We start from the raw sequence: 255,759 nt of genomic DNA, 5'->3' as shown, positions 1-255,759 counted from the left end.
TTTTATGTGCATTGGCGGTTCTTTGCTGATATCAGCAAAATCTTTAAACCCTCACATTTCCTTAAGCGTTCATGAAAAATCATAAAAATCCACTTTTTTTGCTAAGTAATAAATTTTTATTTTCTGCCAACGAGTGTCTCTATCACTGCATGAAAATTGATGTTATCCAACCAGCGAACCGGCAGCTATCTCACTAAAAATAGCCGTTTTACGTGTTTTAGGACTCCTGTTTCCGTAACTCGCTTCGCTCGTTGATTGTCAATAAAATCTTACAATCTCCTGCTATGCCTTAGCCCGCCCCTGAAAATACATGATTATATACATTTTCTTGGACAGCGATTTAATCTCCGTACATTACAGGCAACGGATAAACAAATCTTTCCAAAAAGGAATTGTATATACATTGCTGACGTTAGCAAAACTACTGAACAACATATATTTTTTTTTGCATTCTTCTTCTGGCATGAGTGGATTTTCATCGACTAATAAATTAATAAATATAACTTCCATGTCTCTGAGGTCTTTTAAAATTTCCTGCTTGTAAAAAGTTTTCTTAACAGAATACGCAAATAAGTACGGATTTTTTTGCGAAGATTAGTTATTGTAAATAGAAATCAGCAACCTCGTTACCGGGGAAATTTGCTTGTTGATAAAGTTGATAGCGGTCACTCCGTAACAACGGCTCAGGCACCACAAGACCCTGGGGAAGAGGTTGAGATATCAGAACAATGATTTTAAGATTTGCAGGAAAAAAAAATACAAAAAATATACATATTAGGAGAAAATAACACATGGTTAATCGTACAAAAAAGAATTTCACAACAGCGAATAAAGCCTTATGTCGGTTTCGCGAAAACAAAATTAGCGATATCATGGAGGTAGAAATAAAGTAAATACCTCTATGGTAATATCAAAAAATGTCACGAAAATTAATTTCGTTACAGTACCTACTTTCGATCATGTAAAATTTAACAAACCGTACCAACGTGTTAGTCAACTTTGAACCAACATGTCGGCTAACCGTGTTGACGTGGTTTCAAGGCTATACCACATATTCTTTAAGCGAAACCATTACTATGACTGCCTCTCTACTATTTCGGCCTATCTAGGAAACCCGCTCTTTTGGCACGGGTTGACAAATTACAGTAGACTCCCGGAACCTCGAACACCGCTTAATTCGAACTTTTATTAGATCGAACTGTTTTTTACGGTCCCTTGTGGACATGTCTTAATACTTCCTTATAAAAGCTACTCGTTAACTCGAACCCGGGATAACTTGAACATTCCTTTTTTCATCCCTCTTAAGTTAATTTGTTCGATTAACTCGAACTTCTTAGTGTCTAAGTAAAAAAGAAATACTGGGTATGTAATGTAGCCAGAAATGTTGAGAAAGCTGTTCTTAAATGGTTCTCTTTAAAAAGGATCCAAAATGTTCCTTTCGATGGAAATATGATAAAAGAGAAGGCTTTTCAATTTGCTGAAAGTTTTAATCTTACAAATTTAAACCGTCAGATGGATGGCTGGAGAAAAAGGTTAGAAAATACATGCATTCTTGCACGTAATAAAAGTTACTTCTTTACAAGCTACAGTCCTCTTTTAAATTATAAATTCTGTTTTTACAATGTCCGCCATACATTTTTGTCCTGACAGTTGAATAATGCAAGGCACTTGCACGGGATCGCCATCTCCAAGATTTACTGCTTTTGCAGAAATAGTGATAACGCATTTTCCATAGGGATGGGCACGTAGAAAATAAAAAAGCGTTTTAGAAAACTTTCTGTTCCTCCCTGACGGCAAATGGCCTATCACTTTCCCGTTCTTCTTAACAGCGACAACTTTTCGTTTTTTCAAATCAAATGAGCCAATTCGCCCGCAATCTAATGATGTGCGTCAAGCTCTTGAGTTACACCGGGAGTATATGTTGTTTAGTGAAAACGAAACCTGTCTTCACATATTCATTAACTTAAGTCGAGTTGTTGAACAAGAATTATCAACAAGGTTAAATCAAACATACGAAATTTCGTTTAGTTAAAACTTACTAGATTGTAACATTTGTAAATTTTATAGAGTCTGAAGAAAAAATCGCCTTAATTCAAACTAATGTCTTTTTTTGTCTAAGTTTGAATTACCGGGAGCTTCGCTTAAATCGAACATTCGTTAAGTCGAACTGTTTTCTCTGGTCCCTTGAAGGTTCGAGTTACAGGAAGTTTTAACTAACGCTTTAAAATTTGTAAGATCAAAACTTTCAGCAAATTGAAGAGCCTTCTCCTTTATCATATTTCCATCAAAAGGAACATTTTGTCTACTGTATTAGGCACCATGCCTCACTTGAGTTCTTAGTTGAAACACATGCTTATACTCATACTGGCTATAACAAACCGTGCCAACTTGTGACTTTACCAACATGTTGGCCAAATATTTATTAAAAAATTAATAATTGTTGGCCAACATTTCGACCAGTAAATCGGGTTAACATGTTGGAACAGTTTGCGTTGCCATATTTTTTCAAACAACAAACAATCCACATTTTTACAGATTTATTTATTTGCTGTTTGACTGTCTTTTGATCGTGACGTTCGTAATCTTAAAACATTCGAATTGTTCGTTCGAAATCTTAAGTGTTGGTCAAAAATGTTGGCCAACATGTTGGTGCCCAAAGCGAACCGGACAACATGTGGTTTTAGCCATTTTTTGAAGACGATGTTGGCCAACCTTTATTAAAAATTTAATAACTTTTATTTGGCTATTTTTTTTTTCTTCCCCAACATGTTGGTGTCTAAAACGAACTGGATCAATATGCTGACCAACATGCCGGTCAGCGGGTGTTGATCGAAATATTAGGCAGCATGTTGCCCGGTTTGCGCCAGCCCTTAGTAGGCTAGCAAAAGAAAGAATAATTCGCTGAAAAAGTCGAAAAGTTCCTTCCGTTAATATATAGCAGAGAAGTATATAGATAAGCCCAAATTGACTTGTTACATTTATATTTTGATAGTTATAATAAGTTTTCCCCATAAAACTTCCTTCCATGGCTTTTTTTGAATTGTGGAAAAATCTTCTTGTGATTTTCAAATTTCTTGGCATCCGAACATTGCATATGACAAAAATTTTTGTGTAAATCTCTCACGTTCTCTCTTCAGCACCATGTTTACGTGCAACATTCTGTTCGTCGTAATAATTTAAATTTGAAAATTTTTCTATGTTTTGCGGGTCTCTCCTTCTTGGGCCCCAGGATCTCAGGTTATGTAACCCCTAAGTATGGTCCCTGGACTTTTATTAGCGCATGATCACTTACTATACTTCGACATACTTTCGTTTTCATTTTAAATTCACAGTTTTCATCCACCAAGGTAAAGATTTCATGCCATTGGGGACGCATGCGTAACGATATGTTTTAAATGTGATTTAAGCCTATTGTTATTCAGTCTCGTGTAAACGGACTCCAAATGACACACGGTCAGTACGTTGTGTATCAATCCATCCATCGCATAGAAAATAGAGTTCTCGAGTCCAACACGTGATGGAGCGCTGTTTTGATTTTAGAGCTGCGAATTTATTTCCTTTTCCAGTAATCCTTTTCTTATCTAGACGGCAACTAACATTTCCAACGAGCAACAAGCAGAAACGGTCGTTTCATAGTAACTTTAATTTTCAAAGTTCTACATACATCTGTTAACAAGCATATTGACAGTTTTGTGTATTTAAATAGCTTATGCAACCTCGATCCCAGGATCCAACAAAATAAAACAAACAAAACAAACAAAACAAACAAAACAAACAAAACAAACAAAACAAACAAAACAAACAAAACAAACAAAACAAACAAAACAAACAAAACAAACAAAACAAACAAAACAAACAAAACAAACAAAACAAACAAAACAAACAAAACAAACAAAACAAACAAAACAAACAAAACAAACAAAACAAACAAAACAAACAAAACAAACAAAACAAACAAAACAAACAAAACAAACAAACAAGATTCGATATATTTGGTAAGCTTTTCAAAATAATAATTGATCACATATTTTTATACTGACAAAGTTCATCCTCATCTATTATTTTGATTGTGTCAAAATAAGCTTTTTTATCATTTCTCAAAATACCACTTCTTTTGTTTATCACTTTAACAGTTCTATCTAAACCCTGGAGTTTTTTTGATCTAGGGTCATCGCTTTTTTCAGGCTTTCTCTTCTCGTCCTGTTTGTTCGGCTCTTTCTTTCCTTGTTTTTACCTTTGTTCAAACTTCTTATTTTCTTTCATGTTATAATCTGTTCGTCGTCTATACACTGCGCGGTTCGTACGAGTTTGTTTTTCGTTTTTTTTTTTTCTTCTTCTCTTTTTTTCAACAACATATCTCAAAATCTTCAAAATATAAAACACATTATACATCTCGAACATATGCTATTTAGAACAAACTAGTCAATAAGGCTCGTGGAAATATGTACTTAGGTAGGATAAAAATGGAAAAAAGTCCGTTATTTGAATTTTGATGACGTCAGCAATTACCCATTCATATAGAAAAAAAGTTTTTTTTAAATTTGTTTTTACGTTGCCTCTATTGTGTAGAGCTTAAAGTGCTGATCAAGAAAATGTATATGATCATGTGCTTTTGATGAAAAGTTAATGAGATAAAAGGGTCTTAAAGTTTTGCGGACGTCAGCAAAGACCCGTCAAAATACAAAAAAAATATTTTGTACTGAAATTTTACAACCGTTGAATAAATCGTAAAACTTGAAACGCTGATCAAGAAAATGTACAGGTTCATGTACTCTTGATGAACGGTTATAGAAATAATGGGCTTTTTGATAACGTCATCAACCGTCCATTCCAAAACGGATTGTTAGACCCAGGTTTGGGTAACTTACCCAATTTGATCCCAGACGTCACCATCTTTCTCCGCTATATCAAAGAAAAATGAATCGATTTATTTTGCCTGTACCACACAGACGGAAGTAACAGGCAATTTCTTGCTCCCTAAATTTACCTGTTTTATAATGAATGCTCAAGCATATACCTTTGGAAATCCTATTTCGAAATGAGCATAAAATACCGATTGGTTATTTGAACACTTGACATCGATCAACCTTTTACTAAGTTTTTATAAGAAGTTTGTCAAAACAAAAATCGCTTCAAACAACATTCAAAAAAGAATCTGGGACGGTATGAATTCAATTTTAAATAGAAATAACAGTAATCCAGCATCATACTCACTTATGACCTCAACAGGACACACTATTTGTCTTTACACTATCGCCAATAAGTTTGGTAACTTTTTCTTTAATATTGAACCTAAACTGAGTGCTTATATTAAAGATAACAAAGTCCATATTTCCAAGTACTTAAAAAATAAATCTAATCAAGCAATTTTTCTTACACCTGCATGTACTTTAAAAGTCAACATATTTACCGTAAATGACGAAACAAGCGCCGGAATAGGCGCATCACTAAGAGACATTTTTTCAATAAACACCCCTGCTAGAATAACCCCCCCTCCCCCCTATAACCAGAGGGGGCGCTTATTTCATCGCACGGCTATCAGAAGGAGGTGCTTATTTGAAAGAAGGCATAAAAAACAACAATGGGATTTGTTCTTCTCGATTGTCATGTTCGCACACAAGTCTTTTATTAATTGGAGACCAGGTGAATTTATAGACCTCACATCCCCTTATAGCGCATGTAAATTCGACTTTGTAAAGCATTTCAAGGCTAATAATACTTGTTCTTGACCTCTTGCTTGTTTTTATTCCTTTTTAACTCTCAGTTTTTTAAGACCAGGAAGACAAAAACATTAAGATAGATTAATTTTTGTTTAGATGTTTAGATGAAGAAATGAAATGGCATATTTTACTTGTTTTTATTTTAGTTAATAAGCGCCCCTGCTTAAATAACTGCCCCTGTCGAATAAGCGCCCCTCCTAAACATAAAAATTACCCATGTATCTAATATTCCCATTTCTGTAATAAAATCATCTAAAGACTACATACCACAAACCTTATCACATCATTTGTAAACAACTCATTTCAAGAAGGAGTATTTTCAAATCAACTGAAGTAGGCAATAGTCACACCCCTACACAAACTCAAAAGCTTTTAGTAAATAACTTCAGACCTGTATCCAATTTACCTTCCTGAAGTAAACTATTTGAACAACTAATCCATATTATTTGTCTCACAAAATTAATACACCTTTTAGGTTAAAATGTATAAGTTTTTTTAAAAACTCTCTTTTCACAATTAGAAACCAAAAAATTATGCTCAAATCTTTGACTCATTAATTATTCTGTTAATTTCAATAAAAAAACATAGCAAAAGTTGAACATGTCCAACTTTTAAAATGTAAAAACTTAAAATATACTTGTTGATGGCGTTGGCATAATGATGTACCGCTGGAGGATACCTCCTTTCGAATACCTTTTTCCACCAGAGGGAGCGTTTTATTGTCTGATAGTAGCTCCAGCTCCATCTCTGTTTACTTAAATGCTGTTTTCTATGCTAGTCGAGAATCAGTGTGAGAATGCGCGGCATCCACTTTACAGGTGTCTAGGCAAACATCCCGGTAACATCCTGGAAGAGATTTCGGACATGTTAAACTTGCGAAAGAACATCTCCTTTGCTGTTAGTTCGGTCTCCTTGAGGTGTTCCCACCCAGCTATATATTTATAAGGATACACTTCTTTTCGAAGCATCTATGAAAACCTTACATCGTCCTGTAGTGTCGTGTTAGGCAGGCTTGTTCGCACCGTTGGTCTATTCAGCTGCTTAGTGCTCCCTAGCTTACAATTCCTACACTAAACTCGGCGATGTTATCGTCTGGTAAACTCGGCGATGTTATCGTCTGGTATGCTTTAAAATTCATACACTCTTGTTCACATCCTTTGCATTTTATTACGCTGGCTCCTGTACTACTTAGAGTTGCTTGATAGCTTTCCCATACTTGACGGCATAAATCTACAACTGTCGATGAAACCAAGCTCAATCTTTCTGTGCACCTGTTACTCACTTGATTTTTTGATAAGGCCTGTTAGCAGTACTTCGACTTTGACGTTGAAACTGATATATTTGTCAGAGTACTCTACGATACAGTTAATATGTGTTTTGCTTTCTCTATAAATAAGATGCGCGTCAGATCCGCTTAAGTTGCGGAACACAATAGGGATATGCTTTGGAGTCTTTTACTTCGTGATCTCGTGCCTTGTGGTTGTTTGCTAAATCGTCGAAGGTCGTCGTGCAGATGTGACACTATGTCGCCTCGTTGTAATTCATACTTTGCACATTTGTGAGCTCTGTTATTGCTTGCTGAGGAAACATATCGTGCAACATCTTTTCGTCAGGTTCCGCTCTCCTTTTCTTTTAAGGTTACTACTTGCAATTAAAGAGGTAGGGGAGCAAACAGAATCAACAATTTTATTTTCCTTGTGAGTCACAGTTGCTGAACTACTTATATATCCATTTGAGTGCTTTATTCGCAGCCTCGCTCCCAGGGCATTTTGCCTTGTTAATAATAACCGCTCACGGGCCACAAGACCTTGAGGACGAGGTTGCTTTATTTGCCCTTAGTTGTGAGCCCTTATATTGCTGCATAACTTGATAATAAGTAAGTAATTAAATACAGGAAAGTTTTAACGTCCTTAGGGATTTCATTCTAACGGCTGGCTTTTTCTCCCCTCCAACTGTAACCATATTACCGAAAGATGTACGTATAGAATTGCTCTAACTTGCTTGCCTGCGACACAAGCTGATTAGCGGTCAGTAGATGGCACCAAATGGGCAGACAACACTACATTTAAATTGTGCGAGTGTGGACTTGAACCTAAAACGTTATGATTACAAGCCGAATGCGCTACCACTCTCGTCCCCAGGGTTTGTTGCTCATGTCAAAGCCGCTAACGCTTGAAGGTCTCGATGTCAAAAAGGCAAAAGCCCCTGGGGACGAGGTTGAATGCGCTACCACTACACCATCTTCGCCTAATAAAGTCGTCCCCAACATGAGCGTTTTTTAACTCTATTTGGGCGACAGTTATCGGCAAAAGAAAGTATTTTTAGGATAGATATTGTAACACATAGAAAAAAAACTGAGAGTGAGAGAAAACATTATTCTTGTAAATATATGAAAGTATACTTTATAAGTATTATTATAGAAGCTCAACACGGGGGCTTGGTGATAAGGCTATTATAGCCTTCTTCTCGCTCCTTACTTTTTTTACCTCTCTAGCTAATATTTTTAGCATATGCAATCCTATCTTTAGATTACACGATATAATAGCTTAAGATTTGTATTTTATTCTTACGGAAAACTGTAAATTCTACAACGGCAAAATAAATTAAAAAAAAACACTAGGGGCTCGATGATAAGACACGTTGTGTTTTCTACTTGCTCCTTATTATATGCCAACTAGCATTGTAATTTATATATATGCATACTTTTATACTGGCGAAATATATATAATATAATAATAAAGAATAAGTGTTGAAATTTGATGAAGCATCCATTTTGCCGTAAACATTTTTCAAATTTATCTTATGGTTGCCATAGAAACAAGAAACTTTAGGGGTCATATTGCACCGCAAAAATCTAAATCTTTTAATTTTTTTTACCTTTTTTTAGATCGTTTTTTGTTATATTTTTTATTTATTTCTTATGTTTCGTACAAACACACACAAACACAGTATAATATATAGAATTTATCCTCAAGAAATATTTTTTAAAACATTTTTTTGTCAAATTTATCAAGAACTATATGTAGAATTCATGATTTTCCTGTTCAGGAAATATATACGGGTGGGTCCTCCCGGCCTTGAGAAGCTCCAGGTCCGGCTTGTACAGGGTGAATAAACAAAAAAATCTTAATTTTCTGTTTCTGATTCCCTTAATTCATTTTGAAAATGGAAAGAGAAGAAAGAATACTAAAATGCAACATAAAAGTCACTGAGAATCCAATTGATTTCAAACTGTGACGAAAAAAATCGCAGGATGGAAAAGAATGTCTCAAATATTGGATTAACAACGTGTTATTAATGCTTTACAACTAATTAAGTTATAATTAAATATACGCCAATAGTGGACACAAATCTAAACTATCTATTGGAAATATAAATTTTGCGTACGAAAAACTACACGTTTGCAACAAAATTACACAAACCGATATAAACATTTTTATTAAAAAATATATATGTAATCCAGCTTGGAAGATGAGGGTAAAGGTTTTCAATAATAAGAGAATTTTTAAGCTTCGCATAAATTTGTTTTTAAAGACTGATACTAAACCATGTCGGATTAAGTTAGTGGTTCTAAAAAGCTAGGAGGGATAAAGGGGGGGGGAGCTACAGGGACAAGCACCCACTGGCACTGGACCCATGTATTGCCACAAAACTTGGTACAAATATTTGTTGGCGTATTCGACAGGAAATAGGAGATAACATAAGGTTCAGACGTGTAAAATTATTTGTGTAAAATGAGTTTGGAATTTAAATTTTAGAGGGTATTTAGAAAAGAAAAAAATTCTTATTGACTTAAAGCTGACTAAAAACGGATGGAAGGGGGAGGGGACTCATACACCCTCCCCCCGCTTGAATAGGGTTGAAGGACTCCTTGTGATTACTCATTTGTTTCCAACTAGAATAATTTTTCCATTTCTTTAATCTCAAATAGTTTTTTTCTTGTAAGAATGGCCCTTGAAAGCTTAGTATAGACGCATTGGTCATCTCATCAACGAATCAATTCTTAAGTGATTTATCCAAATGGTAATATCTTTTTCTGTCTTTCCTACGAAGAAATGCTTCATCTTCCGGTCTGAATAATATTTTACACTCAAAGATTCACACAGCCTGTCATTGAGGTAGTAAAAATAGACAAAAGAAAATATGTTTTCATTTAATTAGAGTTTCAACTAACCTCAGTTAATTAAATAGAAATTCATTCGGAAGTTGTACTTTGAGTGTGGATTGTAACGCAAATTGTTTTACTAGACATGATCTTACAAAGAATTCATTGTCCAAAAACTTGAACCTTAAGGGTCCACAAATTGGTTTTAAAAGTGCGGAGGCCGATTGTTATAGTTGCCTTAGAAATTTCTAAATTTTAAGAGTTCCTGATTGGAGCGTAAAGTACAAATACAGGTGAGCTCAGCAACACGGGAATCTAGGTACCATATTTATTCATTTTTTCTTCTAAGCATCGTTACTTTTGTAGATGTGGAACACATTCTTTCATCAAGAAAGTCTACTTTTTTTCAATAACAAGACTAAAAAAATATTTGAACAAAAGTCTATTCTTTATCGACACTTACTATAGTTATTGAAGTTACTTGGAAGAATGTGTTTTGAGCAAATCAGTCAATTCTCTAATTGCTACACATTAATCAAATTTTATTTAGAGGTTAACAAGGTTAAAAATAAATCAATCTAATTTTGAAGCGTGCCAATAAAGCTTGTCAAAACAGACATCACTGAGAATAACACAATCTTTCCAATTAGCGTCCATTTCTTTGTGATTATTAACTCAAGTCTTTCTCCAACATTAAAACATATGGAAAAGATATTCCCTTCGTTAATCATACATAAATTGAATTTTCATTTATCCAGGCTCAATTTAAAAAATAACACTACCGACTCAATGCAATTTGTCGCCTCTGAAAATTCAATCGAGCACCAATGCAAGGATTTTCTAGCATAACTCGACATAATTTCACATCACTTATACGGTGCACATTAACTGAAGATGCCCCAATTAACCTATTTTTAAAATTGAAATGAAGAAATGGATAATAATTACAATGCTACTAAAATTTATTTTTCATTTATTTCATTTTTTTTTTGTATTTCATTGGAGAATTCCTCTAAAGCATATTTTTCTTCTTGAAAAGCTCAAGAGGTATATTACGTTCTCTTGAATTATATATAACGTATAAAGAAGGTTTAAAACTGTGAGTGGACCTAATGACATCATTGGGTTGCACCAACGCCTGTCTTTTCATAAGTAAAAAAATTGAAACGCTGTTTTTAAAAGCATTCACCATCATTCAACGACCACATTCTATTAATTTTACCAACAAAGTTTATTAGTCCAAGTAAACTTCTTTACAATAGTCACGTCTCATAGACGAAGATTTCCATTTTACGTGAAAGAAGATAAATTTTGACACATATCAACTTGAAAATAAACTACCAAGGGGCGACAGGAGAACAGGACAGCCCACACCCCACCCATTGTCTTGAGGACCTAACATCTGATGAATTTAATAGCGGATAGCGGCTTCGTAATAATGGCTCAGGGGCCACAAAACCCTGGGGACAAGGTTGTGGATCCCTCAAGTGGAGATTTATAGCAACAAAACATGCAAATTCATGATGCAGTTAATTTACTGTTGTTGGAATGGAGATGTCAAAAGGAAAAGGTTTATATAAGTTCATTTGTTAGAAACAAAAAACCAGAACTGACTGAGTTTTTAGCCGGAACACCGGAAGCAATTATATGTTCTTTTTTTGTACATTTTTTTAGTAACATTGTCCAAAAGTTCCAAAATCTGGCTAATTATACAGCACAGTCAAAAAGCAGATTTCCTTTAAATTCAAAAGGGTGGTTGACAAACAACTCATGCGAAGTAACCTCTTTACCAAGTCTTCAGAAAAATACTGCAGCGCATTGTATGTCAGAAAGACATATTTCCCTGGAGACGAAATTGGTTAATTACTCAAATTTATCCAGAAAAGAGAAAACTGAAAATCTAAGATGTGAGATTTCATAAACAAACTTATTGCTTATGTAAATCGACTTCTTCTTTTCGTGTATAGTTACGTGAAAACACACGAAAAGTACCTTATAATTAACATTTGAAATATTTGTGGGAGTCATTGCTATTTTTAAAACAATGGAGGAGTGAAGAATCATGATTCAACTAAAGTCTATGTTTCAAACGACCAATTGCTCCACCGTTATTGGTTTCAACGCGTTCGATATAGCGTTGTCATCCATGACTTTAAAATTACTGAAAATGAACTCATATCTGTGCGCAACTTTACTATAATTATATTAACTTTGTTGGCCATAATATTAGTAAGGTAAAAGGACTTTAAGCTCGGTAAAAAAGCCTGAAGTTAAGGAGTTAGAAAAAATCCAAGATAGGTGAGAATCATAAAAATGCGGACTGGTAAACATGAGCTTCTAAAGTAAAAATGGTTAAACTTCAATAATTCTCTTTTACTTGCTTTTAAATACTAAATTCACCTAAGGGTTCAGTAACAAGTGGGTCTTATGATAAAATCCGATTTAGATGGTGCAACCCGGTACTTCTCCGCAACTAATTGTTAAAGTAACAGCATAGCAACGCTCACAACAATTGTTATCGACATTTTTGGAAGCCTTCCTGTCTCTTGGTCAGTTCTTATGCTTTACGATTAAATTCTCCTTTTTGTTTCATAAGAATATGTTTTATAAGAATATTAGACTGAGATTTCAAGTTAAAAACAATAGGTTTATTGTTAAGAAAAATAAACAAAAAAATTATGACCAGCCTAGTTAGAAATTTGGTACTAAAACCAAAAAACGCGTAACTTTGAGAAAGAGGCAGTCCCTTGCAATATTGTTTTATTTTAGGGAAATTACCTTAAAATGGCTGATAAGAGGTTCAAATTGACGAATGATTTTTTTTATTTAGGTAGAGAGGAAACGAAATTGCATTTTCATGCTTTTTGCACGTCAAGCATAATCTTTATTAATAAACGCTTGCTCAGGTAGATAACATCAAACTATGAAGCCACAAGGAAGAGATTTAATGATGTGGCTGTTTCTGTGTTTAACACCATATCTAATTAACTTGTTACATTCAAAAAAGTACAAGTTTATGATACCGCAAAAGGATATTTGATGTTGACTCAGTCAATACAATGACACACTGTCCTGCGTGACGCATTATCATGTGTGTCACGAAGTTGGTTTTAGTATAATGAATCAAACGGCAGTACACAGCTCATTTGAGTCAATCAATAGTGGTGCAACATAAAAAATTGATTTTGTTTTGTTAATTTTAAATACAGTAAACTTTTTCTTTATTTCGAACACGCAAAGGACCGAATAATTTCTTTAAGTTGCAGAAAGTTCGAAATGAAGAAAAAATTTAGAAAAAATAGGACCAAAAGATTTGTTTAAGCTAGAGAGTGGTTGAGATAAGGGGTATTCGTTGTACCATTACTCGTCTTAACCTTCTTACAAAAGTCCTTGTCTTTCTGAATGTTTACAATCTGGCAGCGTTTCTTTATTTTACGTTAAAAATTATCTCCAGTAATAATACAGAAAGCATTAACATGGTACAGCCTTTAAGAAACATTTAAAGGTTGAACTTAAGATCAAAGTAGGTGGGATAAATCGAGGCAAAATTGAGACAATAGGTGAGACAAAATCGAGGCATAAAAACTCGGGGGAATAAAAGCGGGAAAGGTTAAGTTTAAAATGAGCGTCATCATATTAGAATTTCAACCTTTTTGTTTCTTGAAAAAGTGGGAAGTTAAAACTTTTATCAAAATGTGTGGAATGTTTTTCTTTACAAAGAAAATCAAGATCGTGTATTCCACGTAAACACGGAAAAAATGATAAAAATGAAGTACAATGATGAAAGTCACCAAAACAATCTTAGAAAATTACGTAATTTTCTAAAAATAGAATTTCTGTTGCATATTTCCTTTAGAACGCTGCATGATAAAAATGTATCAACACATCCACCCATATGACATAAAGTTATGCCGAAATATTTTTTTCTGACCGCATTGTAAATATTCCATACACACACCGCGCCATTACATAAAAATGTGGATGTAATCGACACAGAAATCAACAACAGCTCGCGGTGGGTCTGAGATAACGACTTATTGTTTTCGTTTTATGTTCTCTCGTTAAGAGAAAGTTTACAAACGAGAAATTCATCCATAAAAGTTTGATCAATTCTTCCGGAGCATTAGCTACGTCAGTGCAGTCAGCGAGTTTTTGCCAAGTTGGTGGTAACAGCACAATTGATCTTTATGTGTGATTATGACGTTTCACGCTTTGTTGTGACGTGTTTACGGGGAAGTCGGACTTGACTGTTGTTTATAACGAAAAGTTTATGCATAAAAGTTTTGGATTATCTTTTGTAATCAAGTGTTGAGTAACGCAATTACTTTTAAAATTATGACTAAAACTTTGCGGTTTTTCAGCCACGCATCACAAAGCTATTAAATATGGAGTCTTCTTTAAATAACGAAACATGTTAAAAGTTAACATAGCTACCAAAAAAATATAAAGCGTGCAAATGAAATTTTGCATGCAAATTTTCATTTTTTGTCACGTATTACTATGGTAACAATAAAAACTTAACACGTGGGACTCAGCAAGGTCAAGCTCTCCAAGGAAAATTTTTGTGTTGCTAGGCGATAATTAGACGAAACCTTTCCCATTTGGGACATTAGTAGGCACACATCTGTGGATGGTCAGTAATTGGAAACCTTTCTTCCTTTTCTCAACACCTCCTATCTGTTTCACTTGCAAGGTAATTACCTATAATTAAAGAAGTAGGCGAGCAAACTGCTAATTAAAAGAGTCAGCCAAGAAAACGAAATATCATTTCCCCCATGACGTGATTCAAAGCTGAGATAGCCAAAAGTTGTACAATGGTTTCTATAGTAACAATATCAGACTTTCGCTCTGTCATTTTATGATTATCTATGGTAGAGCACAATTTTTGCAATTTGCATATTGATAAACAGCTGGCAGGTTAAGAATTTCAACTAATTAATAGGTTCACACATTTTTAATTTCAAGACGTCTGAGAATCAACCCTACATGACCTAATAACCCGGTCAAATGCGGCTAACGAAAACCTTACAATATGCCATGAAAATTAGAAATGTCAACGAGGAAAGAAGAGTACATAACAGCTATCACTTTAAGCATGATTTCTGCCTAAAATGTTGGAAAAAACATCAATATGTGTCGCCTGAAACACACTGAAACTGACATAGAGTGCACAGATGTGGAAGCACAGAAGGAAATGTATTACCATTTAGAAAACTGTTTTGTTTATAATCAGTTTTTAACAGTCTACTTAAAATGTTGTTTATATTTTGAAGTGACGTCGTTACACAACGCATCTTCATTTGCAAAAGTTAATCACTCTGTTTTGATTGCTGTTTTTTTGTGACGAACTTGAGATTAAAAAAACATGGATGCCGTTGAATTCACAAAATTGACGCTTGCCGTCCCGGCAGTCGCTCATAACTAGTGTCACAGAACCGACGCTTGTAACAATAGTTATGAGCGACTGCCGGGACGACAAAAAAGTGCCAATTTTTGCAAGTTTTTAATATGTGACGTGTTATTGCGGGCACGGTCTCTTTCTCTGTAACAGCCTTAAAAAAAGGAAGCATAGATGCCGTTGAACTCAATGAATTGACGCTCGTCACACTATGCGTCACGGAGCGACTGCCGGAACGGCTAAAGATGTCAATTTTTTACATGTTGTTATTGCATGACGCGTTATTACTGGGCGGCAAAAAGTGCGAATTTTTATATATTTTGATGTGAAATTTTTACTTATTCAAGGGTTACCATAATGACTTCCAATGACGTTGAAATTATCACCATGAATCTGAGACTTCGTCTTTTTTGACAATGTGTGTGTTTTTATTGTTATATTTTGCGAATCTCATATTGTATTTAATTGTCTCAATAATTAACGGAAAAGGACAAAATAAAACTCGCTAAAGTGACGCGCAAAAGTTATTTTTGCTATAACTTTTCACGAATTGAAAGAGAAATCAGAATTAAAAAATAAAATGAGGTTATTCGGTTACATAGAAGAAAACTCAACCGATTATGATTATTTTTATCTAGCTAATATGATCATAAATCTATCTGAATGTCCAACTCAAAACCAGAGAAGAAAAAAAAGTTAATTTTCATGAAAAGAGAAACCATTAAGACAAATGGAAATTCCGATTAAATTTCCGCTTTTTAATGAGATTTTAAGAATGTCTGGTTTGAAAACTATTTAAATTGAAACACGTTCGGAGAAAATCTTCATTCGCTAAACAGTCTCTGAGCAGTACACGAAGTTTTTTGTTCATAGCTGAACAACATATAGCGGCTCTTCAGCGACGTAAGTAGTCATATTATATAATCGATCAAATATTTGGAAAGTTAAGTATATTCTAGGCTCTGCATAGTTTTTGTTTGCAAACATCAATAGAATAGCTTAGTCATTTTGTTTAGCCTTCAATTTTTTTTTTGCCTTAAGCATTCGTGATTGAAAAATCATGTCGTTCTACTTAAAGAGGTAGCACATATAAAATATTTAGAATATTATACGACACATACGGCATATTCTCAGTATTCGACATTTTCACACGGCTGTCATATTGACATATTTGATCACACGACATGTGGTTTCATGGTCACATTTTTAATTAATTACACCACTTAACAAAACTTTTATGGAATTTCATTCTGCTAACCTTTTACTATAAGAACTTAAAATTTGCCCTACGAAGCTTGTTTTCAATTCCTTACAAAGTGTAGACGGCGAATAGTTTGTTCATAAAGTTTAGTTTTTGTTTTAGTGTGAAAATTTTACAAGGCATCAATATGGTTAAAATCACGACAGGTTTTATCGACGTCTACACGACAGCACCAAAATATGCCGACAACATGCAAAGATTTATAAATGGTCGCGATAGAAAAGAAGTCAAAGAAATCCCGTTCATATCCGACAGCAGCGATTCTGAGACGTCATACTTTGGCGACAGTAGTGACGAAGAGACGACGTCAGTTAATGGACAGAGCAAAACCGACAGAAATAATAATAATAATAACGAAATAAATAAAAAAATGACGAGAAGACAAATAAGTTGCTTGGAGCCTGGTACTAACAAAATAAACATGCTGTTTTCACCCAAACTTTCACGTAAACAAATATCCTCAAGTGCGCTCGATCTTTCTCGTTCGAAACCGATCGCAAAGAAACATCAAAAATCATACACTGCAGACGATGCATCAAAATTACGACTACCGTTACAACAACAACGCAGTGGATCACAAAGCGATCTCAGTAAATATTCTTCAACAAGTCCAATTGAAGAAGATGCATTATATCAAAAGAATTCTTACTTATTAAGTCCGAGAATACGACGCAAGCAGTTCGACATCACAAAATCGCCGGCATACAAGGAAATATACGCACATAATTTAAGATTGTACAGTGCTGTTCTTGCTAAGGTAAGCTTTAATTTAACAATATAAGTAAATAAATAAGTAAATAAATAAGTAAATAAATAAATAAATAATAATTTAATATCAAATTGAAATCTTTGTAAAAAGTATATATTTTCTGTTTAGCAAATCGCCTCGACCAGTCAAGTTGGTAAAGAAATGGATGACATACGTCGAAACAGAATTAAGCAAAAAGCTCTCAATGTTGATGCGTCGAAATTTTCGCGCTCAAACAGCTCTGCTGGAGAGTTGACACGACCGACGAAAATGACAAAACAATCCGACATTGTTGCTACAGAGAACGGCACACGAAGCCGTCGTTCGAACAGTGCCGGCGCTGATTTTCTTCGCACAGATATCAAACAAGCTTTAAAAGCCAGAAGTCAAGAAGATCTGCTTTCAACATTTGAAGAGAAAACAACAACCGACGAGGAAGCGACAACCGACGAAAGAATTCCAACGCCATCGGACTCGGAGTCGGAAATAGAAGACGTCAAGCTTCGAACGATTTCTGTGTTAGAAAAGACGGAAGCTGATAAAAAGGTAAGAATGTGATTCTTTTTTAAAAACATTTAAATGGCAAAACAGAGTAAGTCATAAAATGCAAATAATTTAGTATTACGAGAGTTAACGACAAAAAATGACAATCTTATATAAAAGTATTTTAATAAAATATTTGACAAGTATAATTAAGTTCCGATGTTATTTGTTAGCCATCAAATTTGCTAATAATTAGACAATATTTTGATTTCCATGAAGATGATTTGTTTAAAAACATTTCGTTACCAGGTCGTTAAAATTTATCTCCATGTAACAAAAATATAAGTTTGCGAAAAAAACATAAATAAAAAATGACGTAATATTAGTAGTTTTAATAAATAATGATATTACTTTTTCTTATCTTCAGGTTTCATCAACAAGCGACAATTCAAAACCGAGAAGTCGAGCAGCGACACTTCGAACCGAAAATTTACGAAAAAAACTCGCCTCATTTGACGTGACGATGGATCAAACGAGCGAATTTCTCGCTAAAGTCAAAACAATAAGTAAATCGTAAGATGAAAACAAATAGAAGTAAAGGGAAGTAATTTTAAAAGCGGACTTTCCGTTCATTGTGAAAACGGTGTACAACATAACTCAACGACAATACTCGGTTCACTGTTTCATGCAGGACATTGTAACAATAACCAATTACGAAAATGTCGTTTTTTGTCGGAAGATGTCAGAACGCATCACGATAGTTTTTCAGTCACGCATGATGTTACTTGTGGATGAACATAACAAAATTAAAAGCGAGAAAAAATTAATATATTTATCATGTATATAATAATTTGAATATTAAGTTTCTTTCACAACATTGTTATTGATACCCCTTCTCAAATGAAATTTATTTATCTGACCTGAGAAATGTGAATCACCTCACCAGAAATAGAATAACTTAGTAACACCCGCAACTTTAAGGCTATTTCCACGTTCAGTTATAAAGTTATAAAGTCCAGGCTAAAATATTGTCTACACATAGACAATATTTTAGCCTGCAGTCCAATTAAGTTTTTTATTATTCCTAGAAATTTTACATCAGATTAAAAGTTAAACTGAGTCTTCTAATTTTCAATAAAATTTAAATTTTTTAATTTAAGCTGCTCTTAGATTTCTTATGGGTCAAATTCGTTAAATTATATGAGCATTGTTTCGAGTTCCACACCAACTAATAAAACGAAGCAACTGTAGCAAATATGCCATGTGATCTTGCGTACGCAAAAATGCTTATCAAGCAAGTATATTTCGAAAAGACTCGTTTGTTATGCTTGCTAAAAGAAGATCAAAATTAAAACGTTATGCTTCTTCCTAAATAATTATCTTCTTAAAAATTTCTTATCGGTAAATAGTCACCTCCATAGGTAATCTTTTTATCTACGCACAAAATTCGTATCTGTTTGTGTGAGTATACCATTAAAAACGTCAATGGTAGAGGGTAAACACAGACAGATGATTCAGCTATTCATCAACGCAGGAAAATCAAGGAAACATTTGAACATGGTTAGAGAATTTAAGCTCTTAGTAATGGTCACACGTACTGTCTGAACAGGATATTAAATTCATTTGTGGAGACACAACAAATGTAAGGGATGGGGAAACTTCAATATTGTAGGATATAGATTGAAGAATACTGCATGTGAAAAGTGCGTTAAGCGGTGAAAACAAGTGTTAAAAACGGAGAACTTCGTCAATATTGTAGGATATAGATTGAAGTACACTGCATGTGAAAAGTGCGTTAAAAGGTGAAAACAAGTGTTAAAAACGGAGAACTTCGTCAATATTGTAGGATATAGATTGAAGAATACTGCATGTGAAAAGTGTGTTAAGAGGTGAAAACAAGTGTTAAAAACGGAGAACTTCGTCAATATTGTAGGATATAGGTTGAAGTATACTGCATGTGAAAAGTGTGTTAAGAGGTGAAAACAAGTGTTAAAAACGGAGAACTTCGTCAATATTGTAGGATATAGATCGAAGTAAACTGCATGTGAAAAGTGCGTTAAGAGGTAAAACAAGTGTTAAAAACGGAGAACTTCGTCAATATTGCAACTGCACGTTGTTTTTTTAATAAAAAGAAAATGATATTTCAAAATCAGGGTGGGATATGCTTATGCGAACAACATAATCAGGCTTTCAGTACATGCTTGGGGGAGTTTAAGAATTTGAAAGTTGCCTATAAAGTATATGGATAAGACATAATGGTCCTGTTTTTAGCCTTAAAAGTTACCCATGACTTGAAACACACATCAGAAGGACTCCCCAAGGCTGGGCAATCTACTTAGCGTTTGCTTAAAGAATTCTTGAACATGATCTGAGCCTGAGTATATTTACAAATGTTATCATTGTAAAAAAACTGATAGAAAACAAAAGAATGATTGAAAAGAATTCATAGGTATTTTTTCATGTTTACTTTTTCAGAAAGAAGTCTAAACTCTTTCATTTCGCCACCTTCTTGAACTTACGTAGTGTTTAAATTGAAGATGAAAACAGATTAACTATGAAAAAAAATCTCGCAGCTCGACCGCTCAGCTTCACGATCGAAGAAGAAAGAGGGTTAGAGAATTGGGCTCGAATCTGTTGAGCGAGTTGAGGTCGAGGGATTCCAGTATCAGATCGGCGGACATTTTGTGAAATAAAATCTACAACAACAACAACAACAACAACAGCAACAGCAACAGCAACAACAACAATAAAAACAATCTCTTTTATGGCGTAAGGTTTTCTTTCGTATGTACATGTGTCGAATGAAGTTACCATAGAAACTACAACTTTAAAAAAACGTCGTCTTTATAAAATACTCCATAAAATATTTTTGACGTTGACGCATAAAAACAACAAAATCTTGCAATATGAGAATACGACAGCAGTGTAAACCAGCTTATAATCCGACTCTTAGTGACGGCGAGATTAGTATGACCCCATCTCCACGGACGAATAACATTGGGATGTTGCGTTTCGTTTGCTAAAATAAAATTGATATAAGGTGGCACTTAAGAGGAACGTACTATGGTCATAAAACTGTTTCCATAAGTTTGTCGGATTTGTGTTTTGTAAAATAAAATCAAACTTTTCCAAATAACTGAGTTGGTTATTTCATAATTCACATTTATTTTCAATGTTGGTTACTCGGCCTACATCTCACTCAAAGTAAAAGTTTTGCAGCCTACAGGTTCAGGGCATTAACCAAGTGACGCTGTTTGCCTATTTCAGAAAAAAGCTGAAAAACGAACAATTTATCCAAATATTATTACCATTGTTAAAGCTTATTAAGTTTGAACAAAATTTAAAATCTAAATTAAACAGGACATTTTTTTTTTCTAAGACAATATTTGTTTGAACGATCCCAGGATAAGATGGATAACCATGCAGTGCACAATAGTATTTTTACATAAAATTGCTTTTGTATCATCCGGAAAAAAATTCAATTATCTCGATTCGCAAAGTTAACTCAACGCTATTGCTTTCTAGGACAATTAAAGTAATGTTCAAGAATTTCTAGATTTTTTCCAGGACAAATTATTCTTTGCAGGATTTTTAAAGAATTTCTAGGATCGTGACCACCATATATATATAATGTTGGACACCATTTCAGCCATGGCCAGGTATTCTCAACACACACAAGAGGCTGGTAATATAAGTCCATAAATCATAAGAAATTTATTCTCCAGAAATCATTGAGCTCGCTAATGTGAAAATATTTTTTCTGCAAGTGTCAATTGAAGATTGAAATATGAGATAGTTTGCGGTTTCTAAATAACTCCATTTTAATCGACTCGAAAACAAAGAAAAAAATAAAAATAAAAATAAGCACATTCCACAATTAGAATTTATTTGATGAAGAAAATTTTTACATGACTTCCGTTAGGGACTCATTTCCCCAAATTTATCTTTAAGTAGGTGAGATAAGATTTACTTAAAATTTCATTCTCATTTAAGAATAAAAAAAAATACAAAACGATTATCAGAACGCTTCCGCTGCTATCAGAACTTGGTATTAAACATCCGCATGATACCGCTGCTATTAGAACTTAGTATTAAACATCCGCATGATACCGTGTATTTGCAGAAACTTTATTGGTGACCCTCACGTCCCAAATATCTATATTTTCAGAAAAAATTTCTGTTTCTTAGACGCCGCATACGCCAGAGTCATCTATACACATAAGAATTATCGAACGCTTCCCAAACCTTGGTTCTAATATTAACATGACCTTCCGGACCCTCCACAAATCCTACTAAAAATCCGTAACAAAATCCTCGTAACAGGAGTAATACAAATTCCTATTCTTCCATATCCAAGAATTTATAATTCTGGGCCGACAGTTGCGCACGAAAATAGTTCCAATTAAGCCGAGAACAGTTTAAAGGTAAAAATAGACGACATTTGCAGGATACATATGACAAATTGGTGCAATGTCAACATGTCGTATGACGTCATTATGTAATTGTCAACAATAGGAGGCAATTAAGAAGAGAGTGAAAATGATTAGTATTGTCAATTGCCCGCACCCTTATAACAAATAAGACCTGGTTTCCATTAGTCAATCAAAAACACCTCACCAGATTTAGTTCCAAAGACCGCTATAGTATATTTTGATTTTGCTTAAAAACCATTTTTTTTTTTTTTATCTACTCCTTAACAATTTGTTATTCCTCGATGTTTTAAAATACGAAACAAGTTCAAAAATATTCTTGGGACACAAGTCACCAAATTTTCTTCAGAAAAACAAAATTTTGCTGAACGAATTCAGAAGCATCGATTCGCGCAAGTTTTTGTTTCCGTTTTTATAATTTTTTTATTCCGAACGACAAATTTTATTTTTTAAAAAGTATACAACAATGGTTTATTATTCCATTTTTATTTTCATAATAAAAGAATTTTGAGGCTCAATTCTTTAAATTTTTAAGTTCAACTTTCGGGGATTTGTAAAAAGTTAAAGCTCGCGAAATTTTTCAAGAGCATAGAAAGTTTCTGTTCACAAAATGCAAAAAGCTCGTAGATTTGCCCACTCGCGAAAAGTTTCTGTAAAATCAGTTTTTTATCCAACTCGAAAAGACACGTCAGAAAGCGAGAAGACAATGTGTACAGACAACATGTGAAAACCATGCTAACCCGATGGCTTGGTGATTTTTTGACACTCACAAAAACAGGATGTGAAAGTATTTTGAAACGAGTTGAGAGATATATCACAAATTTAATAATGGATTTGTCGATTTCCGCGCACAACAACTCGTGGGTAGATGTTACATTTTTAATCGCACACGCCAAAACGTGTTAGAGTTCGAATATCAATATCCGCATGATTTTACAATATCTGCAGCAAATTAAGAACGATATTGATAGATATCCGTTGCTACTAAAAATAAATAAATTTATAAGAACAGTGTTTTTTCGTTTTAACACGAATATTCCTAACATTTCGGCAAAATAAATCCAGATAACCTTAGCGTAATCTTAGCACAGTTAGAATTGAAAGATTTAAGAATTCAAACTGGTGTGAAAATCATCCCAATCTGCTCTTGTTTAAGCAGCCTAATTCAATTGACAGACAGACAACTAGACTGTGTGGGGAAAAATATTTTAAAGTTAGAATAAAAACCAAACGTTCATAATCATGCTAGAGAAACTTCAAGTTGAGCATATTCTTAGGATATTCTTAACTTTTTGTCTAATTTCACCGAATATCCTTACACAGTACATTCTTACAAAAAAAAGAGTATATTCAAATACATCTCAAAATACTTATTTTATTCCACAAAAACCCTGCAATATTCAGATCGACATTCAGTAGTAAGCTCTCTCCATCATTCCTACCAAATCCACTAAGATTGTTTATACAGAATCCTGTCGCAAAGCATTTTCTAACTCATGAGAAAGGTTAAAAAAAATATTAGTGATCTTTACTATTATAAGTCGAAAATATAAATTTTACATAAAAGCTCGCAAACTTGATGTTCTTTCGCCTGCCTAAACAATCAAACGAAAAGAGATATTCCCTGATACAGAATAATATCGTAAAAGATTTCCTATTTATTAGACAGATAAAAAAATGTTACATAACTTTAAGTCAAAAATATGATTTTTAAAAAAAAAATCAATCCTTGCAAACTGGATTTTGTTTCGCCATTTTATAAATGCAAAATTTTTTTAGCAGAAGTAATCAGACATTTGTAGTTAAAAACAGCTCCCTTTTTTTCAAAATAAACTGGAGAGTTATGTGTGTCGATCAAGACTGATATTTTCATCATCACACCTTAAAAGTTCGAATAGTCCATTACAATTTTCAGGTTTTTTTAGCATTTTTAGCATATGACGTCACAATTCTAAACTTTGCGTGTTTCGTAACTTCTCGCAAAACGTTAGTTCGAAAGATCGCAGTAATTTTACGACTGTGTTGAATAACCCGACGTAAATAGTAGCGTTAGTAGCGCCCAAATGATTTAACAGGATGGTTTGAAAAATTATGGGATGAGATTTACTGAGTTGTGTCTTCTCGGGTTTTTTGTTCGATTTTCAGAGTCTTAAATGAAGATTTTTAGTCTTCAAATATAAAAGACTATAATGGAACTGGCGTCATAATAACGTGAACAGTTTTACGAAGATATATACGGTAGCTATTTTGTCTTCTAAATCCTTAAAAAAATGCTGTTTTGCACACCTTAAAAGTACAAATAGTCCATGCCAATAGTTTTGGCTTACAGGTCATTTTAAAATGTTCAAGGTTTTTAGCATTTTTTAAAATCTAATATAAACTTCAGGATTCTTAGCGTTCTCGGTCCTCCTATAGGGTCCTGGGTCGTCCTTTAGGGTCCTAACTCCTGGGTCCTCCTTTAGAGTCCTGGGTCCCTGATTTCCGGTACGTCATAATTTTTAAACTGGTGTCAGACATACTGCTTTGCTGATTTATGAAAAGTTACAACGTACCTTAAAAATCTCCTCACAAGTTTCGTCATCGATCTCCACAGTAGTGACGTTCTCCTCCACATCACCAAGTATCATGTTCAAATGCTGATCATAGGCGTGTAGTTTTCCGCGAAGTTCTCGATCATTTCGCATTTTAACATAAACTTTCTCGTCCAAGCTAAATTTGATCAAGTCTAAAGGTTCTTCCACAGTATGACCTTCTTCTGTTTCTGTTTGACCCGCCATTTTTTTTAATTTACTGATTTATTAATATCCTATAAAAATAAGCAAACATATTTTCGGTTAATAACACAATCAAACAACAGGAAAAGGCAAACTTTTATATTTTTTGTAAGATACAATTTCAAACATTTAGCAGAAAGTCGAGTAAGCAATTAAACAGCTTCGACCCGACTCCCTGCATGCCACGTGGTTCAAAAATACGAGGAAATCAAAAATGTATATAACACGTAGACTTCTCCCTATTGGTACACAAAAAAATAGTTTGAAGGTAAAATTTCTTTATAATTTTAATGCCATGGAGGGGAGTGTATACTGTCTCACACAAATGTCATTGTTAACGTAACTGGGAAAGAATAGCAGATACAAGAAACTTTTAACTGGGAGATGGTGTTTTCCTAAAGACCTTTCGACAGCATAGTAAAAGTCTTGAATAAATAAAAATTATAACTTTTAAGTTTTTCTTTTGACTTTTTTATCGCGATGATTTCCCCCAAAAAGTGTACTTTCGCCATACCCGATCGGATCGAAATCCAATTCGATTCGGGTCCATGGACAAAAACAAACAACAGCACCAAAAAACTAGCGAGTTAGAACTTTTTTAGAAAAGAAATCAAAAGGAGAATATTACCTACTAATTCACCATCTGCGTCTACGATGTTACCTGGCAAATACGTTTTGAATTCACGTTAGCACCGCTTGCTAAAATATTAACTTCCACTTCTTTATAACATCGCTTTATTTTTAAACAGTTCTTGAACAGCTTTAGACCAATACGGATCAAAAGTCGTTCATTTAATATGTGCGTGAATCAAGACCTAGCTCAACTTGGATTAGTGAAGATCGACTTTAAACAAGCATATTATGCCCTACTAGTTGCTAACCTCGTATATCGCAGTTCGTGTTTTCGTAACACGACGTTTTTCTCGTGGACAGACAGAAAGAATACGTCTATTATTAATATAGAGACTGGATACATTACATATTGTCTCAGGGGGCCTACAAACAAGAGATTTTTAAATGCTATGATTTTTCTTATGAAGATGCTATGATATCTCAATAATGTGTTACGCTTTCGACTAAGGCAGGCCTTACATGAAAGTTCTAATTCAAGGGCGAAATGAACATTTTATTTTTGTTACTAGTCTAGTCTGATACCTACTAATCAGCTTATCTCCAACGAAGGATGAAGTGGGGAAGCAGTTGTGGGAGAAGGTGGGTGAGGGGGTGGGAGTTGGATTTTAGGAAACAAAAAGGACAGGTTAACTTGCACATAAAAAAAGAAAGGAAACGCTAGTAATTTTTTAGGCCAGTCCTCAGCACATGAATTTTTTTTCGATTTTCCCTGAGCCACAAAATTTTACTTAACTTCGGTTTTTAGAAGAGAAGTTTGCTGGACCCCTCTAGACTCTATATAGAGTTAACAACACGATAATGAGCCGAACAACTTTTATTTTACATTTTCGAGAAAGTGCATACACTGAGACGTTGAAAAAAAAATAGCACACACGGTTTCATGTTTGATCAATGTTACATCGGTTAACGTACACGTAAACAATAAATATGTAAATACAAGCGATAGCGCGTTACACGCGGTTTACACGAGGTTAACAGCAACGTTTCTTACATTTGAAAATGCTCCGACGATACTTTACAATGCCGAATAAAAACAACCACGGGTTTACAATGGCGGGAAAAAAACGTAAACAAAACACAGCCTTGGCAGCCGATCTTTCTGCATCGTTATAGACGAGTGGAGGTACGGCGAGCGAAAATACAGTCATCACTTCACTCGGAAAAACACTGGTGATAAATAAAATTGAAGCAGCAAACGAAATGTAGAAGAGATTGCGTGTGTATTTAAACCACTTAATCGAGAAAGCCAACTTCTGAAACTCGTTCTCCTGCTTCCACTTCGTGTCGGGAATTTTTCCCTTCCACAATGGCGCATTACTTGTTATCTTCTCAATAGTGATTTCATTCGTGAAGATTTGCACGGAAACATTGGAGGAGCCTTCCTCTTGTTGAATCGATGAGATCGAGTTTTCCCGTTGGTAAATTTGATTCATTTCCAGATTCATTTCTTCCGATTCAGTGAACTTTAAATAATTCGGTTCAGAACTATCGTTTGTTTCAGCTACAACCTTCGAGAAACTTTGATACTTTGCCCGAACTTTTTTCGTTCCAATATACTCGTGCATGAACGATATTATCTTCCAGGATTTTACATTAAAATATATAAAAACAACCAAAGGAACGATGAATTGAAAGGCGACGCGAACTAGGCGAAATATGCGCGAAGCAACTTCGTTCCAGTCCTCCACACAGACCTTTTGCATTTTTCCACCAATATTTCTCTTAGTAAGCACATTAACTCCAAAATACGGCATTGTCATGACAACAGCTGATAAAAACACGAGAACGAGGCTCCACACCATGTGACGAAGAACACGCTCATCTCCTTTCAATTTCTCCGCCAAAGAGGCGACTAACACACACAACAACAGTGCCTCGCAAATGTCACACACTGAATGGAGCGGTACGAATCCTTGGCAACCAACCGCACCATGTTGGTAGGCCTCACCAAACCATATACTATTTACGAATGGAATTCCAATTACAACCACGAGCAACTGGACAACTGATAAACAGAGAAAGAATTTATCAACAGATGTTTTGGGTTTATTGATCACTTGGTATAAGATGAAAGTGACGTTCCCTAGAATGCCCAATACAAAGATGATAGCCAACGTAATATTATATCCAGCGTTGTCCGGAAACATTGTCTTTCTAAAAAGAGGATGAAATCACATTTAATATCAATTTCACGAGTATCACGATTTAAAGCTACATATGAAAATCAGGAAAGCAGGAATTAAACGACTTAGGCTAGATTAAACACCGCGAACGTTTCGGCGAGTGAGAGTTGCAGTGAGCGGTAACAATATCTAACTCGAAAAAATAGGAAGAGAAGATACATTTCGCAAAAAAAACTTAAAGTTTTGATACAAGAAGCCTAAATAAAACTCCGGGACGATCGGTTTATTGCACATGTGGGAGTGGGCGTGGTATTTTAATTTTTGTTAGCTGAAAAATAAAAAGTGTAATAAATAAAAATATAATTAAAAAAATGATAATAGTATATAGCCTACCTGCTTTTCACTGCACTGTATAAACGATTAAAAATATCGAAGAAAAACAGCTCTCATGTATGACTGGTTTAACTCATTCAAAAGTTGATTATGGCTCACCATTCGTTGAAAACATAACAAAGTTTGTTTTGATTGGTCAAGAATAAACAGAGTATATAAACATCTACTGGTTTGTTTGTTTACATTGAACGCTAGCGAGGTGGTATGAAAAAATTGAGGCTGCGATAAAAAAGCCAGGTGCGATTTGAATAATTAGAATATTACTTTCACGTTAATTTAAATAAACTAACTTTAAACCCCATGGAAAAATCCACTTTGTGCAACAAAAACAAATAACAGAGCTATTCAAAAACAATAAAAATAAAATAGTTTTTCAGAATATCGTATTCAAACCAACGTATCGATCACAGACGTCATCAGGATGTTTAGAAATTTTTTTTGTCCATGCAAACAAAACCGAAGAAAGAATTATTTGCAACATTGAATTTTTTGCAGGATATCGCTATAATACCCGTACTTTGTTCAAAATGACGATCCACGAAACAGCGATGTACGGGATACGGGCGAAAATCTGAGGACAAGCAGACCCGTAGATTTTTCCACGGGTTAACAACAAGTCGCTAAAAAAATAATCGTTGGCTGTCTGTAAAACCGGGTTATGCTAAGGGATCGCCTCAAAATGTTCGTACGTAAATAGCATAATTCGTATAAAAAACTTCGTATTATTTATTAAATCTTTCGTATCATTTTATTTTTAATACGAACTTTTTCATCATCAAAATTTTAAAGTCCGTATTAAAGTTCGTATCATTTCAAAGAAGTTCGTATGAGAAGTTGCTTATATGAAGTTCGTTTATTAGAATTTATTATAATTTATTATAATTCAAGCTACAAATAACAACTATGATACGGTTTTAATAATTTTGCTACGGCGGGAGAATCCCTGTTAAATTTTCCAAAAGTAGACGACTACTTGCGTATATTCTTAGGGGATACCGCACAGTTTCAGGAAAAAAGGTTTTAGCTAACCGTTCAGGAAGTTTGAGAATCCTTGTTTTTCTTTAAATTTTGAAGCAAAATCAGTAACCAAGGCTCAAAAATCTTTACATTTTTACCGTTTGTATAATGGCTGATTCGCAGCTTGTTGTCTAAAGGTGAGGTTACCCTACAATAGCAGTCAGAATCTTTGTCAAAAAACAACAAATATATATCTCGTTCCTGCGTAAGTTAGGGTAAAAATTATATTGAAGATAGGATTTGAAAGTGTGGCATCATGACACCCTTCCTAGAAATTCCAGATAAACATGCAGGAATAGAATAACTAATAATTTCTCCAATGGTCCTGTTATCGGTCCTAACTATAATCACATAATATTGATCACAAACATTACCACGAGATGAGAAGAATGATTGCAACTTATGACAACACTTCACAAAATATCGAGACAAAATAGAAAATTTGAAAGTTTGTCACCACATTATATAGGCTACTTCTATACAAAATTAGCGAAACTGAAAGTTTAGAGCAGATAGGTTATTTGGTTGGACTCTTAAAAAGTGCCAACTACTGCTGACGTCAGCATCTCTTCTCACTACTTTTCTAACATTTCAATCAGCAGTTTGTATTCTTAACACACTTAGATAGAAAACTGTGTACTTGAATTTAACTTGTCTTTATCCAGTGGACATCTGTTCGTCGTCAATAAGGCTGATGATCAGCCTCGATATTTCAACTTTTTTTAGGCCTGGTTACTAAGACAACTTGCGCCATATTCAAAATCTTACTCATTTCGATTGGTTTCTATTATTAGATTATTTACTACCTAAAAGAACAAAAAATGCATACAGGGTGAAGTTTTCAACACAGTAACATCGCTTTAGAGCGTCTCAAATCAAAGATACAAGTCAGTATTTGGAAATTTTATACAGTTGAATGTTAACTGATAGAGGTATGACACACCTAAATTGATAGTTTAGGAAGTCTGAACAAGTTTTTAAATAAAGTTAAAAAAAACCCCGTCTCTATGAGTATAGAAGGAAAGAAACATGCTGATAACTTCCCAACTTAATTCGAAATCATAGAAAGAAATAATACATTCGAATCAATGATTTTCGAATAATATCGAATTCTATCTGCAGAACTACACCTACATTTAAAAAACACACAGCTTGTGGGTTTTTATATGTATATATAACCTCATTATAGCCATCTTAAGAATACATGAAACACCTCTTACCCATGTTAAGAGTACTGTCTGTAAGTCCAACACTGCGGAATAAAAGTATACATTCTTTGGAAGGCTAGATATATTTTGCATCAAACATTGTTATTTTTGTCATAAAATAAAAAAATGGAAAGACGTAAAAAGTTATTGAAGACCTTTTTTAAGTTGCCGACTGTTGAGCCTAACAGGTACAAGCATTTAAAGCTTATTGTATAATAAACCGCACTATTTAAATCTACTCCAATTGAACGTTACCAAAAAGTTGCTTTCCGTGCTTCTTTGTTGAACTTTTTGACCTTCACATCGTGGTAAAATCTTAACAGTTCATATGTAAGAAGAAAACAGACACCGTTTGAGAGTTCAGTATCCCAAAACATTAATACTTTAATTTTGTCTCGTATTTATAAATGCTTGTACCTTTCAGCCTAAAACGTAAAGATGTGCATCGAGCAAAAATCGTTTTGGAGATAAGGAAGTTTAAACTTTATAAATGTATTAAATTTTATAGAAGAGAACTAGGAAATAATTGTTTGTTAGTATATATTCCCCCTTTTTCATTTTTTTTAATTTAAATAAATATTCTATGAATTAGCTATAAGCTATAAAATTTTAAAGGGTTTCGAAATGACGTACTAGTTCTAAATTTTATGACTAACGTAAAATTCAGTCAAAGCGGTTAAAAAGTCCGTTTTAATGGCGAAGAGCAGATTACGGTTTCACGTAGGGTCTCATTACTATATTAAAAAAATCGTTTAGAGGAAAACTTTGACATATTTGATTCAAATAAATCCCATTTCATTATTATCTACGATTTTTTTTAACTTGTACTAAATAGTGAAGTTAGAGCTGTATTAAAACTTTAACCTACTCAGCTTTTTGTGTACGCCACAAATTGAATATGAAGAACAATTCGCAACCCTACTGGTTGCAAAACTCACATGATCCCACAATGCAAATGGTTGCAAAACTCACATGATCCCACAATGCAAAGCAGAATCAGATCATATGTAAACACGAAAGAATATAAAAATAAAAATATTTTGGATATGATCACACAAATAAAAGTACATATATTTTACATCTGATGATAAACTATCCGATAAAAACAGTACGAGCAATATATAACTTCAATTAAACGCTAGGGAGGAGGGAGAAAAACGCACAAAGGGAGACCAATGAATATTGAAGAGAAAAAATTAAAACCTACGTAATCCACTACTATTTCCAAAGACGCAAAATTCTTAATAAAACATACATAATGTTAAAATCCTAATCATTCCATTAGAAAAGATTTTTAAGAATCTTCAGCTACACTTATGCCACTTAAAATCTATAAAAGAAAGCTTGGGAGTGCAAAGCAAGCGAAAAGCGCCACAGATCTGCGTGAAGCGCCACAGATTTGCAGCAAGGCTCACAGGTCCAGTCGTAAATGAAAGGAGAAGCAAAAACTTCGTGCAAAGCAAGCGAAAAGCGCCATAGATCCGCGAAAAGCGCCACAGATCCAGCCGTAAATGAAAAAAAAGCAAAAACTTCACGCAAAATATACGCACACATATATATGATATATTTTATGAAAATTATTCCCTTCCCCATTGTTTGTACCGACCTCGATTTTGCCAGACATCTTGCTCATCTTCAACTCTCGTTGGGTTCATATTTCTCGAAGTAAAAACACCCTCCCCCACTGTAGTTTTATTATCATGGTCCCTCACCTCTCCCTCTTCTAGATCATCCGACGGCTTTCTTCCACCACTAGATATATTTCTGTTAAATCTCGTGCCTGGACTAATTTTTGCATCCTGCGAAAAATCTTTATGAAGTCTCTCTCTAGGAGGTATAAGTCTCTCCTCCTTTTGTGACGGTCGATATTTGTATTCGTTGTAGTCGTCTTTTCTATAATTATCTCGGTATGGCTTTCGGTCGGAATATTTCCGATCTCTGTCCCTTCTGTCAAATTCACCTCTGCCTCGTTTCGAACGGCCTCGATCTGAGTACTTGTATCGTGTTTCGTTTCTATTTTCGTTTCTATGATCGTATTTCTCAAAACCTTTCATACCTTCCAAAAGCGAACGTGGTTGTGATTCACAAGGTGCTAAACCTTTTTGACTCAGCGCTTCGTTAAGTCCCATATTATTAGCCTGTGGCTGCACGCTTTTCGCAACATCAGGTTCCTGCATCGAATGCGGCGGAAATGAAGGCATCATCGGTTGAAATTGGTTTCTATCTGGAGGTTGCATCGGCAGTGCCGGCGTAAACCCAGGAGCCTGCATGGGTGGTTGAAATGGTGCACCACTATTGAAAGGAAACGGTGGTCTCGGGCCGCTCATTTCATGTGGATTTGGGAATGCATTTTGATTTTGAGGTGGAAATGTGTTAACACTTTGCGAAAAGTTAGCCACTGTGGGTGAAAAGGGTGGCATATTGGGATTGTTGAAATTTACTGCGCCATTATTTAACCCAGGTGGAAAGTTTTGAGATGGAGCGGATGGGTGCAAATCGGTGGCATTGTTCCCATGTACACCTTGATAAAATGGGGGAAGAGGTTGCTGCTGGTTTGGCGGTATCGCAAACCCGGGTGGTCGTGGCAATGAATCTTGGTATCGTGGTTGCATTGGAATATCAGACTGCAATGACCTTTCAAAATTCATTCTATTTTGGAAAGGCTCATTTACATTAGCGTTGTTAACAACTTCCCTTCCACCAAACTGATTCTCCATTGGATGAGGCGGTCCTTGCTGGTCAGTGTGGAAGGGTCTTATTATTCCATCAGGATGAAATGGCCTCTGTTGGTCCGGATGAAAAGCGCCTGGTGATTCCGCATGAAACTGTCTTTGCTGGCCTGGATGTTGTGGTTCAGGATAGTATGGACGAGACTGATCCTGATTTAGTAATCTTTGCGAATCAGTATTCATAGGCCTTGGTTGATTAACATTAAAATTAGTCACATGGCCAGGTGGACCATACCTTTTATTTGGGTAAGCGTCTCGACTTGGTGAATCAAAATTTGGAGGTAGCTGCCTATGGTCAACAGAATGAGTTGCATCTAAGGAATGTCTATTTCCCCCTTCGTACGAGGGGTTATCTCTAGGTGGAGAACGCTGCATTCGATGACGTCCTCCATCACGTGGAGAAGAGCACTGCATTCGATGTCGTCTCTCCTCAGAATAATCTCTGTACGTGTTTTTTTCAGGATGATACATTGGATGTCTCGTGTGCTCATACACAGGAGAAGAGCCTCTCCTCGAGTGTGGTGGCAATGAAGGCTCTCCCCTGGTTTGATCAAATGACGGAGACGTTGCACTCTTTCTCATATCTTTGTACGGTGAAGAAAGTCTGGGATCGCGTCTAGTAGCATCGTAATGCGGCGAGGTATTCCGAGGATCTCTGACCGTTTCATGAGGAGGTGACAGAGGAGTGTTTGATATACTTCCACCTGCTGGGACTGCTCCTGTTAGGCTAATAGGTTTGGGCGGTAATGGCGGAAATGGTACGCCCGGCGGAAGCTTGATGTTTGGAGGTATCGGTACTTTCGGGATAGATCCAGGTAGCGGGAGTGGCAGACCTCCAAATACTGATGTAGTTGGTAAAGGAATAACAGGTAGTTCTGGCATTTTACTTTCTGCACGGTTCTTTACGATGTCCAATTGAAACTAAAAAACAATTTAATACAACAAGCTTTCGTTACTGTACATGAATCCTTAAAAGTGTTTTTCCGTTAGATTATAAAATAACTTCGGCGAATCTTACACTGTGGGTATAATGTATAAATATATCTTACACTGTGGGTATAATGTATAAATATATCTTACACTGTAGGTATAATGATATCTTACACTGTAGGAATAATGTATAAATATATCTTACACTGTAGGTATAATGTATAAATATATCTTACACTGTAGGAATATTTTTTGTATGGTTTTCATTTCTTTCAGAAAAATGACGAAAAGTCAGATCATACTATCCTTAAAAATTGTAGAAAAGAACTTGTCCAAGAGGCTATAGAACGTTTTGTAAATTTACAGAATGACTTGTTAATTTACAGAGCACAAGACTCACCTTCGGTGGTTGCACTGACACTTGTATGTCTTCAATTAAATTCATGACGTAGTCATCATCTGACGCTGGACGTGTACTTGTCGTCACTATTGCCGCTGCCGACGTAACGACCGCATCAGGTTTTCCATACGACACTGAGTCTGTACCCCCCAAAAGTGGAATTTCGTTTTTATCAGCTATAGGTTCTTCCGGTCTAGGGCTAGCAGGCGGACTCTCTTCTGTTACTTGTGAGTCAATCTCACCGAGACTACTTCCATCCTTGTTTTCTTCACTAACGTTTTTATCTTTGGGCACATCGTCCTCGTTCGTCATGGTCGCAGGGTCAGGCATGATAACAACATCAGATTCTTGTTGTGCAGATGTACCCACTTCCAGTTGTAGTCTATAAATCTCTTCTTGTTGTTCTTTCAGCTTTTTCAGTTGTTCCATTTCCAGCTTTTTATTCTCTTCTTCGTTGACGCTGAAGTCTTGCTCCTAGGAAAGAAACTCGGAAAACGTCAAAACTTATGACATCCTGTTGACAGAAGACATTTTTAAAACAAAAAACTTTGACATTATTAAACGTTGTGTACCAAAAGTTAAAAAACAAAACAAAAACAGTCAAGCGTGAAAATCTAAAAAACAACAACACAACGCACTCCCTCACACTAGACTTCAAATTATGAAACTTACAGTTTTCTTCACGGGGGAGGGGTCCTTCTCTTGCAAGTTTTTTAAGACGGTAGCGGGATCGATATCTTTTGTTAAACTATTTACAGGATGCTCAGGATCACCGACACGATTTTTAAATATAATGTCAATGAGTTTTTTCTGAGCTTCAATTTCAACTCTTTCCTTATCTAATTCCTTTTCCTAAAATAATATTAGTTGTTAAAATAGCCTTCAGCCTACGGAATATTATACTAGCGTTTAAAAATAGACGAGACGTTTGCTCGAAGTATTAGTATTATTAGTTAGTTCCAAGAAAAAATTGTTGTTAACCACCAAAAAAAACAAACAAACAGAACGATTTTTGGACACAATAGCAACAGACCTTTTTTCTCTCCTTTTTCTTCTTCTTTTTCTTAGGTACCATTTCCGGTGATGAATCAGCACTCACTGTATCGCTATGCTTCTTTTTAGCAGACTTTACTCGCACAATGATCCCAAGAAGCATATGAGGACGAGGCTTTGGTAAGCCTGAAAAAAGATCACAACAAATCTATTTGACAGTGATAGTAAATGTTCAAGTCGGCTATTACAGTCGCAGAGTCAGATATGTGAAGCATAGCACCTAAAGCCGAATCTCCACTGTACGATATTCGCGATGATTTTTGTGACGAAAAGTAGAAACCAATTCAACTTTTTGTCATGACAAAAATCACAACCAATCAAATTCGAGTATTGATGAAGATCGTCGTAAAAATTGTCCCATGGAGATTCGCCTTAATACGCCAAATCTTTATCGCAATAAAGATGGTAGCGTTTCTGGAATTTGTAATGGTTGTTAAAAAACAATGTCAGTCCAGAAAGACTTAGCTACCAGAATACAAACGTTTTGTCAGGGAAAAAAATCTAATATGCATGCTTGAAGCTGTAGCGAAGAACGTTACGTTTACTTCAACCTAGCTTTCTCGTTGAAATTCATACGCAGATGACTTAAACGGATTCAAACTCCAGCTAATCTTACCTGGCAAAGGTGTCAGTTCTGGCGGTATAGGATCATGTGAGGCGAGTGGAAGTATATACATATCTTTCACGCCAGAGTAGCAATTCCCAACCACCCCAATGCGTTGTCTTGTGTAGAAGTAAGTATAAAGCTTAATGTAGCCTTGTTTTTCTTCGTTTGAAGACATCTCAAATCGTATGACGTCAATAAACTATATATACACACAGTTGAATAAAAAACAGACGTGAAATAGCAATTGGTCAGATTATAGGCTTTTACTCATATATAGGATATCAAAGTTTCTACGGAAAGTTTGCTAACTCATTTATTGGACTTTTAAGACTCTAAGCACCCACAATTCTGTGACATTTCTTCAACATTACCTTGCTACAATAACCTCGATTACTTTGTTGAAATAGCCTCGGTTATTTCGCTACAATAATAAGCTTGATTATTTTGCTGCAACAACTCGATTACCTTAGCACAATAACCTCGATTACCTTGTTCTGATTTTTTCTTCCTTCTTTCATTTGCGACAAATATTCCCACACTTGACCCGGTGGAATGCGACCACACACATGAACTGTATCTGGCAATATTTCCATCAAGTTTTCACAAGTACCCGAAACAGCATACGCCGTGCAAACAAATTTCGCTACTTTTTGCATCATAACAAATCCACGCCAAACAGATGGTTGTTTGCGCGCGGAGGGTGGCGGCGCAATAATTGATACTGGATTTGGCGAGGATGGAGAGAGAGCAGATGTGTCTGGTGATGGTGGACTCCTATAATAAACATTTAGTTTTTACAAGAAGAATTAATGTCCAATTGTTTTAACACACCAAAGACTAAGAAATTAAATGTAAATACATCAAAATCCGGTTCGTACTGTCACTTAACCAGGAGAGGTATATTCTCGACCTACATCGCTCAGTAAAGACTTACAATCACTTAAGCAAACCCCTTTGCTAATTTTTGCTCATAATATTTTTGATGCAAACGGAATAAAGAAAAATCATCTTATTACCTTCTTACTTCTTTTTTTTACTAACAATAATAATAATATTAAATTTTTACAAAATTGTTTTCCATCATTAGAACAGACCGAACAACACTTTTTTAAAAAATTTTAAAAAAAATTGAACATGGCCTTTTCTTGCTTTTTCCTTACGGGTAGAAAACTGACAAAAAATTGTCCTGAATTTTTAAAGGATTCCTGATTATTTGTGTCAAAAGTAAATCGGTTAAGTTTTTCCAGGCTTCATAGGAACCCTGTCAACTGTTTTTGTATTGTTCGAATATTATCAGAAATTATAAACGTCAAGCTTACACAATTAGCATGTCCTCATCTGTAGGTGATGGAACAGATGACTCTGCAAAAGCTTCAACTCTATAAAAACATAAAAATAGTTTTATTCAATCACTTATTTCTGAAACAAAGCAACTGTCCTCTTATGTGACGTGATATCTTTATAAATTCTAATTTTACAAACATGTTTATTTCAATAATAATTTCAAGGTCTTATACAGCGTATAGTAACTTAAAAACAAAATAACATGTTTTTATTACATTAATTACTATCTATACACAGATTTGTCTGAATTGACCCTTTTCAACGCATTATAAGTTGATTACAACACAAAAAAAAGGTGCAAACTATCATATTATTGCAAGAGACAAAACGAATTAAAAGATATAAAAGTATCATGACACAACATATCAACACTTATAGGCATATGTAACCACATGTTACCATTGCTCATGATATATAAAAGAACGGCAAGTTCTAGAAAATTAGACTCTCCACAGAATCAGATGTCCTTAAGAATGTGAATGTGAATATTTGCCAGCAGGTGACAAAAAAAATGCCACCATGGCAAAAAGAACACTGTATATTTTTTGTTGATAACAATTACTCACATCGTTGTTGAGACACCAGTAGTTTGAGATTCCCCAGGTGGCATCATCTTGCCGGTACATATTTTACAGTTCGAATCAAACAGATGGTGTGCATGCTCCTCCGTAGTGTCTTTCAATAAGTCGTTCATTTCATTGGTTGCAGATGAGGTGGATGATAATCGACGATCTGGAGCAAAATCTGCTTTTATCTATGGAAAACGACATTTTAGTAATACAACTGGTAAAAACAAATGATCACTTTTTCGTAAGTTCTTAAGGGTGGATATTAAGATTTTAAATGTAAAAAGATGTTAAAACCTAAACAAAAGCTAATCAACTAGCTAGGTCGAAAAAATCTTGTAAACTTTAAACAGTGCAATCATTAACTAAAGCTTCAATAAGAAACAAACTGCTAATAGAAACAGAATGTGGTTTTACCTCCAGTGTTTCTAGATTTTCATCACCTTCGATTTCAACTTCTCCCTGACAAAAAGAAAACCCATAGCCATAAGAAAATTATCAGAGGTTTTACTCTGGCAACAGTAGATATAAAATTTTTATTGTTTCAAAATAATTCATCTCTACTATAATGATTATTGCTAGTTTTTGAGCTAAAGGTAGTAGCTGCAAGTAGCAAGGTAATATACAAGTAATATACTGTGGATTTTCTACAGTTTTACAACTACATTATTCTAGTAGTGGAAAATCCTTGTGATCTCACAATAAAAGATGACTTCCACATCAGTTAAATTCAACTTTACATACCTTGTGGGTTTTCTTTATACTTGGATGTTTTTGTAACTCTGCTTCTTCCAACTCACGTTTCTTAATCATCTCAATGTTCTAAAAAGATGAGATTTTGTCACAATTTCATTGCCATTGCATTGAAGAACTTTTTGAGGCAAACAAACACAACACCGTACTGAAAGGTAATATACTCCATACTCATAACCTTAGACTCTCTGCCAGAATCTTAGTTTCTACATTACTAATATTTCCCTCCAAAGCTATAAATTGAAATTGGTTGTATAATTGTAGGGTTTTTTTTCCTGATGTTTTTTTTTTCAACGTAAACCTTACTTGCAACAAATTAAACTACTTTAAAATACAGATTGCGTATGTGCTTCAACGTTACAATACAAGTGACATTGGTTGCATTAATTATGCGTTTTCCCTCATATTTTGGTGGTATGTTTAGTGCCCATACACGTTCAAATTACATGCTCAAATAACCACAGACACCTTAATCAAATCTAGAGAGCTATTCATAACTCACAGACTTATTGCAGATTGTTCATCTTGTTATTTATGGAGAACCAGGCAAGGTTTAAATTCTCCCCAAATGTTTTAAAGGATATCAAATGTTTATATCTATTTATATCTATATGTATCTTGCCCCGATAAGTTTAAAAGAAGTTTAAAACCTTACATGTTTACTTTCTTGTTCCCTCCACCGTGCAAGTTCAGGGGTGGCTAACTGCTCTGGTGTCATGTGCACCAATTTGTGTGGAGATATTTCTCCTGAGACAACTCGTTTATACAGGATCTAAAAATACAATAAAGAGACAAACTAAATACATGATAATGCTAAAACAATTCTCTACACCGATTAGATAATGCCCATGCGTATCATGTAAAATAACTTTTTCATAGGAGAATATACACACCAATAAGTTTGCTTGGTAAAAAATGGAAGAAGATTAATAACCAATAAAAAAAACTTCTGGATTTTACAATTACAAAGAGAATAATAGCTCTCTTTAATATTTGTCTATAATCTATCAGCTTGTGTTTGATTAAAGACTAACTGAAGATCAACAATTGGCAAGTCCTGTCTTTTTTTGGTTTTCTTAAGCAAGGATGCTGAAGTAAAAAAAAATTCTAATTAAAATTGTTACCTTATTCTGCATATCCTTCAAGTTGAATATCAAACTGCGATATTTTGTTTTATATTTCTGCCCAGTTTCACCAAATAATTTGAGCAGCTCTGTTTCAATCTTTTTGCAAAGTTTACCAACAGCTTCAATGTTTATTGCTGTTTCGGTTGATTTACATCTTAAAATGAGAATATCTTTCAGAGATTTACGAACGTTGTTACGAACTACTTCATCTTGATCTCGTTTATAACCTTTTACTTCTGTGGGCTGCTTGCCTAGAAATTTAAAACTCTTACTCAATAAAACTTCTTTTTTGTTTAACACCAAGACAGCGAAATTAACATAATCAAACATGGTGTAACGCTGGTACTTATAATCAAAAATCATGGACCTCAGGATGTGCTACCGCTAGATTGTAACTTTTTTAATGAAATGAAATGAATTTCCAATAAATTGGAAAAAATATAATGTAAGATCATCCTCTGAAATTGTGGCTACATTGTGGTTTAATCGATCGCAAGCCTTTTGCAAGCCTAAATTAGCAGAGGTTTAGTGACTAGTGACTATTTTTTAACAACAATTATCAAGAATACAAAAGGTACACTGCTGATGTACAAAAGGAATAAAAGGAAGGATATCCCAAAGACCTTTGATAGCCAGAAAGAAGGTGAAGTAGGTAATGCATGGTCATTAAACCTGCTTCTTCAGTCATCGCTACAACACTATCACCTCTCTACCATGGCAACTACTAACCCCATGCATCCTCAAAACAAATGTTTTTATTTTAAATTTGTTCAGAATAACGAACTAAAAGTTACCTGACCTCCCATTGTGAAAAATCTCTGAAGCCTGAGGATGCTTAATAACAAACTAAACAAACTAAATAAATTTTAAACCAAAATTTTGTTGCTCAAATAAATCTTAACCTGGTTTTAACACTTCATAAGTAGGATGTTCCTCTAGCCACGAAAATAAATATTTTTTCGTTGGTGCCATAACACCAGCTACAATTTTCCCAGTTGTTTTTTCAAAAACAGCTATACGTTCTTGTGTTGTTTCCATTACACGGTCTGTAGACGATGTTGCAGGACTGATTATAGTGCTTCCTTTGGAATGCTAAAAATCGTTTTACCACAAAAAATATTATTTATTATCATGTTAATAACACACAGTAAGAGGAAGAGCTGATAATACAAGTTTTATTATTAACTGTTAGAAATTAAAATTGAAAGGTTCCACTCTATCGTTGATTCATACTTATAACGATAAACTAAATTCCACAAAACGTCGATTTAATATGTTTAAGTTGTTTAGTTACAATGCAAAAAATGCAAATAAGACTACTGCATACCTCAGTTTTAGGATCTGGTGACTTCACAGTCAAGATACTTTTTTTGCGTTCGTCCTCCAACAGTTTTATAGTTTCATTCGCATATCTACAGGACATTAAATTTTCTTAAAACTTACAGTTTTTATTTGGCATTTGTCCGACTAAAGTGTTCACATTAGACAGAACATCATGCAAAGTACACACATGCAAATTAAAAGATAAGAAATTTATAAAACATTTATGATAAATGTATATTGTATGACTTGATTTTTTTGAGTTTAAGGTTTGAAACATGCTTTTAACACTCTTTAGTACTTACTTATAAATACATTCCCTGCTACAATATATAGAACCTTTCATAGCTGGTCGATTACATTCGCTTCTTCTACACTCCTTAACTATCTCAGTGGTCTTCGTCCCACCAGTGCGTACCTGAACATTAAATAATTTTAAATGAATAAAATAGCTGTCAACAACAATAAAATGGAGAAGTGGTAAAAAATAAGATTTTTAAGCCTATTTGTTATCTAAAAGTAAAACTGATAGATAAAACCTATGATAGATGATGAGGAGATTATGTCCACCTTAGCTTTTGCCAATGCTTTCAACTCTTCCTGCCGCTTTCTCTTTGCCTCATCATCATGACCTGCAGAATCTCGTCGGTCTGAATATCTTTTGCGATGAAGTTTTTCATGTTTTTCAGGCTTTTCATCTTTTTTTGTTGGAATGTGATCAAATGTAAATCCTGGAATTTCAACTTTAACCTTTTCCACAGAATCTCTTCGTTTACTTTTTTCATTAGGTTGTTTCGATTTAACAGGTGTGGACTTTTTATCATCTGCCAATGATTCATTTTGAAGAGAAGATTCCTGTCCTTCTTCTTTTATATTGTTTTCTTTAACTTCTGCCGCAGACAGAGACAATGGACGGTCTTTCAGTGATTTTGCAAGATTGCTTTTCATACTGTCAAGGGAGAGGCTGCGAGCTTTTGTCAGGGAAGTTGGATCTATTTGCTTAGAGACTGTCTTTTTCAATGGACTGTTCAAAGGAGATTTTATTGGAACTTGATTTTGGTCTGGCGGATTTGCAACATTTTCTATAAAAATTAACATCTACATAATGATTCTGTCATTTCATATTTAATTTTTACTACATCAACTAATATTTCAAACCAACAAAGAATGATTTAGCGTTTGAAAAATGTCCTGGTCGAAATAACCAGAATAATTTTACCCATGGAAATTGTGCTTAAACATCTTTATTTTGGTGTTACATTTTAAAGGAAAAATGTTAACATTAAAACCAATTGTCTAGATATATTGATACTACATTTCAATGTGTAAACGCTGAACCTTAGCTCAGCATAAAAGGTCAATTTAAAAAGCAGGGGATTTAGAACAGTATTCTAAATCCCTTGCTTTTTTCATTGGCTTTCTTTATATTATTTTTCCCTGATTTTTTTTTATGATTAAATACTCACAAGACTGAAATTCCTTAAATAAATATTTAAACAAGCTAGTGCTTTAACAAAGCATTAAAATTAAAAAGTAAAAAAAACAAAAATTCTCTGATTTGATTAAAACCCTGTGGATATTGTACAAAAAATGAAAAGCCTTTTTGTGCGAATAGTTTCTTGCGTGAATAGTCTCTGCACAAAATGTCTATTATACACACCTTGCTGGTGCTGGTTCACGTATATATATATGGGATAGCCACATGCGTTTTACAGGCCCGCCCAGCTGCTTCACAAAAAATTTCAAAAACTGGTTTTGCTCAGATCAGTAGCAAGACCAAAGTACTGCCTTTTAAAAAGAAAAATGGAGTGTAAAAGCGCTAGTAAGGTATATTATTACATGCGCTAATAAGGTATATTATTCGGCCTTTAAAAGTCAATAATTATTTCAAAAAAACCCTTCACAATTTTCCTAATTCCGAGATTGTTGGTCTTCTAATGGGCAACTAATGCAACACAAAATTATCCAAACACAGTTTTGTGTCATTGCGCACCTACTTAGAATGTGCCCAATGCAATTGCGACACATCTAATGCTTGCAATCCTTTCTTTTGCTAAACTAAAGTCAACAGCCAAGTGGGTTGCCTACGGGGTCCAGTGCGTTTTTGTTCTTGAGTTATGGTCAATTGAATTTAGAATAAAAGTTGTGTCAAAATCAACCTTTTTGACAAATGGACCACACCACCAGGGTTAAATAAACAATGTATACAACCATACTTTTACACTGGTTACAGCACCATTCTTCTCCAGTTTTTTCCATTTCTCGACCTTTCGCCATTGAGATACCGACGCAATCTCCATGAAACCATTCCTCACACGTGTCACAGCATATCATAAATCTGCACAAAAACGTAGAAGATGAAATCTTTATTCAAGTTTTGTTTTTTATGTTTCACAAAACTTCTTCTACTAGAAGAAATAAAGAGCATTTTGTTTATCCTTTAGAATCGTGCCAAAATTTTAAAACCTACTGAAGCTTTTTCTTTTAATAATATAAATGCTTGGAGAGAAGCTAGATAGACTTTTAATACTAAAACAGTATGTACTATTTAGAACAGGTTCTTAATTCAAACATTAAGCAAACCACACACTGTAATCATACGCACCGGTTGCTGTGAGGTTTTTTGCAAAAGCACCACAGCTTATCTGGATCATCATCCGGATCAAAATCTGAATCCTCATCATCTTCAACCTCTCCATCATCGTGTATGCTCCCCTCTTCAGATTCTTCCTCTTCTTCTTCTTGGCTATCAGTAGCATTTTTCTTTTCATTTTCTAACAAGAAATATTATATTTTAAAGAGAGTTTGAGGTGATGATGAATTTATGTTGACTTCAACAAAATCTATTATAGAATTACCCCTTCCCAAAATGACTTATACATTTGTTTACGTCCAGGGGTTAATCCAAACTAATTTAACATTGCTAAATCAGTTTTGGAGATATTTTGATACTACTTTGATTCAACATGTTAGAACATTTATTGTATTATGCTTGATATCTAGTTTAATAGGCTGTTTTTAAACATGAATTTTTTTTTTCACAATTATACTGAAAATTCTTCTTAATCTAGATAAGTAGGAGAAGGGGTTCTAAAAAAGGGGGTGGGTTGGTTTTTATTTTTTGAACAATAGAAGAGGGTTAAATGAAAATGGGTGATAAAGTTTCCACCAAATTGATGTTGTCTCATCATTTGAGTATCATCATTAGTTTCACAAGAGTCTATCAATAAAGTTTTTAGTAAGCAACCCACCTTCCAACTCAACTATGTTTGGATGCTCTTCTTCAACTTCTTCCTCGGTCTCTTTCTCACTATTTTTGTCACCTCCTCTGTGTGCTGACTAAAACATAACAGATTATCATGTGCTTATATAAATATATAAAGATAACAATGCTGTCCAAGAATGAATGATATGCGATATAAAGTTGTGTGTTTGTATAGTAATGTATAGTCTTACATTAGAGGGTGTGTCACTTCCATTGCCACTAGTTTTGTCTTTTGATCCTTTTGATTTTGACTTTGCAGCATTTTTCTTTACTAGTGGTGATTTCTAGAAATGAAACTAATGTATAAAATGAGCAATTGACAACCTAATTGATAACAAAATCATTGTCTCATTTTTTTGCAGGTGGTATCAAATAACAGATGCAGTTAGTTGTATAAGTTTTGGCAGGGACGTTTGTGTGAAAGACATGGTTTGGTCAAACACGTTTTTAAGTTTTACATAACTAAAAGCTAAACAAATTCTAATTTTTTTTATATACAAGATACTGAAAATTATTTTAAAGTTTCAGCTGTGTACAATAGTGGCAATGAATTAACGAATTTGTAAAAAAAACTATTTTTCGCAACAACAGGATTATTGCTGACATCATCATAATTTTATTTCTCAAATATTCCTTTTGCATAGTTTTATAGATTAAGTGTTGCAGGTTGTTTATTAAAATTTAGATTCAATGAAAATAATTAAAAATATTTTTGGATGTATTGCTCAGAACCTAATGATTTCCAGAGCTGCAATCTATAAAAAGCTTTTATGCATCAATAAAAAACTAAATTTTCCTACCTTTTTAGGCTCAGGTTTCTTTTTTGCTTTTTCTTTTCCTGGTTTCTTTGGTTCTTCCTTTTTGGTTTCAACTTTTTTTGTTTCCCCTCTTTTCTTAGGAGCTCCAGGGGTTTCTTTTTTATTTAGTACAGCTTGTCTTTTGGGACGACCTTCTTCTTTAGGTTGCTGTGGTGTGCGACGTGCAAGAGCAGGAGCCATTCCTCTTTTTTTCTTCTTTTTGTTTACATTGTAATGGCAGAGTTATGAATTTTTACTAAATATAAAAGTTTAGAAAAAAAGCATTTGTTTACCCAAATTATATATAATTATATATATACTAGGAGTTAGTTATTGTTATTGTTATTTTTTTATTTCAATAATATTTTTACAGGTTCTAAATATCAGTTAAAAATAAACTGTTCTTCCTATGAAGTCCTGTTTGTTAATAAATATCAAAAGTTAAAAAAATTATATATTATATGTACATTATAAACGCAGTTAAATATATTAGAAATCACAAACAAAAAAGAGAACCACAGAAAAAAAAGAAAGGCACTGGTGTGAAATGAAAAAGCACAAATGACAAACTGAACTGATAGGTATATAAGAACTACTAAAAACTTAAATTTTAACTCATACAAAATAAATCTTTAACTTGGCGGTAAAGTACTTTGTGTCAATTTCTCAACGTATATCAAGTGGAAGTTTATTATAGTTTAGTGCACCATTGAAGAAAAACGCCTTTTTTGCTGATTTAAGCTTAACTATTGGAAGACAAAGGTGTTGATTAATTTGAGAGAAAAATCAGGAACAGGACTGATAAGAGCAGTAACAGAGAAGATGCGGAAAACGAGCCAGTAGCCACAGTGTGTATATGCCATATATACAAAGGACAAGTAACATACTTTGTCGGGTATTGAAAGATCATAAATAAAAGCCAGTGTTTCAATCTAAAAACATGCTACATAGTATACTGTCCCATCTGAAAGACAAAATATGTCTAGAGAGTCAATGTAATACTGTCTACGAAATCCCGTGTAAGGAATGTGATGGTGTTTATGTCTGTGAAACAAAACGAATGTCTAATTATCTCTTCAAATAATAAATAGCCAAAGTTGATTATGATCATTGCCCATCAATGACAGCTGTAGCTGTCGAAACGTAGCCTAGAATAAACCTGCTTGTTCATGACATGATAATATTTATATTATTCAAAAAGGTGTTGATTGTTCCTTGTCCCGATGTTGTGACATATCACCTCAAAATACTCTTCAAAATTAGGAACGTCGCCTATTAAACATTTATGCATGGTGGTACAGTGCTTTCTCATCTGATAATTATGAATTGTTGTGATGATAGTGTCATGTCGGATGATACTATGTGCTCTGCTGTCTAGTAACTCTAGCTAACACATGTAATGAACATTGAAAAAACTAATTTTAATTGCAAAGAAATCAAAATTGGTGGAAAACAAAATATCTTCAAATCAATAGACACACTACAGTAACTGTTTGTGATAAAAATTTCAGGAGGAAAAGTTTGTTTTTAATATATGTAATAAGATGCTTAAAAATGGTACACGTCAAATGCTGGGCTGCAATAAAGGATGAAAATGTGAATACTACCATCCCAAAATGTGCTTCAACTCACTCAAGAAACGAGATATACACTTAAAACAAGAAATACAAACAATAGAAAAAATAAAAATAACCTTCAGAAGACACTCCAACAAGAGTTAAGGAATGACAATGAAAAACATTTAGAACAGAATTTTGAAAAGAATATCAACTGTCTAATAGAGTTAATGGAGAGAAAAATGCTACAATTGAAATTAAGCTTAGATGCCACTAAAAAACTGATGCATTTAATAAACCACCAAATAATATCAATGCAACAACAGAAGTGGTACAGGCTCTGAAAATGCGGTATACAGTACTGTGAAAAGGTTTGTTAACATCGTGGTTAGATAGCCCACAATGCGTATTTTTTTGACAATCATGGACCTCACGATCATGATTCGTGGACTACATGAACAAAAATTACACATTACACCGTGGTGTCCACGATAGATAACTTCTATTGTAAAACAACAAAGACCATAATAGTTTATCAATTAAATCAAAAACCGACGGCAAAAAAATAAATTGACACTTGTTGTTTTAATTCGTTGTCATAAAGCTTGTCATATATCAGATTTTAATTGTTCATGAATCAAAATGCGATCTTAAAAAACAATTTCTATCGCCGCTTTTCGTTTTTAAACTTTTAAAATGCAATCTTAAAAAACATTTCTATCGCCGCTATTCGTTTTTAAACCTTTAAAATGCGATCTTAAAAAACATTTCTATCGCTGCTATTTATTTTTAAACTTTTAAAATGCGATCTAAAAAAACATTGCTATCCTCGCTTTTCGTTTTTAAACTTTTAAAATGCGATCTTAAAAACATTTCTATCACCGCTTTTCATTTATAAACTTTTAAAATGCGATCTAAAAAAACATTTCTATCAGCACAGACAAATTTAACTTTTCAAGACAAATGACATTTCATAAAAATGCAATCACGTACATGACGAAAAATTATACACCAAGCAAAAACTATGAATATGCTTTTTTAGCTTGATAAAACCTGAAACAAACAAATTAACTTTAATGAAAGACTTTTTTGAAAAGAAAAAAAATTAAATTATACTGGCTATAAAAATCGTGGAGCTCGCGAAAATAATCGTGGGACACACGATCCTTCGTAGAGATAATAATATTAGCATGGTGGCCACGATAGATGTTTGAATGTTTGTTATACATAAAGGCCGCGATTATATCGTGGTTCGTGTGAACCACGCTCATTACACGAACACAATGTTAACAAACCTTTTCACAGTACTGTAGATCAATGACAACACACTAAACTTCTTCTCATACTAACCTCCAAAAGAATGCTTCCACAAAAACCAAATATAGGGACACATTGGGTTTTTGAGGTTTGAACTTTCATGGTGAAGATCTACAAACTGCTGATTGAAAAAATTAGTTAAAAACTTATTATTACAAGCAGAAGAAGATACAGAGCAAACAAGCTTTGGTAATATAAATCAGCAACTAAAAGAGAAAGACTACAAAAGGAACTTGTTGATCTTGAGTAAGGTCTACAAAAATCTTGAAAAAAAGAACATAAAGCTATATCATCAAAAAATAACTCAGGAATGAGTGAACTACTGTCTCATCAATTCTTAACAAGATCTACCTGCAAAATATAATATAATATGATCTAACTAACTTTCCACATCATTATGGTGTTCGAAAAAGTTGTAAGAAACCAGATAGTTAAATACCTGGATGATAGGAACTTTTTTAATAAAAACAAACATGGGTTTTGACACTCTTGCTTAAGTCAAAGTCTTGCCCATTATAATAAAATAATATCTAAGCTAAAAAACAAAGGTATTGACACCAATTATTAGGTCATTGCTAAAGCATTTACTAAACTGAATTTTAAAAGTTTATTAAAAAGCTATTGTGAATTTGGAATTTGTGGCAAACTTGGTTGGTGGATACACTAGTTTCTTAAAGAAAGATGGCAATTGGTGAATGTAAGTGGAATAAAGTCAAAATTAATGATGAGTTGCTTCTGTTGTGACACAAGAATCTGTGCTTCTATACCAGGCCTGGCCACAAGCAAGAAAAAGTGGTGGTGTGTGGTACCACACTCCCAAATGACATCACGCACTTGTGCCACATATCATGTTGGTAATAGGCATATTTTAATTTCAAGATTTAATTATCCCTTTACTTAAAAATACAGTTTGAAACAGAAGATTTGCCAATGTTTATAGCTAAAAGTTAAAAAAGTTTGCTGTTTTTTTGTAGTTAGCTACATGCATAATGCAAAAATCACAGCCACCACTCAAAAAAACCTTTTTTAAGAAGAATAGAATATATATAGTTAAAATTTAATTCAAGTTCCTCTTGGATCTTACGTTACCCTGCTAAAAATCTTTAATCTTCATGTGGAATTCCACATAACAACGTATAGTAGACTATAGACCACTTTCCAGGAAGTGGTCCTAGCTCCACACACGGCTGGTCCACACTATAGCTACATGCATTATTTTGCCTTTTCATTTACATGAGAGGTTTGTGAAATATAAACAACTTTACCATATCATGATGAAACTTGTTTACATTTATATTTATAGTTTTAATTATTTTTTTATCTTTCTTTAGCTAGCTAGCTACCTGCTGGGTCGTCATATAATTAGATGTATGTTTAGATTTTAGATATGTAGCTATAAAGATAATAATGCTCCATCTTCTAGGACACAAACGCTTTTTTCTAGATTAACAAACACAAAACACAAAAGATTCTGCAAAAGATCCTCGTCTTTCATCACGGCTAACAGCTGCCATATTTGTTCCGATCAGTACTTTCGGGGTCACGTGACGTTTAGATGTGCGTCGTGGTTAGGGACGCAAAACCCAGCACCACGCACACACGGGGAAACTTATTCAGATCCAACAACTTGCGCTCATCACGCTGCCACATTTTTTTCTCTAATTATTCTTCTTATGTAATTTTCCAAAACCCTCCTTTTTTAAGACATCCAGCCTTTGCTCCTTACTAGGTCTGAAGCAGGGATTATAAACAGCGTGTACTTTTTTGAACAAAGTGCGTCTAATCATATCAGAGAGGAATTGTGTAATCTGGTTATGCACGGATCTTAACTTTGATACAACACATATTTTAAATGACACTACAACCTCATCCCCACGGCATCATGTATTTTTCTGACTTCGGGAGGATGACATAAACATGTTCGTCTCGCCGTATTGATATAAAAATAGGGAGAAACAAAAAAAGAGCGCTGGGAACGAGGTTGATAACACTCTTATACAACATTGTAAACAGTACTTTAACTTCTCAAAAGAGCTTTGCTACGTCCCACTAGAATGGGTAGTGAAATTCGCGCTAAGAATGATTAAAATGATAATTGGCGAAATTTATTTCTCCCGTGACGATTCTTCCCCACAACTTTCCCGAAAAATCCAATATTTACAACTCTGTAGCCAAAACACATGTTAATCTAGTGAACTAAACTCATCATATTTCAATCTTTAATATTTTTAATAAAAGAGCGTAAAAAGAATACAGAACAGTAGCGAAAGCAGGGAAGAGAGGTAACTTTTCTGAGATACTTGTTGTAATTTATATGCTGGTAATGTGGAGATAAAACCATATTTTATTGAATTCAGTAAACTTGATTTCATTCGGAAGTCATTTTTAAATTTAAATATTTTTCTTAATTTGATTCTTTTGGATGTAGCTCTCGATCACCGTGCTGGTCAAGTGCTAGCAGAAGATCTGTTTTTTCAGAAAACTTTAAAAGAAATATCAAGTTGTTTTAACATTTTAGGAATTTCTAAGTTACGGCATGTTCTATTCTTTACAAGTCAGCCCAGGATTTTTGAACAGATAAAATCAACACCACGTTTCGTTTTGGCTTCTTTTACAGAAACACTTTTTTACAAGTAAACAATTCAATACTATACAGCTAAGAATATAATTTTGAAATAAAAAAGAATTGAAATGAAATTACAAAAAGTTTTCCCCTCTCTGTACCTACCCCTGTCGGAATACCTTCGGAGCCACATTTATTACGTGTCTCTCAAGATACTTTTCTTTTTTAAAAAATCGTCTATGCTCGCTTTTTATTAAATCATTTTTTCTCTCAAAATTTATACCTTTTTCTTTTAATGACCTATTTCCATATTTATTTGGTTCTGCAAAATATGCATGCGAAAACGCAGAATAACATAAAACGAGATTAGTTATTGACAAATTTTGGGATGCTAGTTGCTTATATGCAAGTTTGAAGAATGTATCAACAAAATGTTGTCTTTTACAGCTTTTAACTAGCAGTTTTACAAAATCGTAGTTAACACGGTTATAAAGAGGGTATTTATTGGTAGAGGTAGTGTTAAAAAAAGTTAAAATATTTCAGGTTTTAGGTGCGTATCTTTTAGTATATGTTAGCTAGCTAAACCCAAAACTTAGCCACGTTTTTAGAATGGTGTGAATATATTTAAATTTTTTCCTAGTTCATTTAGAACTTAAACTTAATATACAGTTTACTAACGCTCAGTGGCAATTCATATCACTCTGATCAGTGGCACTTCATATCACTCTGATCAGTGGCACTTCATATCACTCTGATCAGAAAACGTACTGTACCACGCGTAGTTTAGTTTTTCAGTTCTTGAGTGTCTCCAAAGAAGGAACAAAGAGTATAGAGATAAGTTTCTACTTGCAAACCTTCTGTCAACTGGACAATCAAGGTATTCAAAATATAATATCCATCAATACACAATTAAAACTATAAAATGCAACTTTGTATAAAATATAAAATTAAAAATACAGGAAATCGAGAAAGATATTAAAATTTCAAATATATAAGACATTATGGAACATTGTAAATAAAAAGTGATAAAAAAATGAACAAAAAAAAAAAAAAAATACGCAACGCGAGTCACGTAAAAAGATATGCTATAACGTACGGACTTTTTGTCAAATTATTCGGCCTTTGCTTTGTCGTTAACAACAATCTCCGACTGATCTTCGTTAGCATATTGACGTTCTCGTTGGACAAACATTTGCATATATATAATTCTCGTAATAATGAATTTCAGCGCGTAAAATATTTGTTTCATACTTCGGATCAACAAATCTCTTACCACAACAACCTGAGCCCTGAACGGATCTAGTCCGCCATGAACAACTTGGTGTAATGCCCCACTAAGTCCCACATCTCTACACTTTGTCAAGACAAATTGCACGGCAGCCGTTTCCATCACCATATTCCACATCGTCATGAATGTTCCAAACAACTTACGAAACGTTTCAGTGAAAATATTGAAAAACGAAGCCGCGGGTTGAAACAGAGGTTTTAAAACCGATGCAACAGCCCGAAAAAATCCGATTACAGGTTCCGATACTGCTGTGATCATACCGGCAATGTTACGTAGTGGTTTGAATAATTGAGCCAACGAGGCGTATAACGGAGCCGCCAAAAGATACACAGGTTTCATATACGCCCACCAGTATTCAGTAAGAACTTCCACAAAACCATCCAGCCATCGAAACCAACGTTTTAGCAGGTCAAAATACATCTCAATGAACTGTAGAATAGGGCGTAAATATCGCTGTATAAAATCCACGTGTTTATACAACTGCCATACCGCCCAGGATAACGTCAAAATTGTGTAAACGAGCAAAATATACTCGATTACTTTACGAATTGTTGACGAGTACCACTTTGCAGGGATGTAATTTACCCATTCAGGTAAACCTTCCTGTATTTTAACTGGGACAGGAATCTTTTTATCTATACCTTTTTTACGATTCTCCAGCACGAGTTTTCGTTCGTGAAGTTTAGCCACTTTAACAGAATGCAAAAGATCTCTTAACTTAGTAACGTATGCCACATCAAAAGTTGCTTTCACCATGCACGAGTCTTGTGAAACTGCAATGTATGTGACCCCAACCCGAGGTGGTTCATGATCCGATTCAAACACAGAATCGTTCTCTTCTTCGCGCTGTCTGTCCGTTTTGTTGTGAAGTGTTGACCACGCCACCAGAGGTTTTCTACACTCGATTAACAAACGGCAGGAGATCGAGTCCCAACAACCAAACTTAGTGCTTACTTTCAGGTCGGCGGCTGATATGTCTGTACATTCCAGCATCGTATGTTTGACTTCGCCTGTGTTTCTGTACAGTTTTTCATTAGGAATTTTGAAGAAGAGTTTTGATGAACCTTCTTCATAAACTAGCGAACAGTGAAGCAACAACGAATCTATTGTAGAAATAAAAATTTGAGGAGTGGTATTATCACGAAAAAATCAAATATAACAAACACTGATTGATTGATTGATGCGAAAAATCTACCGGTAGGCAATTTGCGAAATGAAATGGGTCGCAAAAATAAATGCACGTTAATATTCAAAAAATAAGTCGCAAAAATATATGCAGGCAAAAATACAAAATCTAGAAATAATTTGTTAAAACAAGCAGAGAAACTTACCACGCAAAAATACAAAATCTAGAAACAATTTGTTCAAACAAGCAGAGAAACTTACCACGCATAAATACAATATCTAGAAATAATTTGTTAAAACAAGCAAAGAAACTTACCACCCTATCCCCTTTACTTAATTTGGTGTCAAATATTACGTGTAGTGTATAAATGCTTAACAGATGTTAAGAATCTTCACAGCGAGAAAGACTTTAACGTTTACTCTTAGGCAAAAAATAGTGCGAGTTGACGTTTAAACACAAAAATTACCTTCGTTTTCTATTTCTTTGGAGGCGTTCAAGTTTGGATATAAAACATTTTTGCTTACTCGACAATTTGGTACATCTTTGTACGGAACATTTCGTGTTTTTTGTTTGTAACGAAACACACCACTTTTCAGAGCCACCACGGGAAGCGCAACCTCCTTCGCAGTGCTTTTCTCCATTACATTTCTCTATACTCTAGAAAAAATATATATTCTTAGAGGGTAAATATATTCTTTCCCCCCAATTTTTTTTCTGTATTTTTAACCCCTCATGTTACGGCTATTCAACATTCTGCACAAAGTAAGTGACATATAAAAGTTTAACTAACAAGTCACCTTATGACCAAAAATATTGACGAAGGATTAAAACCGTCATCTTAAAGGAAGTTGAGGATAGAAGTTTCGCTAATATAAAAACATGAAAATATATGACATCATAAAAAGTATTAGCATTTACATATAAAAAATTATATCACTTTTCATAATGGCGGATGTAAAATATAAACAACAGAAAAATTCGAAACGTTACATTATGCACATACACGCCTTCGTACTTTAAAATGTTTTGAAAAATAGTCTACTGTAACGGGAAACTTTTCCGTCTTGCCACGACATCTATTTATTATTTGATGTACGTTAAGTTGGCCGTCGACACTGAACAAAATCACCGACACTTGGGACAGCTCCATCACCCGCTGAACACGATGCACACTCTCCGTGTCAGCTTGTATCATTTAGCTTCTTTCTCAATTTTAATAACTGGAACATCAGGTTTCACATTCATGGGATTTCCAGTGAAATAATTCTTTCGAAAATCATTTTGTTGTTGTATCCACTCATCAGTGTGTGTACTAGCCACTGACGCTTCACACTAAAAACAACGCAAGAGATTACAGGAATGTGTATGCACTATGAAAGTCTTACACGAAGGCTTTACATTTAAAACACATGAAATTAGAACATAAATAAGAAGGCGCTCAAACTTGACGATAAAAATACCTAAGTGTATAAATTTTAGTGATTACTATCAAAGGGATTAAAAAATAGATAAGAATGATATGATTCGGAAAATCTGTAACTTCTCCTCTTATGGAATTGTAGTAATCGCACTCCGGAAAAACGCGAGTACAGAAAAGAGCAAAATCAGACAGCAGAATGGTGGTACCATCTTTACAGTCTTCCATGACAGCGGTAAACAAAGAACATCTAGAGTATTCTACAGTGGGTAATGTGAGGTTAAAGAAAAGATCTACTCCGTGCTATATAAAAACATTGATATTGCAGCACTCCTTAAAGACGATTTATAATAACAAAAAAGCACCCTCCTTCGTTGAAACTTTGTATCGTACCTCTGCAAGTCTTTTCGTTTTTATCATTGTGATCATTCTTCTTGAAACTGTTTTAGTCAAGTGTTGCTCACAATTTCCAACAAGTTCCAATCCAGGATGTCTTGGTATCATTTCTTCAGTATAACTAAACAAGATAGAACTAGCCAGGCCAACATTGCACAACGTTTTGCCAACTGTAACGCTGCTACTAAAACAACTGTTTTAGTAGCAAACTCTTTAAAAAGTTGCATAAGTAGCTATAATGTTGGGCAAAATAGTTTAATGATTTATAGCGCATTTGGTCACCTTAAAACTCGAAAACACTTGCGATAATTCTAAAAACATAAAACTAAACAATATTAATTAGGTTGGTGTTCGGGTGATAAAAAGTGAAATTTAGACTGTTTTTAGTATTTTCAACCGTAAATCTGCAATGCAAGAAATAAATTAACCCATATACCTTTTTTTTATTCTTTACTGAAACGGGGGAGTAAATAGAGTTAATTCATATATAGTCTGGTCTGCAAAATACCGCATGGTCACCTGGTTATCGTAAAAACCATCTTTATCAATGTTATATAGGTCCACTTGTAATAGGACTTCGTAGGACTTCGAAAAACAAAAAATGAGTTTTAAACTTTCAAGGTGGCCAAATGCGCCATGTATGTCTGGACTAAGACGTTTAATGTCAACACACGTACTTCTATCCGTTATAACCCTCACTGTGACCTTGACAAAGTCCAACTGTCAATGTTCATCCCAGATTTAAACTTTAGATTGTTTTGAGAGTTTTGAAAAAGACCGGCATTATGAGCACCACATGGAAAACAAAAAACTCTCATTTTTCCAATACAAAATATCTGGAATAAAAAATCTTCCAATGTCCAGCTGAAAAGAGAAAAAGTGTCAAATCTAGATTTTTTTACAATTTTTTACTTCTTGAAAATTCATTTTTGGAATTAGCACAACTTTTTTTTCGTGTTTTGTAAATTTAAACTTTGTCAAATGTTTCAATAGACGACTTTCTTATAAACTAGTTTTTTTGCTTGAAAAAGATTGGGGAGTTCAAGGGACGGAGAACAAGTGTAGTATATAGCGGGCATCCTACTTATCTGGGGTCCCACTTAACGAGAGGATACCGTAGTTTATATGAATCTTTCATACCTTGGTTTATAAACAGGTAGCCAATACACCAGTCGTCCTCCTAACACGAGATAGTTGAAAGCAAAGTGGAGCAAATCAGTTATAATGTTTGATAAATTGTGATGTTTTTTGGCTGGTATGTGTTCATCGCGACTACAATAAGAAGTTGAAAAGTTTAATAAATGAATGTAGTATATAATTTATATATTTTGTTTATTTTTTTTCATTTTCTTTATTAACGCGTACCAAGGATAAGTTTTACAGTTCATGATTAGAAGTCGCAAAAAAGGCACCTGAAAGGACGCTTTCGGTGCAAAAGGGCTTAACGTAAAAGGTTAATAAAAGTGGAACAACAAGTAACCACTAAAAACATGATCACATGCACAATTTTCAAAGAAATATTGTACCACTAAGCCACCAATCGATTATATGGTATACATATATGTAACATCGTATTGGAAGTAAAGAGGAATTAGAATAAATGCTCAAAATGATACTAACATGTCTTCAGGTATATCCCATGTCGTGTCCTTCTTAGAACCTAACTTCCTGCCTCCCTCACGAATGCCATATGGTGCTAGGGATTAATAATATAATAAAAGATATATACAAAAAAATATGTAAGAAATACATGAAATGTTATATACACCTTGTTTAACAAGGCCTCTATGTAACACTTTTCTAACTGAATGATAGTATGATCAGCAACAAAGTTTAAAGCCGTGCGAGATACATCAAGTTATAGCCGTCTTACTTACGATCGGTTACTATGGCGTCAAACAACTCTTTCACACGAAACGGTATATTCGTTGCGTCACCAGCCATGATGTCCCAATACTTATCCATAAGTTTGTAGTGATCATAATTTGTGCGAATAATCTCATCACGAGCTAAGACAAACAAACGAAAACAAATAAAAAACAAACAAACATTTCGTGTATCAGTCCTGCACGAAAGTAAAACTTGTACAAATAGTTTGTTTTTTACCTCTGAAGTTTTTATTGCCAGCCCTTGATGATTTACCTATGAGAGAAACAGAAGTGTAATGAAATAACTTTCACAATCGACCAAACGGAGGAGGGAGAAAATAAACATACCTCGCCCGTAGATGATATTGTAATCGATATCACTGCCACCAGAGAGGCCACCGAAGTGGGAGCATGCGATGATAATGCTATAAAAATGTGTTTTACTTGCAAGTATAATTACATTACTTTCTTTATGTTTAAGAACCACGCAACGAATTCGAGTGTAATAAAATAAAAGAAATAACTGAATTCACTTCATTATTATCACTGAAACACTTAAAATGCAGGTGTGAAGTTTCAAAAAGGCAAAAAGGAGGAGAGTTTAGGAGAGTTTAGGAGAGTTAAGGAGTACAATGCAAAAATTTCGGAAAGCTCTGATCATTTTGTTAATTATTGTTGATTCGAGTTTCATACCTGCCTGTTCCCACAAAAGGATCGTAGCAAAAACTACCATCTTTCACCTATAAAAACAAGGAATATTGGTTCCTATTTCAAATTCAAGCAAAGCATCTTAAAGGAAAAAACCTACAGTGAAAAACAAACTAACCATAAACAAAACATTTTAAAGTTAAAAAATATTAAATTCAAAGCATTTTTTCACCTGGGCCTGATTTGCCATAAGCAATGCTAACTGTGGATCCATTGACGTATTTCCAATAAAATATCTAGTCTTTAAATTATACTGATGAATCACATTTCTTTGACTGTAGCCAACCTAGGATGAACGAAACCTGATTCTAATATAGCTAGAACAGTGCATTCAATCCCACTCCATCAAAAGTCTTACAGAATACACCAAGTTCTGTTTCTAATACACAGTAACTTAGTAATTGTTTAGGGCCCTCAGCCAGACCATGAAATAAATATTCCCCATGACTTCGAGATATAACATTACGATTTGTGGAACAATTTGTCAAGTTTTCCATATAATTGGATTTTTAAACAGCTATTTTATGAATCTAAGATCCTGCAGATTGGATCACCTTATAAATGGTTAAGCAGAGTCTCTAATATTTCCCGAGAGTTTTTTAATTAAAAATCTTGTGTAATAATGATGGGAAGTTTCCTTAGTCTTTTTAAAATTCCAGCCACCCTTCCCATTATTCCCCTGATTTCTCTCAAACAAGACACTCCGATAAAGCCGTTAGATAAAAAACCTACATACCAGCTTACCAAAATAGATGTAATCAAGCTGATCATTATCAAAGTTTAACAACATATTGAAAATGATAGATGGATTTTTTAAATCAACCTCGCCAGGTATGCTAATGTATTTTTGAATCTCCTAAAAGAAAAAGAAAACCAGTTACAGAAAGCTGATAAATTATTGATTGACTGACTAAGTCAAGAGTGACATGTTATAGTGTGGTTGTAGGAGGGGAAGGTGGGGAAAAATGTGTATATTAATGACCTTCTTCCAATCTATTCTACACTTTGTTAGTTCTAAACTCTAGATTGGATGAAGGTCCTTAATATACTTCGTACAACCCATGCTAGCATGGTAAACAGACGTTGAGCAAAGATGACGAAAAAATCATTATGATGAATGCACGAATGATTAATAAGGTGAGTGTATGAAAGTGAGCACGGGATGGATGAATGAATGAATAAATGATTAAAAGAATGAATAAACGAATGAACAAATGACAGGATGAGTGAAAATGATTCACTGTACATATTGATGATTGATCAATGCGTGCTTAAGTAAACAAGGTATGCAGTTAAAATGGTAATGAGCCAAAAATTAGGCGAAAGGTTTAAGATGTATAGTAGCGACTGTAAGAAAAAATAAATAAATAAATAAATAAATGATGAATAAGTAAATTCGTGAACAATGCAATCACCATACTAAGTAAGGTAAACAAGTTATTCTCGTTGACACCATTTCAAAAAGAATTACTTCTGTATATTTCAAAGCATACTTAAAACGGTTAAAGTATGAAGTATAAGAAGTGAATGTACCTCTATGTAGCCAACACGTTCACTGAGTGTGATTTTCTTGTTAAAAACATCCACTTCAAATTTAAATGTACCATCATTAGAATGTGTCTAGCAGTAAAATATAAAATGAAAATAATAAAAATAAAAATAAGAGATAAAAACACAAAACATAAACAACAACAAAAAACGTGAAAAAACAACCAAAATCTCTGCAAAAACAAACAAACAAAATAAATAAACGAACAAACAAATGACAAACAAACAAAATTTTTTTTTCATCAGTAAAAGGACATAATACAAAAAAACTACCTTCCAATCTGAAGTGCTAGCTATATCTTCAAACGTTTTGCCATGCCCCCACAATTCTGATATATTCCTATAACATGTTTTATATATTAACAAAGAACTAATGATTTGGCCCTTTGATAGCTAACATGGCGTTTTGCCTGGATAGTGGATGGAGAAGCCATATAATGCCTCAATCATAAATTCCTTGTTATTCATCGAAGCATAGAAAATAGAACTTACACATTCTTATAGGACCAAAAAATAATTAGCTTTAAGAAAAATTGAGTTTTTTATTTTAGCGATTATTCTTCCTTTAGAAAGAATAAATTGTAAGTGTCTCCCATATTTAGAAATGTCTACAACCATCCCCAAAACGTTTGAGACAAGGCGCAAATTTCGAAATTAGACCCCACAAGTAATTATGTAGATCACTTCTTTAGTAGGTATACACAATCTTTGTCTAAATTTAACTTGTCGATGTTTACAGTGGGCTTAGGATCTTAGGTTATTTAGTTAGAACTTTTATAATGTGCTAATTCTACGTCAGTGTGGACTTTTTTGGCCTGGTGCAATTTAAATGCTGGTTAACTAACACACGCATCTGTAAAAGAAGCATTCTTGCACCGCACTGACTGCGGAGATGCTTTTGCTTTTTGCCAACTTTGTAGGTTGTAGCATTAAATTATAAAATATTGATAAAATTAAAGAAACTGGGCACATACTTCATTAAGATACTTCGTGATAAAATCTTTTCAACGTCGCTCAAATTCTTCACATCTATTAATAAGTATGGTTTCTGAAAAAAAATGTATCTACATTGGAACTAGTCGATAACACCAACAAAAATCCACGGGTTCACCCATCAGCAAATCATATACTTTGTGGGGATCCGAAATTTAGCTGGGACACAAATATTCCTACACAGAGACAAAAAATATAAATATTGTTATAGGCAAGAAAAAATAATTTATATTGAAAATTTTAAAAAATTACAATCTTACTCAAAATAACAATTCAAACTTTTATAGATACCTCAACTTTATATGAATGTAAATTAATGTCTAATTTGATGTTAAATAAGCCACATATTGATTCCAATTCCTAAAAACAACCAACCGGTAATCCAATTCTCTCAGGTGAGCTAACATTTTTACGTTTATTATCACATGATGACAGATTTGGGTTAACGATATCAGCAAAGAAATACCTGAATTCTGAAGTCTTGGAATTCTTGCGCATAAAAGCATACATATTTCATAATGATGTATTTATATCTAAAGATTTTATGCCAAAAATTATAGTCTTATACAAACATGGCTTTCTCAATTCATACCTCATTTACCCATGTCTCGCTTAACTAAGCATTGATTACCTGAACTTTAATTAACAATAGAAATTGTTTTTTTAAATATACTACAATCTAAAAAATTGGTTGCTAAACGAAAGGCAAGTTAATAGCATTCCGTCATTACACCTTTTTTTTTATAACTAAAATTTTTTTGAATATATCAAATCTTCCCAAAAAAAGCAATAACGCTACAATGCTTAAATAAGCATGTACAGAATGTTGGGTAATCGAGACAGTAGCTCACCTATAAAATATTTTTTCGTTAAAATAACTACCTTAAGAAAAATAATTTTTACAAGAAGGGATTTTATGAATTTACTATATTTTGCAATTTTCTCATCTGATATGCCAAAGCTTCTTTTTACTCCTACTGAATTTCTGTACTAGATTAAGAAAAGTTTAAGCCGTGAGAGAATTCAAATAACTTTATTTTGTCTATTGTTTCCTCTACGGGATCAGCATTTCAACCTTAGAAGTAAAGGCCAGTTTACTAGAAGCGGAAATTGAAATTATATGACAAGAAGTGCAGAAATAATTCAAAAATAAAAATTGTAAATGTTTTTTTTGTTTCTTTAATTTGGTATAAAACTTTTGATATTTTATTTATTCAAACATTAAGTGTTGGCTTTCTTTTCAATATGTTTAAGTGTGCACCAGAAACCATTACCAGTTGAACAAAAATTCCATTTTTACTAGGATGAATTTCTTAAAAATATTCATATAAAAAAAACATAATAAAAACATGGCTTTACAGCAAGTTGAAAATTTACAAAAATCTAACTGGATGAATACCATATATCTTAAAATATTTCAAGTTGACAAAGTTAAGTCCTAATGAACAGAATGATAAATTAAAGAGAAAAGAAAACAAAGCTGGTATGTGGCAAGAAACATTAATGAAATTGTCATTGAAGAAAGTGATAATTGTCGTTATGATTTTTAAAAAAAACTTTTGTTTAAATCGTTTTTTTAGAAGACACTTCGAAAAGAAGCTGACTCACAAGTAGGCTGAAAATTTCATTTAGTATAAGAAAATAAGCTGTGGAATTTTCAAAGAAAAACAATAACAGAGCCTAAATATAACAAATTGAATATATTAATTGAATATATTATTAGAAATTATAATGATGTAAACAATTTCAAAATTTGACGAAATATAAACAACAATTTTACATAAAGTTGGCCTTACATATATTGTTAAAACCACATTAAAAAAATAATAAAAACTTTTACATTACCTGCACAAGCATTGCAGGAAGAAAAAAACAAAAAACAAAAACAAATTAATAATTTTCTGCTGTTGAATAACATATCTACAGTTCCGCGGATATAAACAGTTTCAGAGAATGTGTGTGCATTGTGAATAAATTGTGCAAGACAGTTTTGCAGATGTAGTAAAGCTAACAAGGACCAAAATAACAAACTGCCAATCCATATAAGTTAAGCAAACTGTCAACAAAGATAGTTTCTAAACAAGCTATCAATAAGGACAGCTTAAGAATGATAGGTCATTACTTGTAAAATAGTAGGAACACATGCAAAAGTTTTAAATACACAACACACCCTTTCTGATCCTGACACAGAAACTTAAAATAACTATGTACAGCCTTTCATAAATCCTTTATGTGCAAAAAAATCTCTCATAAAATATTTGTTATATTATATATTTTATATTAATTCATTTTATATATTATATTTATATAATAATGTATACAAGTCCGGAAATCACATATCTCTGACAGCATCCTACTATAAAATGATCTATAAAATGATGCAAGAGAAACTCTATATAAACTTGCAACTATGGTGCTCTGTGAAAAGCATGCCACATAATAAAAACGCCTACTCTGAAATTACCATATCAACATGTAACAAAAAATTTAGTTACACATATCCTAAAATATTCACATGGAGCATAAACTATGCTATGTTAAGAAAACTTAATGTGAAAGCAAGAATTAATCTTAAACCACATGTAAAACCATAAGCAGACAAAAAGCAAGACCAAGTGTAACTAATCAACGTGCAAGGTCAGTAAATTTTAAAAAATGTCACAGTCACACACAGCTGGAAACTAATGCCAGTCTGTTGTTCAGTAATTAACTCAAGTGAACTAACCTATTTATAATAATTTGGAGAGAAATGAAGTTTTCTCTGCAAAACCAGGAACTGATTATGCTACACATTATCTGTGTATGTTTTTAATTTCTTTAGTATATGTCCCTGTCCACTTGCCACTACTTCCTTAAATCGTATTGCAAATATGATATATATAATCCCAGCCAAAGTTACTGCACCGACAGACATTAAAATTAGATAACCGAACTGTTGGGGTTTTGGCAGAAATATAGTAACAATAAAATGTAACAAATCTAAGATGGAATTGAAAGAATATTGAACACCTCCAACAACACCACGTTCATCTTCAGGTACGTTTTCTTGCTGTAGTTGCGTGATTGTTAAATCGATAATCCATAATCCAGCACGTGACAAAATAATACCTGCCATTAATACAGAAACTGATGTGAAATCTATCTCTGTAAGTTTAGCAGGAGTCAGAGTTGTGTTGAATTGTCCATTAACCACTGCTAAGCCTTGTGAAGACATATTATGAGAATTTTCTTTATCATGGGTCAGCATCTCACTAGGACTTCCTCTTACCCATATTGAAGCAACGCATAATAAAAGCATGGTCCATTGTGAAAAAAAGCCAAAGAAACCGGCTTTAACCAGTCCGAACTTATTACGCAGCCAAGGAAAAAGAAAGGTCCCAGCAATTCCAACTAAGGAACCAAGGCCAAAACAAACACTCACAATTAATTCAGATAAACCTTGCGAGTATGCATAACCAGTTGTAATAGCATTAAAACCAAGTACTGTTAAGTAAAGTGACGCTAGCGCCATGCCTGCAAGGACAATAGATTGACGTTTGTATACAACCCAACCAGAAATCATACTTTTAAACCGATGCAAAAAGTTAAGGTTAGTTGTTAATCTTCTTGTTTTCACACTGGCCTCGTTCTTATTATCTTCAGTCACTTGATTTGAGTTAATAAAACTATCTTTTGAAATTTTATCTGCTAATTCAGGAACAGCTTTATAAACTTTGTTTAGCAGTAAATATTCAGCTACCATTGATATCACATTCCATGAACAAATAAAAGCAATACCAGCAACATCTGATACAACAGACATTAAAAACCCAACTGCAACTGGAGCTGTAATGGCAACTGACAAGTCAATTCTACGTAGATTAGCATTTGTAGAGGCTAGAAGTGCTTTATCACCTTTGACGACAACCATAATCCAATCTCTTGTAACCGCTATTTTTTCACCTTGCCCCGCCAAGTTAGCCAATGCCCCAAGTACAATTATAAGAGCTTTGAGGAGTTCTAACACTTGCGAATGATTTGTAAGAAATAAGTAAATTGATATAACCACAGCACAGATTATGACAAGAAGATTTTGGAGTAGCAAAACTATACGCACTACTTTTAGCCTCTTGGTTCGGTCAATCCAATCTCCCACTACAGGAGCAAACAAAACACCACTGCTAGTAAGAACCAGGCCATATATAGCTGCTAACTGAAAAGAGCCTGGTGTCAATTTAATCATGTATAAACCAACTGCGAAACTCCACATTCTGTCACCCCATGCTGAGAAAAAAGAGCTAATACACAGTGTTATTTCAGGTCTCATTTTGTTTCTTGCTAAAGTAACAATAACAAGTTCAGTTTAGCAGTAATTATGAGTTTTGCAGTAATTATGAGTTTTCAGTATTACTTTCCAGTGTTTTAAATTTTAAACCTACATTTTAAACCTGCTTACATAACATGTATAAAAATTGAAATAAGTGACAACACCCTATTTAAGTGCACTCCCTCTCTATCACAATCCTTATTTAACTTGGCACTCCTGTATTGTGCTTATCTTAAACAGATACCCAATCTAAAACTTAGAAAAGAGCATTCATTCCACATTATAGTTTTCTTAGTGTTTAAATATGATATCTAAAGTTTCTATAGAATGAAATAATTCTGCAATTCGTTTTGTTATTTATACCATTTTTTTAGCCAAAGATAAAACTGTCCTAGAGAAATTCGAAATTATCTTAATTTCTTTATGAAGCATGACAATACTTCTTCACAACCAAAAAAGTGATAATTCACATGCAATGTTTTGATATTTATAAAACCTTTGCCAAAATCAAAAATGGTGTTTGCTCTTAAAAACTACAATCATGGTGTTTGTAATATCTATTTTGTTCTTAAAAACTACAATAAATCATAAAAATAGTCCAGGCCCTGTCCAATTTCCCATATTGATAAACCGGTGCCCAGTTCTTTTGCAAGATTTATTCTGGTTTGAATGGACTATAAAGAAAAAAAATTAAACAATATCAATGCAATAATAGCATAATAAACTCTTTTAGGTTACCATATGTCACTACTACCAATTTTGCGTGTTCAAGGTTTATGTATTGAATCAACAACATTTATTGTTTATTTGGACTATAGTATGAACTGATTAATTCTGCAACATTGATATTTGCAAAATCCTGAACTTAATTTTCTGTCATGTGGCTTCACCACCAAAAGTATTGACGTCAGAAGTTCACATCATTTGTACCACATCGGATATAATAAGCACAACATAGTAATCACAAAATTATAAATTATTTTTTTACTCACCAGTAGAGTTGGAAAATACAATGTGACTTTTGATTTTTTCTCCCTGAAAGTTTATAAAAACAAATAAAAAAATAAATAGAAGAGAAAAAATAAACAAACAACAAGACTAAAATAACTAACTTGTATTCTATCTTGTGTTCTTTATCATCGTTACTCCATTTTAATCTTGGTTTCTCACGTCTTAAGATATCAATGTAACTAAGAAATAACAACATGATTTGATTCTCACAAAATATTTTGCAGACTAAATGTGTGAAATTCATTATTACAATACTGCTAACTTTAAATTTGCATCTGATCTCTTAATCACAACCGAATTTCTCGACATTATGATACGTTCATTCAGGAGAAGTTTAAGTTCAACACTTTAACAGAAAAGTGACAAAAACCTGAACTGATCCCGAAGTAAAGAACTAACACCGTACCTGTGTCCAACAATAGCTAAACAAAGAAGTTATAAAACAAAATAAGTAACTGGAAAAACTAGGAAAAATAGAATAACAACATACAAACACTTTAAGTTTTAAAAATTAATATAAAGGAAAATCGTTGACGTACGTTCAGCAGTTTGATCTTTATAAATATACCCATAAAAATTTAATCCCAGAAGTATCTTTTGACGAAAATGATTTTTAACTGGTGTCAGCGAGAGTACACATTGTCGAATCCATTCGTATGGTGCCACTGCTCCAGGTCTAAACATAGAAATGGTAATTTGTGAATAACTCATACTTAGAAATAATGACAAATCCTGAAAAAAAATGGGTACCCAAATAACTTAAATTTCAAAAGAATTAATTAAAGGTAGAAATTTTTTAGGGAGGAGGGTGACCTGCCTCCTATCATTGACTACACCCTGATTAGAAAAAATAAGCACACACATACCTACTATAATGTGGATAATCATATGTCATTAAACTAAATCCATCCACCATTGGTGCAAGCAAATCAAAATCGTCCTTTGTAAACATTCCAAGTGAATTTCTGAAAAAACGGAAAGGGAAACACTACAGTGAAAATTACAACAAATGATAAAACAACAAAATAGCTATTAGTTTTACTATATATTTAAAAATTTAAAATTTAAAACAGTAAAAGATATATTTCTCTTATTTAAAAAGTATAAATTCCAATGTTTACTTAAAAATGCAGAATTCTACAATTATAAAAAATTAATTTCACCAAACTGCAATTAATCTAGTTTTACTTACATGCTTGCTAAAGGTGGCGGTATGACCAAAATAAACTTCAAACGCTTTGCCATCATGGCTTCGCCTAATTCTTTCACAAGACCTGTCAACTCTCTACAGTAAAAAAACATAAATGATACACATACACAGGAAGACAGAAAGTGTAAATTTTTTATATACAGAAACCACTCAGATGAGAACATGAGAAAGAAAGCTGAATAACATTGTGAATAATTAGACGGAATGTTTTAATTTTCTGTTATAGTGCAAAAAGTTCATGAGATTTTTGACACTACATACGCACTTAGGCAAAAGCTCTAATTTTACGCATGCAGCTAACAAAAAAACTTTATGTTTTATGTGTTATAGCAAAAAAGATGTTTAAGCTATATTCTACAGAATAATTTCTCAACTATATAATTGCCCAATGTTAAGCAAAAATTTAAAATAACGCAAGAAAGGTGGTTCGATGGAAAAATAGTTTACTATATATCTTACGCTTTATAATGACCACCAAATTGTGACCAAATTTCTAATACCATTCCATCAAATTCTTGCTCTTCAATAAAGTTTACCATAAAGTTAACCAAACTATACATCTTCTCCTGATTTGAAAATATTTCCATAAAATTATCCATCGACCACTGTTCAAATAACAACCTGGGTAAGATCTGAACCTTACTGTTTATGTAACGGACATCTTTTAACCAGTTTCGGTCTATATCATGTGTACCCAGAATATAGAGTTCTCCATTTGATTTTCGTCTAATCTGAAGCCACACAGGTGAAATGATGGTAAATTTACCAAATGTCTTTGCAACGTCATACCCATGATTGTTCCACTAAAATAAAAAATTTGGGATCACAAGGGAACAAGAGAACAAAATATTCAGGCCATCTTGCTTAGCTGCAAACATTGAAAACTCCTTTATAAGCCTTATCATTTTATCATACAGAACTAAGTTGATTAAAAATTGGTAAAGAGTTTCATATGTAATTTCCTTTAAACATGGAAATCTTTTATATTCATGTAAGGTGAAGGGTCTCCTTAAGAGACAAGAGAGGAGTTGAACGTCCTCCACCATACCTTAGTTTAAAGGGGCGATTGTGGAAGTCCCATGAAATGCCACATAGTGATGGTGTCACTTTAAAAAACACCCAGTCCGGTCTGTGAACGGTTGGCGCTAGGAAAGGCATCCAGCTGTAAAACAATGCCAAAACTCTTTATTAATGGCCGTAAGAATAGTTAATCAGACAAACTGCGTAAACGGGGCTGGAACTCTAAGGAGTGAAGGTGTCGCGCACGGTAGGACAGATGTCAGATGTGAGCATCGTCAGACCGTTACCCAGCTATCACATCACAAGGTAGATAACACTAGGTTGAGGATGGCTAGTGTAAATGTTGGTACTCTGAGAGGTAGAGCAGGTGAAGTAGTTGAAATGTTAGAACGTAGATCTGTTGATATGTGTTGTGTTCAGGAAGTTAGGTGGAGAGGAGCTTCAGTGAGATTTGTGGAAGGTAGGAGGGCAAGGTATAAGCTTTTTTGGATTGGTAATAGTGATGGATATGGAGGAGTTGGCATATTCGTTGCAGAGAAGTGGGTAGAAAAAGTAATAGATGTTATGCGTGTTAATAGTCGTATTATAGTGATAAAGTTTTTAATAGGTAATAGGATTGTCACTTTTCTGTCAGTTTATGCTCCACAGTGTGGACTCAGTGAGGAAGATAAAGATAAGTTTTATGATGAGTTAATAGCAGTCACATCAAAGTTTGGAGACACTGAACTTGTCATGGTGGGCGGCGACTTTAATGGTCATGTTGGGAAGTCATCTGAAGGTTATAGAGGTGTGCATGGAGGCTATGGATTTGGGAGCAGAAATAAGGAAGGGGAGAGATTGCTTGAGTTTGGAATGGCAACGGACATGGTGGTTTGCAACACATCATTCAGTAAGAGACAGAGTAGGCTGATAACATATGAGTCAGGTGGTTGTAAGACACAGATAGATTACTTTTTGGTAAAGTCAGACAAGAAAGTGGTGAAGGACGTGAAAGTTATATCGGGGGAAGAGTGTGTTTCCCAGCATAGGTTGCTGGTTTGTGATATTATCTTGAAGAGTGTCAGAGAAGCCAAGAGAAAGTACAGGCCCGTCGAAAAGTCTGGAAGCTGAAGGAAGAGATTGTAGCAAGACAATTTAGTGCAAAAGTTCAGCAGTTAGCCTACAATAGTCAATGTGATAGTGACAATGTTAAAAGTACTTGGACTACTTTGAAGAATTGTCTTCTAGAAGCTTCTGATGATACCTGTGGGTGGACGAAAGGACCAGCTAGACATAGACAGACCTGGTGGTGGAATAATGAGGTTGACCAGTGTATAAAGGAAAAGAGGAAACTTTGGAAAGAGTGGAAGTCAGGTGGTAGTAAAAATATTAACTTAGAAGCTAAGCGTCGGGCTCGTACAGCAGTGTATAAGGCAAAATCAGAAGCAGAGAGAAACAGATTTGCAGATGTGTTAAGAAGGGAAGACCAGCGCAATGAGGTATTCAAGATAGCAAAGCAAATGAAGAAGACTAATCAAGATATTGTAGGTGAGAAGTGTATACGTAATGATGAAGGTGTTTTGGCTAGCACAGAGGAGGAGAAAAGGGTAGCTTGGAAGAATCATTATCAGAGGTTGCTTAACACTGAGTTTGATTGGGACGAGGATAATTTGTCTGATGATGATGTCGTAGAAGGGCCAGCTATGCAGATCAAGACAGAATTGGTAGTGGAGGCTATTAGGAAATTGAAGATTGGCAAGGCTGCAGGAGTATCCGGTATTGTTGCAGAGATGGTAAAAGCATCTGGATATATTGGAGTTGAGCTTAAAACAAGTCTTGCTAACCAGATTATAAAGGATGGTGCTATTCCAAGTGAGTGGCAGTCGAGTGTAATAGTGAATTGTTTCAAGGGCAAGGGTGATGCATTAGAAAGGGGTAACTATAGAGGTTTGAAGTTGGTTGATCAAGTAATGAAAGTTATTGAAAGAGTGATTGATAAGTTACTTAGAGAAAGAATTGATATAGATAAGATGCAATTTGGTTTTGTTCCAGGGCGTGGCACTACAGATGCAATATTTTTACTCAGACAGCTTCAGGAAAAGTATTTAGGAAAGAGAAAGAATCTCTATTTTGCCTTTGTAGATTTAGAGAAAGCTTTTGATAGAGTGCCACGTAAAGTTATTTGGTGGGCTATGAGAAAATTAGGTGTGGATGAGTGGCTAGTTACGATGGTTCAGTCTATGTACAGCAATGCTAGAAGTCGTGTCAAGATTAACGATTTACTTAGTGATGAATTTAGTGTAAATGTTGGTGTACATCAGGGTTCTGTACTTAGTCCTTTGTTGTTTATTCTAGTCTTAGAAGCGCTGTTGATGGAGTTCAGAACAGGTTGTCCATGGGAGTTATTGTATGCAGATGATTTGGTTCTCATAGCAGAGTCGATGGAAGAATTAGTTGAAAAGTTTGAGAAGTGGAAGAAAGGACTAGAAGAGAAAGGGCTGAAGGTAAACACAGCAAAGTCTAAAGTCATGATAAGTAGCATTGCAGCCAAGTGTGACCTTGTAGTTGGAAAGTGGCCTTGTGGAGTTTGCAGGAAAGGGGTTGGTTGTAACTCAATTTTTTGTCAGACTTGCAAGCATTGGGTACATAAGAAGTGCAGTAGTATTAGTGGAAGGTTAAGAGCTGGCATACAGTTTGTATGCAAGCGTTGCAAAAGTGAGATTATAGAGAATGAAGTATTTCCAGCTTTAATGATGTACAACAGTGGCTCGTTAGAGATAGTTAAGAACTTCTGTTACTTAGGTGATATGTTGGGCAGTGAAGGGGGTGTTGGAAGAAGTGTTACTTGCAGGATAGGTTCTGCTTGGAAAAAGTTTAGAGAGTTACTTCCTTTATTGACTAGCAGAGTTCTGTCAATTGAGGTAAAAGGTAGGTTGTATGAGGCCTGTGTAAGAAGTGTTATGTTGTACGGTAGTGAGACATGGGCAGTGAAGCAGGAAGATCTTGACCGTTTAGAAAGGAATGATATGAGAATGGTTAGGTGGATGTGTAATGCCAGTCTGAGAGACAGAAAGAGTTCAGATGAGCTAAGAAGCAGGCTAAGTCTCTGTAGAATTAAAAATGTTATCCAGATAAGAAGATTGAATTGGCTGGGGCACTTGGAAAGAATGGAGGAGGATAATTGGGTAAGAAAGTGTAGAGACTTGATAGTTCCTGGGGCAAAGCCCAGAGGCAGACCGAGAAAGACTTGGCAGGAGGTTATAAGGACAGACTTAATAGAGAGGAAGTTGAGTTTAGATCTAACACAGTCTAGATCAGATTGGAAGAGGGTCATTAATATACCCCGTCCAACCCATGCTAGCATGGAAAACGGACGTTAAGCCGAGAATGATGATGATGATGATGATGATAATGTCCAATATTGATAAAATTTGGGAGTTAAAAAAAAGAACAAGACAATAAAACAGGTAGGCTGTCACCATTTAAAAAAATAATTTGCTTTAATCATTAAGAAGTATTCCATATGCATAATATGTGCTCCATGATGTTGAGATTGGAAACTAACCTGCAGAGGATACCTCATTTATTGTGTGTTCTGTGACATTGCAATTGATCATTTGGTTAGTTAGCTAGTTACTAGTTGGAAATTAATACAATTGACATAGTGACAAAAATAATTTTTAAAAAGAAAAACAAAATATAAGGGGAAAACATAAAACTCAAAATCTGAACTATTAGCATAAAACTTCTCTTTTCCATAAATGCAAGTTAGTTGAAGACTATTAAAAACATGAGTGCACTTACCGGCGTAACATAGCCTAAAACAGCACCTTCAAATTGCGTATTTAGTACGTCACTATCATATGATTGGTAATACTTTAAAATATCAGTGTACTTAACGGTTGTTGCTACTAAATTTTTTGAAAGCACATTTTCAGGCCTTGGGCCGCTCTAAAAAGAAAAAAAAATAACCGTGATAATAAAATATAGTATATTTACCCACTTTGTTAGCATCTTGCTAACAGTTTCTTCACTTTGTTAGACAGTTGAAAATAACATCCCTTGGAACTTTAACTAGTGAAAAATGTTTCACATCCTGATAAAGTCGCTTTTTCAAGAGAACCTTTATGTTATTATTCTTTTATGTTTTTCTTTTAATTCATTAATTTTTTATTCTGAAATGTTCCTGCAGCACTTTTCAAAAAAAAAAAGATAACAAATCCAACAAAACTCAAAGCATGGCAACAGTCCTGGTCTTTTGAGGTTCGTGATCACGCCCTCGCACCTTCGCACGCTCCTGCAACAACAGAGCAGCGTCTTCAATCACGCACCAAAAACACTTTAGTCAGTTCAATAATGCGCACCTAAAATGTCTTTTGTATAAAGTAATTATATATTTACTATACTAATAATCAAAGAAAAAAATGACTTAAAGTTTGCGCATTTAAAAATGAATTATTTTTAGAAATTAAATACGTTGCATTGCGTAATAACACCTGTTGTTCTTTTCGAATGTTACTGGCTTTTTATGTTTTGAGATGAATTCATTAGGTTAGGGCATCATTAAGTTGTATATCGCAGAAGTCGCAGGTGGCATGCTTCGAAAATGCTTGTCACTGACACAGCTTAACATGAAGCAAAACTGTACAGCAGACTCAATTGTTAGAGTCTTCACGGAACATCTCTCCCCACAAAGCCGTGGGCAGGGCTGACTTATTGCCTGCTGTACGAGACAGAACTTTTGGACTTCTTTTTAATACAATATACAATTTTTTCGGTTATTATTACTAAACATATTGATTTCTCTTCCCCTTTTGAAAAGATTTTTTAAACTTTATTCAACATGTTTCTTCTTTGGTATTACATAACGATAACATTCATCTGAAAGCTGCAATAAGGTACAGGACACCTAACCTCTCCCATGTTCTGATTATATTTAACTTGCATGGGTGCGCACTCTTCTCGCAGTATTCTCTGGATGATGAAGGTCGGACTGACTTGTTACATGATTCGAAATAGTCTTCAGTCTTTCGTTTAAGTCTCAGTGTAATGCACCAGCCAAGCATAAGAGTGACAGTATTAAGGAAGGGTAACACTGACAGTTTTTGATTGTGGCATTCATTCAAATTTCACAACAAAATTACGTTGCCAATTTGTTATGCCGACTCAACTACGGTATCTTTGTATTTTAAGTCGGCAATTAAGTCGGCAGTGCCGAATGCTGAAGCTAATTTTAAGGGCTGATCATTGATACAAAGTTTTGATATGAATTATACGAATTACGTGCAGAAATTTTGAGACAGTCCTTTAATAAAGGTGCAAATACATTCAATTACTCAGTAGGCCTATCAGAGGACAACACTTTTCAAATGTGTTATCACGCACCTTAAATTATGAAAACTGAATAATCACTCTCCTCAATTAAGGCAAGATGCATGAAATTCATCGCGCACCTACGACAATCAAGGCAAGTGAAGTATCACTCAGCTGCTAAAATTCATATGACCAGGACTGTGGCAACTTTGTTGGTATATACAAAACATTCTGCTATGATTCCCTTGTTTCAAAGTTCAACCATTTTGCCAAAAAGCATGGTAATCATGTTAGCTTCTTAAAGTGAGAACTCTTATTTAAGATGGAAATTTGATGTTCATACAAGTATAGATTTTTTAATCTTGTTTATTATACCTCAGTATAGTGTAAATCAGACAAAAAGAGATATGTTTCTTAAATACTTGTATTAAATACTGCATTCGGAGTGTTTAAAAATAAAGTTGTTTTTAAGAAGACTTGTACAAAAGAGTAAACAAAGAAACATTGAATTTTTTTTTCATATGCATGATTTTAGCATTTTTTATATCGGTGGGGTAAGTTGGACATGTTCTCAGTAGTGACGCTTACAAAAAGTGCTAGAATGTAGAGGTTTTTTGAGAGATTTGTATATAGCTGTTCTTTGCAAGCTTTTTCTTTTGCCTAAATATTTGTTACATTCATATTTAAAGGCTCTTGTGTCTTGTTTTGTAACAAAATTACATGAATTTTCTAAAACATGCTAAATCCAAGAGGTGATTGGGAAATCCACTAATTATAACACAAGTTTAACAGGGTTTAATATTGATGCTGAATTATTAACAAAAATATGCAAATATATAGGTTATACTTAAAATAGCCTTTAAAAATTTAACACTTTTTGTAGGCTTTACTATTGAAACCGGAGGATCCAAGGTCCAGTTTGCCCCACAGTGATAAATTTAAGATGGCATTGTGAAATCGCATTACGGAGGATATGTCTCTCTATAACTATGAAAGGATATAGTATATGCCTTCCACATTACGTGAATGTTCTCTGTTCACTGGCAAGACTGCATGGCTATGACATGATATTCTTCACAAAAAGTCTAGGATCTACCGTCTAGGATTACCAATTTCACCAGTACTGAAACTTATGTATTTTACAAAATAGACAGCCCAAAGTTTGCTAGGGTAGTTCACTGATGAGAAAACCTATGTGATATGACATTCTAACCTCTTGTTATCTTTGTAATCAGTCATTAAATAGAAAACAAAATAAATATCATGAAACTGTACAGACTGGAGAATATTTTTAGGAAAAAAAAATTGTCACTGCATGTGCTCTCCTGCGTGGAACTCACATTAAAATAAACACATCACTGAAATAAAGGTTACCTCCTGTTTAAAACAAGTTGAGCACATATGAAAGACCTTTGAAAGTTCTCCTTTTTGAAAAATCTTTATCTGTTCTCGAGATATTTGTCTTAAAAGTTGCGCTAATTACAGTACCACTTGAATGTACCTTTACATATATGCGAGTTTTACGACCCCATGTAACAATAAAGAACATACACTAGATAAATAACCTTCACATATCTTTTGTTTACACACAAACTTAATTGCTTTCTATTGCTATCGTTGTGCGCGAGTCATAACAATAAGATTTGATGAATTCTTTTGTTATCACATGTTACATGCATGTTATTGTTTAAAAGTGTTAAAGATCGCAAAGGCTATTAAAATATATTATTTTTGAAAAATGAACGAACACAACACGTTAAAGATAAATCATCATATATGTGTATTGATTTGTTCTTAAATTTTTAAAAAGCGATTAACAAAGCCAACCGCCACGTCTATATGGCCTAGCGAAGGTACATAAGAAAGATACACCAGTTCGACCAGTACTTTCCATGCCTGGCTCAGCCTACTATAAAATTGGTAATCAAGTTTCAAAATGGTTATCTGTTGTAAAGGAGTGTAATATCAATTCCTCAACAAAGGAAATTTCTGATCTGTTATCTCAAATTCAACTTAATACGAACGAAGAACTAGTTAGTTTTGATATAAAGTCTTTGTATACAAACGTTCCGCTTGATGAAGCCATAAATGATTGCACCAAGCTTTTATTTTCTGGTAAATACGATAAAGAAACCTTTAAAACCTTAGTCTCTTTGTGCAGTCGTGACGTAGTTTTATTATCACACGATGGTTATTACAAGCAAATCGATGGCTTAGCTATGGGCAGCCCACCAGCTCCACTTCTCGCTAATGGTTGGCTAAGCAAGTTTGACTCTATCCTCAAAGACGATGCTGTACTGTATATGGATGATGTTTTGAGAAACATAGAACGTAATAGAATTGACGAAAAACTTCTACAAATTAACGACCTGCATCCGTCACTCAAATTTACCATTAAAAAAGAAGGGAAGAATACGTCTATACCTTTTCTGGATATGTTAATTATTCGTTCAAATAACAATTTATCATCGACATGGTACACGAAAGCTACCGATACAGGCCTGACGATGAACTTTCATTCATTGGCACCACGGAAATATAAACGGTCAGTCGTATCCGGCCTAGTTCATCGAATACATCGAGCGTGTAGCACATGGTCGAATTTTCACCAAAGTCTAGAAAAAGGTAAAACTGTTCTTGAGAAAAATCAATATTCGAAAGCTTTCTATGACCCGATAATTAAAAGTACGATATCTAAGATTATGGAAAATAATGATAACGAGAATCCTGATGAAGAAAACGAGAAAGAAGAGTCTGAAGAGAAGATGATTTTCATTCAATATCGTGGGCGAGTTTCGGAGAAATTTGAAACTTCTATGAGAAAGTTGAATATTCCGTGTAAAATTATTTTCACATTGAAAAAGTTGAAAAGTTCTCTGCCTCCATTGAAACCTGTAATTGAAAAATGTTTCAAAAGTTGTTTGGTATACAAAATAGAATGTCCACGATGCAACTCGTGCTATGTCAGACAGACGAGCCGACATTTAATCAAACGACTTAAGGAACATAAAAGAACTGGTCCGGTGGGAAAGCATTTCGACGATTGCAATAATCTTTTAACAATGGAAAATGTATCAATTTTATGTTCATCAACACGGAACGTTTATCATTTAATGACTCTTGAGGCGTTAATGATCAATTACATCAAACCGGTTTTAAATACTAAAGACGAATATAGAAGCAGAGCATTGGTAATAAAAATTTAATTACCTTACTCTCTTCTAAACTCGTTTTGTTTTTAGATTTTCTTGTAAATTTGATTTGTTGTAGTGTGAGGTGTAGTTTATGTATGATATGTTGAATAATTTTATACTTGTTTTTACCTGTTTTTAACATTATTTATTTGCTTTTAGACCTGATGATGGATAATGTTTATCCGAAATATATTGTCGATAAAAAATAATAAACATACTCATTGTTGGTCCTAATAGTGGTATTTTAACAAAGCTTTTCTATTGACGTTCTTCGTTTTTAAATTTCTAAAATGCGATCTAAAAAGCATTCCTATTGCCACTTTTCGTTCTTAGGTCAAGCATCTGGACATTCAAACAATGTTTCAATTTCGTTTGTTTCAATTTCCCGGAGGCCAATTGTAATTTTTGTCGAAACGCTAACTCTCACAAGAAAATTGTTAGCGCGATTTTTTAAGAGTTACGTACGTTTTATGTGTGAAATAGAACATTTAGCTTTGTGTAAAAAGAAATAAAATTGCACGCACACTTTCGTAAAATACAAGCATCAATGAAAACATAACATTTATAAATGAATGGTTTAACATTGCCGTTCCTTAGTAAGATACTTAAATCTTTGTTAAATTATATATTTTTTGTTGATCTCTTGACGACAATATTAATTAAATACAACAATGGGAATGCAATTCACATGAGCTAATTAAATTTCGTGAACAAGACATTAACTCTATTGTTTTCAACATGCAAAAATAGCTCATGTATTTAACAATAGGTTAACAATAACAACGAAAGTTCTGACGGTACCGAAGGTTTGTGTAAAGGTGATAACTATCGTGCACATGTAAAGTTACATTTGAGCGGTACTGTATGTCATAAACAGGCATTGAGCTTGGTAACTAAATATTAAAATTTATGTAAAACATTACATTTGGCCGTTCCCTTGATGTATAAAATACATCAAGGGATTGGCCAAAAAACATTCTTAACTCTATGTTGCTTGTCAAAAATGTTAAATATAACACCCTAGCAGACCTATTTCATGACCTAATGCATATAGTGAAATCTTTTTAGTCCATTATAAAGAACCAATCAAAAATTTTGAAAAAAAATATTCAAATTCCCTGAGAATCTTTCAAGCTTTTTCTTATGCAATTAATTTTATTTACCGTGGGAGGTAACCTTTAAGTTGTAAATCATGCAACTAGGACTTTTCAGTCGGTTCCTTTTTTGCTTGACCCTGCGCAAATACTTAAGTGTGTTTTTAGCTGTCTGTATTTTTTGTTGCTTGTAACTATCAACTAAAGCTAGCAAGCTATCAAGTTAAACACCCTAATTGTCAGACATATATAAGTTTCTTTTAATGTATAATATACATCACAAAAAAAAGGAACAGTTTCAACTAAGTGAGAAAAGTTTTATATCAGTTGTACAGTTAGACATTAACCTTGTTCTTTTTTGTATGTTGTTCTTTTGTCCTTCTTCTTAACACACATTAGGCCAGCGATTTGCACAAATGTTTCGCCGCTGCGCATCTTTCCGCATTAATAATTTCAATTTAATCAATAATAATCTGACATGGCTTGGGTTAATCAGGGGCTGTGGTAACATTCAATCACCCATGTTGAATCGCCATGAGGAATCGAACCCCAGTCTCCCGCACAGAGTACAAGAGCTATAACCACTAATCTACGGCGCCACTAAAGTTTCCTTTTCAGTTTTTAAAAATTTCCGGGATAATGTTTTCTCAATAAATTGGCACCTCACAAAAATTGCCTACAGGGTGATTACGTGCCTTTAAGGCCCTACCTATCTTGCAGACGTTTTTTACACCAGTTAGCCAAATCTAGACTATTTTAACATTTTCTTCCAGACTTTTCCAGAATTTACTTAATTAGAAACATTCTTGGCAGACATAGCTACCCTGTTTTACTGTGTATGAGACTTTTAAGTTTTTCACTCATTTTCTTTATTATTTAAATTTTTTATTTTCCAAAGAAAAAATTAGTCTTTATGGCATGAAAATTTAGCATGTTGTTGGCAGTAATCCTACGGAAAACATAATGTGCAGGAATTGTATAGCTAGCTAGCTAGATAACTTTTCTTTCTAAAATTTTTCACAAAAAAATCATTTCACTTTTTTTAATGGTCAGAGCCTTCTTATTTCATAATTCTCAATAAGAGCATCGTACAAAAGAAAGATATATTTAATGATAATGAAGTTTGCAGTAACGCCAGCTAGCGAGTTGAACATACCAGTATCGCAATCTCTTTACAGCTATCTTTCGTGCACGTATCTTTTTTCTTTTTAGACTTTGACAGTGTAGAATTAGCAGGACTAAAAACTATATAAATAACAAACAAATACTTGTACGCGAACATTGTTGTACATCCGACCCAGGTCGATGCACCCTTCGCACCTTTGCGGTCCTCGTTTTCCAAGAAAAGCATCAAGCGCAGAAAATACTTCACGTCAACTAATGACCACTAAACAAGATAATGCCAGTTGATCAGCAATAAAAAAAATAATTATGCTGACATTTCACCTATTAAAGACTTTTGAACTTATTATTTTTTGGAGAATAATCATGAAATGTATACTATTCTTATTTTTTCACCCCTTTTTACCCAAAAATATTTTAACATGAAGTACAAATATACTGGATTTTCTATTGTTATTACTTCATATAAACTTTGTAGTATTGACCAACTTGGTGTTTTCTTAGGTCATGCTTGGTACTTATCACCACATCCATTAAACTTGGCATGAGCCGTCGTGCGTAACCGAATCAAAACATTGTCAACATGCTCGTAATGTCGAGCGCATCTATCCTGACAGGCTGAGAAGGTGGGTGGAAAAGTGTTTTTGCTCAGCTAACCTTGTGGAAAGTGCTAACTAAAATAACATTAGAAGCTAGCTTGATCAAGCAAGCTACTCAAAAATGCATTTTTCGATACCTGAAACTGTCCAAGCTACGGATGACAACGGATCAAAATACTGGGTGAGTACTACAACACTACTGTTATCAGTTCGGGAGATCACACTAAAAGGGAAACGGTTTCCCATGTTGTATAAGGAAATTCCCATGTAATATAAGAAAATGGTTTCCCATATAGGAAACCGTTTCCTAAACTATTTTTTTTGAATTTTAGTTTGGGGGAAACTGTTACCCATTCTCAAGTACGATGGCCCCTATGGCTCACTTCTCTTCTCAATAACAACACTTCTCTTCTGAGTCAAAACACTTCTCTTCTGTATAAAAACACTTCTCTTCTGTATAAAAAACTTCTCTACTTTGATACCCAAAGTTCTCTTCCGTTCGAAACACTTCTCTTCCAAGTACGAAACACTTCTCTTCCAATTGCGAAACACTTCTCTTCCATAAGCTCGAAAATTTCCCAGACTGAATCTGGTCCTTAATATATGAATTTATCCAGATCTTGTTTATGAATAAATGGCACACCCCGGGCTCTGTGCATAGGAAATTTTGTACCCAGTAAAGTTTGCATAAATTCTTCCGGGGGCATAACGTTGAATTAATTAGAATTGATCCTACTTTATCCGGGAATAAACATTGAGATGTTTGTTGGGAAAAGAACTCGTGGTTTTCAAAAAACAAGATATATATTTCTAAAATCCAAGCATTTTAAATTGTTACAGGTGTTGTATTACATATATCTTTTGACTGCACAAATCAAGGCGATATAATAATCAATAGCTTCATGAGCTGTATCTGGCTTAATTTTGGAGAAACCCTCCATTGGAAGAACTGTTTCCGCAAATTCAATAAATTCAGGCTCATTATCGTGATCTGGTACAGATAGTTGGCTAAATTCTTCTAGCTCATTAAGATCTAAAGTTTTTTTAAAAGACTCGCAACCACATAATTCTGGAACAAAGTACAATGTATCAGGACTTCCACGGGGAGCAGTAGCACCTTGGCTTGGTGCTAACAGATGTTGATTCCAACGAATCACAAATTCATTAAGGTTCTTTCTGATCAAATCCATAAAGCAGTAGCGTACACATTCAGCAATTAGTGCATCACCAGCATCTAAAATCCTAAGTCTGCAAGTTCTCTAAAAATAACATTCACCAACTTGGTCTGTCTTTTGAAAGTTGTGACCAAAAAGATTCTATTCTTTGATTAGCTGTTGATGTGCCAACAATAAAAATGCCAGTGCCAGCATATTCGTCATTATGCTGAGATCTTAATGCAATCTCAACAGCTTCCAAAATGGAGTTTTCAGTACCATCATCAGACCTTATTCTTGTTGAAAAAATATGTCACATGGCGAGGGGACTGGTCCCGTGTAATAAACCTCACAAAAGGTTAAACTACGGACCAATGATGTAAAATTGCGGACCAGATTTTAGAATTCAAGTTGTAAAGAGCCACATGCAGAGAAGTGTTAAGTGCAGAAGAGAAGTGTCAAAATACTGAAGAGAAATGTCAAAATACAGAAGAGAAGTGTTTTGTTATATAGAAGAGAAGTGATTTTGTTTTGGAAGAGAAGTGAGCCATAGGGGCCATCGTACTCAAGACCATTTTACAGAATTGCGAAAGGAGGCTACAATAATTTTTTTTCCTTCTATGAAAATTTGTGGTCAAATATTCCCTTTCTATTGATTAAAAATTTGTAGTGCGCTTCTTAACCAGCTCTTGCGCAGATTCCTTTCTATTTTGGTGGTTTCCCAATTGGGAAACCATTGCCATATTTTTCGCCCGTTGAGGGTAACGGTTACCCAAATGGGAAACCGTGAAGTTTCCCAAATGAGAAACCGTTTTCCGGATGGGTAGTGGTTTCCCTTTTCGTCTCAACTCCCGAACTGGCTATCCTGCGACATTCTCTTGTTTGGGTTGTAGTAAAGCACTAGTTAATAAAAAATCCTAGAAACCCTGCAAAAACTTAGCCACAAGTGATTCAGCAAAACAACTTTAGAATTGTTCCCTTTAAATTATTCTGTTAACATTCTGTTATCAGAGATAGATCTGCATATTTAGATATTACGTGGATAGACACTAATATTTTACATGACTAGCCTCACAAATGTCAAGGGATATACCCTGTCCATTATTTCTAAGAGGGGTCATAGCTTAGAGCTGGAGATTAGTTAATGCTTGTATATAGATCTATTATTTCTGCTGTACCCGACAACCTTCCGCAACATCCAATAGCCCACAAAGTGTACCATCTCCCCCATTTCCCTCACATGCCTGGTATTAACAGTCAGGAAAATCCTCTTCATTAGGCTGCATAGCCTAATTTAGAGATCTCCTAAAAAGCTGAATCATACAACTTAATTAGGTGACATACATCTAAATAAGGAGGTAGAAAAAGTTTTTTCCTGATTTCTCGAAAAATGTAAATTTTAACAGAATCACCGCTGCAGCTGTTTCATCGTCAGTTTGACGGTTTTTTCAGCACCCCAGGGTTCAGAAGATATGAAATAAAAACAATGGTTTATCCTAACGATAGTCTTTTTGAGCTGCCATCCTAAATAAAAATCTACACTTGTGACAAATTTTTCTAGGCAATAGTTACGAAAATAATTTTTTTAAGCACCATATATTTTGACGTCTTCCTTATATCAGAGTTATGGTTGTTATGAAAACGTCTCCCCTTTTTATATCTCCTCCTCATTGAATTATATTCAACATGATGACCTTAACATTTACTTGCATTCATAAATAGAGAACTTGAATCTGTTTTCGTAGAAATAACTCAAAGTGGGGAGAGGAATATGGTTGTTGGATGCATCTATAGACATCCTTGTATGTCTGTAGAAGAATTCAACATGCTATATCTACCCCCTTAAATAAAATAAAATGTTGGTTCTTTTAGGAGATCTTAATATTAACCTTTTAAAACGTTAACTGATATCAGTGTTTACAGAATAAATATAACTATATGGAATCATTTTAAGGTACATGTCAAACGAAACACATATTTCAAGGTAGCATTTCTTTCTTTATGGCTTCCACAAATTTTTTTCTTTTAAAATTAGTGGTTGTTAATGTTTTGTGATGCTCCCTGTTACTCTTTAACAATTTTTTATCTAGTTACATAGATGTCTTTTTTATGAGAATAATGCTAACAGTACAGTCTGAATGTAAGTTTCCACCTACAAGTCGATCTGCAAGTTATCTTTTCTTTATCGTAAATATTTTAGTGATCTTCATGTTGCCAGTGATAAAACAAAAGCTTTGGGATTAAACAGTAGTAATTATTTTTAGAACTGACAGTTTCAAAACTTATTTAAATTAATATCCCCTTAGCGCAAAGTAAAAAAATGTAACAGTGTTAATTATGCGGAAGAATACAATAAATAAATTATGCATGAAGCTATTGCTATTTAAAAAGTTTCATGTGCATGTTTTTTTTCCAAAGTTGCATTTTTAAAAAATATCCTTCTGAACATTTTATTTTGGAACTTTTGCAGTAAAACTTTAATAGCAGGTTTTTGTGGTTGACAGTATTTTTAACTGGAAAAATTTTATTTTCACTTTAACAGCTAGTTATGTTATAGGGGATTTCACTTTGCGGAAGCTGTTATTGTCTTCTACATTACCGTTTTAATAATAAATAATTTCAAAGCAGCATTTGTTGCTGTTTTAACTTTTTATAGTACCATTTTGGCTGTTTTCAAATGAAGTAATACACCATATTACCCTTCTACAACCCTGTTTTTATTGTTACCAAGCAATCTGTTTTATTCTACATTATTTTTTTGATAATTTTCAGGCAAACAACGCACCATATTAACTTTCTTCTGTTTTTTTTGATGCCATATTAACCTTCGACAGCCCTGTTTTGACAGTTCTTAAGCAACTTACGGTGCCCTTATTTCAGTAGAAGTAGGATTTTTAAAAGTTTATTGTATGAAAAAAGCAGGCTATTTTTTTAAACCTGTGGAGCGGATAAAAATTAAGATCTTTTTAATAGTACAGTATAAGAAAGTTTATATTTATATTTTTAAGTGCTGTTGTTTACAATTTGTGTAGATTTTAAGTTGGATGTGTTCTCAACATCATCACATGCAGGTTATTGTTATTTGAACAATAAGTTTCACTGATCTTTTCATTTTTCTCGCAATGTAATTATTTTCTCTAAAAACAATTGTCTAATATAAAAGAATTATTTATGAGAGTTGCGCTTACATCCTGACTAAGCATATTCAGGCTCAGATAGGGGAATTTTGTAAACATGTAGTAGGCGTATTGCTCATCCTTGGTGATCCCTTTACATGTGTGTCTTTTGTGAATATCTTAATTAGGCAGTCTTATAGGCTTAATTAATACTGTCTAATTATACCTTTAGATTTGTGTGTAAGATCTAAAAACAGTACCATTTCATTTTATCTTATATCTCACAAAACAATGTTTTTAATTTGTCTGATTGTGTTTTTCGCATCAGGAATTTTCACTTGCTTGAGAAAAAACATATTCAAAAAAAACTGAGCCTATGTGGGAAAAATGCAGTCTTAGAGATAGTTGAAGTTGGTGGTTCTGAAGTGTGTACCCCCTGCACCTCAAGACTGTATAGATCATATTACGTCATATTACATGGGTATAAGGTTTAGGGTCATACAAAACATCGAACATGTTGCCGGTCTTTCTAGCGTGTGCAATCACCCCGACACACCTCCACACACACACAACTGAATCAAAATCAGCCCTGCTGTTTTTTTATTTATGAATCACATGTTAAATTCAATATTTTTCCATGATTTTTAACAAAAGTAAACTGCTAAATTATATAGGGATGTAAAATAGAACAAATACGAGTAAAAAACGAAACAGACTAGACATGTCGTTATGATTATTATATTATGATGACACAGATACGTAACAATTAAATTATTAATATTAATTACAATGTAGTATTGTAAGACAATTGCTAGACCACTGTATAGGAAAAATACATGCAAAAGCAAACTAGTTCAGAATCCTGTCATTTCCTGGAGTTTATCGTACATTCAATTTGCATCAATATGCTAAATAAGATTGGTGAAGTCTTTGCATTGCAATTTAAAGCTTTAGGCGAAATAACTTTGAAACATATTTAATAATTGACTTTATTTTCTGCATGGGTAACTAGGGGTCGTCAGGGAACAAATTGGGTAAGTTCCCCAAAGCTTGGTCATACCACTGTTTTGAAACAAACAGGTTGAGGATGTTATCAAAATACTATTAAAACCCCAAAAATCTCCTCAACTGATTGTTAAAGTACATAACCTGAAACTAGTTGTTTTCATAATGTGATATGATGCAATAATTTCAGTTGTTATTTTTTCTAGAACTTCCACATCCACGTCAATGGTGTTTATCATTGTAAGTTACGATACAGTCAATTAGACAAGTTTTATGAGCAGGTAATGTTTGTTCTTAACCTCTGTCATCAACTACCGTTAAACAGGCTTTTTAAGACTGTCACCTAATAATGTTACCTCAGGTTTACATACAAATATTTCTCTTTTCTTAGCTCCGTAATGAGTTTCCAGACCGAACACCAACAAAGCTGTTTCCAGGGAAGAAATTATTTGCCTTAACTGCTGATCAGCTTCAAGAACGCAGGGAGCAACTTGAAAAGTTTATTCAACATATTAGTCAAGACCCAGTGATCGGCATCAGTGATCAATTCAATGATTTTTTTCTGAAAGCACAACAGGTATATTCTTCATACATTTTCCATTTCAATTGAATAAAAGTAAACCAATTAGCACCTGCTAAACCAATTAGTTATATTAAGTGATGCCTATTCACATCCAGGTAATATGATTTACTGAGTTCATTGGCTGAGAGGCTTTAAAGATGAGCTTTCAATAATAGCATGGCATATCTTTTAACTAGGAGGAGTTTTGAGATTTGCACACAAAACTTTTCGTTAGCCACTGTTTCTTTTTGGTACAGCATGGAAAAGGTTTTTTAGAATCAAAGGACAAACAGAATTTTAGCAAAACAAATCTTACGAAAACAGCAACATTAGTGGGGCCTCCATTTTGAATTCCTTATTTCTTATAAATAAAAAGTGATAATAAACCAGTGAATTTGTTCTTTATTGTCCAAAAAACACACACTTTTTTGTTTACTTGCAATTTAAGTTGCACTGTGTATTAGATTTTTAAATGTAGCATGGGAACCTTTCTTGGATTTTAAGTAAGTAGGAACCTGCTATGTTTTTTATTTTGTGTAGAATGGAAGGGAAGTAGAATCAAAAGAAGTGACGTTAGATATTTATCTAATGAATGGTAACAAAGTGACTATTTGCGTTTCAAGTATTGACCAAACAGATGATGTACTCGAGGTATGACCATTAATATATTGGGTCAAATAAAAATCCTTCATTTTTTATTTTTTCGCCCAAAAAGATTCTTCCCTGCAAACATTGCAAGAAAGTTATAACTAAGTCACCTAAAAAATTGGCGCCATAGTGGTAGGGTAATAGTTTCAGTAATGGAGAATTGTGTGACTCGCCGTTTATAAACCCTTTATATTAAGAACTACAAAGTATTCGTAAATAGCTGCTTTTGTGTGTTACTTTGCAGATTTAAAACTGACAATTTTAGTGGAAATTTATAATCTGGATAGCAGGTTTAACATTCTAAATATTTGATATGATGTACATAGTGATGGACAGGTTATAAAAGTTGTTTGTATCTTAATAATAATATTTTTATTATTATTCTATTTAGACTGCAATGAAGAAAATTGGATTAGCTGAAAAATATTTCTATTATTTTGCTCTCTTTCTGGTTGAGCGAGGTTCTGATGGCGGAATAAACGGTGAGGTGTTGTACATGTCCTGCATCTGTTTTCTGATTACTCAAGATTTTTAATGAGTTACTGTACAACGCTACAATTTTTATGAACTACTTTAACTTTCAGTATGTGTTGTAACCAATATGACATTGTCTGATTCGTTCTAAACGAAAGTTTATTGCAAAACAATTTTAAGATCCCAAGTTTTCAAAATCACAAGATAATTTGAGCCCACCCATTGAAATGCCATTGGGTAAAATATTGGTCTGTAAATTTCAGTTGTGGCTATCAATATTTTTTCCAAGATATATTTCACATTTTTTCAAAAGATTTAGCCATTTATATTTAAAAAGCTTTTTTTTATTTTTCAGTATTCTGCAAAATATTAAACAATATATTATTCAGAGTTTACGTTATAATTTTAATTACTGGTTAATAATTGTAAGATTAATACTCAGTTTAAAAAAAATCAAATTAGCGGACTTTAAAAGACAAAAGAAACCAGCATTTCTGGTAAATGTTAGATTTTAAAACAATGAAAAGGCTGCTTTAAGCAATCTTAAATGTCTGAATCTCAAAACCTTTCCTTTTTTGCCAAGCAAACAACCTCCCACTGCTTTTAAGCTTCACAATACAAATGATACCACGTTCAAACCCTGAGGTAATGTCTGATATAACAAAGTAATTGCATCACGTTATAAAGATGCTTAATTGATGAGTATAACTCACTGTATATTAACAAAAATATTAAAAAGTGTATCCAGAATGTAGGCCTGTGTGAATGTGACCCTGTGTGAATGTGCTTTTTTTTGTTTTTATAATGATCTTTTTCTTTTTTTTTTTAGTTGTTCGAAAGTTACAAGATTTTGAATCCCCATACCTGTCATTAGAAGCAGTTGATACTCCTCACAGAATCGTGATTCGAAAAAAGTATACACGGATTTTCTTTATTTATTGACTTATTTATCTTATCTTACCCCTATCTTACCTTACCTTAATTAATGTAAAAAATTAAGCAAATACCAAATTGAACTAATAGTTTATTGCAAATTTCGTCAAGTTGTGAAACATTATTTTTATTTCATTAAACTAAAATATTAAAACAGAATATGTATTGTTTTTATTCTAGTTATTGGAATCCTAAATACGACGACGATTTATTGGAAGATAGAATAGCCATGAATTTACTCTATGTACAGGTATTTATGTTTTGCTATCTTTTTTTTGACCGAAATCTGTGTTTAGAAGATTTAACAAAAGCAATAAATCAATATTTATAATTGACTAGTTTTATTTTTTGCACGTTATGTATAACCTGACTAACATTGAATCAAAAACTAACTGCTTGTATTTCTACATATTGTGCTACCAATGTCAATGAAATCGTAGATAAAACGCCTTTATCTAAATGCTTCTTTATGTATGTGTATATATGTATATACATGTACAGAAGGAAGCATTTAAGTGAAGGCGTTGGAAGCAAGAGCAGACTTAACTACTTAACTACATACATGTAGTTAAGTAGTTAAGTTTGCTCTGCAATCAAAAAGCGTGTAGCAATCACCATTCTGCAATGAGCAAGAGAATGGGCAGACAATGCTGACGTATTATATATAGTCCATATGTTATAACACACGAACCACATTTAAATTCTGTAGTATTTGGAAATAAAGAAATATAACACAATATTTTCATCTACTGCTATTTTACAGAAAAAAGTAACAGTTTTTTGAGCGATGGCAGATATGTCATACAACATCAAAGGGCTGTTATGTTGTCTATGAGATTGTTTGGTCAAAAAACCATTCAAAAATATTTTTGCCCAAAGAAATTATAATTGTTTTTGACAAGTTAATAAAAGATCTATGGAAGATAAAATGTAGCCCTAGTTATCTTTACTGAATATAAAGTGTCAGAAAAATTGTATGTGCAACTATAGTGAGAATTTTAAAAAATAAAAGCCTCCAAAACAAAATTGTTATTGTTTTTTACTTAATATAGATTACAGATGATATGGACCGAGGCTGGATGTTATGCACAGACGAGAACAAAGCAAAAATAGAAAAATTGCAGGGAAAAGGTTCCCGAAAAGAGGTAAAAATTAAAATAAAAAATTATGCGTGCGTTTGTGTCGAATGACAAATTCGTGTACCCTGGAAAAATCTTAGTCAAAGTATTTTTCTTCTTTTGCAGACTAATTTACACAACACGTTCTTGCAAAGTTTATAAATTATAATTCCACAGCGGATTTCAGTATTTCCCTTCCAATGTGAACTAGTAAACATGGGATAACACTAAATTACACAACACGTTCTTGCAAAGTTTATAAGTTCTAATTCCACAGCGGATTTCAGTATTTCCCCTCCAATGTGAACTGGTAAACATGGGATAACACTAAATTACACAACACGTTCTTGCAAAGTTTATAAGTTCTAATTCCACAGCGGATTTCAGTATTTCCCCTCCAATGTGAACTAGTAAACATGGGATAACACTAATTTACACAACACGTTCTTGCAAAGTTTATAAATTATAATTCCACAGCGGATTTCAGTATTTCCCTTCCAATGTGAACTAGTAAACATGGGATAACACTAAATTACACAACACGTTCTTGCAAAGTTTATAAGTTCTAATTCCACAGCGGATTTCAGTATTTCCCCTCCAATGTGAACTAGTTAACATGAGCTAACTCTACTTACACAATTAAATGTTTTGTTTTACGTTGTAGGTGTTAAGACTTGCACGAACGTTTAAATTCTATGGTTACACTCACTATCAACCATGTACAGCAGATTATCCATCAGAAGATTCTGTGGTCATGATGGCTTCTGGTGATCGAGAATTCAACATACGAGTCAGAACAGATGAGGTAAATGATTATAAATTGTTTCCTCAATGGCCTTCCTATAAAATAAATCAGTCAGTTCAATATGTTAGTGAATTGATAGAGAATTGGTAGCGAGAGAGAATTGAGAATTTAAACTTTTAAACGAAGTACTACTACGCTTTGTCTTTTGAAGGTTACAGCAGCAGTGGTATCAATGAAGTTGTAAAAACTTTTTTATTACACAATGACGTCATTCCCTAGTGATTGGATAAAACAATTTTTAGTTCTGCCCTCTTCCACTTTTCCAAAATTAAGAAAATTTAACACTCACTAAGCATAACTAATGCAAAATCTTTATCGTTTCATTAAATATATATTATGCAAAATCTTTATCGTTATCGTAGGATATTTTTTTTTCTTTGTCGTTATTTCACAGCCTAAATTTCTCTTTTTGAACAGGATAAAATGTTGGAAGGTAGTTTTAAAGTTCAAAGAATAAGAAGTTGGCGTTTGACATCTTTGGTAGGTAACAACCTTTAGCGTACTTTTGTTTTCTTATGCATCTATTATTTAATGTGCGTGTTGGAACTTTTTATGTTTAGCCCTACGCAGATAAATCGAACGAATCAACCAAAGAATCGCTGCAATTCGCATTCGAATATTTATTTGGCAAGACTGACTTGCGTTGGATCACCATACAAAGTAATCAGGTATGTGTGTTTTTGTGGTTTATTGATTTAAAAATTGGCTATAAACTTTTCAAACGAGTAGAGACATTATATTGGTCTGTTATAAGATAATTGAAATAAATTGGTGTTGATATTGCGTATTTTTTGTCTACTAACTATAAGTTTTATGTAATGTGTATATATTTTGTAGTGTGATTGCGAAGTTCTAAACTTTTCGTTTTATTCTTACATGAAATGGCGTGTACTTTGAGTACTTTTCTGCTAATTCTGTCTACGACAGGTTTTTAGAACAACACGTGTTTTTTTTATGTTAGGCGATTATGATGAGTATGGCGATGCAGGGTATGGTTGATGAAATATTGAGAGAACAACAAGGAAAAGGGATCAGAACGGTGAGTTGCTTGAACATCGTGCTTTTAATAAGAATAAAGCTTCTTCATACATGATCAAGATGGTGTATGAAATAACGGCTTGGAGTGCTGTAGATGTGAATGAAGACTGAAATCGGAGCTGGCATATTTAAAACTGAGCATTGTTTACAAAATTTATATATTTAAAAAAAAGATTTTGGTGCAAATTGGGCTTAGAGAGAATATTGAGAAGTAAAGTTTATTGACGCTTGATTCCGTAAATTCTCCTCCTTAGAATATACGTAGCTAATTATCAGCTCATACTTGTTTTTTTTTAGCCAAAACCAAAAAACAGTAAAAAGCGAACTCTATCAACATCTTCAGACGGTGGGAAATCAGCTCCCACTCCTGCAGATGCTTCTAATGAAGAAAATACGAAAAAACAGGTATATTAAAGTGCGCAAAATAAATAGTGCACAATTACCATGCGGTCTATGTTGTGTCCTTAAATTCGAGTTAGGCCAGAGGTCAGATTCATGTATTTTCGCGTGCAGGAACGTTTTTTACCCTTTTTCGCGAAAGTTTTTGCTTTTGGAAATTTTTAAAACAGCAAAACGCGAAAGTTTTTTCACGCGAACAATCAAATTTTCAAGCAAATTTAAGGTTTCTCCGTGAAATTCGTTGTTATTAAAAGAATCAATGACACAAAATAGATATTACATTTATTTTTAGCTTATTCGCGAAAGTGTTTTCATGCAAAAATACCCTTTCTTTCGATTAGCGTAAGTTTTGTCCGCGAAATTTGTTCCAAAACCTACGAAACGCGAAATTTTATTCCATAAATTTCGCGTTGTTCTTTTATACGCGAAAGTTTCTGCCATTTAATGAAAACGAAATTCGGTGAATTAAAATTTCTAACAAATTTTTATACCAAATCGAAACAAGGCTCATAAGTGGAAAATTAAGAAGGCTTTAACCGTGCAAAATTACAACAAAGCAACACATTGCATAAGATTAAGCTCACATTGCAATTCGATGGTGCTAAATATAAAAAAACAAAAAAAAATTAAATTTTAAAACGCGAGTAGTTCGGGAAAGGTATACTTTAACATCAGCCATTATTAGAGTAACTTTCTTTTATACTTTGTTTACTAAATGTTCAACTTATTATTTTTTGTTCTTAGGGAAACAAATCGCTTATACATTCTTCTAAAATACAGGTAGCTAACCACTTAACACTACTAACATTCTTCATTCTGTGATGTTTAACTGTTCAGTAGTAACTTCACTACACTGCTGTATCAATCTAACGTCTCTAACCTTGCGCATCTAACCCTGATCGTTTGTGTAAGACGTCCTTGGTGTCTTTTGTTTATAACTTTATGAAGAATTTAAAAACCATAGGAGTCTGGAGCTGTTTCGAAATAGAGCAAATTAACAAAACACCGGTTAAAAACAAACTGTAAATTTTATTCACTCGAGTATTTTATCGTGTCCATCCTTCTGTTAAAGGAGAGAGAAAATGACCATTGTTTACCATACTAATTATTTAGTATATCAATTGTAACACTAATCTTGTATAAGGCGATGGCAATAGACAGGGAAGTGGGGATCAGAGGACAGGGAAGTGGGGATCAGAGGACAGGGAAGTGGGGATCACAGGACAGGGAAGTGGGGATCAGAGGGTCAGCCATGCATTTAACAGACGCAATTTAATACCTATATTTGGCGCTAGGCGGTGTGTAAAATTTGCCACTAACGAACTCTTACAAGGGTGTTTTGAGGACCAGAAAACCAGTAAGTATAACTTAATACTCGCGTACGATCTTTCAATTCCATCCACACAGAAACAGCACCATGTTATCAACATGTTTTATTTGGATATTTGTTTCATTTCAAAAATCACCACCAACTATTTGCGACCTATTTATGTTCCACCCACGCACTATACTGATCGTACTTAAGACTGACGATCTTAGGTTCTATGGCTTCATCCGAAGCCTTAAAGTGTGATAACTGACATTAGCATGACCCAATTTTAGCGCATTTTTAACGTTTCTTACCCAGCCTGAACCTTAGCCGTAGTAGAACTTCCGTAGCCTTTCGACTGCGGAGCATTTGGTGATGCTGTTTTACAATTTTCAGAAATAGCAAATTATAAACTGGAATGCAGTTTTTAAAATATATACAAAATATATTATTGCTTCTTTTAATTTGATACAATTATTTTTACAACGAACTTTAATAAGAATATAATACCACTGATTGTTTCAGGACCTGGTAAAATTGACGAGTTTCATTAAAAAACATAAATTCAGTAGGTTTCAGCAGATATTAAGTTTACAAAGTCTAGACTTTGAAATGCGTATGTGCAAAAGAAGTTCTAATTGGCAAACTTTATCCTTTAAAACATCCAACATTATGATCCACAACAATTTGTAAATTTGTCCCTGTGCTGTGCTTATCGACTTTTATAAGCAATTAAATTTTCAAAATGAGGCTTAAGGATGCTTTATAAAAAGTACTTTTTCAGGCTTAATATATACTTACTGTAGTTCATGTAGTTATATATATATAGATGTTTATTAATAATTAATTTTTAGGAAAAAGCGAGAAAAGTTCGACAAAATAAAAAGAATGCTGGTGTCAACGAGGTATTCGCTGAGGATATTGGCGACGATGATTTATAGTGACACTACTGGATAAATACCGGTAGTAAATGGTCATCATCCGTGGTAAATGGCGAACTTTTGTTGAATTAATATATCGTGTATTAAAGAAAATAGCAACTTGCTTAGATGTAAGTGATTTCCAAAAAAGCCATTGGACAGAAGTAACGTGACACTGTGTTTAATCTAAATCACGTCTTCTGAAAACCACGAGCAGATATTTTTAAGAACTATTTTATCAGGAATTTTTTCAAATAAATGGTCTACATCAAAGGAGATACATTCCTTGTCCTAATAATACCATGGTTAAAAAAGGGTAAATAAAAAGTTCATTATCATACTTCGCGATTTTTATCTAAAATCAAGACTCTAACACATAGAAATAAATGTTTGAGGGAAACCCAAGTTTTGATAACATGCAAAAATCAATAACTTCTCTGGACAAAATCTTACTCTTGAAAAAGTTTTTGGATGAAAGGATTATTCGACTGGACAAAAATTTTCAGGATAAGGCTGGTCGAAATATTTGACGTTTTTTCCGTTGATTTTTAAATGAGTCAAACGTTTTATGTGTTCGCTATAGAGAAAAAATTCAGCGTAAGAAATAGATGTAAATGTACACACGAATAGAATGTTGTTAAATTTTTAAAATGGTTTCGTTAAAAGTTTTATGTCGTAGTTTTCTTTTCTTTTTTCTTAACTTTTAATTTGTACTAGAAAGCAATTTTATTGAGGGAGAATCTGACGATAACCGGGCTGGCTCGCCTTTGATATGCCAATGCCATCTCGTTTAATCGTGTATGAAAGCGAGGCTGTTAGTTATTTAATAAAAACGAACTAGATGCAATATCTTTGTTGATTAATTTTTAAAAATTCTAAACATTTTTTTTGGTATTTTTTATACACTGGTTGTTTTTTTATAGAATTAATTTTTTGTGTTTGTGAGATGTAAAAGTTATATATAATTGTAAATATAAATTTAATCAAGAAAATGTCAACAAGATGGAGAACAATTATGCTTACTCTTCTTCTCATTTTTATTTTCATGCTAGTTACTAGGATACAGGCTCCGCATGCAATTTCTACTGACGTGGAATAAAAAGTTCTAATGGGCGGATTTTTGAAATATTTTGATTGCATCTACGTAGTCTGCGAGAAAAGTTCTTTTAGTAAAGAGAAAATCGCCGTAAAACTGCATATAACTACGTGACGGGGCGCGGAACGCCTGAGAACTTGAAGTATTTCGTCCTTTCAAACTCGTCCCCAGCGCCTTTTGTCTCTTAAAAAAGAGACAAAAGGCGCTGGGGAAGAGTTTGTCGTTCTTGAACATTGTTTGTTTCTTCGGGTTACTTGATTTTTTTAACTTATATTGTGGATAATTGCTCCTTCATTTTACCGTTATCAAGACAGTCCGTCAAAGTATGCGATGCTCGGTCCCGCAAAATTTCACGGACCGTGCACCAACATATATATCAATATCATTGCCAAAAAGGTGTGTCTATTTCTGACTATTATCTGCAGAGAAACTTTGGGGGTGTTGCTACACGCTAACGTTTTTTCTTCACAAGGACCTGATCAACATCTTTCAATCCATTTCTCGACATTTATTTCGCCATTGGTAATGCGGTTGTCATGACATCAAATAGAAAAAGTATAAACGAGTTACAAAGTAATTGTATTGTAGTGCAGAATCCTAAAATAATGCGTTTGCGACTCGTCGGAAACGACGATAGCCCAACTCATCCTCTTTCAAAAATATGGTAAGCACTTTTCATTTCAACTCAGCCTTAGTTAAGTCGGTACAATTATGGGACTGCCAATTTGTGTCTGGATATTTAGGTGTGCCGTCGTAGAAAGGTTAATACCATAATTCATTACCATTCAAAGGAAGTCGCGTCACCACCGGAAGATATAAAAACAAAAAACAAAACATCTTAAAATGTGAGATGTATTTACTCGATGTTGTATTGATATTATATGATATACAATAGAAGGGATTCAGGACATAATTAAAGTTGTATATATAAAATACATATGATTCAAATGATAAAAAAGCTGATTGATTCTGAGGTTGACTAAAAAATATGTTTCTTAGGAAATGGAGATATCGAGAATAATATCAATATTGATTAAACGAGGCTTATTTCTTCACATTATCGAAGATGGCGCATACACTAGCAAACACTGCAGTCATTGGTCGGTCTGCGTCTATTCGGGTATGTAAATTACGTTTCTTGTAATAATCAACTAAAGGTGAGGTTGATTTACGATATGAAGCCAGTCGCTTACGGAGCGTTTCTTCGTTATCGTCGCTTCTACGAGTTAACGGTTCTCCAGTTACCTAAATAACGAAACTACAATTTAAATGGGAAACATCTTTGCAAAAGCATAAGCATAGAACAGTTCTCACTCCGTACGCTTAGTATGCTGGCTTTCTTACGATTTTTTGGACTTTAATTGTAAACGAGGCTTTCTTCATATGAAAAAAGAATATGGGGAAAGATTATCGTGGGTTCGTCAACAAGGCAATGTCTGGACTTTAATGTCCGCTCTATAAGGCTGACTAAAGAATGCAGATGTCTGGCTAATATAATAAGGTAGCTAAAAATAAATATAGAGGTCACGCAAGGGTTGTGGTCATACTTACGTCATCGGTCATCTCTTTCTTGGGTGGTTTGAATTCAGTATGGTAAGATCGACCACTTTTCATGTGGAACAAACTAAATGTAAAACAGATATAAATTGAAATTTACATCAATAAAAAAAGGTAAAGTTATATATTTTCTTGATGGTTTTTTAAGAGTAACATAAAAATGTGTTAGCATTCGACGACTTCGTTTGCATGTAAATCTCTCGTATTAACAAACAAACAAAAAAAATTCACTACCGTCCAGTAATACGTTTCACCAACGTTTCTTCATCGATATGAAATTCCACAACTTGATCTAAAGGTGTTCCACGGTTTTCCAGCAATACATCAAGCTAAACGAAAATTTTTTTAATATAAATTTTGAATTTGAGTAGCTAGGTTTTCAGATTACACATAGGTTTTTCAGGGGCTTCTAAGGTGGTTATCAGAAATGTTCAACAAGTATTAGACACCCCTACCTACAAAGTCCTACACACATTTTTAGAAGAACATGTTTTTTGAAAATTAATAGGCTGTGATTTATTATGAATAATCCTCAGACAGATTTTCCATGGAAAGGAAAAAACGACATGTTTCGAAGCTAACAAAACTCAACATCAAATGTTTCGCTTTCATCAATTACTATGTCTGTGTCATGATCTTTTAAAAATGATTCCAATCACGTGTTTAAAAATATGCTAAGAAAAAGTTTGGCCTTAACAATCAAAAAAATCAAAAATATTTCAGCCTATTCGGCATTCTTAGAAAAAATGTGAATTCATTATAATTGTGCTAGTTGCAGTTTGGAGGATTTTCACAACGCGAATTGGCTGGCAACATGTAACCTGTGCATGTGCTGTTTTGTTTGTTTCGTTTTTGTTTTAAAAAACAAATAGTTTCTACTTTAAGATATATTTTGCTGTAAACGTTTAACCATTCAAAACGCAATTTCTGTTTTATTCTTAGAAAAACTTATTACTGGGAAAAAATCAAAATGACTGCTTTGTTTTTGATACTCAAAAGAGTGCTTGCTTACATTCTGTATTTTAAATCCGCCACACGTTTTTTGTTTCTTGTGGGATTCAAAACGATATTTAGCAGCTAATTCGCTGAAAACTGCCTTCTTAAAAAACAAGCCTTAAGTTAGCTATATACATGTATTTAATTTCATGCTTTTTTAAAAACAAAAGACAAAACCAATAACGTAGACACCCATAAAAGTGTATATGCCAGGGGAGGATAGCTTGATGACTCACTTTTTCTGCTTGTGGTATGGTTCGAGGAAAGCCATCAAGAAGAAAACCATTTTTACATTCAGGTTTACGGAGATTGGTGTCGATTAGTTCAACAACCAATTCATCTGTAACAAGCTAAAATGAGAAAAATGATTTTTATTAGTCCCGAATCAAGTAAAGTTCTTATTTCAAAATAAAACTTAATTAAGTGCTGAGTTAGGGTAAAAATAAAAAAACTTCCTATGAAGATGGCGGACTTCACCTCTCTAGCAAGTCTCTAAAGAAGGGCAAGTAAAAACTTGTGGAAATATTTTAATTAAAGTTATTTGGTTCTGCGTAGTTAAGGACGTATAAATTAAATATAATCGTGTTCTTTTTTGTAATGAGTAATTAATCACTAGATCTTTACCTGTCCAGAATCCATAACTCCTTTTATTTTTTTACCTAGCTCGGATCCTGATGCTACCACAGCACGAAGCATATCACCTTAAAAAAAAAACAACTTATTACTGTAAACAACAGCTACAATTAAAAGAATTATATAAACTGAATATAATTATATGGAATTTACCTGTTGCCAAATGGCAAACGCAATATTTGTCAACTAACTTCTCGGACTGAAAAAAACAAAAACAATATAAATCTTACTTTTCTCATACTTTAACGTTCATATTATTATACAAGGTTTGGTCGTGAATGGTGTATAACCGAACGCGCCCATTCACATCATAATTGATGTTTAAGACGTGCTTTCCTATCATGTTAATCGTGTCATAAATAAAATCTTTATCAACAAGTGTCAGTAACAAAGCAAGACAGGTTCCTTTAAAATTTCTTAATAATTTGTTTCTGATAAATGAAAATGTAGAAATGGGAAGGATATAGTCATATATTTCTCTTATTATTTCATTTGTCTCATGATTTGATTGGCCACCTGTTGTCTAAACGTAGCAGAGATAAAAAAAATGTAATTGTACCATTAACATTTCATTGTAACACAACATCATTATTTTATGGCAGTAGCGCCATACAACTTTGTTATAAGAACAAAACTATTCAAATCTACTGAATATGTTCGAAAATGAACATCAACACACAAAAAAATAATGCTTTAATCTAAGTTTTTTTTATTAAAAAAAATTAACAAAACATTGAAGTTTACAAGATGTTACGTCTACTTACGTCTAGTTACGACCAGGTCTGAAAAATAGTGAAGGGTTTCATTCTATTTTTAGGAAAACTAGGTGTTTAGATTTTGGGGACATCTAATTTGGGTGCATGAAAATGAGACATAAGTTTAAGTTTAGGAGCTGACATTAAGTTTGTATGCAAGCGTTGAAAAAGTGAGATTATAGACAATCAAGTATTTCCAGCTTTAATGATGTGCAACAGTGGCTCATTAAGGATAGTTGAGATGTTCTGATACTTAGTTGATATGTTGGGAAGCGCAAGGGGGTTTTAAAAAGTGTTACTTGGAGGATAGATTCTGCTCGGAAAAAGTTCAGAGAGTTACTTCCTTTGCCATCTGAGGTCACTTCCTTTGCCATCTGAGGTCAATTCCTTTGTCAATTGATGTAAATGGTAGTTTGTATGAGACCTGTAATGTAAGAAGTGTTATGTTGTATGGTAGTGAGACTAGAGATCTCCACCATTTAGCAAGGAATGATATGAGAATAGTTTTACATGAAAGTGTACTGCCAGTCAGAGACGAAAAGATTTCAGGTAAGCTAAGAAGCAGGCTCAAGGTGACCACTAATAAAAGGAGAACAAAAGTAAGGATATTAAGAAGAAGTAAGGAGACAAATTGAGATTTTTTAAGGATATTTTGCTTCAAACGATAATAAAAAAATAAGGATAATTAAGAAGAAAACCAATTTTAGTTCCCATCTTTAATGTTACATACTATGTTCTATGATAAGAAAATTATACATATTATACAAATATACATATAAATTTTGACCTGAAAGATAGAAAATATAGAATCTCAAGTAACAGAGAAATATTTCTTATTTCACTGGTGATGAACAATCCATGAACACATTTCCAAAAAAGTTACAATCAGAAAAATTAAGAAAGAAGTAGAAATTAAGGAGAATAAAATTTCAATATTTTTAATTATATTTAAAGGTAATGTCTGCTAAAAACTGGAAGTTATTTTACATAAAGAATACATACTATTATCAACTAATTTCAGGTTAAAAATTAATAAATTCAAAGCACCAGTGCAAAGTACCAGTGCTTCCTTCCTCGTGCAGTTACTTTCGTTCTCCATTTTGTAAACACTACGCACACGAAAACGAGGCATATCTAATATGCTTCTGCCTACGTCAGTGGCCAGGTTCAAAATCCAGACCGAAAAACACAGAGACTGCATAAAGAAGAAAATTAATTTGTAACTCTATACATTTAAAAATTAGCCCCCGGCTATGAGCTAGACACTTTCAAATGAATAATTTATCGCTGATATAAGTATTTTTAATTTGTGTACCTAAAAGGCTATTAACAAAGTGGAAAAATAAAATCACAAATAAACGATAAACAATTTAGTTCATTTGAAAATATGCCGTATAAAATAGAAACAACATATAAGTCGAAGTATGTATGTATGCTAATAAGCAATACATAAAATAAATTCCTATGTTGAAACTTTTTAAAAAGGAATATTTGGGTGCCTTGGATTTTAAACCAGGCTAAACGATGAAAATCATGATGGTGGAAACGGAGTCTTAAGGAAAAAAATACAGTTTAATTGCAAAGTACAATGTATGTAGCGCTGCACGATGGAGCGGCACAATAGCTACTGGAAACAAAAATACGCGCTCAAGCTCAAAATGCTTTTTGAAACGAACAGTGTAGGCAAGAGTGCTCTTAAATATTGTGCAATGTTTAACACTTTGATGTGTACACCTTAAGCAGACCAAAACATTGAACTGGACTTTCGGCTTGAGCATTAAATACTACCTATCCGGCTTATCATAAGCAAGCAAAGCTTGGTGCTCAGCATAAGACATATACCCTGGTCACTTATTTCGGAATTTGTATTAGAGAAAGAGGAGCTTCATTGTCTTCGAGAACAACCCATGATTTTCCCGGAGGAAAAAACCCTTGAAATTAGTTCTTCTTAGAATTCCGGAGAATATATTAAAATTCAATACAATTTGGTACCCCCTTTGAACTGTTTAAAAGCTTTCTTACGAAGTGTAAAATCACTGTATTTTTTTTCAAGAACTACACAATTGGTTAAGAAAATATCAAAAACATTTCTTGTAAATTCTAAAATGTATCTTTATGTTTTTATAAGTAAAAGGTCATAAAAACAAGAGCCCCCCACATGATTTCCCAATAAGTAAGAACAAAATAAGAACAGGCTTGGGCTCAAATCTTTTCGGTTTCCAAAACTAAGAACAACCCAAATCTGAATTTTATAGCCTAGGGAAAATTGCTTGTTGTTTGCGATGGTTTATTTCTCACATATAATGCATTAAATACTCTAAAAAAGGCCAGTCTCTATTAAACGCCCGTATCCAATAAACACCCCCTCCTTGAAAATAAAAAATATAATAAACCTCATTCTCCAATAAACGCTTTCTGTCAAAAGAAGTGTTTATTACAGTTCTCCTCATCATCATCATCATTCTCGGCTTAACGTCCGTTTTCCATGCTAGCATGGGTTGGACGGGGTATATTAATGACCCTCTTCCAATCTGATCTAGACTGTGTTAGATCTAAACTCAACTTCCTCTCTATCAAGTCTGTCCTTATAACCTCCTGCCAAGTCTTTCTCGGTCTGCCTCTGGGCTTTGCCCCAGGAACTATCAAGTCTCTACACTTTCTTACCCAATTATCCTCCTCCATTCTTTCCAAGTGCCCCAGCCAATTCAATCTTCTTATCTGGATAACATCTTTAATTCTACAGAGACTTAGCCTGCTTCTTAGCTCATCTGAACTCTTTCTGTCTCTCAGACTGGCATTACACATCCACCTAACCATTCTCATATCATTCCTTTCTAAACGGTCAAGATCTTCCTGCTTCACTGCCCATGTCTCACTACCGTACAACATAACACTTCTTACTCCCTCAAGAAATTTCGATGTGTTGAATTTAAAATGAAAAAAAAGGTACTGTATTTAATTTCCGCCTCTCTTGTAAACCCGCTTTTTTATGAATACGGTTAACGAGTTGCATCAGAAGCAAAAATGCCACATTTTTACAGCGAAAAACAAAATGGGGACGAATTACAATGTTGTTCCAACGCCTGCTGGGAACGATATTGGTCAATTTATTCAGTCATGTACTTTGTACTAAGAGAACAAAAAGAACAAATCAGTCAAAAAAAGTAAGAACAAAAAAGGTCAGGACAGATCTTATTTAAAAAAAGGTATATTCGCTAAAAACTGTCAAACGTTCTCACTGTTGTTAGAGAATGTTGTAATTGAAAAAAAACCTTAAAGGCTACCGCGTACAGTACAGTCTGAATGTAATCTACCGCTTACACGCTAATATCACACCTTTGCGTGGAGGACGGCAGTCCTTTGTCTTTTGTTATAATTAAATCCCTTGAGCGTTTTGCGAGTTTATATTGGCGTGTTAAAAAACAATGCGCTCGCAAAGAAATATCGGAGCAATTATATTTCTTCTAATAGCGAGATGCATTGTGTATATGTATTGATAAGCATTAGCGTGAAGTAATTAAATAATAAAAATCTTTCGCGAAGTTTTATAATACATTGCGCGAGAATGTATTGTTGATTTAATTAAAAAGATTCCATCGCGTTTAATCTAAGAAACATACGAGAAGCATTGTTCACAACTATTAAATGCCGCTATCTAAAAACATTTCTATCGCCGCTATTCGTTTTTAAACTTTTAAAATGCGATTAAAAAAATATTTCTATCGCCGCTTTTCGATTTTAAACTTTTAAAATGCGATCTAAAAAAAACGCTTAATTACTGCAATTAAAATATTCAAAAGAGTTCGCGCAAAATAGATTGCTAAAATTGATCTTGCAACCTATTGTGATTAAACAATCAATAGCGTGGGGTCATTGTTTATCAGCTAGGCAATTATTTTCTTAAAAAAAACAAAAGCTATCGCTATGTTATTGTTCTGTGTAACTATTCATGCGAGTTTCGCGTCGCGGTAGATTACATTCAGACTTACTGTAGCTTGATAAAAGTTTTTTACACTAAAGCTATGTCGTTTATAACAAAAAACCCAAACATCTGAAGCAACAATTCCATAGTGATACTATGGCGTATTGAAACAGAAGTGACCCAAATCGCAAAATATGTCGTAGTACTTTTTCCTGTTCAAGTTGGTGTACCTTTATGTCATCAATGTCATGACAGTAAAACATAATATTGAGAAGAATTGCGATTACAAGGAGAAGTGATTTTACATGAATTAAGACGGTTAAGGATTGTAATGTTATCACAGAAAATTGTCTAATAATGAAGAGGTAGGACAAATGAAACAAAATCATGAAACGTAATGTTATGATTATTAAACAATTCCACCATTATTTTAAATTATGAGTATCTAGTTTTAGTGACATTTTAATTGAGAATTCACCTTATCTGTCCTGAAGAACACATATATTTGTTTCCAGGGGGGCTGTCGTGTTTTTGTATCTTTAGTCCTTAGAATCAACCAACCACTGACGTCAAACGCATAATTACGCATAATTAAATTTCTACCAGGCCTTTTTCTGCGCACGTTTTTCAGAAAGAATTTAGCTGTGCTTCGACATGGCCAACTAAAAAAGTTTTCTTTAATATAAGTTTTCAGATAGTATTGATAAACGAGGTATGCAATGTCTTGTGTATTAATATTGGTTAATATAAAAGTTTTTGTTTCATAGCAGACACTACCTTTAAGTACTTTTAAGAAGATTTTCTTTTTCTAAGGTTATTTAAGGAATTTAAGGAGTGGTCACCCTGAGGCTAGGTATCTGTAGCATTCAAAATGTCATCCAGAAAAGAAGATTGAGTTGGCCAGAAAGTAGGAGAAGATAATTGGGTAAGAAAGTATAGAGACAGGTAAAGAAAGTATAAATTCCTAGAGGATAGATGATGTGCATATTTTACATGGCTAGCCTCACAAATATCGAGGGATATACCCTGTCTATTATTTCCAGGAGGGGCCATGGCGTAGATGGAGAGTCCTAGAGTATTTAATGCTCATTTTGAGCTACGCAGACCCAATTAGAGTCGCGCTCTACTAGACAACTCCCGGCAACATCCAACGGCCCACACAGTGTGCCATCTTCCCAATTTCCCTCACATGGCTTGGGTTAACCCGGGGCTATGGTAACATTCACTCGCCCATGTTGAATCGCCGTCAAGAGGAATCGAACCCTGGTCTCCCGCACAGAGTACGAGAGCTATAACCACTAATCTACGGCGCCATAAAGGATCCAGTGGTAGAACGAAAATAATTTGTTAGGAGGTAAAGAGGACAGACTTGATGCATAGGAATTTGAGTTTATATCTAACACAGTGTAGATTAGATTGGAAGAAGAATATTTTTATAAAGAAACACTGAGATATATACAAAAGAAAAAAATATTATGCATCAAATTTTAATCCGTGTACCTATCCATACATTTTCCATTTACCGTCGAAACCTCTTCTACTGTGTTTTTTGCCTAAGTCATGTGCATGAACATTGAAATACATTGTACAGTTAATAAACGCTCCTGCCAATAGGTCATGCATGTTCAGCCAAAACAGTTTTTATTAAAAGGTAAAGAAATATGGACATAAATTGTGTGTTAGGGAGGCATCGTTGACAACTTTTTTATTGGCACATGGCCCATTTGAAGTAAAGTAAGCTGTACCAAGCAAATATTTTCCTATTATCACTACTTGAAAGAAAATGTGTAAGATATACCAATGCTTCGTCTATCGATTGTTGTTTTCGTAAAAACAGATGCAAGAAACATCTAACTTTGTGACTAAACTTCATCGCAGAGCTCTTTATGTTTTCCTGCTTTTAAAGCTACATATTAAAATTATTCAATAAAATATATGCTCTAATTTTAGGAGCGTGAGAGGCAATCATCTTTTAGAAGATGCTTAATACAAGATATACTCAAACTCAGAGCTCAAAATTTTTTAAATTAGAATGTGTATGTTTACACAGGGTGGGTTTGTATTCTGAAAAAAGTTCTCTTCATAAGATTTTAGCTTTTTTTAAGAGAATAACAATATAAGGACTAGCTATGATGAAGGAACGGCTATTTTTAAGAACCAAAAAGATAAAACTTTATGAATCCACAACAAATCAACACTTCACAATTTGTTTTATTACTTTCTGTATTAAAAAAGGGAAGTAAACAGAGTTAATTTATTTAAGAAATAATTAGTCTCACGGCATGAAAATTTAGTGTTGTTGCGTGACGTGAAACATATAGCTAGCTAGCCAAAGGAATTATATTTTTCTTTTTCAAATTTTTCACAAAAAAATTATTTCAATTTTCTTCATGGTCAGAGCCTTCATAATTCTTAACCTTTTTTCTTCTTCTTCTTTTTCTTCTATGCCCTTTCGATTTGTAAAAACAGTGTTTTATTTATCTTAAACGAGGCAAATGATTTAAAAGTCATTTGCTTCTGTAGACTAATCCCTTTATGTTATAATGAACAGGGAGACGGGACGTCAGTCCGCCCTTTTTTCAATTCTCAGTAAGAGCATTGTAACAAAAAAATGGTTGACTAAAACTCGTGTATAGGTAAACCATTTAAAAATTACTAGCTATAAAGCTGCTTAGCTAGCTATAAAATGAAAAAACCCGAATAAATATGAAACTGAAAATGAAACTACAGTGCTTACTTACTTGTGTTCCCTTCCCTGATCCTGGAGGACCAAGAAGGATTCCATTAATTCCTTTTTTGGAATTTCTACCAGGATCAGTTTTAATAGTAACAGACGGCGCCATGGTTGTTTATCTGCAGTGGTGCTAATGATGACGTCATCAAAAATATAATAAAAGTGTGTGCACAGTCCGTCCGACCGTCCGGTCACACGTGTATATCATGGATAGCCTGACTGTATTTTACAGACTTGTAAGAGAAAACATGTCCTCTTTGCAAAGGTCTAGGCAATAAAGTATGATTACTTTTTATTATTTATTTTTGTATCTAAAGTATATTCTAGGTTATAATATTAGCTATTTTTTAAATAAACTGACAATTAAAATGCAATAATTCTATAATCAGTGGCCCCTGAAAACCCTGACTTTGCGTAAGTGACTTTGCTGTTACGGGGTCATAGGTCGGTATATATTATAGTTTTTTTATTTACAAAACAAAACTAAATTCAAAATGGCTTCTTCTGAAACGAAAAGGGACGAAAAATCTGGGGAATGGGAAATCCTGGATATTCCTCCGCTAATCGATTTTGGTGTCAAACAGAAAGCAGAAAAGGATCTTTTAGGTCCAGCAGATATGGAAGCATCACATAAAAAAGTATATATGTCTTATTTATTTGCTTGCTCATAGTTAAACAAAAAGCTAGTTAGCTAAAACAAAGCTTCTCTGCTGCACTTTTCTGAAGGAGAAATTGCTGTTGAGTTTGATTTGTAGTCAAGAAGTTGGGTATAGTTAAATAGTTGAATAGTTGGTAGTCAGGTGGCTGATTAAAGATCCTCCTCTCTATCTGTAGACTTAAAGCTTAAAAAAACTTCCACAACCCTCACTAAGTGACCACTAGTGAACCTCAAGTGAAGTTTATTTGATCACATAACATTCATGAACTGTAAACAACTATTTTTTTAACTGTATATATTATCTGAAAAAGGAAATAGTTATATTGATATTTAAAACATAGTAACTGTTATAACTTTTATGAGGTCTGTGTGCGATTTCTTAGTAAATGAGGGGCCTTCGAAAAATTTTTTCGGGCCCTGTTAGCAGGATATCGCTGCTAAGATAAAGACCCCCTCCCCCCTCTTTTAGCGGATTTCCGTCTGTGAAATACACACTTTCGGATAAATTTTTGGAAGGCTCAGGGGCGTGTTTTGTAGATAAAAGTTATCGGAATTGATGAAAAGAAGAGTTATGCTCACAAACGACGAAGAATGTTCAGGCCACGAACAAATTTTTAAAATTTCTCAATCCTTAGCGGATTTCTTTTTCAAGCTTCAGACCCCCTCCCCCCTTAGCGGCGATATCCCGCTAAGAGAGTCCGAAAATTTTTTTTGAAGGTCCCTTATTTTTAACTAAAAAATGTAAACGCTCATTATACACCAAAAAAATCTAGCTATCTATCTAGCTAGCTAGCTACATGTTTAAATTTGGCACTGGCCTGTCTTTAGACAGGACCAGTTCAGAAGTTGACATGAAAAGGAAAACCACTACCCATCTACATCCCAAATGAGAAACTTCAAAGTGCGGGCCAATTTTGTTTATATGAAGTCACATGCGTAATTCGCGCCGATTCATCACTCCTGCCCTTCCACATAAATACTAAAACAAGACCCACAACCTTATAACTTACTTTTTACAGAGCATAAAGCACATGAACCATGTGTTGCAGCCAGTCAGTATTATATCCGTAACTTTAAGTATGGCAAAAGCATTTTGCGCATTAACATCCCCAATTAATAAATCCTGTGGTGCATTATTTGTCATGGTCCTAAACCCCCCACCCCCAAAGCATCAACATAGTGCATGACAGCATGAGTATAAAAGAAACCCCTTAGCTCGCTACCAGACTGACTAAAGCAGGGAAATATGCCTCTTGTTCTTTTCATTCGAACTATCCATCTTGATTGAGTTATTTGTGAGAAGCATTGGAAGCTAAAATAAAAGATAACACTTTACCAAAACCTTACAAAAATATATAAACTAAAAAACAATCACAATGAAGTTTGCATTTCTGATATATCCACAAGATTAACTCATAATAATTAAGATCAGGATTTGCTCTCGTTTTTAAAATTGAAAATAAAAATTGACATAAAAATGCCGACAATTATGATATATACATAGCTACTAGAATAAGGTTTACAGCATTTTTTCTGATCTACACATATATGATGGTGCTGTAATTTCGATGTAGTACATTATGGTACAAAGTAAAAAAGAAAATGCCATCAGTGTGGAGGGGGAAGAGGGTCATGATTTTAACAGCCAATTTTTGCTAAGGAGGGTGAATCTTAATTGTTAATCATGTAATAATTCAAAATACACTGGCTTGGGTTATTGTTACAAAAAATGATAAAAGTGGTAAGTCAGTTTGAATATGTGAACTCTTTATTTTTATTTGGTTTTTCTGTAAAAGGTTGTACAGAAAAATAACAGCACCATTTAATTAATCGTAGCTATTTTTAATTAGTTAGTTAATTAGCTACACTGAGCTAGCCACATACCTTGTAACTAGCCTGTACATTTACAACTAACTTACACAAGATCCTAAATAAGTTCATGTAAGTCTGTGCAGGTTGACATTATAGCAATGAGATTAGGTAAATTTCGAGTCGTGGAGTTGGGTAGTTAAGTAGTTGCCAAGGAGAGTTGGAGATCTGCTAATTTTCACATTAACGAAGTTAATAGTCATATTTGCTCTCTTCTGTAGAGTCTGTTATTTTTAAATTTTTAACATGCACGCGACACAAAAAATTGCATTGAGTATACTACAACACGCAATCGTACTCACTTCTGATGAAAATCTTTTATTTAAATTGAAGTGTACAAACTTTATTTTATCTCAAACAGCAAAAAGGTGATAAGAACTGTCGAAAAGTGGAGTTGCAGCCAACTGGTAAAAAAGGCCAGAACGAAAGTCCTTACACCTGATGGAGCTCTACTGATGGAAAACCTTAATTAGATTTCTAGAACACTCTCAGATAAAAAATTTTAAAAAATCAGGAAGTAGAATAAAATGAGGAAAAGATATTATTATAAAATATTGCTTATCATGTTCACACATTTCTTATTCTGAAGTAGACAATACCTTAACCCCTTTTGACACACACTTAGTATATCTAAAATATCATGACAAACTTTTTTTTTGAAAATATATGTTCCAAAAGATAATCAATTTTTTAAAGTATTACACATCTCATTTAATATAAGAGCATTCCATTATTATAAACACATAACTATTTTTATTTCAGGAAAAAGATCGATTATGTGGCTATTTATGGAAGCAGGGTGGTATGTTTTAATTTCTTTTTTCTAAAATTAGATTTTATGCAATGCAGACTACATACATATTGTATAGTCTTCCTGTTGCATAATTCATTTCTGTCAATTTAATCTTGTTTGCATTTTATTGAGAGTGGATATGCTAATGGATGTACCTACAATTACTAGAAAATATTCTTTTTTTTAAATTTATCACTTATGTGATTAGGTATTCAGCCACTTTTCCAAAGCTCCAATGACTTTTGTCAACTGTAGTGATGTGGACATTTATATAGCAGAGAGAAAGAGTATATTTTTCATGTTTACAAGGTTTAAAAATTACTAAAAAGTATATATTATTTCATGTTGTTTTGAATTCAAGGAGTAAATATAAACAAATGTGTAAATGCATTCATCTATGTGGTAAAGCTACTCGCAAGTACAATGGAGCAAACCTGTTGTAAATTTGTTAAAAATCAATTATGTGTTTTTTTGTAAAAACAAATTTAAAACCATTAAAACCTCAATAAAAAAAAATAACAGTACGATATTGAGATTTAGACATGTAATGTTTGTAATAGAGTTAAACAGTGTAGTGCTATTTTCAATCTGCTCTTGATAGTTGGGCTGGCTGATCTTCTCACCTGACATGCATTTTTGTTGTGAATCTTTTATTGACTTAAAAGCATGGCTTCTTAGATAAAATACCCACCTTCCAGGTTTTAAAGAATGTATACCTGGTAACATCACTATTTCAACAATTTACTCTCACTAAAAGATCAAGTAGTTTCATGAGTCAATAATTTCCTTCTCACAACAGATATATTTAATCAAACCACAGGTCTGTCAAATTCTACCTCTGGACTTGATAATGAGAAATTTAAATACAACCAATTGTCATAATCATTAAACTTTAATCTTGGAAACTAGGTCCATTGTTACAAAATTCTGTTCAATACATTATAACTTGAATTGCTTTATCTGTAACAGGGGAAATACTCCAATGTCTCTTTAATGCCATACTCTCAGTCATTACGTGATTGCATTGCATTTATACCTTTAAGGCCAAATAATTTGGTAACCAATTTAGCAAACACTAATGACTTTTGTCATGTCGGTAGCTACATAATTCACCAGGGACTATAATTTGTCCAATTGTTTAAACTGACGTTAAGCCACTCACTTTCCAACCAAATAAGTTGAAAAGAAAAAAATGATTCAATCACCGTTCATCAAAAAACATAATCCTTGTAAACATTATGTTTTCGTAATGTTCTAAGATCTACAGCAGAGATACAGGAAAAAAATTAAAGAAAGTTTCTTACTAGTCATAAGCTCATGGGGAAATCCAGGGGAGTTCACCCTGCTACTGAAGGTACCATCTTTTGTCCTTACCAATATTTAATATTTTTTTAGCAAAAGGTTTATTAAAAAGTTGGAAACACAGATGGTATGTACGGTTTTCTTTTTAAATTATTAACAATATATATCTATCCAAGCAGTGTGACATTTGAAGTAAATTTTTTAAAGAATAAGAAATTAAGCATTTCAGGCGTTGCTTTGCTCTTTATAAAGGTCTTTTTACACTGTTTGATGGAAATGTGTGCATTGATAATTTTGATAATCAGTTTTATTTTAAAGGAGTGGTGCCACGAAAAATCAAAAAAAATAATTTCATCTCATTTTATTGGAATGTTTTAAAAGTTATTTTTTCTCTTATTCAGCCCTTTTTACAATCCTGTTTTAATAGCCGTTACATCATAGTTGGTGAATGGATTTTTTGTGTGTTTAGACAATTCAGCAAATAGAATGATATTCTAGAGAATCCAAGATAGCAATTTCATAATTAGAAATATTTGTTTATTTTATTTTTTATAATTATAATCACATATTATATATTATATATTTTTTGTTTTTTCTTTTGAGTAAGGGACATAGACAACATCCTCTTCAGGGAAAACTTATCTTATTTTTCACACGACACATGACGGTATAACACGGCGATTGCCGGATATTTATACTATACATCATTATTATCTCATATTTTAACAATAATTTTTATGTAGCTTTAAAAAATTATGTTTACGCACATATACCTTGGAATTGTTCGTCTGTTAATGCATCCACTTCCCTGCAACAAAGACAATCAATCTTGCACTTATCACACTTGCACCATTCGTTTCTCCCCACACAAAAACTTTTTCCCAATGTTTTACTAAAAATGTCGTTTCTCTCTCAGTTTCAATGCTTTTATTATCATTTTATTTAGTGGTCTAGAATTGAAAAAGTTGCAGCCCTGTGCCTTTAAAAAGCTCATCAAGGGTTTCCATCTCATCATCACCGTCCTCATGTTCTCTAATTTTGTTTTCTTCTTCAATAATATCGTACTCTTATCTTCTTCGCTGCTCGACATCTTGCTTTCTTTTGTGTTTATATATGTGATCTGAGTATCAAGCTCTCTCTCTCTCTCTCGCTCTCTCGAAACTAAAACATCGCCAATTATGACGTCACAGCAAAAGGTTCTTAATAAAAAGGCGATCTTTGCGCATTGATTAAAAGCATAATGAACAATTTTTTGAAAAAAGAATAAAAACTTTATACTAATGAAATAGTGGAGAATCCAAAGAACAAATAAAAAAAATTTGTGGGACCACTCCTTCAACATTTTTTAGCTTTCTTGTAAACATTGTAAATGTTTTTTTGATATCTTTATTAGGTTTGTTTATGATCACCGTAGATGTCTACTGTATTATTATCGTAAACCGCAAGATGGTGAACCACTTGGGTAGGTATTCACATGCATTAATACAGCTTATGATTTTATAAGCTCTTTTTTATCAGTTGGTGTGTAAGCTTAATCTTCAAAATGTTAACTAAATTGTCAAGTGAGGTGGGTTCAAAACCACATACTTAAAGCCTAATGGTTTATAATGTTGGCTTTTCTAGACCTAAACCTTAGCACATTTGGCCAACTATCTCTAAGACCATCATTCATCACTCTGGTGTAGGTTTAGTTAACTCTAAGTCTTGGTAACTATGGTGAATGATGATCTGCAAGTGTGTGATGATACGATGTCTACTCTATTTTGATGAACTATAATAATGAAAAATATGATCTGATGAACCGCTGAAGGCTGGAGTTTAATTTCTTGGGTTTTTTTGTTTGTAGAAATATTGACATTGCCAATGCTACATTTGGATTTAGTGCTGAAGATAAAGCTCTGTTTCAAATCAGGCAGGTATTTTTTATTCTTTTTGTTTCTTGTTAATATTTGTTAGTTTGTCCTCTTAAATATTTAAAATACTCTGCAGCACACTTTACCTTGGCTAAGATACTTTTAAATAAAGGTAAACTCAGAGTCCTTATATTCATACCAGGTAAACTTTTTGTCAATAAAATTTTATATAAAATTCTCCAGATAGATTTCTTCCAAACATACAGTCATTTCATTTCCAGTGGTGATTGAAACCAAATTATAAAGTGTTTTTAGACTTGTAATCATAACTTTCCTTAGTGCATATTTAAAAATTAACATTTTGTGGTACAACCCATTGTGTTTAAAAATTGTTAAAAACGGAAAAATTGATTTAACTTAATGATTTAATAATTTTTTGTTTAGCTCAAATGACCGAACATACCACATCCAAGCTAAGGATCGCAACACGATGATGTTCTGGTTGCAAGAACTTCAGGTAAGTTTATCCATGCATTTTAAATAATGCAGTTGATTCAGACAGCAAACAGCTGTGGAAATAATTTTAGTTTACGATATTGCACTTTATGTTTTTATATCTCAAACATTATGAGCATACATTTTGCTTTTCTAATAACATTAAAACGAAATGTTGTTTTGTTAGGCTAGAAGAAGAGAGTATGGATCTCACGAACCTGCTACGACTGATTTGGTATGAATAGCTGTGAAAGATTTTTAAATTTAAAACTGTAGTGAATTTTTGTTGTTTGTAAAAGAAATTCTATTTTTGTAGGCAAACAATGGGCTACTTTGTAAACAAGGAATTGTGAAAAAGAATGACGGTATATTGATTTCTGTGTGGAAAGCCAAACATCTAAAACCGAATTTTTATACAAAATTTTTATCTGGTCCTTTTAGACAATATCAGTGTTGGTATGAATGAACCTGTTGAAAAACCAGTTACTATAGGAGATAGTGCTGCATCAACGCAAGGTGGAAACCTAAACTCTTGGAATTTCTCTTTTACTAATCTAAACAAAGAATTCAAGAATTGGAGGTATTTTCTTGCTGCTATAAATTTTGCCTATTTCATTTCACATTGTGTGTCAGTTTTTATTTCTGGCAATTTAAAATATAATGTTAGAATTAATAATGGAGAAAGGGCAAAATTTGAAGACTGTACCCACCCAAGCAATCGTTTCAACTCTTTTGATTACTCCATAAATTAAGCATCACAGAAATTTTGACTACCATACCTTCAATAGTGTTTGCTTGGCTTACATGCTTATAGTTATAAGCTACCACTAAAAGATCATTGAGATTCAATAGTACTTCTGAATAAACAAATGATGTATTTAATTTATCTAAAGGATACCAAACAAACAGGCAGTTAAAAAATCTATTAGGTCAAAACCATAACTCTGCAACTCTTAACTGAGTTTTGATTTCTTTTAGAAAGTCAGCTTTTCTGACACCTACTGGTGAAATATATCCAAATGGAGGGAATTCATCAAGGTATATGTATTAAAAATAAAGTTTATTTTATTCAACAAAATGGCTTAAAAATTATTTGAATTTTTTACACACGGTTGTGTACGTTTTGAGGTTTGCATTTTTAACTTACTGTGCTGTGAAAAGAAGTCTATTACATGCAGTTTTTTGGTATTCTTGGTCTATCCATTGCTCCCTAAATTTTTTTTTGATTTTAAAATTTTAGCATGTTTTACAGCTACTCAGAAGATGAACAACAAACACAAGAAATAAAAGTTACTGGTAAGACAGTTTGATTTTCTTTTTCTTTTGTCTTTTCAACGTTTGTATTTCTTTATTCTACCTTCTTACACCTTTTGATTTAGAACAAAAGCAATACGAAAACAAGCGTAATAAGTCGTAGGTAGACTTTGGTAACCTTTTTTTTGATACAAGTATTTGCTTATATTCGTACATGTGTACCTTCTTATTTAGGGTTGATTTTGGTTTTACAAAATTAGTTGCAAATATAAAGTAAGTCGTAATTTTTGCATCAAGACAAATTTCAGATTTTAGTTTGACCCCATAACTTCAGTATTAATTATCACTGCAGGGTTTTTTATTTGTAACTGCGTAATATTAGTTTTTGAAATAGATCTGATTAAGTGATCAAATATTTAAGTTGTTTTCACAATACTATTTTTTTTGTCATGCTGGGTCTTGTGAAAGGGAAAGCACATTTTTGGGTGGTAAGAAGATATTTGCAGAAAAAAAACAAGGGGAAAATATGAATTGTTGTTTTTATTTCATCATAACATGTTAAAAAAAGTACAGATTTATATTACATGTTAAATTACAGGTTGATCCAAAAGTTGAATTTGGTTTTATTTTAAAAATTTTGTTATCCTAAATCTTAAAAAAAAATCTTTAGTAGTGAGAACTTTTTTATTCGCTTTAGAAAAAAGAATCCACCCACAATCAGCAGGCCAGTCAGTCAGCAAGATGATATAGCTTGTTTAGAATGTAAAGAGGTTGGTATTTACTTCATTTGATACCATTGCCCATGAAGTCCTCCTGACAATTGGGAAGAAGTTTTCTTGCTGACATCACCAAAATTTAGTACTTTTAGATTTTGAGTCTAGTTCGCACAGCTAACCACTTGTTTGTTGATAAATTGTGCTTCTTGTGTTTAGAACTTTGAGATGGTCAATGTTCTCAGAGAAGCGATTTGTGTGGCAGAAAAGTAAGTTAATTTTTAAAGGTTGTAGCAGAACAATAAGTAATAAATTTTAAAGGCATTATTTTTACGTAGTTACTTTTGAGTCTTTTTACAGTTACTTTTGAGCATTGTTAATACAGTGCTCAAAAGTAACAAAAATTAAGGTTTGCGTTTGGGTTAAATCTATCTTGAAATCGTGTCCACTAAATTAAGAAATATGTGGAAGGCTTTTTCCATTCTATAAAAATATATAAATCTATATCAAATTACCTGTATACGTCTGTCTGTCTGTCACGCAAAATGGTAGCTTAGCTGCGCAAGAAGTGAGACACATCCAATGCGGTATAAAAAAGACGGGCGAATCCATGGATTTTTCCATGGGGTTAGCCCATGGAAAAATCCATGGATTCGCCCGTCTTTTTACTAGTATACAATATTTTCAATCTTTTCTTTCTAAAATGTTTATGTTAAAACTTAGATTGCTTTTCTTCAACATTGATTATACCTATTACACATATTTATAAGCAACTTAAATTTCGACCTGGTAGAAAGTTGCTTAAAAGTTCTTCAGCATAAAGTGGAAAGAGTTTCCAAGATTAAAACAAAAACCTAAAAAAACTTGGGAAAGACAAAAAATGTAAGCATAACTTAAATGAGGAACAAGCCTGTGTTATTTTTTATAAAAAAGGAAGTGTTCTAAACGCGAATCATTACATGGTTTGTAGCTTTAAGAAGAAGAAAAACTAATGTTTTTAAATAAAAATGAATGTTATATGTTCATAAGGTTTATGTATTTTATCTTAAATCCATTTTTTTAACAATTTGCTTCCTAACAACTGTCCTTTTGTTTAAATCAGGATGAAACAATATTATAAAAAGTTTGTAGCCATATAAAATAATGCAATACAAGAAATTGGTACTGATTATGGTGTACATCAGAATGAGATCCTTTTTTGGGGGGTTGTCTTGACTGGAATAAACTAAAGAAGAGCAGCCAAGAATTATGGAACAACTAAATGAAGCCAATGTAATGTTGTTAGTCTCTTTAAAATATCCTGGTAAACGTCTGGCTCGGATGCCTAAGATTGTATTGCCAATAAATAACATGAAAAGATAGAAAAACTGATATTGAATGTGAATATTACTGTTACAGTGCTGATAACGAACTCTTTCTGATTTAAACAGATGGCTTTCTTGTTGAACTTTTTTGTTTTCAAATGTTATCACAAGAATGAACACAGCAATGCTTATCAGTAAGATGATAAAGAATATCTGAATTGTGTTTGTTTTTCGAATCTCTCTTTTTGTTGCTTTGGTTTTATATGCAAATATTGTGAGGATTTTTTGTGTCTTACTGAGTGTCGTTGCAACAGGTGTCACAAGGAATACGCCGATAAGAATTGGTCGTAATATGCAAATAGAGCGATGTGGTTTTCCAATGAAAAGTAAAGGTACCATAAGCTGTAGTATTAACCAAGATATAAACTGTAGGTATAACATTAGCGGTTGTGATGACAAAACAAGTGGAGATTGTCGTTGTTGGATAAAAATTGCTAACGCAGCAGCATGAAAGAAAAACCCCAAACTTGATAAAACGAGAAATACAATAGCTGCATTATCAGTTAGATCTAAATAGCTAGTTGTATTTAGATCAATACAGAATGTTTTCTCTGGATTGCTATGTAACTCTAGTGGGCAGGGTTGACATATGCTATCTTCCATTCTCTTGAATGTGTTTCCAGGACAAGGTTGACAATACCAACCATAACTGCTATCCCATCTTGAGTCTTGTGTTAAATTGCCAAATCTTAATCTTTTTCCTGCCCTGCAGTGTGGTATGTGACAATTGGATTGAAAATTCATAATATTATCTTGATAGTCCTCTAAAACTGCTATCCAACTTGGAAACCGAACAATCTTGCCATATATTGCATAGATCATTCGTAAATAGATGTTAAAATCATATGAGATATCCTTTTTAATTTCATGGGTGCAAGTTTTGTTAAAAATTGTGATGTTTAAAGTGGATTTTATGAGAGCTTTGCATGTTGTTTTTTTATCATAAAGTAGCTGACCAAAGACCTTGTTATTTGTTGACAATATTATGTCGAATATTTTTTGACGGATGATTGGTTCAAACAGTCGTGCTCCATTTGTGTACACTAGTCGAAACATGTTATCTTCTGTGGAATTAAGCAACTGTTGTAACTCCTTCTTAATGTTGGGTTGTGTTGTAATTATACTTTTTTGTTTCACACAAAGTTTGTGTTTTTTAATAACATCTTCGTTTATTTTCTGACACTGTGTTTTTTCTGTGCATAGTTCGATGACTCCAAAGTATTTGTGCTTTATTGCTATTAGTAATTTGAGGTGATGACTTCGATCTGCCTCATTATTGACTGGCGTTACTTTTGGATTTTCTGTGAGAAACAGTGGATAAATATCTTCATGGAAATAGGGAACATATCGAATTGGTAATGGCGATAATAAAGCAGCTGCTAGTCGAGTTAGCTCGGGAGATAAAATTGACATCACAACGGTTGCGTTTCGAAATGTTTTATCTAGGTATATCTTGGTTATCGAATCAACGAGAACTTCATTTTTGTTGCATACGTTAACAGTTAGAAGCTGGATTAACTTTGCGTGTAATACTACCCAACGAATTTGTTTCAACCAATTTAAATTTATAGCATTATAAATATTTCCACTTTGGGACTGTGTCAATGAAGTCAGTAGGACTACTGTGTTTTTGGTTGCGTTTGTGTAACTAGTTTTGTATACTTCTCCACATTTACAATAAATTGTTGGAATGTGTATAAGAGTTGTTGTTATTAGCAATAATACTACCAGTAACATTGCTGCTTTGCTGCTTGCACTGACCTGTCTTCACAAAGTTGATCAGAGAATGAAAACATGTAATCAATTAAATATATATATATCTATCTGTTATAACTTCACCAGTTAATTGAAGGTCATTTGTGGCTTAGGAACCTCATCAGCAAGGTAACATCAAAGAACTTTATATATATATAACACATATAAACGTTAGTAAAAGTTAATGTGTTACTTGATTTTTAATTATCTAACTATCGAAGTTTGTGTATTTTTCACTAAATAAAGTGAGTGGAAAATTCAATAAACTTGTTGTATCAGCTTGTTTATATTTGCAAAAATAATTCACAGCTTGAGGTCAAAGTTGCTTGTGATTAAGTAAAAAAATACATGATTAATTTGGGTCATTAACAGATATTTCACATATGCTGCAGCCACATAATTATTTTAACCTTTCTGTAGCTTTTTTATTGATTACTACAACTTGTCAACAAGTATGTTAATTATTGTTAACACAATGTCATGTTATTACCGTGTAAACACAATGTTGTATTATTACTATGTAAACACAATTCTTATGTGTTTGTGTGGTTTCAGTTGGTTAAATTATCTGTTCTTGGAATTGCAGAAATAAGAAAACAAAATACTATCAAACAATATATGCGAAGACCTTTTTTTAATGTCAACTTGACCTTCACCTTTTATGTAATTTACTTTTAATGACAGCACTTTTGATCATATGGTTAAGCATGATTAAGTTTAAAAGTTAAATTGTGTTTGATTAAGCCTTCTCTAACTCAGCTTTTCTTAAATGTAAAACGTTGAAATTTTGATTGAAGTTATCTTGATCAATTTGGTAAACCAATAAAAATTCACTGTCAATTCTAACATGACCAAAAAACTTGAGGAACATTAAAGTTTCTGTTCATTTTTGTTATATTTGTTGAAGTATAGAAATATAAAAATAAAAATATTTTATATTTGTTGAAGAATGAAGTTTTATAATTTATTCCTTGATGAAAACTTGCTGAACAACACGTATACCGAAAATAATTTGCCATTTTTCATTCTTCACTGATTTTACCGTTATGACCACAGACAAGATCATTTGCTTTTGCTAAAATTTATTTATTTATTATCTCCAAATCCTATCATTACGAGAAAAATGGTAGCAAAAAACAACAAAAACATTTGGTGTATACACTCAGTACTTTTTATTAAGAATGTCTTTAAAGATAAAATTTGATAAACATTTTCCATGCTGCCAATGACTGTTCCCTAAATTACAAACTTACACAAAAATTTTGTACTGGTTATAGCTATGCATTATTTTGTTTGTGTATATCAATTTTTTTAAATCTTCCATATGGTTAAAATGTTAAAAATATCTTAAAGGAAATAATTAAATACCTAAAATGAAATTTTAAATATAAGAGACAGCCTTCTAGTTGTTTTCATTCAACGCAACGTGATGTATTTAGTCATCCTGTTGTCTGAGATACAAAAACCATTGAATCATTTTCTTAGGGATGAGGGTATTTAATTTTTTTTTGCAAGTCTATACCGTTTTTAATAAGGTTGAGATTTTTATCATCGCAGAAACTTCTAGTTATACTTTTCGATAGCTCGAATTAATAGAAATGCTTTTAAATGTTATGTATTTTACAAATGCTTTAAAAAGTTCAGTTGTTTTGGATTTTGTAACACACGACTGATTTTTTAATTTTAATCTACAATGGGTTTGAAAATGTTATAGTATGAATAGCCTTGGGAGGCCAGACACTCAAAGAAAGCATCATGACTTTTCTTATGGGTCAAAAAACTAACAACAGAAAACTAACAACAGATGGAATTGAAAATAAAAGTGTTAATAATTTTAGAGATTCATGCTACTACATGTTATTTTCATTCTTTTAGAGAAATGAAAACACGTGATGACGTCATAGAAAGCCTTAGTGAACAACTGAGGTACCATTTGAGTTTCTTTGACCATTTTGGATATACTTTTTTGGTGATTTCAGATTTGTTGCTATTTGTATTTCTACTGCTATTTGCAGCAACAATGTTGTGACGGTGATTCGAAAGTGTATACAATTTGTTGCAATAAATACATTGAACTTCAATTAAACTTCCTTTCAAGCTGCATAATATGTTGACATATATTGTGTTATTATGTTTTTCAGAATTGCAGCTATGAATCGTGGTACAGATAGTAGAAGGTCTGATCATGTTTCTTTTTTTATGAAACTTTCTATACCAAATAAATTACGCTAAAATATATTTATTTGCACCTTAAATTTTGACGTTCAACTTTTTTTTTTAAATTTCTTTCTTTGTTCCTGAAATCTTTTTCAAGCTCGTAATATTGATTAAGTGTTTGTCAGTTTAGTCCTGAAGAAAAAGCATTTGAAGAGAAGGAAGATTATATAACTCAGGTTGGTCGTATATTCTTCTTCCTGGTATTCCACTTCTTCAAAGTACATTTTTCCTGCATGTTTTTCTCTTCGTTCGTCTGTTTAGTTGGTTTGTTATTCATTCTATTTTTATGTAAACGTTATCAAATCCCCACATGACCTTCCTAACATTCGTATCAAACGCTTTTTTTAATAGCTTAAAAGGATGGTGCAAAGACTAAATAAAGAATTGACAGAAGTTACAATATTATTGAAGTAAGACGTCCAATCTTAATGTTTGGAGTATCTTTGTAACATACTACATCAAGTAACAACCCTTGTTGTTGTTGTTTTTGTTGTTTTTGTTGTTATTGTTGTTGTTATTGTTGTTGTTTTTTGTTGTTAGAGAAAAAGAAGTCAAACTGGAGGAGAAACTTGGTCAGGAGAAAGTTTTAAAAGAAATGATCCAGGCTAAAGACAATTCGATCATAGTATTAACAAACAAAGTTAGCATAATATGTGAAGATTTTTTTTACTTGTGCTTTGTGTATGATAACTAAATCCGAATAGGTGAACTACTGAAACCTCTTCAAATTACCAAAACCTCTTTAAATTACTGATGTTAGAAATAGTCTGTCGACCTGTTATAAAAATATGCCAGAAAAGGTGGTTTCTTTTAATATCTCCTATGTATAGAAATAGCAAAGAAATGGTGATCCGGAAACTGTTAAGAGAATTTTTTATTAGGCTTTTAGCAGAAACCAATGTATTGAGATGTATTGTAAAAGATGTGCTGCAAAAAATGTGTTGCATAAAGTTTTTAATTTTAACGTAGGGAAAAAGGATTCAAATTATGTTTTACTGTTGTACATATTTTACCGTCTTATTCTATCTGATAATACCCAATATCTGCCACGTGAAATGGCAACTACATTAAATAGACATACGAAATGCGGTAAATAAAGGACGGGCAGGCCCGGGCCACAGCTAGTTCTATGTAAATGCACAGAATAAGACAGAAATCACTTAATAAACCATAATTATTTAGTCATAATATATCGCAAACATGTTCTAATTGCATAGTTTTGCTACAAGAATAATTTTCAATCAAGAAAAAAAAAATATTCTTGGTTGAGTGGATTTAACATATTTTATGGAGTTTAACTGATCTCTTGAAAAACGAGCGAAAATATTTATCAGCAACAATCTCTTTAAGATAGTTCCATTAAATTTAAGATGAAAATTGTATTGTTAAAACAGACTGATGGGATGTAGATAATAAGGGAGATATTTTTATTTATAATTTAGGTGTTTTCATTGGAGCAAGCAGAGACAGGTGAAGATGTGTGTGAAGAAATAGAAGCGACTGACTTGTATGTTTGTAATTTATAAATTTTTAAAGAAAGATTATGTCGATGTGTTGCATCTACTGCAATAAAAAAAGGGAGACATTCCAATTTAAGAAAAATTTGGCTTATTTAACAGTACTCATAAAAAACCACCATATTAAGTTCCCCCCTCCCTTTTTTAAAATTTTTTCTCGGTCCTGCTAGTTATGAAAAACTGATTGGTAAGAAAAAATAATTTTTGATTTTAGTATTTTACCTACTACCTCTTTTTACCTAAGTTTACGGTTCATATTGTAAAAAAGCGGCTGTTGCTGATTCAAATCTTGTTTTTAACAAAAGCAGTTTTTTTTATATGTCAAGTTAAATCCCTGCAAAATTATTTATTTCTGCTCTTTACCATATATAATTCTCGTCAAATTTTATATTTTTTGTCAATCCCCAAAATTAATTTTCCGCCAAAATTATTTAGTTTTGCTCCCTGACAAATTTAGTATTTTTTGTTATCCGCAAAATTAAATTACCCCAAAATTATTTATATTTGCTCTCCGCCAAGTTTAGTATCTTTTATCATCTGCGAAATTGATTTTCCGCAAACCTATTCGTTTTTGCACCAAATTAAATTTACGTCAAATTTCATATTTTTTGTCATCCGCCACCAGTTCTGCCAAATTTTTTTCTCGCCAAATTTCTTCCCTTTCTGCGACTTCATTGGTTCAGTTAATTCTTAGTGGGCAAAGAAGAGGAAGGGAAGAGAATTATTTCTAAAAAAAGAACTTATTGTAGAAATTTGATTATAATAGGAAACGCCCGTCGATTAAACGTCTATGACGGATCTTAATTTCCATCTTAACTATTAACTGTTATATGAAATGTGGTATATGAGTCTTACTGCTGTTAAAGAACAATTATTTTGTTGCGAACACTACGCTAAAATAAACGCCCACTACATTAACGCCCAGCTGAAAATACGAACGTTAGTATGTATATAATCTTGTAACATTTGTTTAGAACAAGTGGAAGTTCAAATTCACAGGAGGTCATGAATTACTACCAGCTAAAGGTAAAAGTAAAAAAATGTTTTACTCGACTGTTACTTTTTCTGAAAAACAAAAAGTTAAAAAGTAATTCTGTGACTACTGGAAACTCCCTTACAAAGTTGTATTAAAAAAGGTTCTTTATTTTCTTAATTTAAAGCCTATAAATGTGTAATATTCCTTGAGATGACTTTATAGTATACCATAGCTACAAAGAAACATAAAAAATACTTCAAAATATTTGACAATAACAGAAGTTTTACATTATTGTCAATCCAAAGTCAAGAATTTTTCTTTGTACTCCTTGTATTCTTCACTTTTTCTCATACAAAAGTCGTTCTTGTGATCACTTTACAGCTTTCATATACATTATGTTCCTACTCACTAATTTGTATGCTATAACATTTCTTATGGTTAATTTAAAAGTAGAAGTTTGAAGTGTAATATTGTAAGGTACAAGAGAAACAGAGGAAGTGACAACATAAATATAACATATTCTTGGCCATGTAAATGTCTTTTTTAAGCATTTCATATTTTCAGTATCTGGGAGCATATTTTATAAAAGATATGGATATGTTGTTAGAACATATCGTTTCCAGAAAAAACCGTACTAAAGTTAACACTTTCATGGTCAATTTTTTTTTTTAGTTTTTGAAAGTAAAAAACACTTCCAAATTAAAAGCGGTTGTATAGGATCATGTGCTGTTGATAAACGTTTAAGGATATATAAAGGCTTAAAAATTATGCTAACGTCAGCAAAGTCCCCAAAGTACAAAATTATTATACTTTAGATTTTTGTATACCGTTGCTTTCATCGTATAGATCTAGAATTATTGATGTTGCGATGTTAAATTTGTCGATTAACATTCGAGACATAACTTTTCGGCCACTTCAAAGGAAAATGAACACATCCACTTTGCATGTCCGTCTTTCACAGACGGACATACACAGTCTTTGTATTATTAAAGAGAGTATTTACTTCTTACTATTTTTTTTCTACAGGAGACTTGTACAGCATATCAATCGCAAAATAATTTCCTCAACAGTGAAATACTCGAGTTGAACAAACTAAGGAGGATGGATACTGAAAGACTGAAGATTGTAACAGAGTAGGTTGATTTTGTAGATTTTGTTTCATGTTCTGGTTTGTAGGTATACATACTCCCCTACATTCTCGGTTTTATCAATTATTCCCTTAATTCTTGCTTGTAGAGTTTTGTAATAGATTCAGAATAACATTTTTGGAAAAGATTTTACAAGATAAATTTTATTTTTATTTTACTGATTTTTTTGTTGTTTCTTTTACCCGTTCTTCTTTTGTCACTTTTTACACATGGCTCGTCTATCCAGTTTCGCATCACTTAGACTGTAAATTATAGTAAACTGGATAGGTGAGTCAATTGGAAATTTGTCTCGACCATCTCAACTTCATTTGCTAAGGATTGCAACAGAAACTTGAAATCAGACCTTAACATTTGTCTATTTTTAATTTTTGTGTATTAATGAGAATTTAACGTATATAAATATTTCGTGAATTTTTATAATGAATAAAATTTAAACACGCAACAGTTGAGAATAGTGATCAAGAAAAACTTTCAAATTGATGTTGCCCTTTCAATCTTTAAAGAAATTTTCAACAAATCTTTCTCGTGGCTGTGCAAGAGTCAATTTTGTCAAGAAAATCTTGTCAATAATTGCACGTGATGTGAAATATATCACGTACAACCAAGCGTCATATTTTGCAGAACAAAACAATCAATGCATAGGAGTAGATTCGTTATACACTGAAAACCTTTTTGTTAAAGCGTTTTTTGTGTCTAACCTATATTATTATTTATTTTATTTTAGGAAGTTTGAACATACCGAAGCAGAACTTTTAAAATTAAAAAGTCGTTATTTATATTTATTGAAAGAATTTTCAACTCCGCAGAGAGGTTAGTGTTAATATAAACGTTTTAATTTTAAATGTGAAAACAATAACAATGCATTGCATCATGGGATAGCAAAAATTACAAACTGCTCATTCAGGTTTTCAAACGGGGATTTCAAAATGATACTAGATGCTACTAATTTTATACTGGTTTAACGACAATGTAAATAAATAAAGTAAAGTTTTACATTCTTTCACAAATCTCATATAGAAGTTTATCAAAGACGCGTTGCGGATTTCCTTAGTATTCTTTTTTTGTTGTGTTTCGTGTTTTGTTGAATATATTAAATAGTTTTCTGTTTGTTTCTTACTTGTAAGTTTTTTTTCAACCAGTGGTGTTTAAAGATAAATTTTGGTATAGTAATGAGAAAGCAACTTAAGGCGCAGTCTTCAGTTAAAACTGGAGACTACAAACATTTTAGAGTTACTTCATCATCTCGTTAGATGCTATTGTTCATTAGAAGCTTGACCAAGTGACCGCCCCTCTTGTGATAAACGCCCCCTCTTGTAATAAACGCCCCTTTCCAATAGACGCCCTTTTTTAATAAACGCCCTCCCTTTTAATTATTTTAATTATGCTTATTCTGGTTGTAAAAGTCACCATTTTTTAGAGTGTTGCAAAATTAATTCTGCAATAGTGATTCTTCTTTGAGAGGGGCGGTTGATTTTTTTTAAAAAAAGTCCAATTCACCCTTATTGCCCGATCTGTTTTCAAGTCCCCATAAAGCGCCATTACAGTTGTAAACATTTCTTTTCTATGTATTAATTTAACACACACTTTGAATACTAAGCCATTTAGATTTATCCTTTTTCAAAATCTCTGCATAGGTAGTCCCGTTACACAGGAATAACTTTTTACTCATTACTGAAGTAAATGTGAGCATGCGCAGAAAGATGTAAACATCTACATTTTCTTCAGCAATTAGTAGAATTCCTGTTTCCCGTTAGTCCTTTTTGCCAACACATGCGTTAGGTGCCCAAGTAGAAGAACATACATGGAAGAAACTCCAGAAATACGTGTCCACATTCACCGTATTAAATTTTTACACTTCTTCGCCTTTCCTACATCTATCGTGGAAATCTAACAGATTTTAAAGTGAACTCGCCATTCGTTTCATAAAAATCCGGCCTGACAGTATTTATCTTTTTTTTTAATAATTTGAACCTTTCAATCACTCGAAAAAGAAATTTAAATATTTTTTCTTCATGCAGAGAACTAAACAAAACTTTCATTTCTTGAAGGTGTCATAAAACCGTCTTCTCTATTCATCAATTGTAAGAATTTGTTATTATGATGTTTCTGTCGAATTTTCTTTCATTGGTAACATAATCGATACACTATTAGCAACGCCTTTTCATGCACGTGAATTTTTTTGTCACTCGTACCTGAATCATTTAAACGTCCATACAAAAAACACTATTTGTTCACCCCAAGAACGATTGGAAGAAAATGTTCCTTTAATGGAATAAAGTTGCCAGATACTATTCTTGAAAGAAATTCTATCAAACGTAATATTTGACTTGTTATGAATTTGTCATTTTAATGTCGCTAGGACGGTTTTTGTTGTGTCGAAAGCGATCGGCGCGATCAGTCCGAATAATTTGGTTGGCTGAAATTCTAAGGCGGTATTTTTTCGGTGGAAAATTAGACACGATTTGTACTCGTGGTAGAATTATATTTAAACGAAATAAAAAAGATTTAAAAAGTTAACTTTTGAAGTTATTTAGTGATATATGAAGTTACTGAATTTGTCCAAAAATAGATGCAACTTTACAGAACGATTTTACTCTTGTAGAAATGTGTTGTATGCAAAAACAAACCAAGAAGACCTGCGGCTTAAAGATTTCCGCCATTAGCAATAATCTTAAAAAGTAATGAACTTTGAAGAGGACTGAGTAATATGGGGGAACACAATCATTGAATATTCTAAAATTTTAAAATTCAATTTTTGATTATTATTGTCACTGTAAATCATAGCTAACTTAACTTACATAAACTTCATTTCTCTTTATAAGAACAATTTTAAAAGAAAAATATTAAACCTGAAAATTGATGAACAATAAAAACAAAATAAGAACAACGTCAAGGCTGAACTTTTTTTTTTATATATAATCAGTTCATATTTTTTCTTTTATAACACACTTGTCACGATTTTATAGCTAAAATACATTATATTTCACCCATAATATTCAGCCTCAACAATTCCTCGTAAATTAAAATTCATGAATAATTAATTAGTTCTGCTGAATATAGCTTTAGTCTATGCGCTTACAAAATTGTACAGAAAGAAATGACGTAATTATTAAAGGGAAACGTTAATAACATCAAAGATGGCGCATTATAAGACGATCTTCATTATGCCACACTGCACGAGCTCTAACTTGCGATAGCATATAAATTTAAAATAAAATGTTGTTCATTGGATAATAAAACAATTTGATGCACTGTTAGGATTCTTATTGGCTTAAAACTCATTTTAGCCTCGTTCTCAGAAAAAAATCTGTCAAAACGAGGATTTAGGCTTTAGCCTAGATAAGTTTCGGGTGTCCAGCCTAGTTGCGCTGTCTCTATCTATCTCTCTATCTATCTCTCTATCTCCTCAGGCGATTTTAAAGATTCCGCCTTCGCTGGCGGAAATCAATTATTAGGCGTGCGCTAAAGTAGATTCCGTATCTCAAACTAAAATTTATGAAATAAAAATAGTATTGTCATCAACAGACATGACTCTTGTTAGATAATTCATAGAGTAGACGAGACTCATACTGAAACATCTAAGATGATAATATACAAATATGGTGTTACGTCTGAACAGTTGGATGTAACACTTGGGTTTGGCAAATGAGAAAATTTTTTCCTTGCTTTGCAGAAGGTGGAAATGGTTCAGCTGATATGGTTGAGCAACTCATTGATGATGCCATCAAAGAAAATCCTGAACAAGATATGTCAAAAGAAAATAGGTCTGTCTGTTTGTTTTTGTTGTTTTTTTGTTTGTTTGTTTTGTGTATATTATCTTTAGTTGTTTCATGAAGTAGTACTGCGAAAAAAATAGGGCAGATCTCACCAATTTTTCTATAAACATTTTCTTCCAAAATTTCGATGTGTGAAATACTTTAACTTCATCCGGGTACTTCAAAATATATGTGATTTTTAACGTCTACAATTTTCAGCAGATAAGGAGATTTTCCGGAATTCCATCTCCCAAATTTCTTGAATCATTAGACTGGCAACATTAACTAAAAATAACTTTTCTATACCTGCAAACATTCCCCCTTTTCTCGTTTCGTTAGGTATTCTGATAAGTACGGTTTCTACGACATGTACGATGGAGCAGATGGAGAGAGGTTGGAAAATTTAGCAGATCGTTGCAGCGTCTTACTCGACGATAAAGAGGTAGGTTTAAGGCATTATTTATGGTTTCGTATGACTTTCATTGGTTGTATATTAGATATAAAACATCATTTTTTTTTATTTCATTGCAGAATATTTCATTGGAAGTATCAGTAGGAGTGAAGTGGGAAAATTTGTTGGTAGCACAAGGAAACACACCTTTCACTAAAACTGTAATTTTTATCTTGCGTCAAATATTTTGTTTCTAAAAGATTGATAACATCAAGTAAATTTCTTTCAGGTTATCAGTTTATTAACCCTTCACTAATTAACTGAGAAAATGGTTTATAAAATTAACCAAAATTATGACAGTACTTAAGAATGGGTGCCAATATACCTCCTTCCTTATATTTTGTTGAAATGTACTCGAAAAAGGAGTAGGGGATTTGTCTTGCTTTATTATTTGAGGGCTGTAGAAAATAAAATTTTATCAAAAAAATCTAAAAATTTGCCTTGCTAAAATATTTTCTTGTCGTTTGTTTGATTAAGTTTTAGAAACTTCTTTTAATCCATTCAATTATTCTCTTCTAGGAAGAGTTGAAGTTCCTGATACGAAACGGTGTACCCCACGAATTCAGAGCACGCGTATGGAAAGATATGATTGATTTACGAATCAACCGTGAACGAGAAATGGCTGGAACAGGATATTACTTGAAGTTGTTAAAAGAGAAGAAGGGTGTGTACACTCCATCGTCGAAACAAATCGAGTTGGATTTACTGCGTACATTACCCAATAATAAATATTACGATAGGATAGAATCAGAGGGCGTAAGTAGTTTTTTTCACGCACTGTGGCCAAAATTCAATTTTGCTTCAAATGTTTTTAATGTTGTGCACGATAATCTATTGAGAAGGAATCGAGCGCTAAAATCTTCCAAACTAACGAGACTTCTGTGCTCTACACTTGTTGGCTTGAGAACAGAGAGAAATAGTGCAATAGATGAAATACGAGATGGTTCTGTGAGATTAACGCTATCAATTCTTCAAGCCTTGTTTTTTCCCTCTCCCAGTTAAAAAATACGCGACCTGATATAACCTCAGAGTGTCACGATTTTTATACTTCTTTGGATGTTACTACTGCCTCGCTGTACCATACATTGCAATTCTTTTTGGCTTTAAGCTGGATAAAATAAGAATGGTCAATAATTTTGTTTCTCGTAGACTGCAAAACTTCGTCGCATCTTGTTAGCGTATAGTTGGCATAATCCAGCTGTTGGCTATTGTCAAGTAAGCGTTTCTTTTTCTTTCTTTCATATGTGAGCGAGTCTTTGTATCAAAAGTTCTTCGGAGCTTATTTTCTGAGACGAGCTGGCCTGATTGACCGGGGTTGTTCAGCTAGGCGAGATCTTCGCTTCTCTATTAAAGTTTCATTGAAATAAACGGGTTTATATGAGATTCGAACCAGCTAGACTTGCCACGATTTCGGTTAAAACAAGTTAAAATTTATCCCAGTAATTTTGCTAAGCCTGAGTTCCAACGTTAATGTATAAAAAACCGTTAAAATCATTCACTGTAGGGTTTAAACAGACTTGGTGCCATTGCTCTGCTCTACCTAGACGAAGAGAGTGCTTTTTGGTGAGTATTCCTGTTATTGTTTTGCTTCGTCTCGGTTATACTGTGTGATTCCGCACCATGTCAACAACATGTAACATTTTCATTTAAACTCATTTTGTCACATTTATCCGCAGGTGTCTTGTCGCAATAGTCGAGCATTTAATGCCACTGGATTACTATAGTAGAACCTTATTGGGAGCGCAAGTTGATCAGGTAGAAAGAAATTATTCTTAACTTTTTTCTGACCTTTGTGTTGGAAGTGTATGATCATACCCTGAAACTTTTAATAGTTTATGTAGAAAAGAAATGCTTTGTCCTTATTAATAACGCGTTTCTTTAATCCGATTAACTGAATTAGAGGATCTGTCTGTGGAATGAATCATACATATGGATCATATTTGGACTAAAAATAGGGAATTTGATTCACGTTCCTTGAAGGGATTCCTGCATTGAAAATAATATATTAAATCTTTTAAAATTTTAGGATTTTTAAAGAACTTGATAATCAAATTTTTATTCTCCACAACATATAAAAATGTCATTTCCAATGCAGGAATCCCTTGAAAGGCTGTAAACATGTTTTGTATCCGAAATATAGATTTCAACAACTCTGATGGCTGGCATTCTCAGCCTAAGTAAGGTAGCGCCACTTTGATTTGTTTTGCGGACTGTGTATGTTTTTCTTTTACTTTTTCAATGTTTAGAAAGTTTGTAAAGATTTGATCGATGAAAAGTTTCCGAAGTTGGGAACACATTTACAATCTATGAAGTAATTGTTTTTTACTTCTAAATTTTTTAAATACGCAGTCTATGCAATAAAAAATTCGCATCATGGGATGCAGGCTAGACTATAATAACTATTTTATACTGAGAAATCAATGCAGGTTGGTCTTTTTCGCAAACATTTCCAAATTTTTTGCGAAAAATTCGTTCCCGCGAATTTTTCAAAATACCAATGTTTCACAGCTACCAACAGGGTCTGAAATTGCGAAAAATGCCGATTCGCGAAGTTTAATCCGAGAAACTTTGCAAGTTTGTGACTTTGGCAAAATTTCACTCACATATTTTTCTCCAAATTTCTTGATGACGTCAGCTTTTCTTTTTTTAGGTTGGATATGTCCCTCATATCTTTTAACTGGTTTTTAACGGTGTTTGTGGATTTTTTTCCAATCGAGGTAAGCGTATTTGATTCGATTAACTTAGATAATGTAAACTTTCAACCAATTTAGTTACCATTTGTTTTTAGTTGACTCTAAGAGTATGGGATACATTTTTGTTTGAAGGCAGCAAGGTGCGTTATCTTTTTATTTCCATCTCACATAACTGTCAAACCATGTTCACACGCGGCTAGTAAAGATCTTTCGAAGCGAATTCCGTATCGGATAGGGTGTCTTTTGACGCGAACATATATTTCAAAGTGTGTGAACATGGTTTTTTTTGTGATACCTTGGTAACATATTTAGGGAACCAATTGCTTATGATGATGTAGAGTGTATTTGTAGTCCGTTGTTTTATTCTTTAGGGAATAGATTACCTGTTGTTTTAGCTACTCGTTTTTAGTCCCCTTTTTAAGTAAAGTAACTTAAATATCAAGTAACTTGGGTACGAATTATTAAATTGTTATGTGAGTTTCCTCATAAACATGGAAAAGCGCGTTATTTGACACAGATGAAAACTTGGGGTATGTTTTAAATTTAAGTACATGGATTCACACTCCGCCAGCTGCTTTTAAGCAAAAATATTTTTTCAGGAAAGATCTGAAAAATATTTAAATCATTTCGATATGGAGCAAGTCCACAAAAATGAACTTTGTTTTGTTTTTCTTCGCAGGTGCTTTTTAGATACGCTTTAGCTGTGTTCAAAACATTCGAAGACGATTTGCTAAAGATTGGAGATCCTGGTCGTTTATTCAACTATTTTCGACAACTTTCGAAATCTCGTTTCAATATTCAAAAGATTTACCAGATAGCCTTCATACAAGTCAACCCATTCAGTAGAAGAAATGTGGAATCGAAGAGACGATACTATCGACCACTTCTTCAGGTAAGATCTTCCCTTTTATTTTTATTTTTAATCCCTTCAACTTTATTTTTAATCCCTTCAACTTTATTTTTAATCCCTTCAACTTTATTTTTAATCACTTCAACTTTATTTTTAATCACTTCAACTTTATTTTTAATCACTTCAACTTTATATTTAATCCATTCAACTTTATTTTTAATCACTTCAACTTTATTTTTAATCCCTTCAACTTTATTTTTAATCCCTTCAACTTTATTTTTAATCACTTCAACTTTATATTTAATCCCTTTAACTTTATTTTCAATCCCTTCAACTTTATTTTTAATCCCTTGAACTTTATTTTTAATCCTTTCAACTTTATTTTTAATCCCTTCAACTTTATATTTAATCCCTTCAACTTTATATTTAATCCCTTCAACTTTATTTTCAATCCCTTTAACTTTATTTTTAATCCCTTCAACTTTATTTTTAACCCCTTTAACTTTATTTTCAATCCCTTCAACTTTATTTATAATCTCTTTAACTTTATTTTCAATCCCTTCAACTTTATTTTTAACCCCTTTAACTTTATTTTCAATCCCTTCAACTTTATTTTCAATCCCTTCAACTTTATTTTTAATCCCTTCAACTTTATTTTCAATCCCTTCAACTTTATTTTCAATCCCTTCAACTTTATATTTAATCCCTTCAACTTTATTTGTAATCCCTTTAACTTTATTTTTAATCCCTCCCAACACCTCCCAGCATGAAATGTTAGCCTTCATGTTGTTTGTGTTTCTTATTTCTTTTACAAAGTTTTCTTTTTTTCACCAATAGGCTCAGCTAGATGAGTTTGAAGTACTGAGGCAAGAATATCGAGACAAAAGAGCAGATAGCGATGTGCTAGCGGACACACCTTTAAGTGATGATGATGATAATTAGCGCTGGTCTGGTGTCACACACGAAAAGGTATGGGACGAGGTTGGTAAGTTTACCACGTAACAGTATGTTGACAGACACGTCCTTAAGATAATATGATCACACATTCTGAATAAATAATAAGTCAATATTTTGATCAAGTTTACGCATAAAAAAAATGCAGGCTTGCATCTTTGCTTAAAATCGATATTGGAGACCTCTGTTAAGGGCACGCTATTTTGACATTTTTTGATATCCTCCTATAAAAATGAAGAAGTATGGAGGGGAAATTAAACCTGACAAAGCAAATTAAAAAAAAAGTTTAAAGGAATCAAATTTAACGACTTAAAAAGAAAGTTTAAAAAATTAGAGGATGTTTGATCAGACTGTAATATTACTTTCTTTTTTTATAATTTTTTGCATTTTTATGTCTGTACAAAAAATATAGTATATAAAATTAAATACGATAGAGATATTTTTTTTTTTTTTTTTACTTTAGCAATACCGTAGATTCTTTATTTGGTGCCCAGTTTAACGATAGCTCCTCGTATTAAAAGAAAAACATCAAACTTGTCAGAAAATATAAGTAGTAATTTAAGCCAAAGTTTTTTCTTCTTAACGTGAAACAAGCACTTGTTTATTCTACTGAACATCGTGTGAAGTTTAGTAATTTTTGCGGGTACTCGTTTTCGCACATTCGATTAAAAGTTCGTTATTGCGCGACATTAAGTACACAAATTACGCGTAAATTCTAGCGCGCAAATTATAATGCTCGAAAATATAATCTATTTAAAATTTTTACTTGCAGGCGACTTTAAACTGCGCAAGAATTATGACACGCGAAATTATCAGCATTAATCAACTTTCGGAGCTATGTTAAGAGGGGCAAGCAAATAGAGAAAATACGGCATGTATATTTTTTATATTTTATAGTATCAACATTAAATATTCTGAGCACAAAAGTAACTTCCTTGTTAACATCGAGGTTGAGAACTGTTTTTATGTTGTTCCCTTGTTTTGTAAAAGTTCAATATTGATGATTATAATTCTGTAATTTATACATTTGTAAATAAGTTGTTTTGTTTATTTTGTATTAAAGATTTGAATATGATGATTTTATATATTTCGTACCACACTTCTGCCTTGTAAAAAATAAATTTGCTTCGACTGCTCCCCGGTCCCCAAAATTAGGTTTTTCAAATATCGAGTTGAATTTTCCTAACTTTTGACCCATTTTTAGTCATTTGTTAATAAAACCGCGTGTTCTGTACGTTCTAATCGTGTAACATTCCGATAACCAAGCAAATTCCCTTCATCTCTTTAAGTCCGCTTTTTTCATAGCCTTTGTTTGACCATTCATACACGAAGACTTTAACCTTTGCAAAACTAACAATTGTTACGCTAAAAGCATCGATAGGTAAGCCCGACAATGACATTTTTTTTTACAATCAGCGATCATCAATGACTACCTATCGAAATTAGCCAACACTAGTCACCTATTAGATTTTAAATCCAAACATTCAACAAACAAATGTACCTCCCCCACTCCATCTCTTTTTTGTTCCCATACCTCCTATTAGAAGTATTTTTGAATACCTTTTATCAAAAATACGTAGAAGAACGAGCACTAACATAATTATCGTTTTGTAAGTTTATTTTTGAAGTGGTTTTTTTACAGATAAATAAATTACATATTGCATTACAAACTGCTGACACATCAAAAAATTGTTCTCATATTTTGGTCTGCATCCTCTTTTCTTCTTCAAATGGTCCGCAATGATTGACAGCTTAGTGTTGACACCACCAAATGCGCGCTACACGAGAAGCGCGTGAGTATACAATTAACCAAACCTCGCGATATGTCTGTCAATTACTCATCACGTGTTGATTTTACTGTCAAAACAACAACACAAGGTAAATTTCCATTAAACTAAAATTTGGTGACTAATACAAAGATGATCTTACAGAACACAACAGTTTTCACACATTGCATTAATCAAATTCAGCGCTAAACCTCAAACTAAAAACAATAATTAAGCATAATTTCCTTCAGCGTGGAAGAATCTTGGCCTCAATCTTTATTTATTCAAAATGCGCTTTCGTGTTTACGCTCACAACTCAAATCGCGCTTTCATGCTTACGCGTATATCGCAGTGAAAATCAGCCAATTTTAAACTCACTGCAAGATCTGGCATTGCAGCCTTTTATACGTACTCGCACCAATTCTATCTACGCGCAGGTTAGACTATAATTTATGTAAAAACGGTATATTTACATCAAAACAAATTTTAAACTGAATTAAGCTCGGTTCACATTGAGATAGCTAACTCTTGCGTTACTTTTGATGCGTTAAAATTGGCGCCTAATGTGAGCGCTAGCAGGTGACAAAATGTTTTGATCAACATAATATTTGGAAATAAAGTCCATACTACATACCAATCTTCAACTTCTTTGCTTGCAGGCCAGTAAACTTTAAAACAAAATTCATTACGTGAAAACGAACCCTAAAACAAGATTAAAAAAATTGTTAAAAACACTATTTAACAAATGCTACTGCATACAAACTCTATTAATTTAGAAATTTAGCTTTCAATATCTTTAATGTTATATAAATTACCAGTAAATAGACATTTCAGTTTTCAGTTCAACCAATCAAATAACTCCAAATTATAAGGTTTACCAATCATAAACTCGAGTCGTAACATAAAAATTAATTTTAAAAACTACAGACTCATCTTGCTTCTATTCTCAAAAATACTTACAGGGTTCATGCAAATAGTATCAGAGTTGGTTATATTATACCCATCATACTTGTCTGCGCACACAACCTAAAATAAAATCAACACTAATAGTTATTGGTTATGCATTTGATGTGCAACCGTGTATACGAAACGCATATCATTTTTGAATTATAATCACTTACCAGATCTGGCAGAGGATACAGACGCAGCGCGTTATCGAACGCCCAATATGTCGGTCTTATGTTGAGTGGTAGCGGACACAAATGAGCTTGCGAGAGAATACTCTTGACAAACTAAAGAAAAAAATTCTTATTATGTCCATCCAACCATTTCTGCTACGCAAACACTACAAAGCTTTGTCCTTTGTCGCATTAAGTGCCCCTCTTAAAAAATCAATAAAAAAAATTGAAATAAACGCCAGCCCCATAGAGTGGCACAATTAACGCGTTTTTAAGTATAAAGAGGTTGAATTTTACCCTGGGTTTTAAACTCAATTTAAGGCCATAGAACATTGCCGACCAAAATTATTGCTATCAAAATTATTGTTATCAAAATTATTGTCATCAAAATTATTGATATCAAAATTATTGTTATCAAAATTATTGTTATCAAAATTATTGTTATCAAAATTATTGTTTCAAAATTATTGTTTCAAAATTATTGATATCAAAATTATTGTTTCAAAATTATTGTTTCAAAATTATTGATATCAAAATCAAAATTATTGTTTCAAAATTATTGCTGTCAAAATTATTGTTATCAAAATTATTGTTATCAAAATTATTGTTTCAAAATTATTGCTGTCAAAATTATTGTTATCAAAATTATTGTTATCAAAATTATTGCTGTCAAAATTATTGTTATCAAAATTATTGTTATCAAAATTATTGTTATCAAAATTATTGTTATTAAAATTATTGTTTCAAAATTATTGTTATTAAAATTATTGATATCAAAATTATTGCTATCAAAATTATTGTTTCAAAATTATTGTTATTAAAATTATTGATATCAAAATTATTGCTATCAAAATTATTGTCATCAAAATTATTGTTATCAAAATTATTGTTTCAAAATTATTGCTGTCAAAATTATTGTTATCAAAATTATTGTTATCAAAATTATTGTTTCAAAATTATTGCTGTCAAAATTATTGTTATCAAAATTATTGTTATCAAAATTATTGCTGTCAAAATTATTGTTATCAAAATTATTGCTATCAAAATTACTGTTATCAAAATTATTACGTCGTAATTTTATTGAGTTTTTGTTCTTATAATTGCATTAATATATGTTACAAGTCTCAAAAATTTATGTTGCAGAAAGAAAATATTGTTTATTTTATAAAATCGCAAATAGATAGTCATGGCAATACTTTATGACATCCTCAAACATTTAAAAGTTATATCACTAAATACAAAATGAAATGTTAAATTGTACCTTGTTTTCCACATGTGATTTAAATAAATGACCTGGGCGCTTTTTCTAGCACCTGTTTTTTAAAATTTTATAAATAAACGCCCTGGACATTTTTAGCATTTTTTTTTTAAAAATTTGATTTACATAAACGCATTTGACACCCGTTTTCAGTTAGACCTTCCTAATTTCAATAAAAATTACACAAATACTCACGTGATCTGGAATATTTTGAATATCAGAAGGTAAATATATACTATTTCGACACATCTTATTAATTATATCTTCGCGAAATATCACAATCTCCTGCGTACAATATTGAATTCTACAAAAAATATAATTATAGACATTTCCCAACATTTCACTTAGTTAGCACAGATAAAAAATTTACGATTAACTCTGTCCGAAATGTTAACTAAATTTTTGGAAAAATTGGGATCCGAACCCACGCACTTTAAACTTCCCGGTTTCAAGTGACAACTTTTCATGGGACGAACCACCTCTCCTAGATTTGGCTAATAGAACAATATTTGTTGACCATCAACACTTTAGGAGGTTATCTTTGAAGCATGTATTCGGAAATATTGGAAGAGAAAAAAAAACAACTTTATAAAATTAAAATCAAAGAATTTCATCGAAACAACAACAAGTTTGACAATCTATATTCTTATATTGCAAAACATTGCTGTAAATATATTACTGTAGTGTGAAACGAGCTGAAAGTTACGGTCAAACCCTATGTATAGACGAGTCTTAAAAAAATTTAACCAGAATATTATATTGCTCTAAAAACGTCTATAGTTTTTATGTCAGTATTAAAACAAAATTCGTGGGACAGAATATTCGTTAATCTTGAGAAATTAGTCTCTTTTGCCCAACATTTTTTGCCAATAAAGTATACATAAATTAACCTAAAGTGGGCGATCAATTAAAGAAAAAGGAGAAACGTTTTACCTGCATGGGTTCGTCGCAAACTGAGCGAACGGAATTTTTTCTCGAATTTCTTCAGTTAACAATTTCGATAGTGGTGGGCGCGGTAAGATATTCCCAGGACCAGGGTCTTGCGGACCGGGTATAAAGACAAATCGGCTCGTCTCGATTAATGATGTGAATTCTGCAACTATATCACCTATACGAAATAGTAATCAAGAAAAAATAATATATATTATCTTATAAGATAATTGCATTACGTAGGGTGGTGTCACACCTAACATTACGTTTTTTTCTTGTTATTGCCCGGAAGGGTAGAAAGTCATGCGAGTTTTCGCGAAATTAAATACCCGCGAATATTCTAAAATCCATTATTCGCAATAAAAAAACACGCAAAACATTGCAATATCATCAAATCGCAAAAATAAATACCTGCCAAAAACTTCCTGTGCATTATTAGGCCTTCTAAAAACAGTAACTTTTTTAAAAGTCTTTACAGCCTGTTGTAGGATTCTTATGGTAAGGACAAAACTTTTAGGTAGTAACAATATTTTCGAAATACAAATCGCTTTTAAACTTTTGATTTGACAATGTAATATTACGACAACTTTGCACACAACACTTACCTAAATCTTGAAAACATTTTCGTAACACAGATAAATGTTTTGATCCATAAGGTTGAGATAAGAAGTTTCCACATATGACAAACAAAGCTGGTGGCATCTGTGAGTAACCACTTAGCAATACTTTGAATTTATTTAGCACCTAAGAAAATAAAAAAGGAATGGAAGTGCAACTTTGGAGAACAAAAAGCGTAAAGAGAGAACGTTTTTAAGTTATAAGACATAAGAAGAAAAAGGGTGTATCAACTTAAAAGTTGATTTCAATTTTCTTGACATTTCTGATATTTTCCTGATGTTTTTTAACCAAAAATTTTTGAATTTTCTCCGCTACTTTTTCCTATAGCTATGTCTGATGAACTTGCTGACTTTTGAGGGAAGAAAAAAGAACCAAAGGATGAACTTAAGATAAAAAGTGATTTAAAAACATTATATTAAAATGAAAAACAGATTATATCACTATTTTATCACTATTTTGTTTAAAGCTTACCTCTCATCTGAAAATGTCAACACACAACATATATCTTATTTAAATATATAAACATGCTTTTACATAAATCAGGAAGATTGTAGTAACATTTCCTTATCCAACTAAAAAAAATTGAGCTTTCAATTCACGTGTACAAACATTTAATCATATACAAACAAGAAAAAGATACAACTTCGTTAATTTTTGGTATATTAGTACTAACACTCCAAAGACAATTTTTAAAGGTATACATAAAACCTACCTTAGGTTGGTCCAACCACAGATCAGACAGGAACACGAACATATTATTTTGATTTTCTTCATCTTGTTCTATCTTCTTTAACTTTTCCTAAAAAAGGATGATGCAATACATATTCAATGAAACAGTTAATCCTGATGCAGCTTTATTTAAAGGAAATGGTCATTTTTCCTAAACGTTGAACGTATTTTATCGTTTTTTTCTGAAAAATTATTGTCTTGGTACATTAACTAGCAGAAATACTTACTGAAGAAGCGACACAAGTTGTGGATGGTCCACCAAAAAAATTGATGCTACCAAAATAAGATCTAAACACACAAAGAACAAGACCAGTAAATGAAGGCATTCAGCTTAAGATTAAGAAAATATGAAGGCAGTAATATGCCAAAAACAGAAATTACAGATAATTGAAACTGCAATTCCTCCCCTGAAACGGTAAACGTTTCGATGACGAGATACACAAGCTGAAAGTGTAAAATTGGATCGCTATTTATAAAAATGGTAGCAGGGGGTATGTATCTTGCTATACATATGAAAACATTTCTTACCTTGTCATTTGTGCAGATTCACAAGGTGGGAATCCTAATGCAGTGACATGAAAAACTTGATCATCGTAACTACCTAGTGAAGCAAGAGATTGTACACAATGTTATTAACATGCAATGTCTTAATCATGGTTTAGCCTTGTTGCTGGGTTCTAGAAAACTTCGGAAATCTTAACACACCAAGTTAAACAAGAGTATTAAAAAATAAAAAGAACAAGAGAGTAGTTTTTATTTTTTACCTTCTGCCAAAACAAAACAATTTTCAGTAAATAAACCAGAATGAAACACGTACAAACGTATTGTTAAGGTCAAACTTTGAATTGCGGGAAAAGAAAACAGCCGCCTTGATTTTGCGTTCATTTGAACATTAATAAGGCATTAAAGAAGCATTGTTTTTTTTAAAAAAAAAGGATTTTTAAAAACTTACTGTAACAAAATTTAGGGGTTAAAACAAAAATTGTAATTTGACAAAAAAATAGTGAAAAAAGAATATTTAAAGATGTGTGGTGACAAGCAGGGTAACATGTCATCAATTAAAAAGGATATTGCTTTTGTTAAATTCAATTCCACTGCTCCAGTTGGATCTTCTAGGAAATACTTTCCCTTAAAAAATAAATAAGATTCTGTTTTTTCCTTTTTGCAATGTAAGGTCATAAATTGAAAAACATGCTTGTCATTTAATGATGAAGTATGAAAAGATATGTAATTGCCACAACACAGTACAAGTATTCCTACCTTAGCTTTAACAAAAAAAAAACTAAGCAAAAGTAAATTGACTCACTTCTTTTAAATGTGCGAGCATGCCTAGAACAATAATATCACCCAGACTTCCTGAACAACCCAAGAGATGTTCCACTGGTTTCAACTAAATGTCAAAAAAAATAAACACAAAATAAAAAGGAAAATAAAGAAACACAAAATAACTTTTCACCAGAGTCGTGAAAAGACAGTGCAAATAGCATGAGTTCTGTATTCAATAAACAGTTATCATATGAACCTTTCCAGTCTTGTGTTTAGGGTTAAAAACTCATAAAAAAGACATAAAAAATGAAAGAATGTACAAAAAGACGAGAGAAAACTTTGGACTTTTACACATAATGTTATCAAATGCTTTCTCCTCAAGTTTAAATTCTAATTTTACACACTATTGTACTTAAAAATACATATTGCAAAACTTATTGATAGTGAAGATAGCTCAAACATTATTATTACAACCAATTTAAAGAACAGTCTTTGGTAATTAAAGAAAGAGTCTTACCGAAAACTTGGAGCTTTTTCCTGATCCTGTAGCAGCAACTGTTGCTGGCATAAACAAATCATGATGTAATGCCCTCTAAATGTAAACAAAAACCTGATTCAAACTGATATACTAACCAACAATCAATAAAAAAACAATACACACTTAAATTGATCAAAAAAATACAAAAATAAATGTGCTAAAGATGCTGTACCTGATGTAAGATATTATATCTCTCAACAAACATATTTATTTTATCATCAAAAGTTCCATGCAAACACGCCTTTTGATTAGGATTTCTAAAATAGAAACAAGTTGGGATGTTTGCAAGAATGAAAATAACAAGTGATGTCATCGAAGGTGATGAATCACACAAAAAGAAAAATCCCTATGTAAGTCAAGGCAAGTCTAATTAACACTGCCTTTCTAATTCAAATTCTTTTGCGCCTGCAAAAAATTGTCAACGCAAAACTCTATTACACTGTTTCGCATTGGTACTTACTCATTTCAAGTCGGTATAAAAATGTTAATGTTAACGTGAATTTTTTTTTTATGATTCACCTTTTGGCGTCTGACGTCAGCAACACCTCGGCATTCACTTGGCCATTTGCCGTGTGCTGACATGATTTAGAAAGGCTTGAGGATTTTAAAATGAATCAAAATATTTTGAAATAATGTGTTATTCTTTTTTTTTTTGCTTCGTCAGTTATCTTGTATATTTTAAAGAAAAGGAGTTTAATGCATTTCAGCTACACGTAAGTACTTTATACATTCCAAGTTTTTTTTAAGCTAACTTAATCTGATTTCAAGGTTTTTAAAGTTCATAAAACCAATTATTTTATCAACTAAATTTGATGAAATAAAAATTTAGTTCTTTGATTTTCAAATGGAAATGTGCAAAAAGCAAGGCTATTCTCATCAACCTTACCTGGTTTTAAAAGTACTTTATAAAATTAGGAATGGAAATAAATGAGACAACAAAAATCATTATGGAGGTACTATGGGGGACAGGACTGGAGGAACTATTCATAATAAATAACACAATGTGAACCTTACGGTATAAATTTCTTTCTCTCAGAATTATAAATAAAACGAGGTAATCTAAAATGCAAAAAAATTAAATTACTTGACAGTAGAAACAGATAATGGTTTCACTATATTTTCATTGTTTTCTTACAGACATGAACATGTAATGTGACAGTTTTGTGTCCAACAAAAATTATTTTACAGAATAGGCATGCAACATTAATGCCACTGATAACATCAAGCACAGTTTTAAGATACTACATCGATTTAGTCAAAACAGTTTTAAAATGTTCAGGAACAATAAAAGCAAAAACTTTTACTCTAAACAAGAAAAAAATCATTTACTTGAAAACATCAACAATGTTGAATATCTTGTCCCTAAAACAAAAAGTAGTTATCTGTGTTCTTTCTACAACATCTTTAAAACTTAAAAATCAATTTTGTTAATTTCACTAGTATTTTGCTATACTACAAAAAGGAAACAGCCATTTATAAATATCCAGTGTTACAGCATTCAAGTTTGTTCAAGTTAGATAATTGTAGGTCATAACACAATACTTACCCTTCTTCATCACCCTCCTGATTACATTCGTTAATCGCTATCTCCACAACATCACGATCAACAAATGAAGTTTTTACTGCAAAGTAAATTAACAAAAACAATGCTAGTAAACCATGATTTTGGGTTATATCATTAATGTAACGTCAATATTTTAATTTAAATAATGAAGTCATTGGAATGCACTTAAGACTTTCAGGTCAAATAACAGGGACAGGTTGATGACATCATCAAAATGTTTAAACCTCAATATTTCAGCTAGGGTGTAAATCCAGAAATTTAAAAAATAGCCAAAAGAAAATTTCATCAAGATGGTCGTAGGTATTATTAAAATCTTATTTCTTCACAACTTGCACAAAATATGTAAGCCCCATATTCTGTTATTAAAATAATTAGCTCCTCGAAAAAATTGAGAAATTTGGGATAAATTTCAATTGGAAAATAGCCATTTAACAATTCCTGAGAATGCTGAATTACACCCTGTCTGCAATGTCTTGTCAAAAATAAGCTTTAAGATCTCTATGATGAGGGCAAAAGGGATAAGAATTTGTAAAGATTTTTTTTTTAAATTGGGGGACTTTTTCAAATTGGGGGACACCAAAATTATAAAACCCTTTTATCTCCTTAACTGTTCGTCAAAAGCACATTATTCTATACATTTTCTTCATCAGCGTTTTCAGCTCTACATAAAAGTATTGCAAGTATTTTTCATAGTAATATTGTTCTAAAATAAAACAATGTGCATATTACACCGTACAGGGTTGCTTTTGAACACAATCAATTATTCTTTCTAACCAGCCATCCAACTCATTGTGGTCTACCTCACTTAAAACTTCAACAAGTAACTTTGATGCTTCACTGAAAGATATAAAACATTCAGGGTAATATTATCAAAAAAAATTTTATGATTTTAGTTTTAAATCTTACTCAATATAAGAAGAGCATTGGTATACCTACTGAAACTTATAATATAATCACTTATAATATAATAGAATCAACAAAATAAACAATGGGGTGTGAATGTAAGCTTCCACTAACGTTCAACTCACATAAATAATTACTAGTATAACAGATGGTCTGTTATATGTTATATAAGGATGTAAGGAAAATAAACTTTTCTGTACTATAAAGTAATTAAAAAGAGCTTAATTTCTATCTTAATAAAGGATACTTTTTCTTAAATAAAAATATCATTAATTTTCATATCACAATATAAATACATGTTTTGCTGCACTAAAATGGCATTGTAGTCAGTTTAAAAACTACTGAAATAGACCATATCATGCTAAAAGTTGACGTATTTTGCTTGATAACTGTCAAAACAGGTTCGTAGAAGGTTAATATGATGCCTTAGTTTGCTTGAAAAGTGTCAAAACTGGACTGTAAAACAGCAGCATAGGTTGCTTGAAAAATATTGTTAAATTTTTAACAATAGTTTTGTGTGCAATTTTTATATTTTTTGTGTCATGTTTTGTTGAAAAATAATTTAGAATAAAATGTTGTCTCAAAACACGCTAAGTTATGAAAATATATATAAAAAACATTCGCATAAAACTTTTTTTAATATCAATAGTTTTCTGGGCAATTTATTGTACATATTCTTAATAATTGCTGTATTGTTTTATCGCAAAGCTTTTGTTAAATCACTCACAACATAGCTTTCACAAAGATCATAAGTTATTATAAACAAAACATTAAAGGGCTTTCAACTTGCAGGAAAAGTTTTGTATAGCACATATGCGGATGTTTACATTCAGACTCTATGATACATACCTGCGTAGGGACAAACCATTTATTTTAAAAGCAGTAACCACTTTGCTTCTTACTTGTGTATTTGCCATTATTTTATAGCCTGGAAATATTAATATTAGAAATTTTTAGAAAGAAAGTTTCATTTCACAGTTCCATAGACAAGTTAAGTTTGTTTTGATTTTCTACTTTACAGCAGTAAAATATTTCACTGTAAAATTTTAACTAATCAGAATGCAATCTTCAGTGCTTATTTTTTTAAAAAAACTAATTACTGAAAAGAATTTAAAATGACAGCCTGGTTTTTAAAACCCAGAGGAGTGCTTACATTCAATATTCCAAAATCACCACATTTTTTGTTTCTGGTGGAAATCAAAGGACATTTCGTAGTTAATTTTATGGCACCGTAGCTTAGTGGTTATAACTCTTGATTCCTTTGGCAGCAACTCAATACGTGCAAGTAAGTTTTATCATAGCCCCGAGTTAAGCCCATCCATGTGAGGAAAATGGGGCAGATAGCACACTGTGTGGGCCGTGTTGGATGTTGCAGGGAGTTGTGTTTGGATGGAAGAGTGACCAGTACCCTAACTGGGTTTTTATACTACTTCTAGGACTTTTCTAAATATAAATGGAGATAATAGACAGGGTATAGAGTGAACACGTAAAAGTTTTTAAAATGCCAAATAGTTGTGCTGCTTTTGGTTGTACAAACCATAATGTAATGGAAGATAAACCTGGCTTCTATAGAATAACAACCAAGAAGAAAGAAAACGTGGATAAGAGCATGTAAAAGGAAAAACAAAGATGGTACTGACTGTAACCCAACTGGAAAAAGGTTTATATATCTCTTTGGGAAAAATTTTACAACTGGTAAGTGTTATCTTGTTCATGTTTTTGCTATGTTGAAGTGTCCTAATTTATTTTTATAATATTTTATTAATAAGATAGCTCTATTCATTGTAAAATAGATCATGCTCTGTGCTATATTATAGTTAGGTTAGTAACTCTTTTAGGCTGGCATTGCTTAGCTAGCTAGCTAGGTACAGTATTTGTTTTTCTTTAATAGGGAAACCAGTTAGTGAAAGATTCTGCACATCCTGACTACATACCAACTAGCTATATTGAACATGTGATTGGGTTAATAAAAACAGACACATCGTTACTGCACCAATACCCATTACAATGACAAAGTAAGGATCTCTCTTACTTAGCAAATGAATCAGAATTTACTAGTATCGACAAGATTGTTACTGTTTGTGCTGCACTTGTGAATCTTGGTGATGGCAAAGTGTACAGTGAACCAAAAAGTCAGTGACATGACTTTAAACGTCATCTGTCTTAGTCGTCCAGTGGTAAGACACTTCACTGTTTTGAACAGTAGTAGGATGAAACCCAGATTCAATTCCTTCGCCATTCTCAATTCGCTTGGTAAAAGCCCCCTTAAGCCACAGAGTTTACTTTTAAATACCTGGTAACACAATAATAACTAGCTAGCTAGCTTTATTTATTAGGCAAATACCCATAAAAGTAAGTAAATTTCTAAACTAAAAAAGAAGACATCAAAATATCGTTTGTTTACAACATTTCCCGCCAGAATAACTCAAAATACCTTAGAAGGAGCACAGACCACAACCCTGCGCTACTTTTACTGCGCGCGACTTAAAAAACATTGCCTTGTGTAATGAGCATAAAGGCAGAGCAAAAACGCTCCACGCAGGAAAAACGTGTTAATTGGTGATAATACCGTCTGAATGCTTGCAATCTTAGTCCCTCTTTACAGGCAAGTATATGCACGGTATGACTTTGTTGTGATGATGTGTGTACGACAATAGTCTAGTCACCAGAATCAGGTTCGAAGATGTAGAAAATAGTACAACCCTTACTCAGGGCTCTTTCATCTTTCTGACAATCGCGCTGGCAATTCTTTCTCCGATTGTCAGAAAGAGGAAAAGATCCTTGGGGATGAGGTTGGGTGGACCACACATCATTTCGCTTATACATTACAAATCGTGCAAAATCAAAATAAAGCAAGAACTCTACGCAAACAGTGTTTTAAAAAACACTCATTTCATTACGCCCTTTATCCGGAAAAAATCTGAGAGAATTTGCGATGCCCGTAAAAGAAATGAGTAACAAATCAATTGAAATTTTCAAGACCTAAAACCCAGGAATCTTAATTACTGTCCCTGAAATAATTAAAGGCAGTATAAAAGATGTGAAACTGCGTATCTCGCCAATTATGGCCTAAAACTGTGACAAAATTTCAACGTCGCTTTCATGTCCAGCAAGCTCTTTTTGTACATTGTAGGAAGATATTATGTCTAAAACGAAGCAGCTACACTTTTTTAGCTGCTCCGTTAGGGTTAGGGTTGGGGTTAGTGCCACCTTTCGAAAAAAAGTAGCAGTTTTTAACATTTGCTTCTGCGTCTAATAAGCATCATTTGAGGTAGTTTAAAGTATTGCCATAATTCAACATACGTGATGCCGAATAAAATTTATTAACCGAAACATGAGCAAAAACAAAAGGGTGTACTTGCTGAGGAAGGTCCATTAATGATGTTGTTTATGAATGATTATGCAGGATAAGCATTTCAGCGTAGCAAGCACTGTTATCAACGTGATCTGTGTTCTGGATATATATACACTAGACATTTATCGGCATTGCCTTCCTATTTTTTCTTAAATTTTAATCAAGCTGCAATTACGGACAAATCACAACCCAAAACAGCTCTTTGCAAAAATATTCCATTTTTGCAAAGAGCTTTTGGCTAATTCTCGGAATGGTAAAATAGTATCACTTCGCCAGTGAGTTGCTAAAGCTTTGACAGGAGTGTAGGCCGAGTAACAATGTTAAAATTCGCTAACTGCACTTTCTGCAAAATCAGCATTTTAAACAACGTGCAAAAGTCTGAAAAATCGTGAAAATCAAATGTGCTGACGTAAGTACAAATTAGTACATTTTAAGATTTTTGATCTAATTAAAGAAACAAAGAACCTGAGTCCGCTGTGAACATTAACAACTGAACTTTGACAAACGCATAGAGCGTGTTAGCTACTTACATGGACACGGCATTCATCAATTGTGGTTACGAGCTTTGAAATTTTGCTGTCCTTTGCAATAATTTAAGTCCGGGGTCGTGTAAGCATAAAATTATAGTCGTTTTAGCAGCTTGTTTTAAACATGCTGGTGCATTAGAACTGCTCCTAACACTTAAGTCATGATTAAGACTACCAAACCTAACGAAATATAATAAAGAATTTCGTTGGTAACTCCTGGACTGATAAGTATAGATATTAGCAGAGATATATTGAAACGTCAAAAGTAAACCTTCCACAGCTAATGGTATTTTTCATTATTTGCTGAAGTTGTTTTGTTGGTAAACGAGAAAGAAAACATGACCAATGATACGCATCGTCAAAGTGTAAAAAAAATTGGCAATATTTCTCTTTCATTTTCGAGTCTTCATTCCTAAAATGAGAAGAGATAGTGTGTACAGTGAATATGATCTACCACCGCTCCGTACGTTGCAGAGAGGTGTTTTTAATAGAGTGATTTGGTAATCATTTTTTTTTTTTTTTTTTTTTTTTTTGATTTACAGCTGCCAATAATGTGCAACAGTTTCTAGAAATAGTGATGTAATTTGGAACAAAAGTTTCGACTCCTAATATCTCGGTTTAGAAAGGAAATAATTACAATGTTTATCTTTTTTGTTATCATGCACCTGAAAGCATAATTCTTACAATACACTTTGCTAATATAGCTATGTATGTTAATGATTAGTTCAGTGTTTGATTTGTTCAGACAAAAAATGTTAGAGAAGGAAAATAGCAAGAATGTCTGTCAAAATGTATGTCTTCTTGTTGGTTTTATGGAGTTCTCATCAATGTTTCTGCTTAACGAACTATGCAATTGTTGAAAAGAATAGCACAATTTCTGCGGGTTACTATCACAAGAACTTGGACAACAATACACAACCAATATTAATAGAAAGTGTGGAGGATTTGTGTCGCTTTTTTAACATCTCTATGGTCTTCTGCTCGTGCAAGTTGTTCAGAATAGGTAGTGAAAATAAAATATTTGATTCAATTTGCGAACTCGAGTTATATTTAAATTCTAGTTATGTTATATTTACAAATGACTTATCAACATCCAAAGAAATTTCTTCAATTTGTGCATCCAGTTTCGGGATACTTGGTAACGCTGCTGTAATAATAAACATTTTAAGGAGGAAAGGACGCTTAAAATCATACAAAAAAATCATTTTACGATTAGCTTGCTACGATTTTATATTTGCACTGATACAGTTTATACACGTTTTACCCAACTTCTGGACGCATGAATGGCTGTATGGCAACACTATGTGTAAAGTACTGCGCACATCTGAAATACTAGGCTCCTACCTTGCCATTGGAGTTATTCTACAAGTCACTGTGGAACGGTATAATGGAATCGTACGACCTTTATATCGATTCGCATCCACTGATTCGCATTGTGCTTTGGAAGTACTGAACATTCTTTTCGGAATGATTTGCGTGTTACCATTATTTTTGCAATATCAAACAAACGAATTTAATATTTGTCGATTACATTGGAGTATCCAACTTTTTGACTCCTTAACGTATGAATTATTTTCTTTTTGTGTTTACTTTGTGTTGCCAGTAACAACCATGTCAGTTTTATATTTCAAAATCTTTCGTGTATTTAAAGCGTCCATGCGAAATGTAATTCATCCAATGAGAATACGATTAGAATATATTAGAAAGAACAAACAACGTGTCAAAATGATTTGTTGTGTAGTAGTCGCTTTCATAGTGCTGGTGTTACCGAAACATGTCATGAGTATTTACTTTGGTGTAAACGAATGGTCGTACGATTTACATTTACACAAGATGCAACAAGACAGATACTTCTACCTGACACTGCTGGCGTATATTGCGTATCCGATACATGTTGTTATTAACCCATTGTTATATAGCTTTTGTAGTAAAAACATCGTAGGAATATGTGAGCGCATTTCGCGGTATACTAAAGAAATATTTGTTCGCTAAAGACTATTTTCCACTTCAAGAAAATTTTTCGTGGAACAGAACAGGCAGGAACAGAACTAAACAGAAAATTTTCTGCTGGTATATTCCACCTTACAATTTTGCGCCCCTTAAGCACAGAAAGTATATATACACACTTTGCGCAGTATTCATGAAATAAAATAATCTGATTGGCTAACTAATTTTCCACCTGTCATTTCCGCACAAACGCGAAGAAAAAATTGAGCTCGATTCTACTTTGCTCGGAACGTACAAGCACATTTTTCGTTTGCGTTATGTAAACATTTTAAGTACGCATGATCCGAAGCTTTTTTATTTTTTCCGTTCCATTCCGCGGAAAATTTCCTTAAAGTATGGACTTTATTGGGTAACAAAAGCATAAATATACCTATGTATATATATTGTGTACGAGTGTTTTTATTTCCAAAAATGTAAGAAAAAAAGCGGTAGTAGTATTCCCACCGCTAACGTTTAAGGCTACGCAAAACAAAGAACTACAATCGCAAACACGTATAAAGTAGATCTTCAGTTTGCCAAGTTACGAATAACATAGCTTTTCAATCTTCAAGGTGACAAAGAGTCTCAGATTACAACTCGCTGACAACATGGATTTAAGATCTCCTTACAACATAGATTTAAGTAAAGTCAACTCAAACTTAAAGTCATGGAAAAAACCGGGCAAGAATCCGGCGAAAATCCGGGCAAAAATCCGGACAAAATTACCACCTCATTAGGGCCGTCAAAACTCCTGAGGTCTAGGTTATCGTGACAAATGCTCTGCCTCTTTCTAGAAAAGGATATATTGGACTGCCCAGCAGCAGTATTGCACATGAACCATCCAGTGTTTTTTTTCTTTAACCTCAATCGTCGATATATATTTCAGCGGATTGCTGCAAAAGACGAAATAACGAACAACACAACTTCCCTGCAGATTGCCTTAAGTTATCAAACATTTTTTTTTCTTTTTAGTGTATCAAAAAGCTAATTACTTACACGAGGGACTATGTTGCTAACTAGTTGTTTCACAATGCACTCTATCATCGGTTGTTTCTTTTCTTGCAGATTACGACAGCCTACGTAATTACAGTGCTACTAAAATAAATAATCCGATAAAAAACAACATCTAGAAATACAAATTTGTTACAGAGTGATAAAAAGATGGAAGAACAACTAGGTAGTTATGACATTGTCCACACGTTAGGTACAATTGAGAGGAGTGATGTGGTTTAAAATATATATATATCGTGCCGTCATTTTAATTGTCTCTAAAGAACTTTCAATTTCATTAACTGTTTTCACGTTACTAGTCGGTGACCTGTGGGGAAATCCACGGATTCGCCCTTCCTTTATTTACCACATTTCATGTGTCTCGCTACTGCGGTTACCATTTTGCCTGACATACTAGGAGATTAAAAACTCTGAAACAGAGTTTTACGATTATGCTAAAAGTATAATCTTGTTTATATTGGTGGAGTTTCATGGTAGACTTGGTAGGGACAAGCTGTAACGTTCGCTTCCAATGCGGAAGGTCTTGGTTTTAATCCCTCCTGGTCGAGTCTTACTAAAGACTATACAAACCGGTAAGTTGAGCCTTTCTGCTTAGCGTTCAGCACGAGAATACGATTGATATCTTAGGCGGTTCTCTATTTACACGAATGCTGATTTTGCACCGCAACCTCGTCCCCAGGACTGTTTGCTTCTCAACAGCGCTGCGCTTTCTAATAGTTTTAGCCATGGTAAAAGGTGCACCGCTTTCGTAGCTCAAATAGGAGCTTTAAACGCACAAGAAACCCTATCGCAGGACTTTCGTTGATAGCAGTGCCAATAAAAACTGGAAGAGGCTATAGATAATTCCAAAAATGTTCCAATGCTTTTTTATTTTTTCGTACTTTAAGAACTTTTTTAAAAATGGGTAACACGAACGTATTATAGCTTGTCTTTATTAGCTATCCGAAATATATAAAGAAGTTCTGAGAAAAAAAACAACCGTAGCGGTTTCAGTTCGAACAGGGTATTCATCTAGTTAGCGGTCAGTAGCTGGCACCAAATGAGCTGACAACACTACATATAAAGTGCGGCAGAGTGGGAACTCGAACCTGGTACACCGGACAGTTTACCGGGAGTCTTCTTTGGGGAAATTTGATTTTAATATAAAGGGGTCAGTTTGCAGAACTCAGGTGTCATTATTCATGTAAATGGTCATTCTCGACCACAGAGCTCTTTGATATTACCTCGGAAATGATCACCTTAGAGGTTTAAGATCGAACTTGGTCTCCAAAGCATCTGGTGGTGAAATCGGGCCACATATTTGCTGACAGTAAACAAGAAAGCACGAGAAGGAGTATGTTATACAAGTTATGATGAAATAATAAAGAAATACAGCTGCTTTGAGTAAAAGAAATAATTTCCTAGATATTTTTTTGTAAATATATAAAACGTGAAAACTAGTAATTCACATCAACATAAATAAGAATGTTTATTTAAAACATTACACCATCTCCAATATGTCGTCATTGATCTTAAACTCAGATGGAAACATAAAAAAAGCTGAGATGTAAATTTGGGGTTTTTTGAGGCAGGACAGATCGATTAACGGGAAGAGAATATCGCCAGGACGGAACGATTACCAGGATTATTTTAGTCCCGCCTTTTTATTGAAAAAAGTGTATCGGGATGGTTTTTTTATTTCAATTAAAATATGCAGAAGTTATCGTGTTCGTCCAGGGACGTTGTGTTTATATGGGAAAAAAATGTCCCGCCTGAGTTGGGACGGGGCGAAATTGTCCTGGAATAAATATTTCCCATGCAAATACAAAGTGATTTTTATTACAAAACCGCTTCTCATGTACACATCCTCTAAGAATCTAAAAAAAGCAGATCTCTATTCTTCTCCGCAGAGCTCTTTGAGATAAACTTTAAAAATGAATAATCTTTAATCCGTGTTGGATTTGATTTTCGTATTTTTGATTTTCATGCTGTGCCGTGAAGTTCATTTTACACACAACCTCAAATTTCCTTCACCTTTAGGTTTTTTCCCTTTTTAAGACCTCATACGCTTATTGTTTCAAATTTTGTGATTGCTGTTTGTGGTATTCGTTACTTTGAGAGATTTTCGTAATTTAGGGGATAAAACTTTCGCTGTAAAACTTTTTACAAAATTACGCGAAGCGTAATTTTGGACTAAAAATTGCACAATCGCACAAACAGTCCCATTTGGACCTCCTCATTAGGGCTGTCATCACTCCTGAGGTCTAGATAACGCCTATGATGTCTATGATGAGGTCTAGCTCTCTCATGAAAAGTGCTCCTGTTGTTTTTAAAAGAGGACGAAATAAAAGGTCTTTCCCGCATCCAACAATTGCGGCTCAAGTTTCGGGAGGCTGACTATGCGTTGACTGAGAACTGGGATATTTTTTAAAAACGAGCCTTCATAAAAGGTTAATACTGTTAAAAAATGAAATACAACAAACAAAGAAAAAATTGTTCCAGATAGAGAAAGTTTAAAAGAAGAAATTTACCAAAGTCGGTGAAAAAGTTCGAGAGTAATTTACTGTAGCTAATAATTTGAAACAGATAATGTTGTATTACCTTGGGAATATATGTTGAAAAATATTTTATATAAAATCGAACCAGAAAAACATTAAGTCTGAGTAAAGAAAAAAATAATTGAATATGCTCTACAGCTAATGCATTTTGCTGCAAATTTGTTTTTGTTAATTTCAGTCTCCTTCAGCATGATCAAAATAAATAAATAGTGAGAATCAAGCTATAATGTCAAATATTTTTACTAGTGACCTACCATTATGCCGAGCTGTTTAATTTTATCATACTGAGCATGTAGCGAGCCAACACCAAGCCAACTAGCCTCATATAATCAGGCTCTTACATTGTGAAATCTAAAAAATGTATAAAAACAATCAAATTAATTGATTTCACGGTGTCGTGAAGAACAACAGGTACAAACTATAAACCAAAATCTTGAACAACTTTATTATAAATCAGAATCAAATTGTTTCTCTGCATGAGTTACTTTACATAATCGTGAAATAAGTTTTTCATTTGTGTGTTTTTGTGTCTCTGCATGAGTTATTTTGTATTAACTGAGTGATATAAAATTGCAAAATTGTCAATAAATTTCACTTGTTGATTTTCTTCATCATGGATTTCAGGTAAGTTATATCACTATTTTAACTACCAATCTTCTAAAAATTTCATACTAAAGCATGCATTATTTGCTTAAAATAATTTCAGTTTTATTTTTTAAATAGTGAGTGAATATTGAATTTAATTAAAGTCAGAGTAAAATTGTATATCGTTTACTTAAAATCTAGCTAACTGCTTTGTAAACAAAATAAATTTTTAAAGATCAATTCTTGAGATAAGAAGGCCAACATATTTTAATTGTAAATGCAGGCTAAATTTAAAAAATTTTTGCAGCATTAAAAGCTAAGGAATTCTTATTTTCTTCAAATTTGATCTTAGCTACTTTATTGTCATTCTGGCAGTTACAGCACAACTTTGTCAAGCCAGAGTTTTCAATCACGAAGATGCAGACACCAGAGAATTTCCTGATATGCAACTGTCCCCTGAAGATATTGCGGTGTTAAAGATGCTTAAAAATGACAAAATACTGGGAGCTTTGCGTATGTTAATATTTGCAAGTTTTAATATCATTACAGTACCTGTTTTTTTCCCTAAATAATGTCGAGGGTCTCAGATTAAAAAATAAACTTACCCAAAACTAGGAAACTTAAAGACTATTTTCTAAAGAATCCACAGGATTGCCAGAATTTGAAGTTATTATAATCGAAATTCGCATTACATATAAAAAATTTAATTATCCATTTTGCGCCCGTAGAAAACCAAAATGGGTTTTTTTTATTTTCCGAAAAACACTAATATTTAAAATGGTTAAATGTGCAAGAATTATATCTTAAAATAAAGGCTTAAATTCTTTACTTTTTATTAATTTTTATATCTACATTTTCACATATTTTTATTTTTTGTTTTTAACTAATGCAGATGCAAATAATGATAAAACGAAAAACGTGCTGATTTGTGTTGCAAAAAAACAAGCTAAAATAAATGTCAACGTTGTCACGCAAAAAAAAAAATCAAATTTCCTTGGCTTTACAATACTCATTCTTTATACCATTTGTACCCTCTCTGAAATGAAGCACAGATCTCAAAATCTCCATTTCTTACCTAAAACATTGTTATAACAGATGTGGAAGTTGTAGCTTCTCAGTAATGTTTTTAAAAATTGTCCAGTTCACTCTATTCCATTTTCCTGAATTTATTTTGCTGAATGTGTCACAATTTTTAGGAAAATAAACATAATTTTTAAATTCTTCGAAAAACTTAATAAGCTAGTAGAATTAAAGCTTCGGAACAATATTGAACCAGGGGAAAATGTGTTGTTTGTTAAGTTACCATGGCGCTTCAGTTACCATGGTAACTTAACAAACAACACACTTTTCCCTGATTTCATTTTTCACTCTTACCAACCTTTCTTTTTTTCAGTTGACGGTGATGCAAATACTACTGATGTCAGAGCATTCGGTTGGAAAATATTCCCAGGTAATATTTTGGCTTTGTATAAAATTACAAACTTACCTTCTTTATCTCCCATCGGATTTCATATCACATATTTGACGATTCATTGCGTGATCGTTCCTCAGTAGTCTAGGTAGGCCCATGATGCAATAAAAACTACCCCTGTTTTATCGAGAAATTAAACAAAAATAGGAAATACCAAAGTTTTTTTGCCGGTTTGTTGCACTTCCGAGACTTTTTTTATGCTAAAAGATTGTATATTTCATCTGACTAACACAATTTTTAAGTTTTGCCTTTTTTTTGACCAATGACCCTGTGAAGCGTGATGAAAATTATGTGTCGCCGGTCTCTAATGAGAAACGTTTTTTTCTATTTCAAACGCAGGTACTCATTGGTGTGGAAATGGACATATTGCAAATTCAGACAGCGATGAAGATTTGGGAAGTTTCAAAAATCTTGATAGGTGTTGCAGAACTCATGACAAGTGTCCAAGGTAGTAGTGTATTATTCTCTCTCTAACTGATTCCTTATTGACAAATTTTTCTTTTATGGTAAGAAATTCTGTGGCTTCGAGTTATAAATACGAAGCAGTGGGAGGAACCTTTAATCTAAAAATAAGGTAGTCAAGTTGACTAAAAATAAAAATAGTTTTCTCGGGACTTATTGTATTTATATATTTTGTATTTTTCTGTATTTTTTTTTTCATTTAAAAGGAATCTAAAGTCACAAGCGTTGGGTTATGGTACAAAAAACACCGGTAAATACACAGCAAGCGACTGTGCATGCGATGATGAATTCAAAAGCTGTTTGAAAGCTGTAAGTAAATATATTAAATGATAACAAACATTTTAAGCTGACGCAGTGCTGCTTCATGTAACGTTCATATTCTGCCTGACAGTGAGCGGGTTTGATTTAAGGTCGCTAGAACTGTCATTTTTTTAAGTTTGAGCAACGATTATTGGCTGATGAAAAGATCTAGTTGGTCTATGCTTATCACCGTTAGATAGCCTAATTATCCTCTTTTTAAGACGAGGTGCAATTATCACGACAATCCAGTCTCTAGGGCGTCTTGTATCTTTTCTGACATTGGGACTGTGATGCTGTCAGAGAAGATACAAGTGGTCTGAGGATGAGGTTGGGTCTAATTGTGGGTAAGTTCTTTCCCAGATATTTCCATGACCCATCTTCTAAGGGATAAAACGGATTCCCATAAAGGTAAAACAAAGATGTCATTTCAGTACCTCAGCCACTTTGAATAAAATTTCTATTTAGGTCATTCCATGCCAAATGAATCAATGCATTCATGATGACCAATTCAGATTTTCTTAAAACTTTCTATATTATATGTTGCAATCTACTCTATCTCTGAAAAAACCCCGAAATTAATCCGAAATTGTGTCTTAAAAATTTCAATGAAATGACTTTTTGCAAAATATGTGTTTAGAGTTTTGAGGCACCATTATGACTATCAGTTGACACAAAAAGATATCAATTGAAAAAATATGGTTGGAATACTACAGTTTTGAATATATACAAATTATATCCTACGAACCACTGCGGCTAGAAAGTGGTATAACTTTCATATCTTATTGACATAAACTTGCGGTAAAAAAAATCAAGATAATCTGGTCGACATAGAAACACTCCTGATTTTGATTCATTTGACGCGGAATGACCCTTCAGCGAACCAAGGGGGTTAGCAATCGGGGACGAGGTTTGGGGGTCAGATATGCTCTAGGTTGTAAAGATATCCTAATATCCCAGCTTCACGCATATTTTCAAACGTTTTGATAAATTTTTTTAAATGCAATGCTTACCAAAAAAAAAAATCCGTTTATTCCCTTGCAAGTTTTACTTATGCAGAAGGACAATGAAAAAATATTTTGTTTTAGACGTTTTGCTGACGTCAGCAGTGCAGTGCAAATAAAAAAAAATTGCGAAATTTGTTTATTCTTTGTCCGTAGTATGTACAGGTTCAAACGCTGGTCAATTAATGTATAGGATCATATGTTTTGACGAACGCCTACAAATACCAGCTAAAACACAATTTTTTTTAAGAAACTTAAAACGCTGATCATGAATACGTATAGGATGACGTACTATGGACAAACGGTTGCAGAGATATTTGGGTTTTAAGGTTATTTGATAACGTCATTAACCCATCCATTCCGAAACGGATTCGGAGACCCAGGTTTGGGAAACTTATCCAAATTGTTCCCAGGTGGTCCCTAGTTATCAACGCGGTGAAAAAAGACTGACGTCACCATCTCGCTTCTAAGTTATTTGGCCTCAAAGTTTTAAGTGCACTGTACGGTTTCGTTAATTTAATATAAGATTGACGTTAAAATAGTGATATTGACGTCGCGCCGTTACGTCAGAAAGACTAACAAATTAGACATAACTTTCCGGCGACATCAAAGGAAAATAAACATCCATTTTGGCGGGCGCAGACGGACACAACTCGCGTATTAATATATAGATACCTATTTAGGTACCCAAAGGAAAATGGTATCACATTAAAACTCGCTTAGAACATGGTTCATCCCAGTTGGTTGGCAAACTTTTCTTTAACCTTCTGAAAATGAAATGTTTGAAATTCGATGAAAAACCACAGCCAATTACAAATGATGCTGATGATATATCGGATGCAGAAGAGGAAAAGGCTAAACTGGTTGCACCAAACCCTTTCTAAAACGTTGTAGCTATTTCAGATTATTAGAACTGCTATTAGATGTCTTTGTTTTTTATAACTTGTTTCGTTTCAGATAAGTACCTTTAGAAAAAGATCTAGTAGATGAGGTAGCACTGGAATGAGCGAAAGGTGAGGGGGGGGGGGGGGGGAGGGGAAGTAGAAAAACAGATTTAAAACTAACAATCGGAGAAAGAGGGGGAGGGGAGGGGGAGGATTATTTGGTTCTTAATAGTAATAACAAAAAGAAAATAGATGCTAAATGGATGTTACGTTTACGCCGGAAGAAGATAAAAGTATCGATTTTGCTACGGGCTAACGAATGATTTCACAATAACTTATTCCGGTCATATTAACTTGGACCAAGATTGTTAACAGCACTTAAAATATCGCAAACAGGAGCAAAAAAAAAATAATTTAATTTGATTTTTTGCTTTAAAGATTTCTACTTGGAAATCCATTATGTTCTTTTTGTTTCATAGAAATGCGAAATTGCTACAAATGAATTTCCAGGGTATTTGACCTTTAATATGATCTGCATTCTGGGGACTAGGGTGGCATTTCTATGTGCCTACTACTAAAAAACTGATCCATTCTTAGCATAGGTAAACAAAGTATATGTTTTATTAAATATGCATTTTTCAATATTGGAAAGAGAGGATTAGATGAGTTCCTCGGAATTTTCTTTTCCTTTTAACCTCTCTCAAACTTCTTGTTGTAAAATATCGATATCTTTTATTCTAAGAGAGAGGCTTCGTGGTCCTAATTTAGGAGTATAATAATTCAGCGTTTAGTTACTTTCGTGATATGATGAATATAACACCCAGGAAGAGTGTGTATGATGAATATAACACCCAGGAAGAGTGTGTATGATGAATATAACACCCAGGAAGAGTGTGTATGATGAATACAACACCCAGGAAGAGTGTGTATGATGAATACAACACCCAGGAAGAGTGTGTACAATTCTACCTTATGAACGTATGATCCAATCTATCCAATCGATTAGTTATAAACAAAACGTGGAAACAATTCTTGCTAGTGATTATTTCGCGATTTTTGAGGCGACAATTTTTTAGACTGACTTTTTTATTGACAAGATACATAACCATAAAAAAATGTCATTTAGTGTTTGTTCACAAAAACAAACAAATCAAAAAAATAGTACTGTGTTTTGACAGGTTGAAAGTGAATAAACCACATTTTTTATAACAATAACAATAGATTGACAGATATATATATTAGTGTCAAATAAGATCTCAAATAAGATATTAGGTATCAAATTTTAACTTGCAAAAAATTTGTAGTTAATCTTCAAATGCTGTTGGTTGGGGACTTAATATTATTCTATTTACCCCAAACACCTTCAATAGGGTCTTTTAAAAGCGCAAAAGAGAATTAAAGATGACAAAAGACGAAGTTATAACATTTGTATTTGCAATCTTTATCAAGCTACCTTTACAGCGTTTCGGTGGTATACGCAAAGGACGACCCACTTTCAACAATGGCCTTGCAGCAAATAAAACCTGATAAAAGGGACAAACAACTTTAATTTGTTAAGACTTGGGTGCAAACGGAACTGAATTTCAATTTGATACGATCATACTATTTGCGTGACTCACAATCATAACATCATAAGGAAGCCGTTTCTATTAGTGAGATTGACATTGATGCGGTTGCTATGGCGGCAGTCGCTGAAAATTCTAAGAATTGTAATTTCAACTGTTAAATGTTCAATGTTATCATTCGACGCTTGATGTCTCCTGTTTGAAATGTGTAATTTTCAGTGTATTGATGTGTTCCTCTTTAAAATAAACTTTATGTTCAGTAAGAAAAAAATGAAATTCTCCCAAAAAACTTACGCTTTAAGGGATGACACATGGCAATCTCGTTTCCAAAGTTTTTTGTCTTTCATCGGCGCTGCGCTTATTGATAGGTTTGACGAAAAAGGCCCAAAAGGAGACCGATTCTATTCTGAGACGTGATTGGTCGAGTCTTTTCACCCAATTATGTGACCAGCCTCCACCAGGCCCGTTCGTCTCGCCGCCTGATATGCAAAAAGAGACAACAGGTGCTGGGATGGAGGTTGGACACATGGTATAGTTGAAAAATTACCTAGTGTAAATTCATTCCAGGTAAAAAATTAACATGGCAACGCAAAGTCCATAAAAAATCAATTTTACCCACTTCAATTTCTCAAGTTATGGTCCTTATTCCTCATCCTATGTGGACTAAAAAATATTAATGACGTCATTAGGAGTAAAAAAAAACGTAATATCAGTAAGAGAGTTTCTTTTTTCTGTGAAATACTGTTTTTAAAAATCGGCGTAAAAAAACAACAAAGTGTCGTCATTAGGAGCAGAAAAGACGTCATTTCAGTCGATCAAGATTTGTTTGTATTTTATTTCTCGTATGTATATATTGTTTTTTGTAACCAACTGGTAACCAACATACATGGAAATAACCAATGTAGCATCGACAATAATTTTACAAAGAGTGTTGGACCTGTTGAAAAGAGGATTGGGACTATAAAGTGCTAAATATAACCAGGTGGCCGATAACTGTCACGTGACCTTTTATTTCCACGTGACTCTTTCTATCGACGTGACCATTTTTTTTGCAGGACTTTTTTATCGCCTTGACGTTTTTTTGACGTTAATTTTTTTTCACGCGACAGTTGTCAGCCACCGTAATAAAAACGTCTCGATGATTAAATTTGGGTAGGATTAGCCACAAAAATAAGTAACTCTATTTTTGTCTGTGTTGTTCAGTTATATTTGTTGTACTTTTACGTGTTGTGTGGCAAAGCGAGACGTATCACTTGCTCATTTTGTAAATATAAAGAGGAATACGTGTTTAAATATTATGTAGTTCTTCATCTCACGATCATACGCACGCGACACACCAATATTTGGATTTATTGAAAAGAAGTATTTATCTTTCTAAAGTATCATCTCTTGACGTTTGAAGGCTAACTAATGGAAAGAAGAACAACATAGGTGGATTAATAAGCATGAAGTAAAAGATAAAACATAAAATCTACGAAAAAATAATTACAATCAAATGTTCAAGTTTCCACAATTCAATTTTCTTAGTATATAAGTATCTCCATGTTTTTTCAGTACAACTAGCTATCCTGTTTTGCTTGTTATCCATTGGAGTGAAACTGGGTTAAAATAACTCGAAGGCACCATTCAGTCCAGATTGCGGTGGCGGCGAACACTTAATAAAAAAATCTTTAAGAAGAAAAAGATTTCTAATCTCATTTTTCCACTTATCATTTGTTAACCAACGAGTTACCATGCCATACGTTGCGTCAAAACAATTTGTTTATCTCGAAACGAATCACTAAATTTTAACTCTCTAAACAATATTCTTTGGAAGTTATTACAAAGAGATAGGAGGGAGAAGGGTGTAGTTTCCCCTCGGTCCGAAATTTGTTAAAGTAAAGACCTAAATTCTTATGGCAGTGGAATATGTACAGCCAAATGTCTACCATGAAATGCTACTGAACCATAAACAGGGGATGTGTGACCAAACCCTTGCGCAGGGTCAGGTGTGTTTATATTTGTCACCGATAAACTGTCTACTGTCATTTCTTCTTTGCACAGTGGACACGAAGTATGGAATGTAGTTTTATCATGAAGTTTTAACCATCCAAGTATACAACTTTCGTGGTAACCATGGCTACATTTTAACAAAATAATGTTCGTATCTCGAGCAAAGACGTCTAAGCATATGGGACATGAATCGTTTATTGTAAATGTTGGAAAACATGTTATTTTATCTAGAATTCTCTCTTTTATTGTTGATCTATTAACGTGGCCAAATGTGACTCTCCTTGATTTTGGCACATATAAACCATAGCTTGGTTCCATGCCTCCTGACCCTGTAAGACATACGCAGCAAGAATTATAAACTGGGGTGCTTTGGAAATAGTTTGTTGATATTAGGTAAGTTGTTTCATCTTTGAGAGATTGCAACTTTTCATGAGAAGCATCGCGTTCCGAATTTTCTTGATATTCAATAATCGTTCCATTGCATACACACACACATCGACAAATTCCTAACTTCCATATCATGTATAACACACATAATAATATAACCATGGCCAGACATACTGCTAAATAAACGGCACTGTTGATTGAAGTCATGGTTTCTAGACAGAGTAAACACAACTAAAGATTTAAGCCAGTCAAACAGATTTAGTTTAAACTTGATAAGTCAATATCAAACTGCATACAATTCACAAACCAGTTCATTTATTTATTAATAAACTGTGTTGCATTTCAAAGTAGATATGAATCTAAATAACTCATGTTGATCTTGTAAATCAACTTTAAAAGATTATAATTATGTTTTATTGGTAAGTGTTTCTTTCTAGACCAGTTTTTTGACAAAACCTTGTAGATGCTAGCGTGCTTAATTTTTGTAGGTTTTCCATTTAAAAAAAGTCATCATAGAAAAAAATTAATTAACTACACAGTAAAAGTAAGGAGAAACAAAAAACCCCTCGTGTGCCTAAAAACATTAAAAACTCAAACCAAACCGTTTCTCCATTACAAGCCTAGAAATAAAACTATTTAGAATCCTCTAGGTCTTGCTAAATGCCCAAAACAAAATAATAACTACCAACCACGAGTTAAAATTTAAACTATTTTTTTCTTCAATCATTTACTCTACTAAACACATGAAACTCCTAGCAAGGTTTCTTATATTTTCACAACAGAACAATCAACATTAAACTCCACAAAATAAAAACAAATGCTTTTAAAAGCTTTAAAATTCCATGACAACAAATTTCACACGAACCATGATGAGGTCTTTCTTTTTTTAAATCCATGTTGATTAGATCGATTTTAAAATTGATCATTTTAATTACATTCCGTGCAACAGCTTATGTAAACAAATATAAATGTTTCTGGGATTAATGGGATAATACATTACCTTAGGTGCGAATAATGTTAATTGAATGGTGGGATTATCGAGTGGAATCATACTTTTGGGGGCGGCGTATTCTCTTCGCCATAACTCGTTCACCTGTTCCAAATACTTTTTGTATTTGTGTTCATCAGTTGTTGAAAAACTGAACTAAGCGCACTTCAGACTGAAGCTGGCTTCGTGTAGAAGGTTGATGCAAAGAGAAAAGATTTCCTTAACACTGCACGAAAACTCTTAATCTCAGATGCTTTAAATGCCAATAAAACTGATAGAAGGAATTCCTGCTACTAATTCCAGCAAACAGGCATGAATAAATAAATAAATAAATAAATAAATAAATAAATAAATAAATAAATAAATAAATAAATAAATAAATAAATAAATAAATAAATAAATAAATAAATAAATAAATAAATAAATAAATAAATAAATAAATAAATAAATAAATAAATAAATAAATAAATAAATAAATAAATAAATAAATAAATAAATAAATAAAAAACTGTGCGTCCTTACGACGTATGCTTACAGTAAAAGGACTCACTACAAAAACCTTATGTAAATATTTTCGAAAGTTTTTATAACTTGTACAAATACGTAATTTAAAAGTAAAACGGTAACATCATTCAAAAGAAGTTAAAGAAATAAACAAACTTTGTATCAATGAATTCATTAACGTGTGAATGAGAAATGTAGAAGTAAAAGTTGAAATTATGTTGTAAAGAAATGTAACTTAGATAAAAATGAACCAACCTCGCGTCCCGGTGTCAAAAAAAGATACAAGATACCCTGGGGACGAGGTTGAAAACAAGCAAATAGTTATTTACAAAAAGAAGGGAAGTCCTACATGTAAACATTATTAAGATTAAATATTATTTTTACAAACAATAATGTAATGAACACTTTACAATGTTGGTGAAATAAAGCTGCTGTTACTATCCGAACCTAAGAAGATGTTTTTGAACGAACGATGACATGCAATCGTAGCATAAAATTGAGCAAAAATCTTGCAGTGGGAATTTTTTTGCATGGGATTAAACCATGCTTTTTTCGATAATGTAACTATGCCATTCTTGGTAATAATTAGTAATAATTTTCTCGCGTTTTGAAAATAAATAGATATAGAAGGGCGTTATCTACAACCAAGCAGATATAGAAGGGCGTTATCTTAACCATTTAAAAAATTTTAAACTTTTCGAAATTTTAAGGAACCTGTCACACCCTCTTCCCCAGTTTTTTTTGCCTTTTTTGTATTAGAGAAGACGGCGACGGCTGTTATCTCTCATTACAAGAATTCAAAGAACCCTGTGTACATGGGTGGAACCTGAATTTTAAAAATTAAAACATCTTTATTCCCGGAAAATGCGTTGAAATCCAACAAAATTGTATTTGAATCTTCTTTTTAATGTCTGATACCGAGTATACCAAGTAAAAAAAAGTGACTAGCTGATCGCCTAAAAAGGACATGTTTTTCAACAGTATTAAAAGTTTTGAATTTCCTCCAAAAATACTGACCGGTGATTGGCTTGAAAGTGTCACGTGATATTGGTCAACCTGGAGAATACTTCAAATGCATTTGAAAGTTTTATTTAATATACAAGGATTTAAGACGACACCGCACTAAGGTAAAACCAACCCTATATTAAGTATGACAGTGGACGAACTCACTTAAATGCGCTAGCTTTCTTCTCCAAATCTAATCTAAGTTGTGTTGGCTTAACATTCCTCTGCAACAAATCTGTCCTTATCAGCCCATGCCGAGTCATTCTTGGTCCACCTATGGACTTTGTCACGTGAACTATCAAGTCCTTATACTTTTTTACGCAATTATCCTCCACTCTTTCCAATCTAACTTAATCTTTTTATCTGAACAACATCTTTATAATACAAATTAGACCGCACTTTAGCTTATATGAGCTCTCTCTCTTTACCTCTCAAACTGATGTTACCCATCTACCTGACTTAGTCTCATATCATTCCTTTTTAAACGGTCAAAACCAGCCTGATTCACAGTCCATTTCTGAAGATTGTACAACATAAAGTTTCTTATACTAGCCTCTACAATCAACTCAAGTGACAAAACTCTGCTGGTCAACAAAGGAAGTAACTTTCTAAACTTTCTTTCAAAGCAGAACGTGTCCTGCAAATTACACTTCTTTACACACCCCCTCCACTACCCGACGTATCTCCTAAATAACAGAGGTTCTCGGCTACCTTTACCACTGCCGTACATCATTAAAGCGACATTGTCTATAATCTCACCTTTGCAACGCTTGCATACAAACTGAATGTCAGCTCTTATCCTTCCTCTAATACCACTGCACCCCTTTTGTACCCAATACTTACAAGTCTAACAAAAAATTGAGTTACTACCAACTTCTTTTTCGCTAACTGCACAAGACCACTTTCTAACTACAAAGTCAAACATGGCTTCAATGCAAGCTACTAATTGCGACTTCAGACCTTGCTACATTCATACTTAACTCTTTCTTATCTAGTTCTTCCACTTCTCAAACTTTTCAAATACTTTTTTAATCGCAACCGACTTAAGTACAGAACCCTGATTCATCGTCAATCTTCACACGACTTCTAGAATTGCTATACATATATTAAGTTCTAAGAAATTCGGACTTAAAAATTTCAGACATTTAATTTTCAGACATTCGGACATTTCGGACACCATCTCAACTGTTTTCTGTTTCGAGCACGTGATCAATTACTCCCGATATATCGGCTTTACCGAATCCCTTGATCATGAGCTGCTGAGAGTTTCTCAAATAGATGAGTTGCAGCGCGAGGTAGTTGTTTTGATAAAACAATGGACATGTGCACACATGCACAAAGGCAAGAAATGACAAGGCAAGTAACAGACCACAACAAGGCTTCAATGCAAGCTACTAATTGTGACTTTAGACCCTGCATTCATACTTAACTCTTTCTTATCTAGTTCTTCCACTTCTCAAACTTTTCAAATACTTTTTTAAACGCAACCGACTTAAGTACAGAACCCTGTAACAGACCAACAAGGCAAGTAACAGACCACAACAAGGCAAGTAACAGACCACAACGATTGAAGAAATCAAGTTAAAAAAGCAACCTAGTTTTTAAAATAATTAAAAGCTGACCTTAAAAAGAAAAAATAATAGATAGGAAAAACCGATTGCAACTCTTTTTAGATCGTTTATTCATTAAATCTATAAATTTAAGGAGATAGTCAATTTTTTTATGTGGTCCTTCTTTTATTGCTTGTAAGGATGCGCGCGCATATCCGGAACTATTTAAAAATTCGCAACTCATCTATTGTTATGGGCACAATAATCCATGAAGGCATGAAATGGTCTCATTACAAGAAGGTTGGTAACAGCATTATTAGAAAGAAAAGAAAGATTAAAAAAACACATCGCAAATTTAGATATTACAAATTGGACACAAACGAATTCGGACAATTAAATTTTTCGGACGCACATTTGTCCGAAAATAAAAACGTAGGAAATTTTGTAGATGGTACCATCTTAACTAGCCAACCATACTCACCTAATTTTCTTATAGGCAACAAAAATAACTTTTTGTGGCACTCTATCAAAAGCTGTCTCTAAATCTGCAAAGAAGTAGAAATTCTTTTTTTTTCTAAATTCGGCGGCCAAGAACAAAATCAAATTGCATCTCATCTATATAAATTCTTTCTTTAAGTAACTTACAAATCACTCTTACAATCACTCTCAGTACCTGATCAATCAACTTCAATCCTCTATAATTACCGTCTCCTTTAACTCGAGCTGCGACTAAATTCTAAATTCGACTTAAAAGGGACTTCGTTTAACTTGAACATTCGTTAAGTCGAACTATTTTACTAATTTACTTCCTAGAAGCAAGGAGGAGGTTTGAGAAAGGAAGTTGCAATTTTATATAAACACGTGTACTTTTAGTTCTTATCACTGCTTATCACGGCGAATTGGCTGCGTAATGTATTTTAGATTTTCACGGGAAATTCACGTTCTGATTGGTTAAAAGTTTACAGCAAAATATTTTGTCGCTAAAAAGTAAAAAGTGTTTCTATTTTACGACAAAGCGAATTTTTCGAAGCAAAATTATATCGAACAAAACTGCGCACGCTTGCATACATTTTGCCGTCCAATTCGCTTCGTGTAAATACCCCTTTACGGTGAAGCGAATTTCTTAAAGCATAATCAAGACAAACAAAACAGCACATACTCAGATAGCCTAATTTTGTTAGTATCGCTTTACACTATTCACTAAGCTCACAAATCTCCGCTTTAAATGTATTATGAGTCGTGTTTAAGAATTGCGCATTTAATCTTTGGACTAATTTAGTCTTTGAACTAAAAAATTCACTCTCTAGTATAGCTTTTAAAAAATATTGAACTTTGATAGGAAATCAATAATTACAGTAATCATAGCTCTTTATTTTCTCATTTTAATATCTTCACACACCGTTCATCTTTGCATGACCGATCAACATTTCCATCAGACCCTCTGTGGCTATGTTTTTGTATCATGAAACTGAGAATCGATCATTATTCCTTCTACGTATGTTGTTTGCAAAGCAACCTCGTTTCTAGGGCATGCTATCCCTAACAGCAGCTTAGGAGCACTATAGTAGATGTTTGGTTTAACCTCCTAAGGAAGGAAATGAATAATAGACGTTGAGGTTGAGGTAAGAACGAAGCATATGAAAGAAACAGAACTGAATATCAAACATGCCTCCGTAAGTAAAAATATAAAAAAATATAAAAGCATAATGTAAAAATTGTACTTACACGCAGTAAATAATGGAGTAGAGAGATGGGTTCTATCTGTGTAAAACCACGCTGGTATACCTATCAACAAATTTATATGACGAAAGCCTTTTTATCAACTTGACCTAACAGGAAAAAAGTAGCAGATGTTTAGATTTTTAACCACGTTTTTAAACCACGCATATTATTTAGTAGATTTATCAATACATCAAATGATCTCGTTCAGCATGACTTTTCACGACCATCCGAATGAATATTTGAGTATTTTGTAAAAAAAACTGTCGTAAAAACTGCAGTAAACATTATCAACCTCCCCCTCCCCCTCTATTTTTTGGTTTTTAAGGTGTGCTTTAACTTTTAGAATTTTTTATGTTGTTAGTTGAAAGTTTAAGTTACGAAAGAAGAATTTCCGTGTGACATAAGGTTAAAGGGGCTACGGAACGGCTGTTTGTTTTCGACTTTAGTGGCTTACACGGAATTCGAGCTGATGGCGGCAAAAAACAAACTTGCTATATTTCCGGCATGTATGTAATTTACAGACTCGGACATATAGATATATCTAGACTTTTTATCTTCTCCAACCTTGGTCATGTTTTCATCCAGAATAAGTCTCGCTGAAATATTTCTTTGTAATATACTTTTCAAAAAAAATATTGAACCAGCGAGCAAAGTGCGCTGCTCTGTTTATTGCGCAAAACGCGTCTGCCGAATTTTTAATATGTGCGCGGGATATACGGAAAGTGAGAATTTTAACGGTTCGTAGCCCCTTTAACTGGCGTTGATCACTATCTGTATGTTAAACGCCTAAAATTTGGCGCGGATCTAAAAAATACCGGCTGACGTTCACACTAAAAGCATTCTAGTGTCAAAGCTTCTTCTTTACTTCTACATGTGTACAGAATCTAATGCAGAAGCATGGAAAAAACATGCAGAAACGTCGACTTCATTTAATCTTAGCATAAATGTAGAAAATAGAAATGCGTATTGTAGATTAGTTAGTTGATGGCACCCAATAAAAGCTGACAAAACTACATTTAAAGAGTGGGACGGAATGGTGACTCGAGCCTGGAACTTTATGAATACAAGCCGAATGCGCTACCACTTTAACAACTCCGCTTAAATAAGGATAAGTAATAATATTAACAAAATTCATTAAATTTATCAACATTTGTGAATTTCAACACAACAAGCGTTCTGTCATACGCGGGTAGTTTATCGGGAGTTTGCTCTGGAGTAATTTAATTTCATACAAGAATGAGTTAGAATTTTTATCTACCAGTTTGCAGAACTCATGCTGTCATTATTCATGGAAATGGTTTCTCGACCCCAGAGCTCTTTGAGATAAACCTCAAAAGTAGTCTCAAAGAGCTCTGGGGACGAGAATGGTTAAAGGTCTACAACGGTTCGAAATGCGTTAACTGTAAGAATATAAAGAACGAAGAAAAGCTGCTATGGTTTAAAATACTTGCAAATGCCATTTTTAAAGGGGCTACAAAACGGCTCGTATGATCTCCTTCCATTCTCGCACATTCCTAATAACATTTTTTTTATGATTCGCAATGATATTTTCTAAAAACAGATACATCACCTTTCGTATTCTCTTTTAGGGGTAAAATAAGCTATGATCTGCAAAATATAATACATAACAGTAAAATCAAAAGTTTTGATGTGAAAACACAGACACTACCGTATAACCTCTAATTTAGTGTGGCAGAAAAAACAATTATTTTGGCCATGCTGCACTAATAATTAGAGGGAATAAATTCTATTTGTTTTAGCATTTCAAAACCGCACTAATAATAAGAGGAAAACTAGATTACAACCGCATTAAATTAGAGGTGAAAATAATACTTCAACTTTTTATTCATTTTTTTTAAAAAACTTTTTTCTTTCTTCTTTTTAGCTTCTTTGAACCTAGTCCGATTCTCCTCGAAATTATTTATCTCCCCTAATGTCTTTTCTTCCACTTGACAAAGAAGGTTTTGGTTTGACGTTGTAAAGTGAAATACCGCTGGCAATTCCAATCCACCTTGTTTTAGGTCAGCTTATCTTCTCGGCCCACTTTCTTTCACAATTAGATTATCACCGTTTTTGAAAAAAAAGCAAGGTAATTTTGATATGCACTTGGGTATCACGGAACGATTATTCCACCCAGCCGCCAAGACATGGTAGATTGGATTGAGAAAGCTTACAACGTCATTTCATCCGACGTGAATATGGTAAAGCGGTCCTTTGATGTCAGTGGGATCACAACCAGCGGCACATCAAAGGTCTGCAACGGTAAATTTTACAAAAGTTGTATGGAAAATACCAGCAAACATTTAGAAGGCGATGATAACGAGGACGATCCTTTTATTTTGTAGCTTTATTATGTAATGATGTTAGTATGATAAAAAAACAACGGGTAACTGAACGAAAATTTTTTAATTTCATTTTTTTAATCCGCATTATAATTAGAGGGAATTTTGACCATTACCGCACTAAATTAGAGGAGAATAGAAAATTCCTTAAAACTCATCCGCATTAATACACAGAGGGGAAAAATTGTTCAATTTTTGAAAAATATGCCATCCCCACTAATTAGAGGGCGCACTAAATTAGAGGTTTTTAGGTACGGGGGACTGTACTTCGTATAAATGCTGCACTAAAAAGCCCTTAAGAAAGTAATCAATACCTTTTTAAATATTGTAAAATTATTGTAGTTACCTTAACTCTTTATATGCAATATTTTGGTATGATTTTGCGCAGGATTTAGAAGAAAATAGCTACCTAAAAAAGTTAAAAGTTAAAAGTTAAAAACGTTTAAAGATTCTTTTTCAAAAAAAAAACTTTATTTAAAAGTAAGGTGACTGCTTACAATAAAACATAGATATTGAATATTTGTAAGGCTTCTCTGTCATTTTCAGTTATAATAGGGTGTCCGATATAAAATCGAAAATGATTTAAGATGTTGTTTCTGTCCTCACAGCTCATAGACTCTCCATAAGCTTAACCTTCGTGTAAGTCACTAAAAGTCAACAATCAACAGCTTGTTTGGTAGCTTGATTTAGCGTAGGGGTACGAAACGGCTGTTGATTTTTGACTTTAGTGATTTACACGAAATTCGAGCTAATGCCGGTGGCAGAGTTTATGATCACTGAGGACAAAAATATAATAGAAAAGTTCCATACATATACTAAATTCCTATGATTTATTTGATACATGTATATACCTTGCTTTTAACTCAAACTTTCTAATAAAATAAACTTCAAACCTTTTGAACAACCTAACTAGCTATATTCTTTAAAATTTTGCATAGAAATATACAAGTTTATTGTACATAAAGCCAGTATAAGCAACAACAATGACTTTAAAATCTTTTTAGTGTATTAATTACTAGCTGGTGACAAAGCTTGTTTTAAAAAATACACCCGTGTTGTCCCTGTTCCCTCGTCTTAAAACAAGCTTTCGAATTACTGATATTTAGTATATTTCACAGACCGTAGCTTATTTTACCGCGAAAAGATAATTGAAGGAAATTAAAAAAAGAAAAAAAAAAAGAAAAAGAAAAAATAGCAAATTCATCGTAAAAAATATTTTTTTTAAACACATTGTCTAGACGTCGATGCGGTTCTTAAGTGTGTATAATTTCTTGCACCTACACCTTTTGAGTGGTTCATTTATTACACGCCGGGAATGGAGCTTATTGAATTGTTTGGTAGCCCCTTTGAAAAACCTAAAAACTTTAAATTTTCTCCCAGACTGCAACTGAGGTAAAGCGTGAGTTTGTAATCTCCAATGAAGAGATGACCTGCTGCGGACTTATTTATATAGACGTATATGGTATGCCAAGAAGGGAGATTTTGTTATGGAATAAAAGTATTCCAATACGAGGCATTTATTGTAAGCGTTTATATTTTTTCTTATTAATTATTAATCCATATTAGTCTGTTTTATAAAAATGTAAAATAATAAATATTGAAATTTTTTTTCATGTATAAATATTTTATTAAAACTTCCCATTCTTTCATTTTAAACGACCAGTTAGAGCAAACAATATTTTGCTTAATTACGGAAAAAAATTCCCGTCAGAGCTAGGGTGATAATTACGCAAAACAAAAGGCTTCAAACGTTGTTGTTTCTTTCAAGAAATTAGGTGAAAAGAAAACGTTTTTCAATTTCGTAACAACCCATAACATCTTTCTTTTTCCATATAAAGCTGGGATTAAATATTTACTTTCGATTGAATAGAGTTTTCGTTTGTGATCGAAAAAGCTGAAGAACAGAAAGCATTTTGCGTCCAAGTCGTAGAGAAAGAAATCCACTATACTCCGTGTGGCGTCATATTTAAACTGCTGTGAAAAAAACCGCGAAAAAGAAATAGACTAACGTTCGAAAGTTAATCGAAATTGATTGATTTTATGATACGCATGTGAGCAATAAAATTTAACCAATCATTGTCTACTCTTAGTTGTACTAACCAATTAGAATTTTTATATTTGGCAAGAAATGTCTTGGTTAGAGATACTTATATTGACAATTTCTATTCTCGGCCTATTACTGCATCTTATTGGCATCTATTGTTTGAAAATATTTTCTCGATGGAAGTATACACAAACGTATCTGATCGTTCATTTATCGATTTGTCATATATTTTACGCGTTACTTGGAATCATTCGGAACGGTTTTTCTCAATCAATGACTGATGACATTTTAAATTATCTGGCCCTGTTTGGCCAAGGATTAAATTTTCCGTTTTATACGGTTATGTTTTCACTAACACTAGACAGATTTTTAGAAATCTATTTACATCTACGATACACGAATTCATTTTTTGTCAGACACAAACTAAGTATATGTCATTCCAGCTGGACAACTATGGTGATCTACTTTGTTACTATGTCAATTCTGAGTGAAACCATAGTGTTGAATGTCGGGTTAATCAAGACTGCATTCCGAAAAATATTAATGTCTTTGTCTGCATTCGTACTGGTTACGTTCACAATCGTCTACGGATACATATTTTACAAGATAAAAACAGGACGAAGGAAGCACGGTCAGAATAGAAGATTGAAAATATTTGTTCCGTTCTTTATAGTTTTATCTTTTATTTTATTCGTGGCAATTCCTGATGTTATACTCGTGTTTAAACCGTCACTTAAACTATACGCACGATTATGTTATCGTTTAAATGTCGTTTTCGACGCGTTTGTTTACATATTTATGCAACCAGTTATTCGCAGGAGGATTCATAAATCGATTAAAAGAAAATCGTTTTTAGACGTTTCAAGTTTCGGTAGTCCGTTATCATCCCGAGGTGATTCAAATGAAAATGTGACGTCACAAATATCAATCCAGCAGCTTTCAAGTGTCAGTAAATAAATCAATACAAATGAAGTAAAAACTAGATGATTTTTCTTGTCCTCGGCGCATGCGTGAATTAGTTTTGGCTTACAAGCAGCATGAGATTTAAAACTTTAAAAAAAAATGGAGCAAAAGTGGGCAAACGAAAAGAAAAACGAAAATCATGATTTTCTTTGTTTTAAAAGTCTTATACTAAAAACGTGATTAAAACAAAAGCTAAAATCTACTAAGCGTGCTCGCCTAACACCGTGTTGCGTATAGACTGAATTTCATACTGAATAGGACGTCTATACATACTATCCGATGATTCCGTTTCAAAACAAAAACTGACATGAGTTCGTTTCGATACTGCAACGGTTTCGTGTGAATAAAAGCTCTGAAACAAAGCGGTTACGAAAATCTCAGGTTATCAATTGATGTATTTGGAAAAAGTGGTAAAACTTTGTTATAAGAAATTAAAGAGACTCTGTCTCTACCGCTTTGTTCAAACTTGAACCGTCCCTATTATAAAAAATGCAAAGCATCCGACAAGGTTTTATACGAGTATCTTTGGAAGGTTAGGGAAAGATGGTAACAGAAAATATGGCAACAAGAAAGAGTAAATGTTCTTTTAGACTAAATAAAAGTCGTAAAGTAGCTCATTTTTAAAAAAAAATTAAATATATATAAGATTTCTGTAGCGATGTTGAAGACAAATCCTCGCATATAACAGAAATTGTAACAGTTCTTCCGAAACAAATTGTATAAAAAAGCGTGACGTCATATCGGATCTTTGAATAATCGAGACTAAACATAAGTTTCTATACAGAACGGAAAAATAAAAACATGTTTTCCAATAAAGGAATATAATTAGAAGACAAATTATGTTGTGTTTATTTGCAAACAAATCTTGTTTGAACCTTGCTAAACTATCTTATAACTTCCAATCGCAGCTCTATGCTACTTTTCGTTTTCATCTAGCGTGATATAAATATGACGTAAAAATGAACTTGCAAGAAAAAATGTTATTCACAAATGGTAGAAAGAATACAACTTTATCACACCGCTGTTTTTTCTGTTGAAATTAACTACCCAAGATAGCCTCTTCAGTTCCTATTGGTACTGCTATCAACGAGGGTTCTGCAAAGGGGGTTCTCTGGTGCATTTAAAACTCTCATTTGAGCTACGAAAGTCGTGCAAACACAGCAATCGCCCAACTACACAACAGCCTAAGATATCAATCCTATGCTCATGCTGAGCGCTAAGCAGAAAGGAAAGATTAACACTTTTTTAGTCTCCGGCATGACTCGACCTGGGTTTGAACCCAATACCTTCTGCACTGGAAGCGACCACTCTACCATAAGGCTACCAGTCATTAGAATGTCTAAATGTTTAACAAACTAAAATCCTGACGTCGAGGTCATTATACTGCAGCTGGCAAAATATTTTTTATCTGTTTGAATCATTCTTTTTTGTATATCAACTACCTGAATTTGAACTTCAAACGCTAAAGTATAACTCTAACAAATCTATCCTACGTTTGGCACGAATATGAAAGTCAGTGTTGTACAACAGGCACATTTCAACTATACGTGAATATGCTATTTGAGTATTAGAAACTCTCGCGAACAAAAAAATTTTGCGAGCAGAAAAATATTGTGCACAGACACGTTAGCAAGCTAAAATATTTCAAGCAGAGTTTTAGCGAACAAAGATGTAGGGAGCAGAATCTTAAGCGAGCAAAAATATTTTTCTCGAGCAGAAAATTGGTACTCCAAATACGTGAAATCAATGTTTAGGTTTTGTTGTTTAGCAAGGAATCCTTTTGCGTGTGCGTGTTAAATGTGGACATAATTAAAATATATGCTAAGTATTTTCATTTCTACACTCAAAGTTTATTTACATTAATCGAAACAATTGGTTTAAAATCAGGACTAGGTCAACCTCGATCCAGGGGCCTGTAGCGTTTTTTGATATATAGAAGTATCGAATTGAAAAAACGAAATGCCCAAAATACCCGAAGTCCTTTGTGAAACCATGATAACTAACTAAATTAAAAATTTAAGTCTGTCTTAAGTACGGCAAATTTTTGTAAACAGGCATATAAAATACATCGCTGATCAGAGTGATTTCTTTAATTCGACATCTAATTGATTCAAGCTTGATTCGGGGACTGTTTCTTATATATATATTACGTAACTTTGTGTTTGCATGTGGCCACACGGTTATCAGTCATCGAAAACATGGTTCTTTTAGGCAAATTGACCATTAAGTACAATCCTCAACTTAGCGCCGAACCAAGTAGACCGTTAATTATATTATTCTGCCTCCAGGTATATAAAAATTCTAATCCCATTAGTTAAGATTAGAATCGAAATTAATAATGTTTAAGAAAAAAATAATATAAAAGTCTTTTCTAGAGGAATATTTTCACCTTAACACACAAGAATGAAACTTGAGATTAAAGTCTCAACAAACACTGAATTAGCACTCTTACAACAAAGGATGAGTTAGAAATATTATGATATGATGATACCAATATTTAAGTGTTACGCGATGTGGAGATGATGTCATCCCTTTACAAATGAAAGTAGAATCTTTTTATGCATTTTCGTGACGACGTTTTTTTCTCTCTCTTTTAAAATTTTACTTTTTTCGTATTTTTATTTTTGCGCTTATCTTACTTTCCCGCATTTACCTCACATTTTTTTCCATGGTTAAACTTCCTCGTCCTCAGGGTTTGTTGTCCATGTTAAACCTACTACTAGCGTTTCCTTGACAAAACGTCGGCCTCGATGTGAAAAAGGCAAAAGCCCTTGGCGACGAGGTTGCTCGTTAAAGCATTATTTATATACAAAACATGATTCATAATGTCTACTCGCCAACATCATACAAATAAAATCCTCACACTTACATACATGCCGAAAATATAGCAAGTTTATTTTTCGCCGCCATCAGCTCGAATTTCGTGTAAGTCACTAAAGTCGAAAACAAACAGCCGTTCCGTAGCTCCTTTAATTTGTCTTTCGTCCAAATTAATCACACAATGAAGTAAGAAGTGAATTTCCACTGATAAACTTCTGAAGACCACATCTAACAAAATTATGATAATTCTTCTTGCTGCATGTAGCGTGATTTTACTGATAACAAGCAAACTTATCCGTAGCCAGTCTAGAAAAGCTATTGGGTTGAAAATCTGTGTAAGATATCAGATATCACAATCAAACTTATTTCCAGGGCTTGCTTCTTCTTTCCATTGTCACAACTTTTAACTTCTTTTTGACTTTTTGTGCTACGATACCCTTGTCCATGTATAAAGGTTTCTTTGCTCTCATCGCAACTCTGGTTGAACAGGCTTTAATAAAAGGAAGTATTGTATCAAACTCATTCGTTCATTAAGTACCAGCGACGTATAGATTATACAGTCACAGCAACAAACTTTGTAATATACGGTAATCTCTGACATACAGTCACATTGTTTTTAAAGTACAAGATAATAACCGATGCCTTATTTGAGGAAAACGAGTTTTGAAACTTGTTGATCATTTCGATTCGAGTAACCTAATATAACCACTTCGGTTTGTTTGAACGCGTCTTCTAACTGTTTTATTCTAAGTGGTGATAAAAATGGATGAAAAGAAATCATATGATGTTTTAACATCGCGTACTTCGTTATCGTTAGACCAAATCAGCTTCTGATGTCGACAACAAAAAGTCGCGTTGAATTACTCGGGAAAAGGATCAATTTTACTATTAGAAATGTAGAAGCCAGTAAATTATACGTCACGTTGCATAAACGGAAACTTGAACAGTGAAGTTAGAGTCTACACCCGCACGTCAACCTCGATCCCAGGGCCTGCAGCGTTTTTTGATATGGAGATGAACCATCTTAATATAAAAAATATCAGGTTGACCTGCACGTAAAATGACATTCGTGGTCACACTCCAATAGGTAAGAAGGTATTCCTAACTCTGTTTTTAACATTTTAACGTCTCTGGAAAGCGTTAACCTTCAATTGCTACAACAAGATCGATCTTATTTCAAAATGTTGAGCAGATTAATAGGTAAAGAAAAAGTGCGTGTAAATCTTCGGGATAGCAGTCGTCAGGTTTAAAAAAAGCACAACAGAATGTTTCAATCCAGAACTAAACAAAATGATTCAAACTAAAAAATCGTTCAAATGCGAACCTCGTCCCACCAATTCTTTTTCTTTTCCTGTAAATCTTTCCGTCTTGCATATTGGTTCAACAGCATTCCTTATCAGTTTAAAGAGTATTGAGTTTTTTGATCTACACGAAAAAATAAAATATAGTCCGTAGTACAGTATAGGCTCCCGCACAACCTCGTTTCCAGAGCTTTTTAGTTTTTTATCTGTTATAATATAAGGTTAAGGGCACCCATGCATATAAACTCGACATTCAGTGAAAAGAACTTATGATTAACAAATGTGACTACAATTTTTAGGTGAGAAGACAAGGTGTTATGGACAGTTGTGAAGACTTGGTCTTCTCAGTTGAGTTAACAACAAAAGAGAGTAACTTGATAAATTATAGAATGAAGGCAATTTAAACCCACAACACGAAATGCATTTTCAAAGCAAATAAACAACTATTTTTTAATTATTATCAAAAACCAAAACACCAGATACAGTTAAATGACTCTCCACCACCTACGTACTCTAAAAATGAAAAGGAAGTCCTGGGAACAACATTGCTGGCCATCTTATATAAAAGACAAATAGTCCTGGGAACAAGGTCATACTCATCCTTGCTATCAGGGCCTGAGCCCTGGGAGCGAGGTTGGGTCATAACTAGCTTGAGATTAAGCAGGTCATATTGCAGGACAGCATGCGGGACAGTGTTATGTTTTCGTGCAGATCAAGATGGCTACTACTGAGGGTCATACATCAGACAGTTCTCCAAATTCTCTAGCTATCTGCAAATAAGTAAATTAGGAAGAAGACTTTCTTTTTACAATTTATGAAAAATACTTTTTTTATATTTCACCATATTCAATTATCCCGTTGTTCAAACCTTTGGAGATGGCGGTAGATACATCATAGCTACAGCGAGAGCGCTCAAAATCTACCCACTCCACATACCTGAAATTGTTGTTGGTTCAAAATCCCCACGAAACAAGGTTGTTGTCCACTTGGCAGAAATTTAAGAGATTAAAACACTCTAGAAACTTAGGGCCCTTTTATAAATAAATAGTGTAGCTATGTGTCTTGGAGAGGTATAAATCTCTCTCTCTCTCTCTCTCTCTCTCTCTCTGCTCCTCCATCTGACAACTCCTTTCAAGAGGGTGCCGATAAGCCACAAACACCCGCTATATAAGGGCGAGTTCGGGCGACTTTTTCGAATTAAATTGAGGGTTGTCCGCCGAAACCGCCCACACTTTCCCGAACACGCCCGAACTCACCCTGAACATTCCCGAAATGCAACACCTTGTAACATAAACATGGCGGACGACAGTTGAAAGAACGCGCTTGAAGAGAAAGAAGGTAATAAAGTTTATATAAGTTATTTATCAAGTAAATCTTATCAAAAACCATAGAAAAGCGTTCTTTTAAGAACTTAGCTACCATATAGTTAGTTCATTTTAATTTTTATACTTTTTTAAATAATTATTTGAGAGTCATTTATGGTGAATCTTTTTTTTTCAGGCATTGTTCGGGACTATGCAGGTTTTTTCGGGCAAATACCTGAATCTTTTTTAAAACGCCAAACTCGCCTGAAAACGCCTGCACTTTTTACGGCGTATGCGGCTTATCGGCACCCTCGTCTCCTTTCAATATCCAACAGCACACACAATATGCCATCTCCACAATTTTCCTCTTGAATCATCGAGATTGCAATATATTTTTATAAAGATATTCATGATACTTGAAAATTTTATTATCACAACAGCATCATGTAACCCAAATTTGTTACAAAAAGGCTGGAAAAATCACTTTTTGTGCTGTTAAGTGCAAGTATATACACTTCAATGTTTTAGAGTATTTTAGCTATGAATCATTGTCATTATTGATTATTTTTATTTGAATTTTTTATTTTTATATTTTTTTCTTATTTGAAATTGACATTTAACATGTTCCTTAAGTATCTAGTGTATTACTCTCAAATGTCATATTTTTTGAGTTTATCATGTCTTTTTAATTTTTTTCTTATTAATTTTTAAATAACAAGTATGGCTGGTAAGGATTACACTGTCTACAGAGATGACCTGGCATTTTCACAAGATGATGCTCAAAATGGTAAGATTATTTTGTTAATCACAGGTGACTAGTTTTACATCAAACTTAAAATATTGGATGCGTTTTATTTCGAAATGATTATTTATATAAATGTTTCATTACGCACTCCGTTAAAATGAAAGACTTTTTTGGATAAGCACTCATTCTTTTTTTTAGTTATTTTACAAGCACTCCTCTCAAAAAATAGTGATAGTACCCATTGCAATTTTTGCTATGGTATTTCTAATAAAAATTATCTTCAATTAATTTTATTTTTCTCTTTATTTTTATTTACTTTTTTGACATTATACTTTCTTTGTTGTTTTTGATGTTATCTAAAATTTATCTTTCGCATATCAAGTAAATTAAAAACTCTTTGCAGAATTCTGTAAAAAAATACATTATTATGTGGGACATTTTAAAAATTCTTACACTGTGTATTTTCTGTACCCCTATTACATCATTTTTCTGTTACAAAACTACAAAAGCTCTGCAAGAGTGGGTGCTACAATGCTAAATACAATGATTATGTATGTGAAAGCAATTTTTTTCTTTTTGTGTAAAAATAAACTATTGTCTGAAGTTTTGGATATTAAAATGAAAAATTTGATATTAAAAATCAAAAGCTTGTTTATTAGACAAGTAATCACAAAGTAATTAATATTAGCATTGAGCATGTATACTGCCAAACCTATTAAATTTATATATATACTTATTTTTCTGTATTTATTTATATATATATATATTACTTATATTACTTTTATTATTTTATTATTTTTGGTAAATAAAAGTTCAGTAATAATTCCACTCTTATTTATTTGCTTGAAATAAAATCGCTGCATTTTTAGGACAAGTTCCTGTTGTTTATGTATATGAAGAAAATTTAAAGGCTTTTCTGAAAAATTATCATGCAGCAACTGCGTTTTAGATTCCCTAATAGTAAATTGCAAACTTTAAAATGTTAGACCACATACAGACTAATTATATTTTATGCTTTAAATACAGTGCTGTATTTTTTTCAAATCATATCATATTGCAAGAGCTTTGGAAAAGGTGTTTTTAAGTTATTGTGCAATGCAAACACTTAATGTAATTATTATATCTTATTTGTTGCTGTGCCTAATTATGTTTGACTAAAATTTTCTTATTTAGGTGTATTGTTGAGTCGGTTGGAAGGCAAACTGATGGAGATCCGATCGTACCACATTAATTGGGAATCCTACCATCAAGGTCAAATGATCTCACAAGCTGACTATCAATTTGTCAGTCATTATGACCGTCAACCCGAAGAGGCGAAAAAAAAACTATTTGAAGATAATCCAGAAAAGGTATATTATGTATAATTAAACTAGAAAACAAAACAAAAATAACCATGCTTTCACTTTTTAACAAAAGAAAACAGAAAGGTATGGTAATATTGACACGATAAATCTGTCATAACATTTTTCTGATTTTGTTGTCTCTTGATTTCTTGATTGTCAGATTTTGTTCTATGCATTATTTTGCTAACTAGATTTCCTTTTATAGAACATGAATGTGTTATTTTTATAGTGTATAATGACACTCTTGTCACTGATTGGACATGTTGCAAAAGAACATGTGATACAATACTCATTAGTTATGCTAGATGATATTCTCGCAAAATCCAAAGACAGAGTAAAACAAGTACATGATGTTGCTTTAAAAAATGACTTGAACATCTGGCCTATTCTTGTAACACTTTTAAACCGAGACGATTCTATTGTTATGCATATGGCGAGCCGCCTGATCACTAAATTGGCTACCTTGAGTCGCTATCGTTGTCCAGATTCTGATTTAATTTATTTCCTGAATTGGTTAAAAGTTCAATTATGTTCTCCAGTAAGTCATATTTACAGATCTTGTGGTGTTGGTAGATTAAATGTAACATTTGTAAACACAACGATTTATTTCAGGGCAATGAGTATCTTCAGAGTGTGGCAAAATGTATTCAATTGTTGATGCGTATCGACGATTACAGAATGCCTTTTGTCAAAGCTGATGGAATTAACAGGTATATTTTGTGTGAAAAACATTTTTACCGGCTTTAGAAAGGTTCTGCTTTAAAGTGGGTTGATCTAGAATGTAATGTAATCGGTAAAACAGATATCTGTGTGAGGGATTAACTGCTTGAGTAGTAAAGAGATGCCTTTAATTGGAAAAAAAGCTTCAAAGTTGTGAGAAATTTTTTAAAAATTGTCTTGTGTCCACTTTATGAAGGTCAATATTAACCGAAATCGTTACGTAGGACCAAAACAATTGTCTGCTTTATAGTTTGTTTACTGTAAAGTTTCGGCGTTATTGCTTTAATAATATTAAAGATTTTTAGGAAAATAAATGGAAGGGTAAAAAGTGTAAAAAATTTTTTTTCTGTGTCAACAATTTAATTCTCACGAACCAATTCTACGGTGAGGTTCTTCACCTACTAGCTAAAAAATAGCTCTTGATTGTAAGATCATCTCAAACTTTATTTAGCATCGTTTCAGTTCTACTAAGCAATCTTGGCTTTCAGCTTCAATATCAACTTATCTTCTGCATCTGGATGTTGTCCTTTCAACCAGAAATTGCTGCAAAGGTTGGCGAGTAAGTGTGCATTGATTATTAGGGTCATTCATGCTGTTAGTACATGCTAAATACATTGTATTTCTGTTTGTTTTGTAGAAACAATGTTATTCCAATATTGGCTGATATCTTGCGAAATTCACAAAAAGAAAAAGTGACACGTATTATTATCCATACGTTTAAGGTAAAGTTATTTTGCGGTTGGTTTATTACAATGAATTCTGTGTGTTACCGCAAATGATTACTTTGGAATCTAGCACTTAGAAAATATTTCCAAAGGAAATAGAAGAACTGCAATTATAATAAAAATTTAATGAAAAGTTATTTCCAATGTGAATTAAATATCTTGTTTCAACGTGAGGGTTTAGTTGGCATGGAATGGACTGTTATTTATTTGCATTTTTTTAACGACAAATCAAATTTGTAAAGAAAGGCATACAAAATGTCACTTTTAGATCTTTCTGTTCATAGATTTTTTATATATTAAAATCATAATAATTTTTTTATAGAATTTATTGGAAAAGCCAGAGAACTGCAAGACAGCTTGTGTTTCACTCATCCAAAGCAAACTAGTTCCTGTAAGTATTAGAAAATGTTTTAAGTATTGTTGAGCTTGTTAGAAGAGATGCAAACTGAGATGCCAGATGATTTCTTTGTAGAAACACCTTCAGATTGGCACTAATTTGTAGGTTATTGATTTAGAAAGCACTGTTTGAAATACTGACTTGTTTAAAAGAGATATGAGTTGTCAATTTGAATTAACGTCTTCAGAATTTTTAGTGTAAAAAATAAACAAATTATTCCTAACCAGAATTTAAAAAACGTGGAATGGTTTAAACTTTAAAAACAAAGGTTTGCCTTAGTTTGCCTTTCCCTCGATGGCTATCTTTTCCTACTAATTACAAGCCTTTCATAAGACATGCTTTATTTCATATTTTTTTCATTAGAACAAGCAGTTGTGTGCACAAATCAATTGAACAAAATTTCATTTAGGTCTTGAATGTGTTAAGTAGCAAAACTTGGACTGATGAAGATATCAAAGATGATATTGAATACGTTTCTGAAAAGTTACAAGATAGTGTGCAAGATCTAAGGTTACATTTTTTTTTCAAAGTAACACCGAAAATGATTCTTGACTTCACACATAAGTTATGATGACAGCTGTAATTTAAAGACAGTTGTAAAAAAATTAACTAAAAATAAAAATACGTATAACTTAACGTAGATGACCAGAAAAGTTGGTGATAAATGCTTCTGTGTTTTGAATTAAATTTTTAAGTTATTTTCTATATCGTCAAGTACTTTATTTGAAGAAAATATCGCGAGAAGAAATTTTTGCGAGTCAAGCCTTTTGCAAAATTTTCTTGCTTTTGCGGGAATTAAATTTTGCGAATCAAGAAAGATTATGCATTTCGCGGGAATTTAATTTCGCGAATAAACAAAGCTGATTCCTTTTTTTGTTCCTTTTTTGGACAGGGAGAGTGAAAATTCAACAATTAATATTTTATTAACGACATGACTTTGTTTAATCAAACTCGTGGGTATAACACAAAAATTCGAAGAAATACTAACTTTATTTTTTCGAAAACGTTACAATGATCATTCTTCTGCATTCTAAAAGGATCAAATACGTGGTTAACAAATGGTTTTTTTGGCGGAAATTAAATTTAGCGAATGAAGGGCCAAATCGCGAAATTCGCAAAATTTTATTTTTGTTTTAGTACTTGGGATGAGTATGTGGCAGAAGTGAAATCTGGTCGACTTGAATGGAGTCCAGTTCATAAACAGGAAAAATTTTGGGTAAAATATTCTTTTCTGTAGAAATTTTATTTTCTTATTGACTTCTTTGTATGGAAAATAAATTGCCTATTTTTACATTTAGAGAGAGAATGCAATTAAAATTTGTGAGAAGAATTATGAATTACTAAAGTAAGTGTTTCTCGCACATTTATTACACATTTTTCTCACGCCACACATTACACAGAGTGTGTCAACTTGTGCATTTGAGTTTTAAAAACCTGTCGTTGTAGTTCTTTAGAAATTCCGCATTAACTTTCGTGTCAGCTTTGTGTTTAATGGAAAAACGTATGAAAAAAAAGGAAATTCAATTATTTATATTAAATTAAAGTATTTTAATATTTTTTTTTTCAGAGTGTTAGTGAAGCTACTAGAGTACAGTACCGATCCATTAATACAAGCTGTAGCGTGCCACGATCTTGGAGAGTTCATAAGACATTATCCACGAGCTAGACCGTAAGCCATCACTTATATCTATGATACGTTACGTTAGCCTTTGGCACGTTTTTGTTATACAAGAAAGGAGAGACTCCGGTTTTCAGTTATGTTAACTGCCAACCAGTAAGGTTTTGAAACAAATATAAAAAATATATTTATTGTCTTAGAGAGTCTTAGAGACAAGACTGAAAAGCATTTTAGGGCATAAAAAACAGTGACAGGCCCTCAAAATTGCTTCAGTGAGTAACACTGAGTATTTTGTTTTCTTTATCTTTAAGACGTGACGAATAAAACATGTAATGAAAATTGGGAACCCGGCAGCTTTCTAAATTTTCTGTTATGAGTACCGTCTGGTTAGTGTTCTCTTCCACTTACGAAAACCTTGCTTTATTCATTTTCAGTGCTTTCGATGCTTTGGGATGTAAAGAGTTGGTGATGTTACGAATGACGCATGAAGATGAGCAAGTCAAATATGAAGCGCTTTTAGCTGTCCAAAAGCTTCTCGTCCACAACTGGTGCGTTAGGATCTACTTTATGAGCAGCTTTTTTGTGCGTGCAAACTTCTAGAATTTCGCAAATTTCTGATCTCGTCGCGAAAGTTTGTTTTAAAAATCTGGAAAGCCATATCACGAAAGTTTTTAATCACAAAGTATTTTACATTTTTTAATTCGCAAAAATTTAAGATTATCTTTGAAATGATATCTCAGAATTTCTGTAAAATATTCATACTCTATCATTCGCTAAGTTTATCTCTTGCACATTCATTATTTTTCTTAATTCACAAAAGTAAAATCTAAATATTTCGCGAATATTTTGTCTTCCAATAGTTTTGTCAATATTTTTGTTAATGAAAAAATGTTTTAATCAACAAATGTTTGAATGAACAAATGTTCGAATTAACGAATGTTTAAAAAAAATGTTTGAATCAGCAAATGTTCGAATGAATAAATGTTCGAATAAACTAATGTTCGAATTAACTAGTTTTTAAATTAATAAATGCTCCAATTAACAAATGTTCGAAACTTTGATGGATGTATTTTTTACATTTCTGAAAATTTTAAAAACAAAACAATTATTTTTATAACCAAACATTATAAGGGAAATAAAAGTTACATCATATTTTAAAATTTTAGTTTTGTGATTTTTGTTATCTATTTGTAGAATGTAGAATCATGCTTTCTGATTTGTTGTTTTCTTTAGGGAATTCCTGGGAAAGCAAGTCAAAGTGGAATAAAGCGTTATTTTTAATATTGAATATTTTTTATCAAATTTAATTTAAAACTCACTTTAGATTATTTATCCAAGGAAAATTCACGATTACAAAATAATTTCATATAATATTGTTTTTATTAACGTGTTTTAATAATATGCCACTGTGCTGAAAAGTTTAAACTTGTATTTTGTAAGAATTCCGTTCTTGTGGAAATGGCATATTGATTTTTTTGCAGGATTATTAGCTATGTGATATGTGAATCAGCTTAAGGAACATAAATGTCAACCCATATGAAATTTTTAAAATGCTTGTAGCTAAATTCTTATCTATGGTGGCTAAATTCTTATCTATGGTAGCTAAATTCTTATCTATTATATAGTACTCTTTTACAATTTATGATATTGCGAAGCTATTTTTTGTTTTATTTTAAACATTTGAAGGAGAGGGCATCAGAATTTTTGGGATGCGTTTTTGTTCCAGTACTACTAACTTAAGGGAATTAGTTTTCGCGAGAAATTTTAAAATTTGCGAATTTAGTGAAAAGGAATCTCATTTTATATCGTTTTCAAAGGCTTGAGACGCAGACTGAAGTTGAAATTCACATAAATATTGTATGTCGTTCTTGCTAATTCAGAAAATAAACCAAGTGTAAATCGGTTTTCAAAAAACTCACGAAATTTGCGCCGTAAAAATTAATTCCCCTAATGTACACTCTTTTTTCATAAACACACTTTTTACGCTTCGCTCACACAGAGTCTGTTATCGTCACTTCTAATCATCCTATACTTGCTAACTTTTGTAGATATTATATTACCAACATGTTGCAGTTGTAATAAAACACAGAAACGATTCTTTTGCTTTTGATAAAACAAAAATATGATTCTCAATTTATCACTATGTTTCGTTGTGTATCCCTGTGTAATATGAAAATGAAAAGTTGTGACCAGGAGAATCTTTTTTACGGCCAATGTTCAAAAGCAGTGGCTAAATTTATTTTCTAATCGAGATTAATGTTGCATAATTATCCCTGGTCATTACAGTTTAAAAATGTTTATAGCGGTCAAAATATTTTGAGCTAGGTTTTTTTTTGCCTATTATATACCGGTCAGTTAACTGATTGCAAGCTGTAAATGTGGGATGAAAACAGATGATTAAACCGAATTTGTTAAAAAATAAATATAAAGCGATTTACCTATAAATTGTCAACCTAGCAAGCATTTTTAAAGTCTGTACCAAAGAAGTGAGACAGTAACGTGGCGATGGTGAGGAAAAAGCTGATGACTACGTTTTTGAGAAAAGACCAAGGGTGGAGCACGACGTAAGGTGCCGATATGAAGCATTGTGTCATTTTTTTATCTCGCCACAGGTTTTGTGGACCTAAAATAACTGTTCTGTTCAGACAAGCGCCCTGGGTTTAGGATAAAAGTAACCGACAAGAAAGATTGGTTCTAGGTTTACCTGACGCAAGAAATGTTACATTAATTCAATAATTATTTCAGTGTTTTTAGCTAACAGAACACTCCAGACCTTAACATCAAATATCACTTGGACAATTTAATTTTCGCAAATTTTCGGAAGTCAATTTTCGCAAAGACTAACCCCCTTTAGTCAGCTGAGAGCCAATTCTTGTCCTAATGAAAAAATTGACAATTCAAAAAATCTAAATTAGCCCAAAATTTTGGTCGGCCTGAATAATTCGCGGTCCTAATTTTCATAACTTTCTTAAAATTTCGTTCCTTAGCCATGAATAGTTTTTTTTCTAACATAACTTTACATGAGCACATCACTGTGCCGCTTTTTATTGGATGGTGGAGAATTACCCAGATTCGCGAACATTAGAATACACATATATATACATATGACAAGTTCATAAAAAAATACATGCAATAATTTGTTTAATATTGTATTAAATAAACCTAAATAGAATTTCTATTTTTTTTCAAAAGTTTAATTCACTTTTTAAGAAGATATATTCCAAAATATAAAATTAATTGTTAAAGGAAAATACCAGCCAACGCTATGGTGTAATATACGAAACAACACTCGAATTTTAAATGAAATTATCATGATAGGCTAACAATCATTTTTAAAAATTTCATACCACTGTATTTTTACCATTAGAAGTCGGCGACCATTTTTTATATTCAGAAAAATTAATGTCAATATAATTACGGATTGAGAGAATTGGAAGATTTTGCAGTTTGCTTACTTTCCACAGCTCAGAAAATTCGATCATTGTGTCATTTGAGCTCGATTTTTTCAGAAAGTATTCGTTGTTTTAAACTCCTTTAAGTGAAGAAGCTTTCGCAGGCAAATCTCGAAATTTACAAATGATTACATCGCAAATTCCCCAACAAAGCGGAAGTTTATGTTTGCGAAAAAAAAATTGGTTATGGTCTATTTCAGTTTCTATTTTTTGATAATAAAAGAATACGTTTTGAATTCAATCCTTAAAATTTTCAAGTTCAAGTTTCGGTGATTCGCAAAAGTGAAATTTTTTAGAGAGAGAGAGTCGATCCGCAAAAGTGTCTGCACTTAAATTTGCCATGCTTAAATTTTTTGTAAAATTTAAAAAAATAAAAAAAATAAAATGAAAAATAAAAAAAACCCAAAAAGAAACTTTCTTCGCGCCTCACTTTTAAACGCGCCTCACTTTCAAAATAACAAACTACTTTAAAAATCAGAAAATAAAATACATATATATAATATATATAATTTATAAAACAATATAATATTTAAGCTTTTAAACATTATTCTAATGTACAAATATATCCATCTTTTGACATAGCTGTTACCTTCATCAACTAGTTAAGATGTAGTCTTAAAATATTTTATAAAAAAAAATATATATATACATCAAAAATCTCCTCAAACTGATTTTTTCGACATGACATAATTTCATTGACAAATTTTAGTTTAACATTTCGTGTTTGATATTTTTGCGATTCCATTTCTTTTGGAACGAAGACAGAGCTAATGAACATACTAATTTCACTTTTTGTATATTTTCCCACATTTAAAGTCCAAATTTTAATTCCTGAATTCTTTTGAGAGTAGAATTATAAAAATATAAAAATATGAACACATTAAAATCTAAAACATAAAAAATATCCCATCCATCTTCAGGTTTCCAAATCAATTTTTATGCATCTCATGTGATGACACATGACGTATTTGCACTAAAAATGCCTACGTTGCAAAAACTCAATTGACATCAAAAACATTAAACAGCTTTCTAACTGTTATTCCATAGTCGATGAAGATGAATTTAAAAATTTGTTCACATCCAGTTTCGGGCGTCTGAAGGGCGGTGTTGTTGAAGCGCCCAAATGTTCAGTTGAATCACTTTGCAACGAAGGTGAAGAGCATTCAGATTTCTCTGATGGAGGGATATAGATGACACTACGAGAAAACGAAACGAAAAAATTGTTATGAAGCGTTAAGAATGACCAAAATATCAGATTAATACAGAATTTAATCTAATATCAGGAAAAAAACCTGCGACTTGGCGGCATTTTGTTGTAGAGTTCGCAGAAGAGTAAGATTATATTGAGAAATTTACTGATTTTATGATCTTACGTTTCTGTCTTAGTATTGACCTTTATACTTTATACGTCAATCGCAAAATCGCAAAATTTGTCAAACAAATCTTTCTTACATTAGCTGTTACATTATTTAAGTTTCGCAATTTTCGGATTTTGTAAAAGTTAATCTCGCGAAATTTACAGAATGTCACTCTTTAATTGATTGTTCTGTCCTCTTTCTTAAATAATTTAGAGAGAAAAATTGTCAGGATGACATTTCCTTACCTTGTTATACTGGCAGAAGATGCCACAGAAGAGCTACTGTTGCTGTTTACCAAGCTTGCTGGCGTGCGCGCGCCGCTCGGTGGCGAAGCGGTACCGCCGGATATGCTTGACGAACTTTGGGATGATATGGAACACACAGACGGGTTAATCGAGGCTGAATAAAGTTTTCTATAAAAAACAAAAATTTTTTTAAATTTTATCAAGACAACTAGAAACACTGTTAATTTAAAACGAGTCAACATACCCTACTGCTCAAATAGTCGCCCCTGACGTTTATTTACTTATCGGAATTTTTAGATGGGCGTTTATTGAAAACGGGCGTTAAGCATTTATGGTAATTACTTATTTTACTTTATTCTTTAAAAAAACACGGCACAGACCATTTAAAAAAAAAATTAAACCAGAATGAACTCCTTCATATAAACAAACCTGCTAGTGGCACTATCGAAAGAATCGCTTCTGTTCAGTCCACCCAACTTGATTATTCTTCTTCTTGTCGTGCGTATTGACGGCATGATAGGTTTCGGAGGGGAGGGAAGACGTTCAGAATGTCTTCGAACGATGGGATGCTGAAAGAAAGTGTTGAAAAACAGGTTTATATTATTACACGAGACCAAATTCTAGTCGCTCTAGACAAAACAAAAAGAGAGAAGGCTCACCGGAGAGGGAGGAATAATTTTATTACGTGCTTCATGCCCACCACTGTTTCTTTTGCTGACCTCAGCAAGTAAATCATCCAATCCTGAAAGATCAATGATGTTACTTTCGTTTCCGCTACTTCTCTTCGACTCACTGGAAGATTTTTCGGGTGAAGAAGTCGTGGCGCGTTCTTTCGGACGTTCGGTTGTAAGTTTGATATTTGTTATACTAACAGCTCTGGGCCTTTGATTGACTGGAATAGCACACGTGATCGGAGATGTAGGGGATACCTCTGAACTGGTTACTTCTGTATCTGGTACAAGCGAAGTAGTGGTGGTAGTTGCGGAAGTTGGGGATGAGATTAACTCAGTTGGCAATGTGGCTACAGGGGAAGAAGTGGGCGAGAAATGAGAGATAGTGGATGCAGTCATGATGTTGGTGGAAGCAGAAACAGCCACAGAGGAGGTGGTAGATGTTTTAACCATGTCTTCGAGTGCTGCTAGTTGTTCGTACATATCATCAACAAGTTGCTTGTTCTCCATCACATTTTCAGCGAACTTGGCATGATTTGACGTTGTACCGTCTCTATACTCTAGTTTGATGTTTCTGTCAGTATTCGGTAGTGTCCGTACGGGGGAGGGTGGAGACAGGTCTTCGTCGTTGTATTGATCCAATATAGCATTCTCAATCGTGCGATATAAACTTGGTGAGTCGTTACCGTCATCAAGTATATTGTGATAATAATTCAAGTCCTTCTCTTTCATCAACTCCTCCTGTTTGCGCAGCATTTCGTAGAAGGCTTCAGTAGACACGGTCAAGTCTTCGCTAGAAGTGGGATCAATACTCACAACGGCCTCTTCATCCACCTTGATACTTAGTTGTACCGGAGGAAACGTTTTAGCTGGGAGAGAATGCTTTTCTTTTGTTTCGGTATTTTTAGCTTCCGCTTTCTCACTTTCCCACGTTTTACATCCTCTTCTATACTTTTCGAAGGACAAAATGCTCTCTGTGCTTCTGGACTGTAAATCGGCACCGGTCTCCTCACTGGAAGAATCACCTGCAGAATGCAACTTTCTGATTTTCTCGGTTACCATGGCAGCAAGATTAGCTTCCAGTATATCGATTTCGTCTGTTAGAGAATTGATCGTTGACTGTTTCTCTTCCACTTCTTTCGAGAGATTCCTTATCTGGATATCCTTTTCCTTGATTTCTTCCATTAATGGTGACAAAGCTTTCTCGATTATTTTTTCTTCGTCTCGCTCACTCTGGATGGAACGGCGTTTTAGCGAGGAGTATAGTTTAGAATCTTTTCCAAACAAATGACCGTATATTTCTAGCTTCTCCTCTAATCGTTTGACGTCATCGTACAGGTCCTTATTTTTATCTGACAGTTGATGTATACTTCTCTCAAAGTCACTCTTGCTTTCTTCAAGCTTCGCAATTGTGTCAGCCATCTTGGCGATTTTAATTTTTAAATTGTCGTTTTCGTCCGCATACCACTGCGCATGCGCTCTTTCTTTCTTCACTTGAATTTCTAATTGTTCGACCAGTTCCTCTACGTCATCGAAATGTTTCATTCTTTCCTAAAAATAATAATCAAAGCAGTTAAACAATTTGTCAACCATCATTACATCTAACACCTGCACAATCCTTACCTGCAACCCGCCCAATCTTACCTGTAGTAATTTATTATGAGACCTTAATTCATTGATACTTGCATCAACCTCCCCTTGTGTGCTTGATAGACTCTGATTACGTTTCCAGGCCTCCCTTCCAAGTTTATGATTCGCCTCCTCCACCTCTTTCAAACGATGCGTACAATCGTCTAATTTCAAATTTAAGTTTTGTATCGTCATTTCTAGGTATGCATTATTTTCTTTGAGTTGCTTCACAATATCTTTATGCTCGATATTTTCTATAACAAAATCGTCGAGTTTTGTTTGTAACATAATGTTCTCTTGCTCCAGCGCGTCAAAGCGATCGTAGTCCTGCGATGGAGCGCCGGAGTCACGCTCCATCGAATCGTTTAGGCGCACGATCTCTTGCTCTTTCTCGACCAACTAAAAATAAAATGATAAAAGATATTAAACAGATGAAATAATATCTCTGTTGAAGCGGTTTCTTCAAAACAAAAAAATTTACTTCCGCCTATGTTCGAGAAACCTTTCGCGAAACTGAAGAAAAATACCACTTAAAAGGAGATCTTTACAAATCGTGGATAACTAAAATTCAGTTACTCACTTTTCTTTCCAAGTTCATCAGCTTCGCTTCCAAGTAACCTTTATTCCCTTCGATCATCGACAACTTCGCTTCGGTTGATTGTAATTTCAATTTTAACATGCGCGAACCTTTATCCTCCTCGTTATCCTCCGCTGCGTCAGTTTGAGACATATTCAAAATGGTAGAGCGTAGCTCTTCTTCTTCGTATCGATTTAACTTCAACTCAGCACTGGTTTGTCTGGTCACCGCGCGTTTTTTCTCCTTTTCGCTTTTCAATAGTTTGCGATGTAACATTTCGATTTTCTTTTCGCTATGTTTGATTTCTTGTCGTAATCGACTTGTTTTCGCTTCAGCGTCTTTCAACTGCTCTTTATAAATATCTGCTTGTTTCTCTGTAGCGATCAGGTTATCGTACATCTCTCGAAACTGTCTCGAGAAGTTATCGTTTTCGAGTTCTAATTCCTTAACACGCGATTCTGTGTATTTTAAACGATCTTCCAGTGTATGGATGAATATATTCTCGCCATTCTGAACTTCAGACGTAGATTCTGTTTTCTCTTTTAATTTCAAATCAGTAAGTCGACGAACTTGTTCTAACGTTTTGTTCTCACCAGTGAGATCGGCTATTTCTTTACAACATTTCGTGACCTGCAAACGAAACAGAATGTTAATAACTGATCACACACAATCATATTGTTAGCAGATTGCGAAAAATTCTCCTATCTTTTTTTAAAACTTTACGATTGACCTTAGGCAATGAGACTTACGTAGAAATTAAATTTTTGCTAACGTCAACAAAACAAACCTCATTTTGTAGATCAGAAACTTTCCGTTCCATCTTCTTCACTTTATATTCTTTTTTGGCGAGTTGCGATTCCAACTCGGTCTTTAACTGTTGCAATTTGACATTATCATCTTCGAGATCTTCAATATGTCGATCGCGCCGCTTAACTTTTTGACGCAATCCTTCCACCTCCTTATTCGCTTTCACGTTTTTATCCTGCTCCTTTAAAAACTCCGTTTGTATGGTCTCCATCATTTTAATTTTGTCTTCCAACATTCGATTACTATCCTGAGCAGAAAGCAAGTCACTCTCCATCGAACCTAGCTGATTGCGTAGCACATCTAAAAACTCGCGATCGTTACTCTGCAAGTCTTCGGCTAACTTTAGTCTCTCCTCCGTAGAGCGGTTCTCTTCTTCCAGATTGACGATCCTTTTGCGTGCACGCTCAAGCTCTTTGCTAGTTATATCGTGTAAAGTTTCGCTTAAGGGCGCCATCGAAGTTAGCTTGGAAATTTCGTCTTGTAGCGATTCAACTTGCTGTTCGAGATCGTTGACACGCGAGCTTTTACCTTCCAACTCTAATCGATACTTCAGTGCCAAAATATTCTCGTGGGCTTTAACACTGGACAATTCAAGTTTCAACCCTAAAATACAAAATCACTTCCTTAAGACTTTCATGCAATCGTGTATACAAAAGAAAAAACAACAGCAAAACAAAAAAAAAGTTACAGACCAACATTGTGGAATGTGCTAACAAAAGACCAGCATTGAGTGATGTGCGAATATAAGACCAACACTGAGGGTTATGCAAACAAAAGACCGACATTAAGTTTGTATGAGACGCAGCACATAACACCAGTAGAAAAATCTTGAACAAAGTTTTGCAGGGATTAAGAATGGGTGACTGTACAAAAGATTGAACCATTTATGGTTGTGTATGCATGTGTCTGACGACATTTTAGTTTCTACGGTAGTTTCACCGGATATTTAAAACCACTTAGTTTTTACCTTCAATCTCACGTTGAAAAGATTTAATCTGTCTGTCTTTTGCAATTTCATTTGCACGATAAAAATCCTGAAGTCCTTCCAACTCTCTTTCCAAATCAAATATCTTCGTCCTCGAAATCCGTCGTTCGTTCTGCACGCGCGCTTTCAACTCCGGCTTGATCGTCTCCAACTCATCAATGACGTCATTCATTTCGGCGTAATCATCGGTGTCGTCCGTCACGCTACGAACGTCGTAATCGTAGTCAGAATAGCCTTTAAAAAAATAGAATCAGCAAAATAAACAAAACTTAATATGTGTAATTTTAGGATCATAAGTTTATAATGATATAATAAGAGCCTTAGATGATTATCTTATTAAAAATATAATGAGTGATATTAGCTTCAAGGGTATATTAATTAAGCACTCTTCATTAGATAGATCGGAAAAGAAGATATGAAACAGTATTCGTCCCTTTAACCTGTTGGATTGCAAGTTTGTTAAAAAATGAACGCATTCTTGTAAATCAATACATTTGGGAATTAATTTTGCAAAAACAAAACATGGTATGTTCTAAACGGTTGGGAAAAAATCAGTTAAAAAACTTAAAATACTGTATTTTAATGAAACTCATTATTAACAAAACACATCCCGTCTGTTGAAGACATATCAACCTGATATGTTACAAAGAAGAAAAACTTTCCATTGCATAAATTTAAATGTTACAAGCAGGTGTGTCCTTACCATCCGTCATTTCGCTAGTAAAACTACATAGGGACGAATTGGACGAGCGCATCATCGCTGTCAACTGCAGCAGATTCGAACTGTTTTTACGGTACGATCGGGTCCTGCGTTTCTGCACGGACCGGTTTGGTGTGGCTGAACCATCGTCGCCGTCCATACTGTCTTGCTTATCCAAACTATATGACAACTAGAACGAAAAATTCAATATGCTAAGTAAGTTTTTAAAAAACTGATGTTATGAACATCTTTATAATCAACACAACAGGAATGTACTTTAAAATTTAAGCACATTATTTTTGTAAACAGTATTCACATAAATTTTTTTATAAAGACTCGGGTTGATTAACGTGATAGAAAAACAGTTTAAAACCCTTGAGAAGCTAAAACAACATTTCCAGCAGTATTAGAGATTTCAAAGATTGTGTTCTTCATAATGATTTTGGGAAAACGAGTCATACGGCACAGAAGATAAGCCAAAAAAATGTTGTTTATGAAGAGCACATGTTAAATTATTAATTTTATTTATATTATTTATTTGTGTATTTCCAACAGGAATTTACAAATTTAGATTTTATCATTTTTAGTTAATAATTAATTTTTTGCTGGTATACTTCTTATGCCAGAATATGTATATAAACAAATAAAAAACAAACAAACAAACAAAAACAAAAAGTGGCAACATCCCATACAATGTTACAACCCTACACGTTATTTTAAAGTCATTTGAAAGGAGGGTTAATTCTGATTTGAGACGCACGAATAGTTACATAAGAGAATGTAAAAACAACAATTAAATATAACAAAAAAATGGACAGGTTCATAGTTTTAAAAATCTCACAAAGTGATTTGAATGACAAAGGACTTCGATCTCTCGATACCTGGTATATGTACAGAATAAAAGGTCTGGGTTGAAACAGACAGGCAGTACCCTAAAACCACAGTTTTAGATTATGTTTCCAAGTTATAATGTGTATTTTTATTCTCACAATATTATTTATATAAACTGTCACTGAACAACATAATTTAAATATAATTTAAAATAAAAGAAAATATAAAATAATAATAATTTTGTAGTCAAGACTGTAATATTCTTAAAGAATGTAAAATTAAAATTAGAAAAAATTCTAAAAGTCGAGAGAGAATGGACAGGATGATAAAAACGTTCCTAGTGCAACGACCAGATGTTTAGAAAAAACTGTATGTAAAAAGAACAAACTTGTGAAAGAAAAATTTAAGTTAAATTAAAGGTTGGATGGTCATAAATATACGCGGACCAACCTCTACTAACATAGAAAACAGACGTTAAAGGCTAAGATGGTTATGATGCTTATTGATTCTTAAAAATAAATCTGTAAAAGATACTACAAAATAACAAAATTGTTGGTCTCCCATTATGGTAGTCCTTTTTTATATACAATATGTTAAAAAGTGCAGTTAGGGCTTCTTAGATACGATTATTTTTAAATTTTCATGCAAAGAAAACATAGTTACAACTACCCCCTAATCCAAACGTGGAAATTTCCTTGCGCACAACACATGGTCTGCGTTTATATTATACATTAAAATTGGTACATTGAGAGGAATACACACTTGTAAATTCATACTATAATGGTCAAGGCATTAATAAGACAAAAGACAAGTGAGCAATAGATGTTATATTTAATAAATGTTATAAATCTTAAGATATGCTTTTAAAGTGATTTTTTCATTGGTCTGAAAACAGGTAATATTAACATACTAGTCAGTAATCCGTAGATAAATCCACGGCTTTGTCCGCCCTTTATTAACTGCATTTTGTGTGTCTCGCTACGGCGGTTACCATTTTGCCTTATTATATATTACATAAAAAAACTGTGTGTGTGGTAGGAGGAAAGGGGTGGCTATGAATACTACTCATAGTTTAGAAGCAAATAATTGCACTCACCCTCTAGTCACCATTTATTAAACAACAGGTGAAGAAAGGTTTTTGTTGTATACCACAAAATTTTGAATAATTATTTTACACATGGTGTAAAAAGAAAGAATGGAGGAGGATAATTGGGTAAGAAAGTGTAGAGACTTGATAGTTCCTGGGGCAAAGCCCAGAGGCAGACCGAGAAAGACTTGGCAGGAGGTTATAAGGACAGACTTGATACAGAGGAAGTTGAGTTTAGATCTAACACAGTCTAGATCAGATTGGAAGAGGGTCATTAATATACTCCGTCCAACCCATGCTAGCATGGAAAACGGACGTTAAGCTGAGAATGATGATGATGATGATGTATATAAATGTATATAGCACATTTACAAGCATTATAAGAATTAGGCTAAGATTTCTCAAACTTAAGCATAAGATAAGTATATTTTGAGGATTGACACAAATTAAAATGAGTGCTTTTCATAGAAATTATAAAATCTTATAAAGAAGAAGGGAGGTCAAAAGGTAACAATGTAGCCACAATTATTTTATTGATACATGCTCACCCTACCTTAAAAATATCAAATATCAATAAAAAGAAAGTACAAATATATACCAATCAGAAAGCAGGCACAAATCTCAACTTTGCTGCATAAGTTCAAATTTTGTGTAAAATATTGATTCATTATGCGATATAAGGCAGACACTTGTAGATCAATGATTTCAGTATTTCAAACTTCTTTCATACTCAAAAGCTTCCAATTATGAATCACATCATATTCATAAGCTTTGGTAATCCATGTATATTATGTGGTAAAAGAGGGGTTGCTAAGACCAAACTCACCATAAGAAAACATTTATTTCAAACTTACATTGGCACATGCAAATATATGCCAATATTGTCCCAAAAATAGGATTTTTCTTTAGGGCCATCATGTGAAAGATTTTTTTGTCCCTGGTGAAAACCTTTATTCGTAATCGTAAAAAAGGCAATGACATGACTGCAAAGCTCTGCTTTGGAACGTACTACATAGATATTTTTTTCACTAACAAATCTCTGCTTTTTGATTTCAAACTTGTATAATTTATGACTAAATGTGTTATTGGTTAAGATGCAATTTCAAAATGAAAATCCCAATTCTGAAAGCGAGTAAGCAACTTCTGTAAAAGTTTGCCTGTACGACCAGTCAGGGGCAACTACAAATTAGACTATCATGTAGCGTAATTAGAATGATTATCTTGCATGATTATCTCGACAACAATGTCTAGTTGTGCTATCTTTTTAATACTATATTTAACTTAATACTATATCTTCTGATAGTGAAAATAAGAATAAATATCTTTGCAACATACACAAGAAAATTGAGTATGTTGTTGGTAGTAACGCTATATAATTTTAAAAAAAATCTTTACAAAAAGTTATTTTACTTTTATTTATCGTCAACACAGTTTACTTCTTTTTTCCATTCTCAATAAGAGCATTGTAGCAAAAAATGATCTATTTAATCAATGGTTAACTAAAACTGTGAACTTGTGTATTATGAAAGAAGGTTTGATAATTTGTTTTAAGCTAAAAAAATTGTTGTGGTTGTTCCTCACGGCAGACAGAAAGACTATACATTTATCCTGCATGAAAAAATGAGTGTACAGAAGTAAAACGAAAAAAAAATTTATGAAACCTTTTTTTTTCTCCTCCTCTGAACAATAGTGCTTGTATCATCAGTTTCATCCCCTTCATTGTCAGAATCCTTTGAAATTGAATGATCTTCTATCTCAACATCAAGTTGGTCAGAAGAACCCTTTGAACTACTTTGTGTATGATTAGACTGTGAACTATAACTAAGGTCTTGGTCAGCAAATGTTCTTGAATGACCTTTATTGCTTATATCGTCTTCTTTTTGGTCTGTGTCTCTTTCTTCCCCTTTTATGCAGTTTTTTATTAATTCCTCAGATTCTTCTTTTGTTAGGGACTTGGTATGGTCAATTATATCATGAAAACATAACTTACATTTCGTCCTTCGCCACTGTTGAGGGGTAAAATTTTGGCAAACCCCTTTGGGTAATACCAAATCATTGTCAGCCATGTCGGTTTTTATTTTTATTTGACCGACTGATCATCTTGTAACTCGATGTACCAACATTACTACTCGCGTTGTTGTTTTTGTGACACTTCCCCGCAGTGACAATTCTTATGAAAGGCTTTTTCCAATTCCAAATTAAAAGGAGGTCCACATGAGAAATAATTTGTTGTGAAAACAAAGGTTTTGTCACTAGCAGACAATGACCAGGCTATGTTACTTTTATGCAGGAAATGTTTTGATTCATTGTAACGAGCGCTAAGCTAAAATAATTCATCTGCGGAAAGCTAAACATTTTTTGTTGAAAGAATTTTTTTGTCACTGTGAAAACAGCATGTATACGTCAGATCACTCATATCGTGGGTTAAAATAACATTCACAGTTTATTTGATATTTTTAAACGTAGTTGTTGCGTGTTGTATTAATTATGTTTGTTAAGTTAGTTTATATAAAATAATTAAAGTTAATAGATTACTCTCATCGATAGCAACACCCCCTTCTCTAAAGCAACGCCTGCGCCAAATGCACAAATTTTATCGTTTTGAAAACAGGTCTTTACATAGTATTAATGCGGGGGTGGAGATGGAGATGTGTGCGCCCTCTTTTAAGCCCCGTTCATGTGTGACAACTACACATTTCAAAGTAATTCTACGTATGTAACTCTTAGTTCCACTTTGTTAGGTTTCTGGGCGTTTCGGAGAACACCCACAGATCATTATTAGGTGGAGCAAGCAATTAATAGGGGCTGAAGTGCCGTATTTTTCGAAAACAAAAATATAAATGTCCTGTCCTCCTTTTCCTTGCACACATCAACACATATTCCTATCGACAATATTTATTGTTGTTCTGTAAAATCTCAGAGAGTGATTAATGTGAATGTGGAATATTGCGCAAAAAATCTGTCTAGGTCCGTGTGAACATTTCGGCTAAAAATGTCCATATTAAAACAGACATTGCAAGATATTTTATATATATATCCAGATTTTCTTATTCTTATTTTTTAAAAGCTGCATTTGTTTAGAATATTACCCCCTACCTGTTTTCATGTGAGAAAGATTTTCTTAACCTCCTAGTTATACTCCTGTGGTTACATAACGAGAAAAACTGCAAAACACAAATATGTCATATTTATACGCATCAAGGATCCACCTATGGATTCCTTCTCTTTCCTAAATCAACGTTTTCAATATTTTTAGTTCCGTTTGATCATTTTATCCTTTCATGAAGAGTAGAAATGTGTCATCGTTCAGAAGTTTAACTTATAATATGTTTAGAGATTTTTGTAAAAAGGCCGTATTTTGTGCATTCATTTCTTTAAAATTGCCAATTAGGATTGCCCAACCAATGCTCCATAGCCGATAGGCTCCTAAATCTGTACCTTTTTGGATGCGTATGCCGGTAGATAACGTTGAAAAATGTCAATTTCCGCGATATCTCCATTGTGAAACATAGCCCGTGAAGGACAGGAAAATCGGAGAAAAGAACTGTGCTGAGCTCAGTCAACCTCGTTCTCAGGTCATTTTGCATTTTTGATGAGTTTTAAAATTTGACCCATTTTCCCATTCTCATCCCCAGAGCTCTTTAAAAAACCTTGAGGTTGAACTCAAAGAGCTTTGGGTTCGAAAATGTCTTTTCCACTAATATTTTAAACGGGGAATTAAACTAAAGCAGGTAACAAATTAACTTTTTAGTTAAATATTTATGAAAGAGAAATATTTGTATTTTCAAATAACATCAAGCTCTTCCCTAGGACACTGTTATGAGAAGACCTTTGTTAAACTATGCTGACAGGATGTCAGACAATCGTATGGGACGCTATATACGCTTTTTTCAGGAATTTAGGGACATTAGAATAAATGCAAGCATTGGTGGGTTTTATTTTTACCTTTTTATGGTTTATCATCGTCAGCTGTAAAAGCAAATAAATTGTTTTAGATTTCCTTAGTTTTCCAAATAGGTCCTTTTTAAAAATACTTCTTCTCCGTAAAAGGACCAAATAATAGTAAATCAAAACACATTGATTGATGTCAATGTATAAACTCGCCTGATAGTTTGTAACATATTTACACTAGAACATCATGTGTTAGCTAAATTAGTCGCTAGCTAAACTAGCAGTTAGCTAAATTAATAGCTAGCTGTATTAGTAGTTAGCTAAATTATAATTGCATAAATTAGAAGTAAGCTAAATTATTAGCCAGCTAAATTTATAGTTAGCTAAGTTAGCAGGTAGCTAAATTAGTAGCTGGTTAAATCAGCAGCTAGCTGATTCAGCAGTTTATCAAATCAGTAGCTACATACAGCCTGCAGGCTGCAAACTCGCTACTTTTGCACATACATAGGCCAGGCAGACAGTGTTGGAAAGTTGTTGGTCACATTCTAGTACGGGACCCACGAAAGCCTCCTAATTCGTGAAAAATAATCATGCTGACCTTAGCAACGATTAACACATTTTAAGATTTTGGACTTAACCAAATAGCCTAAGTCCGAAGTCCACTCTTAACATTAACAAGTGAACTTTGACGATTTTAAAATGTGTGAATCTAATATAGAAATAGCCTACGTAATTACTTGTGGTGAAAACTTCGAAATTAGTTGTCTTGTCTCAACAATTTTTGACCAAGACTTTTTGGTGATTTAGCAGCTAGCCAAATCAGTAGCTAGCTGATTTAGTAGCTGGCTAAATCAGTAGCTAGCTAAATTAGTAGCTAGCTGATTTAGTAGCTAGCTAAATCAGTAGCTAGCTAAATTAGTAGCTAGGTAAACAAACATCAGTACAAGAGTGTAATTTATTTTTTATATTTCGTAAACATTTTCTACATCTCTCAAGTTTATAATTTGTCCAAGACGTCACCATGTACTTTTTCACTAACAAAAATGGCTAAGGATTTATCCTTTTATACGTCATGCATTAAGTGTGCGGTCGTTATTTGCAAGTTGTTGATGTATTATAACGAAACTAAAAATGGCTAATGAAAGTAAACAGCGTATTGTTTTAAAATAAATTCATTCGAAAGACGTAAACATTATTATATTAAAAACTAGTCGCCAACTCGTGGAAAAATCTACGCGATCGCCTGTCCTTTATAAATCGCATGTCGTTTTCCGTAATAAAAAGACAAACAGACGCACGAACGGACAAACGACGGCTATTATTATAGAGAAGTGCAGGTACTGTGGTCCATAGCTGGAATGTACACATATTATTTTTGATAAAAATTGTTTAAATTATAACTATCGACGCGCGTGGCAAGTGTCGACTACACATTTTTTACTAACGCTATGTGTTATGACAGACACTACGTGTTATAACTGTCTAAGTCAACACTTGTAACTGTCATCATATCGACAGTTATATTTTCAACGTTATATTATGCAACCCGTAGTAGTAGTAAAATGGGTTAGTGGGCTCCTGTTACGTAGGTGACACTGAAGATGAATCACAAGTACTCTTAAAAGTAATCTTATGAAAGTGGAAATGATTTGACAGTTAAAAAGATTAAGTCTTTATTTTAGTTCTACATGTATGAGTGGAAGATAGAGATTGCCAGACATCTCAACAGGGACAAGACAAATAAAACGTGTCTTGATCGTCAAAGAGTAACTTATTTTTTAGTCTGTCATTACGCCTGTTGGTTATTGTGTATACATGATAATAAGAAAAGAATATGAGGACAAGGAAATTGGATAACGTTGAAAGATGGAAAAGACTTTCTTTAAAATATCTAGCGCATTTCCAAACAACCGAATTACCTGAAATCGTTATGATGTCGTGATAAAAAAATTGGCAGGGGATGTCAAAGGCAAGCTTGCTGTTATCAAAGTGGAAATAATTTGACATTTTTAAACATATTTAAAAATATATTTGAATGGTAAAGTTGAGATTGCCAGACACGTCATGGATGTAAGAAAAATGATGATAAGAGGTGTTTTATTTCTTATAATGACGAATATTATTAAGTCATGAATGGTAATCTGTTTCGTATATCTACAATTTATGACTATCCCTGAGTCAGTCAGAAAAGTCTAAAAGGTGACCAACAATTTTTGAAAAACTTTGCCACTTACACAGGAACTGCAACTTAAATTGTGAACTGAATTCATCGAACCTTTGTAACTTTTTAGGAAATCTCGGCCAAAGCGCCAGAAATAAATCACGTTTTATTGACTTTTTGTAACGATAGGGTATGACACATCGCTCCTACAGGTGCCGAACGTGTACGGTGTTAAAATTTAGAACCAAAGCAGAGTTATGACTAAATACTTTCCTCTCCCACATGAAAAAAGTAAACGAGCATCGATTCATGCTTCCTCATTCCACAGTTCATTTAAAAGCAAAATAAACAAAAACAAGAAGTAAAACTGAATGGTTTCCAAATTTTATTTTCTTGACATTTCATTCATCGTCTTTAGCGCGTAATGTATTTGTTGGATATCGAAAAACAAACAGAAAACAAACACCTAAAGAAAACGCAATTTTAATCAACTTTGACGTCAACTCCCCGAAGAGCCATGCAAGGAATAATAAGTCGTTGGCCCGTGGATAAATTCACCGGTTCGCCTGACCTTTATAACCGTATTTCGCGTGTGTCGCTACTTGAGGTACAATTTTGCGCAATGATAGACAGAATACAGCTATTATCATGGCAACATAAGCAATTAATTCCTCCCAAAAGTAATCAATTTCCTTAAGATGTTAGACTTTCTGCCATTATGCCACGTTTTATCAGATCAGCATAAGTAGTCTGAAATCAAAAGGTCCGCGAAATATATAAAATTTCTTAATGTTGAAATCTTAAACATTTTCAATTGTGAAAATGCGTTCGAAATTCCTTCGCATGGTCTTCCTGTGTTCCAAAGTGCTTTCTAAAGTTGTAGTTATCACAAGGAAAAAGTCAAAAATATTTATAAGCTGGTTAATTGCATAATTCGCAAACATTTTTTGGTCAGTATAAGTCAACAAAAAAACCAACACTTTTCAAGCTTATGTAAAAGTTCAGTCATTCTCACCAAAACGGTTTAAATATCTACAATAACAAATTAAGATAATTATGTAGTTCGTCCACAATGTAACTCGCGCTATGTCGGTCAATCAAGTCGGGATTTAATCGCCCATATTTAAAAGCATTCACGAATTTCAAATCTGGTAGGTTCGCACTTTCATGGCTGTAATTGTATCTTAACAATGAATGCAGTTAAAAGTCTATCGACATCAAATTCTCCCCGGCATTTGTTGGTTTTGGAAGCCCTTTTTTATAAATGATATAAAAACTTCATTGAACACAAAAAAGGAATTTAAAAATCATATTTTTGTAAAAAACATGTAATAATTTTTCGTAATTGCTGAATATGTTATGTGAGTGTATGTTGTTTTCTGAGTAAGGTATTGATTTTTAAACTTATTTTACTTTATTATAGATTTACCTGCAGTTAAATGTCGGAACATACCGTGAATATAAATTTTTTGTTGGTCACCATTCAACATAATCATTTATTGGTGATATATTTATTCCAATACTACATATAAACAACAAATGAAAAAACATTTTCTTTACTGGACACTTAATGAATGACGTAAAAAGTTATTTACTCTTGGACAAGTATGATCTAATTAGTTGGTATACGAACACTATAAAAGGTCCAACAACATTTTATGGAAACAGAAGAAGAGATCTGTTTGGTGTGTGAGGTAAGGCGAATGTTTATTGGAAACACAAAGCTCATTGCATTGCAGGTTGATGTCTTATATATTTCATAAGGTCATATGTCAGAATATGTTTAGTACACATCAAAAGGATACCTACGAACATGAGTTCGGCTTTAATATACTTTTTTTTGCTTCTATCTAGAACAATTATGGATATCGTTTACATTTTCGTTGTTGTCGTGGTGTTACAATCTTCTGTTTTATGCAAACAAAAATGTAGGTATATTTTTTTATTTTCGACATTTATTATATTACCAATGTAGAATCTCAAATTTGTTGTCAATTGCTTTTTTCGCAGCTTCGACAACTGGTGCTAAACCCAAAGTAACATTTCTTCAATCTGCAAAATGTAGAAAAAGAATTAGAGGATCAAACGGAACGCTCAAACTGCCATGCAAATGTTGTTTTGGACACGGTATAAATTCTAATGCAGATCCTTTATGTAAATACGGATGTGGCAGATTTAAAGTATACCCTTCATCTGCAAAAATAGCAGGCTTTGATGCGAACATTCCGACGAATAAGAATATGGAAGGAGTAGATAAACACAGATGCGCTAAGAGTGCTATTTCATTAAATACAGGCATAATCATACTTGTTGTGAGTTTGTTAATACTTTTTGTTTGTATTTTAATTAACTGCAAACCCAAATCTGTTAAACACAACGAGTCAGATATTAACTCAAGACATCTTAAAGCTCTGGTGTCATACATTTAAAGTAATCTTGCGTCAACATTTACACATATCTTTGTTATATAATATTATATTCATAAGATAAAGCTATATCATAGAAAGAAGCGCATGTTAGTTGTTGCCTATGCATGTCAGTTATTTCCGCGCGCACCTATGGGCATGTACGCTTTTGGCTTCCCTCGGGTATAGTTATAAAGCGTATAAATAGGCTGTCTTGTCTGAGTTGTCGCTTTGAAAATGTGTACTGTGAATGTTAAGATTAGTAAAGAAAGAAGCTCTTATGTTAGAAGCTTCTGTTCAAGTTCGTTTAACTTAAAAGATTTTGTTATGGTTGTATTTGTATATGTATTGACGTTTGCCATAGTTGTTGCCATAGGCGTTTGATTTTGCTGTTTATATTCATGTGTTTCTATGCATGAACGCTTTGCCATAGGCTACGTTGTTAAGTAGTATTGTGTTCGTAATTCCGTGTCTGTAATCCTCTGTTTTTTCGTTTGTGTGCATTTTTCCGTGGCACGTTTCGACAGTGTACGAGCCATGTCAGTATTCGCCATATATAGCGTAATTGCGGTCCCCCCCGGTCGGTGGTTATTTATTGTCTTGTATGCGTTTTTCACGGGAGGTATTCTTGGCGGGCATGTGTTTTACCCATAGGTTGTGATGTTTCGTGAAGTATTTGATAGAGTCTGTATACGAATTGTGTTTGTGTTTGTGAATATTTGTCGTGTAGTTTCAATTCTGTGTAGTTATTCTCTTGTTTGTATTTATTGGAAGTTATATTGTTTTACGTCTACAAATGTATCTAAGTTCATAGCGATGTTCACGTGACTCATCCGTCATCCTCTCTGTGTCCGCCATTGCACTTGTAACATTAATCGCTTATTAAGTCACAGGTTTGCAATATATTGACCTGTAAAGATTCAAGGTTTTGTTCTGTTTTCTGAAAAAGGCAACCTGATTTTTTATTTGCTTTGTTTCCTAGCTTTTTTTTATCACATATTGAGATGTTAAATATATTTATTTTAATCGTGTTTTATAGACTATGTATATAATATGGACTTTGAAATCTATGTTGATATAATTTGAACTATATGCTTCTTTAAGTTTTGTGAGTGGGATGAATTTCGTGTGTATAGCTTTTTTGATTTGCTGACTGCTAGTTTTCAATTACTAAGAAAAAAATAGAAGACTCTTAAAGAAATAAAAATAGAAAAAGTTCTTTTTCTTCATAAAATCAAAAATTGATAGTGAAGCAACAAAGAATGATGTAAAATATACCAAATATGTAAAATCATCTGCTACAACCTTTTTAACTCATATTCTATTAATAATTTTTTACCACTCTACCTTTTTTACGAAGAGTATTTTTGTCCGCAGTAGTTTAAAATAAGTAAAATAAAGTAAAATACGTATTATATCTAGTTTTGTGTATTTAAACCTCTTTGGTTATGACAAATAAATAAACGGATATGGATAAGTGGACAGGAAACACCAAAAGTTGGAAAGTACTTATTATTAATATTATCATAATTGAATTATTTACCCAGGAAAGCCTCTTCATTTCCTATTGGTACTGTTATCACCAAGGGTCTTGCAAAGGGGGTCCTAGTGCATTTAAAGCTCCCATTTGAGCTACGAAACCGTGTAAGCACAGCAATTGCTCAACTAGACAACCGCCTAAGACATCAATCCTATTCTCATGCTGAACGCTAAGCGGAAAGGATTGATTCACACTTTTATAGTCTCTGACATAACTCGGTCGGGTTTGAACCCAAGAATTTTTGCACTGGAAGCGAATTCTCTAGCGCAAGTCGGTTGATGCCTACTTCTGACCAAATACCCTATGGATGACTTGGTTATTTTTTTTAATTTTCTTGCTTTTGTTGCGTTTGTGTCTGGCAATCTTGACCTTCTACTCACGAAAAAAAGAACATGGAAAATGAAGACATAATGTTGACGACAAGTGTAGCTACTTATCACGTTTTTTTGCTGCCAACAACTTGAATTAATAATCATCATACAATGAATTTTTTTATTTTATTTTGTTTTGTTATTCTGACCTTGCTGAGAGGCCGTCTGCATGGCTATTTTCAAGTCTTTCTCCATTCTTTGAATGTGAAAAATGACCAGTGTGAAATAACACTTATTCTCACTATTAAGTGAAGATTTTAGAATATTTCTTGTGAGCGCAGCTTACTGTTCATGCGAGATTAACATTCTTGTAAGGATGGAAAGTGAAGTTGACTGGAAATAAAATATTTAAGTTCGATCAATTTGATATCAAAGAAGCCGTTTTGCCGTCAAGTAAGCGCTGTTGGCTTTGACATCAGGTAAAAATCCCTGGTGACGAGAATGCAAATCGTTAGCAGAGAACGATATTCGATGTGTTGATAGACTTCGCTAGATTTTAGGCACGACTTCTTGGCATATATAAGTGGCTTTTCATAAATCAAAACTTTCTAAATTCGAACACTGTCAAAAATAAATCGTGTACAAAAGATTTTAAACAAAATTTATTTGTTTTGAATTCGTTTATTTTTTGTTTACTTTCATTCGACGTTTCATTCAATAAAAATTATTCCTGATGAAATTATTTGTTGAAACTGTTTATTGATCCTGCTGGCGTCAACTATAAATTTCGCTACTTAGGATGACCGACAAAATTTGGGCCAGTATCGATACAGATGAGTTGTGTGTATACAGTGGAATTTCTTTAAAGCAGACACCATTGGTGCAAAGAAGTGTTTGTCTCATAGCGGTGTCCTCTTTATAGAGATACAAAATTCACTTTCAGAGCAAATTTTTGTCGAAAACATGACTTTTTTTGTTTATATACGCTTTTGCTTTGTTTTATTCCTCTCAAATCAAGAAAATGAAACATACAGTTTGATTAATGTGAACTTGTATTATTCATACGCTCTACTGTTATACAAACAAAAACAAATATCAACTAACAATTACATTGTATTTTATAATCTATCCGACGAAATCTCGGATTGAGGTTTGCTTTCTTTTCGATATTTGGAGATCCTCCACTTTTTTCGTAACTGATGACAGCATGTCTTGACTTTCCTATATTGTATATTAGAGATGAAAACTTTTCATTGATTTACAAAGAAGACAACGTGCACGACGAATTTGCAATGGCGATTACTTTTGAAGGACGTACAGTTGGACATTTCCCTAAAAATCTCAACAAAATCTTCCACCGATTTACCAAAATTCCCAATTGAAAAATAACATGTCGAGTCACAGGAAAGCGTATAAACAGGGGGACTGGTTATGGTCTGGAAATTCCAGTTCTATACAAGCTTGTTGGTGTCGATAAAGGCGTTGATTGGAAAAAAAAATTAAAAAGATTGAGATTATAAATAAAAAAGTTAAAAAATGTACGAAATAAAGGTGAGAATCGAAATTTAACAAGTGTTTTTTTTTCATGTGCCCGCTTTACACAGAGCTTTTTCAAGGGGAAATGCCATTTGATGCGAAAAAAGTGTCCGTTTTATAAAGTGTCCGCCTTATAATTGTCCGTCTTATAGAGATTTTCTTGTGAGCGCTTGAGCCTGAAATCAGTCCGTTCCAAGGAATAGAATCCGTTATATAGAGGTGTCCGCTTTAGACCCATCTCGTTTTTTTTAAGAGAGATTCCACTGTAATAAGAATTAAACCTTAGCCTCGAATTTCTTGTAATTAAAAGTGTTTATTTATATAACAGTTATGGGCTGCTGCGCATGCTCTGGAAGAACCCGGAGCCGCTGGAGGGTTTTCCGGTTTTGCATCGGAGCATAGCGACCGTGTACATATTTCTCAATAAGCCGCACGCATTACAAGAACGAAACTACCAGTTACCTATTAATAAACAAGGCAAACAAAATGGCTGTGATGATGGAACAGATTTTGATTTCTTTTAAAGTTGGCAGTGACAACACAACCTATGTTCATGTAACTTATGTATTTTTTTTGTCGGCCTGCATAAATTTTAAGTGCCTGTTTTGTTGCTAGCAAGGTGGTTCTTTGCGAGCAGTGTATATTTAAACCTCCCATTTTGAGCAACAAAAATGTTGTTATCCTTTTTCTTTGAACTCTTTTGTCTTTATCAGCTAGCTAGCTATATCATGCATTTTCTTTCTGAAATTGATCTGTGATATAGTTGGAGAAAATTGGGCAGCTAGCTAACATATAGCTCCCATTTTTATTAGATGATTATCTAGCTAAACAAGCAGCTCCGTAGATGAATTCAAAATTGTTGGTTGTGAAAACCCCTTACATACACCTAAAGCTATCTAGCACAACAGTAGCAGCTAAGCTAGCATAAAACTACCAATTTAACTAGCATAAAAATGCTTATTAAGTTTTCTCTTATGCTAGATGATTAGAAGATCATAAGAGAATTCTCAAAAATCCGTCCTAAGACTTTAGGACGGATTTTTGAGCTAGCTAGCTGCTACTGCACACAGTGAGTGATGTCCATCACATAACTACTTTGTAGTTTTATCCAGCTCCACAAAATGTGTTGGCTCTTGACTAATTTTTTAAATGTATATAAAGAATGACTAAAAAAACTTAGCAAAATCAACAAAAGAACATCGCTAATTTTTCCACATATAATACTTCCTGTCAATGTTTATATAGACATTGATATGGTCACATGTTACCGACACCAAAGGTAATTTTTTTCAAGATTGGATGACAGAGAAGTGTTGAGGAGAGGGCAGGGGGAGGAGAGTCATATGATTGTGGAGCTAGCTAGAAATCACCAAACACCCAGAGGAGTAAATATTTAGCTACCGCTGGGGCATCACGGTGCTGGATGCAATTTTTGTTTAACATGTAAATTTGTAGTCGTCGGATTCTAAACAAAATGTAGACCCATAGACTATTTGGCGTTCCAAACAGACTACTCTTTCGCTAATACAGCAACCGGATCATGTGTCTTCAAATTAATTTTATACACTAGTGCGAGTCATGTTATAGAAACTGAAATTATTTCTATATATATATATATCAGGATTAACACCAACATCCATATTTTCTAGTAACAATTTTTTTTAATTTCTAAGGAGTGGTTCTTGTGCATTCATTAACATGTCCTGAAAATCTTCAAACATCTATATAATAACAGAAAAAATAACATAGAAACATAAAAAATCTTCAAATATATATATATAAACATTGAACAACATTGAGCTTTTATTTGAATTTATAGTTATGCATTTTATTGAGTATATATATACATCTTTTTTTTTTTGAATTAAGACTTCTTTTGTTATTTTTTCTATGTTAGGATAAAACTTTGTTAGGATGTATATTTGAAAAAAGAACCTTGTTTCTACTTTTCAGTTAAGCAAACTTTTCGAAGCAAAATAACACAAATAAAAATGTGCATGCTCAGATACATTTCGCCTGCAAATTTGCCATCCAATTCGCATAAGAAAAATCCTTCGTAACGTTTTGTAGCATCTTCTGATTTGTTTTTTTCTAAATAAAATGTGTCACTGACTCATATAGAATATTGTGTCCAGAATAGACTGTGTTTTTGCTAATAAAGAAGCCCCATGACATATAAAAATTTGTGAGTAAAAATTCTCCATATATAAAGCCTCAGAAAACAGTATAGTCACTGTAGTTCGATCTAACCCTCATCCTCCTCTCTCTAGAGATGAAGTAGAAGAAGAGGAAAAAGTGACTGACGTCGGTCGTCCACGACAGGCGTGAAGCTACAACTTCAAAAGTTAACATAAGTAACATATGGTGTAAAGAGAGTACAAAGTTTTGACTCATTTTGGTTATATATTTTTATATTTTGATTTGTTTTTTGCTGTTGTGGTTAATATTGCAGTTCTGAGACACTTGTATAAAGAAAACTAAATGATGTTCTTATATATGAGACTTTTTGTACATGTGTGGCTATAATGTGCAACTATAAAAGTATATATGCATTCATGCCCTGTTGGTCTAATGGCTATGACACTCTTATAAATGAGAGATCCAAGTTCGAATCCTGGACAGGGCTAGGAAAAACATTAATTATGTTGCACATATAGCTATACATTGCAGTATTAAGGATATTATAAAGTTGAGAACAAAACTATGAACTATATCTGTATTCCTTTTATATTTCTTAGTTCATTGTGTTTTTCTCTGTCTTAGAAATCTAACAGGACCCATGGAAAAAACTTAGTATATAATATACAACACTTCTTTAACCTATTGGTAAGAAAACAGACGCGGGATACTGTTTATTTACATTTTAGTAGTTTTTGATTCATTAGATTATAAACAATACGTAATGTCATTGGCACGTGAAATATTGCGTCCGGAATAAACAGTGCATTTGCTAATACAAAAAGCGCTGGGAACTAAGTTTTTCAAAAACAAACATTTTTTGCTTTGATTGGACAAAATAGATCACGTGAACTTTTATAAAAAACGAAAAATTTTAACTGTGATTGGACAATATGGATCACGTGGTTTACGCCGTCGAAATATACTTTTTGGCGCTACTTATTATCAAACCCTCTGGAAATTTACTGGAGCGTGTTGCGTTTGTTTGCTCAAACTTTATTGATACTTTTTGGATTATTGGATAAGTATTATTTAATAATTTTATCTGTGTCTTTTTACTAGCAAACAAACTACAGCTAGGTACATCTTTTAGTAGATTTACCTACCGTTATATCTGATTTAAGTGCTATCTTAAGTAGATTTACTTTACTATTTATCTGATTTTTACTCCCCTGCTGTGTCCTGTATTTACTTTCTGCTTCGTAGCACTGAAGCAATCGCAGGTTGACTTTGAAGACCAAATTCATCATGATATCGGTCCAGGCATATCGTGCTACTATTGGGTCGTTTTATAATGTAGCTGCCAGTCACTCCAATAATATTAGGAATGAAACAATAAATTTTCACAGCAATTCTGGAATGTTTTTTGATCAGATAGATAATAACAACAACTTCCATTTTTTAAAACTTTTTATTTCAGTAATTTTCATGTGTTGTCTAAGCTGTAATATCAGTCTTGCATCTTTGAAATTACTGTTAATGTTATCTGGCGATATTGAAAGCAATCCTGGCCCCTTTAATAATAATAATGATATCGACTTCCAAGTAGCACTACAGGAATCCTTTGCCACCCATCTTTTAAACAAATCAAACTCTGCCAATCAAATAGTCGCTTATGCTAGAAGTATTGGTTTGTCAAATATAACGTATCGAGAAGTGACAATAGGGGATGGCAACTGCTTTTACAGAGCAGTAGCACAGCAACTTGATCGCCCTGAGATAAGACAAATTGTGCCCCCTAGACTACGTTTCCAGAATCACCTCCAACTACGAGCAGCTGTAGTTCAATTTGTTCGTGAAAATAGTAATTTAGAAATTTTTCAAAATAACAGAGACTTTTTATCCATAAGCCCTGAAGAGTGGGAATGTGACTTACAAACTCAGTCAAGACCTACTGTTGATGTTGTAGAGATTTTCATACGGGCTGCTGCAATAATGCTGGGTGTCAACATTTTGATAACATCTGATACCAGTACTGCAATGCACCCATATACCCTTATTAGTCCTACTCATGATGAAACACATGATATTGCTGGTGAACAACAAGTGGCACATCTATTGACAGATGGTACAACTTCAGGTGCTTTTATTTTGCTTGGCAGGGTTAATCAAAATCACTACCAATCGCTGATCTTTGATGACAATGTGAGCATTCCTTCTGTTACATCATCCACACCACTCAGTCCACCCAAAAAGATTCCTTGTTTGCCATCAATAACTTCAGTCCAACTTAAAAATATAACCAAACATAAACCTGTTGAAAAGGAGGCTACTACTTTGAAGGAAAAGCAAGATCTTCTAGTAGAAAAACTAATGACATCTTATGTGTCTGCTGCTAAAATACCAAAAGGAATCAAAAAAGATATATTATCAAAAAAAGAACCTACTTTGCAGCAAAAGTGTCTTCAGTTGAATATTGAATATGAAAAACCTAAAGTTAATGAAACAAGTATCGAAACAAAAAAAAGACACCTGCGAATAAATTATAGATGCAAAAAGGCACTTTCCAAATCAGCTGCAGGTGAGCAGAAAAAATCTGCTTTGAAAAAACTATCTACCTCTAAATGTACAAATCTGTTGTTGCCAGGTACATTGCCAGTTACTACACACAATCAGGAAAATATTTTATCAACAAATTTACCAATCACGCAGCCAATACAAACAAATTTACCAACCACACAGTCAGTACCAACTACAGAGTCCGAGCCAACAATTGTCACAAACGACCAAACCAGTGACCAAGGTGATATTTACAGAAATGAAACTTCCACCATTCATCAAAATCCTGATGTTGTGGCTGCTGTAGAACAGTTTGAGAAAGGTGAAAAGTTACATAGCTTGGCAACCTGTAAAACTTGTTGTGAAACCCGACCAGTATTTCATGCTACCCTTCCTATCACTCCTACTGCAGCAAATAAAACAAAACCAATTACCGTTAAGCCTTGGAAAATTTTCAGCGATGGACGGTGTGACAGGTGTCATAGGGAGAGTCTTAGTCGTTTCAAAAAGAGTGTCAAGACACCTGCTAGATTTTCAGGTATACTCTCAGCCGATGATGACGATTTGGGCCCACTACACGATAACATCCGCCATAATGATATGCATTTTTTACAAGTGCCGCCATATCTCCAAAATTTGACCATACTGGAAGTAGCGTTGATTCGTCGTATCACTGTTATCATGAATATACACCTCCTAAGATATGGCATGCTTGCATCAAAAGGACATTGTATCAGTTTCCCTCAAAGAATGCAAATTGCTAAAGAATTGCCATCGTTACCATCGGATGTTGGAATAGTGGTTATTAGAAAGAAGGGAAGTCAAAATTCGGTTCAACAGTATACCGTGCAAAGGGTTAAAGTTGAAAATGCATTACGAGGGCTGTGTTTTGGATACCCAGAAGGGGGTGTTGAATGTCAAGATACTAAAAATAAACATCAGTACAATGGCTCTGATCACATTGACAAACCTCTAAAAGGACGCTACTTCCAGTTCCTGCCAAATGAATACTATAAGGATGTCTCAATAAAATATGACCGCATTCAAAATTTACCAGAGATACGTTCTGAACTACCTGATTTGCCAGTTGTGGAATTACCAAATATCATACCTGAAGGAGATAAGGGTCCTGCTGAAAATCAATTTCAACAAAACCTACCTGAAGATGATGAGAGTATAACCCGTTCTGGTTTAGTGTGCCCTGTTGAACCTAAAGATGCTGACAAAGAGTTACGAACACTACTTGAAAAGCTCTTGGGTTCCGAAGATGCTGTTAATCAAGCTCTTCAACATGGCAATGTTGCAAATGCAAATTTGGAATATACAAGAGAACAGCCTATTCGGGAATTAAAAACTCCTGGTTTTTTTACTATGGCATACCCAACTGTTTTTATTAATGGAAATTGTGACTTAACTGTTCCAAGGTTGAATAAAATTAACTTTGAAGAATACATCGAACATATATATTATTGTTCTGATAATCGTGTAGCACGTCATCCGTACTTAAAATTTTTCTTATTGAACATGCGTTTGCGAATGCAAGCATTGCAGCAGGGTAGCTTTCTGGTTTCGCAACAATTAAATGATGCTCACCTCACAATCGCTGAACTGAGAGATAATTTACAAAGTGATGATGATTCAGTTCCCCGAAAAATTATTAGTATTGGAAAAAACCTGGTAAATACCGATCCGTACTGGAGAGACCAAAAAAAAAAATTGGATGCCATGTTGTTTTTTAGACGAAATGAATTTGGCGATTTACCAGCATATTTTGATACCAACAGTTGTGCAGAATTTCATTGGAAACCATTGCATGAACTACTTATTAAGTATCATGCGCTAATAAACAATTTAAACGAAGATGATGTACGGCAGCAAATGGAGAGCGACAATAAATTCAAACGGGAAATGATTTTACAAAATCTTCATATCGTCACGCAGTATTTTGATGCAAGGACTATAAATTACTTTGCCACAGTCAGCAAGGAAGTATTTCAATATGATGACTATTGGTTGCGATATGAATTTGCTAAAAGTCGAGGTGAGATACATGGACATGCGATAATATCGTCATCTAAACATGCCCAAAAAGTAAAAACTATCATGGATGGGTTCTCTGATAACGTTGCAGACTCACAAGCATCCAAAACTGCAGTGCAGGAACTTCAAAGTTGGTTGCAAACAACAAACGAAGACGGTGATGACATTTTTTCACCCATGTTCACTTCACTGCATCCTGCCGGTGGAAATGAAATTATAAATACTTCTGGAATTAGAGATTGGGTTCCTAACAAAGATCAATGGGCAAGACCGGAAGGGACTCAAGCTCCTCCAGACCATAACCCATTGGCGCAAGAACTTGCAGATGTCGCTAACCATGAAGGTGGTATTGGAGAGCAACATACTTATCTTGTTAATAGAATAGGTCTCCATAATTGTAATTCCAGTTGTTTGCGTTATCGTCGTAAGAATAATAAGGAAAAGGATACCGCTCCAAAAAAGTACTGTCGCTTTCATTTTGGCGATCTTGATCCACAAACCAAAAAAACAAGTGGTAAAGTGATTCATCCTTTTGATGCTGCCATAACAGAAGGGGAACATCCTAGATATGAGGGACCACGCGATCATCCTCGCTTGATGATGCATGTAAAAACACGCCTACTTAGTTGGCTAGCAAATTGTGATAGTCAACCCATTATCGATCAGGACCTTCTCGCTCTACAAAAATACATTGCCAGTTATGCTTGCAAAGGGGCTGCTTCAACCGAAGATTTGGTACATGTTTATCGGCATCTCATTGAAAACACTGCTGACGGAAGCACTGTTAAAAATTTGGCTCAACGACTGCTTCAAAAAATTGCTGGTCTAGTAGACGTACCAGGTGCTGCGGCAGATTTCATTAATAGTGGTGGCCGTTTGACTAGATCTACCAGGAATTTTCGATACATTGGTATCAGTGGCTTCCGAGCCTTGGATACGTCTGGTGAAGATGGAACCGTTACAAAGAGTAGCACATTGGATAAATACTTGAGCGATAAGCGTAGAGAAACAGAGCCAGAAATATCATTATGGAACTGGAGCAAGAAATGTAATTGTACCTGCAAAGTAGATCACATCCCAGTTTTTACTGGAATATCAACAAAACCTGTTTGGCCTGTTACTGAGGACTATGCAAAAGCTATGCTCATTATATTTTCTGTGGGAACGTGGCATAATACTGAAGAATTGAAAGGACAACATGAGTCATTTGCTGCAGCTTTGGCTTCCCTTGTTCAAACTGAAGAATGTCCATCAATATTAATTGATTCATTAAAAGAGGCTAAACAATCTTTCGATAAAAAGAGCAAGAGAACACGAAGTCACACTAGTGTAATCAATATTCAAACCGATACTCAGTCTTCAGATCAATCATCACAATACACAGATGCAAGTTCCCAATGTTCCCAAAATTCTGCCATTGCAGAAATTAACATAGGTAGAGCAATGATGAGAGATATTGCTAAGCACCATGTTGCTGATATGAATGAGCCAAATGTACAACAGGTTCTTCCCAATGGGGGGCCTATGTTTGATTGGAATAATTATGCAATTCAAAGTTTTGGTAGTCAATGGCCAATTAATGCTGACACATGGTTACAATCTATATCTGAAGAAGCTGAAAGAAATGAATTGCAGCATGATGAAGATTGTACCTTACCCCAAATAAACATCTTAAATGCTAATGAATTACAAAGAACAGTCATTGGTATAAATCTTCAGCATTTATTACAAGTAGCAAAAGGAACTTTGCCAACAGGTACCCAGCCATTACGTTTATTAATACAAGGAACAGCTGGTGTTGGGAAAACATTCATCATTACCGCACTCACTAGAATTGTTCGCCGTATTTTTAAGCGAAATTCTGCTGTTATGAACTTGGCCCCAACTGGTGCAGCATCAGTCCTCATACCTAATGGTCGGACTATACATTCAATGACTCCACCACCACACAAACTGAAAAAAGATAAGAATTTAAATTCTGTCCAGCTTTCTGACTATCCGTTGGGTGATGTATCTCTAAGAAAGCTCAGAAAATATACAGGCATGCATGAAAACAATGAACTGAAATTATTTCAACTTAATATTGATGAACGTAGCATGCAGTCAAAGCTTCTTGTGGCCTGGTGCAGCCAAAGATTATGTGAGGCAACAGGAGACTTTGACAATTATTATGGAGGTGTACCAACTGTCAATTTCTTTGGGGACCTTGGTCAACTTGGACCAATTCGTGCTTTCGATCTACATCAGCCACCAAAACACGATGATTCCACAATCAACTTTGCTGGTTATGCAATCTATCGCTCGTTTCAACATGTTATCGTTCTTACAGAGACCATGCGCCAAGGCCCAGATCAGTTGGATCTTTTACAACGACTTCTTAGAATACGTAATGGTTCGATCACTCAACAAGATTGGCAGGATATAAATAGTCGTTACGAAAATGCTTTGCCCCATACTGAAAAATGTAACTTTCTTCATGGTCGCGTCCTGACATTAATGGAAACATGGAATGAAGTTAATGAAGAAAACCACAATAAATTAGCCAGCCTTGGTGTACCAGTTGCTGTTATTCCATCAAGAGGCCGTGGTAAACATCACTCTTTGACCGATAAGCAAATGGGTCAAATACCTCTGAGATCTTTAATGGCAGTTGGTGCAACTGTAATACTCACCAAAAACCAAAAAGGTCTTACAGGCCTCGGTCTTAATAATGGTGCCATGGGAAAAGTAATTGCAATCCTTTATTCACCAAATACGTCACCACCTGAATTTCCAATAGCTGTTGTTGTCAATTTCCCAAATTATAAAGGCCCACTATGGATTCCAGAACATCCAACATGGATACCAATTACTGCTATTGAAGGACGATGTGAGTCTAATTGTTGTAGCAGAAATGGCCTGCCATTGATGCCAGGATATGCGATAACAATTGCCAAAAGTCAGGGTATGTCGATTGGAGATAGTAAAACTGCCACCCACATGCGTATCAAGTTACAACAATCAATTCAGATGGAAAAAAATAACCTTGGTACAGCTTACACTGCATTCTCCAGATGCGAAAAAGAAAGAAATTGGGCACTTGTCGAACCAATTACTCAAGAACGACTCTTGTACATTAATACACATCCCCGTATGAAAGCCAGACAAGAGGAAGAGAAACGCCTGAAGGCATTATCGAATGAAACCGTCAAAAAATTCAATATCACTATGGAAAAGTATATTAACTTGTTGAAAGAACTTGACGAGTTTTGTGATGATGGTATTGAAGATGCGGTTTGTCCTTCACCATCTCTAAATTGCACATGTATAATATGCATATCTCACTCCTAATTTTATTTACTACCTAAATTCATCTATTTTGGAGACAATCACAATCTTGACCTGTTACAATAACCATATCTACACTTGATATCCAGTCCCATATCTATTTTATCCTTACCCCCATCGATCATCATTCCCCAATTACAGTACCGTTTTGACTTATAGCAATCAACATATCCTCTGTACCCTACCGAACATACCACAATTATCATACCGTTTCGACTTGTCGCAATCAACATATCGTCTCTACCCTACCGATCATCATACCACAATTACCATACCATTTCGACTTATCACAACCAACAAGGAGTTTCGAAGGAGGAAGCACATGACAGAATGAAGCCTGAACAAGGTGCATTAACATTACAGCAGTGTGCTGATTATTAATGGCCTTTAGGCCAATTGCAACCTTAACAAGGTGAACATTACAGCTTCATGCTGGTTATTAATGGCGTTGCTGGAGGTGGAGGTGGAGGGTCATAACACAGCCTAACAAAGGTCTGTGATTGTTACATTAACCATGGATACATTTGATATCCAGTTGCATGTCTACTTCATCCGTATCACATAGATCATCATACCACAATATACCATACCGTTTTGACTTATCGCAATCAACATATTGTCTGTATCCTACCGATCATACTACAATTACCATACCGCATGACTGAATTCAACCTAAACGAGGTGCATTAACATTACAGCTTTGTGCTGATTATTAATGGCGTAAGCCAATTGCAACCTAAACTAGGTGCATTAACATTACAGCTTTGTGCTGATTATTAATGGCGTTGTAAGCCAATTGCAACCTGAACAAGGTGCATTTATATTACAGCTTTGTGCTGATTATTAATGGCGTTGTAAGCCAATTGCAACCTAAACGAGGTGCATTAACATTACAGCTTTGTGCTGATTATTAATGGCGTTGTAAGCCAATTGCAACCTAAACGAGATGCATTAACATTACAGCTTTGTGCTGATTATTAATGGCGTTGTAAGCCAATTGCAACCTGAACAAGGTGCATTTATATTACAGCTTTGTGCTGATTATTAATGGCGTTGTAAGCCAATTGCAACCTAAACGAGATGCATTAACATTACAGCTTTGTGCTGATTATTAATGCCATTGTAAGCCAATTGCAACCTGAACAAGGTGCACATGCAACCTAAACAAGGTGTGCATTACAGCATTGAGCTGATTGCACAATTTTTTTTATAAGCAACTTAGGATTGTAGTCAGATCTTAAGTTTTTTTTTAACCAATACCCAGGTCTGAAGGTTCTTAATGGTTGTTTAATTTGATTTAACTAATTTTTGTAGTATATATCTAAACAGGGGAAACGAAAAGTCATATTGTTGTTAAAAAAAAAAATTCTTGAAAAAAAACTGAGAAGTTTTTTAGTTTTCTTTTCTTCTTTTGTACAAAAAGTGTGTCTTTTTTCTATTTTCTCAAAAAATAATTTTTGCTTATGCTTTTATTTGTACAAAACTAAAGTTGCTTAATTTTTTTAAATTCAGTTCAGTTGCTTATAAAAAGAATGTGTATTTACATAAAGGTTTAAATTCAAAACCTTTCCATACCGTACGACCTTATCTCAATCAACATATTGTCTGTACCGTCCCCGTCATACCACGATTACCATGCTGTTTTGACTTATCGCAATCAACATCTCGTCTTTACCTTACCGGTCATCATAACACAATTACCATACCATTTCGACTTTTTGCAATCAACATATTGCCTTACCCTACCGATCATCATACCACAATTACCATTTCGACCTAAAGGATTCAACATAAATCGTCAGTACCCGTCATACCACAATTACCATACCGTTTTCACTTATCGCAATCAACGTATCGTCTGTACCTTACCGATCATCATAACACAATTATCATACCCTTTCGATTTACCAGATTCAACATATCGCCTGTACCCATTATACCACAATTACCATACCGTTTCGACTTATCCCAATCAACATATCGTTTTACCATACCGATCATTGTACCACAATTACCATACCCTTTCTACTTACCAGATTCAACATATTGTCTGTACCCATTATATCACAATTACTTAAACAAGGTACATTAATATTACAGCTTTATGCTGATTATTCTTAGCGTTGTAGGCCAATTGCAACCTAAACGAGGTGCGTTAACATTACAACTTTGTGCTGTTTTTTAGTGGCATTGTAAGCCAATTGCAACCTAAAGAAGGTGCATTAACATTACAGCTTTGTGCTGATTATTAATGGCGTTGTAAGCCAATTGCAGCCTAAACAAGGTGCACATGCAACCTAAATAAAGGTCTAATTACAGCATTGAGTTGATTGCGCAATTTCTTTTTATAAGCAACTGGGATTTTGGTCTCATCCGTACCCTACCAATCATCACAGCCCAATCACCCTACCAGTACAACTTACAACAATCAACCTACCAGCCATCATACCTCAGTTACTGTAGGTTGTGCAACATAAAGAACCAGTACATCACCAAAATGCGGTGTACATCACCAAAATGGGGTAACTCTTTTTTACTTAAAATGTTAATTGCAACATAAATCTGCCCTTTATTTTAGGTATGACCTGCTTAGTCCCATTGGCTACCTTCTCGTGGTGCAGGTTGTCAAGAAGAGCTTGTAGACTTTTCAGGCCTATCAATAAGGGGCGAGCAATTGCTCTTGCTCACGCAAACGCTAACTTAACTCTAAGAAATAAGAAACTAGGTGAGCTATTAATTGCTCTCCCAATTCCGAAAAAAGTTTTTCTGCCTGAGCAATATCAATTTATCTTACATGGAAATCAATGTTCTCTTTCTTATTGTTTACAGTAAAAAAGAACTAAAATATATAAAGAAAGATGAAATTAAATAGATAAAAAGGATTTTTTTAAACTTATTCTATTTATTTAGATTGCTTGCCCAGTTTAAATTATTGTAACCTTGGGGGAGCGATTTGTTGCTCTGGTGTTATTTTCTTATTGATATGCCTGATGAAATTTTTAATTTAGGATTTTAAAATTTAATAGATCGTGTTGTTTTTGTCTACATGTTGTGTCTACACGCTCTTCAACCAACAGCCAGGGCAATAAAACTCTCTTTGCATGAAATGAAACATTCTTGTTTATTTCGGTGCTTTTAACTCCCATTAATAGGTGTTGTATTACCTAATCGTCTAATATTAGTTCTAAATTTCTATTTAGTGAAATATTTAAAAATGGAAAGTGAGCTGGTAAATGTAAGTATTTTCATAGTTCGGTTTTTACCTTTTCAATACTAAAATTGCATTTCTTTAATGCAAAATTTTGCATTCATGTAAGGCTTTTTTTTATTAAAATTTAATACTGAGGATGGTGCCGTAGATTAGTGGTTATAGCTCTCGTACTCTGTGCGGGAGACCGGGGTTCGATTCCTCTTGACGGCGATTCAACATGGGCGAGTGAATGTTACCATAGCCCCGGGTTAACCCAAGCCATGTGAGGGAAATTGGGAAGATGGCACACTGTGTGGGCCGTTGGATGTTGCCGGGAGCTGTCTAGTAGAGCGTGGGCCCTAATTGGGTCTGCGTCGCTCAAAATGAGCATTAAATACTCTAGGACTCTCCATCTAAGCCATGGCCCCTCCTGGAAATAATAGACAGGGTATATCCCTCGATATTTGTGAGGCTAGCCATGTAAAATATGCACATCTATCTATCTATCTGTTCATGTTTCTGTATTATATCTTTAAAATAATTGCTAAAGTTTTGCCACATAAGGCGGTCTTACATAGACTAGCTGTTGTTATTGGCTTGGTATCCTGACTGCCATAGATTGTATTATGTATATGAACTCATTGTCATCTCATTATACGAATGAGATAAAGGCTACCTCTACTACTTTTAGCAGCCAAATAAGATAATATAATACTTAGTTGGATTAGCATACAAGAATTAGCATATGAAAGTATTCAATTAATTTGAGAGATATCTTTATGTAGGAGTTAAAGCAGAGAATTGATACCCTGGAGGGGAAAATTGAGGCTTTAGAGGAGAAAGTTAAAGTAAGTTATGCAATAGAAATAATTGCTTTGAAGTGTAGAATGTGATAAAACAGTAACAGTAACGTAGTGAACGATTAGAAGTTTAGAATGTGTCATTTCCACAATTGTCTTATTTTTTAGGAGTTATCAGCAGAGAAATTAGATTTGTCGTGGGACGCCTTCCGGGACTTTTGTTCCCAAAATAAGTCTTTGGGAGCTTTTATAAGCTCCCAAAATTACAAATCCTGGAGGGCGTCTGGTGGCTCACGCACCTTTACACAGGAGGATGATATGCGGGAGCGGGCGAAGTTGAAGAGGAAGAACGGTGGAAGAGGGAGAGGAGGAGGATATAGGTGGTAAAAAAAAATATGCAAAAACTTGCTGTTCTTAATTCATTCCTCTCAACCCATCCCCAGACTTTTCTTCTTTTAAAAATTTTCTTTTGCACAACAGTATGCGCTTTTAATATTTTGACGTAGTTTATAGTTATATAGACATATTAGTTATATAGACAGTCAGCAAGCATAACTTTAGGTTATAAAATTCTTTATTAAGCTATTATAAAACAATTTGCGTTTTGTCATATTATTTGTGTCTTGCGTTTTTGTTCCAAGATTCTGCATATAATGTGCGTAATTACCTTATTCCATGAAATTACCCAGTTATGATTTTACACAAAGTTTTGTATATACATTTATGTTTATGCCCTGCTGGTCTAATGGCTATGACACTCATGCTAATGAGAGATCCAGGTTCAAATCCTGGACAGGGCTAGGAAAAACATTTATCTTGCACCTACAACAACCAGGTTTTCATATAATAGGTAATGTTTGAGTAGGACTTCTCTGATTATTTCTATATCTTGACTTTTTAATGTTGTTGTCATTGGAACCAAGTTAATCTCAGATTTTTTTAAAAAATGATATGTCGTTATGACCGATTGTTTAAATACTTGTAATGGCACATAATTCTGCTAACATGATTCACTGTATATTGACCTGAGATAAATTTGAGACTTTTTTTTTGAGATATTGAATTTGAAACATTTGCACCTCAATATTTTCTATACTCCTGGACTAATATGATACTTAACTTAGACATATTGAATATACGCAATCTTTGAGTTGTAAGGTGGAGATTTTCTACTAAAGTCATGCACCCCTGCCTTGCCGTTCCATTGCCTTGCCAGCACTGACCGTGCCTTTCTTTGCCTACCCTTCCTATGCCTTTTCTGGTGCCTGCCTACTATGTCCTTGCCTGTGGCTCCCATGCCTTGCCTACCCCTGCCTTCCTGATTCCTCTACCTATTTCCTTGCCTGCCTTTGCCCTTTCCTTGCCGTGCTTAATGCCTTTGCCTTGGCAACCTCTCCGCAACACTTTCTATATTGATTTTTAAGAGAGATTCCACTGTAATAAGAATTAAACCTTAGCCTCGAATTTCTTGTAATTAAAAGTGTTTATTTATATAACAGTTATGGGCTGCTGCGCATGCTCTGGAAGAACCCGGAGCCGCTGGAGGGTTTTCCGGTTTTGCATCGGAGCATAGCGACCGTGTACATATTTCTCAATAAGCCGCACGCATTACAAGAACGAAACTACCAGTTACCTATTAATAAACAAGGCAAACAAAATGGCTGTGATGATGGAACAGATTTTGATTTCTTTTAAAGTTGGCAGTGACAACACAACCTATGTTCATGTAACTTATGTATTTTTTTTGTCGGCCTGCATAAATTTTAAGTGCCTGTTTTGTTGCTAGCAAGGTGGTTCTTTGCGAGCAGTGTATATTTAAACCTCCCATTTTGAGCAACAAAAATGTTGTTATCCTTTTTCTTTGAACTCTTTTGTCTTTATCAGCTAGCTAGCTATATCATGCATTTTCTTTCTGAAATTGATCTGTGATATAGTTGGAGAAAATTGGGCAGCTAGCTAACATATAGCTCCCATTTTTATTAGATGATTATCTAGCTAAACAAGCAGCTCCGTAGATGAATTCAAAATGACATTATTTGTTTAATTTCCAGCAGTAAGCTCTTTGTGGCTCTGCCTGAGCCAATAGTAAAACAAAACTGAATTTAACATGGTCAGTGTATCTTTTTTTCTTTTAACCATATAACTTTCCTCACCATTGCACACCTTAAGAGGACCTTGTATATTGATAGTTAGGGGCTTTCAAAAAATTTTTCGGGCCCCGTTAGCAGGATATCGACGCTAAGATTTGGACCCCCTCCCCCCCTCTTTTAGGGGGGGGAGGGGGTAAAGCTTTCTTATATTAATAAAGTTTACTTATGGATTGGGTTTATAAAATAAGAAAACTACTGATCTGTAATATTTTAGGTGTAAAAAAGAAAAAACTTTCAAAGATGAATTCTGAATCACCAAAATCAATGAATGAAGAAACTGGTCCATCTATTGATTCTACAAGTCTCGAAGAGCGAATTGCAGCTCGTAGACTGAGAATTGCAAGACGAATAGAATCGCTCAAACGGTAGTTAGTTTTGTGTGTTAATATTGAATTTTGTGTTTTTATGTGTTACTTTCTTTTGTGTTATTGATTGTACATTAATGCATAGAGAGTTACATGGTGGTGAAAAGAATGAAGTGTCATCTTTAGAGCCAGAAAAAGAACCTTCTAAAAGTAGACAGCAAATAGAACAATCATACCAGGTTAACATTTATATATAAATTATTTTAATTTGTTTTAACATGAGTCGATTGGCATACTTTTATTTTGTAATCCATCTCAACAGCCTTTGTTGCCAGTTTTTCCTGATAATTAATTTATATATAAAGGAAACAAGAAGACCCAGTTTTGACATTCATTTGAAGTAGAATCTGTATATACTAAAAAGACATCTTTTATCTTGATCCTGGACATTGTAGAAAATGTCTTGTTTAATAGTAGGCAGGAACTACCCATTTTTAAAACTATACTTCAGGTGCAAAAAAATTGTATGAGACATTATGCACATCCAGTAGTTTACATATACATTAAAATTCCAGTTAAAACAAGAAGCAGGACCTGACTTTATTTTAACTTTTCATGGCTTATCATCCCGTTTGCTGAATGGACCCTGTTTTAAAGCATATTTTTTTTTTTAAATAAAGACACATTCATGAAAGCTTTTAACACGAAGGAGAGCAGATCAACTACGTAAATTTTAAATTAGATCACCACGTTTGAAATCATCCAAAAAACAAACTTTGAAATTTATTTATTTTTTGAAAGAAAATATATAAGTTTAGTATTAAATAAAACTTATGAATCTACTAACTTAGCATATGGACCAGAAAAGACTGCCTTACAGGAATTTTAGAGGTATTACTGAAAATCTCCATTTTTTGACTTTTAATACCCTGGTAAATACAAATTAGCATTTTTTGTTTCATGGAAAACAACTAACCAATACACTCATCTATAAATGGAAAAGTGTGACGAGATTTCCCTTCAGTAAGTGTAAAAATTTCCATTCCCTGGATTCAAATCTTTATAAGTAGGTTAATGTGCTGTATACATCTCTTGTAGAGATTATCGAAATTGATTTCTGATGGAACAGAATTAGTGTCAAATGTAGAAGTTGCCTGTGATGCACGTGAGACAGCAATGCGTATACAACACGATGAAGATAGAATTAAAAGGTTTTAAGCTACTATTGTTTTTATTGCTAATTACTTACAGTTCTATGAATAAAAATGTCCTTCAAAATTATTAGCTTATTATAAATTAGCTTATTCCCAATGTATTTTTTTGATCAAATGTTACCCCAAGATAATTAACTTTTTTGCTCCTCTTCAAAGGAATACCCATATATTTGATAGAATTGTTTTCAACTTTTTTAACTGGCTGCGGTTGTCGAAAAAGAATGTTTCAGTTTTGTCTTTATTAATAGTCATTTTGTTATTATTCAGCCAGAGGTTGACTTGCAAAAGTTCTAACTTGACCTGGGAGGCAAGGGTATCCAAGTTTTTATGGGACGAAGTAATTATTGTATCATCTGCATATAGATGGTGGTAGTTTGAATTGATGACAGATAAAGAGCAACACAGATCCCTGTGGCACCCCAAAAGCGTCTTCATGAAGCAGATCTGATCCTGTGTTGTTTACAAGAGTCAGCTGCATTCGAGCCTTTAATTAGGACTCGAACCAGTCAAAGGCAGCATCTCTGATGCCAAAACACCATAGTTTTTTTAACAAAATTTTATGATCAACTGTGTCAAAAGCTTTTTTAGGGTCAATGAGCACTGCTATGAATAAAAATGTCTTTCAAAATTATTAGCTTACACACACTAAATTTTTTCTTTTTTAGAATTGAAATGCTTGAGGCAGAAGTTGAAGTAGCAGCAAAAACTTTTGATGAGGTATATATATTTTTAATGTTACCTCTTTTTTCCTATCTGTTAAGAATTATTACCAGATAGAGAAAATAATGTTGAAGTTTTAAGCAAAATCTGGATGTGTTTAACCTGCCATCATAAACTAGTAATCTATAGGTCAATATAGACATTTAAATAGTAAACCAAATGTTTGCCCTTTTTTCATAATAAATTTAGGATTTTAGCTATATATAGCAAAATAATTGCAATAAATTCACTAAACATTCTTTATATTTATTTATTCACACAACCAAACATCAAGGTAATTGATCATTTGGATCATCTGGATCATTAACTTTAAGGAACCCAAGGTGTAAAATGATGTTGGACTTATATTATAGAGCTTAAAAAGTTGATTAACAAGTATTTTTAAATTTTCCAAAAAGCTCTTTTCGTTTTTAAAATATTCACATTTAGAGACTTTTAGATTTAATTATGCTGCATAAATTATGATGTCATGTTTAAGTAGTAGCAAATTTTTACATTTTCTGTCATCAGTAATTTTAGACTTTTAAGGTATATATTTTGCATTCCAACTTCATAAATGCATAGATATTATAAAGGTGAATTGATAAACAAATTTTTTTTGCCAAAAGTAACACTGGTTTGTTCGTCCCAGCCAACTTGGTTTGCAATAAAATTTTTTGGTTCAGCTTGTATAGGCTGTTTATGTTTACTCACAAAGTTTGATTGTAAACCGACATGCAGATCCCAAGTTATGGGGTCGTCAGCAAAAAACTTAAGAGGTCTAGGACGAGCAAACGAAAAAAAAAATTTTAAGCAAGAAATCTGCATGTCTAATTTTGAGTTTTTTATAAAAACTCTTTTTTTATGGAACTGTAATTTGTAAATTAGATCACAAAGAAATGGGAACATGCTCTGAAAAAGGATGTACCGCAGGATCTTCAGAAGGTGAATTTTTTCGATTTTTAAAGTTTATTTATTTACGAAATATAAAGGATATTCATTAGTTTCGTAATAACTGTTTTCGAATAAAGTTGTGAGAACAAGCGTAATATAAAGTTCCTGGACACAGAAAAGTCATTTTTAAACATCTTGTCATTGAGACATTAACTATTACATTCATTTGGAAGCTGCACTGTTAATACAATTAGAAAAACTCATTTTTAATTTTGGGAGAAAAATACATTTATTACTTTAATTATTCGTTTTTTTTCATTTTCATGTGAATTCTTTTTGACTCTATGTTTATGATGGCCACAATCTTAAAATAACCTTAATAACCTAAAATTTAATTCCAAAATATATACTGGTTTCTTTTAAATTTGCCTTATTTTTTTTATTGTGGTTTTTTTCTTTTAGAGTATTTTTTTTACTATTTTGTTTCAAAAGACTAATGTTACAAAAGGCTTAAAGTTCAGTAAATCTTCCTTTTCCTCCAAACATTTCGTCAAAAATACCTGTGGAATGGTTTTTATTGTTTCGTTTGAACTTTTTGATCCTGAAGCCTCCTTACTTCCCCTGTAATGCACTATACTTGTTTTGATTTTTAGATGCTTTCTTCACAACAAGTGGCATGTGATGAAATGATTGAACAAAAAAATAATGTCATCAACGATTTACAACAAAGCTTAAAACAGAAAGATGACCAGTATGTTAAAGATTTACGCAAACAGGTAAGAACAAACTTAATGATTACCAACCACAAAGCATTGTTTTTTTGTATGCGGATCGTCATGTACATTTTAACTGCCTTTACATTTCACGATGGCACTTGAAAATTGACAATGCAAATTATCACGTCGGCAAGACATTGCTGACACTAACAAATTTTAAGTTTCGTTCTTGTATTTATTTTTTACATCGTGTTTTTTTTTCAAAATTTCAGGCTGAGGATATAGATCTAGTCTTAGAAAGAATGAACGAACAGATAAAAACTTTAACACAGGCTTATATGGAAGAACTAGATAATATTGAAAATGCATTTTTTACTGAAAGAAAAGAATTGCTGCAACAACAAAAAGAGAAATGGTATGTTATAGTTATTATGTTATAGTTATTTTCATTTGAAAGCTCTGAGTTGTTTTAAAAGTGTTAATTTAAACTAAAAAAAATCTGAGTAACATATCCAACTTGAGTCGATTCAACTATTCTGGATAATCTTGCTTAAAAACCAAAGAACCAGAATTTATAAAGCAAATGCGATGATTGGCAACCCTGTGTTCTTTCTTTAATGAATCAAATGTTAATAAATAGAAAAACTTAATAAAACTCAAATTGCATTTAAGGTGTCCACATTTTTTTATTCCCAATAAATCCAAAGACTTTCTGATTCTCTAGGATTTGCTTCATCTTCTAGAAATTTTATTTTTTCCTATAAATTCTTGAGTTATTTTAGTCTTCATTGTCTTGAAGAATCTTCAAGCATTATTTGGAACTAGTACCGACATTATTTGGAACTAGCCCGTGGAAAAATCCATGGGTTCGCCCGTTCTTTTAATACTACATTGCGTGCGTCTCACAACTCGCGGTACCATTTTGCGTGACAAACAGACAGACAGAATACGGCTATTATTAAAGAGACTAGCCGTTTAGCCCATGGAAAATTCCACGGGGTCGCCCGTCCTTTATATATCACATTTCGTGTTTCCGTTACGGGACACGGTAACCCTTTTGAACACACAAAATACGCCTATTATCATATAGATGTGACAAATGTCAGAAAGCTTATCATGTTTCTCTTAATTCGATAAATTTCTTACATCACTTTTTCTATACTTATACTGTCTTGGTAAGGATTAAAAGTAATGTGAGAGGATGCGCGGATTGCAGGAATATGTAGATGATAATTTGTCTTGGCATATCAGTGTGTCCATTCTCTACTGATCGGACCTCTGATCATGACGGGCGAGTATCATCAGTGTAGTCATATAAAAGTATGAAGGTTTTGTGATGACAAGCCTGCATATAGTGACAACTTCTATTTTTTTTTTCTGAAGTAGTATAGCCTTATTAAGATGAGATACAATATTTTCTAGGGTACAAAAGAGTGAAGAACGCAAAGCGAAAGAGATCGAGTACATGCATTCACGAGAAAAGAGGGTTGAAGAATTTGACGAACAGCTTCAAGCTTTACGTGTGCAAGATGCAGAAGAATACAATATGGTGAAAATCAAGCTTGAGAATGATGTGCAGGTTGGTGTAAAAGATTTTTTTCACATGAAGTAATCTTGTGACTATGATAAGTTTTTGCCTAAAACTGGCCTTAGTGGTCTGGAGAAATTTTCATGAGGATTTTTTGCAAAGGCTTGTCACTATGCTCTTTTTTTTTCTCCTATGGAAACTTCTTTTATTCGAAATTTTAAAAAATTTTCACTTGCAAAATTTTTCTAAACATGATATGTTATTACTCTCCAACTTTTAACTTCATTACAACCATCTAAAATTTAAAAACAAAAAAATCTTTAATTTGTCAATTCGCAACTACTACTCTATTACGGAAAATTTCGCAAATTTTTGTAGTAGTTAGACTAACCGCATTATATATTTGAAAATCATGTGAGGAGAATTGGGTACGCAATTCCTACCTGGACCTAATGTATATATATCCAGAACACAGGATCCACACTGTTAACTGTTCTCAACACTGAAGTGGTTAAACATCGAGAAATGTTTACTAAGAAGTTATGTTATTTTTTGGTATGTGATATTTGGTATTTGTCTTCTTACTGGTTTCCATTTAGATTCTGGAACAAAACCTTCAGCAAATGAAAGCCACATACCAATTGAATCAAGAAAAGTTAGAATACAACTTTCAGGTGAACACTTTTATCTGTGTATATCTTGTGTATGTTTATAAATACTCTTATGTGTATATTTAAATGCTTAAAAAATAAAAACAATAGAAAAATTTAAATATTCAACGTGTGCACTTGTTTTTTAATGTTGTATTTGTCACGTAGGTTCTGAAGAAAAGAGATGAAGAGAACACCATTACTAAATCTCAACAAAAAAGAAAAATAACTCGGTATTTTTATTTATTTTTTAAATTTGTGCTTAAACTGTGTTAAAAATTACTAAATTTTCACGAAGCGAATTGGCCGGCAAAATGTATGTGAGCATGCGCAGTTTTTATTTCTTTGCATTTTGCTTCGAAAAAATTCGCTTCGCCGAAAAGTAGAAACAGTTTCTACTTTTTAGCAGCGAAATATTTCGCTGTAACCAATTAGAACGCAATATTTAGTATTTATTCTCAGGAAAACTCATTACTGGAATGAATTCAAAATGACCGCTTTGTTTTTAATACCCAAAAGAGTGCTTACATTCAGTGTTTTAAATTCGTCACATGTTTTTCGTTTCACGTAAAAATAAAAAAGATATTTCACAGCTAATTTGCCACTCACAATTCGCTCCGTGAAACCCCCATTTGGACTGGATTTTTTTGCCAGTTGTGCCTTCTGAAACGTCATTATTAGCCGTCGTCAAGAGAAATAGTAGCTGGAAATGTAAACAGGTAGAAAAAAACAGATTCAACAAGCATTGGAAAGCCATTTTCTAATTTGGCGTTTCGACATTGAAACTGGCAAAATATACTCTCGGTTACATTCTCGAAAAATCCCTTAAAATTGAATTTACAAAAGTAGATTTTTTTTGTAATCGATGACTAGAGTTAGTTTTTGAAAGATAGAATAGATTATATCTCATAATTTTGGCTCGTTTCTTTTCTTATGTTAAAAAGAGGAGGTGACGAATGAAGAAAGGGGAAGTATGAACGCTTGTGGAAGTGGAGATTTCGACCATGGAAATGTGTTTATATAAATTTCGCGAATCAGATGATTATTTAAAAATTTCGAGGGGGTAACTTTTCGCGGATAGCTTTTTCCGAGATTTCCGAAATTATATTTTTAATGAATTTCAAACATCTCAAGCTTGCGTTAGTCCTACATGACTGACACTAAATTAACACGTAAGCAAAGCTTCATCAACACCCTTACAATATTGTTTCTTTTTTAGCTTGCAAGATTTGTTAAATAATTTGAAACAGAAGTTGAAAAAACAGGAACGTCAAAACAGGTTTGAAGCATACAAATGATGTTTTAATTTTACCGATAACATTTTTGAAATGGTATACCTTATCGGTGAAAAAAGTCGGCTGCCCAATATTTTTTGCCGACAAACTATTTTGCCCATTTATTTTATCCGACCGAACGTATACCTTATCGGTGAAAAAAAGTCGGCTAAATACGATCAATATTTTTTGCCGACAAACTATTTTTGCCCACTTATTTTATCCGACCGAACGTATACCTTATCGGTGAAAAAACTTCGGCTAAATACGATCAATATTTTTTGCCGACAAACTATTTTTGCCCATTTATTTTATCCGACCGAACGTATACCTTATCAGTGAAAAAAATTCGGCTAAATACGATCAATATTTTTTGCCGACAAACTATTTTTGCCCATTTATTTTATCCGCCCGAACTTTTTGCCGATTTTTTTACCCACCCACTTTTTGGCGTCTTTTTCTTTTTTTGTCTATTCATTTTTTGCCGACATATGACGCCATAACAGTAATAAAGAGAACACGAAAAATAGACATGTATTAGTCTCTGTTCTCATCTTCTTTTAAATAAAGTTCCAAGTGAGCGTAGCAGAGAAAAAAAGAGAGCCAAGGAAAAAACAACAAAGATAAAGAGAATTATTTGTGACTGATTTATAAAGTTTACATTGTCCTCTTGTTGAAGTTTTCATTAAAATAAAAAACTTGAAAATTTAACTTTTTGTGGTAATTTTCGATGACCACAGATGTTGAAGTGACCTAATTTTTTGCTGACTTGTATTTTTCGCATGAGGTTCTCTGTCTCTCAGAGCATTTTCTCAATACTCACTTAAAACATATTATGACAAGCCTCTTCGAAAGAGTTTTTTTAAGATAAACCTACGATGCGAATAAAAGTAAATTGATTTATCAGAATTCACAGGTTGTTTAATTTTTTTTAATTTTTAATTTTAGCGACGAAAATAATTCTTTATCAGACGATTTAAAACGAGTTACAGAACAGTATAAAGAGCTTCAAAAGAAGTTTAGGTAAGGGTTTTCGTTTTAATGTGGCCTTAAAACGTAAATACTGATTAAGGTAATCCTCTTCTCAAAATCTTAGAGTTTTTTATCCTTGTTTGCTCCAGTGCGAAGTCTCTTCAAACAAAGCCTTCACGTCAGATTCGTAGTCGACGTTTACACACGTCAACTCTGCCAAGCAGGGATGGTGTTGTGGTAGCGCGTTCGGCTTGTAATCATAAGGTTTCAGGTTCGAGTCCCCACTCCGGCGCGCTTTCAATGTTGTGTTGTCAGCACATTTAGTGTCATCTAGTAACCGCTAATCTGCTTGTGTGGCAGGCAAGCAAGTTGGAGCAATGTTATACGTATCTCTAGCGGTAATGTGACATAGTTACAGTCAGAGGGGAGGAAGAGCCAACCGTCCCAACAGTTCAGATTAAATCCCTAAGGGCGTTAAAACTGCTTGTTACTTACTTACTCTGCCAAGAATTTTTATGACAAGGTGGATGTTATGTTCTTAGTTGTTAGGTGGTCTGTAAAGTAATGTATGACGCCTTGACGTATCTACCCTTGAAAAAAACTAAGAAACTTAAACATGCGCAACACACAAATCTTTCATGTGCTTTCTGTTGACATTTAGACACTTCCAAGCGACTGATCGAAAGAAGTTTGTTGACATCTGGAAGATGAATGAAGAACAAATAAAAGATTTGGTCTCTGATGTTTTGGAGGAGGATCGCATTATATTTGAACAACAGCTAGGATTGGATTGGCAACCTCCTGATGGGTATATTCTCGCTTTATTATAAATCTGTATGAATTTTTTAATATGCTAAACAATGCTCGTATAACATTTTTAAAAGTTTGTTAAAAGCCAGCTTATAACTCAGCATTGTTACCGTTAACTTGAGTAACTTGAAGAAAAATCCACGGGTTCGCTCGTCTCTTTCAAATCAAATTGCGTGCGTCTCGCTAGTTGAGGAACCATTTTGCGTGGCAGTCATATACGGGTATTACGATGTAGCTTGTTGCTATATATAGATGTGTTTTTTGTTCAAAAAATATCTTCTTTGGTGTTACATTCTACCGTTGTTTTTTTTTAAGAAGTGCAATGTTCTACTTTAAATTAAGTCCATCCAAAGTTATGATACTTTAAGCGGACGGATTTTTGCGAGAATGTTTATTTACCAATTTATTTTAAAAAAGAATTCTCGTTTTAAAAGCCCTAACCTTCGAATTGGTAAATTAATATCGAAACTTAGAAATATATTTGCATGATTCTTCTAACGTATGTATCTTAAAAAAAATAAAAAAATATTAGACTTTTTTTCAATTTCTCAGCGAGCTATTAAAAAACTTGTAAATCACAAAGTACAAAAATTTACCATGCCAAAATTTCCAATTTGAAATATCTCAAATGTTTTTCTTGTGAAATTCGCGAAATTTTATCCAAAACATTTCGCGATTTTTTGGACTTGCAAGTACCTTATTCCAATGAATACTGAACTGATATGCAGGAAAATATATTGCACTGATCTTGCAAGCTAATTCTAATAAACCCTTTCAGTCTGTGGCGTTTATAATAAGCATTATGTCTATATATTTTTGTACTGTGGCGTTGTTTCTCCGATATAGGGATTTCCTTCAGAATGTTGGACCTCTACAGGACACAAAGAAATCTTTCAAATCTGCGTTAGACACAGTTCAAGAGGTTTTGTCAATGACGGATGAGAACTCTCACCACACATCATTGGCTGGTGATGAAACTCTTCCAATACAATTATCATATGGTGAAAAGTTGTCGCCACGAAGTATCAAGAAAATGCTCGAACTGTTGTGTGACGAGTCGGTAAGACGTCTAATGTTTTTGGTTGTTGTTTTTGGTTGTTGCTGTTGTTGTTGATTTTGTTGTTGTTATTGTTGTTGATTGTTGTTGTTTTTGTTGTTGTTGTTGTTGGTGGTGGTGGTTGTTGGTTGTTGTTGTTGTTGATGTTGTGTCAAAAAGTCTATAATTGTAACGAATTTTCAGAGTATTGTCAAAGTATCAGAAATGGCTAAGTGGGGACTATCAGCAATTGCCCTGATATGTCAAAAAAAATGCAGAAATTTCAGGTGTAAATAGTCAAGCAGAATTTTTTGGATTTTAAAAAATAGCGGAAAGAATTATATTTCAGATTTGTCCTTAAATAGTTAGCATTAAAGTCTTTGCATATTTATTTTGTTGCCAGTCCTTGTTATTGCGATTGTCAATATATTGTTATTGTAGCTAACATTGCATGTACGTTACCAGTAATCAATATATTGCTAAACATGTAGATACTGTCACGTAAAGGCTCGATTAAGCCCCCCTTATTTTAATGGTGGGAGCTTATTGGAAGGGAGTGCTGTTAAAACTATTATACAAATATATTTTCATTATCAAAAACCGATAACGTATTAAAGTTGTTTAGTATATTGAAAAGAAATTAAATTAGTTTTATAGGTGTCTGAAATAAAATTTGCTAGCCTTACCACAGAATGTGTTTTTTCCATCGAAACAAGTAATGTACCCCTTTCAGATGGAAAGACGGGGAGCTTAATCGAGTATTTACGGTATTGTAACGATACGTTGCGATACGTTACGATAGACAATATATTTTTACGGTTGTCGATAATACCTGATTATTATTGCAGGGTTTTCTCGTCGAAGCAAAACTTGTCAAACTGCTTGCACCAATTGAAAAAGATGAGCAGTCGCTGATGAAGTTGGATGCTATTTTTAGTGTAAGTTTTGTAACCTTGCATTTTTTGTGTGTTTTATTGTACCTTAGTTTCTTCATTCAACAGGCTAGCTGCGATGAGATGTGAAATAAATTAATAAAAAATACCTCATCTTGTATTTGCATCGGAAATGATGAGTGAATTAAACAAAAAAACACAACGAAAAATTGTTATTATTTTTTCAAATATAAATAGATAAAATCTTCGTTAGACATTTTTTTCTCGTTACACAAAGGTTTCGTAACATAGAGAGAATTCGTCGATTTTTCCGTTACGGTTGGATCACCAGAGTTGCCACACTTTCTAAAATCTCCTAAATAACCTAAAATTGGTTCCTCCTAAAATCTGCTAAAATTATATATGTTGGTATCCGAATAGTAACCCGTTGTTATTTCGTTTTTATGTTAAAAAATTAAGCTAATGTTTGTCTTGCAACATAATTACTCAAGTCTAAATGAACATCCTCGATCTAAAAAAGCGAAAGCTTGATTATTAGTAACATATTTTAGATTTTTGACTACGGAGACATTAAGTCTTGTCAAGATGATTGATATTGCGAGACATAACCTCTCAATAAACACAACCTCTAGCTTATCAAAAATATCTCTAGCATCTGCTGGGCGACTCTTTTAAAACACCTGTTTCTAACGGACTCATGTTTCGTCTCATTTTTTGTTGTTTTAGGCGATCGGGATTGAGACTGAAAACGATATTTACATGCTTAGCAAATATCTCATAAAACCTCTGTCTAAGTTAACTGCTGAAAACGTGGACGGAACAGTTAGTGGTGACTTGTCTGAGAACATTGAAAATTCTGAACAACAGAGACAAGTGGATCTCATTCACCCAAATGACGTGGTTAAGTCGTTAAAGCAATTTGTCGAAGATAACAAGGAACCTTTCAGGTATCGACCTCAAATCAAGTACAACGATAAACTCGATAGTTCGAACTCTCGATAACCCAAGATTTCAAGTAGCTTTAACTGTTTTTTTTGTTATCCTTGGACCCTCGATACTTTTTGATAAAATCGCTCGATAATTTATTAACGTAAACATTCGCTTAGTCGAATTCTTTTCTCGATAAACATTCGCTTAGTCGAACTCTTTTCTCGATAAACATTCGCTTAGTCGAACTTTTTTAGCCATACCTTGAACCAAAATACTCGCGGTAACTTAATCCAACATAAAAATTACTGCTATGCTTTCAAAAAATAAGTTATTCGTTTCAAAGAGATACATACTCTAAATTTGATATCACAGTAAAACAACTTTTTAATAAATGTATACAAAAATCGATTTTTTCATTTTTTCCTAAAATTCGAGTTAATAAACCTCCCGATAACTCGAACTATTCTCCTACTATGTTGCACATTCGAGTTAGCGGGAACCGGAACTACCATTTATAATCATATACCGTGTTAACTTTTTAGGCAGAGCCGAAAGATGAGTTCACAATTTATTAACAGTTCAGTTCGCGATGATAGCATGGATGCGGCGTATTGGTCACAACTGGCCAGTGTGATTGACGAGAAGAGGGAACGTGTTTGGGATGCAATGATTGCAGGCTTTGAGAAGTACAGTCACGTTTTAACAGAGAGAGCACAACTGATACAAGATACAGACGGTTTAAAACAACAGGTAATGGAATTTTAGAAGGTTCAGCACCGGTTATCTAGGTTTACATTCTCTGAGATTGATTCACCCCGATTCGAACTCTTCACCCCGATTCGAACTCTGTTGAAAACAACCTAGTGCAACCAGGGTTGCTACTTCGTACCTTTGCTGGTATAGTACAGTTCGTGGGACAGGGAGTTCGTTTTCTGTTCATTTGACAGCCGATCTGTACACTATGTCGGGTAGTATGTTAACAATGTTATGAAGTTGCTCTGTTTTATTTAGTCACAAGTGTTGATTTTTCTTAATTTGTGTGTTTGCCTTGATTTTTCTAATGTAGTGCAGGGTAAAAAAATATTACCGGGCACTACGAGACGAAAAATTACAATTTTGGATGAATTCATAGGACTCATCAATAACGACATTATAACCTGTCTCCAGTATTTGTAGAATTACCAGTTGATCTTTTTCTGTTTGTTTCATTCTCTTGAATAAAATGGCACTTTAAACATGTTTTTCATGGTCAAATGTAGCTTCGAGACACACATGTGATTCACATACGGACAATGAAAGGGATGTAAGATATTGTAGGGAATGTGATCAATTAGCTTTTTTTGTTTTTATGTAGAACGCTGAGTTACGGATGTTACTCCACCAGTACTTAAGTTCTAAGGTATGTAAATAGTGGGGAACCTTCGGTTTTTGATGGATGCATTTGCTTTACTAGTATGTCTATAGTTTTTTAGTTCTTTCTAAATGTCTCCTATCATGTTATTATTGTTGTTGTTATTGTTGTTGTTGTTGTTGTTGTTATTAATGTAATGGTTGTTTGTTTGTTTACATTGAAAAAATTACGATAACCTTTAGGTGGATGAAGAGCTTGTCGTTCCACCAACTCGAGTGTTGCAATTGGAACTATCGCAAAAATAACACAGTGTTTTTTTAAGAAGCAAGTTTTTTTAGTATGCCAATGCATGGATTGCTTCTTTTAAAATGTTTATTCTTCTTTCTTTTACCAAACATTTTGTTCTAACTTGTAAAGAAATAAGTTGAAAACCTCGTATGCAATTTGACTATTCCATGAGCGAATGTGATTTAAATTTCATGTGGGAAACCTTTGTAATTTTAGAGATTATATTCTGTCAATTATTACTAAGAGGTGCTACAAAGTTCTAGTTTCTAGCTCCATCCATGAGGAGAGCGAATCCAGCACCTTTTCGATTTCAGTTGAGCGCTCTACCGGCTGAGCTACCTATCCTCATTTCTTTTGAACACCAAAACCATGCTAGATAAGGACGAGAAATAGCATAAGGCTGCGATTGAAAGTTATGAGAGAGTTTAGTAAGGTTTAAACAAAATTTGTTTGCAAATATACACAACATAATTTGTCTTCTGATTGTATTTTTTTGTTTGAAAACATGTTTTCATTTTTTCGTTCTGTATGAATTATCTGAAGATGTTTCATTTTGTTGTAAATAATTTACATAGTAATATATATTTTTAATATGACGTCATGCATTTTTTCATTTAACTTTGTTTAGATAAGAAATTATATAATTTCTGAGAAATCAGTGGGAGTGTTTTGTTTTTAGTTTTAACTACTTTAAGGGCAGAAACTTTCGCGTATCAACAAAGACGCGAAATTTAAGGAATAAACTTTCGCGTTGTGCGGAAAGAAAAAAAAAAGGAGAAAGCTGCGACAAGTGCTGAAGGAAATAAAATGTAATTGTATACGTGTTCATTATATCCAACTTTCGCGTTTTTTTAAATTGGCCATGATTTTGCGTGAAAAAACTTTCGCAAAAATGGTAAAAACGCAAAACTTTCTCCCCCAAAGTAATAGTAGTACATTTATATAATTTTCATCCCCCCCTACGGATAGAATATTTTTTACCAGATGGAATAACCCTTAGTCAAAACTTTGCCACTTCAAAAGTAGGCATGTCTAATCTGATGAAGTCATGTCTTATCCAATGAAGTGCAATCAACAGAACAAGCAAGGAGGTTTAAACCTCCTGTTGGATGTTAGCCCCATTGTGATTTTCATGATATGGGCCTGAAAAAGGGCAACGAGTAAAAATCTACTACAATTTTTTACTCATTATTTAAAACAGAGGACAATATTCATTTTGTTGAATTGGATTTATCAAATTCGCGGATTTACTTGGTTCATTAGACCTGTTGAGAAGTTATTATATTTGAATCATCAATCTTACATATCATGGAATTTCTAGAATTCTCTCAATTTCAAAGTTGCAGTAGAAACTTTTTTTCCCTGAACATAATATATGTTAAATCTGTAATTTTATTTGTTTCATTGTTCAGTGGTATTGTATGTAATTTAAAAAAGTGACTCGGTGATTTGGCCTTAAGATTCGTTATTCTTAGTTGCCTAATAAATCGCCAGCCCCAGTATCAAAAAGCAAAAATAGAGCCCGGGTTGCAGATTCAGAATCGGTACATTCTAACACACCATAGACCGATGTGACCAGAATCGGTTTGACTTCACTTCTGGCCTCATGTAAGACGACCTATCGGTAATGCGTTTGAGAGGTTATTAAATTTTAGGTATTTTTGAGGTTTCCTCGATAACCTTGATTCAATAGAACTTAATTTAAAGGCTTTTTGTGTTCCCTATGACAGGTTAACAACATGAAGATAAAATAGGTGTTAGTAGTAGATGGGAGTGAATAGCCCAGGATTTTGCTCTTTTAACACCTTCACCACGTCAAACCTCCGCTTCCACCACCTCCACCCTCACCCCAGCTTCCACCCTACCGAAAATCCGAAATCACTCCGAATCTCACAAATCCGATAATTCCCGAAATACCGATAAAATCCAACGCATGGGCAATAGCGACTAACGAGAACAATGCTGACATCAACAAAAAATAGAGATTGAGTAGGGGAATTCGATAGGGTTGTGATTGCTAGTTGAAATCTGTATATAATAAAGATGAGTTGGTTTAGAAATATCCCCGATGATATCAAGACCCAGGAAATGTGTAACTGGATGGTTGAAGAAATGCCCCACATGCTTGAGTTTGTTCCGGACCATTTCAAGACCCAAGAGATGTGTACCAGGGCATTTCAAAAGAAGCCCCATATGTACGATTATGTGCCGGATTGATTAAAGACGGATTTCATGTATGACATAGCCAAAGAGGGATATACTACCCAATTTGTGAATATCCCAGATCATATCAAGACCTAGGAAATGTGTAACTGCATGGTTGAAGAAATGCCCCGTATGCTCGAGTTTGTTCCGGATCATTTCAAGACCCAAGAAATGTGTGCCGAGGCGGTTGAAATATCTCCGCTGGCGCTCGAGTTTGTTCCGGATCATTTCAAGACCCAAGAAATGTGTGCCAAGGCGGTTGAACGGGATTCCGGCCTACTTGAGTATGTACCTGAACGCTTTAGGACTTTGGAATTGTGTAATGGGGCAGTTTGGAGTTACCCCTTGCGGCTCGGAGATATTCCTGATTATTTAAGGACCCGGAAAATGTGTGCCTGGGCTGTTCGGGCAGATCCCAGGGTAATCAGGTATATTCCAGACCATTTCATAACACAGAAAATGTGTACCAGAGCGACTGATGAAAATCCGGAGGTGCTGAAGGATGTTCCTGATCATTTCATGGCACAGGAAATGTGTACCAAAGCCGTTGAACAAAGACCATGGATGTTCAAGCATGTTCCGGACTGGTTCATGACCCGGGACATGTGTAGTAGCACCGATCCTCGATTGCTCGAAGCCTATCATCAGCGGAAAGTGGAGAAGGCAAGGATTAAGGAGGAACTAGCCCCCGTGGCATGGCATCCTGACAGTCATTGATTGGCATTTTTCGGAGGCTCAAAAGGCAGACCTTGAGCTCTTGTGGAGTAGATAAACGATGAATGAACAATGCTATGAGTGTGAACGGGTACTCCACACCTATGACAGATGCTCCTGTGGACGGAGATTCCTCATAAAAGGTAAACTGCTTTGCTGGTACTGCTGGTATGAGTACATTACATATAATGGTGGAAGCTGTACCTGTACCAAACCCTAGTTGAAGATTTGTTTCCATAAATAAAAGGATGTTAAAATTTGGAGAGAAAACTGTAAAATCTGAAGACTTTTATACCAATTTGAAAGTACTAAAAATTGAAGAAATAAACATTGAAAACCTTGTACTGAGCGATTCCATCCCAGCAAACAAAACCAGGGATGAGCGCTTCGTGATTGGGTATCAGGATCAAGATGGCAACCAAAGACCGTTATTGATAATGACCCCTGAAAGAGGTCTCCGCGCTAACGATGTCGTTTGATCTAGCAAGTTACCCTGAGTGGTCGGCTAAATACGAAGAGATTTTGAATAAGGTGGAGTCCTTGGAGGGGATTTGCTTCCCCAATGCTAGCGTGAAAAAGGGCGGTTCCTCATCACCAAGCTCAAGATGTGGGATGGTAAAGTCAGAACAAAATTCCATAAGAAGATACCACTAAAAGAAAGTTGCAAGTGTAAGGCTATCATCAAGCTGGCGAGTATCTACAGGCAAGGGCGTAACTACTACGCACAGACCATTCTGGAAGAGTGCAAATATAAAGAGGTTGAAGGATACAGCACTTTTTATTTCAGTGACTCTGATAACGAAGAGAGTTTCACTATATTGTAAGTGGCCCGTCGAGGCTTTTGGTATGTTGTTGATCCAGCATACCAACACAAACATGAACGTTAACGAACTCAAAAAAGAAGCCAAAGCGCTAGGTATTAAGGGGCACTCAACTATTAATAAGGTTGACCTTCTCGAAGCCATCCGCAAAGTCAAGTATAAGGACACTTCAGCACAAACAGACGGCCCTTATTGCGAACCTTGTTGTACTATTGCTTGGCAGAAAAATCTCGAGCACTTTCTGGAAAATCTCGCTAAAAGGCAGCGAACTATCATACACGATGGTGACTTGCTGATCGATGGTGATACAGGTGAAGTGGTTGGTATATCCTAGTAAAGTTTTGTGGGAGCTTATGCAGAAGCTACCTCCAGCAAAACTTACTTCACACCCTTTCGCGACCAGCTGCATATGTTCCTGCTCATTGATACTGTCCACGATTTCCTTGACGCGCCATCTGATCTGCTCCGTCAGCATCATGTACTTTTGCTTTTCCTGCATGATTAAGCTGAACTCGTGGTCGCTAGTAACACCATTCTCCACAGCTTTAGAGATCAAGTCAACGATAGAATTCAACTTGGTCTCCGCCAGTAGTCTGATGCTTTCATGCTTCTTACTTTTAGACCAGCTTGTCCCAAACCTACGGCAATCGTAATTCCACCCATAGCCACAGCTAATGGTACACCGATCCCAGATAGCATCCTACCAATGCCAACGCCTGAAGTTATCACACTTACCGCTAATAACCCGTGATCCATGTATCTAACCCACGTATCATGCATTTTAAACTTTTTGGCGAGCTTATCACGCTCTTTAATCTCAGCTCGCAGGTATTGTTCCACTTCTTCGATCTTCCTTACTCTGTAGACTTGTGAACAGTCCTCCTCCGTACCCTCCAGAGGTGCAGAAGGAAGTTTGGGTAAAGCTTAACAATATCTGTCATGTTTATTCTATAAGCAAGTGCATGGTAATTCCAACGAAAGGGTTCTTATTGTTTTGATACTCGTTGATGATTATGAACTCTAACCTGTCTGTTGAACCTTTAAGGAGGAGGTATACAGGAGTGTCTAAATTCCATGTCACCATATCTCCCCAAGCGTTTAGCTCTTTGATGGGAAGCACGGCTAGTATATTGGATTTCTCACCATTTAAAAGAGAATAATCAGAATCCAGCTGGAGCAGAGTCTCAGCCGCTGGTGAATGTCAGTCTTGTAGATGCTGTCATGGTCGCCTTTGGTAAACTTTACCTTGTTATCGAAGGTCCGTCCCATAATGTCCTGCAGTGCTTGATCGATTATCACGTCGTTCCCCTCGTTGACACCGAATCTACAGAATCCGTTCCTGATTGCGAAGAGCTTAATCCTCTCTCCCGCTTGACTGTTGACTATGGTCGCAAGATCCTCAATTCTATACAAACCCGGCGCAATCGAGATGGAGACTTCCAAACCCCCGACTTCAGTCGGCTTAGACCCCGCCTTATGGATGTTGATCTCGCTCTTAGTGAAGAGGTTCACCCACCTAGGGCGGATACTGATGAATTTTAGAGCGATCCTCGTGTCCTGTCCTAGGTAGTCCTCAAATATTGTCGGGTTTTCGATATCTGTGACATACAGTTGCCTGATGTTTCTTTAAGAAAAGATGAGCATTTACTCGTATAACCCAAAGACAAACTATGTCCCTACACATGGGAGATATCTCGAAAGACTCAAGGGTGAAGATCTCTCAATGCAAAACATCGTTGTTCATGCGAAGGGGTCCTCCATCATGGTAAAATTCACCAACATCTTCATTGACTACGAATTCCACTCTGGCGCGGTGCTGAATACATGGCAAAGCCACCCTTTCAGCCTCTGGTCCACTCAGCTTAATTCTGCTACCTACTGCGCAACATCCGCTTGTGGTATTTCTATGCAACATCTGACTGCATCTTTACCCCTGTTTCGTTTCGTTTACCGCTTCCACGTGTACTTCCAGATTCGTAAAATTCTTCAAGATCTCGAAGTGTCTCTTCCGGGTTCCAATAAGTTTCGACGCCTCAACAACCCATTCAATAGGCAGACGTTCCAGCAATTAGCACGTGACTTTGGGGTAAGCGACAGCGAGAGCGAGTGGAGGAACGAGACCTTGTTCAGTAGCTGGCAAGCTATTCGTAAAGACTATCCTGGCTCGGGTCCTAGTTTTCTCTCTGAATATTCGCTATCTACAAATTTTAGGGCTCGCTTATGGAGTTTTTCGACCCTAGAAAGTGATTTTGAAGATGAGAAATTCCAAATAAGTGGACAGTAGTTAAAGTTTGAATATACAAAACTTTCTGCTAAGACAATCTTAGCCTTAAAAGGAAGTATGTTTTTAAATCTATACAACGCATTTAGTTGCGCTTTTATTCAACCCTCTACAATCTACTAATAAATGTACGGAATGAAGTTAAATCCTCACAAGGAATTAAAAGCAATGCTGGCCATGAAGGGCAAGAAGCAGCGTGTCAAGGTCTCACACAATCCCAGTACGATCAACCAAAACGAAGACTTATATATCGACATCCCCAATTTGGGATAGAATGTAATTTTCCCGGGCTCTCTTAAACTCCTCTTTGACCTGGAGCTAACGGGGACTAACACGAAACGTACGATCGTTTCGAATATCGGCAAGGCTCTGGTGCAGAATCTTCGCATAAGTCTGAACGGCCACGAAGTGCAAAACATCTCGGACTACAACACTCTGGCAGTATATCGGGATCTGTGGATCCCAAAATTTGAGCGTGAGAACAACTTGATTCTAGAAGGTATCAATCCGAATAACGGCACCATCCGCGCTCTACAGGTGAGGGCTAGTGACCATGTAGGAAATGATGAAGAAAAAGCGATTGTGGCAGCGTATGGCAATACTTTTGCTATCCCTATCGGCAAAATGTTCGAACTTACGAGGGATCTACCATTCTACCAAGCAGGGCTATATGACAGGCTAATGCTGGTTATAAAATTACCAATATCGCGCTCGAGTGTGATAAAGTGACAAACGAGGGTCTTGCGAGTGCTATGATGTCACGATACAGCCGTTTCGCCCTACCCTATGAGCGTGTACTCCGCAGCAAGGTTATAACGATGAAGAAAGCTGATACCAGCTATAACCTCCAGATCGACACTCCTGCCAAGAGCTTGAAGGGCGTTTTACTACTATTCATGGATCCCAACATGGTCAAAGCTTACTCTGGCGCTAATGAGGTCTTCTACAACCCCAAGATCGAGAAAATCGCAATCACGGTGGAAGGTGAGCCTAACGAACTGTATAGCCACGCCATGCTCCCGAAAGATCATCTCAAGCAAGTCGTTGAACTTTTTGGTAGCCACGACTTGGAAGTGACCATCGGTTAGTTCATGACTGAGCGCTATGCGCTGTTCATCGACTTCCGCAGTAGTCCAGATCACAGCTTGCATGGTTCTGGCAGACCTTTGTAAAGACTTAGCGATGGGATCACCTTGCATATGACCAAAAAGGCGGATGGAACTGGGGATATCAAGTGCTACGTGTACTTACTCCAAGATGCGCAGTTGAATCTTTTGGATGGGAGATTTCACTCGGTGGAATACTAAGATGTGGCCAAGGGTTGTGTCTGCTGAATGTAGACACAACGACAAAAAAATGGAAATGAAAAAAATGCAAGTCAAAGGAGTCATGTGCTACTAGTGCTCAAAAGTTATAGATCATGACGTTGAAATACGTTGCCCCCTTAGGTATAATCCGCCACAAAAATTTAGGGTATACGACGCCCCCAGGGCAGGTTTTCCTGATGGTGATGGGTGCGCTAAGAAAGTGATTGCAAAATCGGTGTACTCCATTAACGAGAACATGTGCCGTGATATACAACATAGCCCACATGATCCCAAGCGGGGTTATTACGGCACATATGGCTGGTTCTGTTCCAATAGGTGTTGCTGCGCGTTCATTCTGGATAAAAGGGGACATGATGGTAGATTTGAATTATCTTTTTTGTTAATGAGGGAATATTGCGAAGGCCCCGCAGCTCCGCCTTGGGATAGATTAAGAGCATTTGGAGGACCATTGACAAGGGAAGAGTGGGAGAGTAAATCCATTTCCGAGGACGAGGCTATTCGTACGCGTATCTTTATATATTATCCACCCCACATGAAGCGGCTGGTGGCTGATTATTGTGTTCAGGTTCAGTAGCATAGCCATACAGCGCCGCGCTATTGTGATGTTTTTCGGTGCATGACATGGGAGAATTATGGAGAGTGCCATATTGACCACAAAATCCCACTACAATATCAAGAAAATGGTAATGCTCCAACGCTTGATAAAGTAGCGAGACGGTTACACTACACCAATACTCAACCTATGTGGGCGAGTGAGGACATGTCTAAAGGCAACCGCTTCATCACAGAATAAACATGGCAACAATCGGCGCTGCTATAAATGCATTAGCGTTCAGCGGATCAAATTTTCTATTCAGCAAACTTGGCGGTCATAGCGACGAAGAGCGTAAACGACATGACAAAGCGATTAAACAATTCCAAGCTGCTCAAGCCCAATGGGTACGTGACAGGCAGAGCAAAATCGATTTGTACAATCAGCAACGAGAGCTTAAGCGCCAAGCTGGCGAAAGTTTGAAGGAGCTTGATGAGAGTATGAGGGACTGGGTTTCGCGGTGTACAAGTATATGTAAGAAACATTTTTGACATGTAATAAACATGTCAAAGGCACATATCGTTACGGTTGAGGAAGCTAAAAAGCTAAGTCAAATATATATTATATATTAAAGCTATTAAACTACTCTCCGAGCAAAGTGGTCTCTCCAAAAAGAGAGTTATTCACTTAACTCGTCAGTTGCTCTGGCTCAGGCATATCAAAGGCCCTAAGCGCATCAACTACCCACATTTCACTATTACAAAGCCGAATGAAATGCATCAATTTGACTTGCTCTACATGCCCCATGATAAAGACTATGGCAGCACCTATAAATACATTTTAACGGGTATCGATGTAGCTTCGCGCTACAAAGTGCCGAGACCATTGTGAACCAAGAAAGCCAGCGAAGTCGCTGACATGCTCAAGGATATTTACAAGGCAGGACCTCTGTATTATCCGAAGACCTTTCAGTGCGATAATGGTTCGGAATTCAAGTCGGACGTTACAAAGCTGCTAGAAAGCAAAGGTGTCGAGATAAAGCGTGCAACTACCAAATACCATCATACTTTTACGGCGTTTGTCGAGAGCTACAACAAGGCGCTCGCCGAGAGGCTGTTCAAGCCTCAAGATGCACAAGAGTTTGCCTCTGACGAAACTAGTACCACATGGGTCAAACACCTGCACACTATTGTAAAAAGTCTGAACAATAGCAAGACTGTCATGATTGGTATGAAACCTTCGAAAGCCATCAAGCCGGATGAAGTCCCGCTTATGAAAAGTAAGCAGCATCCGGAGGAAAAGCCCCTACCAGATGACGGCTTATACTTGTATCTGCTGCAACCTGGAGAAGAAAACGGTGATGCTAAAAGACGTGCGACCGAAGCTTGGTGGAGCAAGAAAGCGTATAGACTCGATCGTATTGTGACAGACACAAGGTTGTTGTACTATTTGGCAGATGGGCCTGATCGAAGCTTTGTGGCGGAGGAGCTGATGCTAATACCAGAGGATGTTGAAGTACCTGCAGAGCATGTTTCCCCTTGATAACATTTGGCTCGCTATCAAGATCGATGATGTCAATCAATGCTCTGTCATCGATTTGAATGTTGAGTATGTCGCCAGATCCGAGAGCCTTAAGTCCTTATCTTTGATGATCTCGTAGCAGAGCATGCCCCACTTGTTCACCTCAGCGGAAACAATATGCAGACGCCGGTCTTCAATATCAACCTCGAGCCCCTCATCTTCCTCCTCACATGGAATTGGTGTCCACGGCTTTTCACCCGATGCTACTCTGTCTAGACGCCCGTCATCATCTGGATATACAAACCTCTCATAGTATGGCCCATTTCGCAATCTAAAATTTTCCAAACACTGTGAACAATAACTGGTAGTAGACCCTGCCTTGATGCAGCATCGCAGCACGAGCACTCAAATATCGTAAAGGTTTTTAAATTGCAAGCTCTGTACATAGGCCTCCATTTTTCTTTGACATTTAACTACTTTTTAACATACAGCCGAAGTGGTCAAGCAGCGTCTATCCGGCGTGTTTTTTTGTGGCTTTTGTATAACCACAAAAAGTTGTGCGCGCCTACTTCATAGTGTCTCTCGATAGCCCCGAAGGCTTGTGGCAAGATGTCGAAGCTGACCTCATCATAAAGGACTCTATGGCTGACTTGGAGATTCTCGTGTACTCGGCGTTTGGAAAGCTATTGACACCTCTGCTTATTGCTGCGCACACGATTAATCACACCCAGCTCTCAACGTCCAAAGGTTTTTGAAGAACGAGATGATATGGAGGAACAAATAGATGAGCAACAAAAAGTTGAGCAGCGCGCGTAGTATTATTATCAACCAACAAAAAAAAACAATTTTTAAATTGCAAGCTCTGTACATAGGCCTCCATTTTTCTTTGACATTTAACTACCTTTTAACATACAGCCGAATTGGTCAAGCAGCGTCTATCTGTTGTGTTTTTTTTGTGGCTTTTGTATAACCACAAAAAAGTTGTGCGCGCTTACACCATATTGATGCCGAACTTTCCCTCGAACAACTCACGCGTCTTATCATCAGGTAGGGTAAAGTGGTTTCGTAGAGAATTTTCGGTCCCCAGGGTATCGTCTTTAAATCGACACCAGACATGCACGGCGTTGGCATTGTAACATCTCCCTATTACCGTCCCATCAGGATATTGTTTTGTTAAAATCGAATCTATGCGCTTGCCCACACGTTTATGTTGACAGCGAATCATCAGGTACGGGTGCTTACCATCTTTTCCGCACTCTTCGGGATCATTCTTCTTAATCACACATAAATGTTGTCATATGGATCGCGTTGTGGAACGTATCTATGCCTTAGTTCCATCACTTCTTCATTTTGATCCTGCAACTCATCTTCCAGCATGGTAACGGCAATATCTCTTTCCTCGATGGTTTTGCGTCCTTTTCTTCGATTAGCTTGCGCTGCTCACTGACCTCATCCTGCAATTTTTCAACACCTTTTTTCGCTAGCCACCCCATAAGCTCGACGGCTTTGGGCTTTCTAGAACGACGCACAATATCCAAGGCACCGTTTAATGTTAAGAAAGCATCATGTGGATTTTCCAAAGGCATGGTTAGTAACCAGGCATATTTCATGACGTGAAATGGTCAGGATATCTCGATATGACTCTACAATATTAGCAATCTCGACAAATCTTCCAAGATTGGCTCTTTTGAACATAGGCTGACCCTGGTTGTTTACTAGGGTCTCGATGGCTCCAGTAGGCACGGCGTTCAATAGGGTAATTTCTGAAAACATCTTTTTGCTTACAGTTTTTTTGATCCGAGGATTGTGTTGCGGGGACAAGGCTCGTAATTTTTGTTGCTCGAGAAGAGCAACAAAAACATGTGACCTAGTCATATAGTGCTGGAACACCTAGGTTGTACAAGTCATCTCGAGTAAGATCGATCAATTTGAAGTGGCCTCTGTATCGCTCGACGAGTCCTACCTCCTTAAACCTGTTGAAGGCGCGTACAGGGTTGGGATTGTCAATGACCAGCTCCTTGTCCTGCGGTTTTCGCGTCTTTGAACACGCTGTAGCATATATGGGAGACGATGATACTCGTCATCGTCCGGTGTGGTATTTTTACGGTAAATAACAATCACATTACCCTCCCTTAGATCCTGCGCGCGGCATCTCTTTCGAAGAGACTCAATTTCCCGGGACTGTTCCTCGAGTTCTTCATTCAGGAACTCGATATCCTTATTCATATAGTCAACCATTCCTGTCATTTTATCAGGTCATATTCAAGAGCCTCAACTTCCTGTTTCTGCGCTCTAATCTTCCTCTGAAACAAGACATTTTTATCTTAGAAGTTCTCAATCAGGGATCGTGTATGCATGGACTGTGCTCTATGTTTTTGTGGCTTTGATAAACCATAAAACTGCGACTTAATCTTCTAGCGCCGTAACACCCGGGTTTTAATATTTCATCATATAGTGGATCATTGTAAAAGCTAGCGATGATACACTGGTGATTAAGACGATCCGGTTAATATATTTTTCCTTCAGATTTAACCTATACAGCTCCCAATTTCTTTCCTCGAGATCTGTTTCCAAATCCTCGATTGTTTCCTCCAATTTCCGGATCTCCCTCTCAAGCTCCTCTCGTAATTTTTCGATACAAGTCATTTATTTAATTGAAAGTCGAGGCAAAATGCTCCAAATTTCAGTTAGCCCGCGTACAACTGATGTCCACGTCACTCCAAAATTTTCCAGGTCCGAGGGTGTTCCAATCTCAGGTACAAGCAAGCATGTTTCGACTTCCTGAGCTAGGTCTTGATCCTTTCCCAATCCAAGATGATGTTCGTCTATTCATCCACCAGCTTCATATCGCTGCGTTTGTGCGGGTACCACATGAACAGCTGCTTCTTTTGCCTTCGCAGATTCTTTGGGAGGGCCGTGTAACTTTGAGTGAGGAGCCAGAGACTATGCTTTCGATGTCTCCCGCTGATGGTAAGCTCAAGCAAAGGCTGAGGCTTTTTGCCGAGAGTCTCGTCAGCAATCATATCGTCAACGATAAATAGAGTCTCCTCCCCTGCCAGGAGATTTGATAGTTGCTCGATCCAGTCGAACAACTGGTCTTTGGGGTCAATCAAGAACACATAGTCATCTTGCAACAGACTGGGTCTATCGAGGTAGGTCTTATTCCAGCGGATGGTGGGGCAAAGGATGACAACGTTGAAGAAATGGTGCTTGTACTCGTTATCCAGGAGGTCAAGGACTCGCTGTGTTTTCCCGCACGAGGTAGGCCCAGTAAAAATCGCTGTATGGGACTCTTTTACAATATCTAGGGTCATATTTATTCTGAGCTTATGTGTACCCTGGGGTACACATAACCTTTTAGGTGCTTACTTACTTCTTCGGGACTATACTCGCGGGAATCCATCGCTTTGATACGGCCATTTCACGACTTCCCCGTCCCTCTGAAAAATAAGCGATCATCTTCATCACATCGTTGGTATCCAATTTAGTACCGGGACTACTAATCCCAAGGAACCTCTTGCCAACCATGGCATATGCAAATGGGAAACCAAGGTCCACGACTGTCTCATACAGAACGTCAATTATCTCTTTTTGCAGGGGTGTCACATTAGAACTCATGTTTATATTATAGATTATCGCATGTGAAAAAGTCGGTATCGGGCTGGGCTGTAGGCTCTTGCTGAGGCGCACGTACCCCTCCGGATCCGTCAGGCGATGGCTCCGGTGTTTCGGCGTGCTGCGGAGACGCTGCGGGCTGCTTACACGTAAGGTAGTAGACTCCGGCAACTGCTATGCAAGCAAATATGATGCCCCCACCAATATATACACTGCCTGACTGTACAGAACTCACCCCAGAAGAGGTTTTGATTGTAGATTTTACAGCACCCTCTTGTTGCTTCAGATCTTCCTTCCTCTTCTTCATCAGTGCCGCCAATTTGTGACCCTGTGCGACTCTCCCCGGATGCTTTACTGGCTTTGTTATGATTCTCTCCTCTTGTGGTTGTTCGATGCTCATTTCTTTATATATCGTGAGACTTACAAAATCACTTCTTTTTTACATCAAGATGGAGGGATAGACCCTGTTCCTCAAGTATCTCCATGTTCTCTTTTATCCCCGTGAGTATGGCCTCAGGAGTGTTTTAATCTCTCTCGAAGTATCTTATGAACTCCCTAAACGTCATGGTTTTTTCTTTTGTGGAGCTATTCCAAGTTTCCCTGGTTGGCGGTTCCATTCAGCAAGTCTATTACCTGCCGCAACCATTCCAGGGTGCTTTTTGTGTACTTCAACAATTTTTTAGACGGTCTTGGTTTGTTGTTGGTTGATAATAATACTACACGCGCTGCTCATCTTTTTGTTGCTCTTCATCAACCTTCTTTTCAACCACGTTGGATGTTGAGAGCTGGGTGTGATTAATCGTATGCGCAGCAATAAACAGGGGTGATAGGAACTTTCCGAAAGCGGAATATACCAGTATCCCCAAGTCAACCATACTATCCTTGATAATGGGATCAGCTTCAATATCTTGCCTCAAGCCTTCGGGACTATCGATAGACACCATGTTGCTGACAGCTTTAGTGTACATGCTTGTGGCATGAGTTGACAGTGCCTTGGCAGTCTTTGTACCCTTTTCTTGGATCTCACGCTGGACGAACTCAGAGTACACCTTGTCGATAACCTCGTCTGATGCCTTGTCAATATAGGCTTCCGTGCACTTCTTTGGTAGGTGTGCCTTACCTTTACGTGCATCTTTCAAAGCTTGACGTTTGGGGTTTTTCACGTTGCTCGAAGGCTTCTGCTGGGGTATCGACTACATCGATTATCTCTGCAATATCTTGAACCATATTTATTATACGTCGGTATCGAAAGAAGCAAGCTAGAATCAAGACATATGGCAGTAGCACGGCGATTAGTAACACAACGTCCATTTGTCTTGTGTACCGGATCAAGCACACAAAACTGCATTCTAACTAGGCTATATATTGATGGCCCTTTTTTTGATTTTCTGCAACCCACATAGGCTGCATGTTGGTGTAGTGGAACCTCGCGAGTTGCACTTCTTCGCTGGGGTATTTTCCGTTGCCTCTATACTTGAGTGGTACCTTGTGATCAAACTGCCACTACTCCCTGTTGTTCCAGCTCATCCCGTCTCTGAATTGATCTTGGATGTGACCAATAAATGTGCAGATACCGCACCCTAGGTACTCTGTGGATCTAATCTCTGTATCAGACCTTAGAGCATTGCGAATCCTATCCAGAATAAGTTTATGCTAATACCCAGGGAAATCAGTCTTTGCAATATCTCCGTTTTTCATGTGGGCATTTGTTCCGTTCATATGACGCCTTCCTAATATCCAGGCATCTGATGCATTGTTTTGTCTGTTGTCCTTTTCTGTTTATTTTGAAATTATTTAAAGATAAAGGTTGATTACACTTTGAACAGCATTTAGCCCCCTCCATTTTTTTGTGTTGTATCTACCATGAAAGTAGATACAACGCGTGGACACATCTAATACTCAACGCTACCTCGAGTACCTTCCGCTTATCGTAAAAAGCTGAGAGCCCCAGCCTGTTCTGCTCAACCCGGAAGCCTACATTTTTAGCAGTATCTAGCTCGCCTTTCAGTGCTCCCATATACCTTGACCAAGTTACTTCATTCTGTCTTTTTGACATGCCTTTACACGAAAACTTTGTACCTTCTTTCCCTTCCACAAAATAACACTTGACTGTTAAACTATCATCCTAGACCGATGAATTCAGGTTTGAACAACCCTCCCGTTCGACTCGAGTGCTTGTCAGTAACAAGCCAATTTTCTACGTCTTTATCGTACTGCTCGAGCATTTCCTTGCAAACGACATCTCGCAGCTTTTCTCCGGAGACGGTAAAATAGGCGCTATCGGTATCCATGTACACATATTCAAAATCTCGGCGATCTACCTACTTATCCAGAAAATCGTAGTAAAACTCTAACATGCGCAACTTTGCAAGCTGGTAGACGGCTATGGCACACTGATAAGCTCTATCGATGCTAACCCCTTGTTTACCTCTTCTTACTTCATACGCGTCCCCGAACTCTTCTCAAGGTATGGGCTCCTCATTGCCGCATCTACCACCTTCTCGTCCATGGTAAAGCTAGTGTTGGTGTGCTTTGCCAAGTTTTCGATCATTTTCCCATAGAAACTATTCCCTTTCGACTTGACCGTATCACCAGCGATGCGCTTATCACGGTCTTTATCAGCTTGGCGTTGTGCATCGGCGATCTCTTCCGGAAACCACGCAAAGGGCTTCCCTCGAGTGTACTTGAGGAACTGGTAACATGCCGTGACTTTCAACCCGTGCTCAAAGTACCATTTTAGCACGCGTGTGTACAGCAAGATCTTTTCAGCTTTCATCACACCCAAGGCTTGCACCCAAGGCTTGCATCGGTGCAAGGCTTGCATCGATGCCGCAGGCACCTGACTTTGAAACAGTTGTCTTGACATTTATGCCTGCAGGGTTCTCCTGGCGCATAGAGCTCTAACTCGGGGTTCAAGCACAGAGACTTTTTCAAGACGTATCTCATCGACACACCCGGAATGCTCACAGCATCCTTGAGAATGTTAATCTCATCCCCGTAGTATGTGTTGCGAGTCCTGTCTACCGCATCGACGAAGGGTAGCACGTCTGCCAAGTTGTACTCAGCCAGCCAGTCCAGCATAGTGACAAAGCCTCGCTTGTAGAACTCCTCCGTGAAGGCTTGGTACTGTTTGGGGGAGAGTGTGTTTTTACCATTAAGACTACTGTAAAAGGTTTCGTGTTCGACGGGGCCAACATGGTTCAACTTGTCATAGCCGTCAAGCCATTCATACGGGAAGATGAGCTTTTCGAGTCTACATCCCAGAGACTTGCACCAGCCATCGTAACTCATGCCGGGTGCGAGAAAGTTTTTGATGTCGAGAAATTTGAACTTTGAAGTGGTGAGAAACATGTAGTCGTTATCTTTCTTTGCCACAGTGATCCTCTCATTATCGTATTTGGCAATTTTCTCGATAAAATACCGCTTGATCATGTTGATGTCGTACTTGCCGCTGTTGAAGCCTATCACAGCCACTTGGTTCACCCACTCGTTCCAAACTAGTTGGGATTGGTTAGAGAGCATGTCAAAATCATCCGGCTTGGGATAGAGTCTTTCCACTTCTTTGAAGATGAGAGCTTGCCTCTGTTCGAGTTGTTCAACGAATTTCCGCACCAAGGCTTTGGGGTATTCGTGCATGATAAACGTTGGATGTTAAGACTATCGTGGATAGCGACACTTACAGGGATATGCTCCAAGATGTATGTTAGATCATCCGTTTGCCGCTGATGTAAAGGTGCCAGAAGAGCTTCAAAATCAAACACGATGAAGTGGGGTAGGGCCGAAATTCCTTCTCGAAGAGCCTCTTGACTTTTGGAGGGTTCTCACACTCCCAGGCTGTCACGAGGTTGTAGCCGCGTTTTCGAATGTAGTCCTCCTTGAATTCTGTGAGCTTAAAATTATTCATATCTACGTTAGTCCTATTCGGTTGATATGGGCATCCATATCACTTACAGCCGTGGTACTCGTATACTGTCTTGGTCTGAGGTTCATAACCGTTGATCTTGTATGCTTCCTTACTACCCTCACGTATCACACGCTCTCCTCCATGACCGCAGAGCGCGTGATGTATGTGCCTGCCAGTTTGCTCCGACATTGCTTCTATCCATTGACACGCCGCGTAACTGAAGCCCTTATCAGGTTAAAAAACCTTTTCCGATTTGCTCGGTATGCGCTCGACCTTTTTGCCTTTGCGAATGATTGTCGTCTTGACACCTTCACACTCGTTCTGCTTGTGCTGCGCGAGGTTTTCAGATATGATTTGGGTGCAAGCCTCGCATTCCCAGCGCTGAGTCAAAACATCCATCTTCTTGATGTAGAAGCAATGACCATCCAGCATGCCGAGATCGATTGTGTCCAGCCCTTTCTTGTACTGGTTTTGACCATAGACGAGCCGCCACGGTGCCTTGTCTAAGTTCGTCTTGGGTTCAAAGAACCTGATGTTGATCTTGAAGTGTTTAGCGATACCCTCCAAGTCCACCAGCTTCGTAGCACGTACCTCTTCCCGCTTTAGCTTGGGGTTCTCGTAGTACTCGCGTGCTAATTTGAGGGTTTTGTTAGGAACTCTGTTCCCCTTTTTACGTCGGCCTTCTCCCTTACAGACAAGCATCTCCAAAAGCACAGGTTGTCCGTTCTGGCATCTTCACCGTTCATGGCGTAGATGCACCTTTTACCGCGCAGCCAGTCCGGCAAAGGTCCACATCCAAGTAAGGGTTTCCTCGTGGAGATGATCTTGACCTGTACATGCTTGAAGACTATTTTGCCTTCGTAAGCCCCGGGGGTCTCGATGGTGATTTTTCGCATGATAGCCTCCGTCAATGGTTGGTTAAGGTTCTTATTGAATCGCCACGTCTTGGTGCAATTTCCATCTTCCAAAAATTGCGCGTCATTCTCGTCAAATATATTCTGGATGTCCTCGATCCCTTCCGGGTTCGTGGTCTGTTTCGATTCGTTCCCGAACATGTGTTTGAGGTCGGCGATTCCCTGGTATTCATCTTCGATGGTGATCCGTTGGACCTTATCGTGGAGCGTTGTCGCTCCTGAGATTTGCTCCTTCACCTTGTTATAGTAGTAAGTAACGGTTTCCCTCACGCTCCATATTTGATCAGCGAGAGCGTCGCGAGTGGCCGCTACTGGTGCCGACACGGTTTCATATAGTTTACCTATAGCCTTCCTCAACCAACTCATCTTTATTATATACAGATTTCAACTAGCAATCACAACCCTATGGAATTCCCCTACTCAATCTCTATTTTTTGTTGATGTCAGCATTATTCTCGTTAGTCGCTATTGTGCATAAACTGATTCGGACGTTAAAGATGCTAATATATAGTGAAGAGAATTTAATTGACTTTAAGGAACAAAGAGATGAACTTGTAAATATTACATAGATATTTTCTACCTTAAACTACTTTTACAAGAATCTAGTTTAAAACAAGATAAAAAGGTAATCGTGGATAACATTAATATACTAAATAAAACGCTGATAATCTAAATCAACTACATAAATCGCGTTTCGTTTTCTATAGTTTCGTTTAAGTGTAGAGAAAGTTCGGGCAACTCGAAGAAGACTTCATGTAAGTCTTTTCACCGAGAATTGAAGATATATATAAAAAAATCTCAGATATCAAAAAAATAATTTTTTTTGTAAACGCTTCTCTCTTTTTAACACTCTGTATATATATGTCGTATATACTTTATAAACACATTAATAACAGGTACATACACAAAATATAACTTCAACAACAACAATTAAAACACAGATTAAGCTAAGTTACAAAAGTCTCTCTACAAGTACGCAAACACAATACGTGAAAACATCATAGCAATGACGACAAATTTAGCATTGGCAACGCTAAAGTATCCACCATTCGTCTTTTCTTCTGCATCTTTATTGCATCCATCTCCAGTGCAGCAGTACGTCTATGGTAGAATAGAAAATATTTCTGTCACCGCAGATGCATCGTTTTTTAAATCTGGTCAACCTCAATTCTGACCTTGTTTTATTTTGACCTATCCAGAAAACGAATAGTTGGGAGAGAATGTAAATAGGGTTGGCTTGTTGTGATAATAGCTGTGAGAAATTGAAAAACAAGTATCATTTTTTCTTCAACAAAACTTTTAAACAAAATTTCGATCATTACCTTACAGCTGCTAACCTTCATTCCAGTATTTGCAGATGATTCCATCAATGTCTTTGTCATGTTACAGTACGAATCGCACATACCGTTCATAGCACAAGCAAAAATACTTTGGATGCTGGTTATTTCCTGCCCAATGACGTTCGTAGTAATACTCATTTTCCCGCCCACACATCTGTCGAGGGAACCCGCACAATCAAAGAGTGTTTTGGTCGAATTTTCATTTTGATTTTGATAGCACTTTAACGCATCTCCTGGAAAAAATAAATAATTATTCTTAATATTAAGGATGCCATGTAAAAATGGCTTTTAGAATATCATTTGTGGCAACAGCCTTTGTTAAAATATCGCCTTTCGCTCAGACTTATTCACAGGTTTTGTTTTTTTTATATTGACGAAGAAAAAACCGGAGTACTGGTCGGTGGTCTTACAAGGGTCGTCAAGGATATTGCTAATTGCGCCCCGCCGAAGTGGCGCACATTTAGTGGACCGCGGGTATATAGTGTTTGTGTTGTGTATGGCAGAATCTTTTTTTCCACTCTCTACTTCGCAGGGGACTTCTGCTCGAGCTTCCAACATCTTCTAACACAACCTATGTGTTTGGTACCATTAAGACAAAAAAAAACACTCATCGAGCAAATCTTTTTTGTCTCGGTGTCCTTGTTGTCTTTGAAGATTTGAATGCGATAAAAAAATGTTATTGAGATTCTTTTGTTATGCCAATATGGAGCTTTGTAATATGAGCCTTCGTTTGCCTCGTTTAATGTCCTTAATTGTCGCTGCAGCCACCTGAACCATGTTGTTGCTAAACCTGTTAACGGTGAGTAAGTGGAAAGATTACTTTATGTTTTAATATGAAATTAAACTTAGGAGGGTTCCTGGCGTTGATCCCAAGGCCGCAATTTAGGGATGCATCTAAATTTATAACTGGGAAGTTTTTTTGTGTCGTTGATACATTTTTTGAACTTTTTATTAATGCTGTATATGTCAATACTCGCCTTCTTGTGAAGAAAGATGTCACATGTTAAAGTTGTTATCTGATGTTAAGGTACATTATGATGTCAACTATCTCTAAAGATTTCGTGTATATACGGCCATGACTAAAACTGCTTACATTTTGTTGGTCTTGCCTTCCTGATCTGGCTTGTCGTGGTAGCTTTACTGATGTAGCTAGGGAGCTAAATATTATTTTTAAATTCCTCTAAATTACTTTTACTAGCTATATATC

General features: G+C 34.2%; 19 protein-coding genes across 23 annotated transcripts; 8 read left to right on the top strand and 11 right to left on the bottom strand.

Annotated features, from left to right (window-relative positions):
• The first annotated feature begins 15,766 nt into the window (after window positions 1-15,766).
• LOC130647240 (uncharacterized protein DDB_G0284459-like) lies at window positions 15,767-18,716 on the top strand. Its single transcript, XM_057453026.1, has 4 exons — window positions 15,767-16,126; window positions 16,587-17,241; window positions 17,362-17,778; window positions 18,143-18,716. The coding sequence occupies exons 2-4, from the start codon at window positions 16,612-16,614 to the stop codon at window positions 18,290-18,292; spliced, it is 1,197 nt and encodes a 398-aa protein (XP_057309009.1). The 5' UTR covers window positions 15,767-16,126; window positions 16,587-16,611; the 3' UTR covers window positions 18,293-18,716.
• Window positions 18,717-20,475: 1,759 nt separating this feature from the next.
• On the bottom strand, window positions 20,476-24,978 carry LOC130646968 (U6 snRNA-associated Sm-like protein LSm3). Its single transcript, XM_057452653.1, has 2 exons — window positions 24,698-24,978; window positions 20,476-20,734 (listed from the first exon to the last, which is right to left on the bottom strand). The coding sequence occupies exons 1-2, from the start codon at window positions 24,920-24,922 to the stop codon at window positions 20,651-20,653; spliced, it is 309 nt and encodes a 102-aa protein (XP_057308636.1). The 5' UTR covers window positions 24,923-24,978; the 3' UTR covers window positions 20,476-20,650.
• Window positions 24,979-26,351: 1,373 nt separating this feature from the next.
• On the bottom strand, window positions 26,352-31,163 carry LOC130646964 (uncharacterized). The gene is made up of 2 exons (XM_057452648.1): window positions 28,069-31,163; window positions 26,352-27,706 (listed from the first exon to the last, which is right to left on the bottom strand). The coding sequence occupies exon 2, from the start codon at window positions 27,697-27,699 to the stop codon at window positions 26,524-26,526; it is 1,176 nt and encodes a 391-aa protein (XP_057308631.1). The 5' UTR covers window positions 27,700-27,706; window positions 28,069-31,163; the 3' UTR covers window positions 26,352-26,523.
• A 154-nt stretch (window positions 31,164-31,317) lies between these two features.
• On the bottom strand, window positions 31,318-45,465 carry LOC130646955 (death-inducer obliterator 1-like). The gene is made up of 21 exons (XM_057452635.1): window positions 45,188-45,465; window positions 44,579-44,671; window positions 44,374-44,461; window positions 43,728-43,896; window positions 43,339-43,460; window positions 41,693-42,204; window positions 41,428-41,540; window positions 41,130-41,214; window positions 40,705-40,894; window positions 39,800-40,053; window positions 39,331-39,447; window positions 38,667-38,744; window positions 38,340-38,384; window positions 37,923-38,110; window positions 37,332-37,391; window positions 36,501-36,786; window positions 36,022-36,211; window positions 35,386-35,531; window positions 35,025-35,204; window positions 34,353-34,826; window positions 31,318-33,943 (listed from the first exon to the last, which is right to left on the bottom strand). Exons 1-21 carry the CDS (start codon window positions 45,383-45,385, stop codon window positions 31,871-31,873), a joined length of 5,661 nt encoding a protein of 1,886 aa, XP_057308618.1. The 5' UTR covers window positions 45,386-45,465; the 3' UTR covers window positions 31,318-31,870.
• A 5,186-nt stretch (window positions 45,466-50,651) lies between these two features.
• Window positions 50,652-53,959, bottom strand: LOC130646959 (uncharacterized). The gene is made up of 3 exons (XM_057452642.1): window positions 53,832-53,959; window positions 53,501-53,691; window positions 50,652-53,011 (listed from the first exon to the last, which is right to left on the bottom strand). Exons 2-3 carry the CDS (start codon window positions 53,673-53,675, stop codon window positions 51,732-51,734), a joined length of 1,455 nt encoding a protein of 484 aa, XP_057308625.1. The 5' UTR covers window positions 53,676-53,691; window positions 53,832-53,959; the 3' UTR covers window positions 50,652-51,731.
• LOC130646962 (tRNA (guanine(10)-N2)-methyltransferase homolog) lies at window positions 53,923-110,638 on the bottom strand. 2 transcript variants are annotated; one of them, XM_057452645.1, is made up of 16 exons: window positions 110,635-110,638; window positions 60,431-60,499; window positions 60,256-60,324; window positions 59,946-60,019; window positions 59,245-59,311; window positions 58,957-59,043; window positions 58,160-58,279; window positions 57,596-57,709; window positions 57,409-57,455; window positions 57,064-57,140; window positions 56,954-56,989; window positions 56,725-56,856; window positions 56,468-56,543; window positions 55,988-56,119; window positions 54,845-54,968; window positions 53,923-54,366 (listed from the first exon to the last, which is right to left on the bottom strand). In XM_057452645.1, the coding sequence occupies exons 2-16, from the start codon at window positions 60,479-60,481 to the stop codon at window positions 54,226-54,228; spliced, it is 1,347 nt and encodes a 448-aa protein (XP_057308628.1). In that variant the 5' UTR covers window positions 60,482-60,499; window positions 110,635-110,638; the 3' UTR covers window positions 53,923-54,225. The 2 variants fall into 2 exon arrangements, with proteins under 2 accessions (XP_057308628.1, XP_057308629.1); XM_057452646.1 differs by lacking the exons at window positions 53,923-54,366; window positions 54,845-54,968 and adding an exon at window positions 54,975-55,711.
• On the bottom strand, window positions 61,567-64,680 carry LOC130646958 (solute carrier family 40 protein member 1-like). Its single transcript, XM_057452641.1, has one exon. The coding sequence runs from the start codon at window positions 64,268-64,270 to the stop codon at window positions 62,750-62,752; it is 1,521 nt and encodes a 506-aa protein (XP_057308624.1). The 5' UTR covers window positions 64,271-64,680; the 3' UTR covers window positions 61,567-62,749.
• LOC130646963 (chitinase domain-containing protein 1-like) lies at window positions 64,813-78,463 on the bottom strand. The gene is made up of 10 exons (XM_057452647.1): window positions 78,248-78,463; window positions 71,295-71,441; window positions 66,951-67,294; window positions 66,474-66,566; window positions 66,148-66,246; window positions 65,821-65,957; window positions 65,688-65,703; window positions 65,383-65,460; window positions 65,263-65,305; window positions 64,813-64,944 (listed from the first exon to the last, which is right to left on the bottom strand). Exons 1-10 carry the CDS (start codon window positions 78,440-78,442, stop codon window positions 64,846-64,848), a joined length of 1,251 nt encoding a protein of 416 aa, XP_057308630.1. The 5' UTR covers window positions 78,443-78,463; the 3' UTR covers window positions 64,813-64,845.
• On the top strand, window positions 78,715-93,311 carry LOC130646960 (sorting nexin-17-like). Of its 2 annotated transcripts, XM_057452643.1 has the most exons (15): window positions 78,716-78,993; window positions 84,294-84,368; window positions 84,479-84,664; window positions 85,190-85,300; window positions 85,689-85,779; window positions 86,601-86,685; window positions 86,885-86,954; window positions 87,757-87,849; window positions 88,487-88,627; window positions 89,045-89,107; window positions 89,188-89,295; window positions 89,589-89,666; window positions 89,963-90,070; window positions 90,809-90,844; window positions 92,228-93,311. In XM_057452643.1, exons 1-15 carry the CDS (start codon window positions 78,934-78,936, stop codon window positions 92,312-92,314), a joined length of 1,392 nt encoding a protein of 463 aa, XP_057308626.1. In that variant the 5' UTR covers window positions 78,716-78,933; the 3' UTR covers window positions 92,315-93,311. The 2 variants fall into 2 exon arrangements, with proteins under 2 accessions (XP_057308627.1, XP_057308626.1); XM_057452644.1 differs by lacking the exon at window positions 90,809-90,844 and having other exon boundaries at window positions 78,715-78,993.
• LOC130646965 (adenylate kinase-like) lies at window positions 94,228-104,171 on the bottom strand. Its single transcript, XM_057452650.1, has 7 exons — window positions 103,994-104,171; window positions 96,729-96,774; window positions 96,567-96,643; window positions 96,179-96,292; window positions 95,181-95,275; window positions 94,941-95,013; window positions 94,228-94,634 (listed from the first exon to the last, which is right to left on the bottom strand). The coding sequence occupies exons 1-7, from the start codon at window positions 104,093-104,095 to the stop codon at window positions 94,434-94,436; spliced, it is 708 nt and encodes a 235-aa protein (XP_057308633.1). The 5' UTR covers window positions 104,096-104,171; the 3' UTR covers window positions 94,228-94,433.
• LOC130646956 (TBC1 domain family member 2B-like) lies at window positions 104,458-131,678 on the top strand. Of its 3 annotated transcripts, none has more exons than XM_057452638.1 (36): window positions 104,458-104,624; window positions 107,276-107,315; window positions 108,702-108,735; window positions 110,002-110,070; window positions 110,455-110,520; window positions 110,906-110,978; window positions 111,144-111,191; window positions 111,273-111,321; window positions 111,398-111,536; window positions 111,935-111,994; window positions 112,209-112,252; window positions 112,336-112,369; window positions 112,445-112,483; window positions 112,908-112,980; window positions 113,143-113,192; window positions 117,918-117,968; window positions 118,184-118,219; window positions 118,390-118,435; window positions 118,611-118,669; window positions 118,800-118,899; window positions 119,702-119,766; window positions 120,751-120,802; window positions 121,779-121,885; window positions 122,625-122,710; window positions 125,574-125,664; window positions 125,995-126,097; window positions 126,187-126,267; window positions 126,626-126,862; window positions 127,256-127,321; window positions 127,611-127,669; window positions 127,783-127,861; window positions 128,353-128,417; window positions 128,757-128,823; window positions 128,895-128,939; window positions 129,479-129,691; window positions 130,487-131,678. In XM_057452638.1, exons 1-36 carry the CDS (start codon window positions 104,481-104,483, stop codon window positions 130,589-130,591), a joined length of 2,775 nt encoding a protein of 924 aa, XP_057308621.1. In that variant the 5' UTR covers window positions 104,458-104,480; the 3' UTR covers window positions 130,592-131,678. The 3 variants fall into 3 exon arrangements, with proteins under 3 accessions (XP_057308621.1, XP_057308620.1, XP_057308622.1); XM_057452637.1 differs by having other exon boundaries at window positions 112,197-112,252; XM_057452639.1 differs by having other exon boundaries at window positions 104,560-104,624; window positions 110,455-110,524; window positions 112,197-112,252.
• A 525-nt stretch (window positions 131,679-132,203) lies between these two features.
• LOC130646957 (DNA polymerase epsilon subunit 2-like) lies at window positions 132,204-142,221 on the bottom strand. Its single transcript, XM_057452640.1, has 20 exons — window positions 142,143-142,221; window positions 141,127-141,227; window positions 140,373-140,448; window positions 140,156-140,188; window positions 139,841-139,885; window positions 138,999-139,083; window positions 138,806-138,880; window positions 138,329-138,412; window positions 138,094-138,150; window positions 137,787-137,835; window positions 137,551-137,623; window positions 137,250-137,310; window positions 137,006-137,092; window positions 136,281-136,419; window positions 135,679-135,853; window positions 134,941-135,049; window positions 133,491-133,601; window positions 133,330-133,395; window positions 133,004-133,071; window positions 132,204-132,460 (listed from the first exon to the last, which is right to left on the bottom strand). The coding sequence occupies exons 1-20, from the start codon at window positions 142,208-142,210 to the stop codon at window positions 132,445-132,447; spliced, it is 1,578 nt and encodes a 525-aa protein (XP_057308623.1). The 5' UTR covers window positions 142,211-142,221; the 3' UTR covers window positions 132,204-132,444.
• Window positions 142,222-145,592: 3,371 nt separating this feature from the next.
• On the top strand, window positions 145,593-147,319 carry LOC130648017 (C-C chemokine receptor type 1-like). Its single transcript, XM_057454036.1, has 5 exons — window positions 145,593-145,638; window positions 145,718-145,754; window positions 145,900-145,966; window positions 146,040-147,113; window positions 147,188-147,319. Exons 1-5 carry the CDS (start codon window positions 145,593-145,595, stop codon window positions 147,317-147,319), a joined length of 1,356 nt encoding a protein of 451 aa, XP_057310019.1.
• Window positions 147,320-151,234: 3,915 nt separating this feature from the next.
• On the top strand, window positions 151,235-155,452 carry LOC130646967 (acidic phospholipase A2 PA4-like). The gene is made up of 6 exons (XM_057452652.1): window positions 151,235-151,333; window positions 151,647-151,807; window positions 152,688-152,744; window positions 153,105-153,213; window positions 153,434-153,536; window positions 155,212-155,452. Exons 1-6 carry the CDS (start codon window positions 151,323-151,325, stop codon window positions 155,410-155,412), a joined length of 642 nt encoding a protein of 213 aa, XP_057308635.1. The 5' UTR covers window positions 151,235-151,322; the 3' UTR covers window positions 155,413-155,452.
• A 2,957-nt stretch (window positions 155,453-158,409) lies between these two features.
• On the bottom strand, window positions 158,410-160,724 carry LOC130646966 (uncharacterized). The gene is made up of 2 exons (XM_057452651.1): window positions 160,357-160,724; window positions 158,410-159,568 (listed from the first exon to the last, which is right to left on the bottom strand). Exon 2 carries the CDS (start codon window positions 159,561-159,563, stop codon window positions 158,871-158,873), a length of 693 nt encoding a protein of 230 aa, XP_057308634.1. The 5' UTR covers window positions 159,564-159,568; window positions 160,357-160,724; the 3' UTR covers window positions 158,410-158,870.
• Window positions 160,725-175,856: 15,132 nt separating this feature from the next.
• On the top strand, window positions 175,857-183,587 carry LOC130646954 (V-type proton ATPase subunit H-like). Its single transcript, XM_057452634.1, has 14 exons — window positions 175,857-175,933; window positions 176,619-176,686; window positions 177,818-177,993; window positions 178,217-178,525; window positions 178,600-178,697; window positions 179,159-179,266; window positions 179,345-179,429; window positions 179,755-179,823; window positions 180,239-180,339; window positions 180,967-181,045; window positions 181,128-181,174; window positions 181,397-181,498; window positions 181,882-181,995; window positions 182,681-183,587. Exons 2-14 carry the CDS (start codon window positions 176,620-176,622, stop codon window positions 182,712-182,714), a joined length of 1,389 nt encoding a protein of 462 aa, XP_057308617.1. The 5' UTR covers window positions 175,857-175,933; window position 176,619; the 3' UTR covers window positions 182,715-183,587.
• Window positions 183,588-184,430: 843 nt separating this feature from the next.
• LOC130646953 (girdin-like) lies at window positions 184,431-195,970 on the bottom strand. The gene is made up of 10 exons (XM_057452633.1): window positions 195,451-195,970; window positions 191,875-192,061; window positions 191,154-191,405; window positions 190,167-190,789; window positions 189,383-190,009; window positions 188,818-189,201; window positions 187,162-188,724; window positions 186,932-187,071; window positions 186,503-186,670; window positions 184,431-186,095 (listed from the first exon to the last, which is right to left on the bottom strand). The coding sequence occupies exons 1-10, from the start codon at window positions 195,853-195,855 to the stop codon at window positions 185,936-185,938; spliced, it is 4,509 nt and encodes a 1,502-aa protein (XP_057308616.1). The 5' UTR covers window positions 195,856-195,970; the 3' UTR covers window positions 184,431-185,935.
• Window positions 195,971-201,513: 5,543 nt separating this feature from the next.
• On the top strand, window positions 201,514-202,864 carry LOC130647519 (uncharacterized). Its single transcript, XM_057453402.1, has 2 exons — window positions 201,514-201,769; window positions 201,852-202,864. Exons 1-2 carry the CDS (start codon window positions 201,655-201,657, stop codon window positions 202,268-202,270), a joined length of 534 nt encoding a protein of 177 aa, XP_057309385.1. The 5' UTR covers window positions 201,514-201,654; the 3' UTR covers window positions 202,271-202,864.
• A 19,097-nt stretch (window positions 202,865-221,961) lies between these two features.
• On the top strand, window positions 221,962-235,973 carry LOC130647292 (dynein regulatory complex protein 1-like). Its single transcript, XM_057453089.1, has 19 exons — window positions 221,962-222,182; window positions 222,268-222,361; window positions 223,221-223,333; window positions 224,002-224,053; window positions 224,924-224,980; window positions 225,583-225,705; window positions 225,918-226,060; window positions 227,068-227,224; window positions 227,773-227,847; window positions 227,992-228,056; window positions 229,043-229,102; window positions 230,046-230,120; window positions 230,731-230,877; window positions 231,726-231,939; window positions 232,764-232,853; window positions 233,535-233,755; window positions 234,281-234,488; window positions 235,093-235,137; window positions 235,332-235,973. The coding sequence occupies exons 1-19, from the start codon at window positions 221,983-221,985 to the stop codon at window positions 235,392-235,394; spliced, it is 2,202 nt and encodes a 733-aa protein (XP_057309072.1). The 5' UTR covers window positions 221,962-221,982; the 3' UTR covers window positions 235,395-235,973.
• Window positions 235,974-255,759: the final 19,786 nt, after the last annotated feature.

The sequence above is a fragment of the Hydractinia symbiolongicarpus genome, chromosome 6 (assembly GCF_029227915.1).
Source record: "Hydractinia symbiolongicarpus strain clone_291-10 chromosome 6, HSymV2.1, whole genome shotgun sequence".
Lineage (NCBI taxonomy): Eukaryota > Metazoa > Cnidaria > Hydrozoa > Anthoathecata > Hydractiniidae > Hydractinia > Hydractinia symbiolongicarpus.
Note: the sequence above shows the minus strand (reverse complement) of the source record. Positions and strands in the feature narration are given on the sequence as shown.

Coding starts and splice junctions, on each gene's coding strand:
- LOC130647240 (XM_057453026.1), top strand. CDS start 16,612: ATGGTTAAAATCACGACAGGTTTTATCGACGTCTACACGACAGCACCA. Junction 17,242..17,361: donor ACAGTGCTGTTCTTGCTAAG/GTAAGCTTTAAT, acceptor TTTTCTGTTTAG/CAAATCGCCTCGACCAGTCA. Junction 17,779..18,142: donor AGACGGAAGCTGATAAAAAG/GTAAGAATGTGA, acceptor TCTTATCTTCAG/GTTTCATCAACAAGCGACAA.
- LOC130646968 (XM_057452653.1), bottom strand. CDS start 24,922: ATGGCGGGTCAAACAGAAACAGAAGAAGGTCATACTGTGGAAGAACCT. Junction 20,735..24,697: donor CTTGTGAGGAGATTTTTAAG/GTACGTTGTAAC, acceptor ATTTTATTTTAG/CAAACGAAACGCAACATCCC.
- LOC130646964 (XM_057452648.1), bottom strand. CDS start 27,699: ATGTTTCCGGACAACGCTGGATATAATATTACGTTGGCTATCATCTTT.
- LOC130646955 (XM_057452635.1), bottom strand. CDS start 45,385: ATGGCTCCTGCTCTTGCACGTCGCACACCACAGCAACCTAAAGAAGAA. Junction 43,461..43,727: donor AAAAAACCTCACAGCAACCG/GTGCGTATGATT, acceptor GTTTTTGTGCAG/ATTTATGATATGCTGTGACA. Junction 42,205..43,338: donor GTGCTGTAACCAGTGTAAAA/GTATGGTTGTAT, acceptor TAATTTTTATAG/AAAATGTTGCAAATCCGCCA.
- LOC130646959 (XM_057452642.1), bottom strand. CDS start 53,675: ATGGAGAAAAGCACTGCGAAGGAGGTTGCGCTTCCCGTGGTGGCTCTG. Junction 53,012..53,500: donor CAAAGAAATAGAAAACGAAG/GTAATTTTTGTG, acceptor TTTCTACAATAG/ATTCGTTGTTGCTTCACTGT.
- LOC130646962 (XM_057452645.1), bottom strand. CDS start 60,481: ATGAAATATGTATGCTTTTATGCGCAAGAATTCCAAGACTTCAGAATT. Junction 57,456..57,595: donor TTATGGCAAATCAGGCCCAG/GTGAAAAAATGC, acceptor TTGTTTTTATAG/GTGAAAGATGGTAGTTTTTG. Junction 57,141..57,408: donor CCTTTTGTGGGAACAGGCAG/GTATGAAACTCG, acceptor ACATTTTTATAG/CATTATCATCGCATGCTCCC.
- LOC130646958 (XM_057452641.1), bottom strand. CDS start 64,270: ATGAGACCTGAAATAACACTGTGTATTAGCTCTTTTTTCTCAGCATGG.
- LOC130646963 (XM_057452647.1), bottom strand. CDS start 78,442: ATGCTTTTCTTGGAAAACGAGGACCGCAAAGGTGCGAAGGGTGCATCG. Junction 67,295..71,294: donor TTTTAGGCTATGTTACGCCG/GTAAGTGCACTC, acceptor TTTTTATTTTAG/TGGAACAATCATGGGTATGA. Junction 65,958..66,147: donor GATTATCCACATTATAGTAG/GTATGTGTGTGC, acceptor TTCTATGTTTAG/ACCTGGAGCAGTGGCACCAT.
- LOC130646960 (XM_057452643.1), top strand. CDS start 78,934: ATGCATTTTTCGATACCTGAAACTGTCCAAGCTACGGATGACAACGGA. Junction 78,994..84,293: donor ACAACGGATCAAAATACTGG/GTGAGTACTACA, acceptor TATTTTTTCTAG/AACTTCCACATCCACGTCAA. Junction 89,667..89,962: donor AAGGAAAAGGGATCAGAACG/GTGAGTTGCTTG, acceptor GTTTTTTTTTAG/CCAAAACCAAAAAACAGTAA.
- LOC130646965 (XM_057452650.1), bottom strand. CDS start 104,095: ATGGCGCCGTCTGTTACTATTAAAACTGATCCTGGTAGAAATTCCAAA. Junction 96,644..96,728: donor CGTTTGCCATTTGGCAACAG/GTAAATTCCATA, acceptor TTTTTTTTTAAG/GTGATATGCTTCGTGCTGTG. Junction 95,276..96,178: donor CCATACCACAAGCAGAAAAA/GTGAGTCATCAA, acceptor ATTTTCGTTTAG/CTTGATGTATTGCTGGAAAA.
- LOC130646956 (XM_057452637.1), top strand. CDS start 104,481: ATGGCTTCTTCTGAAACGAAAAGGGACGAAAAATCTGGGGAATGGGAA. Junction 104,625..107,275: donor TGGAAGCATCACATAAAAAA/GTATATATGTCT, acceptor TTTTTATTTCAG/GAAAAAGATCGATTATGTGG. Junction 110,979..111,143: donor TCTGGTTGCAAGAACTTCAG/GTAAGTTTATCC, acceptor TTGTTTTGTTAG/GCTAGAAGAAGAGAGTATGG.
- LOC130646957 (XM_057452640.1), bottom strand. CDS start 142,210: ATGGCAAATACACAAGTAAGAAGCAAAGTGGTTACTGCTTTTAAAATA. Junction 138,151..138,328: donor TGCTCGCACATTTAAAAGAA/GTGAGTCAATTT, acceptor TTATTTTTTAAG/GGAAAGTATTTCCTAGAAGA. Junction 137,624..137,786: donor TTGTTTTGTTTTGGCAGAAG/GTAAAAAATAAA, acceptor TTGCTTCACTAG/GTAGTTACGATGATCAAGTT.
- LOC130648017 (XM_057454036.1), top strand. CDS start 145,593: ATGAGAAGAGATAGTGTGTACAGTGAATATGATCTACCACCGCTCC. Junction 145,639..145,717: donor ATATGATCTACCACCGCTCC/GTACGTTGCAGA, acceptor TTTGATTTACAG/CTGCCAATAATGTGCAACAG. Junction 147,114..147,187: donor GCTTTTGTAGTAAAAACATC/GTAGGAATATGT, acceptor TTCCACTTCAAG/AAAATTTTTCGTGGAACAGA.
- LOC130646967 (XM_057452652.1), top strand. Junction 152,745..153,104: donor CGGTTGGAAAATATTCCCAG/GTAATATTTTGG, acceptor TTTCAAACGCAG/GTACTCATTGGTGTGGAAAT. Junction 153,214..153,433: donor ACTCATGACAAGTGTCCAAG/GTAGTAGTGTAT, acceptor TTCATTTAAAAG/GAATCTAAAGTCACAAGCGT.
- LOC130646966 (XM_057452651.1), bottom strand. CDS start 159,563: ATGACTTCAATCAACAGTGCCGTTTATTTAGCAGTATGTCTGGCCATG.
- LOC130646954 (XM_057452634.1), top strand. CDS start 176,620: ATGGCTGGTAAGGATTACACTGTCTACAGAGATGACCTGGCATTTTCA. Junction 176,687..177,817: donor ACAAGATGATGCTCAAAATG/GTAAGATTATTT, acceptor TTTCTTATTTAG/GTGTATTGTTGAGTCGGTTG. Junction 181,175..181,396: donor AAGAATTATGAATTACTAAA/GTAAGTGTTTCT, acceptor TTTTTTTTTCAG/AGTGTTAGTGAAGCTACTAG.
- LOC130646953 (XM_057452633.1), bottom strand. CDS start 195,855: ATGGCTGACAATGATTTGGTATTACCCAAAGGGGTTTGCCAAAATTTT. Junction 192,062..195,450: donor AGAGGAGGAGAAAAAAAAAG/GTTTCATAAATT, acceptor TTTTCGTTCTAG/TTGTCATATAGTTTGGATAA. Junction 188,725..188,817: donor CTCATAATAAATTACTACAG/GTAAGATTGGGC, acceptor TATTATTTTTAG/GAAAGAATGAAACATTTCGA.
- LOC130647519 (XM_057453402.1), top strand. CDS start 201,655: ATGAGTTCGGCTTTAATATACTTTTTTTTGCTTCTATCTAGAACAATT. Junction 201,770..201,851: donor TGTTTTATGCAAACAAAAAT/GTAGGTATATTT, acceptor CTTTTTTCGCAG/CTTCGACAACTGGTGCTAAA.
- LOC130647292 (XM_057453089.1), top strand. CDS start 221,983: ATGGATTGGGTTTATAAAATAAGAAAACTACTGATCTGTAATATTTTA. Junction 227,848..227,991: donor AGTTAGAATACAACTTTCAG/GTGAACACTTTT, acceptor TTTGTCACGTAG/GTTCTGAAGAAAAGAGATGA. Junction 235,138..235,331: donor ACCAGTACTTAAGTTCTAAG/GTATGTAAATAG, acceptor GATAACCTTTAG/GTGGATGAAGAGCTTGTCGT.